This window comes from Geotrypetes seraphini, chromosome 5, assembly GCF_902459505.1.
Source record: "Geotrypetes seraphini chromosome 5, aGeoSer1.1, whole genome shotgun sequence".
NCBI lineage: Eukaryota > Metazoa > Chordata > Amphibia > Gymnophiona > Dermophiidae > Geotrypetes > Geotrypetes seraphini.
The window spans coordinates 208785855-209074212 of record NC_047088.1 but is presented as its reverse complement, the minus strand read 5'-3'; the positions used below and the strand labels follow the sequence as shown (position 1 = coordinate 209074212).

At 41.4% G+C, this 288358-nt stretch overlaps 1 protein-coding gene and 1 long non-coding RNA gene across 5 annotated transcripts; both read right to left on the bottom strand.

Moving 5' to 3' along the window:
* Nucleotides 1–98223: 98223 nt before the first annotated feature.
* On the bottom strand, nt 98224–102851 carry LOC117361440. Its single transcript, XR_004539650.1, has 3 exons — nt 102716–102851; nt 101553–101954; nt 98224–99177 (listed from the first exon to the last, which is right to left on the bottom strand). It is a non-coding gene; the product is annotated as an uncharacterized LOC117361440 (long non-coding RNA).
* A 47424-nt stretch (nt 102852–150275) lies between these two features.
* On the bottom strand, nt 150276–268475 carry GRB14 (growth factor receptor bound protein 14). 4 transcript variants are annotated; one of them, XM_033945207.1, is made up of 13 exons: nt 268270–268474; nt 249938–250094; nt 245417–245538; nt 237393–237467; nt 229430–229567; nt 201370–201480; nt 200347–200442; nt 198433–198516; nt 183511–183627; nt 182279–182348; nt 181860–181947; nt 173773–173866; nt 150276–151301 (listed from the first exon to the last, which is right to left on the bottom strand). In XM_033945207.1, exons 1-13 carry the CDS (start codon nt 268330–268332, stop codon nt 151239–151241), a joined length of 1278 nt encoding a protein of 425 aa, XP_033801098.1. In that variant the 5' UTR covers nt 268333–268474; the 3' UTR covers nt 150276–151238. The 4 variants fall into 4 exon arrangements, with proteins under 4 accessions (XP_033801098.1, XP_033801096.1, XP_033801097.1 ...); XM_033945205.1 differs by lacking the exon at nt 150276–151301 and adding an exon at nt 158965–160602 and having other exon boundaries at nt 268270–268472; XM_033945203.1 differs by lacking the exon at nt 150276–151301 and adding an exon at nt 170279–170609.
* Nucleotides 268476–288358: the final 19883 nt, after the last annotated feature.

Below are 288358 nucleotides of genomic sequence, written 5' to 3'. Positions count from 1 at the left end.
CAAAGCTACAGTAGCAATGCCCATGGGCTTCGGTGCATTTACTGCGGCAGCATCATAAATATGAGTGGTAAACTGTTTTACTTGGATTGATACAGCTTCAATGTTAGCCTTTAAAAGGACTTGCTATCTATGTTCATGTCATGGATAACTCGGGTGTCTTCCTTGTAGAATACTAAAGTAACAGATCAAAAATGTGCCCATACTTTATGGGCAATCACTTACAGTAGCCATAGAGCTGGTATAAATTCCCAAACCTAGATTGCTAAACAATATATATAGATTATAGTATTTTATAATCTATAGCTCCCTGCGACCCTGGGCAAGTCATCCAAACCTCCATTGACCTAGGTACAAAAAGTGCCTTAGATTGTAAGCCCACTAGGACAGAGAAAGTACCTGCTTATAATGTGTGCCGCTCTGCATAGAAATGATAGGTAGAAGTATTAATATTGATAGTGTGTAGCCAGAAAATGGTCATTTACATATACTGTATGTGGGTCTATAAGGGTGGTTTGAAAAGATTGGTAAAAAAGCGAGTTAAAAAATTTAGGGCTCCTTTTACGAAGGTGCGCTAGTGTTTTTAGCATGCACTACAATACCACGCGTACTAACCCCGTGCTACGTGGAAAATACTAATGCCAGCTCTATGGAGGTGTTAGCATCTAGCGCGCGCAGTAATGTAGTGTGCACTAAGCGTGCACTAAAACCTTAGGGCTGGATTCTGTATAGGACACCCAGTCTCAGAAGCTGCCTATGCGGCTTTTGAGAATCACACCCAGGTGTCCTATAGAGAAGTGCGCCTGTCTTCACGGAAAATGCTTGAGTACCTGATTGTAAAACCGCTTAGAAAACCTTGATAGGCGGTATATAAAATCCTAATAAACTTAAACTTAAACAGACACCTAAGCCCACCTAATAACCGAATTCTCTAACCGACGTCCATGTCACAAGCGCCAGTTAGAGAATTGGATTACCACTGAGCTTATCAAGGCAAGGGATCTCCCTGCCGTGAAAAGTTTAGTGGCAACCTGACGTTCCCCCCCCCCCCCCACGAAGACTACCTGTAAGAGGGATGCCAGGAGGGTGGTCCAATGGGGAGGGATGCCTGTGATGTTCGGGGGGGGGGGGAGTTCCGGCAGGGGGGTCTGGGCATACCTCCTGCTGGTGTTCTTCAGGAGGTAGTGGTGGTGGGGTTCCAGCAGGAGGGACTGGAAACTTGCTGGGCTAACTGTATAGTCCTCAATGAATACTACATTGTTTAACTTGCTTTTTTACCAAACTTTTCAAACCACCCTCTATATATATATGCACATGAATAGAATATGGGTATTTATGTATGTTCTTCCAACCTATATAATTAACCCCAAATCACCAAGCTGTTATGATTAGTAAATATCTTCAAATGAGCCAACTATTTGAAAACATATGAAAGGTCTCTCATAAGCTGAACAGACTGATGATAATTACTTCTGCCACCAACAGATGTCATCCATTATAATCTTATAACCCTATACAGTCATTTAAATATATATTACCAGACACATGCTAATGAATACATAAAGTACTTAGTTATTAGGCTGAAGTTGTACTGGAGAGCAGAGAACTAGAGAAGAGGTTTATGGTTGGTTTAGGAACTTGAAAGAGGGTCACCTATTCAATTGCTCAACAAATTGTTGTCCCCAATTGTGAATAAATCATTGGAAATGGAAATGTTCCATAACTTGATAAAATGTGCAACAGTAAAACAATTGTTGAAGGCTGGTCTTCTTGATCAAAATGTTATGAATAATTATTGATCAAGTTCTACACTGCCTGCGATTGGAAAAGTTATTGAAAAGCAGTATTAAAGCAATTAGAAGAGTATGTAGATAAAGTGGATGGATTAAATCACTTTCAGTATGGTTTTAGGGTTGCACATGGAGCTGAATCACTACTCATCTCAACAGTTGATCAGATTAAATGAGGGATGGATGACAATCAAGAGTTTGGTTTGGTTTCACTAGACGTGTCCAGTGCCTTTGATTCTATAGATTTGGGATTGATGTTGCAGAAATGAGAGTTTTAGGTGTGAAAGGAAAGCTTTTTCAATGGTTTGTATCCTATTGAAAAAATAGATCTTTTAGGGTGGTAAGTGGTGATAAGGTATCAGAAGTTGTGAATGTTATACATGGAGTGCTTAAGGGATTGGCCCTTTCAGCTCTTATTTTTAATATATATACACAGCTGCTATCAGAAAGGTGTTTGAACGGTTGAATGTCTACTATCGACTTTATGCTGATGATGTGCAATTTTTTTTTTCCTGTTTTAAATAAGTGCTAGAGCAGGCACTAGCTTCTCACTTAATAATCTGTTGAAGAACATGGATCACAGAAGGACTTTGTTGGTGTTATACTGTGCAATATTTTACCCACTTCTCCTACCATCAAAGGATTAAAATCATTCCATTTTTCTTGCTCATGTTCAGTCTATTTGTAATTCACTTTTCACCAAGCCTCCTGCTTTCTGTTCAATATTATTCATCTTAAAATTCAAATACAAAGCAAATGAAGAAGCCTTAGGATCATTAGTTACATCTTTTGTTTCATATCCATTTACTAAAAATTTAACTGCACTAAATAATTCCTTTGGTCTATTCACAGCTTCACATTTGGTTTTTATAATAATCACTCTTAGTTTGTTCACAGAGGCTGATGTATTTTTTTTGTGTGTGTAAATCTTTATTCATTTTTATGCGTACAAGTGTGATAATACATAGACACATTTGTGCATTGTGAATATCACTTAATATTCAGCAATAATACCTCCCTCCCTTCCCATCCCTTCATAACAAGTAATTAAATTACTTTATATAAGATGTTATACTTAAAATCCCCCCTCCCTGAAAAATGAACTTTAAGAATTAAGGGAAAAGTAACATAAGAACATAAGAACATAAGTAGTCGCCTCCGCCGGGGCAGACCAGAGGTCCATCCCGCCCAGCGGTCCGCTCACGAGGCGGCCCATCAGGCATATTGCCTGAGCAGCGGTCCCTGACTAATTTTATACCTACCTCTACACTTATCTCTAAACCTGTACCCCTCAATCCCTTTGTCCTCCAGGAACCTATCCAGGTCTTCCTTGAAACCCTGTACTGTGCTATTTCCTATCACGGCCTCCGGAAGGGTGTTCCATGTGTCCACCACCCTCTGTGTGAAAAAGAATTTCCTTGCGTTTGTTCTAAACCTGTCCCCCTTCAATTTCATCGAGTGACCCCTTGTTCTTGTGGTTTCTTTCAAATTGAAAAATCTGTCCTTGTCAACCTTTTCGATGCCCCTCAGGATCTTGAAGGTCTCTATCATATCTCCTCTGAGTCTCCGCTTTTCCAGGGAGAACATCTAATCATTACAAATTTTTTTGTTAATGGCTCCCACACATCTTGAAATTTCCTAATATATCCTCGCTGTGTTGCTATTACTCTTTCCATTTTATACATATGACATAATGAATTCCACCAAAAATTGGCTGATGTATTTTTAACAAATATATTTGATAACAATCTAAATCATCATCATGTGTTTTCTTCCACTTATGTTCAGCTTGACGTACCTCACATCTAACCTTCAATATCACCTGATCTCTCCATGGACATGTGTAACAGAATGAGCAGGGTAGGGTCTGGACCAATGTTCCCTCTAAGCTGAGCGCATGAGCAATCACTCACTATTTTCAGTGGCGTCACTCATACGTTTTCTCATGTCGCTCAGCCCGTGTCGCGGGTGGAGATGAAAGGACGCGGCGGCAGCAGCGGCGGTCTGCCCTGCTCGCCTTAGTGTATTTTAAAGTTGAAAGATGCAACGGCGGCTCCTCTCAAGATCCCCGACTGCATCAAACTTCCGACGCAGGTGGGGATTCGTGAGAGGAGCCGCTGCCACGTCTTCAGGTGCGTACCAAGGAGGGGGCGGTCCGTCCCGGGTGCAGCCTTATGGGGGCTGCACAGCCGGCCAGGTCCGGATCTGGCCGGCTGTGCACCCCCTCCCTAAGGCTGCAGTCGGAGAGGAAGTTCAGGCCAGCCAATCGCTGCCTGGCTGGGCGGAACTTCCTCTCCGACGGCAGAATTGACGTCGTGGGAATGCTGGTCGGCCCGACAGTGGGAAGCAGAGAGAGCTTGGGGCAGCCGCGGCAGTAGCTTTGGGACCTGTTTCCCCCCGATGGTGGCGGCGGTGGCTTTGGGGCCTATTTCCCCCCGATGGTGGCAGCAGTGGCTTTGTGGAGGGTAGGGAGAAAGAAAGGTGGCAGGCAGGGAGACAGAAAGGAAACAATAAAAAAGAAAGGGGGCATCAAGAGAGAAAAAAGAAAGAAAGGGCAGGGAGAGAGGAAGAAAAAGTTAGGGGAGGGAATGAGGTCTGGAGGAGAGGAAGCATACAGGCTGAAAGAAGGGAAGAAAGATTGGATGCACAGTCAGAAGATGAAAGTGCAAGAGACTCATGAAATCACCAGACAAGGTAGGAAAAATGATTTTATTTTAAATTTAGTGATCAAAATGTGTCTGAATTTATGTATGCTGTCTATATTTTGCACTATGGCCTCCTTTTACTAAACCGCAATAGCGGTTTTTAGCGCAGGGAGCCTATGAGCGTCGAAAGCAGCGCTGGGCATTTAGCGCAGTTCCCTGCGCTAAAAACTGCTATTGTGGTTTAATAAAAAGGAAGGGGGTATATTTGTCTATTTTTGCATGGTTGTTACTGAGGTGACAATACATAGAGTCATCTGCCTTGACCTCTTTGAAAAAAACCCAGAATAGGAATGATAATTAACATTTTCTCAGCGTATAGTGTGCTTTGTGTTTTTTAATTTTATTGTTGGTAGATCATTTTGACTTGGTCATTTTAAAGTAGCTCACAAGCCCAAAAAGTTTGGGCACCCCTGAGCTAGAGCGTTGAAGCTGTGTATTTCTATTTTATCACCCCTTTTACAAAATTGTGGAGCATTTTTTAGCACCAGCCGTGGTGGTAGCAGCTCTGATGCTCAGAATTCTATGAGCGTCAGAGCTGTTACCACCGTGGCTAAAATCCACACTATAGTTTTGTAAAAGGGGGAGGGGTTAGTTTGTGATGACATATTCCATACTAGGCGAAGGTGTTTTCTGTGCTCTGTGTGTTCGAAAGACATGGTTTTCTGTTAGGATTGACGGTGTAGGATTGATCTGTGCTGGTCTGGCTTGTTTAGTTTTACAATGGGTGTATTGATGTACTGCTCACTGCAATATGTAAGATGCTGCCTTTTCCTAGGTACTCATGTGTGACGTGTGGCTTGTTACTACAAATCATGTTTTTTGTACAGATGGGAGGGGTGCCAAAAAATGATGGGCCCCGGGTGTTACATATGCTAGGTACGCCACTGTATGTGAAGATACCAGAAAGCTGGTAAAGCAAAAACTTCAAGTAAATTGTTATTCTTTAAGTTTTGAGTATTTAACCCTCCCACAATCTCACGGGCACTCGTTTCAAGTTTCAAGTTTATTGAGATTTTGATTTAAACGCAATATCAAATATTTTCAATGCGTATAACAAAAATAAATTTTGGGAAATAAATAAAACCATTTGAACAATAAACATACAAACATATCCATAGATTATTAAAAATACATAAGGAGTACAAGGATAAACTACATTTGTTTAAAAATGCATCCTCCACGCCTGCTCATAAATTTGTGGAGTATGTAACTTGTCGCTCATGCATATTTTTTTTGCACACACCTCATTAATCCTTAGAGGGAACATTGGTCTGGACTAGTACATAAACAGCCAGACACAAGCAGAGAAGGTTAAAGAAAACTTCTTTATTAACTCAAAAAGGGAAATCCTATACCCTGTTAATTCACAGGACTAGGCATATACAGAACAGTCTTTTGTTCAAAAAATTCTGAGAGGGGCCTGTAGCTGACAGGACCCAAAGTATGGAACGTGGCCATGCCCCAAACAGTCTTTCAACAGTTTTCCTCAGTCAGGCAACAGGGTTTGGCCCAGGCAGACCTCAGAGTAACTCACAAGTATTCTACAACAAAAGGAATATTGGCTTACTTCAACCAAGAAGATTATCTAAGGCTTGTAGTCAAGATGCATACGGGAATCACCTCTTCCTCCTTCTTTCCCCTTGGCCTCCTCTATCTAGTTCTGGCCTGGCCTCTTATACTTCCTAGTTCTTGTATCCATGACTCCTCCTTCCTGTGTCACTTCTCCTTAAGGAGGAGCTACCTTTATTAAGGTGGCTCAGGCATTGTGAGGAAATAGCCAGCAGAGGAAGAGTAGTATTTTATAGACTCCCTTACAACATGGCATATAATTCTCTTTTACCACTATTTCATTTTTTTTGGTGTTATCATATCTAAAGTATTTATAAGAGTTAACCATTTATCAACCATTGTATCAATAGACCACTCCACATCAAAGGTGAGATTTGGAAGCCAAACATTTTCAAACTCCTTAATCTCATACCAAAATCTCACTGCAATTTTTTTTTTAATATCACATCACATCCAATCCCTTGATATCCTTAACTTTGATATAAAATGAGATGAATTTATGATCACGCCAACTATCTCTCACATCTAGTAAATCACATAATGCTGCCATCCATTTTCGGGACATAAAACCTAAGTCCAATATATGACCTGCTGCATGAGTCAAACTTTCATTATTTGTATTAAGGAACAAATCTTTAACAGCTCCACTAACATTATCTCTTCACTTCCAACATCATAAAAACTCAAATCTACAGAAATATTAAAATCACCAACTAAAATCTGTTTTCAAAATCAACATCTAATCCTAACAAGAAAAGCTTGCAAAAGGGATCTATCTACCACCAGTTTTCCAAGCAGAGAATATAAAACACCTATCACAATGGTAGAATTTGACACAACCAATATTTCTCCCCATTCTGAGACTTCTTTTCCCACAATCCATAAACTAAGATGTTTTGTATAAAAAATAATTATTTCCCCCTTTTTTGTGATGAACACCCCCATTTCCATTCATACCCTTGATAACAACATTCCTTAGCTACTATGAAGTCTGCATGAATTAGCCAAGTTTTGGTTGCACATACCATAACATATCATATCTCTCTTCTCTCAACACATCACAAATTATACCCCCCCTTTTACAAAACCATGGTGTGTTTTTTAGTGCCAGCCGCAACGGAAATAGCTCCGATGCACATGAGCGTCGGAGCTGTTACAACCATGGCCAGTGCTAAAAAAACACACCACACAACGGTTTTGTAAAATGGGGGGATAGTACTCTTATTCCTGATTGAATGGGCATTCAATAATCCTATCTTCAATAATTCAGTGCCCAATTTCTTATCACAACACACATTCATCTGTTTCAAACATCTACCCCTAGTTACTTGTTTTTTGAATTTATGTACCATCCCACTTAAACTCTCTTACTTTCCTTGTGCCATTGCTACTTAAATAGAACCCATCTCTCACTCTGAATGGTATTCACAATTTTAAACTTCCAGCACAACCTCTGTTTAGTGTTTATTATATTTTGAATTAATGCATTGCTTTATTATTTCTATTATTCCTATGATTTGGGTTATTATGGATTAAAATGATACAGTTTTCACAACCTTTTAATGTGGTTATCTAATATGTTCTTTGATACTTTTTGTGATATATGTCGACAGACATTTGTATGAGCTGTCAAACTTGGTCAGGCTTTTTGTTGACTGCTTTTCGACTGCTTTTAATCTTGATAATAAACTTTAGAGTGACCTCCATCTGTTACATTGGCTTTCTTCTGCTGTGATGATCGGTTTTGGTTGTATGGTGATTGCTTTTCTGCCATGTATCCCTTTAAGATGATAATGGATTACAATAAACAATATAAAGTATGCAACTAGGGGCATAAAAATGACCTAATAAAATAAATTCATACTTCCAGTACAGAGCCAAAAAAAAAACAAAAAACATTCACATAAAAGCTTGTGAGAACATTCAAACCTCAACAGAGTATCTAAAAACAAAATGATTTTCTTGACACACTTCCTTGTTAACTAAGGCTCATAGTCTATAACGATGCCTTTAGTTAGGCGCCTAACTTAGGGGTCCTTTTATTAAGGTGCACTAACCGACTTAGTGCACTCTAAAGATTAGTGCATGCTAAATGCTAACGCATCCATTATATTCCTATGGGCATCTTAGCATTTAGTGCACGCTAATCTTTAGCATGTGCTAAATCAGTTAGCGCACCTTAATAAAAGGACCCCTTAATTGGTAAAGCCATTAAAAAATGATTTAAAAATTGTTTTAAAAATGTAGGCTCATAGAGGCATGGTTAATTCCAGAAACAACCTTAGGCATTCTTAGGTGCCTCTGTAGATGCAATTCATGTCAAACATAAGTGCCAGAAATATAGGCCTTTCAAACCCTGGCCTACATTTTCGGGACCTATGTTTGAGGTAGCTGCAATTCTACAAACGGCAAGTGTGCTTTGTTGTTTGTGGTGTTTTTGGTTTATTTTTGTTCATTTCTACATTCACTTCTACAGCAGAGGATATTTACCAGAGGAATGTTGCATCGCTCTCAGATAAATACATCTTTTTATCTGGGTTTTGCAAGTTACATATGATGCACTATATGGGACAGTGGAATGACGATGATCCTTAGATGGACTTTAATGAAAGAATCAAAGTTCCAAATATACAATAAAACAATCCACATGAAAAATCAATAGTCCACATACAAATCAAAAGGACCTAGTCCGCTAATGGTGCAGTACCCAACATGGTCCGCGTTTCGACAAAGCTTTGGTTTCCTGCAACGTTCGTCTCTCCACATACTAGTTCTTCCACGTATTCATCATTATAGGACTTTTAGGTACCCTTGAAGGAGACATCTTGTCAAAACGCGGACCGTGTTGGGTCCTGCGCCATTAGCGGACTAGGTCCTTTTGATTTGTACGTGGACTATTGATTTTTCATGTGGATTGTTTTATTGTATATTTGGAAATTTGATTCTTTCATTAAAGTCCATTTCAGGATCATCGTCATTCCACAGTGTTTTCTTGGTTTCTCTTGGACATTTTTCTCTATGGATTTTCTGAGGTCAATTTTCTTTGGTTTGCACTATATGGGACTACACTGTGGTTATGATGGTCCCCGCTAGCAACCGCTGCTCTAGATGTCACATTGATTTCATTTGAGCACTGAGGTGTGCGAATCTGAACACAGACTTCATCACATATGAGTTATTGTTTATGCAGAGGAATGATTATTTATTATACACTATATATAGTGGATTTTTAATACAATATATAGAGCCTGAGTGTAATGTAGTATTGTACTAATATAAAATCTCAGGAAAGTTTTATTGCATTACTTTATATAGTTTATGATTGTAAATATATAATATATTGGAAAGTCCAATAAATTTATGAGTATTACCCTGTTTCACCGAAAATAAGCCCTACCCCAAAAATAAACCCTAGTTAAGATTGACCCCTGAACCCCACCCCCTCCCCCCGAATGTCCTCGACATTCCCTGGCTCCATCCCTGCCCAATTCACCAAAAATTCGGACTCGTTCATTCAGCAACCTCCACTCTGAGGCCTCCTAAAGCAGCAGCATTGAAAGTGCTCTGAACAGGCTGCTTCGCAGCCTTCCTCACTGGGAAGGCCCCACCAGGAAGGCTGCCGCTGCTGCTGTTTTTGGAGACCTCGGAGGTACGGTATGTCAGTCTCACAGTGGGAGGGTCGGTGGGGTTCTGCTGCACTAGGGGATGGGAGGGAGGGATAGAAAGATGCTGCACAAGGGGGTGGGTGAGAGGGGAGGAAAGATGCTGCCCATGGGGGGGTAGAAAGGAAAGAGGAAGAATTGGAGTAGAGGAGAGGAAGAGAGAGATGATTATTATACATGAAAAAAAATAAGGCATCACCCAAAAATAAGCCCTAATGCATTTTTTGGACCCCAAATTGATATATGGCACTATCTGATTTGGGGGGAAACGCAGTATATTGTATTGATAATATATTTGAAAACTATAGGCTTGGACCTATAACATGGACGGATAAACTCTAGTGTGCTCTGTCAGCCTTGTTCTGGACAGTGACCAGTAATAAGAGTGCCGTGCATTGCAGGTTGTTGAATTCCTTGAATTGCTTTTTTTTTTTTTTTTTAATTTTGCTTTCATGTTTCAAATTGTTATGCCATGTGAATGGATATGAACACTTCACCAGTAAAGCATACCCTTAAAATTTCCAATACAGTCTATAGGAATCAACAAAATGAAAATGAATCTTATGTTGACAGGTGGAAATATATTATTTACAAGCAAGGATGCATCTCTAAAATATATAGGAAGAACCATTTATTATTCACAGGTTAGAATTCAGGATAAAACATTCATAAAAATATTAAAGGTGATGAAAGGAAATATGTTTTAAAGGAACTTTACACTTACTATATATATATAGAGAGAGAGAGAGCCTCTTCTACACTATTTAGCATGTTTATCCACACAGGTTTCATTTTATGTTTAAAAGTCTTTTTTTTTTTCTTTTTTTTAATGATTTGAATAATCTGTAGTGTTGAAAATCCTTGGCCCCTATGCAACTAGCGACGTTTTTTCTCTTTAACGAGAATGAGAACATTTTGTGAGCTTCTGCCTCTCTGCAAGTAAAGCTTGTTAGCTCTAGTACAAGTCTCTTGGCTTTCAGTTTTCTTTCACCAGTTCATTATTTTTATGCAATTTTCCTAATATGGAACTGGCTGCTTAGTATTATCTCGTACAGCCTTGGTTTATTTATGGTATTTATGCTATCCATTAAAAATAAAAAACAACTCCAGTTTGAGAGCTATCCATAACTAATAAAAGAAATAAAGCTGTAACTCCTTAAGTACTGCAACAAGCCAAAATTCTAGCATGAAAATAGAACCTTTAGGATTTGTGCTAAGATCTTTTAGATCCCTTCACCATCTCCAAACCTTGATCCCCTATTATAAAATTATCTTCTATACATCTAGATGAGCTAAAAAAAAAACAAAAAAAAACACTGTGCTGGTTTTTCTGAAGCACATATATCAACGTCTCTGAACCTGCAGTTGGATTGCCATAGTCTTCATTGTTGGGTCACAGTGAGAGGAAGAATTTTGTACATTTCATTATGGCAGATGAAGAAGATGTGTCTGTGAGAGAACGCCAGAGTTGTGTGATTGAATTATATGCTAAACTTGGAAAGAGAGGTAATGAATCTCTTGAAATGTTACAGCAAGCATATGATGGTGAAACAATTAGGTGTCTAATAAATAAATTGAGTGCCCTCGGGATAGGTCCCAAAGTGACAGACAGGGTCAGGAGCTAGTTGAGTGGAAGGCAACAAAGGGTAGTGGTCAATGAAGACCACTATGATGAAAAGAATGTTACTAGTGGTGTGCCTCAAGGTTCAGTTCTTGGCCCTGCTCTTTTTAACATTTTTGTAAGCAATATTGCTGAAGGGCTGTCAGGTAAGATTTGCCTCTTTGCCGAAAATACCAAAATCTTCAATAGAATAGACACCCCTGATGGTGTGAATAATATGAGGAAGGACCTAGTGAAGCTTGAAGAATGGTCTGAAATTTGGCAGCTAAGATTTAATGTTAAGAAATTTAAGGTCATGCACTTGAGCTACAAAAACCCGAGAGAACAGTAAAGTTTAGGGGGTTAAGAACTTTTGTGCACGAAAGAGGAGCATGGTTGAGTGTGACTGTATGTGATAACCTAGAGTTGGCCAAACATTTTGAAGAGGTGATGCCAAAAGCTAAAAGGATGCTAAGTTACTTAGGGAGAGGTATGGCCAGTAGGAAAAAGGAGATATTATTGTCCCTGTGTAAGACTCTGGTGAGACCTCATTTAGAATATTGTATACAATTTTGGAGACCACACCTTCAAAAAGATATAAACAGAATGGAGTCAGGCCAGAGGAAGGCTACTGAAATGGTTGGTGGTCTTCATCATAAGGTATATGGGGACAATCTTAAAGATCTCAATATGTATACTTTGGAGGAAAGTCAGGAGAGGAGAGATATAATAGAGATGTTTACATACCTACGTGACATAAATATGCATGAGGCAAATCTGTTTCATTTGAAAGGAAGCTCCAGAATGAGAAAGCATAGGATGACATTGAGAAGACTGAGGAATAATCTAAGGAAATACTTTTTCACAGAAAGAGTGGTAGATGCATGGAGAAAAGAATACCAGATTCATCTGGTGTAATATAACATTGGCTGAGCTGATGTCACCTGTTGGTAATATTTATTGAATGGTGGTGTGGGTAAAATTGGGGGGGCAGAGGGTGAGAGGAATATATGAGGTGTTGTCAAGGGTCTGTAGAATAAGGATTGACAAGTTTATAAGAGGAGGTAAGAAAGGGTTAAGGTAATAGACAGAGCTTGTAAGAAAGAAAAAATGATTAGGGAGGTTTCTAAGGTGATGGGGGTGGAGCAGTCATGAGATTGGTTGGATATTGTGGCAGAGAGAAGGCTTAGGACACAGGCGCAGATCGTGAGAGAAGCCACGGTGAACTAAAAAATAACTTTGGCAAGTGAGCCAGCCAGAAATGACGAAGAGAATTGCAGCTATCCTGCTGTACAGGGAAGGGGGGGAATGCTGCTGCTGTTGCACTGGGAAGGGGGGGAATGCTGCTGCTGCTGCACAGGTAAGTGGAGGTAGAGGGGATGAAAATGCTGCTGCAGCACAGGGGAGTGAAGAGGGAGGGAATGCTGCTGCTGCACAGGGAAGTGGGGGGAAGGAAAATGCTGCTGCTATACAGGAAAGTAGGGGGAGGAGAGGGAAAGGGGGCCAGGGAGCAATCTTGGTTTGCTTTGGGGGCAGACAGAAGGGGGCCATGGACAGAGACAGAAAGACAGGCAGGCAGCACGTGAAAATGAAAGACAGACACACAGAAAGACAGTGGGCAGGGAGAGAGACAGAAAAAAAGAAAAACAGATAGACAAGGGGCCAGAGAGAGACAGACAGACAGAAAGACAGACAGCGGGAGGGAGGGAGATATAAAGAAAGAAAGATAGTCAGCGGAAGGGAGAGAGACAGAAAGAAAGAGACAGAGGCAGGTAGAGACACAGAAAGAAAGACAGACATTCTAGCACCCATTAATGTAACGTACTTAAACACTAGTGTTTCTATAATATTATAACATAATCTTCCCTTTAAATTTTGCTGAACAATTTTCTGACAATAAGAAGTATCCCAAAATAAGCATTAGAAATTCTGCTACAACACTGATTATGTTGTCTTTTTCAAAAAGATACTTATTATTCTGCATTTTAAATATCTGAGAACCAGCATATTCTGTCTTGTTTCAAATCCAATTTAAAATAACAGGTTCTAGTCATGAAATCAAGATGTCAAATGTTTTTTTTTTTCCTCAACCTATATTCTTGAAATCACTACAGTGTAATTTATTGAAAGGGAAAATACTTCCCTTGATACTAATAACAGTCATCTCTGCTCCAACTCACTCAACAAGTTTCATTTCTGTTAATAATAATTCAGGTTTAATAGGTTTCTTTCTTTCTTTTTTTTTCATTCTGCTTTTAGTTATGTATAGTGTTAAAATATATGTAACATTGCAGAGTAAATAGATCTATTTCCAATTTTGAGTATCATATGTCCCCATAGTATTTTATGGTTTCAATTTAAGAATGAATTAGTGAGATTTATACCAGGTACTTGTACAATGAGAATCATAAAGAGATTGCTAGTTGTCTTTTTTCTTGCATCTAACAAACTTTTAAATGACAGTCATTTGACAAATTACTTCTGGTCTTAATCACTTTAGTAAGTTAAAGTTGTAATTAAGCAGAAGATAATAAAATAAAAGTAATAGCTTTTTTCAGACTATAGCATTATGCAATTAATTAATTAGGTGTTGTTATAATTCAATAGTTTTAGGGGTGCCAGACAGATCAGATGGGAGGAAGGAGTGGTCTATTGATTAGAATTACAGCCTCAGCACCCTGAGGTTTTGGGGTACAAACCCCAAGTTGCTCCTTGGGACCCTGGGCAAGTCACTCGGGGGAAGATTCTCTAAGCCTGCCATGCAAATTTATTATATGAGGTCATTAATATTTAAACAAGCACTCTGGGTGATTCTCCATTATCGCTGGGTGATTCCCTAACCTCGCTGTCCTACATTTGCGGGCAAAATTTTCCAGCAGGTCTGAGCTGTCGTAGTCTTACTTTCTTGTCAGTGCATGAACACTGATTGGCTCAGGCACTGACAGGAAAGTAAGGCTTGACAGCTCAGACCTGCCAGAAAATTTTGTTCCCTTCCCCAGCACACCTGGCAGGAGAGATGCCCACTCTGTCCCACTGCTGCTGTCAAGCAACACCTCTGACACCCCTCACAGCAGCAGGAGGGATGCTTGCTCCCTCCCGCTGCTGCTGTCAAGCAAACCTCCCCCCAACCCTCCCTAACAGCAAGAAGGATGCCTACTCCCTCCCACTGTTGCCGTCAAGCAATCCTCTCCCTGACACCCCCTCTGGAAGAGAGAGGGATGCCCACTCCCTCCTGCGCTGCCATAAAGCAAACCCCCTGACACCCCAACAGCAGTGGGGGAAATGTCCACTCCATTCCACAACCACTGTGGTACCCCCAATGGCCCTCCTTTGCCTCTGATAACCCCCTGCCTCCCCCACCTTGTTCATGATGGCCACCCATAGGGATGCCTAATCCCTCTGACCATGAGGTCCACCTCTTCAAAATGGTGGGCCTTCCACTTGTTGCATCCTGGGATGCAACAAGTGGATGGGGAGGGGCGTAAGGCTCTGATTGGCCCTGTTGTCTAAGGCCCCTCTCATTGCAGGTTAATGCTTTCGCAGTCAAAACACTCCCAGATATTTAATATCAGTCATCAGAAATGGACCAGCATTGAATATCCAGAATAAATGTCTTTGGCAGACAGCAAAAGTACTGCCCGCCCCCTGCTGAATATCGGGGCCCTATGCCTCTTAGTGCCAATCCATAGTAACTAACACCAATAATTAAATGTTGGTGTCAATTAAGCTCGTAAAGTATCACATGCATAACTGCTAGCATTTTATAACCTATGCATATAACAATGCACAAAAGATCTGTTCTGCCCTCATTTCAAGAGGGCGGTTTCTCAGTTTCTTGTATAAAACAAGTACATAGATTGTTTGTCTAAGTTGTATAAACAGTGTGTGTTCAGTGGACTCAAATTCCCAGAGTGCCTAACAGCTCCCAGAGGTATTAACTGCTTGTTGGAGCCCACATTCTTCTTCAGCTCTGTGAAGAATGTTGACTCTACTTTGTCCATCACATGCTATAGAGAGAGTTTGTCTTCCCGATCTGGGTTTGCTGGCCTCCTGACTTTAGGTTTGCTAGCTGCCTAACTTGAGTCTGTTAGTAAGAATTCAGTTTGTAAGAGAAGCAAAAGCACATATTAACTCTCTGCACAGGGACTATGCAATACATTCCTGGCTTCTCCTTAGTGAAGGTTGTGCCAGTAGAGTGTATGGACTCTGAAGAAGCACCGCTGTAAGATCTACAATTGTAAATGTTCATGCTTGTTTAAATTGATATTTAAAAAACACGGAGTCCCGGCTTGGTAATATTTAGGCCATAGGCAGTGAAACCTTACTTTGTTTGGGGAGGCCCAGGAACTCTGCCCTAGCGTACGTCCTCTCTGCAGCTTCTGAGTCCCCCCACCCATCTCCTCCCAGCACTTTAGTTTTAAATCTTCAGCAGCCGCCACGCAGCGTCCATGAGCAGGCCTACCCCCGGAAGTAGAATGAAGGGGAAGGCCTACTGTTTGACACTTCACGGTGGCTGTGCAGTAGCTGCCCTAAGATTTTAAACATAACACCAAGAGAAGGATGGGTGGGAAGGCTAAAATCAGTGACCGAAATCTTTTCGAGAGGCCACGGCCCCTGTCGCCTCCCCTGTTCCAACGCCTATGATTTAGATTACAAGCCCAAAGAGTTAAACTGCTTGACTATCATTCAGGGTATTGACAGGTAAGGACAAGATCTATAAATTTGCACATACGATTATAAAATGAGAGTGTAAAATATAAATCCTATTGAATATTGACTCAAGAATTTCCTAAACTGAGCATTGTTTTCAGGAAAAAGTAAAGCAAAAGGATTTGATTTCAGCCAAATTTTAAATTAATTAAATATTTTCAACAATGTTTTTATGGGAGTGGGCATATAGTACAACAGATTATCCCTTTTCAATTCCTTAAATAGGAAACTGAAATTACTGCATTTCTATCCAGTTATTGCCAAAAAGAGGCATACAAGTTTGACATTAGACAATTCAGGTAGTTTGCAATAGCAGTAGCTACATCTTAAGTTTCAAATTTATTGAGATTTTGATTTAAACGCAATATCAAGTATTTTCAATGTGTATAACAATAATAATTTGGGGGGAACAAATAAAACAGTTTAAAACCATATACAGTGGTACCTCGGTTTACGAGTGTACCGGTTTGCGAGTGTTTTGCAAGACGAGCAAAACATTTGCAAAATCGGTGCCTTGGAAACCGAGCATGGCTCGATTTACGAGCAACCCCCCCCGCAATCCAGCACCCCCCCCTGCGATCTGGTACCCCCCTGCCTCAAACCGGCACCCCCCGCCACGATCCGACCCCCCCGACACGATTGGGCACCCCCCCCCCGCCATGATCCGACCCCCCCCGACACGATTGGGCACCCCCCTGCCACTTCTTACCCTCATCTGGGCACTCTTGAAGATCGGCCTACTCGTCTGCTGGGCCGATTTTCAAGAGTGCCCAGATGAGGGTAAGAAGCGGCAGGGGGGTGCCCAATTGTGTCGGGGGGGATGTCGGATCGTGTCGGGGGGGGTGCCGGTTTGAGGCAGGGGGGGTGCCGGATCGCAGGGGGGGTGCCTGATCGCAGGGGGGGGGGCTTTCGAGGGGAGCAATGCCGGTTCTCGGGGGGGGGGGAAACGCATCAAAGCGAGTTTCCATTATTTCCTTTGGGGAAACTCGCTTTGATAAACGAGCATTTTGGATTACAAACATGCTCCTGAAACAGATTATGCTCGTAATCCAAGGTACCACTGTATATACAATTTTATCCATAGTTACATTAAAGATACGTAAAAAATTAGAGGTTAAATTACATTTGATTTAAAATAAACAATTAAAATAGAATAACAATTAGGGAAGAACAATTTTTATGAAGACTGCATAACCGAGTATGCTTGTTCCCAACATTGCATCAGATCTGGATGAACAGCTGGCAGTTTCATCTATACAATACACGATTCTGCTTGACAACTGATAGTTATCATCCTAGCCTGGTGTTACTGAAATATCAATCTGAAACTTATTTTGCTGAGTTAATGTTTGAACTGGGAATGTGAGTTTAACGCCTATCACTGGCCAACACTCATTTTGGTGCCTCAAATGTTAGACCTGTTTCTGGGTATATATGACCTGCTGATTCCAAAAATGGCACCAGTTTTCTCCTATAGGCTCTAGTTTTTGAGATACAGAACATGTGTCATATACCACTCTTCACTCTGCTTGCCCATTAAAAAAATCAGGATATTTTAATATCTTTTAAGCATGAAGGAAACATGTTAAAAATTATAAGAAAAGTGAAGTCTTATCCAAGATTTAAGGCATCCTTAAAAGTCTATCTATTCTCCATAGCTTTCCTTCGCTTTGTGTGCCTAAGTGCTTTGAAAATGAGCCCTTAGTAAATCAGGCCTTAAATGAGATAGACCATAATGCATATGACAACCAAAGAAACTTGTCTGAAGTGCTTTGCCATCTTTGTTCCTGAATCACATCCAAGCTAAGTGTATCATTATTGCATGTGCAGTAAAATAAAACCTGCTTTAAAAATTAATTGTCCATAGCCCCAAACCAGTCTTTATAGAGAAGTGCAATAACTGATTCAATCAAAGTATTCTGGCATATGTTCAAAATGGTTAAAACAAACCCCTAAATATGTGAATCTTGACATGCCTCTTGAGTCTCTTTAAACATAAACAAATGTACTTCAGCATATTCCCAGTCAAAATTTAACTGCACCAGCTGTTCTTACATCTCTCCTCTACCATCAAATGAGAACAATTGTTATTTTCTGGTATAAGATTCATATTTTTTATTCCTTCAGAATGTCTTCCTACCCCCCACCTCCCCCCCCCAAAAAAAAAAAAAAAGATCAAGTTTTATTTATTAGATTTTATGGGAAGCAGCTTTTTTTATATAAAGCCAGATACACAAAAATCCCCCATAAATTAGACCAGGCACATAATTCTAAAGGTGTATATTGTGGACGGGCTGGTTCCTGAGTAAGTGGGAAGCCGGGCTCGGACCACAGGTAGATTTATTGTAGCGCCTTTTATATGGCTGGCAGAAAGGAAAACCTGGATTCTGGATTTTTGGTCCAAGTCCTCCAAGTTTATTACCACATTCAAAATAAAGAAAAACAAAAATGGTTAAACTGTGCAATGGTTTCCAATGACCCTTTGGTGCAATGTCCAGCAACCCAGTTCAATATTCTTGCACTCAGTTATGAGGACCGTGAACAAACTGGTTCTTGTCCCCCAAAGGAAAAAAAACCAAAAATCAAAATCCAGCAGCAAACTTTCCCAAAGTCTCTGTTTCTTCTACTGGCCTTTGTTTTCCCTCCCTGGGGTCACTGACAACTCGCAGCCACTGCTATTTGGCTCCTACCCTGTGGGGCAGGTCTCACAGGTGCTTTTGAGTTTTTTCTCACATGCTTCTATTAATCTTAGCATCACCTAATTATTAACTTTGGGTTTTTCCAAAAGTAATGATTTCCCTGCCTTCACCACAGGGGTAAGCACCGCTTTGCCTGATAAGCTGTGCAAGAGGCAAGCCTCCCTTAATTAGGTCTTCAGGCCCTCCCAAAATAATGCCCTCCAAGTCCCCTCTATGTTTAGCTTTTCTATCGCAAGGCAACATAAACTTTAACCAATTAGTTTCCTTCAGCAACAGGACTGCCTTTGGCCCTGCTCTCAGCCTTAATCCTGAATTCCACAATACCCGGAACGGGATTCTCCTTGGGCTGGAGGAGACACTTCATACATCAGTTCCCCCTAGTTCCATGTCTTTCTCATATTCATTCTCATCAGGGATACTACTCATCTCCCATTCATTCGGTAGGGACTCAAGGCTGTTTCTCCATTCCCCTATCTGAGACTGCTCCTCCCATCCCCCTCCTTGCCTGCTTGTCAGTTCTCTGGCAATGTTTCCTCTCTGAGCCAAAACCCCCGGGTCTCCCTCCCAAAGCTTGTTGGGCCAGGCACTGTACCTCCCAGGAATTACACTCTCCCTTCTGCTGGGCTGACCTCTGGGAAACGTTCTCGGCTGGAGAATAGGAACTCCCTGGAAGCTGCAGTCATGGCTGGTTGCTGGCCTCTCTGGATGAGAGCCACCTGAGCTTCCTTGATTGCTCTCCTTGCTTCTTACTTGAAGCAATTTGTTTGACACACCCCAGGGTCTGACTCCACCCCCTCCTGGGTTGGCTTTCAGTTTCTGGGCTAGAGGAAAGGACTGATAGGGGAGATACTTAGTTTTCAGTGCCCTCCCCACCTGGCTTTTGGGCTGTGCTACAACCTGCTTTTGCACTTTCCCTCCTGGCTGAGCCGGCTGTCCTTGCTCCAGGCCAGGTTTTACAGAGCCCAGTGCTGCAGGTTGGGGAGGTTTAGTAGTCCTTTTCCTTGGGACAGGAGCTTCCCTGTCACAATATATAAAAAGATATATGTATATGAGAAACCTCAGGAAAATAATTCACCCATACCAAAACACCAACAATTTTCAGATTGACTTTTTTTTTTAAACCTTACATAAGAATAGCCTTACTGGGTCAGACCAATGGTCCATCAAGCCCAGTAGCCCATTCTCATGGTGGCCAATCCAGGTCACTAGTACCTGGCAAAAACCCAAGGAGTAGCAACATTCCATGCTATTGATCCAGGGCAAGCAGAGGCTGCCTCTCATGTCTTAATAACAGACTATGGACTTTTCTCCAGGAACTTATCCAAACCTTTCTTAAAACCAGCTATGCTATCTGCTCTTACCACAACCTCTGACAACGGCAATCGGTAATCTAGCAATCAGTTAGCATGCCTTAGTAAAAGGACCCCTAAATCTTCACTAGCACAAGCAGCTTCTCTTGCCTACTGCTCACGCTAGCATTGGCTTTCCCTCTGACGTCACTTCCTGGCCCCACGACCCAGAAGTGATTTCGTAGGGAGCCAGGCCGAGCAGCAGGATGGAGTAGTTGCTTGTGCTGGTGAAGATTTTAAAGAGGTACAGGGGAGTGGGAAAAGTAGAGCATGAGCCGGGGGGGGGGGGGGGCAGAGAGGTGTCAGCGCCCCTACCAAGACAGTGCCCTGATTGTGAACTACAGGTATTGACTTAGCTTTGCAGCCTAAAAATTCACAGACAAAAATAAATACATTCCTATAAGTTTTAAGAGAACATTGCTGCTTTTTTTTTAATTGTCTGAGATTGAAATTACATTAATTTTCAAAACATTGAGTCACCAATCTTTAAATGGCATTCCAAAAGAGTATCAGAAACATTTCAATCAAGAATATGAGAATGTGACAGTGAGGCTATTTGTACTAAGAAGCAATGTGTAAAATTGTTACTGAATCTGCTGCTCTGTAATTGACCTTATATTAAGGCCAAAGAGTTAAGCCATGAGGAATATTATAAGTAAGATTAATATTTTTATTTTTCCCTTCTTAAAACTAAAGGAAAGACAGAGAACTCTTGAGTTCTCAGAAAAGAATACCAAATTACCACATTCCCCTGTGGAACAGCTCACATTCACTTCCAAGTAACAGTAAGCCTATTGACCCCCATGGTGTTATCCTTTTTGCTGCTCAAGCAGTATTTTCTTTAATCTCTTAGATCAAAGATTAGTCAATAAAAATCATTTCTGCTTTTGTGGTAAGCAAACAAACCTCACTCAGTCCTTTGATAATTATAAAACTTTGCCAAAATCCCAGAGAAAAAATGTTGTTATGCTCTGGTGAATACAGACACATCAATATTGTCTATTCATACACCAACCACCAGTTCCTATATTTGTAATGTGTAGGGATATTCTTATATAACATATACCTCTATTGTCTTTACAATCTAGGGACTATGATAAAAGTATCCTCCATAAAGAGTAATACAAGACTTTCATTCAATAAAAGTTAATTATATGTTATATATCTGATGTGGAAAACAGTATTAAAAATGATCAGAGTATAGCCATGTTTCTACATATATGATGTAATCTTATAACAGGACCCCAATGTGAGAGGTCCAAAAAGGTGTTCATTTTATAAAGACAGTGTATGTGCCTATGAATCTGTACAAAAAAGGGTTCCTAGAACCTGCCCCAATAACACTCAGATTCTTACTGTTCAGTGTACACATGATCCCACAAAATATAAATATATGAATACACCATCCTCTAGATTCTGCATAAGTTGGACATTCAAATTTCGGTGCAGATAACAGATCCATGTGTAAACTAATTAGGTGCTAACAATAATTATTGTTAACAAGCACTTAATTGACAGTAATTAGTAAATGCATGTGGATCTGGCCTACCCCTCTATTCTGTAACATGCATGCCAAAATATCATTGCGTGTAACTCCAAAAATGGCCTGACCATAGGAACAGCATGGGTGGGTGAGGGACATTCCCAGAAATTAGACATGATGTTATACAATAGCTGGATTTGCACACCTAATTGACATTAGTAGGGTGTGAGCATTTACACTAGCTTTTGCCAGGCGTAAATGCTTAAGTCAAAAGTTAGGTATGAAATGAGCACTATGCTAGAATTCTGTGAAGGTCATTCCACACAGAGAACCCTGTACAGAATATTAACTTAGTACACATCATTTTAGTGCCTATTCTGGGGTAGTACTTCACTTTGAGGTCCTTTTACTAAGGTGCGCTAACCGATTTAGTATGCGCTAATTGATATAGGGTACACTCAATACTAAGGCATCCATTATATTCTATGGACGTCTTAGCATTTAGCGTGCACTAAATAGGTTAGTGCGTGCTAAATTGGTTAGTGCACCTTAGTAAAAGGACCCCTATTTGTGCTTTTATACATAAGAACATAAGAATTGCCGCTGCTGGGTCAGACCAGTGGTCCATCCACTCAGTAGTCCGCTCACACGGTGGCCCTCAGGTCAAAGACCAGTGCCCTAAATGAGTTCAGCCTCACCTGCGTACGTTCCAGTTTAGCAGGAACTTGTCTAACTTTGGCTTGAATCCCTAGAGGGTGTTTTCTCCTATAACAGTCTCCGAAAGAGCGTTCCAGTTTTCCACCACTCTCTGGGTGAAGAAGAATTTCCTTACGTTTGTACGGAATCTATCCCCTTTCAACTTTAGAGAGTGCCCTCTCGTTCTCCCTACCTTGGAAAGGGTGAACAGTCTGTCTTTATCTACTAAGTCTATTCCCTTCAGTATTTTGAACGTTTCGATCAAGTCCCCTCTCAGTCTCATCTTTTCAAGGGAGAAGAGGCCCAGTTTCTCCAATCTCTCGCTGTACAGCAACTCCTCCAGCCCCTTAACCATTTTAGTTGCTCTTCTCTGGACCCTTTTGAGTAGTACCGTGTCCTTCTTCATGTACGGCGACCAGTGCTGGACGCAGTATTCCAGGTTAGGGCGCACCATGGCCCGGTACAGCGGCAGGATAACCCTCTCCGATCTGTTCGTGATCCCCTTTTTAATCATTCCTAGCATTCTGTTCACCCTTTTTGCCACCGCCGCACATTGCATAGATGGCTTCGTCGACATGTCGATCAGAACTCTCAAATCTCTTTCCTGGGAGATCTCTTCAAGTACAGCCCTGGACATTCTGTATTCGTGCATGAGATTTTTGTTACCAACATGCATCACCTTACACTTATCCATGTTGAACCTCATTTGTCATGTCGCAGCCCATTTCTCAAGCATGTTTATGTCACGTTGCAGATCTTCGCAATCCTCCTGCATCTTCACTTTATTCTGAGGCTTTTTTCTCCACCTGATTACAATTGCTGCATTGCTTGATATATGCTCATCTCTGTGATCTCACTCCCTGTCAACAGTATTTTGATAAGATTTAGAATTGTTATTCTGATGAAACCCTTATTTTTGTGCCTATTTTTTGGGTTCCATTTACATAATCTAGCCCTATATACATACACCCACATACTGTAGGTATTAATGTTCCAAGTCTTTGTGCATGTAGAACAGCATTGTGGGGGTTATTCTATAAAGAGGGCGTCAATCATTGTGCACCAAGAAAATGTGTAAATAATAAGAATACCAGCATGTATGCATGCATATGTGCACATATGCTCATGAAAATGTTAATATTCCATCAATGAGCAATCCTATGAACAGGCATCTAAATGCAATGGTGTGGAGGGGCATAATCAAAAAATACGTCTAGGTCTGTTTTGGGCCTAAGTTGCTAGTCGCCAAAAGTCAGACACGCAAAAAGTCCATTCTCAAAAAATACATCTAAAATATTTATTTTTTCGAGAATCGTCTACTTCTACGTCCAGCCGTTTGATCGTCCAGACCACTAAGTCATCTATCTTTATACCCTATTCTTGTCCAAAAATTTGTCCAAGTCAAAAACACCTAGAACAAGACCTTTTGAACATGGGTGGGGTCAGCAAGGTAATAGACTGGACACCCAGATATGGCAACAGAGTACTGGGGCACCTTATAAGGCACTGCTGTGAACTTCACAAAAAGGGTACCACACATCTCACTACATCTCACTACAACTCCCTTATAGGTCATGGTGAGCCCCCCAAAACACCCCCAAAATCTACTAGACCTACCTGCCTACCACCCCAATAACCCTTATGGCTGCAAGTGGCACCTATATGGCAGCACAATTGGGATTTGGGGATGCACATGTTTCACCATGAATGCAATGGTTAGAGTGGCTTATGGGCCTGGGTCCTCCTCTCTAGCTAGCCCACCCCCCAGACTACTTAAGCCACCTCTGTGCAGCTCTACTAGGCTTTCCTATGCCAGGTGCTGATGTTCTGCAGGCAGGTATATACGTTTTTATTCCAATTTTTATTGTATTGTGTGTGTGCATGGGGGGGGGTCAGTGATCACTGGGGCAGTATGTGGGAGTCTGCACTTTGTGTCTGCAGTGGTTATTTGGTCACTTTGGATACCAATTGGGCACTTAGACCTGTTTTCACATCACCAAAATCACTACATACAAGTTCTGTCTAGGCAGTCTCATTAAACTTTTGATTATACTTGCAGTACAACTAAGTGTAGGTCAGCCCACATCCCACCCAGCCCACGTCCTGCCCTCATCACTCCTCCAAAAATGTCCCTTTCAGCTCTGGGCGTAAAGCAGCACTGATAAGGCCAAAGCTGTTTTTAGATACGTCTAAAACCCGTTTCGATTATTGGCACTTGGACGACCTGTCTTTTTGATCATCCAAGTGCCGATTTAGGCGTGATTTTAGACATATTTCTGTTTTGAATATGTGTCCCCTAGAGTTTTAATGTGGATGCACAATTGCATGCATAAATTATAAGATACTATACACCAGTGGTTCCTAACCTTGTCCTGGAGGACTACCAGCCAGTTGGGTTTTTGGGATACCCTTAATGAATATGCATGAGAGAGATTTGCATATATAAAATGCTGCAATCAGTTTGGCCCTGATTCTCACAGTTAAACCAAAAGTTCTCACAGATTAAATGATTAAAGAATGACACAATGACCTTTACCGTGGTAAACCATGGTCAACGCAGTAAATCCGTAGGAATGGAGACATTTGTAACTGGTTTACCGCAGGAATGGGGACAAGACCTTTCACCGCTCCGTGGGAATAGGGACAAGACATTTTACTGCCCCGTGGAAGCGGTGAAAAGTCTTGATCCTGTGGTAAAAAAAATTGAGCCTCTGTCAGACTTGGCATCTCCTCCCCAGCTCCTCTTGTGCCTATTTTACCTTCTGGAGCCAGCCATGCTACGATGAAGACAGAAGGAACCCAAAACAAAGCCTGAGACCAATGTGATTTGAAGACTAAAATTACCAGACAACAAAAGGTAGAAAAAAAATAAATTTATTTTATGTTTTGTGATTAGAATATTTCAGATCTGAAATATGTATCCTGCTAGAGCTGGTATTAGACATAACTGGGGACCGCAAAGCCCAGGCTGTGCTTCTTTATCTTCCAGCTGGCTAAGGGCTCTCTCTCTGACCAGGGGGCAGTTGCCCTAGTTGCACTCCCCTAACACTATTCCTGCCATGTGTGACAGAAGTATTCTGTTAGCTTGATTTTTCTATGTAGCATTCTGTAGTAATTTGGTTTGTTCAGCCAGCCATCTAAGTAAGGTAAGGGGGAGAGGGCAGGGATCTTCAGAGGCACAGGGAGGGTTGTGTGGTGGCAGGAGAGAGTGGGCATCTCTCTTGCTGCCCTGGGAGTGTTGCTTAGTGGTGCTAAGGAATGTTGGAGGGGTGTTGCTTAGTGGTGGGAGAGAGTGGGCATCTCTCCCATTACCGGGAGGAATTTTGCTTGGTGGCAGGAGAGAGTAAGCATCTCTCCCACTGCCGGGTGGAGGGTTGCTTGACTTCAGGTCTCAATTTGTTGTTGTTTGGGGGGGATGTTGTATGTTTATTCTGTGCATGTGCCCATCACTATCACCAGCGATGGGCACATGCAAATTTAGCAAATCTTCGCTACTCTCCGTCAATCTCATTTGCATGAGTGGGGTTTTTTTTGAGAATGACTCACTTTTTAAAAATTACTATTATAACGGCTTTACAGCGGCCCATCGGTTGTTAACGCAAATTGAGTGCCTTAGCATTTAGCGTATTTGAGTATTTGAAACACAGGCAGAACATACATATTTTTCCAGATATGATGCAATACTTATAATTCAGTTGTGTTTTTTCCCTTCAACAAAAGGACCTAAACTAAAAAATATTTCAGCTTATTTAAATAAAAGAGCAGCTGTAATGCTAAATTCAGAATAAATATTAAAAAGATTACAGTTTCCCCAAATCTATATCCTTAGCTTAATATTAATAAAATCCATAAAGCATTAATGCATTATGGCTCTTTCATTCAGAATTCTGAATTGGTTTGATAAACCTTCAATGTTTATCCCTTACTGTAAAGCATAAAAAAAGGAAATGCTCTCTAATTATGCTCACTGAAGATAACTGGTAAAATCATTTCTAGCAGCTATAAATCAATTGTAGTATTAAAATGACCTACCAGGTGCATCTTCTGGGTATCAAGCTAATTAAGGGAACATATTAATTGCCACTATTCATCAACACCACCAATGTTGTTAGATAATCTCTACTATGAATCTTTTTATAATACTATCCAGCAATAACGCTGCAATCTCATAAAATGCAAAATGAAAAAAAAGAGAAGAAATGTAAATTACTTTACTACTTGATGTTTCTCAAGAGTAAATAAAAAGAATAGGATATTAGCTATTTCTGCCCATAACATCTATCACTCATGCTAACATTTAGGCTTAATGTGTTAATAAAATGGCTGCCATTTTTTGTATTAAGCTATTAGGAGTAACAAAATTTTCTCTCAATTCCATTTTTCTACATATTTTTGTTCCTTTATGTTTTAATAAATTTTGATGGGAGCAGCAAAATTATTTGGATTTTATTGAACTTAAGGAATGGGCTAGCTTTGCAAAAATGGGCCCTAGCCCAAAAGACCCAGTAGCTTGGTGGCAATTTTGGTCAGCATCATGTAAAAAAACCTGGGTTCAATTACTAAGCCAGACATGGGCAACTCCGGTCCTCGAGGGCCGGAATCCAATCTGGTTTTCAGGATTTCCCCAGTGAATATGCTTTGAAAGCAGTGCATGCAAATAGATCTCATGCATATTCATTGGAGAAATCCTGAAAACGTGACTGGATTACGGCCCTCGAGGACCGGAGTGGCTCACCCCTGTACTAAGCATTACTTCTCCCTGGGATAGCCAAGGCTGGTGACGCTGCAGAAGCAGTGCTCAAAAGAAACTCCCAGTCGTTGCTTAATAACCACATCTGGTGATTATATTATTATTGCCTGATATTTAAAGCATTCCAAGTGCCTTAAAATGAGCTGCTAACTTAGGGGCCTATTTACTTTTTTTTTTTTTTTTTTAACATATTTTTATTAACAGTGAAAAGTACACCATCCAACAGGGGTTAGCCCGTTGGACATTTCATCACGCGCTAACCCCCGCGGCAGGCAGTTTAACATGCGTTAAACCCCTACCGCAGCTTGATAAAAGGACCCCTAAGTGTTTAACACACTTTAGTAAATAGGCACCAAAGAAAATTTGCTTTTCTTTGGTGCCTATTTACTAAAGTGTGTTAAACACTTAGGGGTCCTTTTATCAAGCTGCGGTAGGGGTTTAACGCATGTTAAACCGCCTGCCGCGGGGGTTAGCGCGTGATGAAATGTCCGACGGGCTAACCCCGCTAGCGCGGCTTGATAAAAGAACCCCTTAGGGGTCCTTTTACTAAGGCGCGCTGATTTAGTGCGTGCTAATCGGTTTAGCGCATACTAAAGATTAGTTTGCGCTAAATGCTAAGGCACCCTTAAAATATAATTTAGCACACACTAATCTTTAGCACATGCTAAATCTGTTAGCGCACCTTACTAAAAGGACCCCTTAAATTCTGGCTAATGCATGGAAACAACCAACTGTGCAACTGTATTCAAGAGTTTTGCAGTAGTTTATCTGTTTCTATGCATAAAATTATTCTGAATTTTTCTTTCAGGGGGCATCAGAAGCATTAGCCAGATGGTGAGTTACACTTACTACATGTAAACTGACTAATATACATTTAATGAGTGAACACTTAGCACCTCCTAAATAGGAGGCAGTAGGTACTTCCTTGTTAACTGTGGCCAGGTACTGCACCCTAATTGCCTCTTTAATGCAGGACTAGCACCTAAGTTCTCCATCCATATTGAAGCCACTTATATATAAATGTCTTGTAAATTTAAGTTTCTAAATTTAAGAGCATAATGTTGTATGTGGGGAGGGGGGGAGGGGCTTAAGGCAGATCTACACACCTTAAAAAAGGCCCTCAAGCCACAGTAGAGGTTTCTACCGCGGCTTGGGGAGCCAAATGTTCCGGCGCTCATAGGAATTCTATGAGCGTCAGAGCAGCATTGGAGCATTTAGCGCTCCATGCCATGGTAGAAACCTGTACCATGGCTTAGTAAAAGGAGGGAAAGTTAGGCACATACGATTAGATCATTTAAACATTGGGCTCATGGAGGGCTTAAGAACATATAAATAATAATAATAAACTTAATTCTTATATACCGCCCTACCACAAAGTACTAGGCAGTTTACAGTAAAGAGAACGGAATAGTTAGTGAAAATACTTACAATTTATAGAAAGATGCAGAAGGAACTATCCATACTGAGTCAGACCAAAGGTCTATCTAGCCCAGTATTCTGCTTCTAACAGTGGCTAAGTCTAAACTAAACTAAACCTTAAGTTTATATACCGCATCATCTCCCCGGATGTTGTGGAGCTCGGCACGGTTTACAAGAACTTAAAATATAGGAAGAGAAGGAAAAAAAGGTTTACATGAACTTATATATAGAAGAGAAGAGTAAGGGGGGATAGAATTACATTTTAGTGAAAAGCCAGGTTTTCAGTTGCTTGCGGAATAATTGGAGGGAGCCCAGGTTCCGCAGCGGGGTAGTAAGGTCGTTCCAAAGACCTGTGATTCTGAAGAGAATGGATTTTCCCAGTTTGCCTACATAGCGAATACCGTGTAGAGAGGGGAAGGATAATTTATACCTTTGGACGAGTCTGGTAGAGTCTAGTCACAAGTACCTGGCAGAACTACATAAAGTAGCAAGATTCCATGCTACCTATCCCCAGAGATAATCAGTGGCTTTCTTTGGGTCTACCTTACCTTACCTACTAAAAAATTAGTTCACAATGTTTTTAAACTCAGCTATGTTAACTGCTTTTATTATATCCTCTCATAGGGCTCCTTTTACGAAGATGCGCTAGCGTTTTTAGCGCAAGCACACTGCTTATAAACTACCACCTGCTTAAAAGAGGCAGTAGCGGCTAGCGTGCACGGCATTTTATTGCGTGCGCTTCTGCTAGCGCGCCTTTGTAAAAGGAGCCCATAATGAATTCTACAGCTTAATTATGTGCTGAGTCAAAAAGTATATGTCACTTTATGGTTTGTCCCCTAGTCTTCATACTTTTTAAAAGAGCAAACAATTGATTGACATTTACTCGTATCTGTTCCACTGCACTCAGGATTTTGTAGGCCTCTATCATACCCTCTTCCCCAGCTATTTATAAAGGACAACATATGTATCTTTAGGCGTCTAGACAGTGCCTATCTAGAACCTATTCTATATAGAAAATTAGGGCCATATTTTCCTTTACAGAATATTAGTGTAACTGTATATATACACATATGTGTTTAGCAATGATTACTTATGCCAGCCAAAGATCTGGTGCAAAAATGCTCACTCTTAGATCTGGCAGTATATCAGTGTTATAAGACGAAGAATATTATAACAAAGATCTTACATCTGCTTATGGGATTTTTGTAAGGTACATACATAATACATATTTATGCCTTCAGTGGTGATGCTTAGATTCGGGACATACAAGCCTAACTTTAAGCATTCAATAAGTTATGATAGCTATATTTCCTTGGGAGAGAAGAAACCTCTGGAGGATCACCAGGAATCAGCCGCAATAGATGTGTTAGATTTGACGAATATATTAGAGAAGTCAGAATCAGAGCAGTTAACTTTTGCTACTCTTTTTGTTTCACTAGCTTTAGATTCAGATAGAGTGTGGCTTTTAAAGTTGGTTTTCAAATATAAAGATGTTCTGTATCTGAATCAAAAGATAAGAATGTATCCAGATATGTCCAGGTTAACACAAAAAAGAGGAAACAGCTCAGGTTTTAAAAAAATGGGTGCTACCTTTGTATTAAGGTTCCCATATAAGTGTTTGGTGAATTTCAAGGTAGCTATTTATTTATCGATAACTGTGTAGAGGCCAAAAATATATATGATGTACCTGGGCAGGGCCTAAGACCGGCATTACATTACGGGCCGGACAGAGGAGCAGGTGCAGGAAGATTTTGCAGTTCCTCCTGCTCTCGAAGACTGGAGGCCTACGGAGCAGGAGGGACTGAGCACGCCTCCTGCTCCCAAAGTTTACAGATATGGGGGAGAGGGCCAGGGTGTTCACCCATGTCCGGTGGCAGGAGGGAGTCGGCATCCCTCCTGCCATATTTTGGATCATGTGGGGGGGAGCGCCGATGACAGGACGGAGTTGGTATCCCTCCTGCCATTCGTTTGCAGTGGGCAGGCATTTTTAGGGGGGAGGGGCGTGAGGGGGCACTTTTGTCATGGGGAGGGTTTTTTTTTTTTTTTAATTGGCCAGATATTTTGTGTGTGTAATACACGCAAAATATCTGTGCTATTAAAAGAAAAACAAAACAAAACTGCAGAAGCCCTGACAGCAGTGGCAGGAGGTTGTTTCTCCTGTCACTACTGTCAGGGCTGCCCCAACGCTCTGTGCAAATCATTTACAGGCAGAAAAGATAGTGAATCAATCGCTATTTCAAAATCGTCCAGGAATCGGCCAACAGCGATTGCATCGCTATCTTCAATGAATATGGGCCTTTGTCATCTGAGGATTTCAGGATAGTGTTGTAATGTCTTGCTTTGTCCTAATTGGATTATTATAATTTTCTTTATCAAGGGCCTTCACAAGCTAGACACTCTACCTTCAATTACTGCTATATTGATATTCTACTTGTACAGGATCAAATTTAAGATTCTGTTTTTGATCCAAAAGACTTTGCAGAGAGATGCCTCTTTTTATTTGATTCTATGCTGAAGATCTACTGGTCAACTCAATATCTTCCTTCAGAGAGTAAGGAATTGCTATATATGTCTCCCATACAGTAAGTGCTGCACCTGATGAGTGGAATAAATTATCCAGGTTCATGACAGATACAGCAGTCTTCAGACTACAATCCCTGCATGCATGTTTCCCTCTCCTCAACTTGTAACACCACTCATTTTTCAACAGGTGTTGTGTTGTGAAACAGTTATATAATTTTATCCACAGTAAGAGAAATAAGGAGTAGCTTAAAGAGGTCAATATATTATACAAAACAAAAAGATTTGCTTTGAATCACAGTTTATAAAGATATGCAAACAGAGCAAATGTTTCTAGTTCTTTTGGGCTTTATTCCCACTTTTCGGACACTTCCCAGTTCAGTTGTTTCATTTAACACTCATTTGAACATTGTTTCAGTTCATTTGGTATTTAACACTCTTTAGAACTTTTTAATGTGGTAAATGACTTCACACGTTTAGGTTAATATATGTTAAATCATGTTAGCATGCACTAACAGATTGATATTCAGCAGCATATACAGATTAGAATGGCTCCTACCCTGATAAGTGTCACTCACTGGGCCCATACCCAGATTTACAGGGGCACTTTCTTTTCTTTTCATCTTTTTGTCTCTTGAGTTGTATCATTGTGAACCACATTGCAGTAATTTTTGTGCTTTGAATAAATCAAATTGTTGTAAATAAATACATAAGTTAATGATGCCTCTGAAAATCAGACAGACCATCTTAGTGCTATCTGGGTAGTTCCAGCACAGTCCGGGGACAGAGCCCGGGTGGAGATTCAAGTTATATGGTTACTGGCAACATTCAGGAGTAAATTCTATATATGTCTCCTATAAAATCAGCATCAAAAATGTTGGTGCTTAGCATGATTCTATAAACTACCTCCAGAGTTAGGCACAGTTTATAGAATCACAGATAGTGCCAGTCTGCATGACTAACATTTAGACACAGCCATTATGCCAATGAAAACCAGGTCTAAGTGCCTCTGCCTAATTTGTGTGTGGACCGCATTGAGGAAAGAAGTGGTGTGCCTCAAGGTTCTGTTCTTGGTCCTGTTCTTTTAAGATATTTATAAGCGATATTGCTGAAGGGATGTCAGGTAATATTTGCCTCTTTACGGATGCTACCAAAATCTGCAATAGAGTAGACACTCCGGATGGTGTAAATAACATGAAGAATGACCTACCGAAGCTTGAAGAATGGTCTGAAATTTGGCAGCTAAAATTTAAGGCTATAAAATGCAAGGTCATGCTTTTGGCCTGCAAAAACCTGAGGGAACGCTACAGTTTAGGGGGGTGAAGAACTTGGAAAAATAACTTAGATCGGGTGGCCAGCCGTGTATAACTAACAAAAAAGGGATAGTAGCCCTGAAGAAACCCCCTTTTTAGGGGTGAAACATGTCGGCATATATATCCCTTACCAACTGCTACTTACCATCCCGGTGAAGCTAAGTATTTTCTTTAAAACTCACAGTTATATTTATTGTTTTAAGATTATTAATAAGAGTTTAACACACAAGAAAAAAAGAAAAAAGAAAGAATATACCATTTGCACTTTAGTTTTGACCCGATGACGATTGGGTGTGTAAAGCCGAGGGATATGATCGTGTTGATCCCTGGGTGACATCTCTGAGGGCCAATAAAAGTTGATTGAATAACACTTAGTTACAAGGTATTAAGGGTGACTTACAATATCACCTTAGGGGAATAATCCTTTCTATGAATGCCACCTTGGCACTATCCAAGCCTCCATCAACCCTGGGATACAACAGGTCTGTTAGTCTGTGGAAATCCATGATAGTTTTTGGGGTGTATCAAGTGGGAGATTTCTATGGATTTTGGCAAGTGCACTATTCTTAAACATGTTTATACACTCATCTAATGCAAAAAAAAATGTTTTGTTACAATTCTTGATCTAATTTACTGTATCTTTGATGTCCAGATCACAACTATTCTGCAAGAAGGTAGTATGGAAGAAAATGAAATGCATATACATTTAGTAAAATATTCAGTGAGAAAACATTTTCTTCATGTACTGAACCCAAAAGTAAAAAATATCCACTGCTCACAATGATCTCAGATTACTTTCACATATTTTTTTTTCATATGGTTTAATGCAGCAGTAATGTACCAGAAACAGAGATTTAGATAGTTAATCAGCACATCAATTTAGCTTGATATAAATTAAAACAGTTTTTTTTTTAAACATCGGAATATTTGCTAATATACACAATAGAAATGGATCTGCCATGTGATTAAGCCAGAATTATAGAAGCAGAAAATACTCAGTCTATTAATTCAATATTTGGAGAATTAATCTGGAAAATCAGTTAAGTGTTAAAATAATATTTATAAAGCCACTTGATATTTAATTAACATAGCAAGGATGGAAAGTAAATGGGTTTTTTTTTCCCCACTAGTTAAAACAATACAGTGAGATGAAAACCTAGTTTGTGCTCAGTCTTAATAAGAAAGATTTCATTTTATCTAAAAACATTTGTCCATAGAAGATTCCAATTTATACATATTTGTTTGCATCTGACTTGCTAACATGTCTTTTTTTATAGCTTAACACTACCAGCATACTGCAACCTATAAATGGACATAAGATGGTAATCACTTTATACCAGTAAGGGTGGTATATTTTTATGAAGCATGATATATTCATTTTCACAAACATAACACCAAAGTCATTTGTGCTTTGTATGTATCCAATCCTATATGTATTTGCATTAGAACAGGCAAGCTAAAGGAGATTATGATATGAATGGAAATTACAGAAGCAGCACAATTTTCACTCTATTTTGCCAACCACTAGAAGTTCAGAATACATAAATGCTTCTATCTTTATCTTTTCAGATTCTTTTGTACCATTCATCTTTTCAATATCCTCACTCTGAAGACAAGGTGTTTGTAATACAAACGGCAAAAATATTAGCACCTAAAACTAATAATAAAATCCATTGTATGGTGCATTGTAGAGGCTTGCATTTTGATGGCAGAATAAGTGCTAATGTAGTATAATCTCCCTGAATATCACCTTATGAATGCAAACTACAAGAAAATCACATTTTTCATTGTTATGGATATTTAATTCAATTTTTGTTCTCAGGATACTTTTATTTGTTCACATGCAAAAAGATTTAGGTGCTCAAAAATCTTGGCAGCATGATATCTTCCATTACTGACAGCTTCTTACTGGAAGACAATATTGTAGGAAGGAAATAATACATTTATTTTATTCTTCAGTCTAAACATCGTACCCTCATATGTGGGCAGCAACAAGAAAGGGCTATATGTTCTTTTATGCATAGCAAGATGTACTGCAAGACTATCTTCGCAATACATTGATTTATTCCTACTCGAGTCTTGGCTTGTCAGGTTAGGAAGTTTTCCACTGGGCCAAAATGGCATCCTGAATAGATTTTCAAACTGGGAGCTCCATTGGGTGATCTGTCCTTTTGCCCCGATAAGCACCCTACCTGTTCTGCAATGGGTAAAAGAAGAGGGAGAATGTAATAGGTTCCTCCGTGGTCTCCAAGTAAGGTGGCTTGAATTTGTTTATAACTGGAGACCACAATTTCCCAAATTCCTGCTGCTTCCTAACATAAGTAAAGGGAAAACATTCCAGCTTATTTTTTGAAGACTGATTTTTTTTTTTTTTTTTACTCTATTAAAAATTACAAAGTCTTGGGGACACTCAATGAAATTACAGGAAAATACTTTTAAAACCAATAGGAGGAGATATTTTTTCACTCAGAGAATAGTTAAGCTATAGAATGCGTTGCCAGAGGTTGTGGTATGAACAGATAGCGTAGCTGGTTTTAAGAAAGGTTTGGAAAATTTCCTGGAGGAAAAGTCCATAGTCTATTATTGAGACAGACACGGGGAAGCCACTGTTTGTCCTGGTAAAATGGACTGTTGCTACTATTTGGGTTTCTGTCAGATACTAGTGACCTGGATTGGCCACTATAAAGATGGGCTACTGGGCTAGATGTACCATTAGTCTGACCCAATAAGGCTGTTCTTATGTTCTAAGTTGCCAGAAGCAATTTCTCAAGAGTAGAGTAACCGATCCCACCTGAGCAAGTGAGCGGAGCTGGTTACTTTAGGACAGGGGTAGGGCACTCCGGTCCTCGAGAGCCGTATTCCAGTCGGGTTTTCAGGATTTCCCCAATGAATATGCATTGAAAGCAGTACATGAAAATAGATCTCATGCATTTTCATTGGGGAAATCCTGAAAACCCGACTGGAATATGGCTCTTGAGGACCGGAGTTCCCTACCCCTGCTTTAGGATCATTTTACCAAGCTGCCGTGAGCATGCTTACTGCAACGTAGAATGGCTTACTGAAGGATGCACTCAGGGTAAGGCCACTTTATACTGAAACTTGATGTTCCTGAACTTCTCTTAGGAAACCTAGAAGAAGAGGAAGCAATTTTTGCTACACCATTGAGCAATTCTTGTCAGGAGCAGTATTTTACTTGAAATCTCAATGTAATTGCATTGTTAAATATATGAATGGAAAATATGTTGGGTTGGTTTTTTTTAATACTTCTCATCTGAATTTGTTACCATGAAGAGACCATTGGTAGGTCCCCCAGGTGACACTCTTGTCATCATAATGTTGCTGTATTATATAAAGGGTTAAAGTTATACAGAGACCTCTAATGGCTCTACCAGAGAAGTGGTCTCAGCACACAGGAAATTCATATGCTAATAACAGCGCAAGCCTCTTTTTAATGCAGCTCAGTAAATGGACCCCTTAGAATTCTAGAATATATGCAAATATATGTGCACACACAAGCATAGATGGCATCATAACACCTAAGTACTAATCTATAGATACCTGCCCATTTCTAATAGACCACATTTGTGAGGAGGCATACTTACAGGCAGAGTCTGGATAGGGTGTAAAGTTATTTTATTAGGTCTTTATATACCATTTATCAAGGTTATCTAAGCGGTTTACAATCAGGTGGACTCACAATCTATCTAATGTACCTGGAGTAATGGAGGTTTGTGTGACTTACCCAGGGTCACAATTACAGCACAGGATTTGAATCCACAATCTCAGAGTGCTGAGGCTATAGCTCTAACCAGTAGGCTACTCCTTGCTAAGTTAACTTTGAAAATACTATGGCTGATGTAAATGCATGCACCTAAGCTACTGATATGTATCTCAACTGTTAAACACTATTCACCCCCATATATAACAAATGTTTGACTATTGGTCCAACAGTGATTTGAGGCCTGTATAATTTTCAAGTTTGGTTGCATTTATTATAGAATTATAACTGGTCAGGCACCCTCATACTTGTTAGATGGATTCACAGTCTTTAATCCCATAAATTCCCGCAAAGGTCGTGCTCTTTTCGTTTACCTTTCCGCAAAATTATGTAAGTTTAAAAGATATCATGAACGAACATTGACTTACCAGACCACCCTCTGGGACAAAGATTTTAAGCAACTATTCTTCCTATTCATGCCATACTTGGATTTTAGAAGGCATTTGAAGACTTATTTGTTCTCTAGATTTCTGCATAACTAATTTCTTCAGAGTTTTATTTGTGACTTAGGTTAATCTTTTGTAAACTGCATGGATTCTCACGGTTATGCGTTCTATAAGTTGATTTGATTTTATGTTATGTTATGTAATACAGAAAAACTGAAGGGCCCTTTTGCTAAGCTGTGTTAAGCACTAATGCCTGTTTACTTCAGTAAGAAAAAGTAATTTTCCACTCCACACACACTTCCCATGGGCGCCGGAAGCAGAAAGTAGGCGTGTTCAGTGCTAATCAGCGCAGCTACAGTATATTGTTGTAGTATGGGGTTAGCATGTGAGCTCTTACCACCTTCAAAATAGGTAGCAATAGGGGCTCATGTGCTAATGGTCATGTACTAATGGGAAAATTAACGCATTGCCTTTAAAACGGAAAATAGGATTTTTGGCCATTTTACTGCTGTTGTGCACTGAGGCCACTTTTCACTGAATAAAATGGAATATGTGGTACTTTAAATAATATAGGAGTCCTTTTATCAAGCTGCGGTAGGGGTTTAATGCGCGTTAAAACGCCTGCCGCGCTAGCCGCTAATGCCTACATTGAGCAGGCATTAGTTGTTTAGCTGGCCGCGGGGGTTAGCGCGTGATGAAATGTCCGACGCTCTACCCCGTTAGCGCGGCTTGACAAAAGGACCTCATAGGGTTTTTTAGGTTAAATACTTAGGGCTCCTTTTATGAAGGCGCGTTAGGGCCTTAACGTGCAGAATAGCGTGCGCTAGCCAATATCGCCTCCCCTTGAGCAGGCAGTAGTTTTTCAACTAGCACACGCGTACTGTGTGCGCTAAAAACGCTAGCGCACCTTCGTAAAAGGAGCCCTTAATATAGCTTAAGAGATAAGTCTCTAGTTTGTTTCTTCCATGCTAACTGTATTGGTTAAAAAAAAAAAAGTTCTAAATCAGACTCTATATCTGAAAGCATGAGCTCATTCCAGCAGGTTTCATTGTCACTTTCACAGGAACTCTTAAGAATAATGTTAGAGGCAGAGAAGCACTGCATCAAAAGTACATTATTTTTTTTTTTTCCTTTAAAGAGATGAAATATTTAAGGCTATTAACTCTACTAATATTGATTGTTATGTTTTTCTGTAATATACTTTCAAATGATTTTTGTTTACATCTGTCCAATTTTACTGGAGATGTTCCAATTATTGCAGTGAAAGTATTTCCAGTTAGTTTATCTCTTGCTTGATCAATTTTTGGTCAAAACTGAAACTGAGATTGTTTCCTCAGTTCACTTAAGTCATCAAGTGAAATCAATTAGTAAATCTTGTATTCACTTGAGAATTATTTTTGAGAATTTATTTTTTATTTGGTTTTAAGAATTTGCAAAGTGAGTTGAATATTGAAAAAAGGGTAATAATACAAATACACACAAACATGATATATATGTATTGTAGTTATAGATACACACACATCCCTACAATTTCACAAAATGCTAAAAATTATTTGACTTGATCATACGAAAGATTCAAATATAAAATTACATACCACATAGCATTCAAGAATAGCATAGTTGATCCAATTAACCCCCCCCCCACCCCCTTCACTAAGCCATGGTAGAAATCTCTACCACAGTGCATAGCACTAATGCCCTAGTGCTGCTCCAAAACTCATAGAATTCCTTTGAGCATGAGAGCAGCGTCGGCGCATTTCGTGTCCCCATCTACAATAGAAACCTCTACTGTGGCTTAATAAAAAAAGGGCTCAAGTTCTATAACACAAAAACTAGCAGAAAAATATCTGGGAAAATCTTAAGAAAAGAACAAAATAGTATAATATAATATAAGTATATAAAATGGACAGAATAAATATAATAAAGTACATTGCTTTTTCTAATCATTTTTATTAAGCATTGTATGAGGAGCCATTTCAGAAAGATTTCCAACCAAATGTAGACCTCTTGTAAAAATATATGCACGAATACAAGTTGATGGCTCCCCATATAAAACATACCCCATACACACGCACACACACATAACATAGCATAACATAGCAGCAGATTTCTAGACCACATAGGCATAAGTTCACACACTTTTACAAAACCATAGCACGTTTTTTAGAATCGGTCGTGGTGGCATCAGATTCGACATTCATAGGAATTCTATCACCATCCCCTTTTACAAAACCATAGTTCATTTTTTAGTATCGGCCGTGGCGACTGGTGCTAAAAAACATACTATGGTTTTGTAAAAGGGGGATGTGAGCATCAGAGCTGTTACCACTGTGGCCGGCGCTAAAATCCACACTATGGCTTTGTAAAAAACGGGGGAGAGATTTTTTTTTTAAAAAATCTTTATTGACATTTCAAACTTTGATAGTGCATACAAATGATAAATCAGAAAAACTGCATGAAAACACACTATTAACTTTACAATTATTACATTAACCAATCATTTTATCCCCTTCTTATCTTAATTATTAAAACAATAATACATATGATGTGATTTCAATATGATAAGGAAATAATTTAACTCCTCAAACTATATATCCCACCCCCCCCTCCCTGGATGTGTAAGGAATCTAACAAAAAAAGAGAGAAACATGACCCTAATTATAATGTAATAAAATTAGTCAATGGACCCCATACCTCATTAAAGGAATTATTACTTCCCAAACTTTCTGCCATCATCCTTTCATATTTATACATGGTACACACAGTTACCCACCAAAAACTAAAATTAATCCTGTCATGGTTTTTCCAATTATGAGTAATCAGTTGAACCCCTATTCCTGTCAAGATTATCTACTTTAGATAAGAGTAAAAGTCGTGGGAGGGAATTTAAATTTAGATCACCGAGAGAGAGAGAAACATAACATTTTAAATCAAGTTGCAGGAAAAACAAAATAAGCAACAACAAAACAACAACCCTACACTTGAATGTGACAGGCAATGACGCAGCTACGAGGAATCCACACACAAATGAGCAGGGCTTGTCACAACAACGGGAGGAAGAAAAGGAGGGAGAGAAGACAGGATAAATGAGAGAGGGAGAGGACCGAGGGGAGTGGGTTATCAGGGGACAGCAGAGAAGTAAGGGGAAATTAGATAGGTAAGAGCAGGAAAAGGGGGAGAAAAGTATTTCAAAAAGAAAAAGAAAGAAAAGGTTAAGCAGTGTCCATTATGCTGAACGTCTCTGGCTTAAATCCCATGCACTCACCGACTTCGTACACTTCAAATTCATGCTGACATCATTCCATTCTGCCCTTTCGCTGGCCAAACAAGAATACTATATTCACTTAACCAATTCTCTTAGTTCCAATCCTCATCGTCTCTTTACCACACTAAACTCCCTGCTCAAAGCACTCTTGCCGCCTATCCCGCCTTCAATTTCTCCCCAGACCATGGCAGAGATCTTCTACAATAAGATTCACCTTGAGCTCTCAACCAGGCTGCTTCCCTCTCCCTTCATCTGCCCCTTCAACTAACCTCCCCTCAACACCTGCCACCCTCTCCTCTTTCTCTGAGATCCTGAGGAGGAAACCACACATCTTCTCTCGTCCTCCGAACCCACTACCTGCTCCTCCGATCTGATTCTCACTCACCTACTCTGTGCTATCTCGCCCTCTGTCATCCCTCCTATCTGTCACATCCTCAACCTACCACTCTCCACTGCAACTGTCTCTGATGCCTTCAAACATGCTGTTGTCGCACCCCTCCTCAAGAAACCCTCACTGGAACCCACGTGTCCCTCCAACTATCACCCCATCTCCCTCCTTACCTTCTTATCCAACTTACTTGAATGTGCTGTTCACTGCCGTTGCCTGCATTTCCTCTCATCCCATGCTATTCTGGATCTGCTTCAGTCAGGCTTTTGCCTGCTGTATTCCATGGAAACTGCCCTTATTAAAGTTTTCAATGACCTGTTATTGGCCAGATCCAAAGGCCTCTACTCTAGCCTCATCCTTCTCGATCTGTCTGCCACCTTTGATACTATTGATCATCACCTACTCCTTGATACACTGCCCTTATTGGGATTCCAGGGTTCTGCCCTCTCCTGGTTTTCTTCCTATCTATCCCATCGCACCTTCAGTGTATGCAATGGTGGTTCCTCCTCCACAGCTTTCCTGCTATTGATTGGTGTACCTCAAGACTTTGTCCTGGGACCGCTCCTTTTCTTAATCTACACTTGCGCACATGGAGTGCTGATCTCCTCCCATGGCTTCCAGTATCAACTCTATGCTGACGACTCCAAAATCTACCTTTCTGTGTCAAATATCTCTACTGAAACTGAGAAAGGAGGAGAGAAAGAGAGCGTGAGAGTCCTGTACAGGTGACAGGTGAAGAGCCTTCCCTGAAAATCCTCTAACATATTAGGCCAATAAACACAACTAAAGGCCTAAGATGGCTGAGAATGCTCTGACTAAAACTGTCAAGCCTTTGCACAATCTATGCTTGCTGAAATCAGCAAGCCGAGTGAAACGAAACCTATTCTTTTACATGGCAACTGGTGTCACATCTGCAGTAATGCCAGGGAAGTGGATCTAAGAAGGATGAGAACATGTCTTAACCAAGAATATAAAAATACATTATTTTGCAAGAATATCCTGTGATGGGCAGGCTTTTACTGGCCGATGGCTTGGAATTGCTGACATGATAAATTAAAACGGCATAGGCGGGAAAAGATAGATTTTCTGGTAAACAGGACATGCGTATGGTATGACACAGATATTATGAACCAATTAATAAACTGATAAATGTAATGACGTTTGTAAGTGACCAATAAAAACTAACAATATGATATGTGCCAACGTGGCCTCAAGCTGTCAAGAATTGTATAAGAGACAGCCTTTGGGATTGTGAAAGGAGGACAGACATCCAGGTATACTCAAGCACTTGAGGCATACTATCTGTCAGCTCCATATGCTGTAAATATTTGTTCTTGTAACCTGTTATTGATTGTTAATAAAATAAATATATATTAATTATAACAGCATATTGAGTTTCCATGAAGCCAGTGGTATTGAAAGGCCGTAAACAGGCGGCTTTTCAAAACCCAGACCAAAGTATCAGCCTGCCTGTCCAACACTGCCACATGAATATCTTGCCGCCATCTAAAATTGAATATGCTTAACTTCCCGCTTAAACCCACCTTTCTGCTTCCCTCGTTCTCTGTCTCACGCTCATCCTTCCTGTTTTGTCTGCTAGTAATTTTGGGGTCATCTTTGACTCCTCTTTCTTCTTCACCACCCAGATACAACATATCGCTAAAACCTGCTGCTTCTTTCTCTTTAATATTACCAAAAATGTTGACCCTTCCTCTATGAGCACACTACCAAAAAACACTTATCCATGCCCTCATCACTTCATGATTAGATTACTGCAACTCGCTACTCTCAGGCCTTCCACTTAGCCATCTTGCTCCCCTCCAATCTGTCCAGAATTCAGCTGCACGACTCATATTCTGGGATGTTACCCCTCTCCTAAAGTCACTTCATTGGCTTCCCATCCATTTCAGACTACAATTCAAACTCCTCTTACTGACCTACAAATACAGTCGCTCAGTTGCCCCTCACTATCTCTCTTCACTTATCTCCCCCTATGATTCACCCCCCTCCCCCCATGAGCTCCGCTCAGCTGGTAAGTCCCTCATATCTGTGCCCTTCTCTTCAACTGCCAACTCCAGATTCCGTCCCTTCTGTCTTGCTATGCCATATGCTTGGAACAAGCTGCCCGAATCCCTACGGTGGACTCAGTCTCTGGCAGTGTTCAAGGCCCAGTTAAAAGCCCACCTCATTGAGAGTGCTTTCAACTCCTAACGTCTTTCACCTTGGATTCTGCATCCCCAACCTATATGTCATGTCTGCTGTCCAAGTTAGATTGTAAGCTCTTCTGAGCAGGGACTGTCTATAATTGTCAAAATTTACAGCGCTGTGTACGCCTTTCAGTGCAATATGTGACAAGTATTAGTAGCAGTAAGCAGGACACACTTAGCTCTCTTTCTGCCAGCTTACTTCGTGAGGACAAATTAATGTTTTACTTTATGGGCTATGTTATTGGTTTTCTATTTCAAATAAATTACTGCCAGAATCCTGTGCCAACCTATACCAACTAGGATGGGATACATTTATCTGAAGTGGGCTTAGACATTTTTAATTGCTCAGTCCCTGTTACACGGCTGTAGCATAGGAGAGACTGGGGCAAGTGAGGTTTTGCTTCCAAGGTCTGTGGCATTATCAAGTCCCTAAATGCACTCCTGGACTTACAGCCTAGAAATTGGAAGGATAACTAGGTTCCTTGAATTTCGCAAAAGGGGCCTAGACACATGTTGAATATTTTGTAGGGTCAAAAGTCAAATAATGTTTTAGAATTTTGAAAAATTTTAGGGTGTGTTCGTGTATGTTCATATTTATAAGTTACTGTTCAGTGTCCCAGAGAAGGAGTGGTGCTTCAGACGGCAACTCCAGACGGCAAAGAATAAGGGCAGTGGGCAGATATACAGTCTGAGATCCACAGTTAAACAATAGTGTGGGATTCTAACAAGTTTGAAGTTGGTGTTGATAATTAGTTGTGAATTGTAAGTATGTTGTAGCTATGTGAAAAAATTAAGAGTGAAAACGTTATGAATTTGCAGTGGAGGTAGATGAGACCAAGGATGTATTTCTCTATGACAATATTATTATTGCCATAGATGGTTTCACAGGAATTTCCTGAGAAACACTGAGGTCTCGTCCGCTGTCATATATCGAAGAATAGAAGCACTTGATTTCTGATATCAAGAATTTATGAATATCATTTTGTGTGGTTAATAGCTATAAATATACCACTTTTGAACAAATAAGAAGCTCAAAGAGTTTTCCTTGTTTCATGAGAGCAGTTGTATGAATAGTGACATAGCAAATGACAGCAGATAAAGACTTGCACAGTCCATCTGTTCTGTTCTATAAGATAAACTCAGCATATGTTGTTATATAACATGCATATTCTTGATCTTGATTTTTCCTTGTCATTTTCAGGGCACAGACTATAGCAATCTTCCCGGTACTGGACATACTTCCCAACTATTGGAGTCTCTGTTAAAGCCCACACCAGCCCATCCAGATGCAAGTAGCCATAAATAGGGTCAAAAGCTGTAGAAGTCTGCCCAACACAGGCCTGATTTCCCAATGGAAAGCAGTTCTGCATGATTGAAGCAGATTTCTACAGCTAAGTGAGCTTTGTTTATTGAACTGTTTTCACGGTTTCATGAATTGCTATTGAACTGTCTGCTGTTGGTGTTCAGAGTGACCACATAGTGTGATTCCTGTAGTTGGAGAGGGGGGCCTGTGAAAGGACATTATAAGTTTGTTATTTTTAATTCTGTAAGCTCATTTTCAACACATGTGGAGTTTTTTCTGACCTATGATTGGTGTGAGTTTGTTAGTTTACAGCTGTCTACTCTGATGTCTTTTCTTTCTACTGTTAGATGGCCTGACTATACATGCTTTTGTGTCAACAGGTGAATAGAAGAAGGGTTTTTTTGGGGGGGGGTTGTTGATTTTATATTTCTCCTTGATCAATTGATATTGTTCAATAGTTTCATCCAATATGCCTTTTCTGTAGTCCTCTTATTGAGTTTTCTTACATTTCTTTTGCCTTTATTTTTTCCGCCACTAGTCTGCTAGATGCTGATTGGAAAATTCTGTCTGCAGAATCAGAGAGAAGTAGAGAGATAGGGGATGTCCTTCAGGGAGCTCTGCTCAGGCCAATGGTGATTGAACCAATGAGGGGAAAAGCAATACTGGATCTGGTGTTCACAAATGGACAAAGTGTCTCTAATATCCGAGTGGGGGCCCATCTAGGAAGTAACGATCATCATACGGTTTGGTTTGATATAACAGCCAAAGTGGAGGATGGCCACATAAACCTCAAATTCCTGGATTTCAAACATTGGAGAGTACCTGAGGAAAGAGCTGATTGGATGGGAAAACATAAGGGAAGTGGAAAAATAGTGGTCCAAGTTGAAAGGTGCAATAAAAAGAGCTACTGACCTTTAAATAAGGAAAATAAAGAAAAATAAGAGAAAAAAAGAAAACGATGTGGTTCTCCAAACTAGGGGTGGAAATAATAAAGGCAAAAGAGTTTGCGTTCATGAAATATTACAAAAAACTCAAGAAGAGGAGTATAGAAAGGAATATCGGATGAAACTGAAAAAAGTCAAGAGAGAGAGAGAGACGTCTGGCAAAAGTGCAAGTGGAAGAGCAAATGGCTAGAAATATAAAAAAGAGAGACAAACATTTTTCAGGCATATTAGTAAAAGAAGAAAGACAAAAATTGGAATTTACAAGACTGAAAGAAGGTATGAAACACTAACCCTCTCCTCTACAAAACTGCACTAGCAGTTTTTAGCTTAGTGAGCTGCACTGAATGGCCCGCGCTGATCCCGAAGCTCATAGAGTTACCATGAGCATCGGGAGCAGCGCGGGCCATTCAGCGCGATTCTCTGTGCTACAAACTGCTAGCACGGTTTAATAGAAAGGGTATGTGGAGAGTGATGAGGAAAAAGAAACGTACAGGTGCAGGGGCACGGGTTACCTGGGTCGCTAAGCTTCTATACCACTACTAATGACTGGGACTCAATTCAGAACGGCTTACATGAGCTTCTGTAATGTATAGTTTATCTCTTTTTACTTGTAAACCACATTGCTATTTTTTATGAAGGGTGGTTGGCCTACGTTAATGAGGTCATCTCCCTGTAATGAGAATTGTATTACATGTTTTTAAACTTGTTTATCGCTTTGTATTATGATTAAGCGATCCATCAAATTTTATTAAAACTTGAAACTTGAAAACTTGGTATTTCAAATGATTTCATATTAATAAATAAAATACATACTGTACATAAAATAACATTTTTGTCAGTTTTATTCCAAATGGAAATATAATCCATTTTTACATTGTGTTTATATTTCTTCAACTCTCTTGTATTGCCCTAAATAAAATAAGAAAAAACTGCATTAATAACATTTCAACATGATACGTTGTCCTACAAAGTTCTGCATGAAAGAAATGGCACGGTACCTGAGATATTTAATGGCAGCATAAAAATTAAACACTATTGACTTGAAACAAAGTTGGGGAAGTATGTAAATTAAGTAAGTCTCAATGCACGTCTCCTTATTCACATCTGTTGGCAGTTTTAATAGTTTTAATGCCATTAATTGTTATAAAAGTGCAAGATTTGCTGTATGCTTGCCACTTAGGACCAAAGGCACAAAAGTCTAATTGAACTAAGTAATTAGTAATTTGTCATTTTCTATTGTCAGCAATTACTTTCCATTAGAAATCCTCACTGAAAATTCTAATTTGAAGTGAGGTTTGCATTTTATTGTTGTGCATCCAAATTAGTTTAAAATTGACAGCTACATTTTCATTCAAAATGAAATTGTATTATTGTAAAGAACACAAGACTGACTGCAGCTAACATGGAGGTCATTTGACTAAACTACCAAGGTAAAATGGCCAATTTGTGTGAGCGAATTGGGCCTGATTCTCTATAGGACGCCGATCATGGCGGATGTCGATTGCATGTCAATCACACATCAGTGCCCTAAAGAGAATCGCATCTACATCACTGAACAGACACCTTAAATTTAGGCCAGCATTTTTGCAGACCTACATTTAAGGCATCTGTCTCTCACCTACGGTGACACATAGGGATGCTTAAGCATGCCACTTCCAGGGGAAACCATTCCCATGCCCCACTTTGGGTGTGCTTAAGCGTTCCTACATGTCTCCACAGATGCACTACAGATGCCTACAATGTAGGCGTCCATCCTCACTCAATTTTTTTCTAAAAACATACATCCCAATTGGGCAGGGTGCCTACCACTGCCTTCATCAGGATGCGCATTTCGAGAAAGAGGCCATTTTGAGCAAAAAAATTTTTGGACTTTTCTTGGAAGGGGGCATTATAGGCACTGTTCCCTCTAAGCTGAGCAGGTGTCCTCCAGCTGCATTGCTACCACTAGGGGGTGGAATATTTTCAGTCGCTAAGGACAGGTATGTTCCCTGGAGTCCTGCAGAACTTGCCTGTCCCTCACAATTGAAAAATGTGACAGTAAAACAGCACCCTCTATTGGTGAGACTGTGGGTGGAGGACTCCTGCTCAGCTTAGAGGGAACACTGCGAAAATGGGTGTGACATTAGTAATCAGTGCATGAGGCATTGCTATGTGTTAATTGATTAGCAAAGGGTTAATGCGGGGCCATTATCACCTACAAGAATATGTAGTCTAAATGATAGGTGGTTCAACAAAGGGGACATTTCCTTGAAAAAGACTGATGGCGAAATGAAGAAGTCCCCCGTCCCCCCCTGACATAAAGCTAAGTTCTTAAAACAGTTCTGGCAAAAATTGGTAAATTGTAAAAAGAGATAAAAGATATCTGGCAACAAAATTTTGTAAAATGAAAAATATTTTAAAGACCGATGAAGATGGTGTAATGCGTTAAATTCGGTGACACATTTGTTTTCCGGGTTGCACTTGGGGGTTTGGAACCCTCCATTATAGAGTAAACTTAACTTTTTCCCAATTATTTAGGAAAAAGTTAAGTTTTCTCTATAATGGGGGAGAGGGGGGTTTGCACCCCCCCCCCAACGGCAGCATGAAGAGTATGAAGTAAAGTGGGGGAGGGGGTTCCCCCCACAAGCCCCCATCGGAGCTCTTTAAAAGTAACATTTTAGGCAGCGCGCTGGGGTCTTGCGCCGAATTGTCGGCGCTGCAATGTCGGCGCGCCGAAGTCTCGCGCGCTTTTGTCCCGTCACCACTCTTACAGAGGTGAGTGACTGGTAAGAAAGAGAAGGCAGCACTTCATTCTAGCCAGGCAGTGGATTCATTGACTTAGTTGTGACGGCAATTCAGAGGTGACATAGATAAGTTAGTAGCAAGCCTAAACCTGAAGCTATTCATAGCATAGTGAGAGCATTCTTCCCAAGAGCCATCAATTGAGCAACTTAGGTGGGTTTGCACAGGGCAGTAAGAAGATGCAGAACAAAAAACAAGGCACTTTGGAGGGATGCACACATCTATCAAGAATGCCAATAAATATGTAGATAGATAGGTATAGAGAGAAAGAGAGAGAAGAAGGAAAAAAGAGCAGAGCTACTCTTGTTGCTATGACCCAGAAAGATCAGTTTGAAAAAAAAAAAAAATGGTAGGCTAGTGTAGACCATAATGCCTGTGCTTTGGCACTTAACTCTGAGTAACTGGTAGCATAGCAGCTATGACAGTAGAACAAGGTCATTCTCTGGGAAGAGCAGGATCTGGGTTAGCTGGGGGGGGGGGTGGTCAGGGATGATACTTAAGAACGGTTGTTTGGATAGGGGCTGGGACTAGATATACTTCTTTTCTGTGTGTTTACAATCAAAGCAGTTTACATATTCTGTACCCGGGGAAATGAAGTGTTAAGTGATTTGCCCAGAGTCAAAAAGAGCTGCAATGGGAATTAAACTCACAACCTCAGGATGTTGAGGCTGCTGTTCTAACCACTGGGCCACTCCTCCAATCCTCCACTCCCCATGCCCAAGGAACACAGCAATTCTCAGGTGAGGTCAGCAATGTTGCTACACATTGCAGCACAGTGTAAGGTCGGTGGCTAGCTTGGAGGCAATAGATATGCACCTCAGTGGAAATATAAGAAGTGACTTTGCAAAAGGATAATTTCAGTAATTAAGAAGGAACTGAGAAAGCTGACTACCCTATTCCAGGGAAGCACATTTTATCACCAGAGATAATACAAACAAATTTGGGTACCGTAACTTGAAGCTTTGAGACAAAGGGGCATAAAAAATAAATTAGAGTAAAGGTGACAGAAATAGGATGTCTACAGATTCTTTAAGAGTATTCATATTCCAAATAGAGAAAATATTATAGGGTTAATAACGTCCCGTCCCCCCCACCACCACCACCACCATCACCACCACCACCACTAGACAAGATTAGTTTAACAATATTATATAGAAAGACCTTGAAAGAATTCTGTTTTGGGAGAAATAGAGTGACCACATCACAGAAAATTAGAGGAGTATTTTGCCTTTCACAAGATTTACATATCTGTTTGACCTCATCTGGAGGAGACCCAGAGACTGTTAAGGTACAGAGGAAGAGTGGCAGGATTGGGGGAGGTACAATGATCATGACACAGATGGTATTTTCTTGCCTCAGAGTGTGCTGCCTTGCTGCAAGATTTACATGAGGGGGATGAGGGGTTCCTGTTTGACATACCCTTAGGGCAACTCAAGGACCTCTGAAATGCTAGTAGTGGTGGGGTGCACAGCCACAGGTGTGTTCCCAAAGGGGCAAGCTCCTTGAGCGCAACAGAAAAGTATCAAGAGGACCTGTGGAGGACATTGGAGGAGCACACAGTAACACAGAAAATGATGGCAGATTGAACCTGCATGGTCTAATGAGTCATCAAGGTGGCCAGAGCCACACCTGCCACTTTGTAATTTGCCATTTCCTGTTAGGAAGAATGCAAGTTACACTCCTTCATGATTAAACACTAGCATCACTACCAGAATGTGGCAAGTCAAATACGCGCAAGACAAAAGCGCGTGGATAATTGCGCAAAGACAATTGAGCGCAAGACAATTGAGCGCAACCACAATTACGTGCAAGACAATTGAGCATTGTCTTGCGCTCAATTGTCTCGCACATTGTTGTCTTGCGCACAATTGTCGTTGCACTCAATTGTCTCACGCTCAGTTGTCTTGTGTGCAATTGTCGTTGCGCTCAATTGCTTTTGTCTTGTGCGCATTTGACTATCAACCCTACCAGGACAATAGGCAACTTCATACTATGTCTATACTATATAGGCAGTCCTGTATGATGCTGTAATATCACACCATTAAGCCAATAGTCTGGCGTAGTTCCTTTCAAATTTTGACATATTTTATTTTATTATTGTACGTCGTTTAGATTTGGTTGTACCACTATGATTTAACAATTTATCAAACTTTTAATAAAGGCAAAGATAGTTTATTATTATTATGGCCGTGATAGAGTCTGCTATGCTGCAAATGCTCCGACACCCATTGGCCCTATGGGCATCAAAGCAATTACTGCAGCAGCAGCTGCTACCATGGCTTTGTAAAAAAAGCCCCATACAAAAAACCCAGTCATATTGTTAATTAACATTTTACTCTAATATCAACCTTATCATATCTTCCACTTTTCAACAGAAATATATCTCATAGCGTACAATATAACCCCCCTCTCTCTCTTTTACAAAAGCATAGTGTGGTTTTTAGTGCCAGCCGCGTCGGTAACAGCTCTGACACTCATAGGATTTCTATAAGCGTCAGAGCTGTTACCACCATGGCTGGCGCTAAAAACTGTACTATGGTTTTGTAAAAGGGGGTGTAAATGAGTTATCAGAGGAAGAGGAAGAAGGAAGAAGTCCTCCATTTTGTCCCTCCTTCCTCAGCCCGACTTTGCAGTACAGCGACGCTGATTGGGCCAGACTCCACCCACTCCAGTTCACTCCTCTTCTGCCCTGTTTTTAGAGTCAACGACCATCATTCCAGCTCTTCTGCAGGCAGAGGAAGGAGGAAGAAGTCTTCCATTTTGCCCCTCCTTCCTCAGCCTGACACCGCTCCACAGCGACGTCCCAGATCATTCAGCTCCTCTTCAGCCCTATTTAAGGGCCAGCGAACACCGTTCCAGCTCTTCAGCAGGCAGAGGAAGGAGGAAGAAATTGTCCATTCTGTCCCTCCTTCCTTGGGCCAACTTTGCTCTACAGAGACACAGATCGGGCTTGACCTAGCCCACTCCAGATCACCCAGATCCTCTTCATTTCCAATCATACACACAATCACACTAAAATCTAATCATTTGCCACTAACAACCACCAAAAGAGAAAGCCACATCCTAATCCCCAGAAAGTCATCTGCTACCTCACACCCACCAACCCCTTGCCTCCTATCTTTAACAATGAAAACAATGCCACAAAAACAATTACAAACTATCTTACTGATCACCTTGCTCCTAACAAGCTGGAAGGCAGCAGCAAACAATATCTCCCCCAATACCAGTTATTTTAACTACAAATAGAGTTCATCACCCAGCCAGGAGAATCATTGTAGACAGAAACATAACAAACTGCCAGACCTGCATGCAAAACATCATTTCACCAACATGGGGGAGAAGACCAACAAACACCCAGGACCAATCCACACCCACAACCAAGATCACTCATCTACCCAAAAATGACAAACAATGCTTAAACAGAATACACCACACTATCATGTGCCTACGTAAACATCAGAACTCTAGGCCCAAAGATAGAACACATAAGAGACTGGATAGAAACCGAGAATCTAGACTGCCTCTTCCTCACTGAAACCTGGCTAACCTCAGACTCTGATCCCAGGATAATGGAAGTTTGCCTGCAGGGATACACGATAAAGATGGTCTGCAGAGAAAAAAAAAGATGAGGAGGTCTGGCCATCTTAGTTAGAAACTCCCTAAACTTATACATACTAGACAAAACATCAACCCTATACATGGACCTACTAGCTTGCCAACTATCCTGCACCACTAAAAGGATCCATAACCTGCATGCTCTGCTACAATACACCAGGGAACTGGAACACAGCAAGACCAGAATTTGAAGATTTTATATACCAAAACTCACTAATGGCAGAATACAACCTAATCCTAGGAGATCTAAACTTCCATCTCGAAGACCAATCCTCTAAACAAGTAGAAAACCTACTATCTTACCTTGAAGCCTTTAACCTACAAGATCTTAGACCCACAAACCACACATGAGAAAGGCCACCAACTTGACATTGCAGCCTTCATGACCCAACAGCCCATTCTACCAGAGACTCACATCTCAAATGGAAATTGGTCCCGATCCCACTGGTCAGACCACTACACATACACCTTCAATATCAACTGGGTCAAAGGCAAAATCAAACCAAAATCCCAAAGCTTAACCTATGAATCACGTAAATACATTGACCCCTCCATATTCTGGAATATAACAGACGCAACAATCCAAGAAAGTAACCCCAAAAATTTCATCTCACAATAGTGCACACTAAGTACAACTATCCTAGATGAGCTAGCCCAAACAAAAACCAGAATCAGCACACGATCAGACAAATGGTTCGACAACAAACTACTCCTACTCAAAAGACAATGCATATGACTAGAAAGAAAATGGAGAAAAAGTAACCAAGAACACAAAAAAACATCATGAAGAAAACTAAACCAACAATACAAGCAAAAGCTAAAAGAAAAGAGAAGGACACACTACACCAACCAAATAGGCATAGAAGTTCAAGACACAAAAATCTATTCCAGTTACTAAAAGAACTCACAGACACTGAACCCTACCTGGCCAATAATGACATTCCACCCCCTTCAGCCACCCTTCTAGCTGAATACTTTAGAAACAAAATTACAACAGCCAGTACAACCTTTATAGGACCCCAGTCCACATTCATGAGATCACAATACTCCCCACAGAAAAAGAATCAGCTCTAGCAGACAGAACCTGGTCCGACTTCATCACAATACAATGGTCCGACCTAAACAGACTCTACAAAAAATACAGCCATGCAACCTGCAACCTCAACCATTGCCCTCCATACCTGTTAAAAGCCTCCAGCCCAAAATTCTGCACTCTCTTCATACAATGGATACAATCCCTGCTCACAGATGGCCTTTTCCCACAAACCTCAGTGAAATCATCATCACCCCGATCATCAAAGACCCAAAAGTAGCAACAGATCTACCATCCAACTAAAGACCCATAGCCTCAATACCATTATATGTCAAGCTAATGGAAGGCCTCGTAGATAAACACCTCACCAACTACCTAGAAAACTACAACTTACTCCACCCTACACAGTCTGGTTTCAGAACCAACTACATCACAGAGACACTACTAGGTTCCCTCCTGGACACAGCTAGACAACACCTCAGCACAGGCAAAAAAATGCTAGATCTCACCGCAGCATTTGACCTGATAGACCATGATATTCTACTACAAATGCTAGAAACAATAGGAATCACAGGAAAGGTACACACATGGTTTCAAGGATTTCTACAATCCAGGACCTACAGAGTAAAGGCAAAAAAAAAAAAATCAGAATCATGGCCTAACCCGTGCGGCATACCCCAAGGGTTGCCTTTATCCCCAACACTCTTCAATCTCTACATTGCATCCCTTGGCACCTGCCTAGACAAATTAGGCTTAACTTCTTATAGCTACATAGACGACATCACCATCCTCCTTCCTTTTAATCAACCAACACCCTCCATGACAGACACACTACATAGAACACTAGAAACAGTGGCTAAATGGATGAAAGAACACAAACTAAAACTGAACTCAGACAAAACAAAATTTATACTTCTCGAAAAAAACAAAAACAAAACCCCAACCATAACAAAATTAGTAATAAACTCAATCACATACCCCATTCAACCCACTCTAAGACTTCTGGGAGTGATGATAGACAGATGCTGTACCATGCAACCACAAATCAACAAAACAATAGAGAAATCATTCGCAGTCATGTGAAACTTAAGGCAAATCTGAAAATTCTTTGTTAGAAAACAATTCCAGCTCATGGTCCAATTCCTAATCCTAGGACTTCTAGACTACTGCAACATCATCTATCTCCCCTGTCCTGCAATCAAGATAAAACAACTACAAACAGTACAAAACACAGCCCTGAGAATGATCTATTCGCTGAACATCACCGCCACATACCTCCACATACCTCGACTCACACTGGCTCCCAATACAAGCAAGAATACTATTCAAATTTTATTGTCTGCTATTTAAAGCCATGAATGGAGACAGCCCAGCCTACTTGAACAACTGCCTTATCTGAACTACCACAACCAGGCAAAGGAGAACCCATTCACGCACCCCCCAATCAGAGGCGTCAAATGCAAAAAAATGTACGATGGCCTACTGGCCACTCAGACAGCGAAACTAGACCACCAACTATCCAATCTACTGATCACGACATCAGACTACAAAACTTTCAGAAAAGAAATAAAAACCCTGCTATTCAAGAAATCCATCAAGACAAATTAACATCGCAGGAAGCATTTTAATCCCCTGAAGTAACCCGTTCAACTCTGTAACTATTCTGGAAATGTCCAGATAACCTCTTATGTAGTCCGCCTTGAACTGCAAGGTAATGGCAGAATAAAAGTCATTAATGTAATGTAATCCTGACCTCTCTTTTCCATTCTTGGACTAGGCCATAGAAGTCTGCCTAGCATTGTCTGTCACCACAGTTGTATATTTCATCACACACTATCCTCTAGGTCTCTCACATATGACATCTTTTGTATGTTTCATCTGTGGATCAATGTTTGCTTTGTTTGTTTCCTGAACATCATAGTTATCTCCAAGAACTTCTTTTTACCTTTGAGGTGTAGCTATAGGGCAGGGGTCTCAAAGTCCCTCCTTGAGGGCCACAATCCAGTCGGGTTTTCAGGATTTCCCCAATGAATATGCATGAGATCTATGTGCATGCACTGCTTTCAATGCATATTCATTGGGGAAATCCTGCAACCCAACTGGATTGCAGCCCTCAAGGAGGGACTTTGAGATCCCTGCTATTGAGGAAAGATCAAATTCATTGCTGCTGCAGAATCCCAAGTTTTCTCCTTGGTATGTTGTTTAACTCCTCAGTTTCAGTAGCCTGAGCTACTTAAACTGGTGTAGCCCTGGTGGTAGAGGCCATGAATCGTCCTCTCACCCAATGGCTGCTAATGGTTCGGCCCTCTTACTCTTGACATGGTAGAGCTTAATAGGGGAGGGGAACTCTCCTCCCCAGTACTCATACCTGCCAGTCCCATCAGGCGAGCATTCACGGGAGCCATTCAGAAAGTTGCTTAGCACTAAGCAGCAGTGCCAAAGCGTGCTCCTACTTGGTACCATTCAGTGGCTGAAGCCGGAACTTGCAGCAATGACTTATCGGGTTAGCAGCGGGGCAGGAGCATGGAAAGCTTGCTCCTGCCCGCCACACCTCTGGACCACCAGGGATTCCAGCGGCAGAGGAGATACGATGGACAGGGAAGGCAGGGAGGACAGAGTGAAGAGCCTGAGAGGGAGGGAGGGAAGGAAGAAAGGGGACTGTATGCAGTGCCTGGCAGGGAGGGGGCTGGGTGAAGTGCCTGACAGAGGGGAGAGGGAAGGGGGCTGGGTGGAGAGCCTGACAGGGTAGGGAGGAGCGCTGGGTGCAGATCCTGGCAGGGCAGGGCACTTGAATATTAAGCTACCCAACTTATATTTGAATCATCCATTTTTCCTTCTTTTGGGGGGAAAAATGGGGGTCTCGACATATATGAGTATATACAGTAATATTACAGAGATGTATCATAAAATTAATGTAGTTATTATACATATTAACATTATTGATATTACGTCTCCATACAGGCTACACCTTGAATACTATGTGTAATTCTGGGCGGCACATCAGAATAAAGATGTGTAGGTCCATTTTCGATATAATGTTTAAGTCTGAGTTTGGACGTTTTGAAAGTGTGTCCAAAAAATGGGTAGAGAAAATGGCCATTTTTGAAAATGCAAAACTTCTATCTTTTTATTCTAAAATGACCTTTCTAGACATGTCCACCCTTAGTGCATTTATCTTTTTTAAACATTTTCAATAAAAATGACAAAAAGAAAAATGCACAAGACAACCTATCTGTTCACAAAATACTTCACTCATGACAATAGATAACTTTGAAAAGAAACTGTAAAACTATGACCATGACAAATGTTCCTCTGTCATTACGTCTTGATTCCTAATGTAAGATTGTAATTCCTGGATATGACCAGACTATTTTTAAACTGTAAATTGCATTGAACTCCTGCTGGAGTATATTAGCAGTTCATAATTATTAGTAGACTGGCCACACAAACATCCCAGCAGAGCAGTGGGGAACCCTTGTTAGCACTGCATTGACCTTCACATAAAAGGTTCCAGGTACACACCACCATAATCCCTTTACAGTATATGGGAAGCCCTCCAATACTCACCCAAAATGTACTGTACCCAACTGTATACCACTCCAATAACCCTTATGCCTTCAGGTATCACCTATATATCAGTACAGTAGAGCTCACATTTTCCACCACAAGCGTACTAGTTACAATAGGATATAGACCTGAGTCCCCTTCTCTGAAGTTCACTGCAATGACCACTCTACTAGGACTGACCATAGCATCTGCTGCTGTCATACAGACAGGTATGTAGTGTTTAATTCATATCTTTGGAGGTGGGAGGGGGTCAATAAACAAGGAGGGACCATGCCTTCATGCCTCCAGTGGTCATCTGGTGAGTTTGGACACCTTGTTGACACTTATTTGTTATTAAAACAGGTCGTCCCAAACATCCAAATTGTGCCCTGGATGTTTTGTAAAATGTTTGATTATCACTGCAAAATGTCCAGGTCATAAATCTGCCATAATCCCACCTAAAACATGCCTCCAACACACCCTCTTGAAATTTAGATGAACTACTGACAAATGGCATAGAAAACCGTTTTTTAAAACTAGGTTTCAAAAATGGTGATTTGGACATTGTAGCAATTAAAACGTCCTTATGCCATTTTGGGGGGGTCATATTTATCTATTGAAAATGAGCCCCATAGTGGAATTAGAAAAAGTACAGAGAAAGTCAATGAAAATGATAAAAGCGATGGGACTATTTCCCTACAAGGAAAGGCTAAAGCATCTAGCAATCTTCAGCCTGGAGAAGAGATGGCTCAGGGGAGATATGATAGAGGTCTGTAAAATACCGAGTGGAGTGGCATAAGTAGCTATAAATCACGTGTTTACTCTTTCCAAAAATACTAGGAGTAGGGGACATGTGATGAAACTATTAAGTAGTAGATTTAAAACAAAACCAGAGAAACTATTTCTTTACTGAACGTGTAATTAAACTCTGGAATTTGTTCACGGAGAATGTGGTGAAAGCAATTAGTTTAGTAGATTTTGAAAAAAGATTTGGATACTTTCCTAAAAGAAATGCTATTATTAAGATGGACTTGGGGAAATTTACTGCTTATTCTTAGGATAAGCAGCATAAAATCTGTTTTACTCCTTGGAATCTTTCCAGGTACGTGTGATCTGGGTTGGCCACTGTTGATGGACTTTCGGTCTATCCCAGTATGGCAACTCTTATGTTCCTATTACACCTTTTGAAAGCACCAGTAAATATACCAGTAAGCACCAGTAAATACACCTACAGTATATGTTATAAAATCTACACCTATATCCTGTACCTACTGAAGCTTAGATATGAAAAGCGCTGAGTAATGCCACTCCTTTCTGAACACTCCTTTTTAAAATTGTTATTCCTAGGGTTACCATATGGCTCCAGAAAAAGGAGGACAGATAGAGACATCTGGGCTTTACTTCTATTGAAACAAATGGAAATAAAACCAGGATGTCTCAATCTGTCCTCCTTTTTCTGAAGCCAAATGGCAATCCTAGTTATTCCAGCTCTACATGAATTTTCCAGGGTCCTTGTATGTATTTTACTAAAAGCTTTGAAGCCAATGTTCATCCAGTGGTGATCAGAAGTTTTTGCGCTACTGTCAGCCACAGGTAGAATTAAGTCAAATATTAAATGCTGGACCATGTCCAAGCACTGGCATTGAATATCTAGGTCAGCCACTGACCGAATATCAACCAATACCCACATAACTTCAGCATCTGCATAGCTAAGCAGATATAAGGCTGCCTTTTTTGTAGTGAATATGGCCAGTGTTCACATAACTGCAGTGACTTGCTGTGAGGGCTTTCACGGGATTCAGTGAAACCCCAGCTCTACAGCCTTGCTGTTTTATTTTATTTTGTTTTGTTTACTTTTTGCTTGATGCGGTTTGATTTGTTGAGTAGGCAGCCTGTTCAACCAGTCAAACTGCATAAAAACAAAAAGTAAACCAAGAAAAAAACAAAAAACAGTAGGGCTCTTGGGCTGAGGATTCTCCAAACCTCTTGAAGGCCCTGACAACACTGATTTGAATTTGATTGGCTGAGCAGCTTCTGCCTGTTGCCTGCTCAGCCAATCAAATTCAGAGCAGTACCCTCAGGACCTTTAGGAGGTGGCGTGAATCCACTGACCGCACACCACTGCATAACCTCCAGCTGTTCCCGGCATAGTGCTACAGCAATCAGAGGGGATATTCAGTGACACTATGCAATTAAGTGCCACTGAATATCTGAAGATGGCCCACTTAAACTCCATTTAATATTAGCCCTGCTACTATCAACAGAGCCTTTTCTAAAATATAATGGTAATTGTGTGTATCTTGACCTGGATGTTCCCATTTCTACCTCAACGTTCTATGCAAAATAGAGCTTTTGCCTAGAAAATCCATATCTGCTTCATTAGTCAGCTAGAAAAGTAATGGGTTTCTTCCTTTGTTATTTTACTGGGAAATATTGCATACCCTTTTACTTGATTGAGAAGGTCAGACTTTTAAAATGGTTTTCAAAATTGCATTGATTTTCATAACTGTATACTATAAAGATCTCTGAAAGGAATACATATGCAAAGTGGGTTAAAACCCCTGGTTTTGCTCATTTTGCAATTGTGTGTAATTGCTAATAAAGGAGAGAACAAAACAGGATTAAATTAAAAATTCAATAAACACCAATCAATGTTCTTGTAAAAACTGGGTCTATAAATTATTTTCCCCCCTCAAATGCAGTTGCAGATCTGTAAAATGTAGGTGCCTACATTTAACAGATCTTTTCAAGATGTAGTTTGATCTGATTTTGATTTTTGCTTTAAAGAGCTAAAATAACTCATTTAGGCAACAGAACTGCCAATGATTAGCCAGTTTGTGTGCATAAGCCACGCTTGTGTTCTAGTTTACCGGCAAGCACACACAAGTCTGCTAAGTAACGAAGTCATCTTCTATCTAACATGTAAATAAATCAGAGGCTTCAGTTACTCTGCCACTCGCTGTTCAACAAAAATAATGGTTAATCAATGATTAATCAATGAAGATGTGTAACATATTCGCTTGCAGTCCTTCATCATCCTATTTTCTTCAATTGCCCAGAGGTTTGTGTTCAGTACTCATGGAATCGATTACAATTGAGAGCGATCATTCAGCTCAGGTTGAGAGCTGTCAGCTGTGCTTTCTGCTACAAGTTTTATCCCTTCTGCTTAATAATACTTAGCTAGGTCTGACAAATGAGGTACCAGGGAGGCAACATTTTATAAGAGGTACTTAAATAACGCAGTGTAACACTACATGGCATTTGATCAACCTAAACTTTTTTTTTTTCAGACTTTGTAGTAATCATGGGCATTATGGGCTTGCTGAGCAGAACTTAAATAAAATAGCTGCCAACCTGGGTTTTCTAATGTCCACAGAAATGAAGGCAGAATGGAGTTGACTTATGATACTAATTAAACCAGCTGTTCAATAATGAAGCTCAGTATTTAAGTTTTAAACAAACCGCTATATTCAAAATATAGTGGAAGAATAAATATGAATTTAATATTTCTAGAACTTTCTTTTGGTTAGTAACTTCTCTCACTTTTGTCACTGCTTCTATTTCATCACTTAACAGATCTTAAGGCCTGATGGTATGCTAAGCCTTTCCCTCTCTAATAGACACAGAACAGTAGGAAAATGTTAGTAAAGAGGCACTTAGGGCTAGGGTTACCATATGGCTCCAGATAAAGGAGGATGGTTTGAGACATCTGGGTTTTACTTCCATTGAAAGCAGTGGAAGCAAAACCCAGATGCTTCAATCTGTCCTCCTTACTTCCATTGCTTTTAATGGAAGTAAAACCCAGATGTCTCAATGCATCCTCCTTTTCTGGAGCCATACAGTAACATTACTTAGGACCCCTTTTACAAAGCCACAGTAGCGATTCCCAAATGGAAAATGTACCGAAGCCCATTTGCCACAGGAAAATTGCTACTGCAGCCTTGTAAAAGGGGCCCTTAATCACTGAAAAGCTAATTATGTCATGCTGTTTTGACTTGTTCCAAACTTGTTTGAGATTTTAAGCCTAACACTTTCTATAATGGACAAGGAAATCAATTTAGACAATGTGCTTTTTTTCAATCTTCTAGTCTGAGATTTGAGAAATAACAGAAAAAAAATTATTATTCTACTCATATAGTGAAACAAAGAATCCATGGCAATTATGAGCATCAAAAATGTCAGTGTTCATAGTAATAAGGTAGCACCTTAGAGAGTAATGCCAACTTATAATACAGAAGGCCAGACTATTAGCTAGTCCTTATTGCCCTGGTTGGAGGAGAGCCAAAGGGCCAGGATTAACTAATGGACACTGAACTATTTTAATCAAGGTGACACATGCGAGCTAATGTCCTGACAGATTTTCCAAAACTGATCCTATAGCTGACACTATTGGACATTCTAGAGGATTGGTCAGAGATATATGGATTTTTTTGGTTATATATATATATATATATATATATATATATATATATATATATATATATATATATATATATATATTTATATATATATATAGTGAGATTAACCTTCCCCCCCTAACTGTACCCCCACCCTGACATCCTGTTTGTCTTGTATGTTTAGATTGCAAGCTCTTTCGAGCAGGGACTGTCTCCTTAGTGACTCTGTACAGCGCTGCTTACATCTGGTAGCATTCTAGAAATAATTAATAATAATAATAGTAGTAGTATCCTACTATTGCTTACATTTCTGTAGCACTACCAGATGTACATGGCACTGTACATTAAACATGTAACAGACAATCTCTGCTCAATAGAGCTTACAATCTAATCAAAACAGACAAACAGAACAAAAAGGGGTTAATGAATTTCTCACAAAGGGAATAATAAAACGGACATTGGTACGAGTTAAAAGCAGTCTCTTAGCCTAGAATTAAACACTGCCAGAGACAGAGCTTGTCTTACTAACTCAGGCAGTCTATTTATTTAATAATTTATATTTTGCATATCCTACAATTCTATGCGGATTATAAATTATTCAGGTACTTAAGCATTTTTCCCACACTATCTAATGCACCTGGGGAAATGGGGATTAAGGGACTTACCCAAGGTCTCAAGGAGCAGTATGAGATTCAACCCACAACCTCAGGGTGCTGAGGCTATAGTACTAACCACTGTACCACACACTCCAGGTATATGGTACAGCAAGATAGAGGGGACAGAGTCTAAAGTTGGTAGTACAAGAGCAGGGTACATATAAGAAACACTTACTTGATGAATGGAGTTCCTGGATGCAGTATGTATAGGAAGAGATAAGAGAGGAGAAATACTAAGGAGCTACAGAGTGAATGCACTTGTAGGTCAATAAGAAGAGATTGAACTGTATGCAGAAATAGATAAGGAACCAATGAAGTGATTTGAGGAGAGGGATAATGTGAGCATAGTGACACTGGTGGAACAAAAGTCATGCAGCAGAATTATGGAAGGATTGAAGGTGAGAGAGATGGTTTGGTAGAAGACCTCTGAAAATCAAGTTACAGTAATCTAGACAAGAGGTGATAAGAGTGTGGATAAGGGTTTTGGTAGTGTGCTCAGAAAGGAAATGTCAGATTTTTGGTGATATTATAGAGAAAGGAATGATAGGCATTAGCTGTCTGTTGGATTTGTGCAGAGAAAGAGAGAGAGGAGTCAAAGATGAATCTGAGGTTGCAAGCTGATGAGACCAGGAGGATGAACGTGTTAGCCACAGAAAAAGAGAATGGAGGATGAGAAATGGGTTTAAGAAGAAAGATAAGAAGCTAAGCCTTGGTCATGTTTTAAATGGTAATGACACCAAAATATAAGTTGGGTGTGCCCTAGGACATTGCAGGAAAGTTGACTCCCTAGTCTCCACCAAAAATATATAAACCCTCTTTTTGCCTTGCCTGCCTGGAATCACTCTGACCTACAGTCGTGTTGGCCTGTTTGGTTCCTGAGGAAGGGGCTATTGCCCTGAAACCCTGCTGGGTCGAGTCGTGTTGAAAGAGGACTGTACCTTATCTTTGGTCTTTGGTCCAAAAAAAAGCTGGACTCTCCTTGCTACTATTTGACTACAGCACCTTTATTCAGCTAAGTAACTAGAGGGACAAGTGACTAATTTTTTCATTCTCTGTTCAGTTCAGTGGGCTAGGCATTCGGGGCATTGCAGGACAGTGAACTTTTTGTCTTCCACTTTTATATATATTTATTTAATGCACACTGTTTGCACTTGACTTACACTTTAAAGCACACAGGAGCACCCAGATGATAGTGTGTGGCTGGCAGTGAGTGGTAATCTCCACTCAGTGTTTGCTGGCTTTGCTATTCTAAGCACTAGGGCTGCTCTTTGAGTCGCTCTTTAAAGCTTTCAAACTCACGCTGAGGGTGCTCCTTAATTTCAAAATTTAGATTTGAAATTTATATATTTATGGTGGAGTCTAGGGAGTCAACTTTCCTGCAATGTCCTAGGGCATACCCAACTTATATTTTGGTGGCTTTTAAGGATATTTTGTCTCGGGGTTAAATGGTAATGAGACATCCAGTTTTAAATAGTGATGAGACATCCAGGCAACAATGTCAGACAGGCAGGCTGAGGCTTGGGCCTCGATTCCTGTTCAAACTTCAGGAGTAGAGCGATATATCTGGGATTTATCAGCATAAAGGTATTACTGAAAACCATGGGAGGATCTCAGAGCATGAATGAGTAGATGGAAAAAAGAAGAGGTCCCAAGACAGAGACCTGAGGTACACTGACTGAAAGTGAGATAGTAGTGGAGGAGGATCCACTAGAACATACACTTAGGGGTAGATTATGTAAAAGACGCCTAACTAGGTGTCCATGAATTGGACATCCAACGACTTAGGCATCCAATAAAGTGGATAATAAGCTCAATTAATGACTGTAACAAGCATTAATTGGAACTTAGACATCCAAACACTAGATGTAATCCTACAAATAGACGTCCACAATTTTGTGGACGCCCATTGGAAAAAGCTGTGCCTAAAAAGTACGCGTGGGTGTGGCGTATGCATGGCTTGGGAGAGGCTTTGATGTGGACATCTATAGTGTGATTACCATATTTCTGAGTGCCCGAGTGTATCTATCTAACACTTATATTGTAGGCAATTGAAAAGCAGGTCTACTTTTGAGCGTGACTTGGGTGATCAATAGCATCAAGCACAGCTCATGAAAAAGATATCAAAGATATCTTTATATTGCTTACTTAAAAAAGCTTCTCTTTTTCTGAGTAAAGAATGCTGCAATGTGCAAAGTCTTGAAAGAACTGCATTAAGCAAGCAAGGTTCATAAAAAAATAATTATATAGATAACTTAATTTCCAAAAGTTTAAGGACAGAAACAAGAGATACAGACCTCACCAAGGCTTCTAGTTCAGAGCAAATGGATGTCTCCAGCTGCACAATGGTGACCTCATGTGAGATCATCAAGGTGCACCTGGAAGGTAGAATGCCACTTATAAAAAAGGAATATGTGCTGGGGGAGCTGACTATACTTGGGATTTGAGTCCATGATCTTTGGAAGATGAGAACAGGGCTTTTACCTATTGAGCCACAGCAGCTTTGATGCAGGTGCATCTTCCTGACATGTAATATGATACCTGAGGAGATCATATCTTAAGAAATTCCTAAGGTATCATATCACATTTCAGGAAGAGGCACCTACATGGAAGTTGCTGTGGGTAAAAGCCCTTCTCTCATCTTCCAAAGGAGGGAATTGTGCATTCAGATTGTGGCAAAGCTTTCTGCTCAGATTGCTACAACAGCTCTCAGAACCACTCTTTATATATTTTACAAGATTGATTTCTGATTGATTTAGAAAGATAGTAGACTCTACCTATAGACTCCTGAGGCAGGCCTATTTGGGGCTGAAACACGATCGTGTTGAGTCTCGATATACAATGTAAGTGTATCTTTATACATGCAAATACTGGTATTATATGTATTTACAATATGTACACAAGAAGTATGTAAATAAGAATGCCTAAGGTGGTGATCTTAATAGCAAATCCCATTTGTATGCATTAGTGTCTGCTGTGATACCAGAGTAATATAGTTTCTTCCATAGGCAGCAGAATGCTGTTTTGTTGGGGGGGGGGGGACCAAGGGCTCTGCCCTAGGCCCCAGCGGAGTCCTATGGCATCACCTCTCATCAGCTCCCAACTCCCTCACCCACCTCCTTCCAGCACTATACTTTTAAATCTTTGGGCATCCGCCATGCAGTGTCAATGAGAAGACCTGCCCCAGAAAGTAGAATGAAGGATTCCAGGGCAGGCCTGCTTGTTGATGCTGCGCAGATGCTGCCCAAAGATTTAAAAGTACAGTGCCAGGAAGAGGTGAGTGGGGGAGTAGAGCCAATTTTGGGGGAGGCCATGGCTCCTGTGGCCTCCCCTGTTCTGATGCCCATGGTTTCATCACCTGAGTTTGAATCAATTTTCACCTGTTTATCTGCAAGATTATATTGTATCATATGTCCCTCTCAGGCAATTGCGTTCTGCAAGTCATTTAGACATGGTTATTCCATCTTATAAATCACAATATGAAACAAGAAAAAGTGGGGTTTTTTTCCTGTGCTGGACCGGTGGAATGGAACAAGCTTCCAATGTATCTTTGACAGCAGAAAGATTTGTGTGACTTTAAGAGATTGTTGAAGCGACATCTTTTTAACCAGAGGAAATATGCTTCTTAATGTAGTGGAATTTGATTGGCAATCAGCTTACCTTCGTCTTATAACTTTAGTGATGACATTATGCTAAGGATTGTTTTGTAATGTGACCATGTATGTATTTTGTATTTATATTTTATATTATATATGTACTATTGTGATCCACCTTGTGTAATGGTAGAATATAAATAATAAACAATAAACTATATTAATCCCCAGATTCTATATAAGGTGCTCAAATTTATGTGGTCAAATTTGGGCATTCTTCTTAGCTATTTCTTGGGCATGAGATGTATGTGTAAATTAATTGCTTAATGAGTTCTTTACCATCAATAATTGGGTGCCATCAACCAATTAGTGATGCTAATTGGTATTCTTTAAAATTTGCATGCACCTCTCATTGCTATCCTATAAGCCAAGGAACCTAACTCCCATAGCACGTATCCCAAAAGGGGTGTGGCTATGGAAGGGATATGAGTTTGTCAAAGGTGTTTCAAAATGTTATATGCATTGTTATAGAATGCTGGATGAGCGCACCTAATTGGAGCACCAGCATTATACCAGGTTTCAACAGGCATCATTCTGGTGCCCAAAGTTAGACATGGGAATCAGTACTACTATGCACAATAAAAGGAGCACATACATCATTCAAACCACCCCAAGTCCATTTTGAATAAAAGGAAACAAACTGTTGAATAAAAGGAAAAACTGTTGAATAATAGGGAATAAAGTATATATATAGATATATAGATTGAATATGGTAGAGCCTTGTGGTTTAAATGCTGAGTTAGAATAGGTGTCTCTAATCTACCGTAACTGGGAGTCCTGATGGTAGCATTTGAAGTCAGTCATGTTGTAAATTAGTATAATTAACAAGTATCCAAACTTGATGAGTTAAACTGAGTTGGATGAAAAAGGATGGCTCTGGTAAGAGTTTTTGGAAGCATATAACTAAAAATTAAAAAATAAATAGGGAGAATGATATGTTATAATTTATGATGTCTTATTATAGGGGAAGATCCTTGACAAAGCTTTAGGTGAAACATGTTGGATCTAAATCTCCCAAATCGTGCTATTAAGACTGTCCTTAATTCTCAAGCTATGTAAAAGTATTTTGTCCTTTAAAACTTAACTTAAAATTGAAAGTTTAAGAAGGACCAGTGACGAATAGACACATAAAACTTACCACTATGAAATGATTTGAGTGGTAAGTGGTGTTGCTGAGGTCCAGGAAAATGTTTTTGAAAGTGTATTATTGTAATATCATATGGACTTGGGTGGTTTGAATGATTAATTGTTAGATCCTAAGTATACCAAATAAAATAAATTACAAAATGCTTATGAATAAGCATCAATGAATAAAAATGTTTTAAGGTAGCAGGGAGGTCACAGGTCAGCGGGGGGCAATCAGGGGTTCGGGGGGGCCCTTGTGTCGAGGGCAGGAGGGCTTGGGCTCCCTCCTACCCAATCGTGTCGGGGGGTTTGGGGGTGTCGGGGCAGGAGGACTTGGGCTCCCTCCTGCCCGATCGTTATAGGGGGGAAGGGCTGATCGCTGAAGGACAGATGGCTCATCTCTCCTGCCGCAATGGTGATCGCCCACCCCCTTCCGAATTGCGGCACTTCGGGGTAAGGATCGCCAGCAAGGGAGATGCCCTGCTGCGATGCTCAGCCCGAAGTGCCGCAGTTCGGAAGGGGGTGGCGATCACCATTACGGCAGGAGAGATGAGCCATCTCTCCTGTAGTGATAGGCAGGTTGCTGGGGCCGCTGAGCTGCAGCCCCTTTTTCAGCACTTATACCTGTTTTGATTTGGTCTAAGTCAAAACGTAAAAGTGCCGACTAGGCAACCTGCCTAACGTTTTGGTTATATCTGCTTTACCCCTAGGTCTAGGTCAGCCCACCTCCCGCCCACTGCCCACCCCTTCCCCTCCTCTAATAACGCCTATTTTGGCTCTATGCGTTTAGAGGCAGGGGAAAGGCCTAAGCTGATTTTAGATACGTCTAAAACCAGCTTTGATTATTAGTACTTGGACGATCAGGCTTTTTGATCGTCCAAGTACCCATTTAGGCCACTTTTTAGACCTTTTTTCTTTTATTATGAGTCCCATAATATCCCCAGGGACCACAGCCCCAATAAGGGGAATTAGATATAGTCATAAGCCAGCTCTGGATAAAGTACCCCAGTAAAAAACTCCCCTAAAAAACAAGAGAGAAAAACCTAGGCAAAATCTGGGCTATACAAAGGCTAAACAAACATACAAAAAAGCAAACCAGCTTAGGATGGACAGTTAAAGAATACTTGTGAGACTATACAGAGCCAGCAAAAATTTTTTTGTTCACCACAGGACCCAACCACTTATTTTAGTCCATCGCAAAAATCAATCATGGTCAGCTTTCCAGGGTTCCGTTCTTGAGAGAAGAGCTTGTCTTTATCGGGACCCTCCTATGGATTAAAATCGTAATTGATACATAACAGATTTTGCCTTAGGTTTTTCTCCCTTGTTTTCTAGAGGAGTATTTTTCCTGGGGTACTTTATCCGGAGCTGGCCTATGACTGTATCTAATTCTTATTATAGGAGCTGTGGCCCCTGGGGATATTATCTATCCTTTGGACTCTGTGGCCATTTGTTTAAACCTATTTAGGCTTTTTGTACAGCTTGGGTTGGACAACTAAGACATATTTCTTTATTCTTTGGCTTTTTACAATTTACGTCTTATCCCTTTATTGCTTTCAATATGTGAAGTCATTACATGAATTTGAATTTTCTGCCACTGGTGTCTTTTGTCTTGATAACATTCATGTAATGCAGGTTCATTTATTTTAATGAATGAAAAAATATATAATTGCAAACCATCCCCCTCCCTTTACGAACATATAACGCAAGTTTTATCACCAGCAGCGGCGATAACTACGTCGATGCTCATAGAATTCCTATGAGCATTGAGCAGTTACCGCCGCTGCCGGTGCTAAAACCCGCACTATGTGTTTGTAAAAGAGGGATAGGTTCCCGTTGTCTTTAATTGATGTTTTTCAATTTTTACTTCATTTACAAGATCTGTTTCAGTTATACTCGTTCTTAACAAAGGGGTCCTTTTATTAAGGTGTGCTAAATGATTTAGCGTGCACTAAAGATTAGCGTGCGCTAAATGCTAAGGCGCCCATAGAATATGCTGGATGCCTTAGCATTTAGTGTGCGATATTCTTTAGCACGTGCTAAATCACTTAGCGCGCCTTAATAAAAGGACCCCAAATTGTTGTTTATTTACACATTGTTTTCATAATTCTTTACAGTTTGATATCATAAAATAAATAGAAGTATTGGACTGCATTTGTAATTTTAGTTACAATAGCACCCTCTTTTGGTAACACTATGGAATTGTCTGCTGGTAATACTAAATTAGGCTTCCAATTAAAAATATTTTGATTTTCCAAATAATAAAAAAGGTACATCAAGATTCCTAAGAATATTAATTAAAATGTTGTAAGTAGTTCTGACAAAAAAATAAAATTGAAAATAAGACTTACAAATGCATGACTTAAGCTTTTTAAATAATGAGTACTTGTATATCCTACCTGGGCGCCTATAAGAAAATCTTTTACTAAGGTGTGCTAGTGGTTTTAGCGTGCGCTACAATGCCATGTACACTAGACACTAACGCCTCAATAGAGCTTGCGTTAGTATTTTTCATTTAGCGCGTGGTTTGCGTGCTAATTTTTAGCGTGCGCTAAAAACACTAGCACACCTTAGTAAAAGGAGCCCTAAGAGTGGTTCAAAGCACTGCTGTCTGACTGATTTTCGGTCTGAAAAATTGGGTCCATGTTACTCCTTATTACCAAAAATTACACTGGCTACCAATTGCGGCTAGAGTTTTATTCAAATTTGTATGTATTTGCTTCAAATCAATCTTCAGTATGTCCCCAGGTTACCTTGTTTCCTATTTCTCTTTAAATCACTCTAATAAGCCCACACGTAGAGTCCAGTTATTCACATATCCTACTGTCCTACTGTCCTAGGCAGACTTGTACGGTCTGTGTCTGTGCATGGCCGTTTGGAGGAGGATGGGCTGGAGTAAGTCTTAACAGAGATTTCGGCAGTTGGAACCCAAGCACAGTACCGGGTAAAGCTTTGGATTCTCGCCCAGAAATAGCTAAGAAGAAAAAAAAAAAAATTTAAATTGAATCAGGTTGGGCAGACTGGATGGACCATTCGGGTCTTTATCTGCCGTCATCTACTATGTTACTATGTCAAATCGTGTTGTTTGAAGAGATTTCTCAAGAGAACTCTCTCTTTCCAGGCAGCCAAAATGAACGCCTGGTTTGGCAAAATTATGCCAGGAGTCTCATCCTATTATTTTTTTAGAAAACTATTAAAGACACAATTATTTGACAAATTTGTAACCCAAGCTTCCTAATTGCTTTTTAAATATAACTTGTATTTTGTACATTCTAGAAATTGATGTATGTTTTTGAACTGTATATTCACTGGATGTTCAGCCTTATCTGCTGTGAACCGCCTAGAACCATTTGTGGTCTGGCGGTATATAAGAAAAAATTATTATTATTATTAAAATGACTGAAAATGTGTACAGAACAAGTGTGACTATTACGGTATGTATAATTATAACTATCTTGAAAATGTATATCTGTTGAAATGTGTAAGTGACATGTTTGTGGAACGTTATAGCTAAAGTTATAGGAGACATGAGTGCACAGTGGAACATGTTTTCTCCCATTTTCCCTCCCCTTTACACTGTTCTCTGTTCCCTAAAACTTATTTCCCCCATCCTTCTTCCCCACCTCACACTTTTCCCCTTCCATCTTCATAACTCTTATACTTTCTTTCTCCCCCCCCCTCCCAACCATTATACTCCCCTCCTCTCCTCTCTCTCTTCTTCAATCCACTCCAACTTCCTGTCACCTTATTTGGTAGCTACCTCCTACATTATTGCCCCAGCTTGTGTTTCTACCTTCTTGTATCAATGGGTATTTAGTTGCTACTGGCATACTACATATATCTTTATGATAAACATAGCTTATACTTGCTTCTTGTGATAAGGGTCATTGCTGGCACATAGCTTATATCTTCATTATGTCCATGACATGTACTTTCTTCTTTTACCAGAAGGGCTTGGATCTCTTCCAGTACATTGCATATATCTTCTTCATCATTGCTGTGGCATTCACTTTCTACTTGTGCCAGTGAGGATTGGGTACACTATATATATTTTTGCTGAAGTTGTGGCTTGTCTATGTTCTTGTGCTGGTACATCCTCAACAACACACTAAAATTCATGCCTTCATGGACTCGACTTTTGTGCCAAGGTAGTTGGGATCCCCATAGCACCAAATTTGCCACTGTTTTGTTCATCTTCCAGTGCTGGGTCTGACTTCCCCCTTTATTGGGGATGCCTAGCGACGTCTAACTTAGTTCAGTGTGGATCCAAATTGTTTTTAAATTGGTTTTAATGGTGTAGTAATTGACCATGAAGTGAATTTAAAAATCACCAAGGGCCTCACAAATTGGAATAGCAGAGTTCACTTTATTAGATGACCGACATGGGCCATGTTTCAATACAAAATACCTGCTTCAAGGGTCCAAACCACTGTGATTAGATGGTATAGTAAAACAGAATGTATGAACTCTCAAAAACAATTTTCAAATCAGACTCTGCTAATTAGTAAGTCCAAATCATAAGAAAGCATTGCAGATACTAACAGGGTTCTAACAGTCAAAGGTAGGGTGGAGTTAGGATGGAGTTGACATTTAACTGGATACCATCTAATCACAGTGATATGGACTCCTGAAGCAGGCATTTTGTGCTGAAACACGGTCCATGTTGTGTCATCTAATAAAATGAACCCTGCTATCTGAATTTGCAAGGCCCTTGGTGCTTTTTTAATTCACTTCTTGGTGTGTGCTTTGATTCCCTCTCTTTGTTGCTTCCTGGTAATTGCCCATGCCATTAAAAACTAATTACTACTACTATTTCTAGAGCGCTATCAGACATACACAGTGCTGTATAGCAGGCATGTCCAATAGGTAGATTGTGATCTACCTATAGATTGCGGAGGGGTCAGAGGTAGATCGCCAGCCCCACTTGGCTCCATCTCTCCAGCATCTCACCCCGTCACTAGGAGAGAGCTTGTGCCGGCAGGTCGTCTGTCGAGGGCTTGCCGCCACTGCTGATCCTTTGCCTGTCTTTTTTCCCTGCCTGTGGGAATCTTGCCTGTGCTATATTGGGAGCACTTGTTTTTTTCGTGCAATAGTTTGTGGGTACCTCAGGGGGCCACCACCCATACTCCGCGACAATATGCTTCAGGCCCAGTGTTATACCATTCCCGCCCCCCGCCCCAACACCCTTTAGAAGTCTGTTATATACCGGGTGATATCCATTCGCCTGGGCTTTACCTGAATACAGTTACTGTATTAGTTGTGTCATGTGCTGGGCATTGGTCGCTTTATAGTTCGCTTTCATTAAACGTTTTCAGGCAGACACAACAAAGTGTCAAGAATTTGCTGATTTTGGCAGGCTTTTCCAATTTTGTTTTAACTTGCCTGTGCCTTGCCTTCAAATTAATTCAAACCACTGTGACTTTTGCTTGAAACTAATGCTATCACAACCCTTGTTCACTCATTAGTCATTTCTCATTTAGACTTCTGCAATTCTCTTTATAATGGAATTCCTCATAAAGATTTATGTTGTCTGCAGCTCATCCAAAATACAGCAATCAAACTTATTCATAAGGTAGGGAAATATGATCATGTTACTCCTCTTCTGAAAGTAGCCTACTGGCTACCCATTACACACTGTATCACTTATAAAATCTTAATGCTGATCTTTAAAATCAAACTTTCCCATCTTCCATCTTTTCTCGATAAACTCATCATTCCTCTTTGCCCTTCTCGGACACTTAGATCAGCAGATCCGAATCTATTGACCATCCCTTCCGTCAAAGAATTCTACTACACTAGGAAAACTAACTTCTCCATTGTTGCACCAACTTTATGGAACGCTATGCCACCTCAACTCCGTCTCAAAAATTTCCTCGACAAATTTAAAACTAAACTACAAACATTCTTATTTCAAGATGCATATCACAGCCCTTAAATACTTCCTCTTCAACAGCAGTGAAACTTATCATCAACCGCTTTCAAGAAGCGACCCCCACACCTGATGTTGTATCCCCCCTCTTCTCTGTTCTTTTACTTTGTTTTTAATGATGTATTTATTGACTCCTCCTTCCCCTCTTTACCCTCAAGTCTAAGTTTGTATTTGTAAATTGTCCTTAATGTTCACTCTTCCCCCTCTTATAATTATTATACATATATTTTAACCTTCAAATTTTTTAGCATTGTAAACTGGCTAGATGCACGTCGATGGTCGGTATATTAAAACTAATAAAATTTGAAACTTGAACTTGCCTCTGCAATTTTATTTTGCTTAGCCTTTGTGTTGATTCTACACTGCAATTTTATTTCACCTTGCCTTTGCGTTGATTCTACACTGTGTGCAGAATTTATTAAATCGCATGTGGTGGCATTTGAACTTGTTTGACAGTATTGATTTTATCTGGTTTGCTGGACAGGTGTTTGAGTTTTTTTGATGATTGTTTGGTGGTATGATGAATTCTTATTTTTACTTTTAGAACTGCATCTCTAGTCCTTATATTACACATCATCCAGAGGTCTTCAGTTCCTGTTGATCTTTAATACTTTGGGACAGTGACAGTTTTGGGCCAGATTCAGCCAGTGTCTATACTAATTTAGCAGGTTTGGCCTTCTTACATCCAGCCACTCAAGTATAATGAAGATGAGTTTTCCAAAGAAGAACAAAACCTACCACTTTCATGATGAATGAGAAATGAACTATTTCTTCATCATAGTGAAAGACAAGTGTTGTCTAATTTGTAACGTCCCAGTATCCTTGTCCAAAAAGGGTACCGTAATCTGGAACATCATTATAAGGCTCTGCATAGCAATAAGTTTGATGCTGATTTTCCATCCAAAAGTGAAATTTGTAAACTGAAGCTCAAAGAACTTAAATCGAAATTGGCTACTCAGCAACAATTGATGGCGAAGCCAAGGTCACATTCGGTCAATGCAACCTGATCGCAAAGAAATGGAAACCTTTCACTGAAGGAGAATTTGTTTTCTTAAAGCAGCTGACAATATTTTTGAAGGATTTAAAAATAAGAAAGAGATCATAGCTGTTATTCAAGATGTACAATTGGCAAGCAAGAGACTCAGTACAAAGACTGTCATTGACATCACTTTCAAAATTGTAAATTCAGTTCATGGAAAATCATTTCAAAGATGGCTTTTCAATCTTCCTCTTGATGAAGGGCAGCGGAAATCATTTTGCACACAGGTGGCTAAGTAGGCACAAATTTCTGCAAAGATTTCGTGATTTTTTTAAGGAGAGGAGAGATGACCAAGCAGAGTTGGAAGATGAGGTGTAGTTATGTGATCTGGCATTTCTCGCTGACTTTATAGGCAAACTAAGTGATATGAACCTTGAACTACAAGGTAAAAACAAATGCATTGGTGAGATGATGAGTACAGTTTCGTCCTACAAGAGCAAATTTGAGCTAATGAAGACTGATCTTGCAAACAACACTTTTGATCATTTTCCTAATACACAGGACTATCTGGGACAATATCCAAATTTTGTTTTTCAAAACAAGAAGTATGTGACAGAAATCTGTTCTGTTATTTAGGAATTCGAAAATAGATTCTGTGACTTCCCAAAAATTGGAACAGTTGTGGAGTACTTGTCATTCCCATTCAAAGTAGATGTGGACATTAAAGAAACTGTAGCTGCTATCGTGTCGGGGAGTCGGGGGGGCAAGAGGGCTTGAGCTCCCTCTTTCCCCGATCGTGTCGGGGGTGCCGCGATTGATAGGGCAAGAGGGCTTGAGCTCCCTCTTGTCCCGATCGTGTCGGGGAGTCGGGACCGCCAAGAAGAAGCAGCAGGACACCAGTAGGAGCTTCTACATGATGGGGGGGGTTGGGAGGCTGTGGGGGTGCGAGTGGTCCTTCAGGGTGGGGGTGCGGGTGCGGGTGGGAGTGCGTGCGAGCGGTCCTCGGGGTGGGGGTGCGGGTGCGTGCGAGCAGTCCTTCGGGGTGGGGGTGCGAGCGGTCCTGCGGGGGGGGGTGTGAATCGGACGTCAGGGGGGGGCATCAGGCTTTCAGGGTGGGGACAGGACTTCAAGGGGGAGAGGAGAGTCGCGGCGGGCAAAAGGAGAGTCGGGCGGCGACGGGAGAGTCGGGCAGCATGCGCGGTATACGGGTGTGCACGGTATATAAAAATTTATGTACATAAATTTGTGTTTTTCGCGCGCTATACCCATGTGCACGTTTTACACGGGTGCGCGTTATCTATGTGAAAATACGGTAGAAGCACTGTTCCTTACATTGGGTGGATTTCACATTGTTTCCTATAGTTATAGATTTTCACAGCTATGGGCCAGATTCAGTAAATTGTACCAAAACTTTGGTGCCAAAAAATTCAGTGCTTAATGCTATTCCAGGGGTATTGAACACTCTCAGGGAAAATGGTTATCCAACCGGTTGGAGCTCTGAGCCTTCAGCTGGTACTAGTGCACTGGCAGAAGACTCTGAAGGGCCAAGAGGTCAGAGTGTTCTCCGACAATGCAGCGGCAGTAGCTTATGTCAATTGCCAGGGAGGAGCCAGCAGCAATTCTCTGGCTCAGGAGGCCCATTTTCTCTTTCAATAGGCGGAAAGTCACCTCCAGGTGCTCTTAGCAGCGTATGTGACGAAGCAGCACAACATCACCCCATGGAGTTTAAATGGAGGATCTTTGAGGAGATTGTAATTGGGTGGGAGGGTGGTGACATTGAGTCAGTTATCAACTATAAAGAACAGAGGTGGATTTTTGATCTTCACACTCTGGAACCTACGGGACTCAATGAGGAACTAGACTGGATGTCTTTAACTTAAAATGCTAGTTGGCTAAAGAACTATTAGGGAGAGCCTGTCCTAGTCTATCACGTTTATCCCTGGTCTATATGACATGGGGTGGGCGGAGCGTCGACTTTATCCTGACTGTTGGACTGGAGCTGATGCTCGCCATATTTAAATGAGTGTTTAACTACTAAAAAGTAAGTTTATTTAAATTAAAAAGAGTGCAATGATACGATATGGGAGTTTTAATTATAGTTGTGCCATGCCCTGAAGAAGTACTGCTTAAGAAACATGCATGTCGGCGTTGGTGGCTAACTATTTTTGGAATTGTTCTACTCGAACTGTGATCAAAAAGATAAGTTGATGAAATAATAATTTTTTTTTTTTTTATTCTTTATTGATTTTCAAACTACAAATGCGCCATAAATGAATTACATATATGTCCATTGTATAATAAGCGCAACAAATTTTCACATATTACTGCAACAAAGAAATTTCCCCCTCCCTCCCAGCTAATATACAAACAAATAACTCAAACCTTCATGAAACCATTCATAAAATCATAAAATTCCATTCCATTCCCTTCCCTACCCCTAACCCCCTCCCCCCCGATGTGTACTTAAAAAGAATCAAAACATATTATAAACTTCACAAATTTATTAGTAACTTTGAGAAATTAGTATAAGAGCCTATGAGGAAGTTCCAGTGACAAGATAGCCCCTTGAGTTTCTACTTTGTATAATTGGGGTGCCGCTTCTAATGGCTCTATAAATACTAATTTAATAATGTTTAAGAAGTGAACTTAAGACAGATGAAGATTTGCATAGCTTGATGAATTGGATACATCAATCTTTAGCATTAACGTTTAACATTCAACGTTCTTCCATTTTTCAGCTTTCTTCCCAAAATCTACTTTTCCATGCCTTCCCTTCCCATTTATCCATGTGTACCATCTCCTCTCTTTCTTCTCCCCTATTCCCATCTATTCATAAGAAGCATTTCCTTTTATCTCTTCCCTGTGCACCATCTCCTACCTCTGTCTCCCTTTTCCCTCCATCCCTATGTACCATTTCATCTCTCCCATGGTCAGACATCTCTGTCTTCCCCTTCCCCCCTCATATGGTCTGGCATCTTTCTCCTCTCCTTCCCTCCCTCTTCCGAGGTCTAACATTTCTCTCCTCTCCTTTCTGCCTTCTGGCATCTCTCTTTCCCCTCCTTCCCTTCCATTCTGTGGTCTGGCATCTCTCTCTCTCCTTCCCATTCCAGTGGTCTGACATCTCTCCCTTCTTTGGGTCATCTCTCCACCCTCCCAGTGCAACATTTCTCCATTCCTCCTCTCCACCACTATCATGTCCAATATGTTCTTCCTCTTTCTTCCTTTCCCCATATACATCATCTCTCTTTCCCTTTCACACCACATACCTATGTCCAAAAATTCTCCTTCCCCACCAGCAGAATTTCTTTCTCTTCCTTCTCACTACTCCACCTGTGCAGCATCTCTCTTTTCTTCCTTTCCTACCCGCCCCCCCAGCCTGTGCATTTGTTCTTCCCAACCCTCTCCCAGTATCTGCCGTATCTGTCTTCCCAACCCCCTGAGCATTTGGCCTCCCTGCCTTCCCAACTTCCTGCAACCAGCCTCTCCCTGCCAGGCTCTATACCTAGCCCCCATCCCTCCCTCCTTCTCTGTCAGGCACTACACCCAGCCACCTTCCCTCCCCATGACAGAATATGCACACAGGCCCCTTCCCTCCCCCATCTGTCAGGCTCTGCACCCAGCTCCCTTCCCTCTCTATCCCCTGTCAGACTCTGCACCCAGCCCCCTCCCCTGTCAGGCACTGCACCAAGCACCCTTCCTCCCCCTCTGTCAGGCTCTGCACCCAGACCCTTTCCCAGCTCTACACCCAGCCCCCTTCCTGCACTACCGCCTATCAGACTCTGCACCCAGCCCTCCCCCTGACAGCCACTTCACCAAACGCCCTTCCCTCCCCCTGTCAGACTCTGCATCCAGCCCCCTCCCTCCCCCCTCTGTCAGGCTCTGCACCCAGCCATCTTTCCAGTTCTACATCCAGTCCCATTCCCTCACTACCCCGATGTCAGGCTCTGCACTCAACCCCTTCTCTCCCCCCTGTCAGGCTCTTCGCCCAGCCCCCTTCCTGGCTGTACACCCTCCCCCCTATCAGGCACTGCACTGCACTGAACTCAGCCCCCTTCCCCCTCCCTGTCAGACTCTTCACCCAGCCCCCTCCCTCCCCCATCAGGATCTGCCCCCTTCCCCCTTCCCAGCTCTACACCCAGCCCCCTTCCCTCACTACCCCCTGTCAGACTCTGCACCCAGCCCCCTTCCCTCCCCCCTGTCAGACTCTGCATCCAGCCCCCTTCCCTCTACCCCCTTGTCAGACTCTGCACTGTGACAAACCCAATTCCATTTCTGGTTTTGTCCCAAAGATGGGGAGGAATTTCACTAAACCCCAATGCAGGAAATTTGATCAAGTTGAAACTCAGACTGCAGGATTAGCTGACTACCACTTAAAGAGAGAGATTGCATAGAGAATGACACGGTGGCAGTTACCCACGGCTAACCCGCCGAAACGGTGGGGGGGGGGGAAGTGCTCACTGCGGGCACAGGGACAAGGCCATCCACCGCTCCATTGAGTGGTGAATGGCCTTGTTCCTGCACTTAAGGAAGGAAAGGCGCATGTTCACCGATCGCGCACGGCCCCCTACCTCCCTACCTCCTTACCTCCCTAAGGCCAAATCTATCTCTCTCCTTCCCTCCCCCTTACCTTTATGGCGCTTTCGTAAAAAACTTACTGAAGCCAGCGAAGTCTGCCTGCCTGCAGTCGTGTGTATGTGGACAGAAGCCAGAGAATGTGGTGAAAAGAGTTAGCACAATTTAAAAAGGTTTGCATAACTTCCTAAACTATTATTCATATGCAATTATTAAGATGGATTTCAGGAAATCCACTGGTTATTCCTAAGATAAGCAGCATAGAATCTGTTTACTGTTTGGGATCTTGCCAGGTACTTGTGACCTGGGTTGGATACAGGACATTACATTAGTGTTTTCTATTCTGCCAATACCTTTCAGTTCTAGACAGATTACAAAAGAATTGGTCTGGGCCTTTAAAGGGACATTTGTTTTCCAGGGGCACTTGTTTTCCAGCCTGCAGCCAATGAAACAAAAACAAATGCTCATCATCCTACTGTACCCCTTGATCTTAACAAACTGGAAAGCAACAGAAAACATCTCCCCAATCCTAGAGTTATTGCAGCAACAAACAAAAATCACCACCCTGCTGGGAGAAATCATGCAGACAGAAACTTGGTCGACTTCTCGGCTTGCATGCACCACAGTATCCCACCAACATGGGGAAGAAGACCAGCAAACACCCCATGAAGCCCTCCCTGGACCAATCCCATTCCCCAACCAATCTCCCTCATCTACCCAAAAATGACTTACAACATTAAAACAGAATTTACCTCGATAAAATGTGCATACATGAATATCAGATCCCTAGGCCCAAAAAAGGAGAACATAAGGGACTAGATAAAAACCGATAAGCTGGGATGCCTCTTTCTCACCAAAATATGGCTAACGTCGGACACCAACCCACGGATAACTGAAGTCTGTTCACATGGCTATAAAATACAGTTTGCAGAGACAAAAAACGTGGAGGAGGTCTAGCCAAAATTGCCAAAAACACTCTAAATATAAGCATACTGGACAAAACCTCCACCCCCCACATGGACTTACATGCCTGCCAATTATTGAGCTCCACACTAAAGGGATCCATGACCTGCCTCCTATGTTACATAACTCTAGGGAAATGGAACACAGCAAAGCTGAAATTCAAAGAATTTATCTTCAGAAACTCCCTCACATCAGCATACAACCTAAACTTAGGAGATCTAAACCTTCACCTTGAAGTCAAATCTTCCAAACAAAGAGAAAGCCTTCTATCTTTCCTTAAAGCCCTATCCTTCAAGATTCTAGACTCTCAAACCACACAAGAGAGAGGCCACAAACTTAACATAGCTACCTTCATGTCCCAACAACCCACCCCACCAGAAGTTCATACCACGAACGAAGCCTGGTCCCAATTCCTCTGGTCAGACAAATACATATACACCTTGAAAATAAACTGGCCACGGGGCAAACCCAAACAAAATAACCAAAGCTTAACCTATGAAGCACGTCAAAAGATCGACACCCCCCCTTCCCGCAAATTATGGATCAAAGCAGACACCATGTTCCAAGACGGTAACCCTAGACCAAGCTCTGCGGAGTCTCCCAAGGCTCTCCAGTATCTCCAACACTCTTCAATCTCTACATAGCCACACTCTGTACTTGCTTGGACAAACTAGGCATAATTTCATACAGTTATGCAGATGACATCACCATCCTCCTTCCTTCAATCAACCTCCAACACAACAACCTCCTTCCTTCAATCAACCTCCAACACAACAAACATACTAATCATAACACTATAAACAGTATCAAAATGGATGAAAGACCACAAACTAAAGCTAAAACAAGATAAAACTAAATTCCTACTTCTCAAAAAAACCCAACCATAACAAACCTTGAAATAAACTCTGTCACATACCCCTTGCAACCCAATCTAAAAATGCTGGGAATAGTGATAAGACAAAGGCTGCACCATGCAACTCCAAATCAATATTACAGTTCAGAAAGCCTTCGCAGTCATGTGAAACTTAAGACAAATCCAAAAATCCTAGACTACTCTAATATCCTATACCTGTCATGACCTAACAACATGATAAAACAATTACAAAAAGTGTAAAATACAGCCTTCAGATTGATTTACTCGTTGAAAAAAATATGACTACATTACCACTGCCTTCCAAGACTCACACTGGCTCCCTGTACGAGCACACATACTCTACAAATTCTACTGCATGCTATTCAAAGCCCTGAATAGCAATCGACCATCTTAATTAAACAATCACTAACCAGGAACAACACATTCAGACCAAGGAGAACACAGGTGCCCTTCACTCACCCCACCCCCAATCAAAGGCATACAATGCAAGAAAATGAAGCGAAACTGGACCACCACATCTCCAACCTGCTGATCACAACATCCCACTACAAAACCTTCAGGAGAGAATTAAAAAACAAGTTATTCAGGAAATTTGTCAAGTCAAACTAACCTTCTCAATATATCTCCAGACCCTAATGCTTCTTCTAATTATCTACCTTGTAATTTCACTGGGTTTGCCCAAGCTAATTCTGTTGTAATCCACGTAGAACTGGGCTTGATGGACCTTTGATCTGCCCCAGTATGGAAACTCTTATGTTCTTATAAAGATTGTAGTTGGAAATCAAGATGTTTGTTAGGGTCCGAATACTTTTTTTTTTTTTGCTGGTTCAATGTTCTTCCATATAAAAAATGCTCAGTGTGATTCTTGACATCTCTGCTTCAGGATACGATACTTAGCACTTTTTACTCTTTTTTTTCTTAGGTGCAAAATTAGTTGTTTCTATTACCTATTATTCTAACATCATGCTCTTAGTCTACTTGAACAGACAATGCCCACATTACTTATCTTTTAAATCAATTGACGGTATAAATATTAAAACCCGTGCTATATGTTTTCCAATGTAAATTGTGTTATCTGCAAACAATGACAAATGAAACGGAAAAAGGTTATGGCTACATAGCATAATTTTTTTTTTGAAACTTGGTACCAATCAAAATTGATGCAACAACCTGTGATGCAACCTGTTTTGACACTAACATCTTTACCACTGTCTAAAACATTCAGAACGGCCCATTGTGATTGCTTAATGTCAGCTTTTGTTTGAGAACTCTTTCATAAAACTGAAACAAAGGAAATGATTTAAAGTGCTTCAATTTGTCTATTTATCCTAATCTTTAACCATTCCCGTAAGTCTGGCTACATGATGTATGACTTTCCTTTAAGCAATTTTTCAAAGACACTTTATACAAGATAGAAAATGATGGCCAGGATCATAATATTTTGTATGCTGAAGTTTCTTGGGCAGCTAACAGGAGCCCTACATAAAGTTTAGTGCACACATTAAGGGAACAGTTCTGTAACTGGGTACTTGGTAGATGCCTAATAGTGAAACATCAGGTCTATAATTTTGGTCTGAGTATTTATTCCAGCCTTAGAGCACTCATTTGTGTGTGCGCCTAAGTTCCAGAGATATGCATGCAATTTATTGTATTCTATAAGTTGTGAGAGTGTGAGTCCCACCCAGGCTCCACTCAGACTCTGCCTCTGTACAGTATATACCTATCTGTAAAATACAGAAGAGCATTACGGCAGAATTTTGGTAAATGTACAAGTATGTGCACATGTGGAGGGGCATTTTCCATAGTGCGCCTATGTCTGACTTTGGGCATTTCCCGCAAGACATCCAAAAGCTGGAGCAGAGAAATGTCCATTTTCGAAATTGCTAGATGTCCAAATTTTTTTGCAAAAATCATCTGACATCTTGTCAGGACATCCAACCTTAGGACGCCTAACTTTTTTGGTCATTTTCAACTACAAAAACATCAGTGTTCAAAATGTGCAAATAAAGTCCATTTGGGTATGGGAGGAACCAACATTGTAATGGACTAGCCACATATACTTGCCAACAGAGCAGTGGGGCACCTTAGAAGGCACTGCTGTGAACTTCACATAATGTGCGCCAGATGTATATATCACCATATACCCTTATAATTTATGGTGAGGCCTCTAAAACTCCCCCCAAACCTACTTTAGCCACCTGTCTGCCACCCCAGTAGCCCTTATGGCTGCAGGTGGCAACTATATGGCAGTACAGTAGGATTTTGGTGGCCTCACACTTTCCACCATAAATGTAGTGCTTAGAGAAGTTTATGGGTCTGGGCCCTCATCTCTATGATTCACTAGCCCACCCACCAGGCTACTTAAGACACCTGTGTGATTCTGTACTAGGATTTTCAATACCAGGTGCTGCTGTTCTAGAGACAGGTATGCACTGTTTCATTCAGATCTTTGTGGGGTGATAGAGGAAGTGTGTGTGGGGGGGGGGGTGCATTACTTAATCCCTCCAGTGGTCATCTGATTAGTTTGGTTTCCTTTTTTTGATACTTAAGATGCTTTTTAAAACAGGTCTAGCTCTGGAAGTCTAAGATCCATCCTGGACATCTTGGGAAATTTTTGATTATCACTGCGAGATATCCAAGTTCTAAGTATGCCCAAAGCCTGCCCATTATACACCTCCAAAAATCAATGGCATATAACTCTCGATATCTCTTTCACCTAAGTCTGCTCACGCAATGTATCAATCATATCAAATGGACCTAAGTGTACAAGAATCCCATTGTATGTTTATATACCTTAAAAGGTATCTTTCTCTTATAAACATTGTGGAGTCGGATGGCACGAGCATTCTCGGGAGACCCTTGATACAGCACTGTTATAGTGCGAAACATGTCATGTCGGGTTAGACTCCCAGACGTTGGCTGATGGAATAAAAGCTAAGTACAAAAGCCAATTTTTATAAAAAAAGTAACTAAAAAACTAAGAATAAAATTATTTATTGGATAAGATAAAAACCACGGTGAATATAAATAACACTAAAAAAAAGGTGGTAAAAAATGCATAAGAAAATATATACTGGTAGCCAATGATGAGGTGCCACGTAATGCTTCCCGCAGTTTAAGAATTTAACACAGCGGTGGAGTGGTGGGGCTGAGGCTTCCTTTTAAGGTATATAAACATACAATGGGATTCTTGTACACTTAGGTCCATTTGATATGATTGATACATTATAAACCTCCAACATGCCCCCTCAAACTGGATGCACAGTGGCTAAGAATCCTAGCTAGATGTCCAGAAAGTCGGTTTTAAAAATCGGCACATGGACATTTTGGCAAGAAAAACGTTCAAGTACCTATTTATGCCTTTTTTGATGTCTTAGTGTTTTGAATATGAACCCCATACTCACATACAGTATATACCAGGGATCTCAAAGTCCCTCCTTAAGGGCCACAATCCAGTCGGGTTTTCAGGATTTCCCCAATGAATATGTATTGAAAGCACTGCATGCACATAGATCTCATGCATATTCATTGCGGAAATCCTGAAAACCCGACTGGATTGGAACCCTCAAGGAGGGACTTTGAGACCCATGGTATATACCATTATTCTACTAGAGTGGAGGTGTGGCCTAGTGGTTAGAACTGCTGCCTCAGTACCCTGATGTTGTAGGTTCAATCCCAGCCTGCTCTTTGTGAACCTGAGCAATTTGCTTAATCTTGTCATTGCCCCAGGTACCACAGTTAGATTGTGAGCCTGCCAGGACAAATAGGAAGAATACTTAAGAATACCTGATTACTATTCAGTGTTTAATATACAGCACTGCATACATCTAGCAGCACTATAGAAATGGTAAGCAGTAGTAATGACATATGGGGCTGATTTTCAGATTGTGGGGCATAGCCTGGCCACCTTCTGCGGTCAGTAGGACATATTGAAACAATGTACAGCACTATGAGGGAAAATTTTAATTTGCTTGGTCACAGAATAGATAAAATTTGGTCATATAAGATGTTATATGGACAAATTTATTGGTAAAGCTTGGGGTGGATTTATTGGTAAAGCTTGGGGGAGAGGTCAGATGTAAGGCCAGAACTTACACAATGCTGGCTCCACCCACATTCAATGGCCTTGGATTTGGATGTATTTGAACATTGAAAGTTTTTATAGGTCTCCAGATCAATTAAGTGCTACCAATCAATTATTGGGGTTATTTGGAGTTAGTTGGCACTTAGCACCAATTTTGATTTCTGTGTGCATCTGCCCTAGTTACTATGCTACAAAATCCACACCTAAATTTCATAGTGTACAACTCAAAATAATAATAATAATAATAATAATTTTATTCTTATATACCGCCATACCCGGAGAGTTCTAGGCGGTTTACATCAGTTACAGTAGTATCTGAGTTAACATGCAGATTTACAAACAGTTTGAACAATTTTAAACAATTTATCAGCAATACACAATTTATCAGATAGAAACAAATGTTAAAGCGGGGTTTACAGCATTTTATCATGTAAAGATAATTTATCCGATATAAATAGTTTATCGGATATAAGCAGTGTTAATCGAACTTAACAGAGGATGACTGGCGGAGGGGAGATAGGGGAGAGGGGAGCAATTAAGGGGAGGAGAAGAGCGGGGGTGGGTGGGGGGGGCGTGTAGTAATGTGAGCGGGGGGGGGGGTTGTTAGGGGTCTTGTTTGCCGAATAGGTAGGTTTTGAGTGATTTTCTGAAGCCGAGGTAAGTGGGGGCCTCGAGTATCATTTGTGCAAGCCATGGGTTGAGCTTAGCTGCTTGGAAGGCGAAGGTTTTGTCTAGGAATCTTTTAAGGTGGCAGAGTTTTAGAGACGGGAAGGCGAACAACTGAATTCTACGGGATTGGCCGGGTCAGGGGTGTTCCATTTCATAGCACACAACTCAAAAAGGGACATGGTCATGGGAGGAGCAAAGGTGGGTCAAGGGTGTTCCCAGAAATGAGGCATAATTTTATAGAATATTTGAATTTGCGCATCGAACTGATGGCCTAACTTTGGATGTCATTCACTAAATCAGGCCCTATCTGTGTCACTTGTGCATTCAAGACCAAAAGCAGATATTGTATTGATAAATTTACATGGATAATCTCCACATAAAGTTATGCCAGAATAATCAAAGGGCCATAATCAAAAAAACGTCTAAATCTGATTTGGACATAGGGCGCTAGTAACCCAAAGTCGGAAGCTACAAAAAGTCCATTTATGAAAAGCACAGTATTTTTCACTCCATACGATGCACCCTAGATTTAGAGGAAGAAAACAAGAAAAAAAAAATATTCCGAGCCATTTATATACTAGTCTTTTCTGCTTCGACATCTGTGTACCGGTATGTAGAATGAAGAGGTAGTATTTTTCTGCAAGAAAATACAGTACGGTAAATCGCAGGCCAAATTTGTTACCGTTTTAAGAGACCGGTTCTTAGTGGTCCCTGTATCAAAGAACGCTAACCAATGTAGCGCATGTTAAAGATTAGCACATGCTAAATGTGCACCTTAATAAAAGGACCCCTTAGTTTTAGTAGCAGTATAGGGTTACAACCTCTCCCCATACTCCTTGCCATGCTCTGCATCTTGACCCCCCTCCCTGTCAGGCTCTGCACCCAGCCCCCTTCCTTCCCTGCCCTACCAGGCTATGCAGCCAGCCCCTCTCCATTCCAGACTCTGTACCCTGCCCCCCGCCCCCTCTGGTGGTCTAGTGGTAGGCCGGGACAGGAGGGATCCTATACCTTTTAAATCATATCCTCGTACCCTTTAAAAACAAAAAAGTATCCTTTTAACCCCCCACCACTATACCTTTGAAATCATACCTCCGTACCCTTTTATAAAAAAAACTGTACCCTTTTAACCCCCCCGACCCCACCGTACCTTTTAAATCATACCCCGTACCCTTTTTTAAAAAAAAAAAAAACATACCTTTTAGTATCAAATCTTTTTTTTTATTAACAGACAAGATTTTTTTGGATGTGGGAGGGGCCAGTAAAGTGATGGATTGGCCCAGACATGGCAACAGAGCAGTGAGGCATCTTACAGAGCACTGCTGTGAACTTCACAAAAGGGTACCACATAAACATCTCACCAGAACTCCCTTATAGGCAGTGGCGTACCAAGGGGGGAGCGAGGGGGCGTTCCGCCCCGGGTGCCGGCTCCAAGAGGGTGCACAGCCAGCCGGATCCGGAACCTCCCACGCTGCTCCAAACGGCACCTCAGTGCGGCTGCCGTACTTAGAGCAGAGTCGGCAACCGCGCAGGAAGTGAACGAAGGTCCCACGATGACCGCCTCTGTTCCAGATTAGTGCACACTATAGCATGCGCTAGCCAAAAAAACTACTACCTGCTCAAGAGGAGGCGGTAGCGGCTAGCACGCGTGGCAATTTAGCGCACACTATTCTGCACGCTAAGGCCCTAACGCGCCTTCGTAAAAGGAGCCCAAAAACTTTACAACATTTACAGCATTCACAGAGCTTACAGCATTTACAGACTTTACAGTATTTACAGTATAGACATAACATGCAGACTTATAAATAGACTTAGTGGACATAGGGTGGTTTAAATTGCAGCATTTTCAGTGCAGAGATATTAGGAAGTAGAATAGCTTTTCTTTTTAGGTGAGTGCAACTATGATTGTCAGAGAATGTGGTAGAAATTCAAGTTATATTTGCGGTGGCATGCGAGTTTTAGCGAGTTTCCGTTTGGTATATTAGGTGGTGACTTTGGAATTCCATCTGTCCAGGGTGTAGACGTGGGGTCTTCACGGAGCTGGGTTTGTAAAGAGGAAGGTTGTCACAGCTTTTCTGAAGTTCCAAAGACTGTCTAGTGATCTAATGGACCTCAGCACTTCTTCTTTTAGAGTTCATCTCAGTGCTGTTACAGCATGTCATGACTACAGAGATGCAAGATATTTCTAAACACCGTTCAAAATAAATTATGCAAGGACTAGTGAATTGAAACACTGTTGCTTAACAACTCTAGAATGGGATCTTAATGCAACCTGAATCAACTTCTCAAGACCTTTCTGATGATCTATAGGAAGCTACTTCAATAGGTTCCATCCCTAGGATGTCAGCCATTACCTGTCCACAGAGAAAATCTAGACTAATGCAATTTTTAAGTCCAAAGATGCAATTTTGTGTAGGAGCTTCAGGTAGATTATTTTATAAAGGCAGAGGAAGAACGGTTAGATAAATTACAGCTATACTCGCTCGAGGAGCGCAGAGAGAGGGGAGACATGATCGAGACGTTCAAGAATCTCACGGGCCGCATCGATGCAGAGGAGGATATCTTCTTTTTCAAGGGTCCCACGGCAACAAGAGGGCATCCGTGGAAAATCAGAGGCGGGAAACTGCGTGGTGACACCAGGAAATTCTTTTTCACCGAAAGGGTGGTTGATCGCTGGAATGATCTTCCACTTCAGGTGATTGAGGCCAGCAGCGTGCCTGATTTTAAGGCCAAATGGGATCGACACGTGGGATCTATTCGCAAAGTAAAGGCAGGGGAGGGTCATTAGGGTGGGCAGACTGGATGGGCCGTGGCCCTTATCTGCCGTCAATTTCTGTTTCTAGAGGCATATATTAAAAAAATAGGTGCCTGTAAGTTTTTCTTGCCTGGACACCATTTTATTAAACAACACTGAAAAGTAAAGGAAACAGAGATACTTTCAGGACAGAGTGCTGCTTTTTATTTTTTTTCTTATACATAGTTTCTCATAGCATTACCAATTTTCCAAAACTTCAAATGAGCTCAAGAATATGTGTCTGGATAGGTTATACAATGTAGGGTCAATTCATTATTGAATTTCTAGTCCATTTTCAGACTACCTTCTGGCAATGGAAGCTTTCTGACCACTGACACTCCCTTTGGGTATATCTGACTATCTTAGTACTACGCACCACTCCCCATTATTGAATCTACAACAAACTGCTCTAGGTTATTCATTGATTGGATGTTTAAGTGTATTTTTTTTTAGGAATAAATAGAGACCTAATCCGTAACCAATCCTGCACAATGAAAACAGAAAAGAATCCCTGCTTAAAGTGTTATATGTTGTATCATTTAGGGCTTCATTTATGAAGCAACGCTAGCGAGTGTCGCATAGCAATTGCACTGAAGCCCTTTAAATCCCTATGGGCTTTGGTACATGTACTACACCAGCCCATGCTACAGGGCTTGATAAAAGAGGCCCTTAATTAGTTGTGTATTTGAATGTTGTATCATTTTAAATTGATGCCAACAATTTCTGGTTGTCTCTATCACATAATGATCTAATTAGCAGCTAGTGTAATTTTAAAGCAGTATACAGTATATTGTTCTCAACAATGTACACTGAATATCATCGTGTATAAATGTAACTATCTTTATATGCAGATTTTCCTACGTGTATCATATTTAACAACTACTGAAAAGATACACAATAGTTAAATAATGGATAGATATCAAAATCTGCAATAGAGCAGACACACCGGATGGGGTGAATAACATGAAGAAAGACCTAGCGAAGCTTGGAGAATGGTCTGAAATTTGGCAGCTAAAATTTCATGCTAGGAAATACAAGGTCATTTCTGCTGCAAGGTAATTTCGGCCTTCAAAAACCCATGAGAACAGTACAGTTTAGGGGTGAAGAACTTATGTGTACAACAGAAGCGTGGGACTTGGGTGTGGATTTATGTGATGATCTTAATGTGGCAAACAGATTAAAAAGGTAGTGGCGAAAGCTAGAAGGATGCTAGGGAGCATAGGGAGATCTATGGCCAGTAGGAAAAAGCATGTATTGATTGCTCATTTAGAATATTGTGTACAATTCTGAAGGCCACACCTTCAAAAAGATATAAAAAGGATGGGTCGGTCCAGAGGAAGGCTACCAAAATGATGTGTGGTTTTCATCATAAGACGTATAGGGACAGACTTAAAGATCTCAACATATACTTTGGAGGAAAGGCGGGAAAGAGGAGATATGATAGAGACATTTAAATACCTATGTGGCGTAAATGCGCATGAGACGAGTCTCTTTCATTTGAAAGGAAGCTCTGGTAGGAGAATGCATACGATGAAGTTAAAAGGTGATAGGCTCGGGAGTAATCTAAGGATATGCTTTTATTTATGATGGCTTCAGGCTAGGTCGTGTGTTGTGGTGCCTCCTGCCATCCTTTTGTTGTTTTTGTTTTACTTTCTCTTATTATTTTTAGCCTACTTGTACTCTATTTTTACTATCTTATTTTTCTGTTCTTTTGATTTGGTCTGGCTAAGTTTGTTTCTTGTTCCTTCTATTCAGCCTGGTAACTGTCTAGCCGCTGACTCCAACGGTCAAGTCGGCCCTCTGCCTACCCGCTGTTGCTTTGGGATGGCAGCCCATCCCCTATCCCTCATCGCCGGCTTCCTCTATCGCTTATTCTGCCCACTGTCTTTCCCATCTGAGAGGTGCAAGGGGGAGTCAGACCGGTGGAGGCCGCAGTATCCACTTGGCCAGCCGGGCTAAAGAAAAGCCGTGGGAGTGACATCGGCACTGCTGTAAAGAGGCTGGCAGGAAAGAGCGGGAGATGCGAAGGAGCTGGGATATCCCTGCCTGAGGACGGGAGGCGGGCAGAGGTACCCCCAGCTCCATGGTGGCACTGGTGCCGCAGCCACCTACCACCACTGCCCGTCTAGGTATGGAGCGTTCCAGGATTCAATTCTGGCAGCAAAAGAGAAACAGTTGGATGGGGCCACCTCTCCAAGGCAGTGCACGACCAGAGATCCATTGGGAGTGGCTGACCATTGGGCCTTGTGGCTGTTCTTCCACCAGCTTCCAGCTTCGGAGATCTGATGATGATTATCACTCTTCATGGACATTTTGCTTTTTAAAAAATTTTTGAGTTTATGCTATATTTCTCTTCTTTTTACTTTCCTGAGGACTGGACTGAAACTATTATTTATTTTATTATTAATTTATTTTGTTATGTTAATAAATGTTTAATATGGTGCTTTAGATAGATTGTGAGCCTTTTGGACAGATAGGGAAGTTTTAAGCACCTAATGACTACTACTATTGTAACCCGTTCTGGGCTCCTGGGGAGGACGGGCAATAAAATGAAAAAATGAGGACAAGATGGTTAGTACAGAATCAATTGAGATCAGTTGAAATGGGTGCCTAAACTCAAAGCAAGTTCTATGTACAGTTAGATATGAGGACCTGGTCTAAGTTATAGGGTATGCAGCAAGCTAGTCCAGATGTGGAGTGTGTATGATCAATCAAATGTATTAAAGGCTTGGGAGAAGAGCCTGAAGTGGGTAGTTTCAAGTTAGATGAAGGCCCTCTGGGAGTAAATTCTAGAGAGTAGGGGCTACTCCTAAGAAGACTCGCTGGCGGGTATCACATTGTACAATTTATTTTGATGAAGGGATAGTTAGTGATGCTTATTGAGATGACCTTAGAGGTCACAAAGATGTGCAAAGGGCTAACTTATTCTTTAAGTACTCTGGTCCATTTTGTCTGAGGACCTTGAAAATCAAACATACAGTAGAGTTTTAAATTTAGCCCTGCAAGGTACTGGTAGCCTATGTAGTTTCCGCAGGAAGGGTGTGATGTGGTTGCACTGCTTGCAGCCTTCTATCAGTCATGCTGCAGCATTCTGAATTAGTTGGAGCTGGTACAAACTATTTTTGGTTTGACCAGTGTACAGAACATTACTGTAATCCAGTAGTGATGTTATCACAGCAAGAACAGCTGTGGTCAGATTCATCTTCAATATACCGTATAGGAAGATTTTGCAGGTGCCACATATGAAAGAGAACATTTTTAACAGTTGCTTAAATTGAGGGATCAGCATGAGTGATGAGTCTAGCAGTATCCCAAGATCCCTGACCTGTGATTTTGGGGGGCGTTCATACTTTCCAAAAGGTATTTTGTAATCGGGTATTTGTCTACTTGTGTTAGGAATCCAAAGAATCTTGGTTTTGTGTGGGTTCAGGCAGAGTTTGTTTTTCCCCTTCATGAACTGCAGTTAGCCAGGCAGTTTACTGATAGATCTGGTTCAGTGGATATGAGTAGTCACACATCATCGACACAGATGTAGAATTTTATGTCCATTGATTGAGACAGCTCATCCAAAGTCTTGAGGTAGATATTAAATAAAATGGGAGACAGTACAGATTCCTGTGACATTCTAAGGTAATGGTGTGGTTTCTGAATAGAACTGATTGTGGTCTGTCTGACAAATAGGATTTGGGTCATATAAATACTGTTCCTGCCAGCCTTGTAAGCATAATATTGTGATCCACAGTGTCAAAGGCTGCTGAGAAATTCAGAAATTATCAAGGCAGATCTCCTGTCAGGGTTTCTTTGCAAATCATCAAGAAGAGACACAAGAGCAGTCTCTATTCCATACCTAAGTCTGAAGCTGGACTGACATGAGTCTAATCAATTACTTTGATTTAGCCAGTCATTGAGATGATTGCAAGAAAGAAATGTTAGACTGGTCAGTAGTCTAGTTACAAGTTTCAAATTCATTTTCAGTAAGGGGCACACCACAGATCTTTTTAGTGTTATTATCAGCTGCTCTTTCACAAGGTAGGACTTAACAATTTTTCTGGCCTCTTCAATGAGGCCTATGCTGCTAGCTGAACTATATTTGCTGGGCAGGGGTCATATAGAAAATGATGGCAGATAAAGACCCGAATGGTCCATCCAGTCTGCCTTTTAACTACATGCATTACAATTTCATGACTGAATTGCCTTTTTTTTCTTTGTTTCTTTTGGGCCACAAACCTTAGAAGTTCACACAGTACTGTCCTTAGGTTCCTACTACTGGAGTTGCCACTGAAGCTTACCCCAGCCTATCCAAACCATCTCCTTTGGAGGATTCAGACTATGAAAGTTTGTCCATTTATATTCTAGTTAGAGATCCTGTGTTCATCCCACAGTTTTGTTTGACTTCTGTCACTGTTTTCCTCTCCGTCACCGCCCTCAGGCATCCATCACCCTATCTGTGAAAAATTTATTTATTTTCTTCAATTTCTATCCAGTCCTCCCAGGAGCTCACAACGCGGTACAAAAAGCATTCTCAAAATAATAGAAAACATTACAAAACATTTCGAGATCATCATAAGCATATAGATGAGGCAGAAGGAAAATCACAGCCAAATAAAGAAATCACACTAGATTAAGAGAGGCAGGTTGTAGAGTAAGTGTTCACAGGAAGAAGGGGCTGAGGAGGAGTCTGCTTGTTGATGGGTGTTCAGTTGAAGGGAAGTTTAGGGAAGTTCATCAGTGAGTCCTGGGATCCTATTTGTGCAGGCAGCTGGTTCCAAAGTCAAGGGATGAAGTAGCTGTATGAGCGGTTTCCATTTGGAGATCTTACGGGGGGGATACATAGTCACCTTTCTGCTTCAGAGCGGAGGGGGGCTGTACTGGTGCAACTTGGTTGTGATGTAAGCAGGAGTGGCATTGAACCAGGGCTTTGAACATGCAGCGTTTGCTGACAGGTAGCCAGTGCTCTGAGTGGAAAGCTGGAGAGATGGGGTCCCGGTAGCTGAGGCTGTTTAGGAGGCAGATTGCCAAGTTTTGGACTCATTGGATGTGTTTGAGTTCTTTAGTGGTAATATAATTAAATATAGAGTTACAGTAGTCCAACCTAGAGAGTACATAGGCGTAGATGAGCTAGGCTAGGTCGGGTTTAGTGATGTAAGGTTTGATCCTTCTTAGTTAGCGCAAATAATATAAGGAAGTGAAGACCACCTGTGAGATGTGGGCTCAGAGGGACAGGTGGCCATCCAGTGTCACACTGAGGCTGGTCCTTTGCGGTTAGGAGGGTAGTATCCCAAGATAGCACTGGGTGGGTGTAGCTGGTATTTTTTATCCTGATCCATAGTTCTGTCTTTGTGGCATTCAGCTGGAATTTGTTGTTTGTCATCCAGTTCTTCATTTCGACGAAGCAGTGTTGGAGTTTGGTGAGTTGGTCAGATCAGTTGTTGCCTAGTGGGAGGAGTAGCTGTATGTCGTCTACATAGGAGTGAATTTTTATGCTGTATTTCTAGATGATATCAATGACTGGTCTTATGTACAGGTTGAATAGGAGTGGGGAAAGCAGGGCACCTTGAAGGACTCCATATTTGATGGGTTTAGATTCTGATGTGTTTGAGCCTAGAAGTACTAATTGCATTCTCTGCTGTAGGAATGAGGTGATCCATTGAAGGTCAGAGCCTATGATTCCAGTGAGCAGTAAAAACTGGTGAGTAATGGTGTCAAAGGCAGTGCTTAGGTCAAGCAGTACTAATAGGGCATCGCTTCCTTTATCTAGAATTGGCCAGCTGTCATCAATGATGTCTAGAAGGACTGCTTCCATGTTGTGGTCCGCTCGGAACTGTAGGGGTATTTCCGTATTCACACCTGAAGGTTAGGCCTCTCTGACCTCATCAAGCCTGAACCATTGTCTACAAGAAATCATGGTATGCAAGAAATTTTCCAGCATGAATTTTGCAAGAAGAAATTAGGTGAAAATAAGGAAATTACACTCTTATCAGCTGGGTTAGATAAGGATCCGATTGTGATAAGACAAGGGTTGTAAAGTTACCTGTGTGATAATATAATCATTTGCTAATCAGTGATTATTATTATTATAAGGAATTGTTTAGTGTGTGTGTAACAAGTATTATTAATTAGTTTCTAACAATTATATTGTGATAATTATGTACTGAGTTTCATTTATGTAATCAGATATTTTGTGATCAATATTTAGATATTGCAACTGGCTTGTGAATTATATTTTTCTATTTTCATAATAAAAGTATTTCTCATTAGCCTGGGTCTTGTGTCGTATAAATAGACCAAGAAATTTGGACTTGGATCAGAGTTTATGGTTTTCCCTAGACAACATTATCAGAGACGTAATTTGTTATGTAACTGATTACAATCTACCATAAATATTCTTACAGAACCCAGATTGGAAGGGGAATAGGGCTCCTTGTTCTTCTATAAAAGGGAGTAGACAGCACTATTCATTCTAAGAGTTTGGATACAAAAGGGAAGTTGGTGATTGGGTGGTAGTTGCTTGGGTCATTAGGGTCAAGGGTGGGTTTCTTGAGGTGGGCCCGACAATGGCCATTTTCCATCAGAGTGGAACCTTCCCAGAAGATAGGAAGGTGTTTATGATGGGGAGGATGGATTCTCCGGTGGATAGGAGGCAGGATGGGCAAGAATAGTGTTGGAGGGTTTGAGTTCTTTCAATATTTCAAGAAGCTCATTGTGTGTGATCAGGTGAAGCTGTATTAGGAATTTGTGTGTTGGGATTGTAGGGTGGTGTGTGTGGGTGGGTGGGTGTTTGGGAGTGGGAAATTCTGGGTGTGGTGTCGAGTTTATAATGGATGCTGTCGATTTTTTTCTGGAAGAAGTTGGTGACTGCCTTAATGTTTAGGTCTGTAGGGTTGTTGTGCCCATGTCCTTCGGCAGCTGTGAAGAGCTGGTTCGTCAGTGTGAAGAGGTATCTGGATCAGTTAAGAACACTGCAGTAGTTGAGAGTAGTGAGCTTTTTTTGCTAGAATGACAGATTTGTAGGTGCCCCCTCTCCCCCCTCGAAAATCCCCGGCAGGAGGGATGCCCAATCCCTCCTGTCAGCAGTCCCTCCCCCCCCCCCAAACATCCCCAGCAGGAAGGATTCCCAATCTTATGGGATGCTTCCATCCCGCCAACATTATAAGGTAGGGCATCCCTCTTGCCAGGGATGTTTGGGGGGCTGCTGGGAGGAGGGATTGGACATCCCTCCTGCTGGGGATGTTAGCCGGGGGTGGGGGCTGCCGGCTGATTTGAGGGCAGGTTTCCTGCCCCAACCACTCAGAGCTGATCATGGCAAGGGAATTTCCCCCTCCAAAATCAGCTGAGCGGAAGGAACTCCCTATTGTTGCGAATCTGTAACTGGCACCCAGAACTTGGGCGCCAGTTACAGAATCATGGCTTTGGGGAATACCTGCCGCTCAGCTGATGGAGAATACCTGCTGTGATCAGCTACTGCGGTCTAGCAGCAAAGATAAGTGGCTGAAATGTAGACCAAGACTACATTTCAGCCACCTATCTTGGAGCGATTCTGTAACCGGTGCCTTAGTCTGATTGACAAGCGATCGGCGACCACTTTTAAGGTGGCCACTGATTTGGGCACCAGTTACAGAATCCTGTATGTTGTTTAAAAAAGTACAGAAATGTTTTCTAAGTAAGGAATGATACCTGTCTTTTGCAGTGTACAGCATGGTGCTTTCAGACATACAAGCATGCCTTTTTCTTTTTTCTAAGAATCATTTTGGATTATTTTATATTTATTCAGTTATAATAATTGACTCCTTTTACTTTGAAACTTCATTTGACGATGTATGCATTTTACTCTCACTTCTTTATCATTAAATAGAATCATGCCTTTTTGTGACTTTGATTTCTTATTTAATCCAGTTGGTTCTGGAGCATATTTCTTTGTAGACCTGCTTTCAAGAAAGTTTTAAAGTGATTTTGAATATTTCAAATTACTGTAATTTAATGGAACTTGTTAAAACATGAATAGTGCAAACTTTAGTCTTGGGCTTACTCGATTACTGTAACATTATCTATTTAGGCTCTTATAAGAAAACTATTAGGAAGATGAGATACGGCAGTTCGTCTAATCTATAACCTGAAAAAATATGAACATATGACACCTTACTTTAGGAAATTACATTGGCTTCCAGTTGAAGTGAAAATACTTTTCAAATTTGCTTATATCAGGTACAAGACACTGGGCTTCTTTTACAAAGCCATGCTAGGGCCTTAACCCGCGGAATAGCACGCGCTAAATTGCTGTGCACACTAGCCGCTACCGCCTCCTTTTGAGAAGGCGGTAGATTTTTGGCTAGCACGCGCTAATCCAGTGCATGCACTAAAACCGCTAGCGCGGCTTCGTAAAAAGAGCTCACTGTTTGGTACTGCATCAAGTTACATGCTGAAACATTTCAGACTTTAAGATACTGACCGCCGTACCCATGGCTATTCTTTATTCTCCTTTCCATCCTTAAAAGGATGTATGTATAAAAGATTTCTGGAAAGAGCATTATCTATCCAAGCAGGTAAGTGGAGTAGAATGTTAAGTGGTCTGACTGCGGCTTCTTATTCCTATCAAGATTTTAGGAAAAATGTTAAAACTTCACTCTTTGATAAATTTGTCTGACATTTTATTAACTATACGAATTTCAGTGCTACTGATGTATCATCGCTATGCTGTACAGCTTCTCTTTATTGTAAACCGCATAGAACTCAGAGGTATAAAAATAAAGATTAGTAGTAGTACTCGTATATCCAAATGTTCTCTAAATTTAGATGTTGCTACCAGCAAAGGATTGAAAAGAAGTCAAATATCTGTCCTTCATGGATACAGATTTTTTTTTTCTCTGTAAGAGTACTTCAGAACACTAGCATCTGATCTTTTATTAACTATGGTACATATTTTCTATGTGAAAATATATGAACAATGTTTTATTTCCATATTTGCTTTTGTATAAAATTTAGGTAGAAGCTAAGTCCTGCCGACATAAGAAAACTTGGATTGATGGACACCTGCTCTCCCATTATCCCAGTTTGCCACTATTCCCTACTAACCCCATGTTCTGTTGTGGCAATCTTAGGGAATTCTGTTACATATTCATCATCATGGCTTTTGCACACTTATGCAGTCTGGGAGGGTTTCCTGAACATTTAGGGCTCCTTTTACGAAGGCGCGTTAGGGCCTTAACGCGCGGAATAGCGCACGCTAAAATACCGTGCGTGTTAGTCGCTACCACCTCCTCTTGAGCAGGCGGTGGTTTTTCAGCTAGTGTGCGCTAATCCAGTACATGTGCTAAAAACGCTAGCGCACCTTCATAAAAGGAGCTCTTAAATTTGGTTATTTGTATACGGTAAGAGAACTGTAATCTGTAACACCATAGAATTACTTTTTTGTGACAAAAAGATTTACTAGTTTATAACGTCAGTTTTGCCACTGAGCTTACACTTTACATGTTAAATGCACAATCTGAGTGGCCCCTAACAGTGGGCGACATCAAAGCCATTACATTAAATTAGCAAAGAGGGTTGGAATAGGGAGCGAGGAAAGAGGGAAAAGGAGTGAGGGGGATAGTAACAAGGAGAGGAATTGATTGGAGGATGGTAGGAGTTTGGGATTGGATAAGAAAGAAAAGGGGTGGAGTGATTGATAGGAAAGGAAAGAAAGAAATTGACGGGCAAGAAATAAAGAATCACGGGTAACAGAGCAAGGGAGGAGAGTATAGGGATTTGAGTTTCCCTCCCTCCCACCATTCCGGCTGTGAGAAGTGGTGAATGATGGGTGGGATTCGGGAATTTGGGGGGAGGGGGAGTGTCGGTCACAGCTAGGAGGTTAGGGGGCCTAAGGGCAGAGCCTTTATTAGAGGCAAATTGAACTGGAAGACCTATGATGGTGAATTGCAAATATGTCCTCGTGGGCGACACCACCACGAGTTGAGGTGGCTTGACGACACCGTAAATCAGTGGTTCCCAACCCTGTCCTGGAGGACCACCAGGCCAATCGGGTTTTCAGGCTAGCCCTAATGAATATGCATGGAGCAGATTTGCATGCCTCTCACTTCTATTATATGCAAATCTCTCTCATGCATATTCATTAGGGCCAGCCTGAAAACCTGATTGGCCTGGTGGTCCTCCAGGACAGGGTTGGGAACCACTGCCGTAAATCACCGGGAGTTAAGAGCAAGTTTGGGATAAGGGAGCTAATGTCGATACCAATCAGCTCTTGGAGGTAAATCCTAAATGGTTAAGTGTGGAGTTTGGTTATGTTTATAAAAGTTTGAAAATTTAATGTTTGAAATAATATGAAATAAAGTTGCGGCCAATATTTGCCCAACTGAACGCTCTATTGAGTTATTATTAAGAATAAAATTGTATTGTGAAAATGGCTGATGTACGAGTCCCAATGTTAAATGTTATATAATCACATACTGATAATTTTAGGCAGAGTAGTATTGCACTAGCTTGTTTTGAATAACAATTATTTTCTTCTTAATCACTATTCTGATTTTGTGTTTTCAGTGCTAGAAAAATTAAATCCCCGCTGCTTTGGAGTGGAAACACTTTTATATTCAAATTCTGCATTAACATTTTTTGCAACATATTGTAATTTTAATTAGTCATCTTCGTTATTATTCAGTCAAAATATGTCAAACTGAATTAAATTTCATTCCTAGCACATATTGCACACTTTAACTTCCTAGGTTTTTCTTTTATTATTTATAAGATCATGTGCTGTCTTCCTGCTGAAAAAGAGAGTCTGCATGAAGAAAGAGTAAAAAAAAAAAAAGCAAAGAAATGAAACAGAATTAGATATTCCCTAATGGTATTTAAAAATAGAATTTTTGTTACTGCTACATACAGCATGTTCCATCTTTTGAGATTTAATGGCTCTCTTGTGGTTTAATGGAGAATTACTTTCAGTAATTGATTATTAAAATTTAAAATTGCTAACCATCTTCATTATTAGATGAGTGAACATGCTATCCTTGTAATTAAAAAAGGCTGTGACTCGCTTTCATCCTGTTGACATAATAGGCAGACAGTCTCTGCATTCATGCCTAATGGTTTCAAGTATCTTGCTTGATAAAAACATCTAAGGTAGCATTTGGTGATAAAAATGTTTTTAACGCCTGCGGTGATTGAACCAAAAATATAATGAACAAAGACAAAATGATTAAACAGTACTTCTACAAGTGAATTTTTCATTCACTTTTTCACAATGGCTTACTGTACTGATAGGCATTCATTCTACCAAATTCCAGAGCCTTGTAAATAATGTGTATAGTTCAAATTGTCCTTCACTTTTGTTCCCTTTTGATGTGGAAAACTACCACATTTGAACCAAGCCATGGCATATATGTATTTGTTTGAACCCTGCTACATAGTGGGAGGAGATTTCATAGCCACTGCATATATACAAAGAATGCCACCTTTCTGTTATGAAAATTGCAATTCTAGAGACATAAGAGAATTTCCTTTCACCAAGGTGATGCTTCCAGACTAAATATTCACTTCTGCAAGAATATTATTTCTTATGATATTCCCTTCTCCCTAAAACCTAAGCTGATCACAAAAAAAGTACATAAGCAATAAAACAGTAAAGTGAAAATTCACCAAGATGATCAAAGATCAAACGATCTCCTTTTATCTCACTTTGATTCACCCCCTGATTCAGCAACCTGCTTGCAAGCCTCCTTGCAGGCAATGTTATTCCCATGGCACTGGAGCAGGCTCCCCCCTGTGTGCAAACTTCCTCAGCACCAGCCCCCCTAGCTGAAGCACTGCCCACCTGTACCCACCAAGATGCCAGGCTTACCATTCTTTGAAGACCTTCCACTCTCTCACTTTCTATATGGGCTACTTTTGAAAACATTAGCCATCCAGGGAGTTGGGCAGGAGTGAGGCCCAGTCACTCCTGCTCAGTCTGGAGCTTTCTGTAGAATAGTGCCCCTAGTGGTAGTCTTATATGAAAGCATGATCCGTAGTGATAGTCAAGACTATCATTAGGACCACAATTTTACTGAAGGTGCCAGACTGGGCAAGAATGACTGGGTCTTGCCTTGCTCCTTCCTGAAAACTCTCTTGGACACCAATCCATTTAAAGGTAGTCCATGTGGGGGATGGGGTGCTTCAAAAGAGTGGTAGACCTAGAATTTGGGAGGGGGGGCTGGGCCTTAGCTGGCTGACTGGTGCCAGGAGGCATGTGTCAGAGGGTCTTGTACAGTGAGAGATCCTGCTCTGCTGGCCTAGAAATATTAGGCTACGGTGTTACAGTCTGATGCTCCTGGGTGATAAAATAACCCCAGCAAGAAAGTAAAAAGTGGGAGTTAATTTACTATAATTTTAGGGCTCTAAAATGAGTTGCAGAGTATTACCACAGGTCGTGATAGATATTTGCATACTAGCAAGATGTAAAACATGCATTTTGCACTTCATTGTTGTGCAACCTACAGTGAAAAATAATGCAACTTAAGATCTGATGAATTCCCCCTAAATCATATAAATAGTAACACACACAATTCACAACAAAACCACAAACTGCATCCAATCAGCTGTGAAGCAACACATTAGCAGGAAAATCCTGTATAAACAAATGTACCTTTCAGCTGCTTTCAGGACACAAAAGAGCAAATAATTCTTTAATATAAGGCCTCCAACTGAAAAGGCACCCTCACTTTCTATCAGCAAAACAATGTTTTAGGTTTTTTTATTGTTCTCTCAGAGTTTCTGCAGCTGGCATTGTGCTTATAACAGGTTTCTGGGTCTCGCTGCATTTTGTCAGGTAGAAACCAACATTTCAGGCACCATGTTGTGGTTTTCTTCAGGGTATACTGTGAGGTCTGCAGTTTGTATTTGCAAATAGTAGGTTCACTGACCTGCTTGGGAAAAGGGCAATCCACCAATTTAAATTTTGGCGGGAAAGTCAGTTGGTCAGAAATTTGATTTTTTTTTTTTCTCCAAATCAGATACTAGAAAGATATAAAGTTATGACAGAGTATCAGCAAAACATTTTTTTTTCAAAATAGGTGCTTGTAACATAAACCTCTGACACAGTCTCTTCAAAAGGATTGAGTACCTACTGATATTTGATCAGCAGGTGCTTAATAGGTCTATTCTTGTGGCTTATAAAAAAAAAAAAATAAATAAAAAGAGGTGAACTTAAAATAAAAGCTTTGATAGAAATGTTTTCTGCTGTTGGTATGCATAATTTTCTCATTATTTGTTATGAGTGTATATGAATGCAATAGGCTGTTTTACCCTCTACTACAGTGTATCTCAAACTGTGTGCCACGAGAGATTCTAGAATTTTACTTTTTTTTTTTTTTTTTTTAAATTCCCTGCATAAATATATAGTACACTAGAACAGATGACGTGTACATCACATATGCAAGAGTCTGTCAATGTTATGAGAGGCTGCATGCGTAAGGATACAACTGCCCAAACAAGCATCATTCTTTGACATGATTGACCTTGAAAACTAATGGCAAGTAATTTTAGTTTTATTTCTTATACAGTAATTATCCTAAATTGAGCAACAAAGCAAGAAAGGCTTTGTTACCATTTGGATCTTCCTATCTTTGCGAACTTGGATTTTCAGCTCTAACAGAAATTAAATTGAAAAATAGAGAACGACTGCAGATGGTGAAAGATGAAATGTATGTTTGCTTGTCGACTATCAATACAATACAAAAAAATCTCCAAAGAGAGCTGCCAAAGAAGCTTCAAAAGACACGGACCAAGAGGCAGAACAATAGTCAAAGAGTTCTGAGAGTGTTAATCTAATGGTTAACAAACCTGTGTGAAAACAACACGAAACTGTGAAATTCATTAAATTATGAAAATATTTGTGAAACGGCGTATCCTCAGTGTGAGAGGTCAGCGAAGGGAGAAATTTTCCAGCGCTTTACATAACACGGCAAAGGTAAGCAAACCTCTGTCTGCAAACCATCATAGGATACCTCATGTGTGCTTAACCAAAATAGTGAAAATTCAACAGTGATATAAATAATAATCACACAGGTGAATAAATCAGAAGAATCACTCTGAGAACCCCACATCCAACTCCCCTAATGAACTCAGACTTAGCTTTGACAGTTTGTCCATTGATTTTGCGAAGAAGCAGGGGGTAACAGCAATGAAAGCAATGCTCCAGCAATGAAAGTTACCCTCTTGCAGACCATAGTAGCATCAGTCAGTAGATCTCCCATGACTTATTCCAAAAAGGCAGGAAAAATCAGCTTATCCCCAGAGAAAAACCCTGGCAGCAAAACTCATCTGATAATCCAGCTTATAAAAAACAGCTCTGCTCAAATCAGGCTCTCAGAAAACATATTCATCAGCAAAACTCAGCTTATTCAGAAACAGTTCTTTTACTTTGATCCTGTTCCATTCCTTCAGACTCCTAGGCGAGACCATCTTTTCTTTTCCTCCTTGTCGTTTATAATGCTGGGTTAAGCCCCTTTTAGGTATCATCCTACTAAGCTGACTCGGAGACTAGGCTATCATTGTGACTTAGGGCCTCTTCCATTAAACTGCGCTAGCAGTTTCTAGCACGGGGAGCCACGCTGAATGGCCCATGCTGCTCCCGACGCTCATATCCCCTTTTCTACGAAACTGCGCTAGCAGTTTTTAGCATAGAGAGCTGCGCTGAATGGCTCATGCTGCTCCCGACGCTCATAGAGTTCCTATGAGCGTCATGAGCAGCGCGTGCCATTCAGCGCGATTCTCGGCGCTAGAAACTGCTAGCGCAGTTTAATAGAAGAGGGGATATGAGCATCGGGAGCAGCGCGGGCCATTCAGCATGGTTCTCGGCGCTAAAAACGGCTAGCGCATTTTAATAGAAGAGGGGGTTAGATTATTTGGGACAATTCTGCAGTTGTTCCCTAATTTTGTTCTCTAACAAATGTGTGTCAAGGGACATAGACCCATCACAGTAGGTCAACGTTTTTAGCCTAATATAACACCTACTATATAGTATATTAGCCAATAAACATTGACAGCACCAACCTGGCCATAATGTAAGCTTATACCCTTTCTTACATACACAGTCGTACTTGAATTCAGTTTTGCTTTGTTGACCACAAGCAAGTAAACAAACAAACCCTTAGCGCCTAATTCAGCGATGGCTCGACATGCACATGTTTTGGCCTAAACGGTCTGCCTCAGAAGCTTCATTGTCAATAAGCTATGACTTGCGGAATGACATATCATGGATAAACAACCTCAAAAAGCACACTAATGAGGAGAACCTCTCTCATTAGGCTCCGCACAAATAAAGAATAAGAAACACGTGCGTGTCGAGCCATCGCACAGTCACTCAAAGTTTAGAAATAAATCTGCATACCTGTATATTTCATTGTCTCCACTGTTGTTTGGTTCATTACGCCTAGGGTTACCATATGGCTCCAGAAAAACGAGTGCAAATATAAGACTGGAAAAATATATCAATTATCTTATGTGGAAGGAGGGAAGCCTTAGATCATGTGTCCATTTTCACATGCCAGCCCCCTGGCTATTCAGCTGATGTGGACAACAATTTCAATCACTGGCCATCCTCCACCATCCTTAATTAATGTGCAAAAATCATGCTGTGCAAACTTGCTTTAATAGTATATGAATAATATCAAAAAGTGTAAAAGCCACTTATCTTGATAATGTCAGGCAACTTGTTTTAAGAACTCATTCTGATTCTGACAAGTTCGCTTCGCAATATCTTCCTCAGAGAATCAGAGAAACCATAAAGTGTCTGAAAAAATGATAATCAAAAAAATACAGTCAACACAATGCACACATTCACTCAACATAACATTCTAACTCATACTATCATATCACATACTTTAAAAGCAGTGGTCTCAAACCCGCGGCCTGGGGGCCATATGCGGCCCACCAGGTACTATTTTGAGGCCCTCGGTATATTTATCATAATCTCAAAAGTAAAATAAAACAGTTTCTTGGTCATATGTCTCTTTACTATAAATTTCAATATTATTAAGACTTAGCCAAAAGGAAAGATTTATAAACTATAAAGAGTTTTACCACATGCAAAACTGACATTTTTAAATAAGACATTAACTATTTTTTCTGAGGCCCTTCAAGTACCTACAAATCCCAAATGTGGCCCTGCAAAGGGTTTGAGTTTGAGATCACTGATTTAAACTGCAAACCAACCTGCCAGCTACTCACAATTGCATTAAAATAGCTTCTTCTGCTAACCATCAACCGATGACAAATTCAAAACTATATCATTCACTAAAATCATGGGTCCGGGGAGGACATAAGAGTCCAGCCCTCCGCGGTTGTTTGATGAAAATGTAAACCTTAGTTATTCTTGCTGTTGTATTTCCTTCTGCTTAATAAAATAGATTTGAACATAAAAATGCTGTTTTCTAACAACCTAACAAAATATCACAAACAGCATATAACATATCTACTCTTGTCCAATGCATCTCACAACACTCCCTAAATACAATAACAGCGATGTTGAAAAGAGTGCAGGATAAAACCAACCTATCCTATCCTACAATCACTAACCACCATTATAAGTATTTGTTGCAATAACAAAGCTGTATCCCAACAGCTCACACAGCCCATGTCACCATGCATATCCTTAATAATGGCGTCTGCTCAATTCACCAACGTCGCGGGAAACTTAAATCCTGCCACACCCTGAATTTCACAACGGGGCTAGAATCTCAATGGCTCAATTCAAAATGAGGCTTGAAGCCAGCACAGGAAAATCCTGTCTCATAATGAGGCTTGGGAAGCAAATCACCATACAATTTAAAAAAGAGAGCACATTGGCTTGCATCAACATAAGCAATGAAACAGGCACACCCCCAAAAAAAACCCAGGAAGGAATTTGAACCAAAAGACCCCCATTCTATTGGCCAGATGTCTAACAGCCATCAACACACACACCACTGTCAACGAACATTGCAACAATCATGCAAAATCATCCAAATTATTCAAATCAATCATACCAGCCCCCTGCAAAACAAACCACACTTCCAAAATACTTAAACCGATCATATTAACTACTCACATGCACAAGACAACAAGGACAAAACATGAAACCAATAAACACCGGTCAGGATCAAACCTTGACATTCCACAGAATCACCCCACCTGGCCACAATAGAAGAACTCTCCATTCAATAGACTTGTTTAATGCAAATGGTGTATCCAAAGCTGTTCTCTTTGTGTAAGCAACTTATCAACATCACCACTCCTTCTACTGGGGATTACCATATCAATTACTGTAGCTCTAAAACAATCAAAAGTGTGATGCAAGCCAATGTGCTCTCTGTTTGCAAACTATATGTGGTATGATAGTATGAGTTAGAATGTTATGGTGAGTTCCTATGAACGTCGGGAGCAGTGCGTGCCATTCAGCACAGTTTGATAGAAGAGGCCCTAAATGTACAGTATAGCCCTTGATGGAAAATGCCCCAACTTTGTTGGTTGGGCTGAGAACTTTTCAGTGGCCACTAGTGCTAATTTTCTTTAATAGAATGTTACATTTTAAGTTTATGTTCTCAAATGAATGTACTTTGATATTTACTCCACAAGGGGGCACTGAAAGGTTCTCAGCCCAACCAACCAACTTTCTAAATTATGAGCATTATTTTGCCAACGTAGTTGAAAAGAGTGTTATATCATTAAGTGCCAATTTGCAGAAATGAAAATTCTCTGTTTTGACATTGTTTCAGATCGTTGATTGAACCATATCCACGTCATTCTCTTCTTGGTTGGGCTGAGAACTTTTCAGCACCCCCTCATACAAGGCCTCTTCAGGACACTAATAGCAATTCAATACCTGAGCCAGAGAAGAGAAAAGTCCACTATTTGTTGAAAGTAACTGAAATTTTAAACTTTATTATATAGTCATTTTTCTGTTTGGAATATGGTATAATTATGATGCACAACGTGAGGAAGGCAATTGAAACAAGCAATTTATTTGTAGTCATTAAATTTGTGTATGCATAGCGAACAAGATGCACCTGATGGCTAACAAGTCTTATTCTGACATGTAATTGGGGGGATGAGGATGCTGGAAAAATGGTGCCTCTGGAAAAAAAAAAAAAAAGGAGCCGAGACCTGATCCAGACAGATGCAGATATATTTGTATTCTCGCTGTAGCTGGTTCACCCTATTATTGCAACTCAAAAACTCAAGAGGGACTCAGGATTTGCATAACTTAAAATTCTTATTTTTATTTTCTGATACAAAAGTCAGACTGTCCCCAAATATCAATGAAGCTTTCTCAAGATTCCATTTTTTCATATGACTCAATTTTGCTATCCAAGGATAATGGCAGTGGAAAAAACTGCAGCAAATTGGTTGATACAATTGAGTGTTTGTATCTTTTATATTGAGTTACATTGAATATGATTATTATTTCCAGTTATTTAGCAATTCCTGTATGCTTAATAAGATTTTTACATATGAACCTGATTGCACACAAGAAACATTTACTGAAATCTGTATGTCCTAAGAGTTTCTTTACCCTTCATTACAATTCTCATTCCTGAAATATATTTCTTTATTTATCCACATTAATTTTATTATATCATATGAACCAATTTTCATTATAAATTTTGCAGGTATAAAGCATTTGGTTGTTAGGATGTGTTTTCTACTTACATGGAGGGGCATTTTCAGTAGGACGTCTAAGTCAGAGTTTGGACGTTTTGAGAAAGACATCCAGAAATTTCCCTACTCTGTCAGAACAGCTTGCCATCAGCTGATTGCGGCAAATGAATTCCCATCAGCTGAGCCAGTTTCGGAGATTCCTGCCAACTCAGCTGATGGGGATTCCCCCCGCTGAACTAACAGGGAGATTCCACTCACCCTCTCTCCCAAGCACCGAACCCCCAGCCCTCTCCACAGAGAGCCCCCACACTACACCCCTGCCCCCAACATCCCCCAACATCCCCACACACTCCTGACATCCCCCATACTCCTAACATAGAAACATAGAAGATGACGGCAGAAAAGGGCTACAGCCCATCAAGTCTGCCCACTCTGCTTACCCACCCCCTGTATATGCCCTAATGACCCAATTTCCTTATCTTGACCCTCATAGGGATCCAACATGGGTATCCCATTTATTCTTAAAATCTGGCACGCTGTCTGCCTCGATCACCTGCACTGGAAGCTTGTTCCAATGATCAACCACTCTTTTTGAAGAAATACTTTCTGGTGTCGCCATGAAATTTTCCGCCCCTGAGTTTGAGCGGGTGCCCTCTTGTGGCCGAGGGTCCCTTGAGAAAGAAAATATCATCTTCCACTTCGACACGTCCCTTGAGGTATTTAAATGTTTCGATCATGTCTCCCCTCTCCCTACGTTCCTCGAGAGTGTAGAGCTGCAATTTGTTCAGTCTCTCTTCGTACGAGAGATCCTTGAGCCCCGAGATCATCCTGGTGGCCGTCTGCTGAACCGATTCAATTCGGCGCACATCTTTACTGTAATGTGGCCTCCAGAATTGCACACAGTACTCCAGATGAGGTCTCACCATGGCCCTGTACAACGGCATTATTACTTCAGAATTTCGGCTGACGAAACTTCTACTGATACAACCCAATATCTGCCTTGCCTTAGATGAAGCCTTCTCCACTTGATTGGCAGTTTTCATGTCTGCACTGATGATTACTCCTAAATCTCGTTCTGCTGAAGTCCTAGTTAAAGTTTCTCCGTTCAAGAAGTACGTCCTGCATGGATTTCCGCTTCCGAGGTGCATGACCTTACATTTCTTAGCATTGAAGCCTAGCTGCCAGGTTGAGGACCAACTTTCCAATGTAAGCAGGTCCTGCGCCATATAATTCTGTAAACTGCATTCACTTACTATATTACATAGTTTGGCGTCATCGGCGAATAGTGTTATTTTACCTTGAAGCCCTTGAGTCAGATCCCCTATGAATATGTTGAAAAGGAGTGGACCCTCTGTGCTTTTGGTACAAAAATCAGCAGGAAGGATGCACACTTCCTCGTGATGCCAGGCCTCAACATTCTACCCCAAACCACAGCACCCCCTAACCCATGGCACCCTACCACAGCACCCCCGAGCCTGTTGAATGCTACCCTGATATACCCCAACCCTATTGCACCCTACACTGATACCCCCAAACCTGTTATATTCCACTTCAACATCTCCCAAACCCATTGCACCCCACTCCAACAACCCCAAACCCATGGCACCACACCGTGGCACCCTGGAACCCAATGCACTCCACCCTGACTCCCACTGAACCCGTTGCACCTCACTTTAACACCCCCCTACAATCCCATACCTTCAATGACAATCCAGCAGGAGGGATACCCATTCCCTCCTGCCGGCAAGCCTACCTCTGCATATTGGGATTCACTGAGAGGAACCTAAGCTCTGAGTAGCCCAGGGCCCAAGGCTCTTCTCGCCTGGCCCACCTGGGCCAATCAGAGCCCAAGATGCACCGGGAAGAGGAAGGCCCGCCATTATCATCTAGTGCCTAGAATGTTTACAATGCTAAAAAAAAAAAATTAAAATTAAAACAAGATAAAAAGTATATATATATACAAGTTCAATGGGTAAGACATAGACAAACAGAAACAAACAGATCAAAGGGGGAGGTAAGAGTAAAATACAGCGAAATAAAATAAAAATAAAAGGGTGGTAAGTGGGGAGGAAAATCCATAGAAGGGGGATCACGCTTCTTAAAAGCAGTTGGTATTCATTATTGTAAATGGAATAAGAAGGTTAGATGAATAGCCCATTCTTAGGGTTTGGGGGTACCATGGTAGAGTGCCACAGATTCAGGGTACTGCAGTTTGGTGTGGAGTGTCAGGGTTCGATGGGGCCCAGAGGCAGTGGGCATCCCTCCTGCCAATTTATGTACCAAAAGGCATGGGGGGTATGAAGTGTGTGGAGATGTCGGGGGATGTTGGGGGGAGGGGTGTAGTGTGGGGCTCTCTGCAAGGGGATTGGTGCCTGTGAGAGAGGGAGGGAAAGAAGAATCTCCCTGTCAGTTCAGCTGATCCTGGTAGGGTAATCCCCATCAGCTGAGCCAGCTGGAATCCCTGAAACTGGCTCAGCTGATGGGGATTCCCCCTGTTGTGATCAGCTGATGGGAAGCCTACTTTTTTTTTTTCTCTCCATAGGTGGTGGGAGGGGGTTGTGACCACTAGGGGAGTAAGGGAGGGTCATGCCTTCAATCCTCCAGTATTGGATGTCATGGGATAGCTTCGATTATCACTGCAGGATGTCCAAGTTTAAGCCTGCCCGATGCCTGCCCATAACATACCTCCCAACTTGTCCCTTTAGGATCTGGACATTCAGCGGCTTGGAAGTCCTGTTGGATGCCCAGAAAGTTGGTTTTGATTATCGGTAATTGGGCATCCAGGTTATTAGGACGTCCATGTGCTGACTTAGGCTGGTTTTTGCTCATTTAAATGTTTTGATTATGAGCCTGAAAGTCACCTGGAGTTGTTGCAAATACAATATTCAGAGCCCTTAAGGTAAGGGTATCCTGGTGTGGCGGCAGCAATATTTAGGGGGTAAGCTGTCAGTGGGGGTGTTGAAAAGTTCTCAGCCCAACCAAGAAGAGAATGACATGGATATGGTTCAATCAATGATCTGAAACAATGTCAAAACACAGAATTTTGTTTCTGCAAATTGGCACTTAATGAAATATGATAACACTTTTTTTCAGCTCCAGTGGCAAAATAACGCTCAGGATTTAGGAAGTTGGTTGGTTGGAATGAGAACTTTTCAGCACCCGCTCGTACTGTTGAGTTATTTTACCAGAAGGTGGACTATTTTAGCACAGGGTATCACTACATAAATTGGGATTCCTGTGGTAAAATAACCCACCTTCTGGTAAAATAACCTAACAGTAGCCCATATTAATATCTCCCCCCCCCCCCTCCCTTTAGTAGAAAGTTTCAGGTTCATGGGCACAGGGCTTGAGAAGACTCGAAGCATAGCCTCCATCTGAGGACAGTTACAACAAAAACAGAACGTCATCCCCTCCTCGCTCTAGAGGGCACCGCTCTGATCACAACCCACCAACCACCTCATAGAGGTGATCCCCCTTGTATTTGAACCCCCTTGTCTTCCCAAACCACTCCCCTGCTAGTGAGCTTGCTTTAAAACATTTTGCGGTAAGCCCTTTTTCACAGATTAAGCACATTAGTGCTTAACCTGTTTAATAAAAGAGCCCTTATCTTCTATAAATGGGATCTACCCCACTTCCATGTGCACCCTTTTCAATAATCAGTGGCCCTTTTCTAAATCTTCTTTCACGAATACCAAACAGAAATATTTGTTTCATATTTCTGATCTTTCTGCATTACTCTCCACACATGGATTCTCCTCTCCTGTCTTTTTTATAATTCTACTTCTGAATAAAGTCTTGTCATCCCACTTTGCCTTTTTAGTTATGCTTTCCTTCAGCTATATTCTTGCCATCCATATTTCTTTCTTTGTCCCTTTCTGTTTTTCTAGTCTTCCTTGAGAGCCTTTATAGCTTTTCAATGGTAATTTTTATATTTTACTTTATCAGTCACCTTTTTGAAGTACTGGTTTTATTTTCCTCTTAAACTTGGCTTTCCCACTGTTAAAGGAATAAAAACTATGGCCAATTTGTGTCGATCATTTTCTTTTTTATTTGTAAAAGTTGGGAATGACCTTCCTTCTATAATTAGAGTTCTCTCTCATCTACCCACTTTTCATAAGTGCTGAAGACATATTTATTTCTGAAATTTATTAATGATCCTTCTTTTTCAAATAATCAATCATAAAAGATAAAATTCTGGCCTAAAAGATATAGGGCTTCTTCTATCAAACTGCGCTAGCAGTTTTTAGCACAGAGAGCCGCGCTGAATGGCCCACACTGCTCCCCCGCAGTTTGATAAAAGAGGCCCATAGGGTTCCTTTTACAAAGGTGCGCTAGCGTTTTTAGCGCACGCACCGGATTAGCACGCGCTAGCCGAAAAACTACCTCCTGATCAAGAGGGGGCGGTAGCGGCCAGCGCGCAGGGCATTTTAGCACGCGCTATTCCGCGCATTAAGGCCCTAATGCACCTTCGTAAAAGGAGCCCATATTTTCTGTTCTAATCTCCTGTATAACTTTATTAATATTTTGCTAACCGAGTCGAGCCCTCCTGTTGGGATGAATTGATGTAAATAATCAAAGATTAGATTAGATTAGACTAGAATTTTATTTACCCTCCCAGCGTACAGTAAATATTTGTTGCTGCTACAACTGCTCTTTTTATTTCTGTCTACTGTTCTTTCACTTTATCAGCCGTCACCTACCTCTGTGCCTTCCCATTTTATCAAAGGCATTAGTTTTTAAATTGTGGAACTTTGAGGTCTGTGTGACTCCTCTTTGCATCGACTCAGCAGTGGCGCCCTTCGACAAACCCCTCACATCAGGCAGCAAGTTTTATTAGTAGCGCATCTATATTACGTGCATTATTTAATCTGTATACAGTACTGTGTATGTTCTCAGACTTTTACCTTTCAAGTTTCAAGTTTATTAGGTTTTTTTATAACGCCTATCAAGGTTATCTAAGCCAGTGTTCTTCAACCACCGATCCATGGACCAGTGCCGGTCCACAGAAATTTCCTGCTGGTCCACAGGGCCAGCACGTACATTAGGCCCAAAACAGTGTTCTTTAACTGCCGGTCCACGGTGAGATCAATATGGCATTATCTTCAAGTCAGCTCCCTCTTCCTAATTGATTCAGTGCACAAAGCCATGGGCAGTGGCTCCTACGGGCATCCTGCGCCTGAACCGGAAGCCTTCTCTCTGACATTGCAACGTCAGAGGGAAGGCTTCCAGATGAGGCACTGGACGTGCAAGGTGCAATTAGTATTATTATGGGGGCGGGGTCTGGGGTGGAGATTGGGTAGAGATGGGTGGGTTCTGGCACACGACTTAGCCCAGTGTTCTTCAACCGCCGGTCCACGGACCGTTGCCGGTCCACATTATAATTCTTTTATTTCTGTCGGTCCATAGATGTAAAAAGGTTGAAAACACAATCAGATACTCAAGCATTTTCCCTATCTGCCCCAGTGGGCTCACAACCTATCTAATGTACCTGGGGCTATGGAGGACTGAGTGACTTGCCCAGGGTCACAAGGAGCAGCACGGGGTTTGAACCCACAACCCCAGGGTGCTGAGGCTGTAGCTCCATCCACACACTCCTCCACAAAGGACCTCTAATGAAGACATCTTCGTATGCCAAAACATGGACTATGTAGGGGCTTACCTACACTTCAGCTCTACATCATCGATTCACAGTACCTATGCATCTGGGTTTCTGCACTTCAGGACCATTTTGGCAAATAAATGCCATATTGTCTCATAGACTAGCACCATTTTGGAACTACCTGTTATCATTAGCTGGTGCAATTGCCCACATTGCACCCCAAATATCAGCTCTGACAATTTGCCATATAGACTATTATCCAACAGAGATTATTTGATTTTTTTAAAATCGTATTTGTGTGTATTGTTTTAGATTTTAGATTTTATATTCATAATAAACCTGATCGTATCCAGCTCATCAACTCCACTTTTTCTTGCACCTATGTGTGCAAGAAGTTTGGTCTTTGTGGTTTCTCCTCTTTGCATTGGCCATCATATCCAATCATACCATCACTGGCATTCAGCTATGGGGTTTCCTTTATATTATAAACATGTTTTCCATCTGAAAGTACCAGCTCCCAAATTGTCCCTTCCTTCGTGGATTCCATCATCATTTATCTGAGCAAAATCTCTTGAACTGAGTCTGTGATTTCTCTATTTCTAACATAACCCAGAGATTAGGTTATGACAATCCATATATTCAAATCTTTCACTTTTACCTTTTGGATAGATCTCTGTCAGGGTTCAGTCTTAAATCTCAGTGTTGACTCAGAATCTATTTAGTAAACATGTCTGACCAATGGTAGAATAAGTACTTTTCAAAGGCACCCAATCCATGTAGGTGTCTCTATTGACTGGTTACAGCAGAGCCAACTCTGAAGGATTAGGACCTTCATAGAAGGTCGAGTTCCATTGCATAATGGATTCTACTTAATGAGCCCATCAGTGTTAGCAACAAAATCTGGGACAGTAGCACAATGATGAACTTATCTATCACAGATTGATTCCCCTAATGCCTTTTGCAAAGATCCCAAAAGAAATTATAGAAATATAAGGAATATTGAGTGCTAAATGCAATAATTCTCATAACAAAGCATTACTCATTTCAAAAACATCTATCTTTTTCCTAACCTTGTGACACCATCTAGTGGTTGCTGAAGGTATTGTATTCCATTCATAAATCCTATACAAACAGACGACCTTCAGTAAAGAGTGATGCATATGCCCCAGTAAATAAATGACCAGGACAAATAACCAACAAATACGCAAACAGATCATATATGTATATTAATTGATATACTATAGTTATATAAATAGATATAAATATTTATTGATAGATATAAGGGTGACATTTGTACATATTATTTACATGTTTAGATGGTCAGAGTACAGAACTCATGGATTGGACAGTAAAAAAAGAACAGTTTTATTCAGTCTCTTAATTGGCTTCTCTTTTGCATACAGCTTTTTAAAATCCAATGCGTACATGTGTTAAGTGTGTGATACCACTTCTTTTCTGAACAACAAAGCAATTCATGGCAAAAAAAAAAAATGTCAGAAGATAGGTTTACAAGAATTGAGAAATAAGGTTAGCAATAGTAAGAGAACAGCAGTGTCTGGCAGAAACAAACAAAGCTAGGACCAGTTCATAGACTTCCTCACTTCCATGGCAGAGATGGAATGAGGCTGAAGAGTTGCTCAAAAGTAAGGTTATCACAAAGGTAAGATGGCAAGGAGTTGTGAAATAGAAGACTCTGTATGCTACCCTCCCCCCCCCCCCCCCCACACACACACACACATTCAAGTATCCTCATATTGAGAAGGTGAAATAATTACTGACAATGCAGTGACTGAAATTGGCGCAGTGCTTAAAGCTACAGCCTGCGATTGTGGGTTCAAACCCACACTGCTCATTGTGACCCTGGGCAAGTCACTTAATCCCTCCATTGCCCCAGATTGTGAGCCCGTCATGACAGACAGGGAAAAATGCTTGAGTGCCTAAATAAATTCATGTAAACCATTCTGAGCTCCCCTGGGAGAACGGTATAGAAAATTGAATAAATAAATAAATAAAAGATCTCAGGTTTTATAGTGGAGGGTAGTGGATAAAAGGAAAAGGACCTTAAAGTTTAGTATAAGGATAAAGAACCGGTAGTCAATGTTAGGCTTGCAGAAAAAGAGTAAGGTAGCCTAGTTTCTTTGCATATATGCATCAGAGTTTGATGTTCTGTATAAGATGGAGATGCTGCAAGTTAGTAACAGAACTGTCAGTGAAAATGGTGTTACGATAGTCAGTCTGTTAAGAATAAACACATGGACAACAGACTAAATCCTTGTACTCTAGGAATCGATGAAAGAGCTGAAGCTGACAGAGAAAGAACGACTTCCTAAAAATAAGAGATATGTGGGGTAAATGAATGTTGTGCAACCAAAGTGACTCCTAATGTTTTCATCATATCCTTGAGAATACAAGGGAAATGATAGGTATAAAGATAAGGAGGAATCTTTTCCTACTTATCCACATGGCCTCTGATTTTTAATCTGTGATCCCAAAGCCAAAATGGCTGCAATATCTAATCATGCATTTATATAGAAAATCTGGAAATTAAACACTGGTAAACTGTACCATTTGGATATCGATAGCATCTTAATCCATAGCTTTGAATGATGGTCACAAGTGGTGCCAAGAAGATATTAAAGAGCTATGTGGGGTTGATTCTATGCACGGCACATGCCATGGTAGGCACCTAGCAAATGGTCACCTGCCACGAGCAAGGTCTCTAGGTGCTGGAAATATAGGCCAGGATTTCACTGGCCTTTTTTTACATTACATTACATTACATTACATTAGGGACTTCTATTCCGCCTGTGCCTTGCGGTTCTAGGCGGATTACATTTTAGAAGATATCTGGGTAGTTCCAGTAGAGTTACATTTCGGATAGGAGTATATTACAGTAATAGTAAGGAGTTATGATACCTCAAGTTCACAGAAGATAATACTTATCACAGAAGTTTTTTCTAGTGCCTACAGTCCTTTGTGAATTACAGCCAGCATCACCTGCTAACACCGCCGCTAACCACGCCCACTGCTGGCCTTCAGCATCGCTAGGTGCTGGTAGGTGGCACAGACCAAGGCACTGGTCAGGTAGGCCATGTAGTGGGGACTTTTTAAACAAGTTTTTGAGGTATGACCAATTGTTGTGCCACTTAAACCCAATTAATCCCCCACACCCACCTCTTTTACAAAAGCACAGAAGAGGTTTTTAGGGCTTGCCAGTGGGCTGAATGCTAGGCACTGCTCCAACGCTCATAGGAACAGAGCATCCAACACACCAGCTAGCACTAAAAACCTCTTCCATCCTTTTGTAAAAGGGGTGAGGGATTAAGTTAGGTGGCAGTAGGGAAGCTCTTCTATTTAGCCTGCAGGCATTATATCTTTGAAACAGTTATTGGGGTAGCATGGAAGGGTCTGTTTGGTAAAGCTGTAGGGTCAGAAAATAAACTGTTTTCAAATTTCAAGAAATTATGGGTCAAACTAGACAAGCAGTATATCAAACTTCTGTCACTGAAAGTTGATGAACCTTGGTTAGTGGAAACTAGAAACAAGAGTTGTCGAGGAACTGACTGTAATCCTAACAAGCAGTGACTCAGCACTCCTACCACGTGATGACTATCGAAAGTGCATTGAAAACACACTTATAATTCCTCATGGTGTACATTTCATGAAGCCAGGAGCGATACATCAAAAACGCTGGATGGCCTATAAAATATACTGAACAAAAATGTTCATGTTTTCCAGTCAACCACCATATGACGATTGTGAAACTGGAGCAATTCAATCGTTTTTTTGATGCTCTTTTATGTGCCACCATGGATGAGAGTGCAGAGCACAAGACACATCTATTCGTGATCTGCAATTTTTCTTTGGCACGCATGACTATAAATCAGTCAATTGTGAAATCGCTGACATCGTGTTGAAGACATTATCTAACCACTGATGGTACCTGACAGAAGAATTTATACCATTCGCATTTTCAGCAAACATGCTTTAATCTAATCTAATCCTTAGGTTTGTATACCGCATCATCTCCACGTTCGTAGAGCTCGACGCGGTTTACAGTAGGAGAAATAGGAAAGAACTACAACAGAGGGTTAGAGGTAGAAGTGTGAAGAAAATTTAGAGGACTTGGGATGCCAAGATATAAGAGTTTCCTTGATTCCTAAGTTGGAGGGAGACTTACATTTTTTGAGAAAAGCCAGGTTTTCAGATGTTTGCAGAAAACTTGGAGAGATGAGGATACCGCAAAAATACCAGAAGCAGTGAAAGTGTTTAGTGGAGAAATAGAAGACAGCCTCACCACAGTTGAAGTGGAGTTGGACCAGATATACTACCAGATCGACAAACTTAAAAGTGACAAATCCCCTGGACCGGATGGAATTCACCCGAGAGTCTTAAAGGAATTGAAGGTTGAAATCGGAGAGTTATTGCAAAAACTCGCCAATCTGACAATCAGAACTGGACAGATACCAGATGACTGGAAGATAGCGAACGTCACACCAATTTTCAAAAAAGGATCGAGAGGAGAACCGGGCAACTACAGACCTGTGAGCCTTACGTCTGTCCCTGGAAAGATGGTTGAAGCACTGATCAAGGATAGCATAGTCCGGCACTTAGATACACACGACTTGCTGAAACCCAGTCAACATGGGTTCAGGAAAGGGAAATCATGTTTAACGAATTTACTTAAAATTTTTAAGACCGTGAACAAGCAAATTGATAGTGGAATGCCGGTGGACATAATATATTTGGACTTCCAGAAAGCATTCGACAAGGTTCCACATGAAAGACTTCTCAGGAAACTACAAAGCCATGGAATAGAGGGAGATATACAAAGGTGGATAGGCAAATGGCTGGAAAACAGAAAGCAGAGAGTAGGCATAAATGGGAAGTTCTCAGACTGGGAGAAAGTGACTAGTGGTGTGCCCCAGGGCTCTGTACTTGGGCCGATCCTATTTAATATTTATATCAATGACCTGGAAGACGGAATATCCAGTGAGATCATTAAGTTTGCAGACAACACAAAGCTATGCCGGGCAATCAGATCGCAGGAGGATAGCGAGGAACTCCAGAGCGACTTGTATCAGTTAGAGAAATGGGCAGAGCAATGGCACATGAAGTTCAACGTGGAGAAATGCAAAGTAATGCATTTAGGTAGTAAGAATAAGGAACACGAGTATAGAATGTCAGGTGCAACTCTGGGTAAGAGCGAACAAGAAAAGGACCTGGGGGTACTGATAGATAGGACCCTGAAGACATCAGCACAATGCGCGGCAGCGGCAAAGAAAGCAAACAGAATGTTAGGCATGATAAAGAAAGGAATCACGAGTAGATCGAGGAAAGTCATAATGACGCTTTATAGAGCAATGGTCAGACCACACTTGGAATACTGTGTCCAACATTGGTCTCCAAACCTAAAAAAGGATATAAAACTGCTGGAGAGGGTGCAGAGACGAGCAGCAAAGCTAATAAGAAGTATGGAGAACTTGGAATATGAGGAACGACTCAAGAAACTGGGACTGTTCTCCCTTGAGAAGAGGAGGCTGCGAGGGGACATGATCGAGACGTTCAAAATACTGAAAGGCATCGATAAAATAGAGCAGGAAAATAAATTATTTACATTGTCCAACGTGACAAGGACAAGAGGACATGGTTTGAAGCTAAGGGGGGACAAGTCTAGGACAAATGTCCGGAAGTTCTGTTTCACGCAGCGAGTGGTAGACGCCTGGAATGCTCTCCCAAAGGAGGTTATTAAGGAATCCACTGTGCTAGGATTCAAAGGCAAATTAGATGCACATCTCCTTACGAGACTAAAACTACATCAGGTGTATACCTGACTGGGCCTCCGCGTGTGCGGATCGCCGGACTCGATGGACCATGGGTCTGATCCGGAGAAGGCAGTTCTTATGTTCTTATGTTCTTAGCTCAAGTTCCGAAGAGGGGAGGTAAGGTTGTTCCAGAGCTCAGTGATTTTGAAGTGGACTTTCCTGTGTGGGAAATGCCTTTTAGCGAGGGGAAGGATAGTTTTAATTTGTGGGAGGATCTGGTGGTATTAGGGTTTGAGGAATTCCAAGAAAGAGGGATAATCACTTACAATGTCACAGAACATTATTCCAAGCACTCAAGTGCTCGAACAGTTACATTGGGACAAGCTGGTTATCAAGCAGGTAAAGTGAAGTACGATATTGGGATACTAGATTGGACCTGAATCACATTTCCTGCTTCACGCTCTTCATATTACCAATGAATGGTAGATCCAAACTTCCATACTGCTGAATAGTTTGTGAGCACAGTGAAGGTAGTTAACTGATAACTGACTGGCATTATCATAGACCCAGTGCAGCAAGATGCCTTGTTACAAGGAGTTGAACAGTATTGCAGGCTTTATCCTGACTATCTCAAGAAGATGTTGAATGCGTGAATGTTTGGAATGCCATTGGTAGATGACTACACCAAATTTCACTTGTTTAGCTATTAGCGAAGTATGTTAGATTTCTGCTATTTTCCACAATAAAGTGCAGATATTGAAGGCTTATTTAAAAAAAAAAAAAATACTGTTAAATTTTTTGCATAAAATGTATTTTTATTAATGCATCATAGCTGAGTGTGAAAACATAAAAGTTATAGCTATAATACCAGATAATACCAAGAAATTGCTTCATTAAGCAAAAATAATAGCAATTTTTTATAAAAAAAAAAAAAAAGGAGTTTTATATAATCAGTGGCTTTGAGAGACCCAAGGATGAGCTTTAAAAAAACATTTTAGATTATTTTCTGATCAAGCACAATCAAATTCATGGGAAAAACTTCAATTTGCACAGTTTTTCCAACTTTGGGTTCTTCTGGACAACCCTAGTGAGTGGAAACAGTGTCAAGCTGAAAGAGATCTAGTGACAAAAGAAAAGTGGCCAAACCAGACTGGGAAAGATTAAAATCCTTCAAGATAAGGAGCAGGGAACAAGAGGCAGAAAGATCAGTCAAGAGCATAGAAAATATAACCTTTGAGAGTAGATATGGATGATAAATATGTGCTAAGAAAAAGGACTTGTGAGATAAAGACAAAAAGCACAAGTGAAACATCAGAATAAACCAGCTATCTACTAGAATAAAGGTGAGCCATACAGCATGAGACATATAGAAAATCACAGCATCTCCAAACTTGATTGGGCAACAGTGTTGGAGAAAGGCAAAGCCTGCAAGTGCTGACTTAACAAAAAGCACCTTTTCAATAACATGGAGCCAAGTCTCTATGATAAACAAATGGAGTGGGTAACAATGAGATCTGCCAGGAAGGGATTCTTCATTTTATAGAGCAGGCATTTAGGAGTCCCAGTTTGATACATGGAAAAGTATTATGTTGCTCAAGTGCTTCCATTCCAGAAAAGCAGTGCAAATAAATGCAAATATGGCAGTGAAACATCGAGAAAAGCGAACACATATGACAAGAACTAAGATGGTGACCCTACCAAACTGTCGATGTAAAAATGTTCATCTGTAGCAGTAGAAGGATGTAGGTGGGTGCAACCACTACAGGAGCAGAGATAAAAGTCAATGTAGGAGAATGTGCAAAAGTGGAGGTGCATAGATGGGAACAATCACAGCAGGGGCAGAGGTAAAAGTCGTTAAAAGGCGTCATGTATGCAGGCAAATTAGGGAAATCCCTTTTCTTCAAATTCACTGAGCTTTGGAATAACCTCCCTCCCCGCTGCGAAACCTAGGCTCATTCCAATTATTCCGAAAGCATCTGAAAACCTGGCTTTTCTCCAAAACGTAAAGCTATCTATTTAAAATATAAAGCTAGCTATCCTCTTCTTAACCTCTAATTTCTTATGTCCTTCCTTCATTTATTGAATTACCTGTAAACCGTGCCGAGCTCTATCTGTATGGAGATGATGCGGTATACAAACACACACCCCGATTCTCTCATAGGTTTAAAAAAACTCCACATATAGGCCGCCCCAGTGTATAGGCCGCAAGAAATGCCTATATAAGTTTTAAAACTGGTAGATAAGCCGTCCCATTGTATTAGCCGTGGCTTATCTACCAGTAACTGGGGCGGCCTATACAGTTTTTAAAAACCACGAGTCCCACGAGAACTGATGGTAAAGGCATTCAGGAAGCAGCACGGGGCAGGGATGGAGATCAAAAAGATCTCTCATGCCCTGCACCGCTGACCGCGATTTGAGGAGCAGCGATTCCAATTCGTCCAGTGAGGGAAGTAAGGGGGGGAGATGATTTTTAAAAACTGTATAGGTTGCCCCAGTTTTGCAAGCTGCAGCCTATATATGGGGAAATACAGTACTCACTGTGCTGTATTGCCTACTTCAGCTCACACTGCTGCTAGAATCTGGAGACCACCACAGCCTCAAACAAGCAAATGAAAGGGTCCACAACAGTGCAATCTTTGCGCTGCCAGTCGGACAGAAGTCTGACTGAGACCTCAGACCTCCACAGATCCACTTGTTGCAACGGGGGAAGGGATCACAGCCGGCATATGTTAAAGCCTATCCCAGACAGCCATGAGCCAAATAGTCTGTGCTCAAGCGCCTGACCAATCAGGGGCAAGCCTAGATTCCAGGGGAATGGACGTCAAGCTCCACAAATGGAAATGCAGGATGGCTAAACAGGTTCCATGAAGGGTTGCCCTGTTAGCTGCAGACTGCTGCTGAGTCTGTGTCTTTTCCCAGGCAAAGATGCCCTAGGCTACTGAGGTCCACTTGAACACCAAAAGCCTCCAGATTCAGATTAAAAACCCTGAAAATAATAAAATACATACTCTGAGCAGATCAGAAGGACACCTTAGCTTGCAGAAGGATAAACAGAAGAGAGTCAGTACAGCCCACCAAGGAAGGATGAGGAACTGAAGAAATTGTAGATGATGCCTTCTGCACAGCTCCTGGTTAAAGGAGTTAACCCACTCGTATGCCCTGTGCACCAGAATTTTATTTATCCCTGTGGACAGGTATGGCTGTGTGTAGGTTTGTATGTGTGCACATGCTAACACCTTAAGAATGGAATGCTCTTTTATGACAGCAGGAGGCTGTCTTTCAGTAGAGAATCCCCATGCTCTTTCACCCGTCTCTGTAAAGTCCCGCCTCCTATGATGCAGTAATTTTCTTCTGTGGGTGGGATTGGCAGAGAAGGACCAATGATGTCAGCATAAGGGCAGGAGACTTCCTGTAGAATGACAGAAAATGAGTCAAAACAGTTGGTGCAAGTAACAGACCTAAATGGTAGGCAAGATAGTAGAAGCTGATGCAGGGAGTGATTGTGGGGTACTGAAAGAAGCATAAAATACAATTTTTATTATTTATTTATTTATTTATTCAATTTTCTATACCGTTCTCCCAAGGGAGCTCAGAACGGTTTACATTAATTTATTCAGGTACTCAAGCATTTTTCCCTGTCTGTCCTGGCAGACTCACAATCTACCTAATATACCTGGGGCAATGGGGGGGATTAAGTGACTTGCCCAGTGTCACAAGGAGCAGCGTGGGTTTGAACCCACAACCCCGGGGTGCTGAGGCTGTAGCTTTAACCACTGCGCCACACACTCCCCTATCACAAGCAATATGTTCCAGAAAAAAAGCAAAATAAATAGTAGACAAAGTGAAGTGAAGGGGGACAGTGGCAGGAAACATCAATATTCTGTACTCCTTCCCCATCAAAAGCACTGGATCTGCCAGTATCCAGCAGGATCTCCCAGGATCCTACAATTCTGACCCCAAAAAGGGCTGTATACACCTGGATTCTGCCTCTTTCACAACCTATAAGTGAGGAACCATCCATTCTGTGCACTCTTCCCTATCAAAAGCAGAGGACCTACCAGGATCCTGAAGGATATGCAGAATCCTGCAGGATATCCAGGATATCAAGGATCCAGCAGGATCCTGCAATTCTGACCCCAGGAAGGACTGTATCCCCCTGGATTCAGCACCCTTCACCAACTATAAGACAAGAAACATCCATTCCCTGCACTCCTTCCCCAGCAGAAGCCTTATAGGTGGTGAAGGGTGCTGAATCCAGGGGGATTCAACCCTTCCTGGGGTCAGAATTGCAGGATCCTGACACATCCTGCAGGATACAGTGCTTTTGATAGGGAAAGAGTATAAGGAATGGATGTTTCCTGTCTTATAGGTGGTGAAGGGTGCTGAACCCAGGAGGATACAGCCCATCCTGGGGTCGGAATTGCAGGATCCTGGTACATCCTGACACATCCTGCATATCCTGTGCTTTTGATAGGGAAGGAGTGCAGGAATGGATATTTCTTGCCATATAGGTGGTAAAGGGTGCTGAATCCAGATAGATGCAGCCCTTCCTAGTGTCAGAATTGCAGGATCCTAACAAATCCTTGAGGATCCTGTGCTTTTGATGGGGAAAGAGTGCATGGAATAGATGTTTCTTGTCTTATAGGTGCTGAATCCAGGGGGAGATAAGCTAAACATGTAACTTGCAAGTTACACGTGTAAGCTACATGTGTAAGTAACATGTGTAAGTTCTACATGTAAGTTACATGTGTAAGTTCTACATGTAAGTTACACACGCAAGTTACATGTGTAAGTTACACACGTAAGTTACATTGCTTTCAATGGAAGTAAAACCTGGATGTTTCAATCTGGCCTCCTTTTTCTGGAAACTCAAATATGTATTCAGGAATTATTGATTGTCCCAGGCGCACTAAACTGCAAACAGATATAATTTTATGTACATATAGGTGATTATAACACACACCTTCTACCACTTCTCAGTGCTCAGAGAACCACTGGGTAAGCTAAATTTTTAGTCCACTACAGATACGGCTCAATTCTCAATCATTGCACTGGTTCCTATAATATCTATGACTATGATACTCTTTTACTTTTTTTGGTTTTTAAATACTTTTTTGCTTATGGTCTTTTTAAATACACAACTTCAAAACAGACTTAACTTTTTATGCAGGGGTTCAACGGGTTCTGACATGTTTCACCATGCTCCTTTTTCTGGAGCCATTTGATAACCTTAAGCTTTGGGAAGGGTGTTGTGTTCAAGAGGTGGCTCTGGGTGGAAGAAGACTTTTGTAATTGCCAGGCCCCCCTTAAGATGCAGCCTGGGAGCATTGCACTATGGATTAATATCTCAATCTTCTCTTGCAGGCAAAATAATGCCACTTGTGAGGTTTTATATTATTAAATGTATATACTAACAGAGGGTTAGATATTCCGCCTGTGGTAATTAGCTTTTTTTTTTTCAACACTGAGAGCTGCAGGCAGCAATAGCCCAGAAATTCAGTGCCAGGCACTAAATATGAGAGGTTAATTTCAATGGGGCTGGCTGCCAGAGCTAATGCAGGTCCCAGCTGATATTCAGTTAAGGCCCGCAAAAAGCAGTAATGTAGGCCCCAGCTGAATACTGGCCAGGATCCACGTATTTTTTTTTTTCTCCTCTTCCCCAAGCCCCTGAAGCAGCCCCCCTCATTCCAGACACAAATCCCCCTTTCCCAGTCCACAATATTACTAATCCCCCTCTACCCAGAATGTCCTTCATCTCCCTGGGACTACCTCCTATCCTTGGCATTCAGTGGGCATGATGGGAGCAAGGGTAAAGCCCACTCACTCCTGACCCTTGTGACTGCCTTAAAAAAATTGTTGCTGCAACCTCTCACAAAGGTAGGCTTGGGGAGCCTATCAAGCCTGGGGGTGGGGAGACATTTTGGGAGGAGGGGGATTGGTAGTATTGCAGGCTGAATGGAGGAAGGAGGGTGCCAAGAAGAAGAAGGCTGCTTTGTGTGCTTGGAAGGGGAAGTTATGCTTGTCCTGGCCAATACTCAGTGCCAGTATCCACATAACCACCGACTTCTCCCCTCTACATTACATTACATTAGTGATTTCTATTCCGCCTGTGCCTTGCGGTTCTAAGCGAATTACAAAATTAGAAGAAAACTGGACATTTCCAGGAAGTTTACATATCAGGTACATATCAAGTTTACATATCAGGTAAGAATAACAATACATTCAGGTTAGGTAGATTATTACATAACGTTGAGGGAAGAAATATTCTGGTTACAGATGGAGGTTGCTTGTTTAGGTTTCTGAATATAATTTTGGGGGTAAGGTTAGAAGAATTGGCTAGGAGATACTATAGGGGTGGTATTTATGAAGGAGTATGCGTGTGCGAGTAGGATGGAGGTTAGAATGATGGGAGGTGTTTTTTGAATAGAAGAGTTTTGATTTCTTTTCGGAACACTTTAATGTCTGTTGTTTTGGTCAGCAGTTTGGAGACGGTTGGGTCAATTTTTGCTGCCTGTGTCGCCAGAAGGTTGTTGTACTGTACTGCCTGTACTGCCCCTGACCTGTCCAGTCAAAGCGGATATTCAGCAGCACTGCCTAGTTAAGTGCTGCTGAATGTCAGCAGTTGGGTGGCTCCAGGAGATTCAAGTCACTTTGTCTTACATGCATTTCATTCTTTGCATTTCTTATTATGCACTCTGGACCATCCGGAATTTAGAAGGGATACTTTATTCTTGGACCCGACACAGTCCATGTTTCAGCATGAAAATGCTTGCCTCAGGGATCCATAAAACTTGAAGAACCAATATGGGTTGACTTGAGGTTCCAAAAATCAACTTGACAACATAAAATGTAAATAGAGTTCTTATTACCAAAGAACGCTGATAAATGTCGCTCAGAAGCAGAAGAGGGAAACAATACAAAATCCCATCTGTTCATTGGGTTATATACGCCACATAACAATAAATATCTACGTATATTCCATCTCATTTTTCTCATGGGAAAAATCTTTTGCAGAAGACACTCCCACTTATATCCGCTTACTCTCTCATCAAGAATACAAGTGTAGATGATATTCTTGAAGCTGCAAAAATACAGATGATAACAGAAGCTGAATTATTCTCTGAGGCTGCAATACATTTTAAAATCAGTTAAAAGCTTCTCTTATTCCTGCTTACATTATGTCAAAAGCTTTCTGGACCCCTTTTACAAAGCCACGGTAGTGAATTTCCCATTGCAAATAAAGCAAAGCCCATAGGAACTTAATTGTCTTTGGTGTATTTGCCGCAGGGGCATCGTTACCGTGGCTTAGTAAAAGGAGCCCAGTATTTTGCAACATTGTCATAAATAAAATTATTCCGGTTCAAATGCATCCTAAAGAATAATATTCAATTGTTGAAATATTTTAAAGAGATCATCATATTAAAAAGGAGATAAGGATTTTAGAAACATATTAGAGTAATATTTAATTAATGTACAGTGCTAGTTTGCTTATTTTGTAGAATAAATTATAACTATAGCTTTTGAAAAAGGTTAAAGTGTGCTCCCCTAGGTGCAGTCATTATCGTAGAGACGTTGCTGTGCTAACTTGATTTAAATTGCATTAATTTACTGAAAATACACGTCTTTTTCTCAAGATAGCTTGTCCATTAAAAAAAGGTTAAGAAGTAGGGCTAAGGGATGATTATCTTAACAAAAATGAGTTTCTCATTTATACAGTATCCACTGTTGACAAGGAGCTCTACTTTAGTGTACACATAGGATCACATTCTAAATTCCACAAATGATATGAAGACCTTAGTGGATATGGCTCTACGATAAGCTTTAAATCGGGGGAAGCAAAAAGGTTATCAAAACAATGCACGTTGCATTCCATAGCCAAAACTAAAGCAATGGTGCACAATAAACCTTTAAATATGCTGGCGTATTTTTATATTCATCAGAAATGCAAATCTAAACCTCACCAGGGTCTTTATTAAGTGTGTATAAAAGGGCAGTTTATTGCGTATATTCTGTGCTGTCTTAACATTGCCCCAGATACCAAAATTGTGTCTGTCAGGGACTCGTTCAAATATATTGAAAATGTAAACAACATTTTATTTATAAACCACAATTACCAAAAAGCTTAACTGATTTGCTTGCATGAGAGTTGCAAAAAAAAAAAAATACATTGTTTGAACACCTATTTGGGTCACCTAGGTGTCTCTTTACTATGCTGCTATAAGCTATAAGCTATATGCCACACCTTAAAAGGGCTTACCATAGGGTTTGCTCAGGCATCCGGAAGTAAGTTCCCTATTGGCATGCAGAAAAAAAAAAAAAGTTTTTAACTTTTTGGGTGGGAGCATGCATAAGGGTGAAAAATGGGTGTTCCAGCACTAATCACTTAGCGCATCCACATTACCACGTGCTAATTTGCGCAGGATTACTGCATGAGCCCTTAGGGCCTGATTTTATAAATGGTACCTAACCAAGCCTAATTTGTAGGCTCCAGTCGGCACGGATATCAATCAACCACTAGGCACTGTTTACAGAATCATGCCTAGCAGCACCTAACCGTGCTTAGGCATCCTTGTGGTAGGCACTGATAATGTAGGCCAGGGTTTTCCTAGCCTAATATGCCAGCGCCTAACTACAATGCCTAGCAATGCCCAAGTCAACCATGCCTATTCTAGCCCCCTAATCACATCTACTTTCAGGTAGGCATCATTAGGCATCAGAGGGCTCCTTGACTTAGGCATCGCTAGGCGCTGCATGGATATCTTCCTGAATTATAAAAGTAACAATTGTTGTTTAATGAGTTTGTAATGGCATGGTCATTTAACCCATTAAAACTCAATTAAGTTGCATGGGAATTTTAGCTAGGTGTCATTAGGCATCCGTGATTAGGGCACCTAACCTGGGCACCATTTATAGAATCTGGCCCTTTGGGCTGGATTCTGTATAGAATGCCTACATTAGGTGTCACTAGATGCCCTAATCAAGGACGCCTAGCAACGTCTAACTTTGGAATCTGTGCACAGCTTTTTCTTTTAATTGGTTTAATTGGCATAGCAATTGATCATGCCAGTTTTCAGCCAATCAAAAAAAAAAATTTAATTAGTAATTAAGAGTTCTGCATGGAAGTCTTAGGATGCCTAGTGATGCCTAAGCTGAGGTGCCCTCTGATGCCTAACGACATCTACTTGAAAAATAGACATGGTTAGGGGTGGAGCAAAGGCATGGTTGACTTAAGTGTCGGCAAATTAAGCCAAGTAAAATCTGGCCTAATGTACTAGCACCTACTTCTAGGATACCTAGCGATGTTAAAGAGTACATAAGCGCCACTAGGTGGGATTCTATAAAGAATGCTATGGCCATGTTCATTTAACTTTAAAGTTCCAATAAATATCTCTTGCCAATAAAATCAAGTTTGCAAAAAATTAGTCAAAGATATTTGAACACTGGGGATTCTCAGAACGTTACCCTGATGATATTTTATCAGCATAGCAGCACTCCTCACCAATCTCACCCTGTGTATATCGTGACTATTTTATATTAAATATTAATAAATAATGCTTCTTTTCTCTTCCATACTTATATAGTGCAATTCATCTTTTTACTTCTGTTGCTTCTAATTCATTGTGTTTCTCAATCTCTTCACATTTTAGAATTGATTATTATTTTTAACTTATCAATTCATTACTTTAATTAATAAACTTAGCTTTAATTAATAAACTGCTCCTCACCAGCATACTCTAAATCTGAAAGAGTTACGCTGGATGTATGAGTTAAACAGTATGCAACCTAATGTTTTGAATGAAATGAGTGACTGGATGGTTTTAGCTGAATGAAGGTGTATGTAAGTAGATTTGGACTTTGGTTTCTGTATCTAGTTAGGTTAGTATTTAGGACGTTTTTTGGCATGTTTTGTAGATTTGGGATGTATCTGCTTGAATTTTAGTTTTGGGGCTACAAAATAGGTATGATGACCCAGGAATACTTATCCCTGATTGGTCTTAAGAATTTTGACGTCAGGGGGGTGTATATCAAGCTTGCAAAGAACACCACGGCCATTTTTAGTTGTCAGAATGGTCGCTGGATAAGCAGAGCGGTGGAGCTCAAAATGTTGGTAAGCAATGTTTGTAATGCATTGGGAAAGAGAGTAGGTAGTTTTAAGTGTGTAATTTGATGAGATGTGTTTGCTGTTTGGTATAGTTGCAGCACTAGCCCCCTCCTGAAGAAGATTAGAAATGCGTTGGTGGGGAGCAGTGCAACAACACAGCTAAACCAAGCAACGATACAGAAGCATTGTAATAACTTCTGATTTAATAATTCTTAGCATCTTGTTTGCATTTTTTTGGCCACCATCACACACTGGGTGGAAGATTTCAACATACAGGCAATCCCCAAGTTACAGATGCCCAACAAGTACAACTCATACTTAAGAATGTGGTTGCAGCTTCATTTGATTTCACTGAGCAGTATTTCCAGTGGAATGAACTCTTCACTTCTCCTGTAGCAGATTCAAGAATGATGCATGGACACATTAAGAACAGTGTATGGTTGTGCATGCTGTACCTTAGAGGGAACACTGGCGGACAACCCTTTTGTAAGGAGGGAGCTGAGGTAAGTAGCAAGATCTACAAGTTCTGAGTTAAATACAAATCTGACTTAAGAACAATTTTAAAAACGTAATTCGTTCTTAAGCCGGACACTGCCTGTATTTTCTATAATAACATCTAGATCTTTTTCTTGAGCACTGACTCCTAAGGTGAACCCTAGCATCTGGAAACTATGATTTTGATTATTCTTCCCAATGTGCATCACTTTGCATTTGTCCACATTAAATTTCATCTTCCATTTGGATGCCCAATCTTCCAATTTCCTAAGGTCTTCCTGCAATTTTTCACAGTCCGCATGTGTTTTAACAACTTTTAATAGTTTCATGTCATCTGCAAATTTAATTGCCTCACTTGTCATTCTGATATCCAGATCATTTATAAATATGTTAAATCTTGTACAAATCTGTACAAATCTTTGTGGCACTCCAGTGTCCATCCTCCTCCATTGAGAAAAATGGCCATTTAACCCTACCCTCTGTTTTCTATTCAATATCAAATTATTAAGCCATAACAGAACATTGCCTCCTATCATTCTGGGTTATCATGAAGACGGGTTATGATCCATGCTCATCGTTGATTGTGAAGTCGATTGCAAATGAGGGGAGTGTTGTGCTAACCCAAATTGTGAATGCATCACTACAATCAGGAATGATTCCAGAGGGTTTTAAAATCACGACAGTAAAACCATTACTAAAAGAAAACACCAGAATCTGGATAAGAAGAATTTAAATAAATATAAACCAATTTCTATACTTCCCGTTGTTTCAAAATTCTAGAGTGTATGGTATTGAGAGAGTTAGAGCAATTTATAGAAGAAACAGATTGGTTAGATAAATATCAGTATGGATTTAGGAAAGGTCATGGTGTTGCATAGAGGAATAGATAGAGGACTAATGTTTTGTATGGTGTCTCTGGACATATCTGCTGCTTTTGACACTGTAGACCCAGTATTATTGTTGAGTAAATTGCAGATGGGTGGTGTGGGTGGAACAGATGGTTTCACAACTTTTTGATGAATTGGAAATTTGTAGTGAAATGTGGGAAGGTAATATCATTAATGGTGATGATGAAAAAAGGAATCCCACAGGGATCTGCCTTATCAGCATAGTTATTTAATTTCAATATTGCATTGATAGGGCGGGTGCTTGAGGAGCTTGAAGTTCATTACCGCATCTACACTGATGAGTAAGGAGGTTGATTATGTTAAAAACAAATTCACCATATGTATGGAAAAGATACAAAACTGGATGAGGGATAATCAGTTAAAGTTGAATTTGCAAAAGACAGAAGTGATATTTCTAGGGAACGATGACTCACTTTTGAATGCAAAGGAAGTGCAAGTAAGTGATATGAAATTTCCAATTATGCCACATATGAGAATACTGGGGGTACTTCTGGATGCGAAACTTACTATGCAAGCTATATACTGCAAGTAATTTAGGGTGCTTTTTTCCAGCTACGAGTATTGTCTAGATTAAAATCTATGATGGCTGTGTCCAAGTTTTGGACAGCAGTACAGAGCCTGGTGATTACAAAATTAAACTTCGGTCAAGATTTGCTTTTAGGGATTGTAAAATACAGCGTGAAGGCATTGCAGGTTGTGCAAAATACTGCAGCTCAACTGATTTCAGGGGTATCTAGGTATGAACATGTTTCGCCAATGTTAAAACAATTGCACTGGTTACCAATGGAGTTTAGGACTGAATATCAAGTTCTGACAATTGTGCACCAAATAATCTATGGAACAGAACCTTGATATTTAACACAGGCACTGAGGAGGTATCTTCTAGCACGGTCTCTAAGATTTGAAACAGCAATGACACAAAACATGCCACCAGCACACATGGGAGGGAGGGATAATTGTTTTTTCCTGAATAGACTACTCTACTCTTCCCCTTTCCTCACAGAACTCCCTTCAACCTGCTACAAACATCCAACCAATCACATGACTGCTCCACCCCATCATCCCAAGAACCTTCCCAATCCTTTTTTCTTTCTTACAAGCTATTAACCCTTTCTTACCTCCTCTTATAAACTTGTCAATCCTTATTCTACAGACCCTTGATATTACCTCATATATTCTTATCACCATCTGCCCCCCCCCCCCCCAACATTTCACCCACACCACCATCCAATAAATATTACCAGCAGGTGACCTCATCACAGCTAATGTTATATTACACCAAATGAATCTGGTGTTCTTTTTTTTTTATAAGAGAACACAAACAACAGCAATATCAGTTGCAGGTTCACAATTATGGAACCGGTTTCCAGGTCATTTGAGATTATGTAAGGAGTTGAAATCTTTTAAAAAGGAATTGAAAATTTATTTATTTGTACATGCGTTTTTTTTTTTTTAGAGTGAAATGTTATTGAAACATTTCTTTTACATTGAAATGTTTTTGTGAGATTTCTACACTTAAATATATGCAAAAGGGAGTGATGTAGTATGGTTATTTGATGTAATTTATCTTGTTATGAAGATTATGTGAAACATTTAGGAGTAAATTCTCTATTACTGCGTTTAACTTAGGCGTGCTTTGGACGTCCGATGTAAGTGAATAATTACGGAGTTAAGGGTCTTAATTAATGTTAATTGGGAAATAAACGACACATAGACATCCCTAAGAGGTAGTTGACGGACTGACGTCTACAGAAATCATAGTCCCGTCTCCAGCTCTGGACGTGGGCGTTCCGTGGGCGTTCCATGGGCGTGCCAAATGGGGACGCTAGATAGGCGCTACCTGAGCGAACGCCTGCATCTAAATATCGTGTATTATGTAGACGTAAGAAACCCTGGTCTAACTTGGATTTCAATGCCGTTTCAACTTTCGTAATTGCGGCTCTTTGTTAGACGCGAGGCAGACGTTCGCTGTGTTTTTCATCAATAATTCCAATAGTGAGTTTGAATAGGTAATTTTCATCTTTTCTCTGTCCTAATAAATATAATGTCAATGGAACACATTATATTGCATAGATAACAAACCACATTTCTGCCCGAACAATAATATAATTTACACATGGCTTTTACAACCCCCTTTTTTTTCTCAACAACAGCACTGCAATCGGCTCTCTTTTGAAAGCAAAGAAAAATCAGCACACATTATCAGCACTTAAAAAGAGAATAAACAGATACACACCTTAACATTCAGCTTCCCTTATTGCAAAATGGAGGTCTTCAGTTGCACAAAACTGACCTCATTGTGACCTCATCAATCTGCACCTTCAAAGTAGTATGCCACAATTAAAAGATGTGCTGGGTGTAGAACTCACAACCTCTGAATGTTAGGAGCACAGGCTGGCTCCTAACACATAGAGCTACAGCTGCTTCTACTTAAGTCCATCTCACCACCCTTTCATATCATACTTGACTGAGCTGTCTATGCTCATTAGCTATCATATCAGGATGAACTCAAATAAGTTTAAGCAAAGGAATGCCTAAAGAACATAAGAACATAAGAAGCGCCATCTCCGGATCAGACCTTCGGTCCATCAAGTCCGGCGATCCGCACACGCGGAGGCCCTGCCAGGTATACACCTGGTTTATTTTATAGCCAACCATACTTTATATGCCTCTCTCAAGGAGATATGCATCTAGTTTGCTTTTGAAGCCTAGGACTGTCGATTCTGCAATAATCTCCCCTGGGAGAGTATTCCAGATGCCAACCACTCTCTGTGTGAAGCAGAACTTTCTGACATTAGTCCTGAACTTGTCCCCCCTTAGCTTCATTTCATGTCCTCTTGTCCGTGTCAAATTGGACAATGTAAATAATCTTCTCTGCTCTATTTTGTCGATTCCTTTCAGTATTTTGAAGGTCTCGATCATATCCCCACGCAGTCTCCTTTTCTCAAGGGAGAACAATCCCAGTGTTTTAAGTCGATCCTCATATACCAGTTTCTCCATACCCTTCACTAGTTTGGTTGCTCGTCTCTGCACCCTCTCCAGCAGTTTTATATCCTTCTTTAGGTAGGGAGACCAATGTTGGACGCAGTATTCCAAGTGGGGTCTGACCATTGCCCTATAAAGCGGCATTATAACTTTCTCCGATCTACTCGAGATTCCTTTCTTTATCATGCCCAACATTCTATTTGCCTTCTTTGCCGCTGCCGCGCATTGTGCTGACTGCTTCAGGGTCCTATCTATCAGTACACCCAGATCCCTTTCTTGTACACTTTTTCCCAGACTTGCACCTGACATTCTGTACTCATATTCCTTATTCTTACTGCCTAAATGCATTACCTTGCATTTCTCCACGTTGAACTTCATCTGCCATTTCTCCGCCCATTTTTCTAACCGACACAAATCGCTCTGGAGTTCCTCACTATCCTCCTGCGATCTGATTGCCCGGCAGAGTTTTGTGTCATCTGCAAACTTGATGATCTCACTGGATGTTCCATTTTCCAAGTCATTGATATAAATATTAAAAAGGATCGGTCCAAGTACTGAGCCCTGGGGTACACCACTAGTCACTATCTCCCAGTCGGAGAACTTCCCATTAATGCCCACTCTCTGCTTCCTGTTATCCAGCCATTTGCCTATCCATCTTTGTATATCTCCCTCTATGCCATGGCTTTGTAGTTTCCTGAGAAGTCTTTCGTGTGGAACTTTGTCGAATGCTTTCTGGAAGTCCAAGTATATTATGTCCACCGGCTTTCCACTATCAATTTGCTCGTTCACGGTCTCAAAGAATTGGAGTAAATTCGTCAAACACGATTTCCCTTTCCTGAATCCATGTTGACTGGGTTTCATCAAGTCGTGTGTGTCCAAGTGCTGAACTATGCTATCCTTGATCAGTGATTCAATCATCTTGCCTGGGACAAGGTTTTCAAGTAGAAAACAAATATCAAATATGTATTAAAGAATTGCAGCACAAATGATGCTGATCGGTAAGGGCAAAAAAACCACCACTTTTCCGGTATGACGCCTAAACGGAACAGATTACTTACAGTCATATATCCATTAGTACAGTGCTTAGAATGAAGATTAGCGTGTGAGAAAAATGGAGCTTCACCTCACATGCATTCAAGCACACTTGGGAATATGGGTTTGGGACTCAGTGAAAGCAGCGCTTTTAACCATTGAGCTACCACTCTTTTGTCTCAGCCTACTATGACATTATAGCTAAACTCCTTTTCCCTTAGCACTTCACTAAGATATGATATGACAAGGGAGCCAGAGATATTGGAGCAAAAGTTGCTGTAGCTCAGTGAGGAAAGGCACTCTCTACCAATCTTCCGGGCTTTGAGGGTTCAAATCCCAGCCTGTATTTTACTTGTGGCATATCTACCTTCCAGGTGCACTTTGATGATGCTTTCCACTTCTTATAGGAGTTGAATATAACATTACTGTACAACTTTGCTGTGTAGCAGAAAAATAAACTTTTCCCCCTTCCATGCTAAGAATTTGAGTTCAACTCATCTTATATTTCTCCTTTTAAACATGGCATACTTTGTTAGTTTTTATCATGGTAAAGTATACATTTCTGAAATGGTGAAGAAACAATAATATACAACTGCAGTGTTTTGTCTCTTAGCAGAATTAACGGCCTATAAGAAGCGGTATAAGCAAATCCAAACTGCTATAAGCACAAGAAAGCATTTCTAGCTCAACACGGTAATGCTCCTGTTCCGAGCTCTGACCTCTGAAACTCCCTGGTTCAACTCCCACCTTTGCTCATTTTAATAAGGTCCTAGTTTTTTCCTATTAGCTCTTATAACAGGGTCTACATGGTGGACTTTGCCATTTGTAAGGTGCACATTTCCCTTTCCAGGCAAACCTATTTTCAACTTACCATGGCTCGGACATCCTAAGCAGTGATGAGAGCACATTAACCAGGCGATCCACAAATGTCATCTTGCTGTCAGAGGAAAGGTTTCCTCTCATCAATGCTTAGGATGTCCGAGCCATGGTAAGTTGAAAATAGGTTTGCCTGGAAAGGGAAATGTGCATCTTACAAATGGCAAAGTCCACCATGTAGACCCTGTTATAAGAGCTAATAGGAAAAAACTAGGACCTTATTAAAATGAGCAAAGGTGGGAGTTGAACTGGGGAGTTTCAGAGGTCAAAGCTCGGAAAAGGAGCATTACCATGTTGAGCTAGAAATGCTTTCTTGCGCTTATAGCAGTTTGGATTTGCTTATACCACTTCTTATAGGCCGTTAATTCTGCTAAGAGACAAAACACTACAGTTGTATATTATTGTTTCTTCACCATTTCAGAAATGTATACTTTACCATGATAAAAACTAACAAAGTATGCCATGTTTAAAAGGAGAAATATAAGATGAGTTGAACTCAAATTCTTAGCATGGAAGGGGGAAAAGTTTATTTTTCTGCTACACAGCAAAGTTGTACAGTAATGTTATATTCAACTCCTATAAGAAGTGGAAAGCATCATCAAAGTGCACCTGGAAGGTAGATATGCCACAAGTAAAATACAGGCTGGGATTTGAACCCTCAAAGCCCGGAAGATTGGTAGAGAGTGCCTTTCCTCACTGAGCTACAGCAACTTTTGCTCCAATATTTCTGGCTCCCTTGTCATATCATATCTTAGTGAAGTGCTAAGGGAAAAGGAGTTTAGCTATAATGTCATAGTAGGCTGAGACAAAAGAGTGGTAGCTCAATGGTTAAAAGCGCTGCTTTCACTGAGCCCCAAACCCATATTCCCAAGTGTGCTTGAATGCATGTGAGGTGAAGCTCCATTTTTCTCACACGCTAATCTTCATTCTAAGCACTGTACTAATGGATATATGACTGTAAGTAATCTGTTCCGTTTAGGTGTCATACCGGAAAAGTGGTGGTTTTTTTGCCCTTACCGATCAGCGTCATTTGTGCTGCAATTCTTTAATACATATTTGATATTTGTTTTCTACTTGAAAACCTTCCAAATCTTTAGGCATTCCTTTGCTTAAACTTATTTGAGTTCATCCTGATATGATAGCTAATGAGCATAGACAGCTCAGTCAAGTATGATATGAAAGGGTGGTGAGATGGACCTAAGTAGAAGCAGCTGTAGCTCTATGTGTTAGGAGCCAGCCTGTGCTCCTAACATCCAGAGGTTGTGAGTTCTACACCCAGCACATCTTTTAATTGTGGCATACTACTTTGAAGGTGCAGAATGATGAGGTCACAATGAGGTCAGTTTTGTGCAACTGAACACCTCCATTTTGCAATGAGGGAAGCTTGAATGTTAAGGTGTGTATCTGTTTATTCTCTTTTTAAGTGCTGATAATGTGTGCTGTTTTTTCTTTGTTTTCAAAAGAGAGCCGATTGCAGTGCTGTTTGTTGTTCACTTTTGTTTCCTTGCATCCTAACAGTTCTCAGAAGTGGTGGAATTTGCTGTTTCTCCTCAGCATTCTGCAGCCACAGGTGCATGAGATACTTTCATTTACTCCTAACTACAAGCCATTCTAGTAGGAATGTGTTTCTTTTGATGCAATATAGGCATTGGCCAACAGCTATGAGTTAAATCAAACTTCAGAGGGCTTGGACAGGTGTTGAAGAATGATCCAGTTAGGGGGGGGATGTTTTTGGTGGGGGAGGGTGTTCAGCATGAGAGAGAACAGGTTGCATTAAATATTAGACAATGGCTGCACATAATAAAAGCTGAAGCAAAATATTGATATGTAAAGGCAAGGCTAAAGAGTTACCAGGTGTCCTGGCTGAGAAATGAATATAAACTATTTGCTAACCTTACTCAAGACTTGAACCCCCTGATGTATGGAAGATGAAAAACAATGCCTTAAGGCATAGAGCTATAGAGGTAACTTTGTTTAGAACATAGAGCTTCGTATCAAAGCTTAGAGATGTGAAGGAAATGACTACAACGTCACTACAGCTGTATATGGTAAAACGACATCCAATGCACATCCAATTAGATTTGAATCCTAATGGTTCCTATGACATCAGCCGCTAATTAGGCGTGCATAGTATATAGAAAGCTTTGGCACAGCCATTTTTCCTACGTAGGACCCCCTCATGTGAGTTGGTGTTTGTGGTGTTCCGTTTCCTCAATGATGAAACTTTGTGCTATGACTTGGCTGTTCTCCTTTATACTCCCTTCTGCCTTTGACACTCCTCCCCACCCCCATTATCTGTATTTCTTTAGTTTATGGATTTTTCTGGGTGTTGGTGTGAGGGATTGTTGAGGACTTAGGTTTTGTGTTAAGTGTGGAGGGGAATCAATTGTTAGGGAAAAGAAGGGGCCAGGTCAGGTTACACACAGATGCCCACACCCACCTCTCTCCCTGCTTTCATAATGTCAAGGTGTGCCCCACCTCCATTTTCCATATCTGCAACTCTCCATGCAAGAAATTCGATTTCCGTTTTGGAGCCATGTTGTAAAGTGAAGACATCTTTTCAGGCTACTTGTAGAACACGTTCAAACACACCCCCATAGGACAGCCAATGAGGTGTGATGAGCGTGGTTAGGAAGCAGGATAAGCAACCACACCTGAACGGCGCCCAATAGGCATTGGGAAAGTTTTCCCGCCCTACTGACGTCAGACGCTACATAGGCGTGCATGGGTATAAGAAGGTCCAGGTGAGTAGTGTTTCCTTTCTATTCTGTCCTATTGCTTATGCAGATGTTTGAGACTTTACTCTGTCTTAGTCTTTTACATTTTTTTCCCTATCTCTGCCTCCCATTTCTCTCTATTCCACAGAGCCATTAACAAGCTACATGTCATTCTAATATGTTGTTTTATCTTTTCTAGAAGCAGCTCAGATAGTAAGTCCAGGTGAGAATGATATTTTGTAAGCTACTTAGGTGTCCTTATGATAGAACTAAAGAAACCAACCAGAAAAACTGACTTCTCTTTATGGGCTTTCATTGTGTGCTATTGTTTATAATAGTTATTTTATTTCTGATATCTCCTACTCTCCATTCCACAGGGCTGACAAAAATGACTGAGAAGACTGATAAAGACCATGCTGGTAGAAATTTTGCTGGTAGAAAAATGGATATGTAAGTAAAATGGATGTGTTCACACATCTGAGAGGGTTTACTCATAGAGCTAAAGTTAATTCTTTGTAAAATCAAATTACAGGCAAGTTAAAATCAGGTGAGGAATGGTTCTGTGTACTAACTCATTGATAAAAATAGGTCGGGTGTGTTGGGGGAGGGGGAAACACTGCAATTCAGTGGACATCCAATCAGTGTACATGGTTCAGGTGGAAAACTCCTAATGAGTGCCTAATGGCTGCCATTTTTAATAAGGAGTCTAAAGGTATGTTAGCAGCTCTGTTACTTCTACGTGTGTGTTCTGCCACAACTTCAGTGTTTAATTTTGGAGACATAGGTCTTTGTTAACAGTTTCTCTCTATTCTTCATTTCAGGTTAACTCTGCTCATCACCTATGTGTTTGCCAGAGAGAGACCAGACGAGCAGCTCAGCACACCAGCTTGCACCTAGCCAAACAGTTGTAGGTGAGAATGATATATGGTAACCTTTATTTGCTTACTCTACTATTCTTCACTTGAGTCACTCTTCTGATGAGTGAAATAAATGTTCACAAAGCTAACATGTTTCACACTTCTATTGTTCTCTTCACACAGGTATCCTTGATGACTTTCAGGAACAATAGTAAATTGATAATGTTGGCCTCATAGAACACCATGGCACGCATTCCTGCTGTTATATGCACACAAACTTTTTGTTTTCAGTTAGTCTATTCCCTCACATGAGTTCTAAACAGTAGCAGTGGAGGATTACAGGTGATATTAACCCACACCATCAGCGAGTTAAGGCTATTGCTTTAACAACTATACCACGGTGACATCTAAGCAGCTCAACATAAATGAGGTTAATACATTGCTTCAGGGAAGGGAGGACAGATATGGACCTTGGGGGTTGAACCCCCTGTTTGTGAACCTTGTGTAAACCAGCTTCTCCTCTTTTCTGTTTTCAGGTGTCTTAGACAGGCAACTGCAGTATTGTCAGATGGAGTTTTGTATTACTGAGAGCAGTGCAGCTGTGAGCATCTTTGTGGTTTCCACACCTGCTTAACCAAAATAGTGCAGCTCAAGAACCAGGAGGATAGATTGAGGTATGTGGCCTTTACTTCCATCACCTTCTGTGAAAGGAAGAAAAACCCACATGTCTCATTTGGATTCTCCTGGTGTGGAGCCAAATCTTACTAGCAGTAACCCTATTCCTCAACAAAAAATCTACCACAGTGACTTATATTCTCTTCCTTATGTAGCCATTTACTTTGGAACAGGGACTGGCTTACTTTGCACATCATAGCTGAGATGTTGTCATCTACCTACAGTTGCATATACCCTTGCATTCACTTGCTGCTTTCCTAGATTCTGCAATGATTTGACATCAGAGTGGCTAGCAGGTAATAGAATGAATGACAGACCCCCAATAAAGATTGTCAAACTTTCTATATGTCACCTTGTTGTTATATTGAAAAGGGCCCATTCAGCAGTCCCTCCTGAACCCCTATCTACCTTGGACTCTGTCCTCTAAACTGCTGATGCTACAAGGTTAAAACCACACAGGAAAGTTTAAACTATAAAATATTTATTAATTCAAGTATAAAACTTTTAAAAATTTAAACTTTTGAAAAATATAACTATTTACATATAACACATAACGCAGGGAAAGAGGGTGGGTGCCCCCCAAGAGCAGCTTGAGCTACCTCAGGCGAGGGGGACGGAAGAGGTGCATTTATTGAGAGGGTGTATGGCTGCTGGCACCATGCCCTCTTTCGGCTACCAGCCGCAAGAGGGCATGTTCCATCCTCTCAACACACCCTCTCAATACCTGCACCTCTTCCAAGAGGGCAGAGTAGTGCTCTATCTCCCTGACCGCCCCCTCATGAGGCTGGTCGGGCTGCTCCTGGGGGGGAACAGCAAGGAAAGGGGGTGGGATGGGAACAGGAAGGGCAGGAGAGTGAGGGGAAGGGCTATGGGTGGGGGAAGGGGAAGGTGCAACAGGGGATGGTGGTGGTGGTCCTGGAGGTAGTGGTGGGACAGGCAGTGGGGGTCCAGGGGGCAGTGGTGGGGCAGGCAGTCCAGGGGGCAGTGGTGGGGCAGGCGGTGGAGGTCCAGGGGGCAGTGGTGGGGCAGGCGGTGTGGGTGGTCCTGAGGGCTGCCAGGCCTCCTCCTCCTCCTCTTCCCTCTCCTCTTCCTCCTCCTCCTCCGCAGAGGACCAGGGTGGGGCTCCCTCCATTAGTTGCGGTGCCTCCTGAGGGGGTGCCTGCGCTGCTGCTTGACAAGAGAGAAATAGGATACAGTCAGATATGTACACAACACTTTTGAACATGACATTCTTTACTACGTTATTTTCTTCAAATGCTAATAACAGGATGCAAAGCACCTACTCCACTGTAAACATCAAAATGTAGCGTAAGTAAGTGAGGCAAGTAGAACACCATAAAGCCATTGTGACATGATATCACAATAGCAGCTTTACTGCAGATTTTATGATTAAGAATGGTTTACAGCTACTCAAGCATTTTCATCTATTTATTCTGGTAGGCTGATCACAAAGAAACACATGCTGGACTCATTACTCACCGGCTTCAGCGCGCAATTCCTCCATCACCCCCTCAAGGAAGGCACGCTCCTGGCGCCTCAGCAGCCATCCCCTTTTCCTGAGATCCTCAACCTGGATAATAGAGAGAGAGAAAAAGAACAGAGAGGGAGGGATAAGATGAGTGCCATCTAGCACTGTGGCATAACATGTTTACTTAAGTATTGGCCTCTATAAGCACATAAAAATGGAGTATGCTGCCCTCCAAGAGCCCCTATCCACTTTGCTGCCTGCCTCCACCCCCTTCTGCCACATGTTTTACATGAATGTATTCACGTACTCCAGCATTTTCCCCTTTCTGTGCTGGAGGCATCGCTATCTCTCTACTGTACCTGGGACAGTGGGGGGGGGGGGGGGGGGTTTGAGGTGACATGGCCAGCATCACAAGGAGGAGTGTGGGATTGAACTCACAACCCCAGGGTGCTGAGGCTGTAGCCTATCAGCACTGCCCCACATTACAGCATGTCCTGGTGAGCTTACAATCATGCAGCAGGGGCAATAAAATAGTTTGGTCAGAAGGAACAGCGTGGCTTGAAACCCCTGACGTCAGGGTACTGACGCTGTCACTTTAAACGTCATGCCACTATCTCCCTAGACCAGCAGATTGATACAGGAAAGTTGAAGGTATTTGAAATGACATAGCAGCACTTTAATATATTTGTTTTCCTTTGGCAAAGTTGATTTCAAGATGTTTCTATTACAAATGCGATGTTCATGACCCAAAAATTAGTTGTGTGCATGTTGTGAATGGAATAGATGCCTTATAGGAGCTGAATTTGTCATTTAAAATCCTACTACTGCTCCTTTGGGATGTGCTTTAATTTCAGTATTCAATGTAAAAGATTTATTATGCACAATTGTAGTTTTTAAAAGGAATCAAGATTTACCCACAATAACATGACCAATTTGATTGAGACAGGTTTCCATCATCATTACATGATTATTTGTGAGGGCCTGACTTGGAATACTTACTTCCCTGGGACATGAGGCTCTTCTGTTATACCGCCGGGTCAGGCGGGTCCAGGAGTTCCTGAACTGCAGGTATGACCTGCGATGGCCTGCCACTCATGGACCAAAAAGAGCCTGGCCAACAGCCTGGAGTCCTCAGTACTGAAGTTTGGCTGTCTCCTGGCAGCCATTTTAGGAGAAATAACTGCGTATGAAGAACGGGTGATTCTATGACGTCACAATGCAAAAAAACGCGATGATGTTTTTGTGCCGCTTGGGCGTGCTTGCAGCGGCTGCTCCGCACTACATCAACACTGTTGATTACATCCTAAACCACGCCAATATCGCTGTTATACAAAAAAGTATAGCAGAACGCTTAGAAGCTTACCATGTAAACCTAATGAAACTTCACCTCCCCCAAACACAATGACAAGTTATAAATTAAATAAATGAAGATTGGGAAGTGAGGTTCACATATTTTAGCTTAGCTATGCATGTTTGGGTGGGTGGAAAATAAAAAGAATATTATGTCTTTGGTAACCTTAATCAGGACTTGAACCCCTGACCTTTGGAAGATACATGCAGTGCTTTTAAGCACTGAGCTATGTTGGGGACTTGGGAATGGGAGTCTCCAGAAATGGCTTTAGGTACAAGCTTTGACAAGGGGTAATCATTGCAAGTATCTACAGGTGTATTTGATCTGAGAACACCCAATGAACGTCCAAAACGATTTCAAAATTCTAACGGCTTCTATGACATCAGATGCTACTTTATGGTTAGGGTTAGGGCTACAGTTAAGTAGCTCGGTAGCTCAGTGAGTAAACACGCTGTACCAATCATCCATAGGTTGTGAGTTCAACTACCGGCTTGTCTTTTACTTGATTATGCTGCAGGAGTGTGTTGTTGGGGTGTTGCAGGGGTGTCTAGGATGACAGAGAATAGTCACTTGCATTTTCAACAATGCATTTGAATTTCTTAAGATGAAACCTTAGTGAGCCGGGGGAGGAAGGTCACCGCAGCCTCGCGCCTCAGATGAAAAGGTTAATTTTTGAGGGACTGTGTAAGCTGATCTGGGACAGTCTTCAGCGACTCAGAGCCCTCCTCCCGGCTGGGCAGAAGGAGGCTTTGGCGGTGGTGGTTTTGGTGGTGAGTGAGGGCGGGAGGGGGGAGTCGCCTGGCTGCTGCATCTGCACTCCTGCTGGCCACAGACCTACTGATCACAGAGCAGAGATCACAGAAGCACGCAGGTATGTGCGCATGCGCGGCTAGGGTTTTATTATATAGGATATACACCTATCGCATCTCATTTTCATCACAAACACATTAGCGAGACTATACACAATACATTACAAAGTTGAGCTTGGGTTTGATAAAATAAACAGCATAATTTTGACTCTGTATTACATTTATTGAACCAAACTTAAGAATATGGGTGTTGCATCTGTGACAACGGTGCTTTACACCATTGAGCTACCAGTCTTTTGCCTCAACTGACTGTGATATGATAGCTAAGTAGAGTATACTTTAGCACATCACTAAGGTATGCTATGACAGGGGAACCAGAGACACAGGTGTAGGTCAGTGAGTAAAAGCACTATATCGATCATCTGTAGGTTGTGAGTTCAACTCCCGGCTTGTCTTTTACTTGTGGCATATCTACCTTCCAGGTGCACCTTGATGATGTCACAATGAGATCAGCATTGTGCTGCTTGCTACTTCCTCTTCCTGTGAACTAGAAGCCACATTCAGGTCTAATCTGTGTTTTGATTCTGTTTCTAAGTTGGGCCAGTGTAAGTTATGGGATTTACCTTTGTTCTGAAGAATGAGCTGATTGTTGCAATGTTTTAAGACCAGGAGAGTGTTCTTTCGAGCAAGATATCACTTCTAAACTATCCTCTCTGAAATAATGTCTCTGGGAAATCGAGAGAAAGCTTATTGGATGACTTAGGGTGCCTTTCCTGCCAGTCTTTGTGGAACTTAAACGAAGTTTATATGGTGTTCAAAGTCCTATCCTTTCCACTTCTAATAGGAGGTGAGTATGACATTTCTGTACAGCTTTCTGTGTAGCATACATCTACCGGTTCCCACCTTCCATACTGATAATGTAAGTTTAACACCCACTCGGTACGTTTCATCTTCTAGTTCTCCTTTGAAACATAACATATTTTTTTTCCTTGTATTAATGGTAAACTGTACAATTCTGATATCCTAGAGCAGGGGTGTCAAAGTCCCTCCTCGAGGGCCGGAATCCAGTCGGGTTTTCTGGATTTCCCCAATGAATATACATTGAAAGCAGTGCATGCAAATAGATCTCATGCAGATTCATTGGGGAAATCCTGAAAACCCGACTGGATTCTGGCCCTCGAGGACCGACTTTGACACCTGTGTCCTAGAGGAAAAAGATACAACACAGCAGTGTTCTCTGTCTGCCATTCCCTACCTCACTGATATTGCTAGATCAACTAATATATAGTTTACAAAATGGTATACTGTGTTTTAGTTATCTTTTTCATCATCCTATACTTACAATGCTGAATGAGTGATAATAAAGAGTATAAATAAAGTATAATCTAAAAAAAAAAAAACCGTACCCACGTCTATCACGGGTCCATTGGAGACGTCTTAATGACGTTTCAGAAACCTGCGTCTATTTTGCGCGAAGAGGTTGTAGGGACGTCTACCACACGCCTAAGTACTGTTTAATTGACACTTGCATTCCCCGGACGTCTAAAGCACGCCTATGTTAGACGTACTAATAGAGAATTTACCCCTTAATGTTTATTTTATTGTAATCCATTTGGACTATAAGCAGAAAAGAAATTATAAAAATAAATAAATTTTTCCAAATGATGCTTATTTTACGGTACATTAACATAAAATTAAACCGTACATACTTTTTTCCTACACCAGGCACGTTAGCCGTTTAAGCGCGTGCTAAATATTAGTGCACGCTAAACGCTAACGTGTCCATAGACTTATAATGGGCACGTTAGTGTTTAGCATGTGCACAGATTTAGCGTGTGCTAAAACATATAGCACACCCCTAGTAAAACTAGTCCCAAGCTAAACATGTCCCTTGGAATGCCGATTTTAATTGTTGCTGGAAGTCCTTGGGTTGTGGAACATCATGCAACCTCAGCCACACAGAAGGAATGCCACTTTCAGATGGCCAATTAACATGAGCAAAACTCTTTTTGTCCATAACTCGTATAATTCACTTTGAAAGTGAGCTTTTAAATATTTGGAAATGCATCGTACTGTAGATATCGACGTGTACATTTACTTTCATAATGGCATTTTGGCTTAATGAGGCCTCCTGCAATGTTTTTTTCATATACTAAATTACTGCACATTATCTTTTGCAAGAGCTCATGCTGATTAGTTTCCATTTTCATTTGAACTTGTACTGTCAATGCATGCAGTGTTATTTCAGGATATATTTCCTTGGTGACTCTTGCATCGCCTACAGCATAATTGCCACAGCAGGTTAATATTTTACTGATCTTTAACATCTGATGAAAGTTTGAAGAGATGAGAACTATATGTGTAGTTATAAATTAGAACTTGTGACCACAATTATCAATGTTCAACAGTTAAAGCATAATTAAGTTTTCATTATCAATATCACTCTTTCATATAAAAATATATCTGAGCAACCCATACATGTTATCTTCAAATTTTTAAATTATACCCCTTGTAAGAAAAGCAACATCACCTCTTCAACTATCATATATTTGGAATTCAAGTATATGAAAAGAAATGCTCATTTGTGTGTGTGTATATATATATATATATCTAATATAATAAAATGCTAGGCCGCGCATGCGCACTCCCATCTGCATGCGTCTGTTTTCCGTGAGATGTAGGGCACCTTAGGTAGGAGTTCGCATGTGCGCTTACGTCACCAGCTGCCGATGCCTCCACAAGCCGGGACCGCAGCCAGCCGCCGATCTCTGTTCCTCCAGCGGGCGAGTGGGCGGGCGGGGGTGTCTCGGAGCAGAGGGATCGCGGCCGCTCAGCGCCCCCACCGAGGAGCCCAGCAACTTTCCGCCCTGGATCAGGACCCGAGTCATTTGCCCCCCCCTTCCCTTCCCGCGGATCTGACTACCTTGGCGATTCAAGCAGCGTGTGCAGCAGTCTTCACATGCTGCTTCGGGCCCTTCTACTGCCCTGATTTGCTCTGCCGCGTCTCTGATGAAGCAGCATGTGAAGACTGCTGCACATGCTGGAATCGCCAGGTTCGTAGTCTGTACCGCGGGATGGGAAAGGGGGGTAGAGGAAACGCTAATGCTGCTGCAGGGAACTGGTGTGGGGGGAGGGAAATGGAGGGGGAGGGAATGCTGCTTTGGACAGACAGACAGAGGGAGGAAGGGAGATAGAAAGAAAAGAAGAAAGACACAGGGGCAGGGAGATACACAGAAAGACAAAGGGGACCAGGGACAAAGACAGACAGAAAGTAAGACAGCGGGAGTCGCGTCAGGAGGGGTGCGGGATGCGGCAGAGGGAACTTTTCCAATGGGTGCAACTGGGCGGCTGTCGGGAACCTCTGATCAGGGGCAGAGCAAGGTAAGTGTATCATAGGGATAAGAAGGAGGGGGGAGATAAAGGAAGGGTCGCCTACTGCTGGACAGGGGGAGAAGGAAAGAGGTGCTGCTGGACAGGGGGGAGGTAAAACAAAGGGAGAAGGGCTGCTGCTGCATAAGGAGAGCAGTGAAGGGGTGGTGGTGGACACAGGGGAGGTAAAAGGAAGGGAGAATGGACAGGGGGAACAGGCAAGGGGTGGTGATGGACAGCCAAGGAAAAGAAAGACAGAAAGAAAGAAAGCGGCTAAGGAGAGAGAGAGAAAGAAATAAAGACAGACACACACACATATATTCTAGCACCCGTTAATGTAACGGGCTATAAGACTAGTATATATATATATATGTATATATATATATATATATATATATATATACTATGATATAACAAAAAGTAGATGTCAATATATAACATAGAAAATGCAGGTCAACATTACATCCTGGACCCCTGAGGAAGGAGTGTTTTCTGAAACACGGACCGTGTTGGGTCCTGTGTACTTATAGAAACATAGAAACATGACATCAGATAAAGGCCAAATGGCCCATCTAGTCTGCATATCCACAGTAACCATTATCTTTTTCTCTCTCTGAGAGATACCACATGCCTATCCCAGGCCCTCTTGAATTCAGACACAGTCTCTGTTTCCACCACCTCTTCCGGGAGATTGTTCCACATATCTACCACCCTTTCCGTTAAAACGTATTTCTTTAGGTTAATAAGAGAACCATTTCTTTGGAATGCTACGTTGATTTTTCTTCAATAAAGATAAGACTTTTACACCTTGCACATCGTATCTGCAGTTTTCTCATTGTTTTGGTCGTTTAGAATGACTTGACCAGCTGTTCATCTGCTTGACGTTCTTTGAATTCTCCTAGTGTGTTGACTTACTGTACTAATTCTTGTTGATCTCAGTTTTGTGTATCTTCATACCATATGACACTGCATTGTTTTCTGATAATATCTTGAGGAAAGCCCATCTTGAGAAAAAGTGTTTTCTGTTTGATCTTCCTTGAGCCTGGGCAAATCATTTATTCATTGCCACAGGTACGTTAGATAGATTGTGAGCCCACCAGAACAAATAGAGAAAAATGCTTGAGCACCTGAATGAAATCTACTTAGAAAACCTCCATGGATAGGCAGTATACAAATAACTTAAATAAATAAATACTTATCATACATTGTAGCCTTAGGTCTTCCTGGTACTTTGACTTGTTATATTTTCTATAGGATTAGGGTAGCACTTTCACTATGTCACTATCAGTATCACAATATCTTTGTACGAGCTCCATGGTGTAACTGCACGTTAAGTATTGTGTGAAATTCTGGTTGCTGCATCTCAAACAAGATATAGCAGATGTAGAAAAGGTTCAGAGAAAGGTGACTAAAATGATTAAGTAAAGAATGACTCTCATCTGAGGAAAACCTAGGAAGTTTGCGACTCTTTAGTTGAGGGGGGAAAAAAGAGCTAAGAGAAATTATAGTAAAGATTTACAAAATCCTAACTGAAATGGAATGCTTAAGCACAATTTGATTGCTCTTTCATCAAGTATAAGAGTAACTTCATGGCATATCCCTTAATAAGTAGTACATTTAAAACATATCAGAAAATATTATTTCATTCAATGCATAGTTAAGCTCTGGAAATACCTGCTGGAGGATATAGTGAAAGCAATTATATTGAAAAATGTCCAAAGCTAAAATTGTTTCATTATGGTTTTTGGCCCTTACATAGTACCAAAACATTATTGTTAGCATTAAGAACTAAAATGAGTAATTTGATCAGTATGGGGAAGAGTACTATTCTGCAATTTGAATTGTCTGAAACCTTTAACATGGTATATCATGGCATTCTTATGGATGTATTGACTGATATAGGAATTAGTGGAACTGTATTACACTGGCTTAAGAAGTTTCTGCAATTCTGATCTTATACAGTATGGGGCTGAGTCTATAAATGGGTGTCCCTGTTGTAGGCAGCGGTAGGCATCCTATTGCCGTCTGGCAGCCAATCAGGATGCAGATTTTTAGAAAAAAGTACAGGTGAGGAAGGTCGCCTACATTGTAGGCATCTGTCACGAGTCTACAGAGATGCGTAGGAACACTTAAGCTCGCCCAAGGCTGGGGGTGGGGGTGGTTTCACCCAGAAGTGGCCTTGAGTGAGTTTAAGCATCCCTAGAGCCATGAGATGCCTGAAATAGACCAGAAAAATGTTGGCCTACATTTAAGTCCTAAAAGTAGACGCCGCTGCCAGCTCAGCTAATCACTCCAAGGGAATCCCCGATCAGCTGGGCTGGCAGGACTCTCCGAAACCACGGTTTTGGGAAGTCCTGCTGGCTCAGTTGATTGGGAGGAAACTAGCCTTGCCACGATGAGCTGCATCGGCAGCGGCAGAGGACCCCCTCCCCCCAACACACACATCCATGATCGGTAGGAGGGATGCCCACTCCCTCCTGCCTAAGGCCCATGATATTCCCACCTTCCATGATTGGCAGGAGGAATGCCTGCGCCCTCATACCTAAGACCCCCCGACACTCCCACACCCCGCGGTCACATGGATGGATGCTCACAAGGCCGGCAAGAGGGATACTCACTCCCTCCTGCTGGCAGGCCTGTGTTTTCCAAAATGGAGGACCTTCCACTTTCCGGCGCATCATAGGATAGGCCTTAGGCACCTAGGCCAATCAGAGCCTTAGGCCTCCTTCTCAGTGCTTCCTGTGATTACCTGGGAGTGGCCTAAGACTCTGATTGGTCCAGATATTAAAGGTCACTCCCAGGGAGGGATGTCAGTGTGTGATTCTCAGCCACTTCTTAGGCAGTCGCTGAGACTGGCATCCTCTACCGCAGGGGTAGGGAACTCCGGTCCTTGAGAGCCGTATTCCTGTCGGTTTTTCAGGATTTCCCCAATGAATATGCATTGAAAGCAGTGCATGCAAATAGATCTCATGCATATTCATTGGGGAAATCCTGAAAACCTGACTGGAATACAGCTCTCGAGGACCGGAGTTCCCTACCCCTGCTCTATAGAATCAGGCCCTAAGAATGTGGAGTCTCCCAAGGCTCTCCCTTATCACCTATTGCTTTGAGCTTATATAGACAAGAGTGAGTTCCTTTACTTTTATTCTGATATTTTTATTCTTCAAGTACACTCTGACACAGACATTCCTACTGAGACTTCACATTTGTATTTCTTAAAGTGAACTTTGGGCTATTCAATATCAATTAAAACTGAACTCTTCCAAGACCAAGTTGCTTTTGTTTGATTCTCCAATTTTGTCCTTTCCTTGCAGCTTAGCTTTAAATGCAACTGAATCACTTCTCATTGATAACTGAAAGTTCTGTCATTTTAGATTTTTTTCTACTTTACAATCTCAGGTAAACATCTTGGTGAAAATTGGGGGGGGGGGGTTAATTGAGATAAATCTGCTCTTTATTTAAGGGCATCCATTTTGATGTCTTAGTCCAATTTACAATTTTATCACAAATCAACTATTGTAACTCCCATTATGGAGACAGAACAGTAAGTGTTATGGGCAAATTTATAACTTGTCCGAAATACAGCAACTCGATTAATATTTAGATCAAAATTTGACCATGTTAACTTTAACCCCTCTCTCTGTCTGTGTGCAAAAAGCAAAAGAGAAAAACAATTGTTGTTTTTTTTTTTTGGGGGGGGGGCTTAGAATGCACAGGTGGGGATTCAGGAATGAGGGCTTCTAAAATATGAGAGACAACAGAATTCACCACACTGAAAAGAGAAATAAAGAGTACATTTAAAAACAGTCTGGGCCGGATTCTCAAAACAGCTGCTGAAAGTTAGGCACCAGTAGGCACTTACCCCCAGATTCTCTAACCGGCGCCCATGTCGGCGGCCCCACCATCACATGCGCTACATGAAATGCTGGATTGAGGTGGAAGTGTGGATCAAGGTGGAGTGCTGATCAGTGGAGTGGGGGGGGGAGAGCATTGCCTCCCTACCACGTGCCATATGCTATGAGAATAAAAGGTTAACTGTTTAAGTAGCGACACGTAGATTAGCGATTAGGTAGCTGTGAATTTTGAAGTGTAAGGGCGCATGTGGGGGAGGGCCATGCTGAACTTTCCCACGATGAAAGGGCCACACAGAATAGTCCCGCAATGGAAGAGTCACGCTGAACTGATGGCTCTTAATCGGCAGAGATGTAAGGGCTGTACTGAACTGGCAGCTCTTAAAGGGCCGTGATGGATTGTCCTAGACCTAAGATGAATGCTGAAATAGAATACATGTGGAGTCTTCCTTCCTATTCGCTGTCAGAGCTGCCATAGGTCAGAAATGGAAGGACTAACTTGATGAACAAAATGAACTATGCATAGTATGGATAATTCAAGAAAGCATCTCTCTCCCTTCCTTGCCTCCCTCCCTCGCATCTCCTCTCTGTCTCTGCTCTCCACTCATCCAGGAACTACTTTGTCTTTCTTCTCCATCCAGTGTTGCCTGTATCTGTCTCTTTTCTGTTACCTCCCACATAATTCAGCATCACTTTTCTCTGTTTATTTTCCCCTCTTATACAGTATTTCCCCTTTCTGTCTCCCACATTCTCCAGCCCATTCAGCTCTCTTTCTCCTTCCCCTCTCTCCATCCCCATCTTGAATTGTCCAATTCTCTCTCTCCCATCCAGTCTTGCCCTGTTTCTCTTTCCCTTTCTGCCCATCTTGTATTGCCTCATCTTCTTTCTCCCCTCCCACTATGCTGCCACTTTGCACCACAATTTTGCTCCTTCCTTTTCATTTAGACCTCTACCAAGCTTGCACTGGTAAACATCCAGCAAAAATGTGTGTAACTGTGACTTTCTATGCACCATTGCTGTTCCTCAGCCAGTCCCACTTCCTGTCATAGAAGCTTCTAGGGCTGGCAGAGGAAGCAGCAGTGGTACATAGAAAGTCACAGTCCTGCACATCATTCCTGGTTGTTTACCAGCACTGGCCTGGCAGAGGTCTGGATACGAGGGAAAGAACAAAATTGTGGTGTATGGCAGTGGCATGGGAGAGAAGGGAGAAAGAAGAGCTAATATTGGATGAGAGGGAAAGAGAAACAGGATAAGCAGTGGTGTAGCGAGGGAAGTTGGTACCTAAGGCAGTGGTGTCAGCATCACCGTGCCATGTACCACTCTACTTTTTCCCACCCTCAGTTTTCTCCACTGCCTGGGCACCCCAACTGTTCCCCGCTGCTTGAGCGTCCCCCAAGTACCACTTGAAAAGTTCACCTGCGCGAGCAGCATATTCAACCTGCTACTTGCATTGATGTCATAAGAACATAAGAATTGCCGCTGTTGGGTCAGACCAGTGGTCCATAGTGCCCAGCAGTCCGCTCATATGGCAGCCCTTAGGTCAAAGACCATTGCCCTAACTGAGTCTAGCCTTATCTGCATACGTTCTGGTTCAGCAGGAACTTGTCTAACTTTATCTTGAATCCTTGGAGGGTGTTTTCCCCTATAACAGCCTCCGGAAGAGCATTCCAGTTTTCCACCACTCTCTGAGTGAAGAACTTCCTTTTAGCTTTAGAGAGTACCCTCTCGTTCTCTCTACCTTGCAGAAGGTGAACTATCTGTCTCTATCTACTAAGTCTATTCCCTTCATTATTTTGAATGTTTTAATCATGTCCCCTCTCAGTCTCTCTAATCTCTCACTGTATGGCAACTCCTCCAGCCCCTTAACCATTTTAGTCGCTCTTCTCTGGACCCTTTCGAGCAGAACCGTGTCCTTCTTCATGTATGGCGACCAGTGCTAGATGCAGTATTCCAGGTGGGGGCGTACCATGGCCCGGTACAGCTCCCTTCTGACATTACATCCTGGCCCCACAACCAGGAAGTGATGTCAGAAGGGAGCTGACACTGGTGCAAGCAGCGAGTAGATGTTGCTCGAGCCGGCGAACATTTAAAGAGGTATCTGGGGGGACAGAAAGGAAGAGAGGTGCCAATGCCCTCCCCCCGCAAAGACAACATCTGAGGCGGTCTGCCCCCCCCTCCCCTTACTACGCCACTCAGGATAAGACTCAATAGGAGGGAGAGATACAGAAAAAGTGGAATTTTAGAAAGGACTTCTAACTCAGAATATGGACATCAAAGTCATATATGGACATTCATTTCTCATGTATTTTAGAATAAGATCTGCCCACATACAACTTGTTCTAAAAAACATGAAAAATAGATATCCAAGCGCTGACTATGTCCAGCATAAACAACCATTTTACTAACTGAAGCTTCCAAACTATAAACAGTGCAAAACAAGAGATGTGGACTTCCATGTGGCAGCATAGGAACATGTGTATTATACAATGGCAAAATTATTGATCCAAAAGCTTCCCAAAACACAAAGAACACAGAAAGAATGCTAGGCTCATAAGCCCACTGAGGACCATTCACACCTTATCATTAGGATTGTTTATTTGATATTAAGTACATTGACACATTATGATTCACTGAGTAGTGATAGATTTTTTTCCTGTGGGTTTTACAAGAAATAATTTTTCTATCATCTACTCTTAGTATTCTTTCGTATTGGGTTCCAATTTTGTAAATGGCTCATAAGCAATGCATGCCAAAGCAAATGAAAGAAAAAGCCTCAGAAATATGGTGAGGGAAACCCACTCTACCTACCACACATAAAAGGCATTAAAAAACTTTCATTGCAGAGACAATTGCAAAGCCTAATTACAAAATAAAGTGATGAAAAACTTAAAATGGTCACAGACATTTGTGTGGAGGAATAAACCAATGATTAATGCAGCCAGCTGAAAACCAGAACAGCGAGATAGAGTATGCTGGTTCAAATCAGACTGTAGCTCTTTCTGATATTCTCTGTTGTTTTTATTGTGAGCCCTCCAGGGACAGAAAAATACCTGCTGTGGCTTTGCTTACTCCCTCCAGTGGAGAACTGCTCAGTTGGGGCATATTTCTGTAATCTGGACATGCCAAATCCATCTTTTATGACATGGTGTTCCTTTCCCTTCTGCAATCCGAGTTGGATTTTGGCCCTTTCCTAGTCCCACCCAAAACATACCCAGATCACATCCTCATGTCTATATTCTGGCTTTATAAAATTGAGATTTGGACATCGATGCAATATGAACATCTAAATTCCAGTTTTCAGATGTTCAGAACAGGAGTAGAGCTTCAAATGTAGCCCTTATGTAGTCAACTACTTGCCTTCTTAAATTGGGTGCCCGCTTATAACCATGTTTTCTGGAGTTTCAGAGAGATCACAAGTAATCTGAAGGATATCATGGAGAAAATGCAGGTTGACTGTAGATTTCATAGTGTACTGCTGACATCCAGAGGCTAAGATTTAGCACTGTTGACATTTCTTTCAGGTGAGTATATTAGAACTTAATAGTGATGTTTAAATACATATGCAGTTTAAGAATGTTATCATCGTGCATTTTCATCTTGCTTTTTAGTAGACATACGAGTATAGGAGGGCTTCAACTGTAGCTAAAAACAAAAGGCCCAAACCAATTATAACCATAAAACATTTATTACAAACCTATGTCACCTTCATATTTTACTCTGACATCATTATTTAACAGTCCATGTAAAACCCTAGAAGCAAACATTTTAACAAGGCCGTCAAAAATGACTGGATTGTGAAGTGCATATTATTTGATTTTTGAAAGCGCAGTCAAAATAGAACAATTAGTCCACCGTGCACAACTTAATACAAATCATCTATAATTCACTGCAGCACTATTGAGTTTTATTTACAGAAGAGCATTACAACATTAGTAAAGAAAATGGATATTTATGCAGGTAATTTTGTAAAACATTGTCATATGTAAAATTGCACACATAAAAATCATTAATGTAGCCCTGGTGTAATTAAGCATGTACAAGGGGCTGCTGAAAACTTCTCAGCCCAAACAACAAAGTTGGGGCAGTCTCCTTTGACGGCTATACACTTAGTCCTATATTTTCCACTTTTTTTCATTCCGTCTGAAAAATGCGGAACAAAAAAAGTAGAAAATCACTGGACTAGGGCCTCCTTTTATGAAACTGTGATAGCAGTTTCTAGGGCAGGGAGCCGCACCGAATGGACCGCGCTGCTCCCGATGCTCATTGAGTTCCTATGAGCGTCGGGAGCAGCGCGGGCCATTCGGCACGGCTCCCCACGCTAGAAACTGATAGCATAGTTTCATAAAAGAGGGGGTAAGTGTATAGCCCTCAATGGAGACTGCCCCAAATTTGCTGGTTGGGCTGAGAACTGTTCAGCAGCCCCCTAGTACTTGCACACAACTCTAGAGTAGATGTATTTGGGGAGGAGTTTGGTTGGAACACACAGGTGGAGTTGGGATTTAAGCATATATTTTATAAAATGTTGAATACATGCACACTTTTTATTTGCTAACATTCAGGACTGTTCCTGAGCAGGTATAAATTTCAGTGACCTCAGCCTAGCTGCAATTTCTGCAGTATTTTTGCAAGTATGTTTTTTTTATAAATACACATGAGGTTCCTTTGTATTTTTATGAAACAGGCTGCAAATCAGCAGCTTTTCTTCTGTTCACCCATAAGTAACTTTTTATAAAATGACCCTCTATTAGTGAATAGGCTGCATTAGAAATAACGGGATCTGTGGTAAATAAGGTTTCTTTTCTCAATGCTACAGCATATTTTAGTGACCAGAGCTATTTTGGGTGTGGTAAAAATCAGGCTTTTACCTGAATGTAATTTCTTAAGATACTGACTAACCTGCAGCAGCTCAGTACTATAGGTTTGTCACACTTGCACTATTTGAATAATGTACTATTCACTATACGGGACTTATGTTCATTGAGACGTATCTTGATCTTACGATTAGTACAGCCAATGTATATAAGGTCATAGGGGCAGGTTATTGCATATACAACACCCTGTGAGTTGCAATCAGTGTTAGTTCTAGATCTTAAAATTAGATCTCTCCCTGGAACTTGCCAACTGTTGCCCTAACACTGATTGCAACTCACAGGGTGTTGTATATGCAATAACCTGCCCCTGTGACCTTATATACATTGGCCGTACTAATCGTAAGATCAAGATACATCTCAACGAACATAAGTCCCGTATAGTGAATGAGGTAGCCCAGGCTCCCTTAGTGGAACACTGGGTTAAATATAAACATTCTGTAGAAGAACTGAGATGGCGCATTATTTATAAGACCAATGATGCTGAGGGGGAGGGAGATCTGAGACAGCTCAATGAAGAGGAGCAAAGGTATATTTTTAAGGTTGATACAGTTGAACCCCGCGGGCTAAACAGCACGATCGAATGGAGTTCCGTGATGTGAGTAAGTCACGAGTTCGGCCAATGAGCTGCAGGGGGGCGTGAACTTTTGTGGGAGAGAGAGTATTTAAATTGAGTCCCGAGGACGCCGGCGCCATCTTTAGCTCATTTCAGCATTTGGAGTCGGATGACGGCGGCAACCTCGGTAAGCTGTAGTTTATTACACAAGTTTTTTAACTTTGTAATTTTCGGTAGGGAGGGGGCTGTACACAATTGTATGTTTATGGCTCCGTTTCTGTATTTTCTAGGGAGACCCTTGAAAAAGCACGGTTTACGTGCGAAATATGTCGGGTCTGACTCCCCAGGTTTGGCTGAGATAAGTACTATTCTAATCTTGAATTTACTATCAATAAGTATAACAGAATAATGACTTATTACTAAAAAGCTATAAAAAAGAAAAAACAAAGTAAGAAAACTAAAGTTGGAAAAGACAGCCAATGATGAAGCACCAGACAAGGCTTCCCGCGATATAAACTTTTTACAGCGGTGGAGTGGTGGGGCTGAGGCGTCCTTTCTAATAGTATATACCAGTGTTTTTTAACCGCTGTTCCGCGGCACACTAGTGTGCCGCGAGATGTTGCCTGGTGTGCCGTACGGTCAGGGCCGCCATCAGGGCAGTACCACCAGTCCTGCATTCAGGGGCCCGGAGCTGACAGGGGGCCCGGGCTCCCCCAGGGTCCTAGGCCACAGTCTAGGGAGAGGGGCGGTCCGCCCCACGTGGACAGGAGAGAGCTGGACGGGAGACCCGCGGAGTTCAATACATCTCGAGCCGCGATGCTCGTCTTCTGTTCCTGCCTGCCCTGCAGCTAATATATAGCCGATCGTAAGCGTTCCCCGATGTCAGCGCTGACGTCGGAGGGAGGGCTTAAGCAAAGCCTGCCCACCGACGTCAGCGCTGACGTCGGAGAATACTTCCGTTCGGCTATTTGTGCGCGGCAGGGCAGGCAGGAAGCAGAAGACAAGCCTCGCGGCTTGAGCTTCGTTTTGCTGAGAAAGTTGCAAAGATGGGCTGGGAGGCAAACACGGAACACAAAGGGGGAGGGAGTGCGTTTTGGACACAAGGCATGAACTTGGGAGAGAGGAAGGGAGGGAAAGAGATGGTGAGGTGGGGGAGGGAATGGGTTTTTGGACACAGAAGGCATGGACTTGGGAGAGAGGAAGGGAGGGAAAGAGATGCTGAGGTGGGGGAGGGAATGAGTGTTTGGACACAGAAGGCATGGACTTTGGAAAGAGGAAGGGAGGGAAAGAGATGGTTGTGTACACGGGGAATAGAAGAAAGGAGAATTTTTGGTCATAGGGAGGGAGTGAGGTACAGATAGTGGCATACCAGGGTGGGGGGGGGCGGTCTGCCCCATCCCGGGTTTACGTCCCAAGGGGGTGCACAGCTGGCCACCCTCCAGTGTTGTCCCTAGGCCGGCAAACTGCGGCTCTTTAGCCACTTGAGTGCCACCGCCGCCATCGGGAACAGGCCGGCGCCAAGTTCTCCCTGCTTTTCCCTGTGGGGCCGGCCAACTCTCGCCACACGCGTCAATTCTGACGTCAGAGAGGACGTTCTGGGCCAGCCAATCGCTGCCTGGCTGGCCTAGAACGTCCTCTCCGACGTTAGAATTGACGACGGGTGGCGAGAGTTGGTCGGCCCCGCGGGGAAGAGAAGCAGGGAGAACTTGGCGCCGGCCTGTTCCCGATGGCGGCGGTGGCACTCAAGTGAATTACTTTATATATAGTCAATATAGGCACAGAGTTAAATTTTTTAACATTTTCTAATGGTGGTGTGCCTCGTGATTTTTTTCATGAAACAAGTGTGCCTTTGCCCAAAAAAGGTTGAAAAACACTGGTATATACGATATGATTAACAACACAATATCCAGACCATTTTTGTAAGTGTAGAGGAATTGTGTTTCAGGCCATTTTGTTCATTTTATATATATAGATCTTTTTTGTGAAAATATGTATACTTTAGTATCTCATGAGTAAAGCTTTGAATAGGTTGTATATGTAAGAAAAGAGACATTTAGATCTGTGCAGTTAAAGTTGTGCTAATGTTCTATAAAGGGTTCCTTGGATATGGAGCTTTTCATAAAATATATATAAAGAGAAATTCTATACCTAGTCACCTAGGTTTACTTATAGAATAAGTTCCAAGAGGCACCCTCTACTGCTTGGCCGGCCCTAAAGAACGCCATGAGGTTTTGTGGGAACTTGCTGTAATTTAGAAAGTTGCTCTAAACCTATCTCTTTGCACAGGCCTTTATCATCTAGCTCAGGGGTGTCAAAGTCCCTCCTCAAGGGCCACAATCCACTTGGGTTTTCAGGATTTCCCCAATGAATATGCATGAGATCTATTTGCATGTACTGCTTTCGTTGTATGCTAATAGATCTCATGAATATTCACTGGGGAAATCCTGAAATCCCGACTGGATTGCGGTCCTCGAGGAGGGACTTTGGCACCCCTGATCTAGCTCTGTGCCTCTCTATAATGATTATGCTATCTTCTTAAGATGATTACAGTAGAGTACCTTTAGAGTAATTTTGACCTCTACCTTTTCCCCTGCAACAGGCGTGTGGTTTTAAATCATACGAGTCTAAAGATATGTATGTTGAATTGTAAGCCGCGTTGGTATAAAGCGGATTATAAATGTTTTAAATAAATAAAAAGTAAAACAAATGTTTGCAGGAGGTTTTGAAAATGAATTTAGAAAGGATGATTGGTTGGGCTGAGAATTTTTCAGCATTCCCTTGTAATCCTCCAGTGCCCCAGGTACAAAATATGTACCTGTATATAATATGTAAACTGCTTTGATAGTAATCAAAGAAAGGTGGTATATCAAAACCCATCCCTCTTCCCTTTCCTAAATAACTGATAATCTCCCTTCCTCCCATCCCCAGATCCAACATCTCTCCCTTTTCCTTTTCTCTTCCACCTGGTACATTATCTCACTTTCTTTCCTAGGAACCATTATCTTTCTCTCTCTATTTTGAACAGTCTATAGTCCCCAAAGGGGAGAGTTCTCTCTGGGAGACTCCTACATGTTGGAATCATGTCCATACTTGGGGGCCTGCTGGGATGGTAGTTGCCATTTATGATGTCTGCTTGGGGTTGGATGATGGTTGGGGGGTTGCTGGGGGCTATCAGGGGTCTGGTGATGGCAGAGGAGCTTGTTGGTACCTGCTAAGGATCTGGTACAGCTTAAAAGAGGGCAAAGCCATGGGAAGGGCATGGGCAGGTTAGGGGCATTCCCAGAAACTAGGCACAATATTATTAAAAGCTTTGATTTGCAAGCCCAACTGCAATCAGTTGGGTATGAGCATTTACACCAGCTTTGGCAGACGTAAGTGCTTGCTTCCGATGTTAGATACAGGACTTGCATCAAGCTACTATTCTGTAAAGGGTGCTATGCACAGAGGCCCTGATTCTATAAATGGCGCCTAAAGTTAGATGCCTAGATCGGCATGCCTAGCCAATCTAGATGTCTAACTTACCCCCTCTTTTACAAATGCATAGCAGGGGATTTAGCACCGGCAGTGGCAGTAACTGCTCTGACACTCAAAGGAATTTTATGAGTGTCGGAGCAGTTACCACTACTGTTGGCACTAAAACCCACACTATGCGTTCATAAATGAGGGGGTTAATGTTTCCTAATTTGTTTAATCAGCGCTGCTAATTGAAAGTGCCATTAAAAATCAATTTAAAACCATTAAAAAAATTAATTAGCCAATAGGTGCCTACTACTTCAAAGTAGGCATCTACGCCAAGGCACCTACATGCAAGTAGGCAAAGTTAAGGGATGATTCGGAGCAGAGTTTGGGCATGGATTGACAAGTGCCAGTAGGCACCTACCTTAGGCTCACTCATTTAGTCCAAGAAAATTCTGGTCCTACCTGCATTATTCTATAAATGGCGCCCAATGGATGATTGAAAGCCTATGACTTAGGCACCATTTATAGAATCTGGTTCAGAGTGTCTGTTACAGAATACTATCTTAGTGGGAATCATTATGGTGTCTAACTATGGGCACCATTTATTGAATCTAGTCCTTTATGTTTACTAAAAAGTTTCTTATAAAACAGTATGGGATTTCCACCATCCTGGTGTGGATGTTGGAATTCCCCCTTACATATTCTTTCTGAAATGCCTTTCCACATGTTTTATATTGGTCAAGTCAGAGTCACGACCTAAAACCTTATTGAGGTATCATGGAAAGACCTGAAGCAAGCTGTTTATAAAGAGGCCCTTAAATTTCAGAGTTGAAACAATTCAGTATTGAACAGTGATCCAAAATTCCTCAAGGAAATGTAACATACTAATCAACAGTTAAAGGAAACATTTATTGGAAATCATTACTGCTCAAGGAAATGTCACACAAGGGTATTTATTGTTGAATTGTTTTGTTGAATAAATGATCAAAATACATCCTTTTTGTCTATGTTGTCTATTCAGTGGAACTACCTTAAGATTTAGATTAATATCTAATCATGCTTTGAGTATAAACTCTACTGAAATATAGATCCAGGAAGTTCACACACTTTGCTTCAGCACCGTATAAATCTGCTTGAAGAAATAAATTCTCAAAAGAATATCTGCACAAACTTAGGATGTTTACCATTTAATTTACTTTCAACAGATTCTGATAAAAATGACTAAATGAATTTAGTCCACTTTCCATGTGACTGCTATTAACATGGTCTTGAAATGATACTTAAACAACTTATCATAAATGCAATTTCAAATGTCAGCAGTGTATAACCCATGTATAGTTAAGTCATTGCTCAAGAACTGCAGAGTAAGATGGTAAGATGACATTTTAATTGTATACAGTGCTGTTTGCTTAAAAACAGTTAGAAGTACAGAGGAAGCTGCGGGAACTGAGGGTGGATGGTAGTGCTGGCAGAAATCAGAGGGTAAGTTCACTAAAACTGAGAAGGTACAGGAGCACCTGATATTTTTAAGCAAAATATAGCTAAGAAATATGGAGTAATATAGCAATGACGACAGAATAACTGCTACAACCAGCGTGGAAGTTACAGTGCAAATATTTGAGCATTACAAAATTAACTTTAAAAGAGAAACCTCACTCAAATCATTTTAGATGCCTATGAGAATATTTTACTTTACATTACATTCGAGATTTCTATTCCACCATTACCTTGTGGTTCAAAGCGGATTACAAAAAGAGTTATAAATGGAGGGTTACAAAGTAAGATCACATGTCATTTCCAAGTGTAGGTCAGGTAGTATCAGTGGGTTAGGGAGAAGACTGGAAGAAGGAAGGTACTCATGGTATTAAGTCTTTTTCAGGGATTTCTTGAAGAGTATAGTTTTTATTTCCTTTCTGAACATCTCGTAGTCTGGGGTTGTTATCAGTAGATTGGCAATTTGGTTATCTAATTTTGCTGCTTGAGTGGCTAGTAGGCCGTCGTATATTTTTTTCCGTTTTACTTCTTTGATTTGGGGGGGGGGGGTTTCTATGCCTGGTTGAGGTGGTTCAGGTATGTTGGGCTGTTTCCGTTTATAGTTTTAAATAGTATACAGTAGAATTTAAAAAGTATTCTTTACTGGATTGGAAGCCAGTGTGAGTTGATGTATGCCTCTGTAATGTGGTTGTGTTTCCTCAATGAGTAGACGAGTCTCAGAATTGTTTGTAATTGTTTAATGATTGTTGCAGGGCAGGGGAGGTAGAGGATGTTGCAGTAGTCCAGTAAACCTAGGATTAGGGATTGTACTATGAGCTGGACTTGTGTTCTTTCAAAGAATTTTCGGACTTGTCTAAGGTTTCTCATAACTGCAAAAGATTTCTGTATTGTTTTATTTATTTGTGGTTGCATGGTGCAGCATCTGTCAATTGTCATACCTATTGGTTATGGTTGGGACTGATAATTAAAAGAGCAATTAAAAACCAATAAAAAATTATTTTAAAAAATAAATTAGCCAGCAGGCACCTAACTTGGTAGGCGCCTACCACTCCGATGTAGGTGTCAACACCAGGATTCCCACTAGTGCCTACCGACAAGTAGGCATGATTAGGAGCAGATATGGGACAGAGTTTGGACATGGATTGAGTTAGGCACCGGTATATTAGGCCAAGAAAACCCTGGCTTAATTTACCGGAGCCTAAGGTGTATACGCCTATCGGTACCTATGATGAATTAGGTGTCGCTAGGCAAAATTCTACAAACACTGCCTAACTTTGATTGGTGTGGTAGGTGTTGCTTTTCTAGGCACCTACCAAGTTAGGTGCTGTTTACAGAATCTGGCCCCAATAGTTAACATAAATGCCATATTAATGTAGAAATTACCTTGTGTTGACTGTTTATATCTATTATGGAATGGGGCAGAGCAAGGGTGGAGAATGGGTGGGACCATACTGTACCAATGGCACAGAGACAATTACTGTATTGTGTTATCCATAATGCAGATAATGTGTGCATTAATTGTATGAGAAGATTCCCGATAATGTGTGCGTTAATTGTATGAGAAGATTCCCGAAAGGCTCCCAACATTTGTCACATTTGAGTGAACAGGTCCCTTTGAGTCTACTGGCAAAAAAGCTTGGAAAATGGATCATTATTATTGTTATTATTAAACAGAGCCTTTTACTTGTGTATGCATTGAGACCATCCGTGAGACTAGGCTATTGTAACAATGTTTGACATCATATCTGCACTCAACCTTCAACTAGTGCAATGAAACCAAAATTAATGTAAACAGTTGCTGGAACAGCACAAACTGCGCTCAAATAATTACAAATCTTGGTTATGAAATATAAAAAAACAGGAACGTTTACAATAATATTAAGACACTTGGGTTTGCACTTTAAGAGGTCAAAGTTTACTTCAATCTGACCATAATGTATTTACACTCCATATGAGTGAGTAAATATATAGAATAGTAGCGCATATACAGTACATGGAAGTTTGCACCTAAGTGCTACTCTGTAATGGTGCTGGTAAATACAAGGAGGAGCTATACATGGGTGGACTATGGGTGCGACTCTCATTTACACGCATAACTTACAGAATACTGCAAAATACGTACATCCTTGCTGCAATATGATTGCAGATAAGCCGGGTCTATCGCTGGTGTAACTGCAGGCATGTAAATGAAAGGCTCACTGATATTGTGTTATGCTAGCATTCTATAATGGAATCTAGGCACCCAGTTGCCATTATATGAAAAGATCTCACAGCATGGCACTAGGGCACCTTAAAGGAAGTGCCACTTACAGAATTGCTCCCTAACTGAAATGTGCATGCATCTCATCGTAATGACTTAAGACTTTTTACTGTAAGCTCTTATCATCTGTGGTCTTAGGTGGAGCCGCCGAGGTTTCAGCTAGACAGTAACTTGAGCACAGTAATGCTGTAGCTTGCAGGGTAGCATTCCTTTATTGAGCTGATAGAATTCCACAAGCTGAATGAGATCAGTAAACTTTGTGTGACCATCATCTAGGGTATAAAATAGCTCCCCATTGTCTTCTAGCTATTAAGAACAAAACAAAGAACAGCAAGACACTATTTAATTCCTGGGTTTACATAGGAATGGGTTGCTTAGTGATCAGAGTAAGAAAAGCCCTCAGACAACATGTTCTTGTGTTCTCCTCTTATTCTGTGTTATATTAGAGGAGGGATTCTCAACCCAGTCTTCAGGATACACCAAGCCAGTAAGGTTTTCAGGATACCCACAATGAATATGCATAGCTGATGTAAATGTATGTGCCAAACTGCAGGCATTTAGATACATGGGGGGGGGGGAGTGTGGCACAATGGTTATAGCTACAGCTTCAGCACCCTGAGGTTGTGGGTTCAAGTCACTTAATCCCCCCAATGCCCCAGGTACATTAGATAGATTGTGAGCCCACCTGGACAGACAGAGAAAAAGGCTTGAGTACCTGAATAAATTCATGTAAACCATTCTGAGCTCCCCTGGGAAAGCACTATAGAAAATTGAATAAATAAATAGCGTGAAAAGCTTCAGCCTCTGATAACCAGAGATGGTATTGTGACATCATAATGCCTCATTCCACCAATGCCTAAGAGCCAACCTCATCAGTGATGTCACAATGGCTTGATTGTCCTATATTTGGCTCACTTTTACTACATTTTGATTTCTAGATTGGCTACAGCTTCAGCACCCTGAGGTTGTGGGTTTAAATCCACACTGATTCTTGTGACCCTGGGCTAGTCACTTAATCCCCCCATTGCCCCTGGTACATTAGATAGGTTGTGATCCCACCAGGACAGACAGGGAAAAATTGCATTAGTACCTGAATAAATTCATATAAACCATTTTGAGCTCCCCTGGGAGAACAGTATAGAAAATTGAATAAATAAATAGATACATAACTGCTAGTATTTTATAACCCATTTGCATAACTGCCTGACACAACCCTGACCTATCCATGCCTCTCCCAGGTCTACACACCCATTGGAGTTACGCATTCTGGAATTTGAGCGCACAACTCATAGAATACTGACTAAGGGCAGTTACATAAATTAACTGTCTAATAGGGTCAATTAACACAAATTATAACCAATAATTGGTTGGTAAGGTCAAATAGTCAATTTTAACATGTGTAGTTTCAAGTTTATTTAAAATTTCTTATACCGCCTAATCAAACTTCTAAGCAGTGTACAATAATAAAAGATTATATAGAGTATAAATACTATAAAACGAGATTATAAAATTAACAATATAAGACATCACTAGGGATTGTTAGTACAACAAATAACATAAACCTTGGACGAACTAAAACAGGAGAGAAAAGGGTAAGAACTACAATATTCTGAGAAGAAGAGAACAAAAAAGGGACAAACAATAGGTAGGGGAGGACTACATTAGAAATGAGGTAATTAGTCCTTACAAGGACAGTTATGGTCCAAAACCATCATGGAATAGAAATGTTTTTAGTTTTGTTTTGAAGTGATTTAGAAATGATTCTTCACATAAATAATTGGGTATGGAATTCCAGAGGGAGGGTGGAATAACAGCAAAAATATTAGATCTCATTGTGTTAATGTGCTTTAAGGATGGAATAGTGAGAAGGTTCTGAGTCATGAAACAAAGAGCATTATCCCCTCTTTTACAAAGGTGTGCTATGCTTTTTCGCGTTCACTAAATATGTGCTAAATGCTAACATATGCATGTTATCCTTTGGACGCGCTAACGTTTACTGTGTTTGTTGATTAGCGTGCGCTAATCGTGTGTTCAAATGCTTAGCGCACCTTTGTAAAAGAGGGCCTTAGATGGACTATAAGAGATGAGAAGTCTGTTGATGAATTTGGGCTGGTTACTTAGACGGATTTTGAATGTTAGTAAAAGAATTTTAAAGCTAATTCTATGTTCTACTGGTAGCCAATGTGCTTTGAACAGAAGGAAGGGGGAAACATGATCGTATTTTTTTGTCTAAGCCCTTTGCTGAGATTATTAGGAAACATTGGCATGTGATTCAGCTACAATCATTTTTCTTGAACCTCCTGTGATGGCATATCAGAGAGCTAAAAACATTAGGAAATGTCGTAGGAAGTTTAAGCTAGGTGGCAAGGGGGAAGAAGTTTTGAATGCCACTCATATAGAATATAAGCATTGCCAATGGAGTAAATGTAGTATGCAAGGTACTAAGTGCGTTGATCCTCAAACAGGAATGAAAATCCAAGTGCGATCTCACACTATGTGCACCAGTTCATGGCTGATACATATTATTATGTGTCCCTCTGCTCTGATATATGCAGGCGGGGGGGGGGGGGGGGAGGAGTAGTAATCTGATTAGACTTAGGCTTACTGAGCATAAGTTCCACATTACTACTAATAGCTTGTAAGCTCCCTTAGTTCAGCACTGGCAGAATACAGTAGAAGACATTAGAAGGCAAATTATTGATCAGGTTTAAGAGGGAGGGTAGCCATTTTAATTATTAAAAAAAACCCAGAGGTGGATCTGTAATTTAAATACAGTGAAACCTTTTGATCTTAATGCTAAGACTGAGTGGATGATGTTAGTTTGAATGACCAAATGATCAGTGTTTGATTCTGAGTAGTTAGGTTTGATCAAGTAATAAAATGGATAAAAGGGTGGTCAGGCAAAGATGCCACCATCTTGAAACATTCTGGAATGGAAAATGGAGTGTGTGCTTCTCTAAGGTACGATTAGAAAGTTTTGTTATAATATTTTATATTGACTGTGTTTTGTTTCAGTTGGGAATAATTTTTAATGTTGACTTTTTTAGGGGTCGCTCCTTGATACAGCGAGTTGCAAAACATGATTTCATGTCAGAGTCCCCGAGGCTGACTTTTAAGATGAATACTGTTGAACGATTTACATGAAATATAAGAATTTTTTGCTGTATAATAGTTGTGGTAACGAGAAAGATTTTTATTATTAAAAATATTAAATATATTTTTTTTAAAAAGTTTAGACCGATGACGAGGCTGGTTTGTAATAGATCAGTTAACAAACACTGGTGTTATCTGAGTATAGCCGCTAAGATCTAACATTCAGTTAAGTACTGCTGAATGCTTTGTAAGGGTGATTTCTTATTCTATTAATTGCACATGCAATTTTGTGCGTATACTTTTTTGAATTAAAGGGATTTATGCATATTTTGAAAACCAGACTGGCTTGGTGTGTCCCAAGAACTGGGCTGAGAACCTCTGTATCAGTGCCTTGGTCTTCACTCCAAATCTTTGAAGGCCAGCAATAAGTCAGTTTTCAGAATATTCCTAATATTAGAGATTTTCTACAATATAAATTCTACTTTACGGAGAGGGTGGTGGATACCTGGAATGCGCTCCCGAGAGAGGTGGTGGAGAGTAAAACTGTGACTGAGTTCAAAGAAGCGTGGGATGAACACAGAGGATTTAGAATCAGAAAATAATATTAAATATTGAACTAAGGCCAGTTACTGGGCAGACTTGTACGGTCTGTGTCTGTGCATGGCCGTTTGGAGGAGGATGGGCAGGGGAGGGCTTCAATGGCTGGGAGGGTGTAGATGGGCTGGAGTAAGTCTTAACAGAGATTTCGGCAGTTGGAACCCAAGCACAGTACCGGGTAAAGCTTTGGATTCTCGCCCAGAAATAGCTAAGAAGAAAAAAAATTAAATAAAAAATTAAATTAAATTTAAAAAAAAATTTAAATTGAATCAGGTTGGGCAGACTGGATGGACCATTCGGGTCTTTATCTGCCGTCATCTACTATGTTACTATGTAGGTAGGAATGTAATTCTCCTTCTTGCATATTCAGTAGAGTATCCTAAAAACCTGACCTGTTTGCAGTCCTTGAAAACTGTGAGTGAAGACCAAGGTATTAGACCAGTGTCTCTCAATCTTTTTTAGCTCCGGCACACTAAACGGAGAAAATGTTTTTCATGGCACATTATAATTGAATTTATAAAATTGCAAAACCAACAAAAAATTAAATTTGAGAGTTATTTATTTAAAGTTCTTTAAGTTATGTATGGGTAATTGTAACAATGGTGAAACTAAAGTAGATAGAATAGAACTGCTAATCAATGGGTTCTTCGGGGGTCTTTTTTGTTATGTGACTGCAGTAAAGCTAAATGCATTTACAAAAAAGACCCCCGAAGAAGCAAGGAATACTGGCGAAATGAGTCCAGTCAGGCCGTGATTATAACTTTTCGCAAGCACCGAAAATAAGTGCATTTTGATTTTTTGCTGATTTTCTTGATATTTATACAGTGCATAAGTAATTTGCACTTCTGGTGATCAGCAAATGAGAGGTTTTTAGACCGATGAATGAAAACCTTAACCTGCGGTCTCCACTTATTGAATTATTATTCCACAGTGGTGCAGGCCTCTGAGGTCTTTTTCTCTCATATAATTATATATATTTGTTCACAGTTGTGCATCAGAAACCTGTTTCTTTGTTTTGTACACACAGTATCAGAGGTTTTCTGTCCATTAAGATTTACTATTTGATGTTTGTGGGTAACAAGCAAAGAGTCGGATAAGAACATAAGAACAAAAGAATTGCCACTGCTGGTTCAGACCAGTGGTCCATCGTGCCCAGTAGAGAATGACACGGTGAAAAAATTGGTCCCCGTCACCGCCCCGTCCCCGTCTCACCATCCCCGTCACCGCCCCGTCCCCGTCTCACCAACCCCGTCACCGCCCCGTCCCCGTCTCACCATCCTCTTCACCGCCCCGTCACCGCCACTGCCACCCCATTCACCGCCCCGTCACCGCCACTGCAATCCCATTCACTTTTCTTTATTTACGTATAAAGGAAACATTCTTTAAAACTTTAAAACTTAGTTAAATATTAGTTAATAACTATACAAAAACAAAACACGCAGAGAAAAAATTAATTAATAAAAATTCTCAAAACTGACACATTTTGATCACTAAATTTAAAATAGTTATTTTTCATACAGTTTTTCAATCACTAATCTTCCACCACCCCTGGGGCTAGCAATGCAAAAACAAACACGACATGTACTTTAAATGCTGCCGTGATTAGCATAGTGACCGCGGCTACGGCTGCAAGTCTCCCCTCCCCCCAGCGATCACGGCAGGAGGGCACCCAACCCCTCATGTAGACCCCCCCAACGGCCCTCCCGACAATCGCAGCAGAAGGGTACCCAACCCCTCCTGCCGGTCCTCCCAATGGCCTCCCCTAAGATCGCCGGCAGGAGGGTACCCAACCCCTCCTGCTGGACCCCCCCCAACGAACCCTCCCACCCCGGAACCCCCTTAGTCTTACTTTTCAAGTTGGACCGGACAGCTCCTCGCTCGTCTGGCCAGCAGGCCTGCCTCCGTCCAAATGAGGCGGGCCCGCCCCTACCCTCCCCTCCCCTGCCTCCCAATGGCCTCCCCTAAGATCGCCGGCAGGAGGGTACCCAACCCCTCCTGCTGGACCCCCCCCCAACGAACCCTCCCACCCCGGAACCCCCTTAGTCTTACTTTTCAAGTTGGACCGGACAGCTCCTCGCTCGTCTGGCCAGCAGGCCTGCCTCCGTCCAAATGAGGCGGGCCCGCCCCTACCCTGCCCAACCCACAGGATCCTAGGGCCTGATTGGTCTAGGCACCTAAAGCCACTCCCGCTATAGGAGGGGCCTTAGGTGCTTGGGCCAATCAGGCCCTAGGATCCTGTGGGTTAGGCAGGGGAGGGGAGGGGCGGGCCCGCCTCATTTGGACGGAGGCAGGCCTGCTGGCCAGACGAGCGAGGAGCTGTCCGGTCCAACTTGAAAAGTAAGACTAAGGGGGTTCCGGGGTGGGAGGGTTCGTTGAGGGGGGGTCCAGCAGGAGGGGTTGGGTACCCTCCTGCCGGCGATCTTAGGGGAGGCCATTGGGAGGCAGGGGAGGGGAGGGGCGGGCCCGCCTCATTTGGACGGAGGCAGGCCTGCTGGCCAGACGAGCGAGGAGCTGTCCGGTCCAACTTGGAAAGTAAGACTAAGGGGGTTCCGGGGTGGGAGGGTTCGTTGGGGGGGGGTCCAGCAGGAGGGGTTGGGTACCCTCCTGCCGGCGATCTTAGGGGAGGCCATTGGGAGGCAGGGGAGGGGAGGGGCGGGCCCGCCTCATTTGGACGGAGGCAGGCCTGCTGGCCAGACGAGCGAGGAGCGGTGAAACACAGGTAAATAGCGGTTCCTAGAAGGGGGTACATTGGCCCGCGGGGACAAACCTGTTCACCGTTTCCGCGGTCGGTGAATGGCCTTGTCCCCGTCACCGCAGCGACTGCTAGTTTTCTTCCCTGTTTTCGGCGGTGACCCGCGGCTTAAATGCGGTGGCCGCGGGTAAACCGTCACCGTGTCATTCTCTAGTGCCCAGTAGTCCGCTCCCACGGGGGCCCTTACTGAGACTAGCCTTACCTGCGTATGTTCTTGTTCAGCAGGAACTTATTTAACTTTGTCTTGAATCCCTGGAGGGTGTTTTCCCCTATAACAGCCTCCGGAAGAGCGTCCCAGTTTTCTACCACTCTCTGGGTGAAGAAGAACCTCCTTACATTTGTACAGAATCAATCCCCTTTTAACTTTAGATAAGACAATGTACAGTATAGATTTGGCTATGTGTTTCATTGTTCATTTTTTTTAATTTTTTTTATGATGTTCATATGCTATATTTATATACAGTATATTTTTTATTGTCTTGTTTTGTAGTGTAGTATATGTGACCCCTGTGACAGGCATACTTCATGTTGAAGCACAGTGCTATGTCAGGTCAGGGTCACTGTGAACGGATATAATAAACATCTATTTTATATAATTCCTTTTGGCTCCTTCTATTGTAGAAAGTCCATGGTCCCATCCCACTCTTTGCATGTTTCCTTATTGGTTTTGTGGGGTTATCCTCTATTGGACTTTTTATGATAATGATGCTTATGGGTTGCATGTCTGATTTTTTTTTTTTTTTCTTTTCATGACTAAATTTAAGCACAGGGTCCACGCCTGCATTTGTTACTGGAACTAACTTTTTAATTTTGCCTTTTCTAGATGATTTTTTTTTTAATGTATTATATTGTCTTAAGATTAAGCAAGCCAAAAACTAACTCAACATTCAAAATTATTTAAAGTGGGCAGGAGAGGCACCTGCCTGCTTCCTAACTGTCGATATTCAATGGAATTTAACTGGTCAGTGCTACTAAATAACAGCTCTGACCAGCAATGTGTGAAGTGGGTAGTCAGCAGCACAGATTGGAAAGAGCCAGCAGTTATGTGGCTATTGGCATATTTTAATGCCAGCACCCACATTGCCAAATCGGACTCAAAAAGGTCCTAAATTCACCCAGTTAACTATGCAGGTGTTGTCACTAAATATGGGCCGCCTCATGCATTACTGCCAGTACCAACTGGCATCGTATTAATTTCCTTTCCTCCTCCCCATGACCTTCCTCCCATAGATTCTGATCTCCCTGCCCCCCTGCTGAGAACAATCCCCCATTCTCCATGTTACCAAAAATAAAAAAAACCCTCCCCCCTCCCAACTCTCCACCGTTCACGATAGGCTATTCTAGATCTACCTAAAATCCCTTGTGGTCCGGTAGGAGTGATGGGAGCTAACCCAACTCTCCCCTGCCCCTAACAGTGGTCTCAACAAAATGGCTTCCATGACCTCTAGTGGCAGCCTTATAGTAGTTGTTGGTATGGAGCAGTCTAGAAGTGGGTGGCATAAACTTCTTTAATTAACCTTATCTTGCCTATCCTCTCCTTTATAATATGATGCTTCTTTCTGTCTATGATTCTTTAAGATTTGTTGTAATGAAATTGTAAACTGCTTTGCCATCATAATGTTTCTCTAAATTGTGGACGGGTTTATCCTTTTTCCTTTATCTATTTTTCCATATCAGATTCTTCCTGTTTCTTTTTTGTATCTTCCCACATTACGATTTTCTTGGAAGAATGATGGCTTATATTGTTTGTGTTGCTACTAAATTACTTTTGTTTATGTATTTCTGTATTTAATTTTGATGTTCCAAAATATGATATCCTAATTTAAAATGTAAATTAAAATTACAAGTTGTTCCACAATGCCATTTTTACTGCACATGGTGGAGGTATTCCCAAATGTGGAGCTAGGTCAGAGGAGGCAACAACATGTAGGGTCTCTTTTATGAAGCTGTTTAGCGCAGGCCGCTGCGATAACTGCCCCAAAGCCCACAGAGATTTAAAGGGCTTCAGGGCTGTTGCCGCAAGGCTTTGTAGAAAAGGGGGGGTAGTTTTGGACGTCCAAAACTCCATATATTGTTTTGGCTGGAAAAAACACCTGCTATAAAAGAACATACAACTCTGTGCAGGTACATTTACCAGGAACAATCATCAAAGTAAAAAAAAAAAAAAACCAACAAAACTGCTTTGATTAGTAGTCCAAGGTGTAGTTTGTACCACTCCAGGTGATGTGATTAAGGCCTTCGTAACAGTTAAAACAAACAAAAACTGCAGACTATGTACAAGATGCAGGCAAAATTTATTGTACCCAAATTAAAATGCAGTGATATAAAACCTTTTTACCAACCAAAGGACCCGACACGGTCCGTGTTTCGGACAACACGCCTTCGTCAGGGGTCCTAATGAATATAAACATAACACAAAACTGATATAGACAATATTTAAAAGTCCTATGTGAGATAACGTAGTGGTGTTGTCATGCCATGCCAACAAGGAATGTGATGATGTGACTTAAATAGATAAGTGATGTAAATTAACAACCATGTAAAATTAAAAAATAATAATGATAATAAACTGAAAATAGGAAAGAAACATGCAGAGAAAGAATAGAAGGTGTCTAGATAGACCTAAATAATGTGAACCAAAAAGAATAAAACTGAAGTCAAAAACAAAATCAAAGGCAAAAACAGAAAAATACGTGACAAGGGAGCAATCAATGAACCTCTGCGTGAAAGGGTACCAATTTTATCATCAAACACCCATGAATATTGAATTATGAGAGAACACCTACCATGGTAAATAAGGTATAAAGTATACCGCACAAAATGAAGGTAACAACTATTATAAAAAACATAAAAACATACATCATATAAACAAATGACCTATAGTTAAGCTAAATGCTTTTTAATAAATTATATGTATAGAATAAAATCAAAGTTAAAAGGTCATAAGATGTAATAAAAAGATGTCTACAATGATATATAATGATAAAAAAAAGCAATAATGCGCATGAGGGTAACAGAGGATTGGTGAATGATATGTTTAAAAAAATGTGTATACATAATACCACATAGGGAATAAAAAATGCAGGTAATGGTTAACAACCCTTCATATTTGGAATCAGGGACACATCTAATGGCAAAAAAGGATATATTAAAAATGTATGTAAAACCGGGAGATAAATAAATAAAGAAAAAATGTTGGTATTGAATAATCTTAAACATTATGATGTTAAACTAATAAACGCAAAATCAGGCAGTGCATAATTTAAACATATGACCCAAAACTGAAAGCAACCAAACTGACTGGGGAACCTGCTAGGCTGTTACTAAATCACATACGGAACGTATAAGTGAAGGGCATGTGAGGAAAATAATGGTCCAGCCTTAAAAATCAAACGTAGCATAAAGCTAAAAATGAATTTGAAGTACATGGCCAGGCGGGATAAATAATAGTACAGCTTTGAAGGAAGAAACGAGAAAATGTGGCCTAACTGAATGAATTATAGTACAGCCTTAAAAGATTAAACAAAACATGAGTAACAATAGAATATATGGCCCAGCGGCCTTGAAAATTTAAACAACACTTAAAATTATAATCTCAGAGAATTGAAACTAAAATGGATGATGTGGCAAAATGACCAAACATTAAACCGCCGAACAAGCAGAATTAATAGAGTTAAAAGAAACTTACCAAGTACCTGTTTGTTTAGTACGCCAAGGATCGCTGCCAAAAGTAAAGCGTCTCAAAAGTGAGTGAAGAATGTTGCAAAGCTGCTGTAAATTTAACAAAAACAACCCAGACGTAATTGGTGGATGGGCTGGTCAGAAAGATTACGTGGCACATAGGGCAGCAAAGTGAAGCATGGGACGCTGTCTTAGAGAGAAGAGAGGGAGCAAATCAGCATGTTAGTGGGCGTGTACCTGAATTGGCAATATGGGATTATAAAAAGCTGAACTAAAAACTGTAGGCAAGAAAGTATGTATAAAACCTATGAATGGAAAATTTAAACCTGTGTGACATATCGGGTCTATGCAAGACTTACAGAGAATATGTGTTAAATATGCATGTGATGAAAAAATTGAGAGTAGAATTGTGTGACATGTCATGGATGTATCCCGAGACAAAAAATATGGGTCTATGCAGGGCTTAACCAAACATTATTGCCTGAATGGGCATGTTTTAGGCTAGTAATTGAAAAATTATATATCTATATGGAACTGTTATATGTCTATGAAAGAAAAATAAGAATTGTAAACTATGTGACTTCTCGAAAGACAGGACTCTTGTATTTTAAAATGAATGAAAATAAATCTGACATGTACAATTATACCCTTAGTTGAATTTTCATGATAAAAACAACAAGAAAATAGCAATAATGAATAAATAAAGAGAATAATAATTTAGAGATGAATATACCATAAGAAATCATAATATAATAAGCTACATACAGGATGCAATAAATATATGGTATAAACATATAAAAAAATAAATATATGGTATAAACATATAAAAAAGGAGCAAACCATAAAATCTTCAAAGGATAATGATAATAATTAAAATATAATCAAAGTGATAGAAATACAGCATGAACAGTTTAAGTCTATCATAAAAAAGGATGATAATCTATCTCTAAATTCAAACCAGTGGGAGTGGTGGTATTGAGCTCAAAAATTGGGTGGGCCCATGTGCCTAAGGCCCCGCCCACAGGAGGGGCCTAAGACTCCCAGGCCTATTCTGATTGGCCCAGGCACCTCAGGCCCCACCTGTGGGTGGGGTTTCTTCCGCCTGGGCCAATCCGGCCCCATTCTGGACCCGGCAGGCCTGCCGGATGGGCGGGCTTGGCACCCGTCTGTCTGGCCAACGTTCAGGTACGGGGAAGGTGTGGGGGTGGGGGTTGGGGGGTCATGGAGTCGGCCGGGGGGTCGCGGGTCAGCGGAGGGGTCCAATCGGGGGTTCTGGGGAGGACGGTCGTTGGGAGGAGGGGGGTTGTGTCGAGGGCAGGAGGGCCTGAGATCCCTTCTGCCTGTATTATAGTAGGGGGTGGGGGGTAGGGGGTCACCGGTTCCAGGGGGGCTTGGGCTCCCTCCTGGCCCAATCCAGTAGGGGGGTCACCGGGGCCAGGAGAGCTTGGGCTCTCTCCTGGCCCGTTAAATCGGAGGGGGGTTGCCGGGGCCAGGAGAGCTTGGGCTCTCTCCTGGCCCGTTAAATCAGAGGGGGGGGGGGGGCGCCGGGGCCAGGAGGGCTTGGGCTCCCTCCTGGCCAGATCAAGTCGGGGGGCATGATCGCCGGGGCAAGAGGGCTTGGGCTCCCTCTTGCCCCAATATCGTTGGGAGTGCTGCGGCTGCCGCGGTCCAAGAGGGCTTGGGCTCCCTCTTGCCCCGATGTTGTATGTGTGTGGGAGGGTGATGTATCGCGGCAGGAGAGATGCCTTATCTCCTCTACCGTGATGCCATCACTCCTCTACCCGAGCTGCTGCGACCCGCAGTAGGAGAGATAAGGCATCTCTCCTGCCGCGGATCGCGGCAGTTCGGGTAGAGGAGTGATGGCATCGCGGTAGGAGAGATAAGGCATCTCTCCTGCCGTGATGCTTGCGGTAGGTAGGTTGCCGGGCCGCTGAACTGATGGCGACAGCGGCCATCAGCTCAGGGGCCCCTTTTTCAGCACTTAGACCTAGTTTGACTTTGTCTAAGTCAAAAAGGTCTAAGTGCCGACTAGGCAACCTGTTAATGTTTTGGTTATACTTGTTGTATGCCTAGGTGTAGGTCAGCCCACCTCCCGTCCACTGCCCACCCTTTCCCCTCCTCTAAACATACCTTTTTTGTCTCTGTGCGTTTAGTGGCAGGGGAAAGGCCTAAGCTGTTTTTAGATACGTCTAAAAACCAGCTTTGGTTATGGGTACTTGGACGATCAGGCTTTTTGATCATTTTTTAGACGTTTTTTGTTTTTTTTTATATTATTAACCCCATAATGTTTAAGATTATTCAATACCAACATTATTTCTTTATTTATTTATCTCCCGGTTTTACATACATTTTTAATATATCCTTTTTTGCAATTAGATGTGTCCCTGATTCCAAATATGAAGGGTTGTTAACCATTACCTGCATTTTTTATTCCCTATGTGGTATTATGTATACACATTTTTTTAAACATATCATTCACCAATCCTCTGTTACCCACATGTGCATTATTGCTTTTTTATCATTGTATATTATTGTAGACATCTTTTTATTACATATTATGACCTTTTAACTTTGATTTTATTCTATACTTATATTTTATTAAAAAGCTTTTAGCTTAATTATAGGTCATGTTTATATGATGTATGTTTTTATGTTTTTTATAATAGTTGTTACCTTCATTTTGTGTGGTATACTTTATACCTTATTTACCATGGTATGTGTTCTTTCATAATTCAATATTCATGGGCGTTTGATGATAAAATTGGTACCCTTTCACGCAGAGGTTCATTGATTGCTCCCTTGTCATGTATTTTTCTGTTTTTGCCTTTGATTTTGTTTTTGACTTCAGTTTTATTCTTTTTGGTTCACATTATTTAGGTCTATCTAGACACCTTCTATTCTTTCTCTGCATGTTTCTTTCCTATTTTCAGTTTATTATCATTATTATTTTTTAATTTTACATGGTTGTTAATTTACATCACTTATCTATTTAAGTCACATCATCACATTCCTTGTTGGCATGGCATGACAACACCACTACGTTATCTCACATAGGACTTTTAAATATTGTCTATATCAGTTTTGTATTATGTTTATATTCATTAGGACCCCTGACGAAGGCGTGTTGTCCGAAACACAGACCGTGTCGGATCCTTTGGTTGATAAAAAGGTTTTATATCACTGCATTTTAATTTTGGTACAATAAATTTTGCCTGCATCTTGTACATAGTCTGCAGTTTTTGTTTGTTTGTCCTGTTGGTGGCTTTATTGCAGATTTGGTTGGATTTCTTTCTTGTTGCTCTTCGTAACAGTTAACCACAGTGTTTCAGTGATATCTAATGGACTTCACTTACCGGTACAATTTGAAAGTGTTTTACTTTCTGTCCATGGCATAATGAAAGCACAAAGGTTTTTGGACTACTTTGGCTGTCTCGTACCAAAAATACCCTAAAAAAAGATGTTAGATGGATTTAAATAATTGCTAACAGACATACGAATTGGTAAACATTGGAAAGTTCATGCAATATAGTTAGTACTGATTAGTGCATTAATTTAATTTAAGTCTTCTCCCATCAATCAAAAAGTGTGGAGTGGACAGACCCCCAAATCTTCCCCTCCCACCTTCTAGAATTCTGTACAAAAAGTATAGCTCAATGTCTGGAATTTTGGGGATCCTTCTTGTGAGTTCAAGTAAGATGCAATGCAAAATATTCTTTTGGTTGTTTTTCCTGTGCTGTCAGGATTGAATGTATTCTCTAGGGGCATGATTTGAAGCAGAGGAGGCTAGCACCAATGTACAGTATATGAAATAAAGTACCTTAGAAACTGTTATGAACAGAAATGTAAATGAACCATTTTCATCCCAAAAGAAAAGTTAAATTAGATACTGGCCTTCCCAAAGGAAACAACAGAGCTGTGGAGACATCTTTACCTGCTTTTACCTTTTAACAAGAATCTAATGCTTGACAGATTGAGTGCAAATATTTCTGTTATTCCCAAGTGGGAATAAGCCAGGGAAGGAGGAGAATTTTCATATAAGAATTAACTGTTATAGCAATTATATGGATGATAAAAGGTGAATGAAGATGAACAGAGACAAAATGGCATGAAAGTTCTCTTCCATTAAAGCTTTTGAATGTAGAAGTTGAGTTAAAACCTTTGAGGTTCTTCAGTTATTTCAATCACTTTTTTTTTCAATGATAGGGTTCAACATGAGAAGAGCTATTACACGGGATAACTAGATAGCAGTGGTGCACATACAGAAAAGATAATGCATGCATTCTAGCTCAGGATAGCTAACTGCTATGAAGAAAAGAGCACAGAGAAGTTGCTTAAATGACAACCTGAAATATTTTATGGGTAATCACCTGATTTTCAAAAAGCCTATGTACAAGTTGTGGTTTAACTCAAAGACAAACTGATTTGACACTTTTGCCTATTATGAAGGGCATTCCCATACATATGTATCCCTATTCCTCGACCTTCCATTAACAGAAATATTCAGAAATTAAAAGCATGTTCTACCATATCTTATATTCCAGTTTAGAGGAGTCTTTCCAATTAATTAAAATTAATCACTATTAAGTTGTTAAGTAACTTTTTTATTTGTGTTTATATAGCTAATATGAGAACATATATGTAATTAAGTGTGGCAATAGGAAGAAATTTAAAAAAGATTTGTAACTGCTTATTGAATATGAAGGAGTAAGATTTGTAATGTTTCTGTTATCATTATGTTATGACAACCCTGATATTTAGCTTGGTTATATAATTATTTTATTTATCTAATAATTTTGTTTTGTTTTGTATTTTTTAATTAGTTAAATTGCATTAGTATTCAATTGTAATGATTTATTTAAATTCAATAAAATATTTTTGACAAAAAAGCAAAGAGGGCTCCTTTTACTAAGCTCCGGTAGTGTTTTTAGCGCACACTGCAGAGAAACTAAGGCCAACTCAATGGAGGTGTTAGCATCTAGCGCATGAAGCAATTTAGAGCACGCTAAGCGTGCGCTAAAACCACTAGCGCAGCTTAGTAAAAGGAGTCCATAGTTTTTATTATATTTGGTATTCAGCAGGTAATTTTATAACTAAGCACACAGGCAACAGTACATGCATATTTTCCCTGTAAAGGTGAAAACTTCCATTTCAAATTACCTCAGGGAATTTATACACATTCCTGCACTATTGCACATATAAATTTTCTGGGTTATTTTATGTGTACATATGAATATTTTTTAAAGTATGAATATAAATGCAAATTTCTCCCTAATCCCATCCTCAAGAACATCTCTACTCAATCAGGTAAAAGTTATGCACATACGGTTTGCATTCACATAACTTTGTGTGCATATCAGATGTGCAACGATATAAGAGCCTATTTTCACACATAGAACACTGCTTTATGCCCAGAAAGAGCTTTTTAAAAAAAATTGTTCTCCCTCTTTCACAAAAGATTATTGAATATCAGATAGTATCAGAAACAGCCTTCATATCTTTCCAACTTGGTGTTATTTTATGCCCCAAGACATTTATTACGATGTTTGAATGACAATAGGGAAGTCGTTCCTCATATCTCGAAGGCACATCTTACATCAACTAGAGATTGTGCGTTCTTTTATCTAGTTCCACGGTTATGGCATAATTTGCCCATAGATTTGAGAAAAGAAGACACCTAAAAGCGCATTTTTTTTCAATTGGCTTTCTCAAATTGAATAATTGAGTTTGGGACTGTAATCTGTATTTATATAGTGATTAATTTTTGATATGGAAAAACAATTTTTTAAACTATGGGCTCCATTTACGAAGGCGCGTTAGGGTCTTAATGTGCGGAATAGCGCACGCTAAATTGCCACTTGCGCTAGCTGTTACGCCTCCTTTTGAGCAGGTGGTAGATTTTTGGCTAGCGTGTGCTATAGCATGCGCTAATCTGGTATGTGTGCTAAAAAGCTATATATTAATTATGGTTTACTGCAATTTGATTGTCTGTTTTTATTAGAATTGCTTTTAGAATTAGAATTAGTATTATGGAGATCTAGATTGCTTAGATTTTAGGATTTAAAAAATTTAACTTTTGCTTTTACTCTTTTCTATCCTATTTTTTAAATGGAGTTCTTTTCTTGATGAATGTGTATTATATATTGTACGCCGCTTGGATCCTTTTTTAGGCTGTTATGTGGTATAGAAAATTTTTAATAAATATATAACACTAGTGTTTAAGCCCGTTAGATTAACGGGTGCTAGAATAGATGTGCAATCTTAATATTTTATTAAATTTACTGAAAACTTAGCGTGAGAGCTTTAAAATGCTCTCCCCTCCCCAAGCAACAATGCATACAAACATGTAGAGCAAAGTTTCAACTATCTAAAAACTCCATCAACTGAACATAACAGACATACTTCCCAGACAACATAATAAACCCTAGTCTTTAAGGCCGTTACATTAACGGGTGCTAGAATAGATGTGTGTGTCTGTCTTTCTCATTCTCCCCTTGGCCGCTGTCTGTCTGTCTATGTTTATTTGGTTTTCTCTCCTTGGACACTGGCTGTCTCTCCTTAGATGCTGGCTGTCTCTCCTTGGACGCTGGCTGAATGTCTTCCTTTCTGTCTGTCTCACTGGCCCCCTGTGTGTCATTCTTTGTGTCTGTGTCATTCCCCCGCCCCTCCAGAGCAAAGCTTTCTGCCCCCAGCATACCCCTTCCCCCAAAGCAGCCCCCTTTTCCTCTCCCTGACTGTCTCTCCATGGCCCCCTTCTGTCTTCCCCCCCCCTCCGAGCAAAGCTGTCTGCCCCCCAGCAAACCTTTCCAACAAAAGCATCCCCCTGTACCTGCAGCACCGGCACGACACCCTTCAGCCAATCGTGAGTGCTCAGAGCGCGAGAGGGAGCGGGGCCTGCAGCTTCTTCGGCGTCGGTGAGGAAGGAGAGGTTGGGCCAACTCTCCGCAGGGGCTTTGTGGACAGTCTTCTGCGGCTCGAAGCCCTCCTCCCAGCAGCCACTTCCAGCAGCACTCCGTACTGCCTTCCTCCCGCCGCCCAGAGTAGATGTCTGTATGTCTGGTTTTTTTTTATTTGTCTCTCTCTCCTTGGACACTGTCTGTCTGTGTCTCTTCCTGTCCCCTGTCTGTCCGTCTTTCTTTCTGTCTGTCTCCCTGGCCCCCCTGCTTGCCAAAGTAGCCCCCTTTCCCTCTCCCCTGTTCTGCAATGCCTACCTGCTCCATGGCCCCCTTCTGTTCCTCCCCCACCTGATTGCTGTCTGCCCCCAGCACACCCCTCCCCCCAAAGCAGACCCCTTTCCCTCTCCCCCTATTCTGCAATGCCTATCTGCTCCATGCTGTCTGCACTCAGAACAACCCTCCCACCAAAACAGCCCCCTTTCCTGCCTGCTCCATGGCCCTTCTTTTTCCTCTTCCCCTCCCTCCATCCATGGTTCCTGCTACAGCTGCCACTCCTATTTAAAGGGGCCTGCTGAGGTTCGCGGCCACCTGTAGCGAACCTCGCAGGCCGCTGTCCACCTCAGTACCATGTTCCCTCTGACGCAATTGCGTCAGAGGGAACGTGCTACCATGTGGAGAGCGGCCTGCGAGGTTCGCTACAGCCGGCCGCAAACCTCAGCAGGCCACTTTGAACATGAGCGGTAGCGGTTGTTGCGGGAGGGGGGGTGGAGTCAGCGACGTGCAGGCTGCTGTGAAGAGGAGCGGCAGCAGCGGCAGGACCATGAGCCGGGAGTGAGCTGTTCGGCTTCCCCTATCTGGGGAAACCGCCGTGCAGAAAATGGCAGCGCCATGTCGAGGAGAGCAGGGAGTGAGTTTTCCCCTATCTGGGGAAATCGCCGTGTCGAGGAGAGCAGGTAGTGAGTTTTTCCCTATTTGGCGAAACCGCCGTGTCGAAAATGGCATTGCAGGAGAGCAGGGAGTGCCGCCTTGTAAAATTTGTCAGCTGCGCGTGGGACCGTAGTAAGCGCGGGACATGCTGCACTCTTGGCGGCCACGGACCTACGGATCATGAAAGCATGCCGATAAGAGTGCGCATGCGCCGCCTACGGTTTTATTATATTAGATAAGCATTTAAATAAATCTAAACTGACATTTTTCACCAAGATTCCTATGCTGTTCCTAAGCATCTGCACCAACGTGAACCTGGTAAATGCTTGCATACAAACATGTCAATTTATGATGTAATTGCCAATGAAATGTAGAACTATTTAATCTGTTTTTTCAAAACAGGATTTCAATATTCTATCCTACTGCTCCTAGCTTTCGTGGAGTCCGAGTGACTGTTGGATCTGCGATGTAGGCGTAGCTGCACATGGAAGTGAGTCTGGTGACATCATCAGACAAGAACCCTATCATGGTACCTGGCTGCAGTTGTGTGCCTGAGGAGACATGGTTTAAGGGACATATCTGACCCCTTTGGAGCCTCTTCAGAGCTGAGTCCAAGAACGTTGGTTCTTTCATGTCATGGAGGAGTGCAGGATTAATGATGTGGAAGCAGGAGTTGGGCATGTCTCTCAGCTGAAATGCCCCATGGATCAACATATCAGAATGGTAAGTGGAGCTGCTTCTGTTGGACCTAGTTTTATGTCTCCTGTTGAAGCTTCTTTCTCATTGGGTGTACAGACCCCACCTTCCCAACCTGCGGCAATATTACTCTGCTGCTGCATCTGCTTTAAAGCCATTTGGTTTGGCTCCATGATACCTATCCTCCCAATTTAAGTTATATAAATTGAATAAAAATACTTGAAATGACTTTGTTTATGTAAAAGTTTGTCATTATAAGAGATTTCTAGATAAGACTTTTGCTTTCCAGTTAGGAAAAATGAATTCCTGGTTAAGCACTCTTTTTTTTTAAACTTTATTTACGTACTTTTTAATGTCAACAAAAAGTGCAATACAATTTACATACATATAATAATAATCAAATAAGCACTTATAAACAATCAGAATCTATACAAAAAATAAAATTTCTTCTCCCATCCAACATTACCATCAGGAATAATATCAAAACAAAAGATATACCCCATCCCGCTCCCACCCCCACCCCCACCCCCTGGATGTGTAGGTGAAAAACGACGGAAAATAAAGATAAAGGGAAACTATAACAAATCTACAAAAGACGTCAATGGGCCCAAAACCAATTTGAATATCTTATTATGCCCCTGGTTAAGTATTCTGATTCCATAAATGCACTCATATTATGCCTTCAGAAAGTTGTTGAAAATTTATTTGTTTGATAAGTTTGTAGCATGATCATTGTTCTAACCCTATTTACATGTATGTTTCACTGACTGTACAGTCCTTGATTGTGAACTGCCTGGAACTCATGGTTGGGCGGTATACAAAATAAAGATTATTATTATTATGACATTTACGTTGAAACCTTTGCCTTTATCTGATCTTGTCTGTAATGTAGATTTTAAGCTTTTGTGTGTGTTCAAAGATTGTGTATGTTAATTTGTGAACCACTTTGGTTAAAAGTGGAATAAAAATGTTTTAATTAAATAAATAAATAAATAATAAATGAGGGCAGTTTGGCCTCCAGATATCTTGTTTTGTCTGGTGGTACTTCTCTTATTTCTGCTCAGAAAGTGAGTGGCAATAAACCTTTACCTACTCCTGTTAAATTTATTTCTGCTACAGAATTCAGATCTGCTTCTGTTTCCAAATGCAGCTGAGGTGACTTGGAAACCTATTTGGAGTTAGATAATGCTGAGCAGGGTAATTTGGCTCAGTTGTATAAAATTTTCAAAGAAGCTTCAGCTAAGATTTCTGAGCATGATAAGAAAATTTCTGATGTTGGGGAGCTTCTAACTAAAACTGAATTTCAGTGCTCTGTAATGCTTCAGCTGTAAAGGATAGTTTATCTACTAATTTGCATTTAGAGACATTGGAGAGTGTTACCGGGACAAATAATTAAGAATACTTAATTTTCCTGTTACACATGAGTTATCACCTTTTGAGGGTTTCAAAATATATCAGAGATGTTCGGCAATATCCCATGCCAGATACTGTGGCTGCAATTAATGCTTATTATTTGCCTAAGGCTCCAGAATGATTCATCAAGAAGGTGCCAGGGATTCAATTAGTTTGCCCAATAGCTTATATCTCTCCAAGTTTTGGGAATCATCTCAGGATTTGATTACTAAGGGATCCTTTAACTAAAACTTAGCATACTAAATGCAGGGCAGATTCGGAGCACATCCCTTGTATTTACAACACAGGCTTTGCACTTGCTCCACATTAACAATTGTTTGTGTGGCAAGTACATAATATATAGCACTTCAGTGAAAAGGTCCCTTGGTAACACCAAGTTGATTTATATGAGTTTTTTTTAAATGAGATTATTAAATTGGATGGATGCATTATTGCCACCAAGTGGGCTACTGACCCCTGGCAACACACACAATGAAGAATCTAGCCAGTGAAGTTTAATGGCAGAATACAGAAGTGGTTTACCATTGCCTTCTCCCAGGCAGTGTATGGCTCCACTATGTCACTGCTGCCTAACATGGGACCCCTCAGCTTGGTATTCCCAGGTGGTCTCCCATCCAGGTACTAACCAGGCCTGACCCTACTTAGCTTCCAATAGTAAGAGTGGGCCTACCCAGGGCAGCCAAGCCGTAGGCTGATATTTAAATTAAGGGGGAGGTTATCAACATGAGCTACTGTTATGTTGTGTTATTTTGCCACAATTATTACATAGGGTCTTTGACCCTGATTCTATAAGTGACACCTAGCTTCTAGGGGCTGTTCATTGCAATTGTCAAATCATCCACTAGGCGTTGTTTATAGAATCACGCCTAGCGGTACCTACACAGTCTTAGGCACCGGTAGATATTGAAACCTAATGCACACTTCATTTATGCTAGGGTTTTCTTGGTCTAAATGAGTGTGCCTAAGTCAAGCCATAGCCCAAAAATCCACCCAGGATCCACCCCTAACCACACTCGTACTTTCTAGTAGATGCCTACCAGCTAAGTATTTTTAATTGTTTTTGTTATTTCTTTTTAATGGCACTTTTTAATTAACAGTGCTGATTAAACTAATTAACAAATTTATATTAGGACCTTAAATCAGCTAGGCCTGCCAATCTAGGCATGTAACTTCAGGCACTATTTATAGAATATGGGCTTTATTGTGTAAAATGGGACCCTGTGCAAAATTAACCTAACTTGTGGTAAAATAGCCTGACTTTATAGTAGCCCATGTAATCATGAAATACCATAAATCAACATTTTAAAGTTATCTGTGTGAATAAAAGCTAATAGAAACTGAATAATTCCAATCATCTTTTGCATGGTTTCCCCACTCTAGTAACTGTGATCAGGAAAAAAATGCACCTGGATTCCAGCTAGTTGCAATCATATCATGCCTCCCAAACCTTTATTCACATGCACTAACCAACATTGTTAGCTGGAACAAACTTTAGAAAAACTGCAACTCACCCATCTATAAGTCCTTGCTGTAAAATTAATTTCTGTGCTTCATTTCTGGAAATTTTATGATGAAACCACGGCTGTGATATGTGTATAGCTAGAGAAATCACATTGATACATTTAAATATTTCTATTTTGGTATTGAAAATTTATCAAATGCTTAAAAATTCAAACTGCATGTCATTCATGCACGAAGAAGTTATATTACTTACTACTACCACTGGCCTGCTTCTCTCTATATAATTCAGCAGTGAAATGCACATTCTATGAGTTAATGCATGTTTCAAATTATGTTAAAATAAAATCATTGTACTCAATTATGATAAATTCTATGACAGACGAGCCGAGCGCTCTAATGAAATTTTATCATCAGCTTTGAATTTACATGTGTCACTCAATTCCATTTTACAACACATAATTGGATTTACCTATGTTTGCCATCGAACTTTGAGATGTAGCAGGGCTCCCATGTGCATTGAGACGTGTGCAGCTCTTCTTCTGTTATGGAAAAACAGCGCAGTTTCATTTTTCATGACAAAATCAATTGAAACAGGACTCAGGGCCAGATTCTATAAATGGCGCCTAAATGCGCATACATTGAAGGTGCCGCTCAGCACAGTTGTCAAACTGCTAGACATCGTTTATAGAATCCCGCCTAACGGTGCCTAGGCATGCTTAGGTGTCGCTAGGCACTTGTATATTAGGCCAGGTTTTACCGGGCCTAATTTACAGGCACCTAACTTGGATGCCTAGTGATACCTAAATCAACCACACCTATTCTCTGCCCCTAACTATGCCTACTTTACAGGTAGGCACTGGAGGACACCTCTACTTAGGCATCAATAGGCCAATAAATTGGTAATTTATTTTTTCATTTTTGATTGGCTAAAAAAACAGCACAGTCATATACCATGCTGATTAAGCAAAAAAAAATTTTTTAAGTTGTGTCTGGTTCCCAAAGTGAGAGGTTATTCACCCTCTCCAAGGTAGAGACGGCACTCTCTAAAGTTAAAAGGGGATAGATTCCGTACAAATGTAAGGAAGTTCTTCTTCACCCAGAGAATGGTAGAGAACTGGAATGCTCTTCCGAAATCTGTTATAGGGGAAAACACCCTCCAGGAATTCAAGACCAGGTTGGACATGTTCCTGCTAAACCGGAACAAACGCAGGTAGGGCTGGTCTCGGTTAGGACACTGGTCTTTGACCTGGGGGCAACCGCATGAGCAGACTGCTGGGTGCGATGGACCACTGGTCTGACCCAGCAGTGGCAATTCTTTTTTTTTTTTTTTAATTTAACACATTTTCACCATTATCATTTTTACAGATAATAATAAAGAAAGGAAAAGTTACAGAAAAATAAAATATTTCAAGTATTATTCACTGTCTCCTCTAGTCCACATAATGGGAGAATATATCCTGATATTAACTAATCAATATATTCAATCATAATCATGATCAAAAAAATCAAATATTTATGGTGCATCATAAATCTAAACCAAACTAATATTAATTCAGAAGCAGCGGCAATTCTTACGTTCTTATGTCGCTAGGTGGCTATAATTAGAGCACCTAGCGGCACCTAATAAGATGTCCTTTATAGAATCTGACCCTAAATGTTTACAAACAGAAGACATGAAACAATGCAGATATGATTCTGTACCCGCCATGATAAGCCTTCTTCAACAGCAACAGAAAGGGCTTCTGTAGGATTGTCGATAACTCTGCTTTTATGTCCTGAAAAGTCCATTGCCACTAATGAATTTTCAGATATACTTCTCTTCAAAGATAGATGCCATAAGAAAACACCGATGAGCCATTAGAAACAAAACATAATGAATACATACCAATTAATTTATATTATGAACTATATAATAAAACAGGATAATATCAAGCACATGATAAATCTATAATAATATCTATTAGACAGTTTTACATAGGATCTTTAGATTGACCTGAGGAATACGTTTCTGACCTTGAAAAGCCATTTAAAACATATATTAAGGTAACAGAATGAAAAAATTATGATCTTAGGGGAGGGTTTTAAGGGTTTTTAAAAAAAATATCTACAGTAATTATTAAGCTATGAAGTGGCAATTATGCAACACATTATCATAGATTGGGAATGCTGGGATGTGACCATTTCTGACCTATTATAAATGGATTCAAAGTACAAATCACAAAGGAACACAAAAAAAGCACAAAGGGCCTTCAAGTTTTGGGCAATCCTGCTTTAATTAGAAAGCAGAACCTATGTGGTGAAATCAGTTTTTTGTGGCACCAGATTAACTGTTAGTCTGAGTGTGTTTCCTTTTCACCAGTTTGGACAAAAATTTTGTTCATTGAATATTTTGATCTTTTATACTGAATTAAAAGACCTTCCGACCCCTGATGCAGGCAGAGACGCCGAAACACAGCCTGTGTCGGGTCCATCATTAAAGCAAGATTACCTAGAATTTGTACCTATGGAGCCTTTTAATCAAATAGGGAAAAGGCCACAGGAAATACAAATGATTTTTTCTAAATATGTGGTCCCAAGCACCTATGTTAAAAAGCTATACTTAAAAAAAAAAAAAAAAAAATCACCATCATGAAGGGCTTTACCACTATCAGTACAGATTATTGCCTTTACAAGAGCAAGTGCTGCATTTTACAAAAGTACTAAAAGGTTTTGACAAAATAGAGCAAGAAGCATCATTATTGACGTTGTCAAATGTGACTCGGACGAGAGGTCATAGACTGAAATTGAGGGGCGACAGACCCAGGACAAATGTCAGAAAGTTCTGTTTTACACAGCGAGTGGTGGACGCTTGGAATGCTCTCCCGGAGGATGTGGTGACGGAAACCTCCATTATGGGATTCAAGTGCAAGTTGGATGCACACTTCCTTGCAAATCACATTGAAGGATACGGGAAAATAAGGTCTTCATCAGGGAACACCTAGGTCATAAACAGGGAACACCTGGATTGGCCTCCGCGTGTGCGGGTCACCGGACTGGATGGACCAAAGGTCTGATTCAGTGGAGGCATTTCTTATGTTTCTTATGTTCTTATGGTCAATTTTCAAAGGACACATATATACACAGCTTGATATATGTAATTATAACTCTTCTGTTGTAGCCTGGCCTAATATACCAGTGCCTAACTTGAGTTAAGCTCCGCTAGGTGTGATTCTATAAATGGCACCTAACTTTAAATGACATGCAGTAAACACTGTTTTCCTAGGCACCTACTGAGTTAGGTGCCTGTTTTTAGAATCAGGCCCTATGGCCCGAATTCTGTAAATGGTGCCATTATCAGCTGCCGCCTAAATAAAAGGCTGCCAATTGCATGTCAATCGTACAATGGCGCTGTTTGCAGAATCATGGCCACATTAAAGGTAGGCGCCATAAATGTAGGCCTGAGTTTTAGAGACCTATGTTTCCAGCATCTACTTTTCACAAGCGGTGCCTTAAGATGCCTAATACTACTTCCGGTATTAACCACACTTACATATTAGGCGTCATAAGGCTCCTCCGTAGGTGGTATAACAATGGCCTTTTTGGAGGCACCCTTAGGCACCTTTGGTTTTTTAAAAAAATTGACTTTTAATTAGAGCATCAACCAATTAAGTTAGGCAGTGGTAGAGCACCTACTACCACCTAACTTCAAGCACCGTTTTTAGAATCAAGTCCTTTGTGTGTCCTTTGTGTGTCTTTTATGTGCTTCAATTTTGTGTGGTGAGAGCCTGTGCTATAACATCTAAGTACCCAGATTCTTTTATAGAATTCTAGCAAGACCTGACATTGGCATACCAAATATTTACTATATGTAAATTAAAGAACTGCATATTCGGTGTAGGATGGGCTGGGGTGGGCATCAATGGGAACTCCACTAATTTGAATATGAGGATGTTATTGGCCCGACTTTACAGTAGATATCCTGCAAACAACGGGATGGTTGGATAGGCTGGTGTTAGCTTGGCAGCAACTTCAGCATTTGGAACTTAGGACAATATAAGACTTTACAGTCTATAACCCAGAAATATCAAAGAAGAGACAAGTTAATTTAATGGGTATAACTTATGGGCTGACTGGATGGACCGTTCAGGTCTTTATCTGCCATCATTTACTATGTTAGGTGCCCACAGTCACACATGACATAGCTGTGGGCCTAAATAATCAGCACTGAAAGAAGCACTATTCTATAAACTGCACTTACAGTTAGGTGTGGTTTATAGAATAGCAATTATGCCTAAGATCCATGACTAAATTTAGGTGTTGCGATTTGCACCAAGGAAAACCTGGTGCAATTGCCTATGCCTAAATTTCGGTATGGATGAGCTACCCATTTTTACGTTCCCATTTTTGATTCACACATAAAATTTAGGTTCAAGCAGTGGAACTTGTTGGATGAAAGTGTGCAAGTCACAGATCAGAGGAAGCATCACCAAGCTTTTTCTACCTTCTTCACGCATCAAGATGGGCTCTGCTTCTGCCACAATGTGACCAGTCTGTTTGAGACAATTGGAATCACCTGTAACCAGAGAAAGTGGTGTCTCTTTATTGACAGCTCATCCAGGAGCATCAAAGCAGTGATGCTCCATAACGAGATCATGTACCCGTCTCTTCCAATGGCTTAGTCATTGCACCTCAAAGAGGATTACAAAAGCTTCAAGACCTTACTAGGCACCTTGAAGTATGATAAGTACAGCTGGGAGATCATTAGAGAGACTTCAAAATAGTGGCATTTCTAACAGATCTCCCAGGCAGTTTTACCAAGTTCCCTGCTCTTTGTGCCTTTGGGATAGCAGGGACACAAAGGCACACTGCTAAAGGTGGAACTGGCCACAGCGTACTGAGTTCTCTGTGGGGAGAAGCAACATCAAATGGGAACCACAGGTGAACCCCTGGAAGGTGCTGATGCTACTTCTACACATCAAATTGGGCCTAATGAAACAGTTTGTCAGAGCGCTCAATAAGGAGTTGGCAGCCTTGAAGTACCTTTAAGACATTGTACCTAATCTGTCTGAAGCAAAGATCAAAGCTGATGTCTGATCAGATCACAGATAAAGAAGGTCCTGGAATGCAAGGAATTTCCCAAGAAGCTAACTAGGAAAGAGAAAGATGCTTGAAACAACTTTTTTTGCAGTGATTTGGGGCTTCCTGGGCAATCACAAGGCCAAAAACTATATGGAGTTGGTTGAGAATCTGGTGAAGAATTCTAGTAAAATGGGCTATATGATGTCTCTCAAAGTCCATGTCCTTGATGCTCATTTTGAGATATTCAAGGAGAACATGGGAGCATACTCTGAGGAGCAAGGTGAATGCTTGGACCAGGAAATACTGGATTTTGAAACTGCTACCAAAGACAATATAATGAGTACATGATGGGAGACTGCATCTGGGGGCTGATTCATATCTTACAATTTAATCGCAAATCTCAAAAACTACTCAATTCTAAATCTGAGGTTATCATTTTATAACTTCAATATAAATACATGTTAATTGTGATTCATATGTTGCTTTTTATGATTTTATAAGAATGAAAAGATGAAAATTTGGCGTTTTCACATTTAAATAGGTAAATTGCAAAATTTGACTATCCTGGTCACAAAAGCACAGTTTTCCCTGTTTTGTTGATCTTAACTACAACCCTATTGTTTCTGTTGAAACCCTACATACTAATAAAGATGTTTTGTTTTTACTTAGCATGGAATGGAAGCTCTGTTCAGGCCCTAAGACTTAGATACTTACCCACATTATCACACTTACAAAAATCTACAAATTAATGTACATATAATCTATTTGAATGTATTAAAAAAAATCTAGAGGTAAATTTTATATAAGTCATTAAAAGTTTGATGCCAAAAAAACAGGCCACTAAACTCCTACTCCTACTACCTACGACAAATAAAATCATCTGTTTCTACTTTTCTGACACTTACTTCACCCAGATGTTGTATGCCTTTGTACTATCCCTCTTGGACTACTGCAATGGTCTATATACCAATCTACCAGCCAAGGAGCAATACCAGCTACGGAGAGTCCAAAACACAGCAGTAAGACTGCTAAAGAACCTTGACCCTTTCGACCACATCTCCCCTGCACTGAATCAGGCCCATTGGCTTCCAATACACATGTGAATCATCTTTTTTTTTTTTTTTTGTATTTATTTATCATTTTATTTATACAAATACATATACATTGCTTGTATAAGAAATAAAGAGAGAACTTCTATAAGTTTTAAAGAAGGAAGTATGTCTGGATAAATATCCATTTCATATTTAAACAAAATTCACTCTTAATCAGTCCACAATCTAGAGGAGAAGCAATTCACATTTATGAGAGGTTTTAAAGGTATAATATCAATATCCATAATTGTAGAGTTACATCTTCTTCTTACTTTACTTTGGGGGTAGTCCTACATTGCCTTCAGAGATATTTGAAATTGTTATTCCCTTTCCTTCGAGAAAAAATTGTAATTGTGAGGGTTCAAAAAATATATATGAATGTTGATCCAAAAGGATCTTACATTTGCAAGGATATCTCAATTGGTATTTAGCCCCCAATTGTATTACAAACTGTTTCAATTTGAGGAACCTCTTCCGTCTAGTTTGAGTTGCTTTTGAGACATCTGGAAACATGCTGATCTTACTATCCAGAAAGGTCACTTCTTTCAACCTGAAAAACAGTCTAAGAAGTGCCTCTTTGTCTTGTTGAAAGACAAACGCCACCACAAGAGTAGAACGACAGATTACTTCGTCCACTGAAGTTTCAAGGACTTCTGTTAAATTCAAAGGGTTAGAAAATTCAGAGGAAACTTCTGGACCAGAAGTTTTCTGTTTTGGTGCTGGCAAATAATATATCCTATGTAGAGGAGGTAGTCCGGTCTCAGGATATTTAAATATTTCTTTTAAGAACTTATAGAACATTTCCTTAGGAGGTGTTGTTAACACCTTAGGAAAATTAAGAATTCTTAAATTCAACATTTTCATATAGTTTTCAAAGTTTTCCATTTTCCTAGTAAACAGTAATCTGTCCTGCAAAATAACAGACTGAGAAGCTTGTAAACTTTGAAATTTCTGATCCAAATTTTGAACTTTTCCTTCCTGATCCTTCAATTCCTCCTGTAATTTATCCATGTGAACCATCTTTAAACAACTAATGCTAGCCTTTAAACTCCTCCACAACATGACCCCCAACTCCTTTGCAAGGAAGCTTCCAATCTACCAGTCTTAACGGCCTCTCCGATCTCAACTTGAACTTAGGCAACCCTCCTGCAAATCACCTACACCTAGAAAAGACCCAGAAGCAATTAAACTCTTACAGCATTCCTAAACCAGCAACTCCCGCCTGCCATCAGGACAATTGACAATCTCCTACCCTTCGGAAAGCAGTGAAGATACTACTATTCACAAACCAGCATGCTCCTGGTCTCAAACTATAACCAACTAAGACATGGCGTACCTGTAACATGGGGCACCTGAGACACTGTCAACTACTACTTATTTTCCTGTCTACTGTAACCATGCTGAAACCATAGATTCTCTTTAACTTGTATGACCTTAGATTCACTATATCATATGTGTTCTTAGTTTCTCCTTAACATGTGTGTTATTAATACCAGTCTAAAATTCTCTGTAACTTGTGGATCCTGATGTACATATCTTTATAACCTGTTCTGGCAAAAATGGTAGCACCTAAATGAAGCAATTGGGCATGTAAATGCAACTATTCCATAAAGCATAACATAAGAACATAAAAATAGCCTTACTGGGTCAGACCAATGGTCCATAAAGCCCAGTAGCCCGTTCTCACGGTGGTCAATCCAGGTCACTAGTACCTGGCCAAAACCCAAGGAGTAGCAAAATTCCATGCTATCGATCCAGGGCAAGCAGAGGCTTCCCCCATGTCTTAATAACAGACTTTGGACTTTTCCTTCAGGAACTTGTCCAAACCTTTCTTAAAACCAGCTACTCAATCAGCTCTTACCACATCCTCTGGCAACGCGTTCCAGAGCTTAACTATTCTCTGAGTGAAAAAAATTTCCTCCCATTGGTTTTAAAAGTATTTCCCTGTAACTTCATTGAGTGTCCGCTAGTCTTTGTAATTTTTGATGGGGTGAAAAATCGATCTACTTGTACCCATTCTACTCCAATCAGGGTTTTGTGAACTTCAAACATATCTCCTCTTAGCCATCTCTTTTCAAAGCTGAAGAGCCCTAACCATTTTAGTCTTTCCTCATACGAGAAGAGTTCCATCCTCTTTACCCTCTTGGCTCTTCTTTGAACCTTTTCCAGTGCCACTATATCTTTCTTGAGATAAGGAGACCAGAATTGAATGCAATACTCCTGATGAGGCCACACCATGGAGCAATACAGGGGCATTATAACATTCTTAATCTTGTTAACCATCCCTTTTTTAATAATTCCCAGCATCCAGTCTGCTTTTTTGGCCGCTGCCACACATTGGGCGAAAGGTTTCATCTATTGTCTATGATGATACCCAGATCCTTTTCCTGGGCGCTAACCCTCAAGGTGGATCCTAGCATCCGGTAACTGTGATTCAGGTTATTCTTTCCAATGTGCATCACTATGCATTTGTCTACATTAAATTTCATCTGCCATTTAGACATCCAATCTTCCAATTTCCTTAGGTCTGCCTGCAGTTTTTCACAGTCCACTTGAGTTTTAACAACTTTGAACAGTTTAGTGTCATCTGCAAATTTAATCACCTCACTCGTCGTTTCAATTTCCAGATCATTTATAAATAAGTTAAATAGCACAGGTCCCAGTACAGACCCTGCGGCACTCCACTGTTTACTTTCCTTGATTGAGAAAAATGACCATTTAACCCTACCCTGTGTTTTCTATCCGATAACCAATTCCTAATCCACACCTGAACTTTGCCACCTGTCCCATGACATTTTAATTTTTTCAGGAGCCTCTAATGAGGAACTTTATCAAAAGCTTTCTGAAAATCTAGCTACACTATATCAACCGGCTCTCCTTTATCCACATGTTTATACACACCTTCAAAGAAGTCAAGCAAATTAGTGAGGTAAGATCTCCTTGGCTGAACCTATGCTGGCTCCATCTCATTAAATCATGTTTGTCTACGTGTTCCACAATTTTATTTTTTATAATCATTTCTACCATTTTGCCCGGTACTGAAGTGAGGCTTACTGGTCTAAAATTTCCTGGATCTCCCCTGGAGCCCTTTTTGAAAATCAATGTAACATTGGCCACCCTCCAATCTTCAGGTACTACAGACGATTTTAGTGACAGGTCAGCAATTTCATGTTTGAGTTTTTTTAGTACACTGGGATATATCACTTTTTAACTTGTCGATTTGGCTTAGTACATCTTCAAGATTCACCAAGATTTCTTTCAGTTCCTCAGCATCATCATCCTTGGAAACAATTTCCAGTTCATGTAGATCTCTTACATCTTCTTCCGTAAAGACCGAAGCAAAGAATTCATTCAGTCTTTCCGCTATGGCCTTATCCTCCCTGAGCTCCCCTTTTGCTCCTTGATCATCCAACGGTCCCACATATTCCCCTCATAGGTTTTCTGCTTCTGATGAACCTAAAAAAATTGCTATGAGTTTTTGCCTCTTTTGCAAGTTTCTCTTCATTTTCTTTCTTAGCTGTTTTTATCAATGCCAGTGCTTGTGTTTCTTCTTATTTTCTTCATTCAGATCCTTTTTCCATTCTTTAAAGGAAGTTTTGTGGGGTTTTTTTTTAGCTCTAATAGCCTCTTTCACTTCACCTTTTAATCATGATGGCTCTCGTTTCCTCTTCTTTACACCTTTGCTGATACATGGAATACATCTGCTCTGGGCTTCCACAATGGTATTTTTAATAACATCCTTGCCTGGTTTACAGTCCTAAAAGTTGCAACTGATCCTTTTAGCTTCTTTTTAATCATTTTCCTCATTTTATCACATTCGCCCTTTCAAAAATTAAACGCCCCTACAATAGATTTCTTTTGCGATGCTACTCCTGGTATCAGCTCAAATTCGATCACGTTATGATCATTGTTTCCCAGCAGACCCAACTATGTCTTGCATTCCAGTAAGGACCAAATCTAAAATAGCACCCCCTCTTGTTGGTTCCTGGACCAGTTACTCCAAGAAGCAGTCATTTATAACATCTAGGAATTTTACCTCCTTTGCACTCCCCGATGTAACATTTAACCAATCAATGTTGGGGTAATTGAAATCAATAGAGCATAATTCAATTATCAAAGAAAAAGCAAAAATTATGTTTGACACAGTAATGATCACTCCACTGACCACTATATAGTACAATATAGAGTGAGAGAGAAACGTAGATTTTACACTAAGCTTAGTGCAAAATACTGCGTTTCTCTCTCACCCTATATTGTACTACATAGTGGTCAGTGGAGTGATCATTACTGTGTCAAGCATAATTTTTGCTTTTTCTTTGGTAATTGAAATCACCCATTATTATAGTGTTGTCCATTTCTCCAGCTTCCTTATCTCTGAAAACATAACATAAACGTTTATTTATATATCGCAAAACCTTGCAGTTCAATGTGTGTAACAATTTTTAAAAAATCAACTATACAAACACAGTAAAATACAAAATCAAACTATCAAATATTTTTTTAAACAATTAAGGGTTCCTTTTACAAAGGTGCGTTAGGGCCTTAACACGCGAAATAGCTCGCACTAAATTGCCAGCATTGAGCTGGGGTTATTCTAGAAGCGTACCGCGCGGTTTAGTGCATGGTAATTTCTTGCGTACGCTAGAAATGCTAGCGCTCCTTAGTAAAAGGAGCCCTAAGTCTTCAACAATTTCCTAAAATGTTGGTATGAGATGGCTATCAGATTACAAAATTCCTTATCCCATGTTGTGGCCTGGACAGTAATTTATGAAAAGACAGTAATTTATGAAAATATATTTTATATGAACAATCTTGTACAGATGGAAAAGAAAACAGTATAAAATTTCATAATGAATGTCTAGAATCTACAAACACAAATTGATCTACAAGATAATCTGGTGCTAGATTATGCGTCACCTTATAGCATATGCATCCAAATTTAAATATCACTCTTGCTGCAAATGGAAGCCAGTAAAGTTTTCGCTAATAAGGTGTCACTTGATCTGTCTTCTTCAAATTAAAAATTAAATGAACAGCCGTGTTTTGAATAACCTGTAATCTGCTAAGGTTTTTTTGATAGCCTGCTAAGTAAATTATGTTGCAATAATCTAAAATACTCAGAATCAAAGATTGTACTAAAAGCCCAAAAGAAGTAGTGTCAAAATAGGATTTGACTGTTTGTAACTTCCGCAACATGAAAAAACTGTTACGAACTAAGGCATCTATCTGAGTACCCATTGACAAATTCTGATCCAAATGAATCCCCAAAATTTTAATGGTGGGATTAATAGGATATAAGATTCCGTTTAATTTCAAAGTCCCCTCATTGATCTTATTAGATGGGCTAGCAAAAAAGAGTTGGATTTTATCTGAGTTGAATTTCAACTTGAACTCTGTCATCCACTGTACAACAGTAAGAATTACAGTGGATATAAATAAATAGATTGGGATGGTAGGGAAGAAATTGGAATCACAATAGTTATATCATCCACATAATTATAAAGTTGTATTCCCAAGGTTGTTAATCTAGATATATATTAAAAAAGCAATGGGGAAAGAGGAGAACCATAAGGGACACTACATAGATTACTCCACTTACTAGAAAGTGTATCATAAGAACATAAGAACATAAGCAATGCCTCTGCTGGGTCAGACCTGAGGTCCATCATGCCCAGCAGTCCGCTCACGCGGCGGCCCAACAGGTCCAGGACCTGTGCAGTAATCCTCTATTTATACCCCTCTATCCCCTTTTCCAGCAGGAAATTGTCCAATCCTTTCTTAAACCCCTGTACTGTACTCTGCCCTATTACTCCCTCTGGAAGCGCATTCCAGGTGTCCACCACTCGTTGGGTAAAGAAGAACTTCCTAGCATTCGTTTTAAATCTGTCCCCTTTCAACTTTTCCAAGTGTCCTCTTGTTCTTTTATTTTTTGAAAGTTTGAAGAATCTGTCCTTCTCTACTCTCTCTATGCCCTTCATGATCTTATAAGTCTCTATCATATCCCCTCTAAGTCTCCTCTTCTCCAGGGAAAAGAGACCCAGTTTCTCCAATCTCTCAGCGTATGAGAGGTTTTCCATCCCTTTTATCAAGCGTGTCGCTCTCCTCTGAACCCTCTCGAGTAACGCCATATCCTTCCTAAGGTACGGAGACCAATATTGGACGCAGTATTCCAGATGCGGGCGCACCATCGCCCGATACAATGGCAGGATAACTTCTTTTGTCCTTGTTGTAATACCCTTCTTGATTATGCCTAGCATTCTATTTGCTTTCTTAGCGGCTGTTGCGCACTGTGCCGTCGGCTTCATTGTCATGTCCACCATTACCCCCAAGTCCCTTTCTTGGTTGCTCTCATTCAATAATATCCCTCCCATCGTATAGTTGTACCTCGGGTTTCTGTTTCCAACATGCAATACTTTACATTTCTCAACTATCGAACTTGATAGGTATGAATTTGTAGGAAGCCTCAAAACCATTGGAGTACTTCACCAGAAATACAAATTGCATCTAAACAATTGAGCAGTTTCTCGTGTTCTACAAGATCAAGGGGTCCTTTTACAAAGGCGCGCTAGAGCCTTAACATGCAGAATAGCGTGCGCTAAAATGCCATGCGCGCTAGCCGTTACCGCCTCCTTTTGAGCAGGCAGTAGTTTGTCGGCTAGCGCACGCTATAGCACACGCTAATCAGGTGCATGCGGTAAAATCGCTAGTGCGCCTTCGTAAAAGGACCCCCAAATGTACTATTTAAGTTGAATACTCAGTATGCCCCTGAAATGCCCAGGTCTCTCCCATGTTAACAACCCCATTGCATCTGTGCACGAGAGAAGTTAGATACGCTGTATACAAAACAGGGTCATGTGTCTTATGTATGCAAATTAGTGCCAATTAGTGATTATTAATACCAATTATTGGCATTTGTCAATTAAGGCCCCCTTTTATCAAGCTGCATTAGAGTTTTATATTGCGGGCCACTGCAATAATAGTTCCGATGCTCAAACAAATTCTATGAACGTTGGAACTGTTGCCGCAGCATCCTGCAATAAAAAACCCTAACACAGCTTGATAAAAGGGGGCCTTAGTTAGGGTTAACATTTTTCTCCGGGAAACCCTGGACACATGACCTCACCCCAGTCTGCTTCCAGCTCCACCCCATTCTGCCCCAAGTCCCGCCCCACACAAAGCCTCCTCTCTTCTTCTGGACAAGCTCCAGCCATGTCTAGAGTGCCTTGAGCATGCGCGGATGTGTGTGACGTCATCCGCATTTGCTCAGATACCCTCCAGATGCGGCCAGAGCTTGTTGGGGCATTCCAAAATCCATTCAAATGCTGGGTTTTGGGAAGTCCGTCCAGGAGCCTGGACAGTCCTCTAAAAAGAGAACATGTCCGGGTTTTGCCAGACATCTGGTAACCTTAGCCTTAGTGCCTATTAGTTAATTGTGTTACATGCACAACTGGCCCTGTATTATAACTGTGTACCCAATTATGATCTTAATTTTGGACACCATAGTACATCCTAATACACAAGACCATACCCAATCCAGAACCCATTAGCTACCATCTCTATCTCACCTCCCCAGGGGTACAACAATCCAAGCAGTCACAAAAGTCAGCAAACCCACTATCAAAACATTCAACCTTGCTAGACAATACCTAGCTAATACCCGGTTCATAGACAACAGCGCGAAAGACAAAAGCGTGCGCCGACAATTGAGCGCAGCGTGCGCCGCCGCTCCGCTCTAAATTACAGTTTTTAGGGGCCCCGACGGGGGGTTTTGTTGGGGAACCCCCCCAGTTTACTTATTAGACATCACGCCGGCGTTATGGGGGGTTTGGGGGGTTGTAACCCTCCACATTTTACTGTAAACTGAACTTTTTCCCTAAAAACAGGGAAAAAGTGAAGTTTTCAGTACCCCCCCCACAACGCCCCCACAACACGGCGCGATGTCTATTAAGTAAAGTGGGGGGGTTCCCCCCACACACCCCCATCGGAGCACTAAAAATAGTAATTTAGAACGGCGCGCGCTGCGCTCAATTGTCTGGGCGCGCCTTTGTCCCGGCGCGCTTTTGACCTGACACCCTACTACCCATCTTCTGGAAACAAACTTTGCTTGATTCTAGTGAGATGTAGCCTCTTGGTTCCAGCCTGGTTACCTGATGACTTGCAGCACTGTTTGTTTATGCTGTGAATGTCATTTTTTAAAAGTTGTTTCATATAATTTCTAACCCAAAAAGAGAAGATTAAACTATAATTTAAGGGTTTATTCTAGTGTTGTTAATAGCTCTAGGGCAGGGGTGTCAAAGTCCCTCCTCGAGGGCCGTAATCCAGTCGGGTTTTCAGGATTTCCCCAATGAATATGCATTGAAAGCAGTGCATGCACATAGATCTCATGCATATTCATTGGGGAAATCCTGAAAACCCGACTGGATTCCGGCCCTCGAGGACCGACTTTGACACCTGTGCTCTAGGGCATGATCTAACCTCAAACCATAACTTTTGGTTCAGAAGCTTCTGCTTTTCAGGAATAACTATTCTGCCCCTTGGAAGGGTGACTTTAGACAGCAATTCTAACAGTTGAAATCAGTGCTACAGGTTCAAAATGCATCAGGATGAGAATGTCAGAAATCCATGAGTGGCCTATAGTCTCCCCCTCCTCGAACTTAGATTTTTTTTGTACCATATTTCTGGTACAAATATTCTGGAACCCATGTTAATTTTTTTTCCTTGTAGAATTCTTGGACTTGCAATCCTAAATCCTTTCGTGAAATCCCCAGTTTCTATGATACTATTAGGATTAGCCAAGAGGGGTTTTTTTTAGGGGGGGGCGGCATCTGCAGCTACCTCTCTCTGTCAGTTCTCATAAGTTTATCCATACATGTATAACTTTATCATATCTATCTATCTATCATCTATAAAGTTTTTTTTTACCATCACATCATAAGATCTAATTAGAAGTCAAGACCCTCAAAGTTTCAAGTTTATTCTGACTTGATATATTGCTTTTACATACCAAATCGGTTTACAACTTTACAAATTAAAAATTAATTAAAAACCTGGGGGATAGACAAACAAACCAATACTGACAATTAGGACACTCCTCGAGTCCTGACTCTACCAGACCCACCCAAAGGTTGAAATTATCCTTCCGGTATTCGCTATACAGGCAAACTGGGAAAATCCCTTCTCTTCAGAATCACAGGTCTTTGGAACGACCTTACTACTCCGCTGCGGAACCTGGGCTCCCTTCAATTATTCCGCAAGCAACTGAAAACCTGGCTTTTCACTAAAATGTAATTCTATCCCCCCTTACTCTTCTCTTTTATATAAGTTCATGTAAACCTTTTTTTTCCCTATATTCTTCCTATATTTTAAGTTCTTGTAAACCGTGCCGAGCTCCACAACATCCCTGGAGATGATGCGGTATATAAATTTAAGGTTTAGTTTAGAAACAAAAGAAAAAAGGGGTAAGGGTGCAATATTGGGGAAAAAAAAGGAAAGGGTGCAGGAAAAAACGATGGGGAGAGGAAATGTCAGGAACAGGAAATGTCTTCGCATTTTTCTCTCTTCCCCCCACCCCTTACTGATTGTAAATCTCATAAGCATCTTTGAAAAGAAAAGTTTTCAGATTGATTTTAAAATTGTTTAAATTAGTTTCTTGCCGGATTGTTAGGGGAAGGGCATTCCAAAATGTGGATACAACTACTGAGTAAATGGCTTTTCGTGTTGTATCATAAAATAGCTGTCTGATAGAAGGAATACTTAGGAGATGTAGTTTAGAAGATCTCAGTGACCTTGAGGATTCATAAGGGATTACGGTAAAAGCCTGTCAATGAACATGGAGGAGATCTTGCCTGTCAGCACTGTACCAAAGACCGTGCAAGTGATGTGGTCACACAAGATGCAAATATATAGACAGGTGCAAAATTTGCTCCCAACTCACTGTGTTTTCTCATTGGCAGTAGTGAAGAAGGCAGGGTAGAGGGGCCCCAGTGGGTGAGTTACCCAGGGCAGGTTTATAGTTCTGTACTGTCCCGTTCCCTATTTCATTTTATCATTCTTGCTCACTCATGAAAATAGGATAAAAATGCCTAATGAAATGCTTTATTTTAAATATATATTTAATATATTCAAATTGGTTTGGGGTCCATTGACGTCTTTTGTAGATTTGTTATAGTTGCCCTTTATCTTTATTTTCTGTTGTTTTGCACCCACACATCCAGGGGGTGGGTGGGAGCGGGAGGGGGGTATATCTTTTGTTTTGGTATTATTCCTGATGGTAATGTTGGATGGGGGAGAGAATTTTATTTTTTGTATAGATTCTGATTGTTTATAAGTGCTTATTTGATGATTATTATTATTATTTGTATGTAAATTGTATTGCACTTTTTGTTGGCATTAAAAACGAAATAAAGTTTAAAATATATATATATATTTAAAACATAGTAGATTGTTAACTAATATCTAAGGAAATACAACATACCATAGGTGATACCATAGGTGAGAGAGCGCCAGAAATATATCTGTTTTGCAATTCCATATAATTCTGATACAACTGCATCCCATGCTAAAAAACAAAACAACAAAAAAGATTTAATTCAGTACCATGCCAATTTCTCTTTGTAGGACAAAATAACCCAACAGCTTTTCCCATGTTAAGTCCTAATTTGATCAAATCTGAAAACATAGCAATATGAAATGGTGCAATATAATGCCTGGAAATATTTTAGCAGCCCTATGTTGCCCTCTAGTGAAAATGTTTGTTATTTTTCATAGTTCCCATTCAGGATTTTCCTGTGTTCTTTCCCTGTGTTCTACCTCTAGAAAACCTACTCAGTGAACAATTCTGTTTTTAATACAACTGATAATGAATTTTCCATTAAATCAACTCATATTTCTTTAGCAACGTGCAATTGGGTTCATTACTGCTGTGAAGCATACCTGGGAAAAACAGAGAATGTTGAATGTAGTCTATAGAAAAAGAAATGAACTCCCTTTCTTTTCATTTCAGACTGGATATAGGGTCTTATTCAAAGAGTATATTTTTCCATTCTTTAGCATAGTTCTTCCTTTGTATTCAGTATATTCTTTTTTTTATTATTAATTCTTTATTCGTTTTCAAATTTACAATAAGTGTAACAATATATCCAAACAAATTAACAATAAATATAACACTTAATAATCATCAATGGTACAAATAATATGCTCTTATCTCCCACCTTTCCCACCCTTTCTTATCATATAATCAATACCTTATACAATATGTAATAATAAATTTACCCTCTCCTCCCCCCCTCACAATCAAATTTGTAAATTTAAGGGAAAAAATAAAATAAAATGTCAAGAACGAATTCAAGAACGAATAATATTCAAAATCACTTCTGATTACAAAAACTGACTGCTCCAAATGCAAATAAAATATGAGTACTGTGGCATTTTGCATAGACTTTCATCAAATGTAGTTGGAGGTGTAGGGTTGGGGCGCAATTTAGAACTGTATGAAAGACCAGCTCAACCACTGGGCAGATTAAGGGGCCTTTTACCCAAACCACACTAAATGTGGCCTGTGCTATGTTTAGCATGGGGGTTTCCCATGTGCTGAGGTCATAATTAGCATGGCTATAAAATGCTCACATTTTCCATTTTTGCAATTATGGCACGCACTAATCTTCCCATCGGTTCAGTATATCGCAAACTGTGTGCCTCCTGAGATTTCAGGTGTGCCGAGGTACACTGGGGAAGAGGAGAGGTGTCGGTGCCGTTGTGAAGAGAGGCACGTGAAGAGAGGCACGTCCTGCAAACAATCTCCCGACGCCGGCACCACCTCTCTCTGCCTGCCCTTCTCTCCAGCGCAGGTCCTTCTCTCGGCCCGTTTGAAGGGCCTTTGCACATGTGCTGACATTGACGCGCTGACGGCACGCATGCAGGTGATGTCGGCACACCGACACCAGAGCACTTCCGGGTGCTTCGAGCCGGGGGCACTAGGTTTAGTGTGCCCCAGCTTGAAAAAGTTTGTGAGACACTGCATTAGTGCATGGGCATTAGCACGTGAGCCCTTAACTAGTAGGTGTTAAGGGCTAACACGCTAACCACATACTAATTAATGTTAGGAGTCTCTACTCTCCACCCACAAACACCCTCTAGCACTACAAAATAAACAGCAAATTGGGTTTCAAAAATAGGGAATTGGAAGCATTTGGCGAGAAAAATGTCCATCTGCCCCTTTATGCCACTTTTTGGGTGTATTTCTTTTTTTGAAAATGAGCCCCATAGTATAGTAGTCAAATTGTTCTATTTGAGGGTAATTTTATAAAACAGTTCAGAGAAAAGGGATTAATCTTGATTAGAAATATTGTTACACATAAATAAGAGAAAAGGATCTCAGAATAGATATTACCTTAAATAGTCGAACTGCTGTCACCCAGCAGGTCCTACTCTTTTCATCCTCAGCACAGAGCAGTTTCAGGTCCTTTGTTTCTCCTGTTTTGTTAGGCTAGAAGGCCACAGCACATTTTTTAGCATTAAGTCATATCTTGAAGATAATACCTGTTGAAATAAAAGCTACTAAAATTCTCCTATTTGAAAGTATACAGATTTAAAATTCTATAACTGCCCATGAAAATGAGCACCATACTAATTATTTTGGAGGATGTCTTTGTTGGTAAAACCATATATAAAGGGTTCTATATTTATATACCCTTATCCAGATATCTACACTAGTTCGCTGGCAGGTTGTTGGCAGGTCTGTTTCATGATTTTCTGCACCACTGTCTGGATAGTAGCGCTGAAATCTTATTGATTTTATTTACGTGCCCTTATAAACCATTTTCCTGATCCAAATAGGCCATTCAAAATTATTCACAAGCATAAAATACAATAACAGAGCAGAAAAAATAAATAAATAATAAAACAAAAATAACCAGTCATAAACAACTTACTTCAATCCAACATTCTAACGTTGATATACCTACAGTATATTGCCTTAGTAAAATAGATTTAGGCCCTCTTTTTCTAAGGTGCGCTAACTGATTAGCGCGCGCTAATCGATTTAGCGCATGCTAAACGCTAACGCGTGCATGTTAGTCTATAGAGGCGTTAGCGTTTTGTGCATGCTAATTTGATTAGCACGCTCTAATTGGTTAGCGCACCTTAGTAAAAGAGGGGGTTAAAGTAGGCATCTTTTTGGTTTTATCATATTGCTTTCCTGTTATAAAATTGGTTCCTACTTATATACTTTTCTCTACATATATAGAAAGTAATTTAAAAAAAAAATCTCTTTCCATATGTAAAGCACTATTTTGCAAAAAATAAAAATAAAAAACTATTTAAAAAATTACCTTTCCTGCCGACTGATGAAACTGTAAGGAGAGTACAGTATGTATTATATTTACTATATTGATCACTGTTCATCTCAGCATACCTTAAAACAGAATCCATAGTTTGTTGGTGCACCATACATCTTTTTGCCAGCTAATAATATATAAATGTCGCTGTTGTTAAGTTCACTGAAAAACTGCAGATGTCGGGGTTCCTACAAAGACAACAGATGTGATGTATAATAGCCCAAACCAAACAGAAAGTAATTATTGTAATGCATTTTAGTTCTGGGTTTCTTTCAGTCTTTGGCAGTTAGGCCCAGATTCTATAAAGGACGCCTAAAGTTAGGTGCCTAGATTGACGCACGTAGCCAATCTAGGTGCCTAACTTAATTGAAAGGCTTAATCGGTGCCAATAATTAAGAATTAGCACTTTGTAATTGATGTAAATTGCACTTAATTGGATAGTACTTGCCTAACTTGGTAGGCACCTACCACTTTAAAGTATGTGACTAATCCAATGCCCCTACCAGAAAGCAGGCATGGTTAAGGGCAGATTGTGGGGGTGGTTTTCATGTAGGCGCCTGTTTTGGACTTAGGTACTTGGTAGGTGCTTAACTTAGGCGCACTCATTTAGGACAAGAAAACCTTAGTATAAATAAGGCCTGTCAACTCCTAAGGCCACTTAGGCTGAGCTAAGTGTGATTTTATCAAGTGTACCCAACTTATAGAACTGCGCTTTGCGAGTTGTGCACTTAGAGGGGCATAATAAAAAAAACGTCTAAGTCCCATTTTGGCCTAAGTCCTTAAATGTTCAACGCAGAAGCAGGGAAAGTGTCCATAACCAAACCAAACATCCTTGTTTTGATTATGGCCTTCCTCTGCCTAAACGCCCAAACACCACTACGTCTAAAAGTACACCCACACCACGTCTACATTTTTTAGCCATAATGAAACAAAAAAATGCCTAAGCCCCAAACGTCCAACAGAAGGGCATTTAGGCGAAGGAGGAGCCAGTCCTTCGCCTAAAAGCTGGATTCTGTAACCGGTGTCTGTCAAAAACACCCCCCCCCACACACAACAATCCAGGCAGGAGGGTGCCCAAGCCCTCCTGCCATGTCAAACTGCCAACCCTCCCCCCCGACGACATCGGGGCAAGAGGGAGCCCAAGCCCTCTTGCCCCGCCGACTCCCCGCCGATATCGGGGCAAGAGGGAGCCCAAGCCCTCTTGCCCCGTGGCAGTCGCGACCCCACCAACAACCTCGGGGCAAGAGGGAGCCCAAGCCCTCTTGCCCCAAGGCGATTGTGCCCCCCCCTCCGCTGAGAACGAGCAGGCCAGGAGGGAGCCGAAGCCCTCCTGGCCCCGGCGACCCCCTACCCCCACCCCCCACTACATTAAGGGCAGGAGGGATCCCAGGCCCTACTGCCCTCGACGAACCCCCTCCCCCCAACGTCCACCCCCAGAACCCCCGATCACCCCCCCCAGCCAACTCCATGACCCCCCACCCCTACCCCCCTTCCCCGTACCTCTTTAACATTGGCCAGATAGATGGGTGCCAAATCCGTCTGTCCGGCAGGCAGCCCACAGCAGAATGGGGCCGGATTGGCCCAGCTGCCCCAAAGCCCCGCCTACAGGTGGGGCCTAAGGTACCTGGGCCAATCAGAATAGGCCTGGGGGCCTTAGGCACATGGCCCAACCCGGGTCGGGGGGGTGGTCGCCGGGGCCAGGAGGGCTTCGGCTCCCTCCTGGTCTGCTCATTCTCGGCGGGAGGTGGCACGATCGCCATGGGGCAAGAGGGCTTGGGCTCCCTCTTGCCCCAATGACATTGGGGGGGGTTAGGCTGCCGCGGGCAAGAGTGCTTGGGCTCCCTCTTGCCCCGATGTTGTATGTATGTGGGGGGGTGATGCATCACGGCAGGAGAGATGCATCTAAAAACAGTAGTGGTATCAGTTCAGCGGCTCGGTAACCGACCTACCGCAACCATTGCGGCAGGAGAGATGCCTCATCTCCCCTACAGTGATGCCATCACTCCTCTACCGGAACTGCCGCGACCCGCGGCAGGAGAGATAGGGCATCTCTCCTGCTGCAGGTCGTGGCAGTTCGGGTAGAGGAGTGATGGCATCGCGGTAGGGGAGATGAGGCATCTCTCCTGCCACGATGGTTGCGGTAGGTCAGTTGCCGGGCCGCTGAACTGATCGCGCCAGCGGCCCCTTTTTCGGCACTTAGACCTGGTTTGACTACGTCTAAGTCAAAAAGGTCTAAGTGCCGACTAGGCAACCTGTAACTGTTTTGGTTATACCTGTTGTACGCCTAGGTGTAGGTCGGCCCACCTCCCGCACACTGCCCGCCCTTTCCCCTCCTCTAAACACACCTCTTTTCTCTTTGTGCATCTAGAGGCAGGGGAAAGGCCTAAGCTGTTTTTAGATACGTCTAAAAACCAGCTTTGGTTATGGGTACTTGGACGATCAGGCTTTTTGATCGTCCAAGTAGCCATTTAGGACACTTTTATTTTTTTGATTATTACCCCCATAACGTTTAATTAGTCCCAATTAGCATCAGTAATGACATGTTAACTGCCAATGATTGGTGCTGATTAATTAATGAATTAACTTGTGCACCTACATTGGCCTATGCTTACACAATTTTAGGCACCATATCTAGAATCTGGTGGAAAATATAGAACTAAAAGTGTGGCTGAGGGAAGCAGCCAAAGTAACCCCTTTATATCATCAATTATTAGGAAGGACTAGAATTCCCTTGAGTAACTGTATACTTAGATTATTGTTTATTGAAAGCTTCTATACCACTACTAATGGCTGGGGAGTCAGTTCAGAGCAGTTTACATAAGCTTCTGTAATGGCGATATAATACATATAGAAACAAGCAATCCAAGCAATCTGCAGTAGAAAAGTCAAACAACAAAACAAAGGATACTGCAGAGCTGATGGACAAGGGTATAAAAGTCTAATCTTTATTCCAAACGATGCAATGTAGCATTCCAAACAAATGGTCCTCTTGTATGATTACATGGGGCCCAACACGGTCCGTGTTTCGAAAAACACTCCTTCGTCAGGGGTCCACAATGTAGAGGTACATCAAAAGATGGTGACTGCGCGCTCACGAGCAGCAGCCCTCATTGGATGTTCACGTCGTCTGTCCTTTTACGCACAGTTGTTTTATTCAGGTTCTCTACGTTGATGCACCTCTACATTTTGGACCCCTGACGAAGAAGTGAAGTTAGAGGAAGATCCGACGTTGGTGCGAGCAGCAGGTTGGGGTTGCTACTCATGCCGGGAATGTTAAAAATGTACATGAGAAGGGAAAGGGGGCGCACGCAAGGTAGTGGAAGGGGCAGAAAGGATGATTGGTGCCGGCGCCCCCTCCAAGTCAGCACCTGGGGTGGACCACCCCACCCCTCTTTACTACACCACTGCATACTTTATAGAGTCACGTTTAATGGCACCTAAAGTGGGCTTAGGTGTCAGTAGCATCCTAACCTTAGGTTCACCCTATCTATGCTAGGTTTTTCTGGGCTTAAATGAGTAAACCTAAGTCCAAAACAAGCACCTACATGACAAACATGCCCACGATCCACCCCCTAACTATGCCTACTTTGTGGTAGGTACCTTGGACTAGGTGCTTACCTCAAAGTGGTAGGTGTCTACAATCCAATTGTGCAATTAACATCAATTATGGGTTAATTGCCAATTATCGTTGCTTGTTGAGGAGCAAGGTGAATGCTTGGACCAGGAAATATTGGATTTTGAAACTGCCTTTAAATAAAAATTGATTTAGGCATATCTAGGTGCCTAACTTTAAGCATCCTTTAGAGAATCAGGGCCTTAGTACCTTCTACTTAGAGTATAGTAAGTGGCCCAAGATAACTGCAAAAGTGCCAATTAGCATGCAATATTTGCAGTGTGCTGAGTCCAAAATGCCTTCCATGCCCACTACCCATAATATGCCCCCTAACACGAAAACAATTAGCATGCAGTTATGTGTACTGCAAAAATACTACAGCGTCCTTTAACAAAGTTCTGTGCTAGCAGTTCCCATGCATTATGGGTTGGATTCAGTAAATGGTACTGAAAATTAAGTGCCAAAACAACTGGTGCTGCACAGTATTCCCAAAAAGTCAAATCAACTGAATCTAGACGAACACCAGATGTGAATACTGGTATCATTTCCTATTGGGACAACTTGTTTGAGAAAAGTATCAAGCGCCAGATAATTTTAAAAGACCCTTGATGCAGGCCGTTGGCCGAAACACTGACAGTGTCAATAAAGAAGTTCTGGTCCCAGTTCTATAGGCTTGTGCACTCTTTTTGTGGGACTATAAATTAAGTGCCAGAACTGGTGCTGCACAGTATTCCAGGATCTGTGCCTAAAAAGTCGAATCAATTGAAATTTGGTGTAAATCCTGGCTTGCAAATTGAGTATAGAACTGCACTATTCTATAACACTCTGTGCATTTTAAGGGAACGCCCCTGACCTACCCATGCACACACCCTTTTTGCAGATCCTTATAGAAACAGGTACTATTCTCTAAACCAGTATGTGTGTATTCATGCCGTTTCTGCCTCAATTTTGCACATTGCATATGTCAAATGACTTTTTCATGCCAAAAATTTAGTCCAGGCACCATATACAGTATAGAATTCTCCATAAGCGCTTGAAGTGGTTTAAAGAGCCCCAAACTAAACTAATCACAACTAAACCATTAGGAGCAGAGACAGGAAAAAAGTTGAGCCTTTTTTTTTTTTTTAAATATCATTTTTATTAAACAAGAAACGCATGAACATCCACAAACAACAGTGGTACACCGAGAAACATTGGTACATCGAGAAATCAATGCATAAATACAACAGTACTTAACAATGTACCTGGGGAGCGAAGACACAACCCGTAAGGTCAGTAAGCTCACCCACACAAACAAACAATGTAAGTAAGAGCAGGTCATAAACATGTGCAGGAACAGAATATGCTCTTGGGAGATAATGCAAAAGAATTGCCCGGCACACCGTGAAGTAGTAAACAGTGGAGAGAAAGAAAAACAGTGAACCGTTCAGCATTCCTCGTTCACAGTTTCTCAGTAATTAACCTATGACAGCATCAGGATCCCCAAACGATCCTCCACAAACGCACAGCAAGCATACCACATTCAAACACGCACAACTCCAAGCGAACCACAATCAACCCCACATACGCACTCTTATACTTCAGCAAAGTATTCAGATGGGCCCTAGCCGCCCGAGCAAGAATGGAATGACATTCGATTATTACATAACAATAAGATGCAATGAAACAGACGTGAACCTGCTGCACCCTGTTCGAGAGAGGAGTACATGATAAAAACATGACAGTGCATTGTAAGGAGGTACAGAAATATGAGACACAAAAGTAGGAGTCGAGAGGGACTAGGATGGAATATATAGGGTCATGCAGTACAGAAATGCAATACAGAAATACTTAAGCACTCTATCCATCGAAAAGCTAAGCAATCCGAGCCAAAGATTCCCTCCAAAGGAAGCAATATTGCTTCCAGTGGGGCTGGAGGCGGGATTCATAAGTGTCCAATTCAAATCGTGCTTGAAGTTGCATCCTCGCTGTCCACATACAATAGGTCGGAACCTCTGCGGCAGCCCAGGACTGTAGGACGAGTTGTTTGCCCACGAGGATCGCGTGGAGAATGTATTTGTGGGCCGAAAACTCAAGTCCATGGTGGGTAAAATCTGTGATATCTCCCAATAACAGGGCGGGTGGGTTCCACGGTACAGCACGCTGCAAGACGGTCGCCAAATGGAGCTGTACCTGACTCCAAAAAAGTAGTTTGGGGCATGTGAAAAAGGAATGAACATAATCACCCCTATGAGACGTACATTTAGTGCATATGTCAGTACCCCACAAGCCCATGTGATGGCCTCTAGCCCTAGTGAGGTAGTACCTATGTAATATTTTGTATTGGGTTTCCTGCAGGCCGGATGCCTTCACATATAGGTACAAGGTTTGAAATAGATGCCTAAGATCGTCACCCGTCACCTGCATACCAAGCTCTGTGGACCACTCTCCCCCCACAATACGTAGGCATCCCTCTCCTAGATGGTCCCTCCCCGCCTTATACCACGTGGAAATTTTGTTCGAAGCAGTAGGGGTGGTAAGGAAAACTAAGTCCAAGGGGCCACCTCTCCAGGCATCCCCATGCGCACGAGCCCAGGAGTGAAAATAGTGATGAATTTGCAAATAAGTGTACATGTGTGCTGGAGGTAGGTGCCATGCTTTCCGCATTTGTGCAAAGGAAGGGAATTCCCCCCCGCCCAGGGCTAAGACATCCCCCACAGTCGTAGTACGTGCGGTTCTATCCCTCAATCCCGCCAGGCCCCCCACCCCAGACGCAAAACTAGGATTCCCAAAGAGAGAAAGAAAGGGCGATACAGTGGGCGACCTACCCTGAAGAGATCGCCACCAACGCCATGCCCGTCTGAATGGAAGGAGGAATGGTAAAGCGGCTGAGCAGGGTCGCGCACCTCCCCTCCCTGTTCCATGAAGAAAGGAGGAAAAGGTCCACGGTAAACAACAGTCCTCTAGTAAAGAGTCAGGGGAATAGCGGCGTGAAGAAACTAGTTGCTCATGAATCCAGCGAAGGAGCGCGGCCACATTGTATAAGCGAAGGGATGGTAAGCCCAGGCCCCCACGCTCTCGACTCTGGGACAGTTTAACGACATTAATACGTGCTTTCCTCCCCCTCCACACAAAAGAGCTAATAGTAGACTGGTAGACTCTCTCATCCGCACGGGTCACCCAGACGGGTATAGTTTGTAGTGGGTAAAGTAGTTTCGGGAACATCACCATTTTAACCAAGGCTACACGCCCCATAAGCGAAAGAGGCAGCGACTGCCATTTAAGGCATAAGGTTTTGATCTTTCCAATAGTAGCGGATATGTTAGCCTCGTACAATTTGCGTGGATCCTGAAAAAGCATAATACCCAAGTATTTCAGCTTTCCAGGTGCAATACCTACTCCAAGATTCTGACACCACGGCTCCATCCGGGAGCCCCCTAAAATTAGAGCCTCCGTTTTCTCAAAATTAATCTTCAAACCAGAAAAGACTCCATACGCCTGGAAGATGGACATCAGGGCGGGCATCGTCCGGTCAGCATGGTTGACATATAAGAGCATGTCGTCCGCGAACATACTTATGCGAAATTCATTAGAGCCCACCCCTAAACCCTCCAACTTCGCATCTTGGCGAATACGCGCCGCCAGAGGTTCCAGCGAGAGGAGGAAAAGGAGGGGTGAGAGTGGGCAACCCTGGCGAGTACCCCGTCCCAGAGAAAATGGTTGGGAGAGTCCTCCATTTACCAGGAGTTGGGACGTGGGACAATGATACAGAGCTGACAGCCAGGCCATGAAGTCTCCCTGAATCCCAAATCTACCCAGTGTCTGAAAGAGATGGGGCCAAGAGACCATGTCGAACGCTTTTTCTACATCCAAACTAGTGATAAGGGCCCTGTCGGAAGCGGTACGTGGTTGTTGTAACACAGCAAGGACCCGTAGGAGATTCATGGACGCATGCCTACCAGGCACAAAACCAACCTGATCTTCATGAATGAGCGCTGGTAAGAATTTATTAAGGCGCGCCGCCAAGATGCTAGCCAAGAGTTTTACGTCCTGGTTAAGCAGGGAGATGGGACGGTACGACCCCAAAGCATCCATTGGGCGTCCGGGCTTAGGAAGAAGAATCACATGTGCCCTGTTATGCGAATTTCCAGGAGGTAGGACGCTCCGCAGTCCCATAAAGTATTGTTGAAGAGAAGCTAGTGCCGGGGGGTCCAACAATTTATAGAATTCAGGGCCAAAGCCGTCTGGGCCTGGAGTTTTGGCCAGCCTGAGCCTTTTGATAGCAGTCTGTAGTTCTTCTCCTAAGATGGGACCGTTAAGGGCTTGGCATTGTGCGTCCGTCAAGGTTGGTAGACAGAGGCCCTGGAAGAAACAATCACTAGCAGGTTTGTCATAAGGTTGCGCGGAGTAGAGGTCTGTGTAAAAGCGTACGAATTGGTCTGTGACGGCTGAGTGAGTAACATGTGTAACGCCCCCTTTATCTGTAATGGAGGTAATGGTGTGGCGGGTTCTGTGTGGGCGCACCAGGTTAGCTAACAATCTCCCCGTTTTATCCCCCCAGCGGTGAAGTTTGTATTTATAACAATAGATGTTACGGTTAGCTCTTTGGTCCAACAGGAGATTAATTTTTTGCTTAACGTCATGCATAGCCTGTCTGGAGACATCGTCCAAGCGAGAGATATGGAGAGAACGAAAGCTGGCGAGGTCCCTCGACAGAGCCAAGAGTTCCCCGTCTCGTTTTTTATTCATGGACGCCGCGTATGCCAGTATATGGCCACGCAGGACCGCTTTAGCCGCCTCCCAGTAGACAACGGGGTCCACGTCTGAAGGCGAGTTAGTGTTATGGAACTCCTCCCATCGTTTATGAAAGAATTCACGGAATTCCGCGTCTTTGTATAGGAAAGGAGACATCCGCCAAATACGTCCCTCAACCTGTGTCCCGAAATGTAAGTCAAGGCTGAGCATAGCATGATCAGATACAAGAGGTGGCATGATCGTCGAGGCCGATAGGGTCGAAAATAGAGAGGCGGAGATTAGGAAATAGTCGATGCGCGAGTGAGACTTGTGAGGGTGCGAGTAGAAAGAAAAATCAAATTCAGTGGGGTGTAGTGTGCGCCAGGTGTCCAACAATCCCAGTTCTTTAATGAGGAAGTGTATACCCCTAGAGAAGTGGCCCCTCGGTACCGGTCTGGCCGGTCTACGATCCCATTGAGGATTAGCAACAAAATTGAAGTCACCCCCCATGATGGTCGGTTGGGGCATGAGAGGTGCCAAATGACCCACCACTGAGGTGAAGAAAGCATGGGTGTAAGTATTAGGGGCGTAAATATTGCATAAGATTAAAGGTTTGCCCCAGAGTTCACCCACCAAAATTAGAAATCTCCCATTGGGATCATCGATTTGGCTGTGGACGTGGAAGGGTATGTTCTTGTGGATAAGAATAGCTACTCCGCATTTACGAGAAGTAAATGGGGCCGCGTGTACCTGGCCCACCCAGCCCCTGCGCAGCTTCCCGTGCTCCCCAGAGCTCAGATGAGTCTCCTGTAAGAATGCAATGTCAGTGTGTTCACGCTTAAGGTATGCTAGGATTTTTGTACGCTTAATGGGTGAATGAATTCCATCCACATTCAGTGATTTAACATGCAGTTGTACCATGGAACTTACAGAAATGCATATAAAAAACAGTGAAAAACCATAGGACGAGCTGTGGAGGCCGTCCCAGCCAATGCCTCCACCCGCTCCCGAAATACCAAGTTAACCTGCTCAGGCTAAGCCATCCATCATACATACCCCTCATACATACCCGAGCCATACACATACACACTCCCCCAGTCATTCTCATTCGTCCCTCCCCCCTCCTCACAACCCTCCCCAAAGAAACATACAAACCGTGCAATCCACAAGCACCCAAACACTCAATCTCCCTCCCCTCCCAACCCACCCAATATACATCACAGCGAGGAAGATCCTCGCTAATCCCCAACTTTTATGGCTGAAACCAGCAGGTAGCCCCGGGCCGCGGCAATGCAAGATAAGGGCTGTTACATCACGACCAGGGCCCTTGCAGAGATAAGAGATAAGGCGGACCAGACCCAGAGAGTGGCAACAACAAAATAAGAATAAAAATAAATATGAGTATATATATATATAAAGGACAGATGGGAGCGAGATATCAGACACTCAGGCCTCCTAAAAAGAAAAAGTGTTTTTTGTTATTCTGTTATTTACATGAGGAAGTACATTCTAATCAGAGGAAAGCAACTAAGGCTGATAAATTCCATAAGGCAAATATGGGGCACAGGTACCATTGGGTAGATACAGCAGAAACATTTGCACCACAGTGCGAGCAAGACTGAAAAAACAGGGAGCCCAGTGTAACAGGCAGCCGCGCCCGAGCATTAGATGAAGGGCCGAGCGTTACCCAGAGGTGGTCCCCAATAGGACACAGATGTCCAGGCTCAGCTGCAGGGTCACCCCATGCCGGGAACATGCAGGAGTTGGCAGCCTCAGCGTAGTATTTTCAAAAGAGACGCCCCTGGCACACCAGTGCAAAGTGAGGGGTCTACATACCAGCATCAACATCAGCAGCTCCCCGCCAGACCGCTCGCCCAACATGGAACAAGAGAACAAGGCACATGGGGGCAGTCTGGGGGTCAGGAAAAGAAGGAGTCCCTCACAGATCAAGAGACCCCCCGGTCCCCGCGTGCCATCGCAGGAAGAGATTTGATGAAGCCCTCCAACGCCTCCGGAGTATCATAGAAAGTGATGGTGTTGTTATAAGATACTCGAGCCCTAGCTGGGTACAAGAGGGCAAAGCGGATGTTGCGCTTGAAGAGCTCGCCGCAGTAAGGCGCCATGGCCCGGCGTTTAGATGAAACCTGAGGGGAGAAATCTTGGAAGAGAAGAATCTTTTGCCCCTCAAATTGCAAGGTCATATTTTTGTCACGACGGTAGGCAGCAAGCACCCTTTCCTTCACAGCGTAGTTGTGGAACCTTGCAATGACCGGTCGTGGCCTGATGTCATCCTCTCGCCGTGCTCCCAGCCTGTGGGCACGCTCAATAAAGAACGGCGCCGGTGTGTCAGGTAGGCCAACAGCCTTTGGCAGCCATTCCTCCAGCCAACATCTCAGATCCACATCGCGAACAGAGTTAGGGACCCCCACAAATCGGAGATTGTTACGTCGGCTTCTGTTCTCCTGATCTTCGAGGCGGTCCAATAAAGTTTTATTTGTAGATTCCAGTGTTCGCAGCCGCTCTTCATGGTTAGCCACAGCGTCCTCCTGCTGAGCAATGCGGTCTTCAGCTCTCTGCAGCCGCCCAGCCTGGGAGTCAAGGCCTTCCTTGATGCCCTCCATGAAGGTGTGGATGGTGGCCAGCTTATCCTCCATGACCAGTGTGAGGGATCTGGTCAGCTCCTGAACTGCTGCTGCCTCCAAGGTAAAAACCGGCGCCTCGTGTCCGTCCGCCATTTTGGCGTCCGTTCCCCTCGTTTTGTCCCGCGCGGTTCGTGCGGGTTTAGCGGCCATCAACACGTCCCGCTGCACGTGAAAAGGAGGAAAAGATCTCGGCCGATCAAGCAGGAGCGATGTCGCTTGTAGAACGGGACCGGCGGTCAAAGAAAAGCAGTGAGTTTTAGCAGGAAATGTGCGCGCGGCCCGGAGCTACACAGAGGCACGTCCGATCACTCTCCCGGCATCACGTGCCCCCCAAAAGTTGAGCCTTTTGATCATAACATTAAACCAAGAAATTGAAGTGACTTTATTTGCTATAGCAACATAAAATAATCATGAAAATGTGTTTTCATTCACCTAGCACTATTCAGACTAAAGATGAGCTGGCAGCACTTCAGCTTTTGGAATTTTTCAAAATAGCTCTGTGCAGTGGCGTACCAAGGGGGGGGGGGGGGGGGGCGGTCCGCCCCGGGTGCCAGCCCTAAGGGGGTGTTCCCGGCCTTGCCGTTCAGTCCCCCGCCACCCCCGAAGGACCGCTCGCCCCACTGACCTTCCTGCACCACCTGTGAAGCAGCCCGCAGCAGGATCGCGAAGTCAGCGTCAGCGATCCCTGCGCTGCTTCCTGCGCCGCGATCCCGCCCCTCCTCTGACGTCAGAAGAGGGGCGGGACCGTGGCGCAGGAAGCAGCGCAGGGATCGCTGACGCTGACTTCGCGATCCTGCTGCGGCTGCTTCATAGGTGGTGCGGGGAGGCCAGGGGGGCGAGCGGTCCTTCGGGGTGGGTCGGGGCATCAGGCCTTCAGGGTGGGGCGGGCGGGCAGGCAAGCAGGCTTTCAAGGGGGAGGGGGTGACAGGCAGGCAGGCAGGCCTTCAAGGGGGGACAGGCCTTCGGGGGGGGGTGCAGACCTTCAAGGGGTGCAGGCCTTCAAGGGGGGCAGGCAGGCCTTCAGGGGGGGTGCAGGCCTTCGGGGGGGTGTAGGCCTTTGGAGGGGTGCAGACCTTCAAGGGGGTGCAGGCCTTCAAGGGGGGGAACAGGCCTTCAAGGGGGGAAAGGCAGGCAGGCCTTCAAGGGGGGGACAGGCCTACAATGGGGTGGGACAGGCCTTCAAGGGGGGGTGCAGGCCTTCAAGGGGGAGACAGGCCTTCAAGGGGGGGAAAGGCAGGCAGGCAGGCCTTAAAGGGGGGACAGGCCTACAAGGGGATGGGACAGGCCTTCAAGTGGGGGACAGGCCTTCGGGGGGGGGGGGGTGCAGACCTTCAAGGGAGTACAGGCCTTCGAGGGGGGGGGTGCAGGCCTTCAGGGGGGTGCAGGCCTTCAGGAGGTACAGACCTTCGGGGGGGGTGCAGGCCTTTGGGGTGGGTGCAGGCCTTTGGGGTGGGTGCAGGCATTTGGGGTGGGTGCAGGCCTTCGGGATGGGTGCAGGCCTTCAGGGGGGGAAAGACCTTCGGGTGGGGGGTACAATCCTTCGGGGAGGGTGCAGGCCTTCAGGGGTGGGGTTTAGGCCTTCAGAGGGGGACAGACCTTTGGGTGGGAGGTAAAGTCTTTCGGGGGGGTGCAGGCCTTCAGGGGTGGGGTGTAGCCCTTCGGAGGGGGGACAGACCTTCGGGGGAGGGGGGTCCTGGTGTAAAAGTACACAGAGGGAGAGAGGGAAGGGGGGGTTCAAAGATACGTGCATATGCCAGACTTTGGGGGTTAGAAATAATGGGTCTAAAAACAGAGGAGTGGGAGAGAGATGGTGCATAATGGGATTTAGGGAGGGAAGGAACAGAAAGGGAGAGAACTTGGAAACAGGGGATGGTGTGGAGGGGGGATAGAGATACTGGATAGGAGGATAGTTGGGAACAGAAAGGGAGAGATGGTGGATCCTGGGGTGGTGGGGAGTTGAGAAAAGGTGAATCTGTGGATCGAGACAAAAAAAGGAAAGATGCCAGATCTCCGGGAGAGGGAAGGGAAACGGAAGGGGAGGACAGAGATGGCAGACGGATGGTTAGCACGGAGAAAGGAGACCCTGGCAAGCAAGACAACAAGAGCCTGGGACCAACAAGATTTGAATATTGACCAGAGAACAAAAGGTAGAAAAAATAATTTTATTTTCTGTTTTGTGATTACAATATGTTAGATTTGAAAAGTGTACATGAGACAGCTTGAAATGGGAACTTTTCTATTTTTGTGAATGGCAAGGCTGAGTTCAGTTAAAATATATGCTTTATAAGAAAATATAATAATGTGTTTTATAAAGTTTATAAGCATTGCTGGCATACTCGGTGAGGTGTTCCTAGTGTTGGTGGTGGTGGTAGCATGTCAGTGTGTTGAGAGGAAGAGGTAGTCTGGGAAATTCTGCTGAGCAAACTCTGGGCCCATTTCCACCCCCAGTTAGTCCACTCCACTCAACTGGTTCACACACTGAGTGGGTCTTTGGGTGTTATTTCTGGGTAGTTGTTTTAGAATCTCTTCCAGTGGTTTGTCAGTATCTCCTTCTGGTCCAAGGAAGGAAACTTTGTCAACCTTAGCATTGACCTTCAGAATATGTTTGTAACAGCGCTGCTTGTGTGGCATTAGGCTATGTAGTGATCGAAAGAAAAAAACAGACCTTTGCACATTTTTGCACTATATGGTGGGTGTATGAGGATATTCATTTCCTGCACAGTTAAGTCCGTGTGAAGTTACCTTGTGCTGTATTTGACATCTAGCAAGGTCTCTGTTTGGAAGGAAAGATATAAGCTTAAAAATGAAGTGGCCAGAAGTTATGTTAAAAGTAGATAGCGTAGCTGGTTTTAAGAAAGGTTTGGACAAATTCCTGGAGGAAAAGTCCATTGTCTGTTATTAAGACATGGGGGAAGTGTCTGCTTGCCCTGGATTGGTGCACTCAGCAGCAACAAATACTAGTTTTGGCTGGCTCTTTCCCCGCATTTCTCCTCTCTTCCCCACAATTTAATATCCAGTTCAGGCAGTAAGTAAATACATCGGCAGGGGGGGGGTCTGGTAAGTCTTGGGGGCTGGGGATGGAAGGTGAGAATCAGTTCTGTAGGCTATCAGAAATTTGCTTAATTATCTACTCACATAGAAAAGCAGTAAAGTCAATAGGTTCTCTGAGTGGGAACAACCTGTTTGATCTTGCACTCTTGTGATTGACCAATTGTTTATTACTGTTTAATTTATCACATTGATTAATTTGAGCACACCTGAGGTGTCCTATGATGGTGTGCACTGCAGGCAGAGGGTGATTAACCTGTGCCTTATTGTGTAAAGCGCTGGAGAATTCTCTCCTCTCGCTTATCTCTCACGCTGAGGACACCCTGCTTCAGTATAATCATTTATATGATTTATCTTATAAACATTATTACGTGGTCTTTTCCTCAAGTGCTGAGACATCAGGTTGTTCCCACTTGGAGAACCTATTGACTTTTACTGCTTTTCTGTGTGGCTTTAACATTTTTGCTATTCAGTATACCTAAACTATTATTCAGTAGAAAAAATTTGGTTTGTTCAATCAAATCCTGTGTGGACATTGGACTTCTATGAGTGAATGTTCTGCTTGATTGAACAAACTAAATTTTTTCTACTGAATAATAGTCTAGGTACAATGAAAGTAAATAGCAAAAATGTTTGAGTAGATAATTAAGGAAATCTTTTTCATATTGCTTGCTTATGGACTGGGAAAAAAGACTGTTCAAGCAAATGTCTCCAGAACTGCTTTAATAGAAAAATGTGATTTTTTTTTTTAAGTACTTTGTGAAATTTATTGTTGTTGTGAAATTTATTGTTGTACTTTGTTTAAACTTAAAAAGCGGTGTCATTAACAGTGAATCAAATCGAAAAATCGATTCAACAGGGTGAATCGAATCGAATTAAATATTTTTCTCTGAATCGGACAGCACTATTGGCTACCATGAGAATGGGCTACTGGGCATGATGGACCATTGGTGTGACCCAGTTAGGCTATTCTTATGTTATGTTCTCATCTGTAGGGGCCTTTGTTTTCACTTCTTATTTTAATGTATTTTTTTCCTGGGAACTTATCAGTGTTTTTTTATAATGGGAACAAAAATGGAAGAGAATTAATGTGTGTGGAATGGGGGGGTAACTAATTTCTTCAGCTAAATAATTCAATCCACTTCAAACAGACATAGGAGAACTTGTGCACCATTCACACACCCTCCAACCAAAAACGTCAAAAGAAAAAAACTGTTCGACAACCTCCTAGCCATTCGAGCTGCAACACTCGACCCCCAACTCTACAACCAATTGATATCAACCACAGACTGCAAAACCTTCAAAAAGAAATAAAAACCCTTCTATTCAAAAAACACATAAAACCGAACTAACACAATCAGAACTGTCCCAAGCATCACCTGCAACTACTCCATATGTACTTCTAATGTCATGACAATTTAGACATAATTTATGTTATGTTATGTTTGGAATAATGGTTACATATAAAAGAAAATTTTCACTGCCTGTTTCTATTCTGACCATTTATTCCATTTCATGGTTATTGCAAAAAAAAAAAAAAAAAAAAAAATTTTACATGGGGGGGGGGGGTCAAAAAATGATGGGCCCCGGGTGCCACATACCCTAGGTACGCCACTGGCTCTGTGTATAGCTTCAGCAAGCAAAACTTTTTCTAGAGCCTCTTCTAATGCCAACCTTGACACAGAAGAGTGATATCTTAGAAGAACAACAACTATAACAGAAGGTTAAAATCAGCCATCCATAGAACTGAGTTAGCTTTAAGAACTGCTGATAAGGAGCTTTTTATATCCAGATATTCTCAAAACAAAATGACCTTCTATTCATCTGGCAAATACAGTACATGTTAACAGCATTTTTCCTTCTCCTCCTCCTCCTTCCTCCACTATCAACTAACATTCATACAAACTACCCCAGAGAGTCTATTTTTTCTTTTTCTTTATATATTTTATTAATTTTCCAAAAAACTTAACAGTGCAATACACATATTAACAATCAGAGAATAAAGTGCAAAACGCACACTCACCTTATAAATATATGCATACAGTATCTTTATCCCACCCACCCTTCTATTAAGTAATTAATAATCAATAATGAATTCATATTTATACTTTCAAAATCTTAATCTTGTATAATACTAAAGTATTCCCTCCCTCCTCCCACCCACCCTAGATGTGAATAGAAGTAAATGAAGTGATTCACAGAGACATGGTTCAGTGAATCACATGGATGGGATGCAAACATACCGGGATATAATCTTTTTAGGAAGGACAGAAATGGTAAAAAAGTGGAGGAGTAGCTCTCTATGTAAAGATCAATATCCAAGCAACCGAAATGCAAGGGACCTGGGGAGAGGAAGAAGCGATATGGATTGCTCTGAAAAGAGAAGATGGAACTTCTATCTATGTGGGTGTAGTCTACAGACCTCTAACTCAAATTGATAAGGATCTCATTGTGGATATCCAAAAGTTTGGAATGAAAGAGGAGGTGCTGCTGTTGGGAGATTTCAACCTGCTGGATGCGGACTGGAATGTTCCGTCTTCGGAATCGGAAAGAAGTAGGGAGATTGTGGATGCCTTTCAAGAGGCTATGCTGAGATAAATGGTGACGGAACCCACAAGGGAAAAAGCGATATTGGATCTGGTCCTCACAAATGGAGAGAGTATCTCTAATGTTCGAGTGGGTGCTCACCTGGGAAGTAGCAATCATCAAACGGTTTGGTTTGATATAACAGCTAAAGTGGAGAGTGGCCGCACGATACTTAAAGTCCTAGATTTCAAACATACAGACTTTAATGAAATGGGAGAGTACCTGAAGAAAGAGGATGGGAGGACATAAGAGAAGTGGAAAGACAGTGGTCTAAGCTTAAAGGAGCAATAAAAATGGCTACGGACCTTTATATGAAGAAAATAAATAAAAACAAGAGAAAAAGGAAGCCGATATGGTTCTCCAAACTAGTGGCGGAGAAAATAAAGGTGAAAGAGTTGGCATTCGTGAAATATTAAAAAACCCAAGAAGAGGAGTGCAGAAAGGACTACAGGATGAAACTGAAAGAAGCCAAGAGAGAGAGATGTCTGGCGAAAGCACAGGTGGAAGAATAAATGGCTAGAAATGTAAAAAAGGGAGACAAAATTTTTTTCAGATATATTAGTGAAAGGAGGAAGATGAAAAATGGAATTGCTAAACTAAAAGATGCTGAGAACCGATATGTGGAGAGTGATAAGGAAAAAGCGAATGTGCTAAACAAATACTTCTGTTCTGTGTTCACAGAAGAAAATCCTGGAGAAGGACCGAAATTGTCTGGCAAAGTTACACGAGAAAATGGAGTAGATTCATGCTTCGTTCACGGAGGAGAGTGTTTATGAGCAACTTGAAAAACTGAAGGTGGACAAAGTGATGGGACCAGAAGGGATCCATCCCAGGATACTGAAGGAGCTCAGAGAGGTTCTGGTGGGTCCTATTAAAGACTTGTTCAACAAATCTCTGGAGATGGGAGTGGTTCCTGGGGATTGGAGAAGAGCGGATGTGGTCCCTATTCACAAAAGTGGTCACAGGGATGAAGCAGGAAACTACAGGCCGGTGAGCCTCACTTCGGTTGTTGGAAAAATAATGGAAGTGTTGCTGAAAGAAAGGATAGTGTACTTCCTTGAATCTAATGGGTTACAGGATTCGAGGCAACATGGCTTTACAAAAGGTAAATTGTGCCAAACAAACCTGATTGAATTTTTTGATTGGGTGACTGGAGAGCTGGATTGAGGACATATGCTAGATGTAATTTACTTAGATATCAGCAAAGCCTTTGATACGGTTCCTCATAGGAGGCTGTTTAACAAACTTGAAGGGCTGAAGTTAGGACCCAAGGTGGTGAACTGGGTTAGAAACTGGCTGTCGGACAGACGCCAGAGGGTGGTGGTTAATGGAAGTCACTCGGAGGAAGGAAAGGTGAGTAGTGGAGTCCCTCAGGGTTCGGTGCTGGGGCCAATCCTGTTCAATATGTTTGTGAGTGACATTGCTGAAGGGTTAGAAGGAAAAGTGTGCCCTTTTGCAGATGATACCAAGATTTGTAACATAGTAGACACCAAAGAGGGAGTGGAAATTATGAAAAAGATGTGCAAAAGTTAGAGGAATGGTCTAATGCAGGGGTACCCACACTTTTTGGGCTTGCGAGCTACTTTTAAAATGACCAAGTCAAAATGATCTACCAACAATAAAAATGCTAAACATATATATATATATTTATTTATATATATATATATATATATATATATATATATATATATATACACACACCGAGTGTACTTTGTATTTATGTTCAAATATTTTTTTATTATACAGCCCCCCTCCCCCGAAGGCCTGACCCCCCCTGAAGGTCTGCACATTCCCCCTCAAAGGTTGACTCCCCCCCTGAAGGCCTGCACTACCCCTTGAAGGACTGCACTCCCCCCACCCCCCACCCCCCCGAAGGCCTACCCTCCCCACATCCATTTACCTAATTCCAGCAGGGAGCAGTCTGCAGAGAGGATCGCTGGTACTTTAGCGATCCTTGCAGGTTGCCATAGGCCTCAGGAGCTGTCTTCCCTCTGCCCCAAGCCTGTCTCTGACTTAGAGGAGGGGCAGGACCACGGCAGAGGGAAGACAGCTCCTGAGGCCTATGGCAACCTGTAAGAATTGCTAAAGTACCACCTGCCACCGGCCGTCTCCCATTCGTCCCCTTTGGAGATCCCCACAGGAATAAGGAAGTTAAATTAATAGAATACTTAGGCACAGAAAAACAAAGAAATACTTCCAAGAACTGCCCCATAAGAACTGCCTGTCACAATGCTCATTAGTGGAACTGAATAAAAGACAAGTACAATGGATTTAGAAGGGGGACGATCCGCCCGGGTGCAAGGCTTGGAGGGGTGCACAGCCGGCCAGGTCTGGGTCATCCTGCCTTTCTTTTCCTCCGGTCCGCGCTCGGGGCTTGCGCCTGCCTGGTCCCGCGCCGACGCTCGAATGGTGCCGTCAACTCCCACGAGTCTCGCGATAACCAACAGCACCATTTGGGCGGCGGGTGCGAGCCCCATGCGCAGACCGGTGGAAAGGAAGGGCAGGAGGACCCGGACGGCTGTGCATCCCTCCAAGCCGTGCACCCGGGGCGGGGGCGGACCACCCCACCTCGGTACGCCACTGATTGGGAGGCCGATTTTGGAGGTTTTAAAATTGTATATCGGGCTGCATTAGGCCTCGCTCTTACCTCAATCATTACAGGCGCTTCTATTTCTTGTGATGTGCTGAGCTCCGTCCCCCACCGACCTTCACCCCGCCCTTCCAGCACTCTGATTGGCCAGCGTTCTTTAAGAGGCGGGCCAGTCAGGAGGGGAAAAAAAGAGAAGGGAAGAAGGGAACCTGCTGTGCGATCGACTGAGGTCACCTGAGCGAACGACCTGTCGATCGCGATCGACGCGTTGGGCACCCCTGGTCTAATGCCTGGCAACTAAAATTCAATGCAAAGAAATGCAGAGTAATGCATTTGGGGATTAATAATCAGAAGGAACCGTATACGCTGGGAGGTGAGAAGCTGATATGCACGGATGGGGAGAGGGACCTTGGGGTGATAGTGTCCGAAGATCTAAAGGCGAAAAAATAGTGTGACAAGGCGGAGGCTGCTGCCAGAAGGATGCTGGACTGTACAAAGGGAGGCTTAGACAGTATAAGGAAGGTCATTGGTGAGGCCCCACTTGGAGTATTGTGTTCAGTTTTGAAGACCGTATCTGGTGAAGGACGTAAGAAGACATGAAGCGATCCAAAGGAGGGTGACGAAAATGATAGGAGGCTTGCGCCAGAAGAATGAGTTAGCTGAGGAGAGACTGGAAGCCCTGAATATGTACACCCTAGAGGAAAGAAGGGACAGGGGAGATATGATTTAGACGTTCAAAAACTTGAAGGGTATTAACGTAGAACAAAATCTTTTCCAGAGAATGGAAAATGGTAAAACCAGAGGACATAATTTGAGGATGAGGGGTCGTAGATTAAAGAGCAATGTTAGGAAATTCTACTTTACGGAGAGGGTGATGGATGCCTGGAATGTGCTCCCGAGAGAGATGGTGGAGAGGAAAACGGTGACTGAGTTCAAAGAAGCTTGGGATGAACACAGAGGATCTAGAATCAGAAAATAATATTAAATATTGAACTAAGACCAGTACTGGGCAGACTTGCATGGGAGGATGGGCTGGAGAGGACTTCAATGGCTGGGAGGGTGTAGATGGGCTGGAGTAGGTTTTGATGGAGATTTCGGCAGTTGGAACCCAAGCACAGTACCAGATAGAGCTTTGGATTCTTGCCCAGAAATAGCTAAGAAGAAAAAATTTAAAAAAATGTAAATTGAATCAGGTTGGGCAGACTGGATGGACCATTTGGGTCTTTATCTGCCGTCATCTACTATGTTACTATGTTAAAGAAACAATCCAGTTATGTTGCATTCATAAAAGATGTCAGTGGTTTCCAAACCAATATAAATATATGACCATGTCCTAATAAATCCGCATTCATTTTCTCATTCTTATATGTAGAGCATAAATTTGCCCACCAAAAAGAGAAATTAAGACGGTCATGATTTTTCCAGTTTTGTGTTATCATTTGTATTACAATCCCAGTCACGACTAAAAAAAAGACGGCTTTTATAATGATCTATGGGAGGTTTAACATGTAATAATATTCCACATATGACCAGCTCATATGTTAAAGGAAATGAAGATTCAAGAATTGCATTAATTTGTCCCCATATCGATTTCCAAAACCTGAGAATTAATGGACAAAAGAATAACATATGATCCAGTGTCCCTATGTCTAAATGACAGTGCCAGCATCTACGTTATTATGAATTATCTAACTTTTGTAACATAACAGGGGTCCAGAAAGATCTGTGTAACAGGAAAAACTAAGTTTGTCTCATAGATGCTAACACTGTACATTTCATTCTCCAAGTCCAAATTCGTGGCCATCAAGTCACAGAAATATACTGATTTATCTCGATGCTCCAAATGTCTCTAAGACTATTTTTTGGTTTCTTATTCATAAATTCAGATATCAGTTTATACCATTTGGTGGCCTGATGCTCTAAAAAATCTGTCTGGAAGCGTGGGGGGCATAATTGAAAGGGACGTCTAAGTCCGTTTTCGTCTAAAGTAAAAAACAGCGTAGGACACATTTTCAAAAAATACGTCCAAAATTTTTTTGTTTTGAAAATTGCCTAACTATACGTCATGCTGATCTGATCGTCCAAGTCGCTAAATCGTCCATCTTTATACCACATTTTCGTCCAACTTTTTGTCCAAATCAAAAATGCCTAGAACAAGCCCTGTTGGACGTGGGAGGGGTCTGCAAAGTGATGGACTGCACACCCAGACATGCCACCTAAATAGTGGGGTACCTTACAGGGCACTGCTGTGAACTTCACAAAAAGGGTGCCATGTCTTCTCCTCCTACAGCTCCCTTATAGGTCATGGTGAGCCCCCCAAACCACCTCCAGAATCCCCTAGACCCACTTATCTACCACCCCAATAGCCCTTATGGCTGCAGGGGCCACTTATATGCCAGTAAATAGGTTTTGGGGGTGTATAGGGGAGTGCACATTTTTAAGTATCAATGCAGTGATTACAGGGGCTTATGGGCATGGGTTCTCCTCTCCATGAGTCCCTAACCCAGCCCCAAGACAGCTTAAGCCGCCTCTGTGCTGGACGACTAGGCTTTCCTATGCCAGGCTGCCAGGTGATGATAGTCTGGAGGCTGAATTTTAAAGGTGTGAGTAATATTTTTATGGGGGTCAGGGATAACTGGGGTAATGTGTGGGGGGTCAATTTTATGTGTTTTCAGTACTTATCTGGTGACTTTAGGTGGGTTTTTGTGACTTAGACCATGTTTTACATGGTCTAAGTCACAACGTCCAAGTTCCGTCGATCGTGGGCTGTATAACTTCGGTTATACATGTTGTACAACTAAGTCTAAGCCGGCCCACATCCCGCCCAACTCCCGCCCTTGACACTCTTCCCAAAACGCCCCGTTTAGCTTTGGTCATTCAGCGGCGCTAGGTAGGCCTAGGTCGTTTAGAAATACGTCCAAAACCTGTTTTTATTATCGGCACTTGGACGTATTTGGGAAATGTTCGTCCAAGTGCCGACTTAAGCCGGTTTTTGGATTTTTCTCTTTCGATTATGAGCCCCATAGGATCTGCAAGCTATAATGAGTTTTTAAGTTTTGCCATTCTGGAAACCCACTTTGAATGGCCTGCTTCAACTGCAACCACCTATAATTTTGAGATTTTGAAATACCGAATGAATGTTGCAGTCATGAAAAATCAAGCAGTTTCCCATTAGATATAACATCATCTAATGTATGAATGCCTGCTTGCATCAAATGCTTCCAGTAGATCCAAGAACCGCCTATTTAAATCTTGGCATTCACCCATAAGGATTGTTTCTAACAATGAAAGCTGATGAAATGGTGGGTGTTAGCTTCATCACTTCTTTAAAAAGCTCATTGGCTTCCAGTATTAAATAGAATAATTTACAAAATATGTTTGCTATCATTTAAGGCTCAGCTCTAAGGCCCGGATTCTGTATAGGATGCCCGGAATGGGCGTCCTATACAGAATCGGGCCTATACCCGTCCAAGCTAAACCCGATTCTGTAACCGACGTCCATGTTACAGATGCCGGTTACAGAACCGGGTTACTTTAGACGCAACCGCTATACTTAATCGCGGCAAGGGATCTCTCTGTGGCGATTAGTATAGTGGCCGTGGCTACGGCCACCAGTCACCCCTCACCTCACCCCCTAAATGAATGAGGCAGGAAGGTGCTGGTCTACATTGTAAGCATCTCCCGCTCTACTAGGGAGACGCGTAGGGCTGCCTAGGTTCACCTAAGGCTACCGCCTAGCCTTAGGTGAGCTTATGCGGGCTTGCAGGCCTTCCTAGGCTCCCAGAGGCGACTTCAATATAGGCGGCCTGCCTGTGGAGCATTAGACAGCTATAGGACGCCTACAGCTGCCTACAATCGGGATGCAGTTTACAGAATCCGGACCCAAGTCTCCAGATTTCATCGATAGGAGTCTAATTCCCTGCACCTCCCAACATTTGCTAACCATTTCATCACTTAAAACTATTAGTATATGAAGACAATTTTTCAGTTGTGGCCCCACAATTGTGGAAGTCCTTGGCAATCTATTTAAGGAAAGAAAGAAATATTGATAGATTTAAGAGTCAGTTGAAATGCTTTCTTTTTAAAGATGCTTTTGACTGCTAGACATCGTATAACCCCGTCGAAGATTCAATTACTTTAATATTTAAAAAAAAAGAAAACCCTCCTTTTGTAATTTTCCTTGATTGTCTCATTTGCCTCCAATTATTGTATTTCTATCCCACTTCCCGTCCTGGTCGTGTCTGTCCTGTAAGCCAAGTATTTGCTATATGAATTTTTGTTTCCCTGTATTATGTCATAAATTGTTTTTAGAATTGTTCATCGCCTTGAATATATGATTAAGCGATCAATCAAATTTTAAATAAACTTGATACTTGAAACTAAAATCCAACTAGAAGCTCTACTAATTTGGTTTTGGGTTCTATGTTCATCTGGGCGTTTTTAATTTAGCTGTGTGGTATTTTTGTGTTAGTTTTTAGGTTTGTTGTGTTTTTATGTCTGTTTTATATGTGCCTGAAATGCAATGCGTTGTTATTATTGTATAGTATGTTGGATAGTCCTCATTGCAGAGATCAGTCTTTAAATCAGGGGTGTCCAACCTGCGGCCCCGTGAAGTATTTTGTGCAGCCCCAGTCGAGGGCAATGCAGTGCTTTCCTCTGCTGCACCCGGGTGTTTACCGTCTTGCCAGCTCCCTCCTCTGTCTTGCTGCAGCATTTGCACGGCTCCATAAAACATTTTTGTCGGCCAATGCGACCCAGGGAAGCCAAAATGTTGGACACCCCTGCTTTAAATGCTCTAGTTCGTCCAATAAAAAAAGGTATCACTTGGATTCTTTTTTTATTTCTAAATATTGTATATAATTTAGGGAGAAGATGGGGACACTGCAATTACACATAATAACAATTTTTAATACATTTTTATAACTACCTTGTCTTTCTCTCTTTGTTCCTACTTTTTTTCTTATAAATAAAGAGGATAAAATATTTTTTAAAATAGAAGGAAGTTTTATATAAAAACAGAGACCAACTGAGTGAAAAGCCAAACAGTACTTTTTGTCTAGGTGAATTTTCAGTTGAACCCAATTAGATTTTCATCTAAAAGTTTGTTTAAGTATAGGCTAAGCCTTAGCCAATTAGATTTAGGAGATTCAAACAGAACTGCCTGCATTTATGCAACTTCAGAAAAGCGGTACAAACCCATCTTTTTACTTAATTACTACCCACAAAGATAACTCCTAACCATAAACCAACTTTGCTATCTCGGGAACCCTCCCTAATGACTTTTAAAGAATAGCAACAATTAATTTGCTACTAAATAAGCTTCAACTCAAATGTATGACTGAGTATAGAAACTGTTCTATTACTGTAAGAAGTCTGTGCCCCTACTATTAAAATTGACATATCTTTTATTGAGACACCGCACTCCATCTGTCTTATCACTAACTCATACTGTGCCTATATTGTATTACTAGTCTTATAGCCCGTTACATTAACGGGTGCTAGAATATATGTGTGTGTGTCTGTCTTTATTTCTTTCTCTCTCTCTCTCTCCTTAGCCACTTTCTGTATTTCTGTCTTTCTTTCTTTCTGTCTTTCTTTTTCCTCGGCTGTCCACCACCACCCCATGCCTGCTCCCCCTGTCCATTCTCATCTTTTTACCTCCCCTGTGTCCACCACCACCCCTTCACTGCTCCCCTTATCCAGCAGCAGCCCTTCTCCCTTTGTTTTTCCTCCCCCCTGTCCAGCAGCACCTCTTTCCTGCTCCCCCTGTCCAGCAGTAGGCCTCCCTTCCTTTTTCTTCCCCCCCTGTCCATCAGTACCTCTTCCCCTGTCCATCAGCACCTCTTTCCTGCTCCCCCTGTCCAGCAGTAGGCCTCCCTTCCTTTTTCTGCCCCCCTGTCCATCAGCACCTCTTCCCCTGTCCAGCAACACCCCTTACCTCCATTCGTATCTGCCCTCTGCCGACAGCCACCTCAAGCTGCCGCTGCCTGCAGTCGCCAACAGCCGCCGCGAGCGCCTGAAGCCGACAGCCGCCTCGGTAACGATTCTGCAATCCCTGCCACCGCCGCTGCTTGAGAGGCCCACGGGACTGAAGGCGGTCAGCATGTCTGGTGCTCGGGAGAAGGAGTCCTGGTGTCGCGCATGCGCACTCCTACCGACCACTGACCTACAGATCAAGGATCAGGGAACATGCGGTAAGAGTGCACATGCGCACTTAGCATTTTATTATTATAGATATGTCATCCTTATTTGTAATCCTTACCCCAACTATCATATTGCTAACTTATATTATGTATGTAAACTTGTAACCCATTCTGGGCTCTTCTGGGAGGACAAGCTAAAAAATTGAATAAATTAATTAAACTATATTTAAACAAAAAATGCTCGAACCCACAGGTCCCCACCAAAAAAGCAAGTTCATACGTGAAAAATCCAAAGTCTTATCTGAACTGCAAAAAAAGAAAATATTTACGCTTCCAAAGAGGACCTTCATTTAACTCGTAAAAGATAAGAAGGGTCATGAAATAATCACTATCACCACATCTCTCATATATGTGGAGAAACAAGGCCAATTGAACACTTCCTCTTCTTACAGTCAGCAGAGCAGTAACTAGAAACAGCTAAAATCTTGAAGCATGCCACTTGTTTTCATAAAGTTATTTTCATCCATTTCTTTTAGCTACAAGTTTTGGAATTTGTTTCTTTTGGAGGAATGAGAGTGCCAGGCTGAACAAGATCAACCTCTACCCTGCCAAGTCAGTAACTAGATAGTGAGCCCCACATTCAAGATCCAAAGCCAGGTTTGGTTCCAGCATATATATGCTTCATGCAGCTTATAGCATACTGGGAACCTGGAGAGTACAAGAGATGAAAAGCCAGGGTCCTTTTATAGGCTATAGATTCAATAGTGGCCATTCAGATCCACTGCCAAAACATGCAAAAACTAAACAGAAAAATAGAAAGGAAGGGTAAAAAATTAAAATTCAGATTTCCTTTTTAAAAAAAAAACCTCTCTTAAGGACACAGAATTAATCACAACCTCACCAAGTCCAAATCTATTCAAATAACCAAACATAAACAGGTAATCATTTTTAAAAATGTTTTTAAATAATTTATATTCCGCATATCCTACAATTCTATCTAATGTACCTGGGGCAATAGGGATTAAGTGATTTGCCCAGGGTCACAAGGAGCAGTCAAAATGTATTTCTAAATCTCTATTCAACTTTCAATGTATACAGTGTTCCCCTGGTCATTCGCGGTATTCTCTGACCAGGACTTTCTGTGTTAAAGTCGGGCTTCACCAATCAGGAGCTGTGGGTCAAAGCAGCTCCTGATTGGTGAAGCCTGACTTTAGTACAGGAAGAGGCGGTCGGAGCATACCACGAGTGATTTTCTTCACTCGCCGGCGCTCCAGCTGCCCTATCCTGCCTCTCCAGTTGCCCTCTCCTGCCTCCCCAGGTGAAAAACCATATTCGTAGTTTTTCAATATTCGTGGAACGGAACCCCTGCAAATATCGGGGGAGTACTGTATATCCAATTCAAAAAGCTTTTCCTTGTTATTCATCTATATTCAATTAATAATAGTTGGATAAACTTATATCATATACTCAAGATCCAAAGCAATTAATGATAAAATATACTTAGCTTCGGATCAACCCGATTCAAGCATGCCATGCAGGGGATTGCTCGAGAGAGCTCCATTTCGGACGTTGAATAGAGACTGAGAAATACATTTTGACTTTATCACACATTCACTTTTGATTTTGCATACAATGAGTACCGTTAGGTGCAGGGATGTTTCACAGCAATTAACCGTTTGGGTAAATGAACATTATCAACTCTTTGAAACAGGGGTTCCTGGATAGAGTTGTGTAAACTGAGGACCCTCGGTACTCTTATTCAATTTACACTCAATTTATCATTTAATCACTCATTTAATTTTTGATATTGAGTGTTTTATAAGAGAGAGTATGTTTTTTTTTCTCTTCTTATATTGGAAAGATTTTGATATACACTTTAGCCATCTTTCTTTTGGTGGGTTTGCTAGTATAAAGGGATTCTATAAAGGGCACTCAAATTTGGGCATGATCCTAAGATGCACATGCAACTAAATTGGGTGAACTGGCACTGATTTGAATTTGTGTGTGCATCTTGCTACATGCTGTTCTATAAAACTGTGTGCCCAAATGATATGGTGTGCAACCCAAAAGGGTACAAGGCCATGGGATGGACATTGGCATATCGGAGCGTTCTGGAGATTTGCACCCTTTATAGCAAAGCGTCAAAAATTTTTTCTCCAGCACCCAATTCTGGGCGCCATTTACTGAATCTGGTTCTTAGTGTACAACTTTTAGCAATCGAGCATGGTAACTTATAATGCTAGTATGATAGGGGTAAGACCCAAGCAGAGAATGGACGTGGACTACACATTATAGCTAGTAAACAGTACTTACCATGTGCTGTTAGTTGTGCAATCAAGGCGGGTGCACTTAGCCCCTGATTGAGATTACATTACATTAGTGATTTTTATTCTGCCATTATCTGCTAATTGTGAAAAAAAAAATAACATACAGAAAAGAACAAAAGAGTCAGGAAGAAGAAATGGTTCCACCCAAGATATTCCTCGGAGTCTTTTTTTAAGGAAACTGGACACACATCTGGACTTTACACTGCCAGTGTTTCAGCACCTAAGTTGGAACATCCTGGGTGGAAACATTTCTTCATCCCGACTCTTTTGACTTGGTATCTGTTATTGTCCTGGATATACCTTTCTGATTTTTCTTTCCTGCAGGGTTCATGTTGGTGCCCTGTGACAGTTACCTCACAGCCTTTGCACTTACCACTCATTAATTTTTGCAGTTAAAACATGGTAAGTGTGAAAATTTACAACTCTTTACTCAGCAAACCCAAGGTAAATATTTTTCTATTTTTAATTATCTTACCTTTGATGTTCCTTTCATAGAAAGGTATAAGCCAGATCTCCGTAACAGAAAATACATTTTTTTCCATGATTTCTTTCCTTGTTCCCTGGTATGTAAATGTCCATGAATTTCAGGGTAAGCACTTGAATTGAGAAACATCTACAGACAAAATGTTAGCTGAATTAACTTTCTCACATAAGAATAATCAACTGATTTATCCCAATAAACAAACTCTTAGGGGTCTTTTTACTAAGCTATGTTATAAAGTGGCTACAGCGCTCTTATGCAGGTTTCTCCCAAGTTTTTACTGCAGCTGGAAAAAAGACCAATGTTATTATTATTTTTTTTTTTTAATTAATGGCTATGCACTAATTGTGCCATTAGTGCATGGCCATTAAAAATATTAGCATGGGGTACTTAATAATACCTATTTTGTAGGCAGAAGGGGCTCACACACTCATCCTATACTAATCTGTTAGCATGCGGTTATGAAGATTTGCTACTGATTAGCACAGAAATGCCTACTCTCTTCCCCCAGACACATTCCTCTATGATAAAAATTAAAATATTTTTAGTGTGCGATTTGTGCGTTTAGATATGAAAATTACCACAGGGCATCTGAACACATCCCATGGCAAGCTGTGGTAAACATAGTCTAGCACTTACCATAGCTTTGTAAAAGAACCCTTTAGCTTGGTATAAAAAAAAAAAAAGACTAATGTGTTTATGTTATTCCTGAAGTTCCCAAGACATCCCTCAAAATAACATTTGCAATTGAATGAAGATGCTTATAAGATAGGTATGCGCTCATTTTGCTTCCAGCGAATCATGGGAGAAAGAACATTTTTCTAAAATTATGCATATATTTTCTACTAGAAATTAAGTTCTTGTAAAGACAGGATTAAGCTTTTGTCTTGGACTCAAAGGGGAGATGGGTGCAGCTTCCTTCAGCATGATCAATAAAAGAAAAAAAAAAAAATCTTGAAATTTTGAATATGAGTTATATTTCTGACAACTGGTGTACTGGGAGCCTAGGGATCCTTTTATTAAACTGTAGAAAAAAATAGCCTTACCCCCCTCTTTTACAAAGGTGCGCTAAGCTTTTTAGCGCGTGCTAAACGCTAACGCATGCATGTTATCCTATGGAAGCATTAGCATTTAGCACATGGGTTGATTTAGCATGTGCTAAATCCAAGCTAAAATGCTTAGCGCGCCTTTGTAAAAGAGGGTCTTAGTGTTCCATTTTCCAAATTAATGGCTACAAGCTAATTCCACCATTAGCATGTGGCCATTAATAAAATTAGGGGTCCTTTTATTAAGGCGTGCTAACCGATTTAGTACGCGCTAAATGCTAAGGCGCCCATAGAATATAATGGATGCCTTAGCATTTAGCGTGCACAAATTGGTTAGCGTGCGTTAAATCGGTTAGCAGGCCTTAATAAAAGGACCCCTTAGTGCTTATGGGGCTCATAATCGAAAGAGAAAAACGTCCAAAAACCGGCCTAAGTCGGCACATGGACGAACATTGTCAAAATACGTCCGTGTCGATAATGAAAACAGGTTTTGGACATATTTATAAATGACCTAGGCCTTCATAGTGCCGCTGAATGACCAAAGCTAAACGGGGCATTTCAGGAGGAGTGTTGAGGGTGGGAGTTGGGAGGGACGTGGGCCGGCTTAGACTTAGTCGTACAGCATGAATAACCGAAAGTTATACAGCCCAGCATAGACAAAACTTGGGCGTTGTGACTTAGACCATTTAAAACATGGTCTAAGTCACAAAAACCCACCTAAAGTCACCATATAAGCACTGCAAACACATAATACAGACCCCCACACACTACCCCAGTGATCCCTGACCCCCCCAACCCATAAAAATCATAATCACACCTTTAAAATTCAGCCTCCAGGCCATCATCACCTGCAGCCTGGAATAGGAAAGCCGTCTTGGAGATGAGTTAGGGATCCATGGAGAGGAGGACCCATGCCCATAAGCCCCTTTAATCACTGCATTGATACTTAAACATGTGCACTCCCTTATATACTCCCAAAACCCTTTTGTACTGCCATATAAGTGGCTCCTGCAGCCATAAGGGCTATTGGGGTGGTAGATAAGTGGGTCTAGGGGATTCTGGAGGTGGTTGGGGGGCTCACCATGACCTATAAGGGAGCTGGCACCCTTTTTGTGAAATTCATAGCAGTGCCCTGTAAGGTACCCCACTATTTAGGTGCCATGTCTGGGTGTTCAGTTCATTATTTTGCAGACCCCTCCCATGTCCAACAGGACTTGTTCTAGGCATTTTTGGCTTGGACAAAAAGTTGGATGAAAATGTGGTATAAAGATGGACGATTTAGCGACTTAGACGATCAGATCAGCAGGACGTATAGTTAGACGATTTTCGAAACAAAAAACTTTTGGACATATTTTACGTTTTTTACTTTGGACGACTTGCGACTTGGACGAAAACGGACATAGACGTTCCTTTCGATTATGCCCCTCCACATCTCTACTGATACCAATTTTATAGACGGCAAAGGTCCCTACACTAACCCTGTGCTAATCAATTAGCACATAGTAATGCCCCCATATCCTAACTGATTTGTGCTGCTATGGCCACTCTTTGCTCCCCCCAGACACGCCACCTTGTAGAAAAATAAAAAAATATTTTTTATGCCCACTCTGTATACACAAAATTGCCCATTTACCACAAGATGCCACAGCATATCCCACAATAAGTGTTAACCTGCGGCAAGCACCCCCTAGTTTTTAAACGTTAGCATTTAACAAATTTTTTTTCACATTTGCAGATGCCCTCCTGCCCAAAGGAAAGCTTTTCAAAACCCAGACAAAGTACAGGGTTTTGAAAAGCTGTCCAGACCCCCAGACATGTCCTCAAAAGGAGGACATGCCCGGTGAAATCCGGACGTCTGGTAACCCTATCCAAGGATGGAGTTAACACTTAGCCAGTTGAGTGCCAATATTCAGCTCTTAACCAGCTAAGATAAGCACATAAAACACAGTCCTATCTTTTTTTAAATCATAGTCAGTTAAGTTTTATCCAACTCCGTATGGGCTGGAACATGGCCTGACATTGAATAACCAGGAATAAAGCTGGCAGCGGTCAGCAAAATTCTGAGCTTTTAAAACACCTTTCTAGCACAGCTTAATAATTATATGGCATGGAATACTACAAAAGTCCTGTATGTCTGATTGTTTCAGAGTTGACATATGCTCACTGCATTTGCTTTTGCACTAGTGACTCTCAGTTTCTTACTTTTGGTTTCCTGTATTCTGCTTTTCTAGACAAATATGCTGCTCATACAGATGAAGCAAGCTAGAGAAATGTGAGCCAGGGGTCACTTACTGACCCTTCTGCAGGAGATATGCTTTCTGTGCTGACCATTCAGTGGTAGTGCAAGCCCGATCATCAGCATAGATTAATTTAATATTAATATGGCACTTATAGTCTGCTTAGCCAGCAAACCAGTACAAGGCAAACTACAATCACAGCATTAATAAGCTATCAACCCTTAAGTAAAAACATAAACAAAATCTACATTATTAATATGTAATTAATAACTTTTCTAGCTGGATTCTCATGGGGGCACTATCTCCAAATGGGTTGGTTTTGCACATACCATCTCTGTAATAAACTGTGCTTCTAAAGCCAGGGTATGAGAAGTATGATTTCTGACCCTCACATTTACTGCTTTAAGGAGAAACCAGGGAAGGAGTTATGTGAATTCCAGAGATTAGCTGTGTAAGTGTTTTGGAAGGAAAGGTATCTTTTGCCTTCCTTTTCTGCCACACTGACAAATGAAAAAGTAATCTCAAGTATTAGCGTGGGGGGGGGAGGGAGGGGAGTTGCTGAACAAGGTCTTTTTCTTTCACGTTCGCTTGCAGTGTTCACGCTGTGCGTTAGCCCGTCAGAACTTTTGCCTTTGATTCACAAATTTTAAGCATTTTATACAAGAAGTTTCAAGTTTTAAAGTTTTTATTAAAATTTAATAACATCGCTTAAATAACTTCTAAGCGATTTACAGATAAAATAATCAGGAATACAAAATAAAATTTAAAAACGCCAGCAACAATACAATTAAAAAAGATTAAAACAACTTAAGTAAATGGTGTATCACAAATAGGACAAAATGGACAAAACTAACATGATACAGAAGGAAGATGGGGTAGAAATACAATCAATATAGGATAGAAAACAATTTTTTGTTCTCCATATGGTTCTCTATTTGTGATACATAGGACATCTCGGACCCCTGAGGAAGGAATGTTTCTCTGAAACACGGACCGTGTTGGGTCCATACTCCATATCTATGAGAGCCACTTTTTTAGATTACAATTTTGTATAGACTTTTAATAAACATTCCTGTACCTTGTACATTCCATTCTGCAGTCTTTTTTTGCTTTTGGTGTTCGCCTTTTACTGCAGACCCATTGGATTTCTCTTTGTTTTGCCCTGTGAACAAGGTCTGCATCAGTAGACGATTAGGGAATGCATACAGAGCATAGCTCAGAGCATTCTTTCCCATTCTTTTGCAAGTGTATGTGCATGTGGAAATGTGAGAGGAAAGGGGATAGCTGTATGTACGTGTATGTTTGCATGCATCAGTGCATGTTTGCGTGTTAATATTTGTTTATGAAAAAGGAGGAAGGCATTTTGAAAGGTGTAATACCCTAATCACTATGTTAGAGTGAATCAGTGTATAGGTATACTCTGGCTGTAGGAATTTATTCTCCCATAGGAATAGATTGGGGCATTTTATACAGAGGTATAATTACTGTCTGCCTCCCCCTCCCCCACCCCTTCACACACACACACACACACACACACACACATGCAGACACATGTTTGGCTGCCTAAATGGTTAACACCTTCTACAAAAAAGAAAATCTAATGTTGTAATAAAATCCTTCAACTTCCTCACTTCCTCGACACAGTATGTGTAGTCCAATTCCTCTGTAACACAAAGAGGGCCAAAGAGGGGAAACATGTATTGTGTTACAGAGGAATTGGACTACACATACTGTGTCGAGGAAGTGAGGAAGTTGAAGGATTAACAGAATATTATATGGATTTTTATCTCATGGATTGGTTGGATTGTGACTTTTTTGTATTTTTTGATTTTTGTTTTTCATGTGAGGATTTTTGAATGGCTGGGAACAATAAACACTGAGCACTTGATTGGACTTGAAGCAGAAACCGGGGCTCCTTAACAACAAAGCACACCAGCTGAGATAAGTACTCCTCTACTTATATACTTATATAAATTTACAACTTCAGTTTTAGCTTTTTGAAATCTTTAAAAGTTATAGTGGTAGGAAGGGAGGAGTGCAATGATGGATTTAATCCAGAACTGGTAGAGTCCCATGCTCTTCATGCCTTGAAGTTCTGAATGGCTTTCACTGAGCACTATCATTGAATATTTATACTCTTAATATATTTTATTACAACATTAGATTTTCTTTTTTGTAGAAGGTGTTAACTAGAACAGAAAATTTATATTTATATATTTATAATTCCCTAGAATATTGAGTGTGCCTATATGGCTGACATGGTGGTGACTTCACAACCAGCATTTAAACATGGGTGACTTGGGGTGGTAGGCAGGGCGCCTGTTGTCTTCTTGGGCAGACTGGATGGACCATAAGGGTCTTTTTCTGCTGTCATTTACTGTGTGTTGTACTGTGTGTTAATTTGGGCCAGATTTTCAGCCAGCAGCAAGTAGCACTTCTGTCCACCACTGGTGTTAAATCAAGATATTCAATGCTAGGCTTTTTCCGTAGGCCAGCATTGAATATCTGGAGATTTTTATTTACCACTAAAAAGCTAGTCATTTATGCCGATATTCAGCGCTAACCAGATAACTTTTTAGTGGTGAAAGATAGGGCAGCTATTTATGCAGTCATATTTGACCACTAAACTTATCCAGTTAGGTGCTGAATATCAGCATCTAATCACATAAGTCGTGCGATACAGCCAATTAGGCACTAACCACTAATATTCAGCAGAGATAGTCAGTTATTTCCTGCTGAATATTAGCAATTAGGCATCATATTCTCTCAGTCAGCGTGGTTAAATAGCTTTGAATATTGGCCAGCTGATTTCTAATGCACAAAAACTCCAGATCATTTCCTGCCTGCCACTGCATTCCATTGACTGGATCCTACTTATAGTCTCAACTGCTAGTTACAAGGAAACTAGAGAGGATGGGCTCACTCATACTGGAAGGGGGGGGGGGGTGAATTAAACAAGTATAGAAAAAAGGTTTTAAGCACTGAAACATATCCAGATATAATACCTACCCTTCTACCTCTTGGATAGAAAATTCTGCTGATATCTGAAGACAGTTTGCAATCCTAATTTCCTGAGTCTTGAGCACATCTCACAGGGCCCCCATACTCATGTGAACACAAAGTATGTGCACTGTGCCAATAGTTTTCCTACATGACTAGTTTCATCCTATTCCATTATTTTTTCTCTGTCCTACAGAAGTAGGAACACATTCTCTCATAGAAATGCATTGAAACCTTGCCAGCCACCATTTCCTCCTACCAATGCTAGTGACATATCTTGTGTCCAGGCTAAGGGAGACCTCTCTTCCACATCCAATGACTGCCTCCAAATACATCTCCAAACAAGTGTTCTGTCATAGTGTTAATGTTAACTTAGCTCTGAATGCAGCTTTAGGGGGCCCCCGTTTCGATCTCTGCTTCAGGAGACCCGAAAAGAAACTGCCACCACTATGTTCACTTAGCTCTGAATGCAGCTTTAGGGGGTCCCAACGCGGCCCCGTTTCGATCTCTGCTTCAGGAGACCCGAAAAGAAACTGCCACCACTATGTTCACTTAGCTCTGAATGCAGCTTTAGGGGGTCCCAACGCGGCCCCGTTTCGATCTGTGCTTCAGGAGACCCGAAAAGAAACTGCCACCACTATGTTCACTTAGCTCTGAATGCAGCTTTAGGGGGTCCCAACGCGGCCCCGTTTCGATCTCTGCTTCAGAAGACCCGAAAAGAAACTGCCACCACTATGTTCACTTAACTCTGAATGCAGCTTTAGGGGGTCCCAACGCGGCCCCGTTTCGATCTCTGCTTCAGAAGACCCGAAAAGAAACTGCCACCACTATGTTCACTTAACTCTGAATGCAGCTTTAGGGGGTCCCAACGCGGCCCCGTTTCGATCTCTGCTTCAGGAGACCCGAAAAGAAACTGCCACCACTATGTTCACTTAGCTCCGAACCAGTTTTTTGTGATAGTGTTAATGTTAAACATACAGAGGCTTAGGGCAGAAACTGAGGAAAGGTTTCAAAGCCTACCTGCAAGCTGTTCTTCCTTGTGCTTGAGGCCTCCTGTGACATAGGGGGCCAGGGCAATTGCCCTGTTTGCCACCACCTAAAACTTGCCCTAGTAACAGAAGTCTGATAAAATAACCCCTGAAGAAGAAAGAAAATATCTCCCTTTGTGTTTGTGAGGTACATTGGGGAAAAAATTACCAGGCGATACATCAAAACAAAAAAAGTCTATGACACTCTGCATTACTTCAGTGCATCAGGATGAAATATCATGTTATCATCATAGAATATTCATATAATAGAGGGCATCATAATCTGATATACTAGATGTTTCAGTACACTAACACTGTGAAGTTACATTGTGTTTCTAGAAAGCCAAATTCACATCCAAGTAGATACCCATTGCAGATATCAAAGTTGTAAAATCTTATCTGTGCTGCTTTGATTTTCCTGTCCTCTTTCTACCCACTGCTGGCTATTGAAGATTGAGTGGTCTTTTATAGGCATAATACACAGAGATTTGCCATTGGCCTCTACAGCCCACTGATCACTTGATAAAGGGACCTTATCTCCTAAAAATTTGTGTCAGAATTAACAGACTTCATCTCATATTGACAAGGTAATATTCCCTTATGTTCCACATCAGAATTCTGTTTAATCTTTGACAGTGCTACATACCTGTAATATTTCTGCATGGGTTATTGCATTATTGGTCTCACTGGAGAACAGTACCATTTGATCTGGAAAAAAATTCTATTAAAGTACAAATATTATTAAAGTCAAAAAGCCAACTTACAGGATACATATTTCATTTAGTGCTGGAAGACACACTAGTACGCATGCTTTATAGAAATGATGATGAGGGTAACTGTTGGGCAGGCTGTATGGATCACACAGGTCTTTATCTGCCATTATTTACTATGTTATCAAAAACCAGTTACAAAACTGAGGAACCCTCTTACAAAAAAAATACTAAGCAGTTAGGGGACAATGCTATAGATTGACACCTCCAGTTAGGCACGCTGATGTCATTAACCAAGTGCCATTTCTATAATGTCATATGAGCACCAGGATGCCATTATAGAATACTAGTGTAAACCTGAATTGGCATGCCTAAAATTGGGCATGATTCTAAGCCAGATCAATGGAAAACATTAATGGGTGCATCTAAGTGCATCTTATGACGTGTGCAACTCACACATAAGTTGGAGATAGACCCATGAACCTCCCATGTTCCACCCATTGGTTTTCCAAAGGCCCCAAAGAAGATTATAAATTAGCCAGCCTAGAATTCTGTTCTGCAAGCTTATTCACAGACTGCTGAGAGAACTGAGCAACTCGCTGAATCATAATTATAGTCTCTGATTCCAGAGTCCAAATATCCTTTGATGCAGCAGCCACTTGTTAATCTACACTGGGAATGTTCTGATCCACTTCTAATTCAGATGGTATTCCAAGTACAGATGGTAAGGGAACCAATTCCTTCAGTGGGGGTATAGAAAGGGCAGGTGGATGTGGGGAGGTAGAAACCTGCCCTATCTCTGGAGCAGATATAGCACCCTTACCACTAGCGAACTGGGGTGATAAATGAAGGGTCCTGTCAACAGGGCTCAAAGAAGCCCCTATGACACAGCCAGAAATACCCAGCACTTTAACAATTTTTATTGAAAGAATCAAATAATCAGTACAATAGGATAATACAAAAATACATTCAATACAATAAGAATCACACAAATATTTTATACAAATTTAAATCATTCTTTCAAATTTAATTTCCATATGAATTAATTCAATCTTATCTACACCCCCCTTAATTCCATCCCCTACCCACTATCTTCCTCTAAATGAAATCCTTCACCCTGGATGAAAGTTGACAAAAATAAAGAATTAAAATAAAAAACTGGAATGTAATTAGTAAACCTAATTTTCATAATAAATCATTGATAACCAAACTTCGTATTTTTGGTGAAAGATTCTGAATATAAGGATCCCAAACCTCCATAAAAAGACGAGTTTTTTTTGGCGAACCTCGAACCTCCCAACTCTCAAATAAAAATAAGCGATGTAATTGATTCCTCCAATGCCAAAAACTTGGAGATTCTTTCTGCAACCAAAATTGTACTTTAATTTCTTGAGAAGTAGACACAACAATCCTGCTTCTATAAATGGAACCTACCAGTAGGTGCCTAGATCGGATCACATGATGGATTTCTCAAAAGTGCACTATGAGAATATGAGATCTTCTTCTATTTCCATCATAGGAGTAACTCTGTGGAACAAATTAACTGGACCGCAAAGAGCTCTTTCTGATATTCAGAAGTTTAAGAAAATGCTCAAGACTACATTTTTTATAGAAGCGTTCCAATGAATGATGATTCTGATTTAATCTGGTTTTTGGATTAATATATTATGGAGTGCTGCGAATTAATTGTCCTCACTGAATGATCTGTAATCTTTGATGTTTGTACAAATTTTGTTTGTCTTATTTTATGTATTTATTATTTGTAAAGCCGCCTAAGAATAGGCGGTTGAAAAATCTTTTTAAATAAATAAATCACCTACCGATATAGGCACCTAACTTAATAATTTTTAATTGGTTAATTGGCACTGGTAATTGAACATGCCATAAAAAACAATTAAAAAATAATAATTAGCAGATAGGTGCCTAATGATGTTGATGTCTACACCGAGGCACATTCCTGAAAAGTCGGTGTGGTTAGGGATGGAGTTTGGACATGGATTGAGTTAGGTGCCTGTATTTTAAGCCATGAAAAACCTGGCTTAATATACCGGTGCCTAAGTTGCAAATAACTACCAGCATCTAACTCAATTTAGGCATCACTAGGCGCAATTTTGAATGACATGCGATAGGTGCCATTTTCCTAACTGCCTATCGAGTTAGGTGCTGTTTATAAATCAGGCCCAACATGCATATCCATAGGAGTTGAAGCCGAGGCATACACTCTGGATTTAGCTTTTCTCTTTCCTATTGGTAAGTTATTCTGGATTTCACAACCACCACTCAGGTTATCTTCTTTTTTTTAATTTTATGTTTATTAAATTTCAATTTTAACATGATCCAAAAATACATCATATACAGAAATAAACAGTCTAGATAACAGAAACATTTAATAGGATTTTCAAATAAAGTAAAAATAATATCTTATCATACCTAGACCATAAATTAGTCCTCTATCTATGGAGGAGGAAAACCTGAAATGAACAGAATTATCAAATTAAATTAGTAATCAAAGAAGAGGAAAATGAGGAATCCTGAAGGTTGGCCTGGTCTATCTAGTTGAGCTTCATTCTTAGATATTAACATGTGTACTTGTCAAAATCTGCTTACAATCTACTTACAATAAATCTGGATAACTCTGAAGATTTTTAAAAAAAATGTATCTATCTCCTTGGAAGTTAACCAAGCATTTACAGGGAAATCTTAAAACAAAAGATGCACCCAGTTTTAAGACTTGGGATCACAGTAACAGAAATTGTTTCCTTTTTTTCTGTGTTATTCTGGACACATCAGGATGAATTCTAATTCTATGGGCTCCTTTTACTAAGCTGCGTTAGGGCATTTATGCGCGGAATAGCGTGCGCTGAATTGCCGCGTGCGCTAGACCTTAATGCCAGCATTGAGCTGGCGTTAGTTCTAGCTGCATAGCATGTGGTGTAGCGCGCGGTAATATCCTGCTAGCGCACCTTAGTAAAAGGAGCCCTATGGGTCATAAACAATTTATCTTTAGCTTTAAAGAACATCTTTAATAACCATTTTCTATCAGAGTCTAATGCCAATTGAACAAACAAGGTAGATGTTTGAACTAGTTCAGAATCAGATTTTTCCAAAATTTCTGTTATGTTTAGAGCTTCAGTTCCTGGATCAAATTGATCTTCACTCAATTTTTTATTTCCCAAAGGAAGATAGTAAATCTTTGAGATAGGAGGATATGAAGACTCAGGCACCTTTAAAACCTCAGAAAGATATCTCTTGAACAAATCTGAAGCAGAAGCTGTAGGAACTTTAGGAAAACTGATCAATCTGAGGTTCTGTCTCCATGTTGCATTCTCCAGTATCTCCAATTTGTTATTAATATAACCATTTTCTCTCATAAGGAGCTGATTTTGTGCTCCTATATTTTCTAATTTTTTCTCTTGGTCCAGGACTTTAGACTCTAATTTCCCCAATTTTTGGATTGAAGTTCCAAGAGAAGACTAACATGGAAATTGCTTCCCATATAGAGTCCAAGTCAACTACTGGGGGTTTCTTCAAAGGAGAAATAGAAAAGGCAGATTCTACCTCTTTAATCACAGTACCTGAAAGCAACATCACTGTGGCTGATTCTTGTAGGTCACAGGTCAAAACCAAGGTGCTGGTTGATGGTAAAAACAATGCTGAGGCGGTGGAAACTCTCTGTACTGCGAGGTCTTCAGTCTCCTCGCTACCCTCCAGCATTGTTGCCTTGCTCTTTTCCGACGAAAGTCGAGGTCGTGGCTGTTCTGGCGATCTCCACTCCTCCGGAGAGAGGCTGACTGCCTCGAGGGAAGCTTGAAAGTGCTCCATCTCACTTCCTCTTCCAGCCGAGGACTTCTCATCCAGTTCTACCCCAGCACCTCGCTCGACAAATGCATCCATCGGGCCTAATACTTGTGGAACCGGCCCGGGTTCCGTTGGATAAACCCGGGTCTTAGATTTCCTTTTCACCATCAAGTCAGGAAAAAGGGCACAACGGTGTTCTGCCAAAATCCTTCAGGATGCCATCTTGGTAAACTCAGGTTATCTTCTTTCCTAAGGTAATAGGGAAGGGTGTTCCATAAGCTAGGGGTAGTAACAGAAAAGATTGTTTTCCGGGAAGTATCGTAGAAGAGAGAGAGAATCGTGGGGACCGAGAGAAGATTTTGTTCAGTCGAACGAAGTGATCTCAATGGGAAATATGGTATCAACAGACAGTCGATGAATGAAGATGTATGTCATAGAGCTAGTCTTAGTTTGGGTGTCTAAATGTGAGCAGAAACACATGTAACACACAGTATTATGTAAGTTATATATATAAGTGTGAGCCCTGCTTATGCCCTGCTCATGCTCTTCCCCCGTTTATGCCCCCTTGCAAATACACACTGCATAAGTTAATGGGTAGCTCTTAGGAAAAATACTGGCATTATGCACGGATGTATGTAGATACATCATTATTCTAGTCATTCAAAGGTGCCAGCTCTGTGGGTGTTGTGGGTGTCCAAGCACCCCCAATATTTTGGGGACCTCACGTGACCACAGACATACTACTGCTACTACTACCAGGGCCAGCATTAGGAAGGCAAACAGGGCAGTTGCCCTTGACCCCGCAGCTCTAGGGGCTCCCCCAAAGGCTGGCATGTTTCTCCCTTGTCTCCACCCTTGTCTGGCATCCCCTGGCCTTCCCTGTCTAATTTAAAAAAGTAATTACAGTCTACAAAGGATTGCTAGTGCTGCAGCTGTTCTAACAGGCTGTCTGTGGCCTTCGCTGCACTTTTCCTCTGCTGCAGTACCACCCCTCTTCTGACGTAACTTCCTGTTTTAGTCTGGGACAGATTGCAGCAGAGGGAAAGTGCAGCAGAGGCTGCAGGCAACCTGTTGAAATCACTGCAGCACCGGCGATACTCTGCAGAACATAATGACTTTTTTAAAGTTAGACCAGGAAGGCCTTGGGGACACCATACAAGGTGGAGACAAGAAACATACTGGCACAAGGGTTCCCCTGGTATAATTCTTCTTGAAGTACATGAACAGGGGCAGGGGGATATGCTGGACTGAGTGTTGGGGGAGGTGAAGGGGTCATTACAGAAATGCAGTACCACATGGATAGAGAGGGAAAAAAAAAGAGATGCCAGACCTCCAGGGGAAGGAAGGGAATGGGAAGGAGACAAAGATCCCAAACCATGGTAGGGAGGAGGAGGAAGGAAGGAGAGAAGAGGAGATACCAGACCACAAGAAGGGAGAAAGGGAAGGAAAGAAGAGGAGATACCAGACCACAAGAAGGGAGAAAAGGAAGGAGAGAAATGTCAGACTATTGGAAGGAGAGGGAAGGAGAGAGAGATGCCAGACCTGGGAAAGGAAGGAAAAGAGAGAGGTAGGTGAGAGGGGAAGAGAAGGGTAAGAGAAGGACAGGGAGATGCGAAACCACAAAGGTGAAGTAGGGAAGGGAAGGAGGGGAGGAGATGCCAGACCACCGGACGGGGAGAGAGGTGAAGATGCTGCACAGAGATGGAGAGGAAGGGGGGGGAAAGGGATGAGATTGTGCACAGGGATAAGAAAGGAAGAGAGATGCAAGAAATTCTTTTTAAGAAAAGATGGGAATAAGGGAGAAGAAAGAAGGAGGATATGGTACACATGGATGGATGGGAGGAGAGGGGAAGGGCAGAGAGAGGAGGAGATGGTGCATGTCGGAAAGGATTACATGGAATAGTAGATAGATTTGAGAAGGAAGCAGAAAAATTGAAATTGGAATATTAAAAGTTAATGCCAAAGATGAATGTAGATAAGACAAGCCTTTGAAGGGTGATCAAGAAATATTGTATAAAATTACTCAGAGATGTGAAACTCTGAAAGGAAGGCTACAAAACCTCCCTTGGGTAAAGAGTTTACCGTCCAGTCATTGTTATTCTATAAAAATCTTTTTTGATCACGACCTGGAAAGGCTAAAAAGTTCAAACTGTTTCAAAAGTTCAAAATAACTGGTTTTTTCTTGTTGTTAATATCATGCAAACGTCACTGCATACTTGATGAAAAAAATCCACTTAGCTGTTAAACAGGAGTGAGGGGGTCCCAACGTGGCCCCGTTTCGTTCCCTGCTTCAGGGGACCCGATGTAAGCTGGTTCAGATTAAATCCTAGTCGATACTAGTGCTGGAATGGCATAACTGCGTGACTTGCAAACAAATTGCAAGTCACGCAGTTATACCATTCCAGCACTAGTATCGACTAGGATTTAATCTGAACCAGCTTACATCGGGTCCCCTGAAGCAGGGAACGAAACGGGGCCACGTTGGGACCCCCTCACTCCTGTTTAACAGCTAAGTGGATTTTTTTTCATCAAGTATGCAGTGACGTTTGCATGATATTAACAACAAGAAAAAACCAGTTATTTTGAACTTTTGAAACAGTTTGAACTTTTTAGCCTTTCCAGGTCGTGATCAAAAAAGATTTTTATAGAATAACAATGACTGGAAGGTAAACTCTTTACCCAAGGGAGGTTTTGTAGCCTTCCTTTCAGAGTTTCACATCTCTGAGTAATTTTATACAATATTTCTTGATCACCCTTCAAAGGCTTGTCTTATTTACATGGTCAGTTATATGTCTTTTGGATTTTGACTCTTTCTGACCTAGTGTTTGTCAAATAATATCCCTGAACATAATTCAGTTAAAGATGGATGTAGGGCAGAAAGTGGAGAGAAAAACAGCAAATGGATAAGGCGGCCATGAAAACACGGTTAAGAGCACAGACAGAAGGAAGTCCAACCAGAGATTTCTCTGGTGTTGTATTGCATGCAGAGTCTGGCATCCTAGGGTTTTGTTTGTGTATATTTGGACTTTAAGTTTGTGCTCCTGTATTTTGCATAAGGGTTATCTGTGTTCTGTATGTGTGACCAAGGTCAAGTATTCTGGTAGGAATGAATGTTGATAAGTGCCATACAATGTGCTTTGTGTAGTTTAATTTTGTGGTTAACCATTATGTATTGTTAATAAGAAGATTATATTGTGTGTACTTATATGTGAAAAATGAATGAAAAAAATGGCATTACAATTAGTATTATTATCATGGGGCAGAGGGCTGGGTCTTGGGCGGAGCTTGATCACCCCTAATCATTTTGAAAAGTTGACTCCTTTGTAGTCATTTACATGTGTAACATGCACATAAATGTAAGCACCTAGTTTATAGATATGCCCTTCACATGTGCATTCCATGTATTTACTGTGAGAGAACTGAATGGGTAGATGCTGGGCATGGTCTCACCAGTTAACACACAGCCTTTGCCGTTACTCTGCATAAATCGGTGCAACTAACATGCAGTAAAAATGCAAACCTATACTGCACTTCCACCATCTATCAATGGTCTTTCACTCCCGATTCATAGTAATCTGTCCATTAAGGGCTTTAAATCGGACTTGAAAACCTTGCTGTTTAACAAAGGATATGGCTGTTCTAGTTGATTCTGGGGTTTCTAGATGCGAGACCCTGCAGCCCACCCTTATCCCCTCCCATCTCTTCCCTTTTGCCTGTTTTATCTGTCCCTTCTTGTTTTGGTGTGAATTATATATCTTTCCTATCAAAAATGGAGTTCCATTTTTTTATTGTACAATTTAGTATGTGCACCACTCCATCCTGCTTGTCAGTGTGAGCGATATAGTAAGTTTTAAATAAATTATAAACTTTAGAAACAGGCCCCTTAGTTTTACAGATGCAGGTTTCATATCAAACAGAAACTTACAATTTCTAGAGTAGTCTGAATTTCCAATCATAGCTCCATGCCATTTGAGACATACTTCTCTGTGTATCTATCCATAGGTGTAATCAAATATATTATATAGTGTTACTATGGCTATTTACACTACTGTGGAGTCTACAGGAGTCTTAAATCCTAAAAACCATGAAACTGATTTGACATCTTAAATTTAATTTACAAGTATGAGCTTGGATTTTATATCATGTTATTGTTTTGACTTACCGCTGGGTTTTTAAAAAACTCATACTTTGCATAGTTTTTTCTAAAACACAATCTGTTTGTTTCTTCCATTCCCCATTTTGACTGCAGTTCAATCACCAGTTCATGGTCTTCAACTATTCTTTCTGTTAAAGCAAAATGAAGTAAAGAACATATTTTTAATTGTTCTATAACATTACTGCAATGGCTATTTATTTTTACTGCAATGGCTATTTATTTTTACAGCAATAAAATCAGCATTCAAGAGTTAGAGAAATCTGGAATTGTTCCAGTGGCTATACATTTTAAAATGTCCTTTTGGGCAATAATAGACTGCCTTTGTTAGCCAGAGACTCTGTCTGAATTCGAGAGGGCCTGGGATAGGCACGTAGAATCTCTCAGAGAGAGAAAGAGATAATGGTTACTGTGGATGGGCAGACTAGATGGGCCCTTTGGCCTTTATCTGGTGTCATGTTTCTATGTTTCTAATGCTCTAGTCAAACAGAACGCTTTAGCAAATAAAGAAAGAATTAGGGGGAATAGCAACATGGAGGAAAAAGCAGTCTACTACCCACTTGGAACATGAAAAGGTGAACTCACGAATAATACAAAGAAAGATGAATATATGACATATAGAAACTATAATAAAACTATGGGGCTTATAATCAAAACTTAAATATGTCTAAAAACCCGCTCAAGTTGGCACTTGGACAATCTAAATGACAGGTTGGCCAAGGGTCAATAATTGAAATGGCTTTTTAGACATATCCATGGACTTTTAGGCCTCTGAATCCCGCTGTGCACCCAGAGCTGAAAGGGGCATTTTGGAGGAATGGCTAGGGCAGGATGTGGGTTGACCTAGACTTAGTCGTCCTGCAAGAATAATCGAAAGATTGACTAGACTGCTTAGACAGAACTTACACATTGTGAGTTAGACGATGTAAAAATACGCATACATGCCCAAAAGGTATCAAAAATGACCAAATAGCCACTGCAGGGACAAAGTAAAGACCCCACAAATATACCCCATGTTCACTGATCCCGTCGCACCCCCATAAATTCAGAATAAAAACATACATACCTGCGTCCAGAACATCAGCACCTGGCATAGGAAAGCCTAGTAGAGCTGCACAGAGGTGGCTCAGGTGGGCTAGTGAACCATAGAAAGGAGAATGCAGGCCCATAAACCACTCTAACCACTACATTCATAGTGGGAACTGTGAGCCCACAAAAAAAAAAAACCCAAACCCTACTGTACTGCCATATAGGTGCCAACTGCAGCCATAAGGGCTATTGAGGTTGTAGACAGGTATAGTGGGATTGGGGGGGCTCACCATAATCTATAAGGGAGTTCTGGTGAGATGTTAATGTGGCACCCTTTTTGTGAAGTTCACATGTCTGGGTGGCCAGTCCATCACAATGCTGACCCCTCCTACGTCTAAAAGGTCTTGTTCTGGCCATTTCGGTCTTGGACAAAGTTTTGGTTGAGAATGTGGTATAAAGATAGATGTAGAGGCAATCTGGATGATCAAATGCCTGGATGTACAGATAGATAATCTTTGGGGAAAAAAATATTTTGGACATACTTTTCGAGAATGGACATTTTCCGCTGCCGACTTTTGGCGACTAGCACCCTATCGGACTTAGACATTTCTTTTGATTATGCCCCACATATATATACATAGATGGTATACATAGGTAAGATATACATATATTTAACTCATATATTGTAACGCCATTACTGAAGCTCATGCAAATCGCTCTGAATTAACTCCCCAGTCATTAGTAGCGGTATAGAAACTTCCAATAAACAATACACGACTACGAGCTCTGGAACTGTATGAGAAAAAGAGAGAATAGGAACAAGAAATAAAGGATATACATTATGAACCTACAATAAAAATAATAACACTCTGCAGTAATCCTTTTTTTAAAAAAATAATCTTTATTTGGTTTTCAAAGCCAACAAAAAGTGCAATATAATATACATACAAATAACAATCAAATAAGCACTATTACAAAGGTAACTAGGTTACAAGTAATGATTACTATACTTGTTTAATGCCCTCATCACAATCCTCTTGTTTTGGAAAATCCGGAATAGGATTCTCTGCCTAGTGGGAAAACAATCCATCTCTGCAAAACCCTTCCGCAGAACTCGTGTTTCTTAAAATCTCTTACAGATCCATTCATATTCCAAGCAGCTTTTGAGAATCAAACACGGGCATCCTATATATAATCGCTTCTATCCTTATGGGCAGACGCCTAACCCCCACCTAACCACCCTGATTCTCTAACCGGCGTCCATTAGGTTAGAGAATCGTGTTGCTGCTGAGCTGATCGCCACAGGGGAATCTCTCTGCGGCGATCAGTTTAGCAGCTGCAGCAGGGAACCCGTCCCTCCTGCGAAGCTGGCTGACAGGAAGGAGGCCCACTCCCTCCTGCCAGAACCCCTGAAGCCACCCCACCACCGAATGTCCATGGCAGGAGGAATGCACAATTCCTCCTGCCACCCCCCCCCCCCACCCCCCGGAGACATCCCCTGGCAGGAAGGATGCCTACTCCCTCCTGCCAGAACCCCTGAAGCCTCCCCAAATGACCATGGCAGGAGGAGTGCCCAATTCCTCCTGCCACCACCCCGGCAAGTCCCCCAGTAGGAGGAATGCCCATTTCCTCCTCCTGCTGGCCCCATCATCCCCTGAAGCCCCCTAAACACTCACTGACTCCATCTCCCACACTCCCTGACTCCATCCCTGACACTCCCCAACACTCCAAAATCCCCCTGACATGGCCCAAATGCCCCCGACACCCCCAAGATCCCTCTATTACTCCAAACGCCCCCGTACCTGTATCTGATGGCCAGCAAGAGGGATGCCCACTCCTTCCTGCTGGCAGGCCCGCCACTGCAAAATGGCAGGCCTTCCCCTTCCCAGTGCATCGTGGGATACACTAGGAGTGGCCTAAGACTCCGATTGGCCAGATCCCTAAGGCCCCTCCTATGAGGAATTTTTAAATGAGATCTGATTCCCCACAGGATCTGTATACAGGAAGGATTTTAGTGATTTGTCCAAATAAGATGTGTCCAAAGAATGATGTATGTGAATATTATAAAATCCTCAGAGGGTAGGGATTTAATTTGTTTCTATAGCTCCAGCTCAATTAGTAGGCAGCCAGGACTCAGGCAGGAATGCCTAGACCAAGGTTGTCCAATGTTGGTCCTCAAGGGCTGCAATCCAGACAAGTTTTCAGGATTTCACCAATGAACATGCATCAGATCTATTTGCATGCACTATTTCCATTGTATACAAATAGATCTCATTCATATTCATTTGGGAAATCCTGAAAATCCAACCTGATGAGGGCCGAGGTTGGACACCCCTGGCTAGACCATACAGTTGGTGTTAGTCCTTGGACTGGAGGACAGCCAGATCTCAGATAGAAATGTCAGTGTCATTTCTCTAGTTGTTTTGTGTCATTTTTAACTTGAAACAGGAAAAACATAACATTTTGTTGGTGGTGGTTTTTTCCTGGACAGTTAAATAGCATCAAATATCAGATGAAATATCACCAGCAGACTTAAAATTTGTGATTGACAGTTTTTATTATGAAAGTATATTGCTGATTGGCTGATAGAATCATGTGATAGGGCTATATAATAGTTCAAATAAACATGGCAGCCCTTTTACAAGGACTGAGTCAAGGATGGCAGCATTAAGTATAAGATAGGCAGGCAGGCATTATATGAGATAAGGTGCTTATTCAAATAGTTAAATGCTTTTATTTAACACAGTGGGGGGTTTTAAATAATTTTTTTCAGGGAACCAACTCCCTGAGGCAGTGACCACAAAACATGGACCATGTAGGTTGCCTGTCTTTTGACAATTGATAATTGATAAGAAGAAAAGAAAAGGTTATATTTTTATATATTTTGTAAAAGATACAAGTAAATATTTTATTTGGTAAAATTATTAATAATAAAAGCAGAGTAGAATGAGGCGAGTCATGAGCTATTGAGAGTATGTTCATATAAAATGAGTCACCATTGAGGGCATAAATATAAGGTGTATTATATATGTATAAATCCCACCAGCAGCATGTGAGGTTTTTGTTACAATATTCTTTAGTGCTGGGACATTGATGTAATGGTTTATTTCCCCTGCTATTTAAATATTTGGAACTCTATAAGTGATTTATTCCTGCTCAGTAGCAGGTGCAAATGTTCAAGCATATTTTTTTAAAGTATGTAATTCATGACTTCTCCCGTGCTCTGCCCCCGAACAGGTCTATATTCCAGTCATACGTAAGTATATGAGTATGTGATATTTTCACTATGCATACTTGTACACGGGGAAACTGTATGTCATTTTATATTTATAATTGGCATATACTGTATGTATGATAAAGCTATTATAACATGACTATATGTTTGAAAACATGGACAGCAGAATTATATATTTATCAGCCACTGATGAAAATATATTTGAAAACTGACTCCATAATATGTTCACTGTACATAAATTTACAAATCTTTTGTGGAGTTCTTACCTAGACCTGTCTGAGGCAGATTCTCAAAAAGTGTCCAGTTGTGATCATCAATATAATGGTTCTTCAGTATAAGTAATTGGCATACATCCCTGGCCAAGATGCCACTTGGCACTTCCAATGCTCGACTGGTGTCATCCTCACTATATACTTTAATTACCTGCACAAGATGAAACACAAAAATAAGTGATTTCTAATACTTAGCAAAAATGTTGACTATTTTCTTCAATTGGTTCATAAATGCTATTTAATTGTTTATTTTTTTAACTCTGATCACTAAATAGGAATATTATTATAATGTGCTCTATGTTTATAGTTTAATTTATTTACATTTTCTATATTGCCTTTACTGACTGGCGATTTACAGATCAAATAAAACCAATATCAATGACTAGCGGCAAAAGTATAAACAAACACCATTATATATAACTCTTGATTCTAGAGTTTAAAGTGCCTTCATGTTTACTGACGTCCCATGAGTTGATATCAATCATAAAAGCAATTGGCACAGGCACAGTACCCTCTTTATGTGGCTCACTATATGGGGTTAAAAGCTACATTCAGCACTTAAACCGCACGTGTTAGTTGGCTGCATATGCCCGAATATTCAATGTGGGGCCAAAAATACACTGATCTTCACTGGCTGAATATCTAACCCCTATTGTCTGTTTCACTAGTCATGGTGCATGGGCTTGTCATGCCACTTGGGCTTGCACGCATCTGAGAAGGCGAAAGCGGTGCCGTCGGTAGTTTCACTACCAGCAGGGCCTCCCAGGTTTCAGCGGAGATGTCAGACTAATGATATACCACCCATCCGGGCACCAGCAGATGGGCAGTGTTGGAGGCAGTGGATCGTTTCTGATGCAACAACAGTGACAACATCAAATTTATACTGTGCAGAAGAAAGTCCCAGCAATCTACTTCCGTATTATGCCACAAAAACTTGATGATTTTCACCAAGTTGCTACTTTTTGGCCCTGCATTGAATATTCCAGGTGATAGCACCTAACATCCCCCCCCCCCTAACATCTGACTCCCCTTTTTACCAAACCACGGAAGTAGTTTTAGCACAGGCTGGCACACTGAATACTCTAAACTAAACTAAACCTTAAGTTTATATACCGCATCCTCTCCACAGAAGTGGAGCTCGGCACGGTTTACAAGAACTTAAAATATAAGAAGAGAAAGGAAAAGGTTTACATGAGCTTTTATAGAGAATGGAAGAGTAAGGGGGAAAATAGAATTACATGTTAGAGAAGAGCCAAGTTTTCAGTTGCTTACGGAATAGTTGGAGAGAGCCCAGGTTCCGCAACGGGATAGTAAGGTCGTTCCAGAGACCTGTGATTTTGAAGAGAAGAGATTTTCCCAGTTTACCTGCATAGAGAATACCGCGTAGAGAGGGGAAGGATAGTTTATATCTTTGGGCGGGTCTGGTGGAGTCAGGACTCGAGGAGGTAAAGGATAGTGGGATTAGGGGAGGAAGGATGCCATGTATGATCTTAAAAGCTAGGCAGGAGCATTTGAAATGGATTCTGGAAATCACTGGGAGCCAGTGAAGATAGGATAGGAGTGGGGAGACATGGTCAGATTTGCGTTTTGCAAAGATCAACTTGGCTGCAGTACTCTGCGCTGTTCCCAATGCTCATAGGAGCTCTTTGACTGTCAGGAGCAGCACAGAGCATTCAGCATGCCAAACTGTGCTAAAAACCACTTTTGCGGTTTTATAAAAAGGGGGGGGGGGGGGGAGTATTGTTCTTGTTTATTTAAATATATGACAAACTAGGAAAAAAAATTCTTAGTCCATTAGGGAGCCTCTGCAAAATCGGTTTGTCGGGAAGGGACTAAACTTGTTGGTGTGGACTTATCTATGCATCATACATTGGATCCTATTCAGAACTGGAAGTTGTTGATATGGGGTAACATGGTCTGATCTTAGGGCTCAGAAAATATAAAAAGCATTACAATGGTTTATATGTCAAAACTAGAATGTGAATTAGAGAGTGACACAGGGACAAAGATTAATTCCCATCCCCACATTTTCATCCCTGTCCCCACATAGTTTTCTTCCCCACATCTCCCTGCTCAAAGCAGAAAGATGATTTTATGCAATTTTATGGGCCTAAGGCATTGCAAATAAACATTTTAAACCTATAGTGGAGGGGTTTATAACTTTTATTTTGATTAAAAGAACATCAATAAAAGTACAACTTATGAGGCATGCTGGGTTCTGCACTGCGCACAAAAAGCCAAACATCAGCTCAATACCAATGATATTTGAGTCCAGACAATAATTTTAGCTCTAATTATTCATGCACAAAACAGATCAACAGCCCTCAGAATATCACACATACATAAAATAATGCACAGTAAGATGATACAACAAATCGAACATATTAATTTTGCGAAAGACCTGAAGAGAAAAGCACAATCTAATTTGAGGAGGTAGTCCATTCCATTTCGCAGTTACTAAATATGGAAAGGAGTGTGAAATTATAGTAATGGTCTTGATTCCTCTTAATGATGGAAAAGAGAGCTTACACATATGAGTTGTTTTCATGGCCAAAGATCTCATGATTGTTAGAGATAAAGACATCAAAGGAACAAATAGTCCATGTAAAATATTAAAGACTATACAGGCACATTTAAGTTGAACTCTCAATTGAAATGGAAGCCAATGTAATTTACTCAACAGAGGTGACATGTGATCGAATTTTTGGCAACTTAAATGTGCCTGTATAGTCTTTAATATTTTACATGGACTATTTGTTCCTTTGATGTCTTTATCTCTAAACATCATGAGATCTTTGGCCATGAAAACAACTCATATGTGTAGGCTCTCTTTTCCATCAAATTTCACACTCCTATTGATTTTTTCTTTCCAAAAATCAATCTGGCTACAGTGTTTTGCATCAATTGCAGCTGTTTCTCGTTTCCTTTGCTTAATCCCATATAATTGGAATTATAGTAATCCAGCTGTGCTAAGATGATGGTTTGAACCAATACTGCAAAATGATCGTGATGGAACAGATGGCAAGCTTTTCTCAGCGTGTGAAGACTAAAGAAACATTTTTAGTTAAGATTATTTACCTGGCATTGAAAAGAGAAAGAAGAATCCAAAACAACACCCAATATTCTAGAACATGTGCCAAACACAAGGCCCGTGGGCCAAATCTGGACCGCCTGGCCATTTTATGTGGCCCGCGGCAGTGCTCCCGGAATTTCCCCTTCTCACAGCCCAGCATGTCCTCCCTCCCGTGCCGGTCCGATGTCGCTGTCACGCTGAAAAATCTGCCGGACTCTGCAGTAATTCAGCAACGTTATCTGCAGATCCCCATCCTGCTTTCCATCTGCCGTGGTCCACACAGGCGGAAACAGGAAGTTGCGTCATTGTGCAAAGACACCGTGGCCATTTTAAACAATACCTGCTAGCAGTCTGGTTCCATCTTTAGCACTGCGGATTATCAGCTAGTTAAAACTGACTGTTCTGTATAATATGATAGTTTAACAGTTTTATCACTGGGGTGGGTTGAAAATGACTCTTTTGTATCTGTTGCAGTTGCAAATACGCTGGAATATCCTCCTGTCCCCGAAGAAAGTTTTTGAAACACATTGGAAGTGATGAACCATTGTAAATGTCAGATCAACTAAGAGCAACAGAAAAAGATAAGTAAATTGTAAAATAAAAAATAATAATATGGGTTTCTGTATCACAGTAAGCTATTGATGATTTTGATATACAACAAAAATTGAAAAACAAATAACTGGTGAGGATGTCTGCTTGTGTGTGTTAAGTTACTGCATAGCATTCTGAGGTCCGAATAAAGTTAAACTTTACAGCTCTCAGATGATAAGTTCCAATGTTTTGAACTGGTAGCTTCGTTTTGCACATCAGCGATCTGTGTAGGGTTGAAGTTATAGTGACAAATTTCAAACAGTAGCCACAGAATATTTGATTTATTATAATTAGATATTCACCCTCTATTTAATTTCTAAACTATAAGAACCTGAAACATAGTTGCAGTAGTTTACATGGGACATATTGTAAACTGGAAATGTTCTAGTAGATATTTTTTTAACTTATTAGAGTGTAGATTAAAAAATTGTCACATGGTGGTCCCTCTAAGTCAGAAACTCAGCAATGTCTTCTCTTTTATATAAATGAGGCAAGATACTGAAATATTATTTATATGCTTTATATATAGAATCAAGTGGATGCTTCACCAAGGACTTCACATATATCTCCATGCACTGCTTTATCCAAAGTTCATTTCTCAAACAGGCAATAAAGCCTTCAAATCTTAGCTGCTTTGATGTTCCCTTAGATTATAACCTGTGGGTTTTAATATGCCTTCTAACTTTCCATGTTGGATCCTCCATTTCAGACCGCAGCTTTTGGTTTATCTGCTAATAAATATTACAGACATTCATCAGCTTGTCTGTCCCTTCACCCCCATCCCCCAGCACAGACTCTCTGCCCAGAGGTTTTAAACTATTTATTTTATCTGTTAGTATTTATATACCGCTTATATTCTATGGTTTACATTCAGATACACAAGCATTATTATTTCCCTATCTGTCCTGGTGGGCTCACACTTTATCTAATGTATCTGGGGCAATGGGGGATTAAGTAACTTGATAACTCACAAACACAAAGGGACTGTGAGCATAGTAGTGGCTTTTTGAGTTTTAAGTCCACAGTGTGGTGTTGAGCCCTAGGAAGAGTTTTAAAATTATGCTATTGTAAAGGAGTAAAAAGTTAAATCTTTTTTTTTTTTTTTTTGAGAACAGGATTTGCACAAAGGATATTTGAGGGTGGGTTTTTTTTTAACTTTATTGAATTTTCAGATATTGTCAGTGCATTACAGATAATATAACATTAAAAGCTTGCATAAAATGCACCCTAATACATAAAATATAAATGAAACAACCATTCCCCCCCGCCCTATCATTTTAGTATTAAGTGACTTGCCCAGGGTCACAAGGAGCAGCATGGGATTTGAACCCACAACCTCAGGGTGCTAAGACTGTTAGTTCTAACCACTGTACCTCTACTCCCACTCCTACTATTAGGTTAGGGGTATCAACTGCAGGTTTTTAAGATATCCATAATGAATATTCATGAGATATTTATATTAGGCTTGCTTTTCTGAAGTAAACTACGAAACTGCACTGTCTCTACTATGTGCTGTTTTATCTTATGCCTATTTATTATGAGTACCCTGAAAAACAGACTGGTCTGCATCCCTCCAGGATTACAGTTTGATTTCCATGTTCCACATGGCTCCTCATCAAGACTCTTTACAGCAAACACATTGCCCTCCTGTCAGTTTCCCAAACCACTGACAGTTCTTCGATTCCCCACTGAGGTGAGGCTAACTAGACAGTTTTCCAACCTCCTTCCTAATGCCACTTTTATAAAGAGCGACAATTCTAGGCTGACTAGTTTCTAAAGCAAACACAGAATGGGTATGGCATATTTTCTTTAAACACTATTGAAAGAAGTCTTTGTACAGTTACAGTATGTACAAAGCACCGAATGTGGCCTGCATATTATTTGCAAACATTTCAGTCTTGAAAGGAGTCAACAATGCTCCAGGAAATGAAGGCACAGAGGTTGAGATAATATATAATGGAGAAGTGAAGTACTGTAGATTTCTCATGAACAAGTTTTGCTAATCTCTCCAAAGAGCTGCACAATACAGCCTAGTGAATATCTAGCAATTGCAGGAGTAAATCTTTAAGTCACAGAACTGAATTGCCTTCTAGCCTAATGAAATTGCAGTTTTGATGTATGAGAAATAATGCCAGCTCATTTCTTTTTCTCCATTAATTATGCAGTTTAGGAATTTTGCAGAATTGAAGTCTATTGGGTCAATATTCAGCTACGACAGTCAGTAATTTTCTTTTAAATTCCAGTTGCCACAGTTGAATTAAATGCATAGATTCAATGCCACTATCTGGATAATGGCCAACGCTGAAAAGCCTGATTTAGCACTGACCACTGGCATGCTCTAGATCAGGGCTGCCCAAGTCCGGTCCTCAAGATCTACTGGCAGGCCAGGTTTTCAGGATATCCACAATGAATATGCATGAGAGAGATTTGCCTGCACTGCCTTCTTGGTATGCAAATCTCTCTCAGGAATGTTCATTGTGGATAGCCTGAAAACCTGGCCTGCCAGTAGATCTCGAGGACCGGACTTGGGCAGCCCTGCTCTAGATGGTGAGGATATTCAGCCTCCTATTTGCAGAACTTCCTGAATAAAATTAGGACACCTTTTTTGATCTCCTGGCTTTATTCGGATAGTTATCCGGTTAGTGGGCTGAATATTGCTTCTAATTTATAACTCTCATTCCACCATGGACCACCCTGGCAATATCAAGATGTTGTCAAGGTGGTCTGAAAGATAATTCAGCAGCACTATCTGGACAGTGCCACTGAATATCCACGCACAGGCCCAACTAACATATTTATCTAGATCAGGGGTAGGCAATTCCTGAGATAGATTTGCATCTCAAGGAGGCAGTACATGCAAATCCCATCTCACACATATTCATTGTGGATATCCTGAAAACCTGAACTACCTGTGGCTCTCGAGGACCGTAATTGCCTACCCCTAATCTAGATAACAGTTGCCATGATCTGGATAATTTTTTTTTTTTTTAATAATTTATATTTCGCATATCCTACAATTCTATGTGGATTACAAATTATTCAGGTACTCAAGCATTTTTCCATAACTGTCCAGGCTCCCACACTATCTAATGTATTTGGGGCAATGGGGATTAAGTGATTTGCCCAGGGTCACAAGGAGCAGCACGGGATTTGAACTGACAACCTCAGGTTGCCGAGGCTGTAGCTCTAACCACTGTACCACATACTCCCATTTGGAAAATTCTTAATATGCATTATGACCCAAATATGCATTATTTGCCGCACATAGCATATCTAGTGAGATTGACTAGTGAATTTAATATTAAATGATAATATTCTCTCTATATATACATGTATATCGGCGAACATTTTTTGTGCCTGTGATGCTAGATTGCTAGAGTGTGTCTTAACCTCACCAATATCTGAGGCTTTTTCTTTTGCCTTTAAGTAGTACTAAGGTGCTTAGCCAATTTTCAATTAATGGGGTGTTCTTTTGGATTTGTTATTTGCCCTTAATGCATTTTCCTGCCCTTTATGAAACCATAGCGTGATTTTTAGCGCCAGCTGCAGCAGTAATAGCTCCGACGCTCATAGGAATTATATGAGCACTGGAGCTGTTACCGCCATGGCCGGCACTAAAAACCATGCTATGGTTTTGTAAAAAGGGGGGGGGGGGGGTTAAAAGGCAATATTATATTATCATATCACATGTTAAAATAAATTACCATGGGATACACAGCAGTAAGATGCAAAGTATGGAAATGCATACAAAATACCTCATTACTATGTAAATCAAATAACATAGTTGTATTTTCCCATCCTGGAGCATTAACAAAGCTGAGGCTCAATATTCCTGGGAACTTCTTAAAGGGTCTGAGGCTTTAAATAAGGAGCAATTCCCTTCTTCAAACCCCTATTTACCCTCAATGGCATACCACTTCCCCTATTTCAAAGAACCTCCCATTCCAACAGTGTTATTTAAAGCAGTGTTTCTCAAATTGGTCCTGGAGTACCCCTTGCCAACAGGTTTTCAGGATATCCACAATGAATATGCATGAAAGAAATTTGCATATAATGGAGACCGTGTATGCAGATCAAGTTTATGCATATTCATTGCGGATATCCTGAAAACCTAACCGGCAAGGGGTACTCCAGGACCAAGTTGAGAAACAGTGATCTAAAGTACTAGGTTAAAGTAAAAGTACTATTTTGATACTTAAGTAAAATTTAAAAAGTATACTGAAAATCAAATTAAAAATGTACTCAAGTAAAAGTTAAAAAGTAAGGGCTGGATTCTCTAAACGGCACATATCAATCATGTGATGGTGCCGTTTAGAGAATCATGGCCATATTGAAAAGCAGGCACTGGAAATCTAGGCATTTGTAGCACCTACTTTTAATGAGAATTGCGACCATAGAGGCGCCTACCAGCACATACGTTCACTTCTGGCATAATCCATGCCTACCTCAGTTCCTTGATGACCCTCAGATGGATGCCATCCGGTCCCAGGGATTTATCGCTCTTAAGCCTATCAATCTGCCTACACACCTCCTCTAGACTGACCGTCAATCCTGCCAACTTTCCGTCTTCATTTCCAGCATATAGCCTGATGGGTTCCGGAATGCTGTGTACATCTTCTTCGGTAAATACAGACGCAAAAAATGTGTTCAGTTTGTCGGCAATTGCTTTGTCCTCTTTTAGCGCTCCCTTTATTCCATGGTCATTCAACGCTTCCTTCATGGGTCGTTTCCCTTTAATATATCGAAAGAACAGCTTGAAGTTCTTTGCCTCTTTAGCTATTTTTTCCTCGTAGTCTCTTTTTGCCCCTTTTACCTCCTTATGGCACCTGCGTTAATGTTGTTTGTGCTTGTTCCAGTTTTCGTCCGTTTTTGACCTTTTCCATTTCTTAAATGAAGTTTTCTTGTCTCTGATCGCTTCCTTCACCTCTACAGTGAGCCACACCAGTTCTTTGTTCTTTTTCCTCTTGGATTCCTTGTTGATACGCAGTATATATAGATGGTGGGCAATGGTTATGATGACTCATAAATATGAGTTCAAAGTCAACTCCCTTGTTAACAAAAGCTTTAAATCTAATAAAATTTGGTCACCAATAAAAGAAAAACGGTTGCCTAATTTTCAATGCAGTTTTGAAAATTTGGGCCTAAGTATCTAAAATTATACTTTTTTTTTTTTTTTAATCATATTTTCAAATTAAACAGCACTTACATGCATCAGGAAATAGAATTCAACTGCAACTACAATGTCTGTTCATCAAGAATTGCTAAATTACCAGAACATTCAATCTATCCACTGAATACTAACAGTGTCACCAACACAGTGCAGAAACTTATGTATTACACTTATCTACTGTTAGTGGAAAAACAAAAGCCTCAGATCTGGAGCTAATTGGCTCCATCAAGAATTGCTACCAGCTTCAGCTTTATCGCTGCTTTAAAGTGACCCAACTTCACTGTTCTTATAGGCTATATTCACTGAACAGCAACATTTAAAAATGAAATGATCCACTGTTTCCATGACAAGGGTTGCAATAGCAAAATCTCGTTCCCAATTTTGCTCTTTCATTTAGTTTACTGAAAAATTGTCCTTTACGTCTTCCTTTCACTTTACTTTTAACTGCAAGCATCTAATGTAACTAGGCAAAAATAGTAAAAAAAAATTTTTACTTAAGTACAGTAATTAATTACATTGTTTTAGTTACTATACAACACAACATTCAATGTCCCCAAAATATAAGGCCCCCTCTTATTACCCTCTCTCCATTAACAAAAGCATCCCTACCCTCCTGAATACCACCACTAACCATGGGTGTCTAGTGGGGGTATAGGCAGGAACAATGCCCTGTTGCTCCTACTCCTTGTTGTCACCAGGTTCAAAATGGCACTGATGATCACTAGTGATAGTTTTACAGTACTATTGCTAGGGGGGGGGTCAACCTAGGGTTACCAGACATCTGGATTTACCCGGACATGTCCTCCTAATTTGTGCCATGGCTGCTCTCAGACATTTATAGCAGGGGAATTCCCCCCTCCTCCATCCCCCATTAGCTGAGCTGCAGGGACTCCCCCAAGGTGTGATTCTGTAACCGGCACCCAGAATCATGGCTTTGCGGAACTCCTGATGCTGATGGGGGAGGGGAGGGGATTTCCCTGCTGTTGTGGTCTAGGCAAAGATAGGTGGCTGAAATGTAGGCCAGGGTTTCTTAGGCCTACATTTCAGCCACCTATCTTGGCATGATTTGTGGCTGGGTAGCCGCTTTAGATCGCCTAACGCTACTTTGAGGGTTGGCCATGCCTACTTTGGCGTTTCACGGCCTAAAGCAACTTCCTAGCAATGATTCCAGGCATCGGTAGGCGCTTCAACCCTGACGTTTCTGACCATTGGCAGGGCGCCTACTGATGCCTAAATTTAGGTGCTGGTTATAGAATTCCCCCTAAAAGCTCATTCAATACCTATTGCGTTAAGGAGAGTTAAGGCCATAATGTTCCTTGATGAATTCACCCCTTAATGTAGAGAAAATGTCTCCCTTCACTAAAGCAAAAGTACTTGCCCTTCGTGTATTAGAAATACTAGGATCTAGATTTGACAACCTTTCTAGAGAGTGCACTGGAGGTGGCAACTGAAAGAAGGACTCTATTAGTTGCATTAGCATTGGAAAATGACCATGAATATATTTTGCATTTGTATTTTCACCATTTAAGTGATCAGTTTTGGGGGGGCCAAAATTTGTTTATTTCCTGACATGGCTCAAAAATCCCAGAAGCAGAGGAAGGAGTTCTTAGCATTAAGGCCAAGAATCCTTGCTTTGGGTGGTATATTTTTGTTAAAATTTCCAGTAAAATGTTTTAGTACCTATCAAAAGAAGAATTACTTATTTTTTTGAAACCAAGCTGCTGTTAGAATTTATTGAATTGAGAGAAGGAGGAGCACCTGTAGCCGATAATGTTTAGTTTGCTATACTGGCAGTAGGTAACCCAGAATTATGCTGCTTCTTTAGTGTTTTGTTTTACTTTACTTGTGTTATTTCCTGTTGATCCTCTCTAAAATTGTAGACTAAATATCTAATAATTGTTTTTTCCTGATTTTATGAGTTATTATTATGTTATATTGATTTATTCAAGTTGTAAGTATTCTGCTTGATTGTAATTGGAAAATTGCTATAAATAACCTATGTACATCTTTCTCCTAACCATTTGGCACCTTCTAATTCACTGATCGCTGAATGTTCTCTCTTCTATCTATACTCTGTAATTCGCTGACTGTACAGCTTATCTTCATTGTGAACCGCCTAGAAGTCGCAAGATTATGGCGGTATAGAAAAATAAAGTTATTATTATTATTATTATTTCTTCTATATTATAGAGACTATCCAAAGACAATTTGAGACTCTTGATGCAGTCTGTTTGACAAAATGTAGCCACACTCAGCATCTTTATTTCTATAGGTGTTTGTTGAACAATAAACTTGGGCTTTTTTCAATTGAATCCTTGTTTTTGGTGCTGTTCTTTTTTTTTTCTTGCTAATTCCAGGTGCCACGCTTTATGTCTTGTGACTACCCGAAATGTCCTTGCAGTCCTAGTGCATCTCTCAATCCCACTTTAAAAATTCACCTTTTAGACTGCTTTAAATCCCAACCCCTGGATCTTACAGATCTTGAGCTTTTAGTAGTTGAACTTCTAATATTTTACTGTAATAGTTAAGTGAATACTGAAAAGTTATTTGTTTATCGGTGTGCCTCAATTAGATTGCAAGATCCATGAAACAGGGACTGTAACTTGTATATCTGTATAGCTCTTTGCATACCCATTAGCAGTATGGAAAGGTTGATCTCATTAACTTAACATATGAATATTTATATACTGCTTCAGCCAATAACTCAAAACTGTTCACAAAATTCGTTAAGAAAGAGCACAACCCTTGAGTTTTCAAGTTTCAAGTTTTTATTAATATTTGATGAATCGCTTATTCAATTTGCTAAGCGATGTACAATTTCCTAAAAACATAGGCATGAAAACATACACAATAACATCAGACTTACAAAATTTAAGACATACATGAGTCGTGGAGGGTAGAGGGGAAAAGTTACAATTCTTTGTTAGAGAGAATAAACAAAAAAGGAAAAAGACGAGAGGGAGGGTAAAAAGTTAAGGACCTAAAGCATATGGTCGGAGGTCTAAAGATCAAATGTTAAATGCGTCTTTAAACAGATAGGCTTTTAAAGACTTTTTAAAGGAAGTAAGATCTTTTTCTTCTCTAATAAACTGAGGTAGTGAGTTCCACAGTTGAGGGGCCATTACTGAAAACATATTGTGCCTTCTAGTGCCTACAATTTTCAGTGAAGGGATAGTTAAGAGGTTTTGAGATGTCGACCGAAGCGACCGTTTTGAATTTACTAAGCACTAGTTTTTGCAACTAACGTACAGTGTACCGTAGCACACAAAAATGCAACTAACGTACACAAAAGTGTAACTAACGTACAGTGTACCGTAGCACACAAAAATGCGGTCCCTATTAGAATGGTACATACCCCCTCTTTTACTAAGGCATGCTAGCCGATTTAGCACGCACCCATTATATTCTATGGACATGTTAGTATTTAACATGCGCTAATCTTTAGCGTGTGTTAAAATGGTTAGCACGCGCTAAATCGGCTAGTGCACCTTAGTAAAAGGACCCCTTAGTGTGATTCTACAAAGTGCACATACCTTTTATAGAGTTGTGCTCAGCCCATGTTTCAGTCACATAACTTAGGCCTAAAAGCCTGCACCTAAGTTGTGCACAGATTTATAACAATGCCCAAAACTTTTAAGAACACCCTGATCCACCCCTGGCTGTGCACCCTTTTCAAATTCACACACTGCAACCGGTGCACACTTTTTATAGAATTACGCTTTCCGAGTTGTGTAACTTTTAATTAGGGCCAATTAGTGTCATTAAGCCAATCGTTTTCTGTGCAAACAACCTTAGCCATCATGGCCAGGAGTCTCAAAACGGTGCCAGAATCAGCCGGCACCTGAGAAACACGACACTGGTCATATCTCACTCAAACCATGGTGCCATTTTGAGAATTGCGGTCTGTGTCAAAGATAGGCGCCGGAAATGTAGACCAGGGTTTTACAGGCCTACATTTCCAGCGCCTATCTTTGATGTAGAATCACACTTATTGGCGCTGGACGTCAACCCTGTCCATAACCACGCCTCTTTTGATGTATGATGTCAGTAAGCATCTGCATAGATGCGATTCAGGTGCCTTTTGTTCTTAAAAAGATTTTAATTGGTTTTTAACAGTGCAGTCAATTACTCCACCATTAATGGACAATTAAAAAACCCTTAACTTAGATGCTGTTCAGGCACCTCTTCGCACCTTCTGAATGGCGCCATTTGGATGATCCAGGTCCATATACAGAATCTAGGGGAAGTGCACAATATTACTGCATTACTGTATAGTATAGTAAAGAGCTTCTATGTAACTTTTAATTAGTGTCAATTAAGCCAATAATTAAGTTGTGCACATACAACCTAGGCACCATGCAGAATTTGGGAGTAAGTGCACAATCTTACTGCACAAAGAGCTGCTATGTTTTTAAGCCCTTGTAGAACTACTCATAAGTCACTTCCTTCCTCAAATTTTCAGGTTTGTTCCATAGCTCTTGGATCACTACCAAGAAAGCCCAATTCACCAAATGCATACATCTTACTAAAGGAACCTTTACAAATGCATCCTGGGTAGAACACAGCAAACACTTAGGAATGTAACCAACCAGCTTTCTAGTCAGATATTCTGGAACCTCACTGTTCAAAGTCCAAAATTTTAGACATAACAACTTCAAACTTAATACAAGCTTGGATAGGTAGCCAGTGAAGAGCAATAGATGTTTATTCCCCAGTAAGCAAAATGTGTTTAGCTTTCCAAACTAATGGAGGTGGTAGAGACAAAGGCCCATAAACAGCACCCAAAGGCCTATAAACAGCACCCAAAGTTAGGTGGCAGTAGGTGTCTACTCTATTGTAGATTTTGGTATCATCTGCAAAGAATCAAATCTTACCTGACAGCCCCTCAGCAATATCGCTTACAAAAATGTTTAAAAGAACAGGCCCAAGAAGAGAACCTTGAGGCACACCACTGGTAACATCCCTTTCCTCAGAGTGATCACCATTAACCACTACTCTCTGTAGTCTCCCACTCAACCCAGTCCGTCACTTTGGGACCCATCCCAAGAGCACTCAGTTTATTTATTAGACATCTGTGTGTAACACTATCAAAGGCTTTGCTAAAATCTAAATGCACCACATCAAATCCAATCAAATAAATTGATCAGATTTGAATGACAATACCTACTTCTAGTGAATCCATGTTGCCTCTGGATTCTAGAACACCATTCTCTGTTTTAAAAGGCACCTGGGCCAACCGGAATCTTAGGCCCCATTCGCAGTACATTCTGGGATACATTGGGAGTGGCCTAAGATTCTGATTGGCCAGATCCCTTAGGCCACTCCCAGAATGCACTGAGAATGGAACCTAAGATTCCCGTTGGCCCAGGTGCCTCCTATGGGAGGGGCCTTAAGCACCTGGGCCAATCAGGGCCTAAGGCCCCTCCACAGTGCATCTCGAGGATGCACCGGGAAGGGGCAGGCCCATCATTCATGAGAAGGTGAGCCAACCAGCTGGGGGCAGGAAGGATGCCTCCTGCTGGCCAACAATTTAAGGTAGGGGTGCTATGGGGAGGGTCCGGTGGGTCCGGGGGGCTGATGGGGTCTGGGGGGTGGAGGGGGGTCTGGCAGGGGGGATGCCCACAATGTTCTGGGGGGGTTGGTGGGGTTCTGGCATCCCTCCTGCCATCGATGTATGGGGAGAGGTTTCTGGCAGGAGGGACTGGGCATCCCTCCTTCTAGCGATCCTCAGAGGGGGAGACGGAGATCCCTTGCCACAATAATCACAGCAGCCACGTCTGTTTACAATATATGCCAGCATTTTGCTGGCCTACATTGTGCTCGTCTACCACAGGCCTAGAGAGGTGCATAGGGCTGCCTAAACCCGCCTAAGGCTACTTACGGGCCAAGGCACACCCATTCCTAGCCTTAGACAAGCTTAGACATTGTAGGCTCTCAGAGGTGCCTACAATGTAGGCGGCCTGCCTCATGAGGTTTTTTTTAGAAATGTGCATCCTGATTGGCTGGTTAGGCAGCAGTTGACCGCCTACAATCGGGATGCCATTTATAGAATTTGGCCCAAAATGTCTTTTTTAGACATAGACTTTTTTTCCCATTCAAAAATCCCTGTTTGATGTCCTACTTTTGGACCCTCTCTAGACCTGCTAAAAGACATGCCCACAACATGCCCCCTTGCTATTTGGATAAACATCCAAATTTTGACTTTCCAAAATCAGGATTTGGACGTTTTTAGCAGATGGACCTTTTTTAGGCATTTGAAAATGAGCACTAAAGTATAAAACTCTTTGTTTGTAACATTTCAAAATGGCAGATATTTTGTCTTAAGGTTTTCATGCCCTGCTTGGGGAAAATGTCACTTAATCAGCAACAGTGTTTACAAAAAGCACTGTGAGACTTTAGCCTAGTCCTTAAGTGTGCCTTTGGGGCAAAAGTCCTACAACTCTTTTGCTGCATACTTCTATTTACACTTTTATTTCTGTTGAATATTTGCCTTCCAGAACTGACATAAAATTAAAATCATTTTGTTTACCTAGTACTTAATTATAAGTTCAAAGAGATTTACCTAGCAAAACTTGCGAATTGCAGTTGTTGAGACAGAGAAGTATTCTTTTCTCTGCATATTTCATAACTGAAGTTGTTTGTTTTCATATAGTTGCAGAGATATAGTCTCAAAATGTGCAAAACATATTACAAAAGCTAACCCACCCACCCCCATCCGCTTTTTTATAAAGCCATGTTAGTGGTTTTTATCGCCGACCACAGCTATGAGCATTGGAACTTATATCGCTATGGCTGGTGATAAAAATGCACTAACATTGCTTCATAAAATGAGGGGTAAATGGGTGTCAGGTCAAAAGCGCGCTGGGACAAAGGCGCGCCCAGACAATTGAGCGCAGCGCGGCGGCATGCGCCGCTCAAAATTACTGTTTTTAGGGATCCTACGGGGGGGCATGGGGGGGAACCCCCCACTTTACTTAATAGACATCGTGCCGCGTTGTGGGGGCGTTGTGGGGGGTTTGCGGGGTTGTAACCCCCTCACATTTTACTGAAAACTTCTCTTTTTCCCTGTTTTTAGGGAAAAAGTTAAGTTTACAGTAAAATGTGGAGGGTTACAACCCCCCAAACCCCCCATAACGCCGGCGCGATGTCTATTAAGTAAAGTGGGGGGGTTCCCCAACAAAACCTCCCGTCAGAGCCCCTAAAAACAGTAATTTTGAGCGGCACGCGCCTCTGCGCTGCGCTCATTTGTCTGGGCGCGCCTTTGTCTTTCGCGCCGTTGTCTATGAACCGGTAAATGTTCTCTGCAGGAGTTTGCTTTATTGGAAATTTCATCATAGTGTATGGGAATTCTAATAACCTGTCTCCATTCTATATACATTCAAACCTTTTATGATTTGCTACTTCAAAATCTGTGTACTAACATATTGCTATAGATTAAACCATGTAAGTAAATACTTCTTTCATAGGTACTGTAGTTAGATTGTGAGCCCATTGGGACAGAGAGGGAAAACTCAAAGTACCTGATTAGACTTTTCAATTTACCATAATTGTTTTGTAAATCGCTTCAAATCCTTTGGGAGATGTAGCAGTATGTAAGACACCACATTAAATTAAATTAAAGGCTTGTGTCCTAATCTGATTTAATAATCAAAAGCCCAATCATTGCCAAAAACTAGAACTTTACCCTGTGATCAGTAAATACATGATCATTACAAATTATTTTTCTCTACAAACCTTTTAATAGCTGTATATATGTGTTGTTATGTGCAATCTTATATCCCTCTGAATCCTCACTAATTGGAGTTCTAGTTGGGTTAAAATATACATATATTTGTAGAGAAAGAGATCAAAAAAGTTAAGAAATAGAAACCCTTCCAAAGTTTAAGAAATAATCCCCCCCTCTTTTTTTACAAAACCACGGAAGCGGTTTTTAGCGCAGGCCGGCACACTGAATGCTCCGCGCTACTCCCGACGCTTATAGGAACTCTATGAGCATCGAGAGCAGCGCCAGTGCTAAAAAACACTTTCTAAAAAATAGTATGTTTTCAATAGATCCAATATAAAGTAGGACTCAGTTATTCAAGTTTTGTATCAAGTTTGTGCCATTGTTTTGCTCATTGTAAATACGAGTAACATGATTTGTCATTGCAACATCTAGTGCAATTTTGGCCACAAAATAAAACCGGGGCAAAACTTTAATGAATGAACTCTTCCGGTTCATAGACAAAATCGCGCGAGACAATGGCGCGCCGACAACTGAGCACAGACAACTGAGCGCAAGGTTGACGGCGCGCTGAAGAAAAGCACTATTTTAAAGGGTTCCGATGGGGGGTGTTGGTGGGGAACCCATCTATTTTACTTAACAGACATCGCGCTGGCGTTGTGGGGGGCTTGGGGGGTTGTAACCCCCCTCATTATACTTGAAACCAAACTTTTTGCCTGTTTTTTAGGGGAAAAGTTCAGTTGTCGGCGTACCGTTGTCTCGCGCGATTTAGTCCCATCACCACTCTTCCGCTTCTTGCAATGTGTTGTAGATAAATGAAGAGAAAATCAGTGTCCTTGTTGATAGGAGTTAACTTTTCAAAATGATTGGGGAGCTAAACACACACAAATTACCCCTCCCAGGACACAGTGAAGGAGCTTGCTCAATATTAGAAGTGCTAGGCGTGCACCCAGAGAGAGAACACCTTTGTCTTTTTTTGGGGTCAATATGTGCTATAAAAGACATGCGTTAAGGGGGGGATTCATGAAAGGGCTAATACACACTAATGCATTAGCATGCGCTATCCGCTAAGACACCCATAGAATATAATGGACGTCTTTAGTGGTTAGCACACGTTAACACGCTTAACACCCTTTCATGAATACACCCCTAAATTGTTCCTTGAAATCTGAAATCGGAAATAAAAATTAACAAAAAAAAAACTTAACCATAATGAAGCATTTTTTAAAAAAGGTCTTGTGATGCCTAGCATTTTACATAGAATTTACCAAAATTGTCATTACTATAAAAGGTAATATTGCATGCGGTCTATCTCATCATGACATCAATAAATGACATTTAGGGCCTGCCTCACTGCACTACATTTTAGTTAAGCAATGAATAGGCTAAAAACCATAGTATCCTAGTCCTTATTCTATCAGCATATAATATCCTTTTGCAGAAAGAGAAAGTTGTTATGCCAGTTTCTATACATATCCTGTGCATATGCACATATTTATCTGAAACAAATGACATTAAATATTATAAAAACATCTAAAATTGCAATCATTCTATTGTACATTCAAATATTTTAAAAAATGTGTAATAAAAAGTTCTGTTTAGCATCCCCTTTCTGTGCAAATCAGGAAGCAAATACACTGAACATATTAGTTAAGATAAACTTAGTCAGAATTTGTTCAAGTGTTTATAATATATAACCAGCATTCTGACTCTCACCCACTGAATCCCACAGAAGAGCACAAACAGCAGAATCCGTCACAAAACCCTACCCTTTTCTGAAGAACTAGTGGAGTTATAGCAGGTAAAGTCACTCTTCTTGCATGGAAGCTCATTTCTGCCGTTCAAAGGGCTATTCTAAGAGCAGCAGTCCAGGTCATGCATGAATTAAAATAAATTGCTGGCAATATTCCTTGTTTCCTCAGATCTCGGAGCTCAATATATTAGAGCCACTGTGGAGGAGAAGCTATGAATGCAGTAAATGTCACTCTGTTTATGTAAATCTAACCCTACCCAAAACCAATTAAGAATGGCTATGGAACAGGACAAACTAGCAACCAATCCAAGGCCTTAGAGGCTTCTCCTTTGTCCTTGGAAACACATTCTGATACTTTTGTTTATGATATTTAAAGAACCAGATTAACAAGCATTTAAATCACTTATTTTTTTTCCAACCTCTGTAATTCAATGCCTCCTTTGTTGATCACAAATTGTGCCTTTTTTTGCTGAAGCATATGAAATACATACTAAAAGCACAGTCTAGACAGCATTAAAGTGTGCATGTTTGCACTACAGACCAACAATTTAATCTGTATATTTTATTCAATTTTCTATACCGTTCTTCCAGGGGAGCTCAGAACAGTTTGTATGAATTTATTTAGGTACTCAAGCATTTTTCCCTTCCTGTCCCTGCAGACTAACAATCTATCTAATGTACCTGGGGCAATGGAGGGTTTAAGTGACTTGCCCAGGGTCACAAGGAGCAGCGTGGGTTTGAACATAAGAACATAAGAATTGCCGCTGCTGGGTCAGACCAGTGGTCCATCGTGCCCAGTAGTCCGCTCACACGGCGGCCTTCTGGTCAAAGAGCAGTGCCTTAAACGAGACTTGCCCTACCTGCATATGTTCTGGTTCAGCAGGAACTTGTCTAACTTTGTCTTGAATCCTGGAGGGTGTTTTCCTCTATGACAGACTCCAGAAGAACATTCCAGTTTTCTACCGCTCTCTGGGTGAAGAAGAACTTCCTTACGTTTGTACGGAATCTATCCCCTTTTAATTTTAGAAAGTGTCCTCTCGTTCTCCCTACCTTGGAGAGGGTGAACACCCTGCCCTTATCTACTAAGCCTATTCCCTTCAGTACCTTGAATGTTTCAATCATGTCCCCTCTCAATCTCTTCTGTTCGAGAGAGAAGAGGCACAGTTTCTCTAAATCTTTCGCTGTACGGCAACTCCTCCAGCCCCTTAACCCACAACCTCAGGGTGTTGAGGCTGTAGCTTTAACCACTGCACCATACTAGCCTCTTGATTTCCTCATAAAAGTATGTTCCATTAATTTTGTGTTGGATTAACTGCGCTATAGAAATAATTAATGGTTGTAGTAGTATAGAGGGGGTGATATTCCGTATGATATAAGTGGGCAGGAGAGGCTCCTGCCTTCTTAAACCAGGCTGATCTGGCCAGCTGACAATATTCAGTGACAATTGCAGCGCTGCCGAGTAACCACTCTGCCCATACGGATAGTTTACACTGTAGTTTGTCCAAATAGCAAAGGGGCATGCTGGAGGTGTGTTTTGTAGGCCCAAAATTAGGCCGTCTTTTGGGGAAAATGGAACAGGAAGAAAATGTCCAAGGCAAAAAAAGAGGACTTTTTTTTTTTTAAAAAAAATTTAAACGTGTTTCAAACGCATCTAGGGTCCAAAGGTGACCAATAGAGAGAGAATACTTTTTGATTCGTCAACCCCCAATGATTTTAATTATAATTTCTTGTATTTGATATTGCTTTTATGTTTCTTTTAAGCATATTTTCATTATAAAAGCATTGTAAATTGTTTAGATATTCCTCGATAAATGGTATATCAAGTTATGAATAAACTTGGAAACTTGGATAAAGGCATGACCCCACTGGAGGTATGAAGCATGATCTCTCGGTCATCTCTCGGTTGTCACTGACCCCTCCCCACTTCCCACCCACCCCAAGAAGTGAAAATGACACTGGATACCAGGCTCTATAATAGCTTCAAGTATTATTTGAACTGAGGCTTTGATAGTTTGCATTATTTTAAATTGTGCATAGATGTTGAATTTGTACATTTTAAGTATCTCATTTTCATTATGTATGTGAACGTGTAATCCGCCTAGTTGATAGGTGGACTAGAAATTTTTTAAATAAATAAATAAGTTCTGACCATTACTTACAGAAGAACAACCAACCGTAAGGAATAACCTAGCGATTAGTAGAGGCCTTTGAACAACAGGACCCAGGGAAGGTGATAATGGCAGATGAAGACTTCAGCAGGGTTTGGAAGGAGAGGATACATAGGCCTAGATTCACTTAACTCACCGATCTGGATCGTTGTTGGGCTATTCAGATCGGGTGGGAAACTGATCGGGCAGAAGGTTAATGAATCGGGTCGGGAACGATCACAAACTGGTCGGGACATGATCGGGTCATGATCGGTGAGTTTAGTGAATCTAGGCCCTAGTACTAAAAGAAGTGGGTAGGAGTAGGAGTAGAACAAGGGGGAAAACGCAAACAGGCTGTAAAATCTCCAGAGACGGTGAAATACCTACTGAACCTAAATGTACAGTAACTCACCTGCAACTAGTACTGAGAAAAGGTACGAATGAAATCCAAATAAATAAGTTACACAAGTACTGTGGAGGAGCAGCAGCAAAGAAAGAGATAACAGGTGTGGTGCTGAAGGTGTCAGAGAGAGGAATGGCATGAAGAGATCGTTTGGTGCTGATGTTGGAGGGTAATAAGAGTGGCTTAGGGGCTGGTGTAAAGTCAGAGGAGGAAGGAGGATTGGAATGCTGAAGATCAGGGGAAGAAAAATTGTACCAAGGTCTAATGTAATATACAATGTATGAGAAAGGAAGAAGATTTAACTATTGGATCATACATGTGGTGTGGATAAATAGCATGTAATTGCCAGGTCAATATTCAGTAGCAATTATTAGGATAATGGCTGCCATATTACAGTTACCATATATACTCAAATATAAACCTACTCAAATATAAACTAAGGTAACCTTTTTTTTCCCAATAAAGGAGGATTCTATATAGGAATATTGAATATAAACTAGGGGTTGGGGGGTTTATATTCAAGTGCCCTGCCCTGCCAGGCTCTCCACCCAGCCCCCCTCCCTCCCTCCCTGCCAGGCTCTACATTCTGTCCCTTCTTCCTCCCTACCCTGAGAGGCTCTACATTCCTATCCCCCCTCTCCTGATGCCCTTCCAGGCTCTGCAATCTGCTCCCCACCACCACACACACACCTCCCTCCCGATGCCTTGCAGACCTCCAACGGGCCTGCCGTAAGACTTGAGGGATAGGAGGAATCCCTCCCATCTCCTGTCCTGACTGACTAACAATTTTCACTTCCCTCCTGCCTCCCTGATTAGGATAAATAGCACCTTTAAAATCCCTGGTGGTCCAGCAGTGAACCAGGGCTGGAGTGATCTTCCTGCGCTCCTGCCCCATGCAGAGCTGCTATCTGAATGGCTGCTACAAGTTCTTGCAGCAATCTTGCAAGTTCTTTTATACTACTGACAGTTTCCAGACTGCCCTGGAAGCCAGCACAGACCTCAGCCAATTAGCCATCTCCCTGTTTAACCCAAGTACTAAGGCTAATTACCTGGGTTCTATGAAACCGTCATCCTATTTTTTTGTAACAATACAATTTGTGCTGGCAATATTCGACAAAACAGAAAGCAACAGGGCAGGTGGTCTGCAAAATCCAAAATGGTGATCAAATCAACAGTTCAGCCAAAATGTAGTAACTAAGGATAATTTGTTATAGTGCAGACATATAAAAGCATATATAAAAACCCAACACAGACTATGTTTCGCCCACGCTGAGTGCTGGAGAGGGTGCAGAGACGAGCAACTAAACTAGTGAAGGGTATGGAGAAACTGGTATATGAGGATCGACTTAAAACACTGGGATTGTTCTCCCTTGAGAAAAGGAGACTGCGGGGGGATATGATCGAGACTTTCAAAATACTGAAAGGAATCGACAAAATAGAGCAGAGAAGATTATTTACATTGTCCAATTTGACACGGACAAGAGGACATGAAATGAAGCTAAGGGGGGACAAGTTCAGGACTAATGTCAGGAAGTTCTGCTTCACACAGAGAGTGGTGGACATCTGGAATACTCTCCCAGGGGAGATTATTGCGGAATCGACAGTCCCAGGCTTCAAAAGCAAACTAGATGCATATCTCCTTGAGAAAGGCATATAAAGATATGGTGGCTATAAAATAAACCAGGTGTATACCTGGCGGGGCCTCCGCGTGTGCGGATCGCCGGACTTGATGGACCGAAGGTCTGATCCGGAGATGGCGCTTCTTATGTTCTTATGTTCTTATGTTCTTATGTATGTTGCTTTTACCTGGTTAGTGATGCAGCTTTCACATACCACCTGGTTCTGCTAACCCCTGATACAGCCCTTAGCATGGGCAAAACACAGCTTGTGTTGGGTTTTATATATGTTTTTTTATCTCTGCACTACAATAAATTATCCTTGGTTACTACATTTTGGCTGAACCACTGTTTTGATCACTATATTCAACAGAACATACAAAACCAAATTGTATGTAACTTATGCTGAAACCCATAAGGCCACTTAAGCTTCATCAGGGGTATGTGTGCTTTCAATCACTGGAGTTAAAATCTTCAATTGTAGCAGCTGAGTATTTATCTCATGCTGCTTTAAAATAAGAACTGACGCTCATAGTTTCATTCATTCCATGACTTATATAGCATGGTGCTGCACCTGTTTACAGAAGCACTATGGTAACAGTTAACGCAGCATTTTAGCAGTCTCCACACGCTAATTTCCCATGTTATTTGTCTGATGTGGAAGGGGATAGAGAATATGCTTTATAGTTAATGTATAGTTAATTACTGTACATTAACTGTTAGCACAACAGATTTAATTTCAGTGCTCAGGGTCCATTTAACCTTCAAGTTCAAAGTAGGTTGTGAGATCTAGAAAAATTGGAAACAACAGTATGATATCATCAGCGTAGGAAAAGTAATCTACCTCTCTCCGTTGCATAACCCTACCCATTTTTCTGATCTACAGATTTAAAAAGATGGGTGAGCCTTGTGGGACCCCCTGATTCATGCTCCAGAAGTTCAACAATTTAACCTGCCAGTAAATCTGAAACAACGGGCTCCTTTAACTAAGCTGCGCTATTGGTTTCAGCGTGCGCTTAGCACGGGCTACAATGCCGTGCGTGCTAGATGTTAACACCTCCATTGTGCTGGCATTAGTTTTACCATGTAGTGCGGGGGTTAGCACGCGCTAATCCGCAGCGCGCGCTAAAAACGCTACCGCAGCTTAGTAAAAGGAGCCCAATCTGTTTTGAAAAATTAAAACCTAAACCATATCCACCAACACTTGACTCTAAGGGGTTATTTTAAATGCAGTGCTAAAAAGTGGCCTTAGTGTGTCCGTACATGGGTCTTTCCTGGGTGCTAAAGTCATTTTTAGTGCACAGTAAAATAGCTGATGTTCATGTGCTAATATTGCATACCGTGCATACTTTAATACTCTCTCTTCGTTCAGGGCATTCAATCAATCTAAAAGTTTCTCAATGTACACGAGTGTCCCTACAGCAAAATTATGTTTAAATCGTGGATCGTCAGAGGTTTCCAAGGTTAGTCTCATATAATAGCTTCATTAAACATCTTCATTAAACCATTTTTAGTTTTATATTAAGCAACGTAAATTAAAAGTAATCACTTAATAATCATTAAATTTCATCTTTGCAACTCTCTTATATTGAGCTTTACCAGCTTATTTATAATTCTTAAATTGCTGATATAAACAAGTAAATCAATGAACTTATCTTCTGTTAGAGAGGGTCTTCATCGACATTAATTCACATTTTGCAAATTGGTGTTTCAAGGCATTGTCCCCTCATCGATATCTTGTCTCGTTCAGCTATTTGCAAAATGTGAATTTGTGTCAGTAAAGACCCTCTCTAATAGGAGATAAGGTCATTGATTTACTTGTTTATATCAGCAATTTAAGAATTATAAATAAGCTGATAAAGCTCAGTATAAGAGAGTTTCAAAGATGAAATTTAAGTATTAAATGATAGTTTTATATTAAGCAAAGTAAAAAAAAAAAAATCTCTGACAATGTGATGGTGAACTAGCCCTCATGAAGCTATTATATGAAACTCACTTTGGAAACCTCTGGTGATCCAAGATTTAAACATGTGCTAGGTTGCCCTGATAACATGCAGAGTATGTATATAATTACTTCCACATGTAGTTTCAGGTGGCTTACACCGGTATGAGATGTTGTTAAGATGAGGTCTGGATTGTTTCGTCTAGGTTGCCTTGATTGTGCGCAGACTATGTATGTGTAGTTTTGATGGATGATTGAAGTTTGTGTAAGTTTTGGGAAAAGTAATGGTGTTTTTTTACTTTGTAGGCACTTATGAATGCAATGTGTTATAGCAGACTGTGATGTTTCCAGTCTGGATTTTGGAACTGATTCTCAGAAGAAGCGAGTGGGCGAAACGAGCCCGTCAGGATCAGTGCTAAACCAATAAGATAAGTGGCCTAGATACATGGAGGGGCATAATCAAAAGGAACATCTAAGTCCATTTTCATCCAAGTCGCAAGTCATCCAAAGTAAAAAATAGCTTAGGACACATTTTTGAAAAACACATCCAAATTTTTTCCGTTTCGAAAATTGTCTAACTATACGTCCTGCCAATCTGATCGTCCAAGCCGCTAAATCGTCCAACTTTTCATCCAAGTCAAAAGCACCTAGAACAAGTCCTGTTGGATGTGGGAAGGGTCTGCAAAGTGATGGACTGAACACCCAGACATGGCACCTAAAAGTGGGGTACATTACGGGGCACTGCTGTGAACCTCACAAAAAGGGTGCCATGTCTTCATCTCACTACAGCTCCCTTATAGGTCATGGTGAGCCCCTCAAACCACCTTTAGAATCCCCTAGACCCACTTATCTACCACCCCAACAGCCCTTAGGGCTGCAGGAGTCATTTATATGCTAGTAAAAAAGGGTTTTGGGGTGTATAGGGGAGTGCACATATTTCAATATCAATGCAGTGATTACAGGGGCTTATGGGCATGGGTCCACCTCTCTATGGGTCCCTAATCCACCCCCATGACGGTTTAAGATGCCTCTGTGCAGCATGACTAGGCTTTCCTATGCCAGGCTGCCTGGTGATGATGTTCTGGAGTCACAATTTTCAGTTGTGATTAATATTTTTATAGGGGTGGGGGGGGGTCGGTGATCACTGGGATAGTGTGTGGGGGTCTGTATTATGTGTTTGCAGTGCTTATTTGGTCACTTTAGGTGGGTTTTTGTGACTTAGACCATGTTTTACATGGTCTAAGTCACAACATCCAAGTTCCGTCAATCCTGGGCTGTATAACTTTCGGTTATACATGTAGTATGACTAAATCTAAGCCTGCCCACGTCCCGCCCAAATCCCGCCCTCGACACTCTTGAAACGCCCCGTTTAGGTATGGTCGTTCAGTGGCACTATGAAGGCCTAGGTCATTTAGAAATACGTCCAAAACCCGGTTTGATTATCGGCACTTGGACATCTTTCGTTTATGATTGTCCAAGTGCCGACTTAGGCCAGCTAATGGACATTTTTCTCTTTCGATTATGAGCCCCACAGTATATATTTAATATAGTAATTTAAGAATTTTTAAGGATTGCTGAATTTGCACACTAGAATAGTTTAGGAGGAGGTGGAGGACCAATGATTACATTTTCGGTTTTAACCAGCTGAACAGCTGTTGCAGCTGACTTGTATGTATTAAAAAACCTGTCTGAGGTTCTTTCTCCTCGAATAGAAATGAAGATTAATTTTTTTTAGAAATCCTAGGGTAGCCAATTGAGAAGAAATCTCCTTCCTTTAATGAACTGATCACATATTTCTATTTTTGAATTTCATCTTTGAATTCCACTTTTGGACGTAAGCTATTAATGTGCTGTCAATAAAAAAAAATTAGCTTGTGAGCCCTTACTACCACCTATTTTTTAAGTGCTAAAGGCTTACGTGCTAATCAGCTAGCATGTGGCAATGTAGCTTTACTAATTACTGCCTACTATCCATCCACCCCACCCCAACCAACATGCCCCTTCCGCAGTAAAAATAAAAATGAAAATAATTTTTAGCATATGATGTGTGCAGTGGCATAGTAAGGTGGGGTGAGAGGGTGGTCCGCCCTGGACACTGTCTTGGTGAGGGCGCAGTCAACCGTCCTCCTCTCCGCCTCCCCCCATGCTCCTTCCCCACTCCCACTGTTATGCGTGCATGCCACTTCCCTTTCCTCATACCTCTGTAACATTCATGGCATGAGCAGCAACCCCCAAGCTGCTGTCACACCAGCATCGGCTCTTCCTTTGATGTCATTTCCTGGACCTGTAACTAGGAAGTGACATCAGAGGAAGAGCCGATGCTGGCATAACAGCAGCTTGGGGGGGGGGGGTTGCTGCTCGCACCAGAAATGTTACAGAGGTACGGGGGAAGGGAAGCGGTGCACATGGGGAAAGAGGGTGTGTAGGTGAAGGGAAGAGAAGAGGGGAGGTGCGCCAATGCCCTGGGCACCTCTCACCCTCACTACACCACTGGATGTGTGTGCGTTGATTTGGAACTTACCATAGGTTACCTGAGCGTTCCCTGTGATAAGCTCTTTTAAGATGCAGAAAGCAAGCGCTAATGTTTATCACAGAATTTCCTTATCTAAATTGCCCCTTACTTTTGTAAACAAAGCAGTCTACACTGTACCCTACACTGCACCCTACAAGCACCCTACACTAGAAAAATCTTACAAGAACCCTACCCTAAAGCATCCTACCCTATAAGCAACCTACCCTAGAAAAACAGCTGCTTATTCCAGGCTGTTAATAACAAAGAATAGAATTACTCCTTTGAGCTTGAAGGATACTTCTGACCTGGATTGGCCATTGTAAAATCAGATTGATGGACCTTTAGGCCCTGATTCTGTATAGGACGCCCGGGAGAGGTGTCCTATTCAGAATCGGGCCTACACTAAACCCCGATTCTGTAACCGGCGTCCATGATACAGACGCAGGTTAGAGAATCGGGTTCGATTAGACACGGCCCGCTACACTTATCGTGGCAAGGGATCTCTCTGCCTCTATAAGTATAGCGGGCCATGGCTGCCTGTCCGATTGCCGGCAGGAGGGTACCCAAACCCTCCTGCCGGTAGATGCCCCCCGACACTACCGACCGCCCCCCCCCGACACTACTGACCACCCCCCCGACACTACCGATCACCAGCAGGAGGGTGCCCAATCCCTCCTACCAGAAGACGCACCCCCCTCCGCACCCCCCCCCCACGCTAACAGCCCCCAAACCTCCCCCCCACCAAACTAACCTTTTCTTGTTGGCCAGACGGGTCTTGCCTGTCCAGCAGGCAGGCTCGCCTCGTCGAAATGAGGCGGGCCCGTCCCTTCCCGGCCCATCACTCCAAAGTCTAAGGCCTGATTGGCCCAGGCTCTAGAAGCCTGGACCAATCAGGCCTTAGGCATAGCGAGTCCGCCCATCCCCACTAAGTCTAAGGCCTGATTGGCCCAGGCGCCTAGAGCCTGGGCCAATCAGGCCTTAGATTAAGTGGGGATGGGCGGAACCTTAGTGTGACACAGTTTGGTATTTCTTTGGTTCTTATGTTATTCCCTTTCTTTTTGCTTTCCTAAGAACAAGTATATACTCAAAGAAATTCAAGCTCAAATATTTTCCATGGATTTCATGGAATCGTGCATTCTATAAACAGAAAGCCAGGTGCAAAGAAACAATAAGGCAAACAATGTAATTTATCCAATGTGGAACAAAAGACAACAAGCAGAACATATGAAGAAAAACCTTATGTTCAATCAAATGCTCCCACGTTTCGCCTTTAAGGCTGCGTTAGGAGCATATAACCAGCTATGTCAAAAATAGCTTCCACCAACGCTGAAGAAATAGTCCTGGGTCTGTAACAATTAAGAACATAAGAACATAAGCATTGCCTCCGCCGGGTCAGACCAGGGGTCCATCGCGCCCGGCAGTCCGCTCCCGCGGCGGCCCTCCAGGTCCATGACCTGAAAATGTTCCCTACCTAACCTAAAAAGTCCATATCCTATTTGCTCAGTGTCCTGTGAGGTAAACCTCTATCTGTACCCCGTTATTCCCTTCGCTTCCAGGAAGTCATCCAGTCCCTTTTTGAACCTCAGAATTGTACTCTGGCTTATCACCTCTCCGGGAAGCGCGTTCCAGGTGTCTACCACCCGTTGAGTGAAGAAGAACTTTCTTGCATTTGTTTTGAATCTGTCTCCTCTCAGTTTCTCTGAGTGACCTCTTGTTTTAGTTGCCCCTGCTAGTTTAAAGAATCTGTCCCTCTCCACCTTCTCTATGCCTTTCATGATTTTATAAGTCTGTATCATGTCCCCTCTCAGTCTCCGCTTTTCCAGGGTAAAAAGCCCCAGCCTGTCTAACCGTTCGGCATATGAGAGGTTCTCCATACCCTTTATCATCCTCGTTGCTCTCCTCTGGACCCTCTCGAGTATTGCCATGTCCTTCTTGAGGTATGGCGACCAGTATTGGACGCAGTATTCCAGATGTGGGCGCACCATTGCTCGATACAGTGGCAGGATAACTTCCTTCGTTCTGGTAGTGATACCCTTTTTGATAATGCCCAGCATTCTGCTCGCTTTTTTTGAGGCCGCTGCACATTGCGCCTCCGGCTTCATTGTGTTATCCACCAATACCCCCAGATCTTTTTCTTGGCTGCCTTCCCCGAGTACCCTCCCTCCCATCGTATAGCTGTACCTGGAGTTCCCCTTCCCTATGTGCAAGACCTTACATTTCTCCACATTGAAGCTCATCTGCCATTTTTTTGCCCACTCGCTCAGTTTGTTCAGGTCGCTCTGCAGGTCTTTGCATTCCTCAACAGTTTTGACCGTTCTGGAGAGTTTTGTGTCATCCGCGAACTTGATAACTTCGCACTTTGTCCCCGTTTCTAGATCATTAATAAATATATTGAACAACAGTGGTCCCAGCACTGACCCCTGCGGAACACCACTTGTGACCCCTATCCAGTCAGAGTAGTGCCCCTTTACTCCTACCCTCTGCTTCCTGTCCGCCAGCCAATTTTTGATCCATCTGTGCACGTCCCCTTCCACCCCGTGACTCCACAGTTTCTTCAGTAGGCGTTCGTGGGGCACCTTGTCGAAGGCTTTTTGGAAATCTAGATATACGATGTCTACGGGGTCACCTTGGTCCAATTGTTTACTTATCCCCTCAAAGAAATGCAGTAGATTCGTCTGGCATGATCGGCCTTTACAGAAACCATGCTGGCTTGATCTCATCAGATTATTTTTTTCTATATGCTCATTGATACCTTCCCTGATCAGTGATTCGGCCATCTTCCCCGGAACAGAGGTTAAGCTCACCGGTCTGTAGTTTCCCGGGTCACCTCTCGATCCTTTCTTGAAGATCGGTGTAACATTCGCTATCTTCCAGTCCTCCGGGATTACCCCTGTTCTCAAGGACAGGTTGCAAATATGCCGCAGTAACTCTGCTGTTTCATCTCTGAGCTCTTTCAGTATTCTCGGGTGGATCCCGTCTGGGCCCGGAGCTTTGTCAGTTTTTAATCTATCTATCTGCCTGAGAACGTCTTCGAGGCTTACCTCCATGCATGATAATTTCCCCTCATGATCTCCCCTGAAGATTTTTTCTGGTTCTGGCACACTAGATGTGTCTTCTATTGTAAAGACCGACGAGAAGAACTCGTTTAGCCTACCGGCCACCTCTTTTTCCTCTTTCACCACTCCCTTCCGGTCACCCTCATCCAGGGGTCCCACCTCCTCCCTCGCTTGTTGTCTTCTGTTCCTAAATAGATATCCATTCAAAACGTCCTGAATTATTTCTTCTATGGTAGAATCAGAAAACAGAATATAACCTATTTTAAAAGATCAAGTGGTGCCATAACAGCTCTATAATCTGAATACAAGATATACTATGTATTGATCAAGATTTTTCTTATGTCACATTTTCTTATATATGGCTTCCCACAAACAAAAGTTCAACCCAGGTATTTTACAAAAATAAAATAATCAATTACATCGTGATCACTGTAGTAAAAGCCTACTTGCCATAAATATGAAGATTCATAAGCTTGGCCTCATCTCATAAGATCCAGTATGAACTAGATTCTATAAATGGTGCCTAAAAAGGTCATTGCTGAAAAAAATAGCGCTAAGGCCCAAATTCTGTAACCAGCGCCTGTTAGGCACCTATTTTGGGGGTGCCCAACTAGATAGGTGCCTATCTAAATTGAATAGCAAGGTCAATTAAGCTTTTTAATCAGCAATAATTGAAACTTAGGCGCCTAGCAAGAAAGAGCGATTCTGTAACAAGGCGCCGCTAAAAAATTTAGGCGGCCTTCAAAAAAATAGGCGCTATGCATGTTAGGCATGGGCGTGGTTTCGTGTTAGGCGCCTTGTTGCAGAATTGCTGCTCTTAAGCGTGCTTAAGCGCTCGCATGGCCGCCTAACTTTTAGTTGTGCCTAGAGCTGGCCTATTTCTTGGGCACCTCCAAAATAGTTGCCGCTCAGCGTGATTCACTAAACAGCACCCAATTTTATGGGAATCGTGCTGAATGGTGCCTACTGTGGCGCCTAACTTTTGGACACTTCTTATAGAATTTGCCCCTTAATGCTAGTCTATAAATGATGTTCAAAATTAATCATAATTTATAGGATAGCGCTTAGTACCAGGAACCATGCCTAATTTTAGGTGCAGCCAAGTGAAATATGCAGATTAGATGTAGATCCCCAACTGTGCATGTAAATTATAGGAATGCCCCTGATCTGCCCATGACTATCCCATTGCCATGTTCCCTTTTTAGAACTAGATGTAAAATTTAGATGTGATTCCCGTGCCTAAATTTATACACATAAATGTTAATTAAATCCAATTAGCACCAATAATTGCTTGTTAAGATCCCAATTATCAGTGCTAATTGGCTAGATATTCAATTAAATTGTATAAGCAAATTGGGTGTGCATCTAATTTTTAGTGCTTTTTCTAGAATTTGGGGGTATATGTATAGAGTAATCCAGAATTAATTATCTGTCTGTATATTAATTCTAAAGAAAAACTCAAAATTATTCTCATAATTCAGATCACAAGCTATTAATATCTATCACTCATTTTTCAGTGTTGAAGACTACCCTGTTTATCACACGACGCACTGTTCACCTTGCAGGATAAAGTCTGTCCTCCTTTCTTCCGGTTTCAGCAAAATTATATTGCCCGATCCCATTTGATCTTTTCTAATTCACCTTATGTCTTCTATTTTGACTTGCTGCATAAGCAATCTCTCAACCTTATGAAAGCTTTTGTCAAATTTAAAATAGAAAGAGGACACAGCTGGAAGAAATTTGTTTAAAAATGTGTAACCTGTGGTAACCTATTGACATTTGAAAATAAGAATGTATCAATCAATAATCCAAGAATTCAAACTCTTCCTAATGCTGCAGTGGCCTCCAGTGGAAAGCAATATAAATTGCACCTTAATCAATTCAGAACTCCATATCATACATTTTCCTATTAGTATCTTGATAATCTATATTAAAACAAATCATGATTATTGAACTGCATTTTAAGCTGTGTATAAATCTCCTGTGTCACTTTACATTTTAACTTTAGTGATTTCTTGTAATATATTCTACAGTTTCCCTTATGTAAATTTTTTTTCAATATAGATCAAACCTAGGTTTCAGGAATGCTGTTACAAAGTTATTCTATTTACTTCCTCTTAGATTATCTATGAATTCTGTTCTCCATAACCTACCACAATATCAGCAATATTGTTTACAATTTCTCCAAAACACTATATAATGCAAGAAAACCTGATAGTTTCACTACTTGACTCTATGGGCTCCTTTTACTAAGATGCGCTAGTGGTTTTAGCGCGCACTACAATGCCGCACATGCTAAATGCTAACACCTCCATAGAGCTTGCCTTAGTATTTTTCATTTACATAGAAACATAGAAACATAAAATATGACGGCAGAAAAGGGCCACGGTCCATCAAGTCTGCCCACTGTAATGACCCTCCCCCCTAAGTTCTTCCTTGAAGTGATCCCACATGCTTATCCCACTTTTTCTTAAAATCTAGCACGCTGCTGGCCTCAATTATCTGCAGTGGAAGAACATTCCAATGATCAACCACCCTTTCGGTGAAGAAATACTTCCTGGTGTCACTATGAAATCTCCCACCCCTGATTTTCAGTGGGTGCCCTCTTGTTGCCATAGGTCCTTTAAAGAAAAAGATATCTTCTTCTACCTCAATACGGCCCATGACGTCTCAATCATGTCTCCCCTCTCTCTGCGTTCCTCGAGTGAGTATAGCTGTAACTTACCTAGCCGTTCTTCATACGGGAGATCCTTGAGTCCTGAGACCATCCCTGATGGCCATTCGCTGAACCGACTCAACTCTCAGCACATCTTTTTGATAATGTGGCCTCCAAAATTGTGCACAATATTCCAGATGAGGTCTTACCATGGACCTGTACAACGGCATTATAACTTCGGGCTTCCTGCTGATGAAACTTCTTCGGATGCAACCCATCATTTGTCTTGGATGAAGCTTTCTCCACTTGATTGGCAGTCTTCATATCTTCACTAATGATCACTCCTGCTGCAGTTCTTGCTAAGGTCTCACCATTTAGGGTATAAGTTCTGCATAGATTTCTGCTGCCAAGGTGCATGACCTCACACTGTTTATTCATGGCTATGTTTGAGGAGGCATTTATCTATTGTTCTGACTTTTCTCAGTATATCTTCTATTGGAAAAGATATATTGATGATATCTTCTTTATTTGGCAGGGGACTATCTGATTTGGATAGGTTTCTGTCTTACCTCAATCAATGCAATAGTAATATACAGTTTTCCATGACTCATAATTCAAATGTTATTAATGAAGCCTTTGTCTTTGTCGTGTAGTCTGACTTATATGATATATATTGATATATATGTTGATGGTAATTGATTTTATATTACTCTAAATTATATTGTGATATTTTGAGATGAACAAAAGTTATTGTGATATTTTGAGATGAATAAAAGTTTTGATAATTGTTTATAAGTTTATTTAGATATATATTTTTTTTGTTAATTATCAACGCTTGTTACATTTATACTGTGTATGGGATTGATTGTGAGGGGTTCTTAGCTTGTTTGGATCTTTCATGCCCTCTCTTTTCGCATATTTTTCTCTCTTGTTATTTTTGGTTGATTAAAACTTAGTTGCCAAGTTGTGGACCTATGTTCCAGTAAGAGTAGGTCCTGCGCCATACTGTCGGGCACTGTGCTTTTGCCTACTATGTTGCATATTTAGCGTCATCGGAGAATAATGTAATTTTACTTCGAAGCCCCTGAGCCAGGTCCCTTACGAAGATATTAAATAGGATCGGACCCAAGACCAAACCCTGCTGCACTCCACTGATCACTTCCGACGTTTCGGAGAGAGTACCATTTACCACCACCCTGTGAAGTCTCCCTCTGAGCCAGTCTTTAACCCATGTAGTTAATGTTTCTCCCAATCCCAACGAACTCATCTTGCTCAATAACCTGCGATGTGGGACACTATCAAAAGCCTTACTGAAGTCCAAGTGGTTTGCATATGCTAATCTTTTGCGTGCGCTAAAAACGCTAGTGCACCTTAGTAAAAGGAGGCCTATGTTTCAGGAATCCTGTGGATTCCTGGACCGGAGGCAACATGGATTCACTAGAGGTAGGTCTTGTCAGACAAATCTGATCAATTTCTTTCACTGGATGACCAGAGAATTGGATAGAGGGAGAGCTCTATATGTGGGGTATTTAGATTTTAGCAAAGCCTTTGACAGTGTTCCACACAGATGTCTAGTAAATAGAGTGCCTTCAGTGATGGACTGAGTCAGGAACTGGTTGAAACATAGAAATATGACAGCAGATAAAAACTAAATGGTCCATCCAGTCTGCCCAACTGCAGCATCCACTGTATCCTCCTCTCCCTAAGCGATCCTACTCCTACATTTTCTTGAATTCAGTCTTTGTCTCCACCACCTCTACTAGGAGACTATTCCATGCATCTACCACTCTTTCTGTAAAATATAATTTCCTTAGATTACTCCTGAGCCTATCATATCTTAATCTCATTTTATGCCCTCTCACTCTGGAGATTTTGGTATCATTCGCAAAGAGGCAAATCTTACCTGACAGCCCTTCAGCAATATCGCTTACAAAAATGTTAAAAAGAACAGGCCCAAGAACTGAATCTTGAAGCACACCACTGAGTGGAAGGCAACAGAGGGTAGTGGTCAATAGAGATCACTCTGAGGAAATGGATTTTACCAGTTGTGTGTCTCAAGGTTCAGTTCATTAGCCTGCTCTTTTTTTTTTTTTTTTTTTAATATATATAATATTTCTTTATTGAGAAACCAGTACACACATAACATAACAGAGTAAAGGGACATCCATCAATCCAGAACCCCCCCCCCCCCCCCCCAGGACATACCGTAGCACCTCAAAACTATAATATACATTAGAATACACCGTAGAAAACCGGATCCAAACCTCCCCCCAACACCCCACCCACCCCTACTCCCGAACTGTGATATATATATACGAAATACACAAAATGGACAAAAAATAGACAAAATGGGGAGGAAAACTAGGTCAAAAAGGGAAGAAAAAGAGGAAAAAATAAAGAGAAATGAACCCCATAAGAGAATCCAAGTAAGAATGAGTCTGAAGAGGAAGAGGACAGAAGACCCCAGTAGAGGCTAACAGTTCAATAGTAGACTCCTCTCGCGATGGGGAAGGGACAGCCAATACTCCTCCCATACATCCTGAAATTGAGACCACCTTCGTTCATCCCTAGTGTCCGCAGCCTGTCTTTCCAAGAGAGCTAAGTCATAAAGAGACACCTGCCATCGAGAGAAAGAGGAAGCATGCGGCTCTTGCCAACATTTCTGTAAGTGATATTGCTGAAGAGCTGTCAGGTAAAATTTGCCTCATTGTGGATGATACCAAAATCTGCAATAGAGCAGACAACCATGATAGTGTCAATAACATGAGGAAGGACCTAGTGAAGCTTGAAGACTGGTCTGAAATTTGGCAACTAAGATTTAATGCTAAGAAATGCAAGATTATGCATTTGGGATGCAAAATCCTAAGGGAGAAAGGAGATATTGATGCCCCTGTATAAGACTCTGATGAGATCTCATTTAGAATATTGTATACAATTTTGGAGACCTTCAAAAAGATATAAGCAGGATGGAGTCGGTCAAGAGAAAGGCTACTAAAATGGTCAGTGGTCTTCATCATAAGGCATATCGGGACAGACTTAAAGATCACAATATGTATACTTTAGAGGAAAAGTGGAATTGGGGAGATGTGATAGAGAGGTTTAAAAACCTATGTGGTGTAAATGTGCATGAGTCGAGCCTATTTCATTTCAAAGGAAGTTCTGGAATGAGAGGGCATATGATGAAGTAAAGAGGCTCAGGTGTAATTTAAGGAAATACTTTTTTACAGAAAGGGTGGTAGATGTATGGAACAGTCTCCTGGAAGAAGGCGGTTGAGGCAGAGACTGAATTCAAGAAGGCGTGGGATAGGCATGTGGAATTTCTTAGAGAGAGAAAGAGATAATGGTTACTGTGGATGGGCAGTCTGGATGGGTCATTTGGCCTTTATCTGCCATCATGTTTCTATAATCATAAAGCTCTATGACCTCACAATGCAGGTGTAAAGAGCCTTAGCCTATAGGAAGAGGATATGCAAATGTTAAGAGCCTTAGCCAATAGGGAGAGGAGGAGACAATGGTTGCTGTGGATGGGCAGACTAGATGGGCCATTTGGCCTTTATCTGCCATCATGTTTCTATGTTTTTATGAAAACTGGTGCAAATGCCGGCATCCAAGTTGGGCAGTATTCTGTAATTCCATACGTAACTTTTTGGAACATCTCTGATATGCCCATAGCCATGCTCCCTTTTGAAATAGCATGCCCATTTTAATGAGTGCCAATTAACATCAGTAGTTGGTTGTTAGCACCCAATTTTTTATTCATTTTATTTATGCACACATGTCGGAAATGGGCCCAACATTGGGTACCATATATAGAATCTGGGGGTTTATGTGTGACACTAGCCCACCCCTTCATTGGCACTGCTCTGGTGCAGGGACCCAGAATGCTTCTCCTGTTACCTCAAGGAAGGTTTACTTGGCATACTGCTACAGTATATATTTTTTTTGTATGTCTTCTGGGAACCTATATTGTGCAATCAGTCCATTGAAACCTTGAATGTGGGAACAGCTGCAAGAAGCAGATAGTAGATAATCTCACATAATTGAGATGTGTACAGAATCTTATCATTTTTGTTTGCAAGAAGAGAAATGTTTACTTTTATAGAAAAATGTAAACAAATGTCATGTGATTGGTGAACTGTAGCTTATGTGCTTTCTTTATCTATTAGTGTTATGGATTTTAAAAGTTAGCAACTTTATGATTTTTTTCCTACTGGCCATACCTCTTCCTATACAACCTAGCATCCTTCTAGTTTTCGCCATCACCTTTTCAACTTGTTTGGCTATCTTAAGATCATCACATACAATCACACCCAAGTCCTGCTCTTCTGTCGGGAAATATCTAAGGGTGTTAGATGCATGGAATAGTCTCCTAGTAGAGGTGATGGAGACAAAGACTGTGTCTGAATTTAAGAAAGCATGGGACAGGCACATGGAATCTCTTAGAGAGAGGAGAAGATAATGGATGCTGCGGATGGGCCAATTGGCCTTTATCTGCCGTCATGTTTCTTGTCTCATTTCTTTATGTAAGCACTGAATTTACAGATTTTGACTATTTAAAATAAAATTATCCATGAGACTGAGATATAGCTTTAGCATATAGTATCTCTCTGTCTCTCTCCTTACCCTTACCCGCGCATGCTTAGTTGAAACAGTGTGATCCATGCTGCCGTGATTTGTGCTTCCGTGACCGTGTTCTATGTGTGGCACGTGCATGGCGGTGGAGTCTGTGGCAGTTTGAGCCTGCAGAACCAATTTTACCCATTGCCGACGTCGCTTCCCGCCAACGGCTGTGTGAGACCCGGGAGGAGAGGAGGGAGGGATGAGAAATGCTACTGATGGCTAGCCTACTACAGGATAGAGGGAGCAGGGAAGAGGTGCTGCTGGACAGGGGGGAGGTAAAAGGAAGGGAAAAGGGCTATGCAAGACAGGGGGAGCAGGCAAGGGGTGGGTGCACAGGAAAGGGGGGAATGCTGCTGTTGTACAGGGAAGGGGGGAATGCTGCCAGGTTGGGCCAATATGCCTAAGGCCCTGCCCACAGGAGGGGCCTAAGCCTATTGGGTATATTCCGGTTGGCCCAGACGTCTCAGGCCCCACCTGTGGGTGGGATTTGAGCTGCCTGGGCCAATCAGGTCTTAAGGCCAGCCATTCAATGAATGGCTGGCCTGTTGGACAGACGGGTTTGGCACCCATCCATCCAACCAACGTTATTGAAGGTACGGGGAGGGGTCGTGGGGTCAGCGGGGGGGTCGTGGGTCGGCGGGGTGGCGATCGGGGTTCGGATGGGGGCCCTTGCGTTGAGGGCAGGAGGGCTTGGGCTCCCTCCTGCCCAATCCTGTCGGGGAGTTCGGGGGTGCCTGGGGCAGGAGGGCTTGGGCTCCCTCCTGCCCCGATGTCATGGGGGGGTGGATTCTGTAACCGGTGCTGTTTTTGACAGACACCGGTTACAGAATCCAGCTTTTAGGCGAAGGACTGGCTCCTCCTTCGCCTAAAAGCCCTTGTTTTGGACGTTTGGGGCTTAGGCTTTTTTTAGGTTGATTATATGGTATAAGTTTAGACATAGTGGTGGTCCGGGCGTTTAAACAGCTGAACATAGAGGCAGGCCATTATTTTTTAAAAACCCTCCTTTTGGAAATTTTTTTTGATAATGGACATTTTCCCTGCTTCTACTTTCAACGTTTAAGACCTTAGGCCAAAATGGGACTTAGACGTTTTTTTTGATTATGCCCCTCTAGTGTTTTATAATAAAACAAAATTCTCATAAAATTGTGGCTTA

Coding starts and splice junctions, on each gene's coding strand:
- GRB14 (XM_033945203.1), bottom strand. CDS start 268,332: ATGAGCTTCCATGCAAGAAGAGTGACTTTACCTGCTATAACTCCACTA. Junction 200,443..201,369: donor ACTATGGATTCTGTTTTAAG/GTATGCTGAGAT, acceptor GTGGCCTTCTAG/CCTAACAAAACAGGAGAAAC. Junction 173,867..181,859: donor CAGCAAGGACTTATAGATGG/GTGAGTTGCAGT, acceptor ATCTTTTTTTAG/GGTATTTTTGGTACGAGACA.